The 268,130-nt window shown below is 44.2% G+C and overlaps 3 protein-coding genes across 3 annotated transcripts; 1 reads left to right on the top strand and 2 right to left on the bottom strand.

The window, feature by feature from the left end:
* Nucleotides 1-22,800: 22,800 nt before the first annotated feature.
* LOC310645729 (F-actin-capping protein subunit alpha-1-like) lies at nucleotides 22,801-23,797 on the top strand (the record flags this gene model as incomplete). Its single annotated transcript, XM_083371720.1, has 1 exon — nucleotides 22,801-23,797. Exon 1 carries the CDS (start codon nucleotides 22,832-22,834, stop codon nucleotides 23,795-23,797), a length of 966 nt encoding a protein of 321 aa, XP_083227846.1. The 5' UTR covers nucleotides 22,801-22,831.
* Nucleotides 23,798-35,084: 11,287 nt separating this feature from the next.
* On the bottom strand, nucleotides 35,085-63,939 carry ST8SIA2 (ST8 alpha-N-acetyl-neuraminide alpha-2,8-sialyltransferase 2; the record flags this gene model as incomplete). The annotated part of the gene is made up of 6 exons (XM_083371382.1): nucleotides 35,085-35,370; nucleotides 40,834-41,127; nucleotides 42,663-42,920; nucleotides 44,910-45,038; nucleotides 48,248-48,310; nucleotides 63,842-63,939. 6 exons carry the CDS (start codon nucleotides 63,937-63,939, stop codon nucleotides 35,085-35,087), a joined length of 1,128 nt encoding a protein of 375 aa, XP_083227508.1.
* A 41,256-nt stretch (nucleotides 63,940-105,195) lies between these two features.
* SLCO3A1 (solute carrier organic anion transporter family member 3A1) lies at nucleotides 105,196-226,939 on the bottom strand. Its single transcript, XM_083371409.1, has 10 exons — nucleotides 226,394-226,939; nucleotides 192,598-193,063; nucleotides 134,855-134,953; nucleotides 126,035-126,301; nucleotides 116,894-117,058; nucleotides 115,584-115,782; nucleotides 114,434-114,569; nucleotides 110,825-111,000; nucleotides 107,815-107,879; nucleotides 105,196-106,713 (listed from the first exon to the last, which is right to left on the bottom strand). Exons 1-10 carry the CDS (start codon nucleotides 226,580-226,582, stop codon nucleotides 106,334-106,336), a joined length of 2,142 nt encoding a protein of 713 aa, XP_083227535.1. The 5' UTR covers nucleotides 226,583-226,939; the 3' UTR covers nucleotides 105,196-106,333.
* Nucleotides 226,940-268,130: the final 41,191 nt, after the last annotated feature.

The raw sequence follows: 268,130 nt of genomic DNA, 5'->3' as shown, positions 1-268,130 counted from the left end.
TATTTAGAAATCCCACAGTATTTTAATTTTTCAACTATGTGTTCCCACTAATTTTTCATTACTGCTCCATGATAATTTTTACAGATGTTCCAGTGAAGTATTTTGATGACCTTGTTGTGTCACTGTTTATAATGCCCTTCGGCGTTGTGTCACTGTTTATAACGCCCTTCGGGAGAAGGGCAGTATACAAATACAATAAAACTTAAACTTAAACTTAATATTGGACGAGCTGAGTATATGGACTGCTGCTTCTTTTGCTTCTTTGCATTTTACATCATTTTATGATTTTTTTTCAGCTCTGCTCTTGTGCAGCCAAAATCAAGCCTTCAGTTTCTTTTTTTTAATGTTCCAATTGTAAGCCATTGTATGCTCACAGGTGAGCTAGCTGGGGAATGGGATTATCCTCTCCAGGTGGAAGAAAGAGGGGGGTGTCCAAGGGGAACCTCTCGTGGCCATAGTCCAGAATAAGCACCAACCCAAACCCCATTGTCAAACCTCTGCAACGTGGATTGGCTTAAGGCAGACATGTCAAACACAAGGCCCGGGGGCCAGATCCGGCCCGCAGAGTGGTTTCATGTGGCCCGTGAAGCCATCCTGGAAACAGTGAGGGAATGGCCCCCGCTGCCTTGGCCCTGGCCCAGAGACCCTCCTTCTGCCAGAGACCCCCAGATCTGTCCCACTCCTGCCCAGGATCCCATAGGCACCCATGATGCGAACGATGTAGAGCTGGCCACGCCCACCCAGTAGGCCATATGCACTCTAGCCACGCCCACCCAGTAGGCCACGCCCACCCAGACCACACCCACCCGGCCCCCTGAGGGCAACCGCAATGCTGATGCGGCCCTCAGTGAAATTGAGTTTGACACCCCTGTCTTAGAGCTTTAAGGAGAAAAGCAAAATACAGTCTGTCCTCGACTTACAACAGTTTGTTTAGTGACTGTTCAAAGTTAGAACAGTACTGAAAGAAAGTGACTTATGACCGTTTTCCACACTTACGACCGTTGCGTCATCCCCATGATCATGTGATCAAAATTCAGATGCCTGGCAACTGGGTCATAATTACGATGGTTGCTGTGTCCCAGGGTTATGGGATCACTTTTTGTGACCTTCTGACAAGCAAAGTCATTGGGGAAGCCAGATTCATTTAACGACCGTGTTACTGCCTAAACAACTGCAGTGATTACTATAGCAAGAAAGTTCATAAAATGGGGCAACATTCAATATTAACAAAGAATAGAACAGAACAGAACAGAATAGAGCTAGAAGAGTGCAATGATTAAATGAAATTGTTTTAATTTATATGCTGCCTTTTATTATGTTTTGTAACAATTCAAGGAGGCATCATCATCATCATCATCATAATCTATAATACCATTAAATATCCAAATCTGCCTATCCCAGGTCCTTGGTAAGGACTTGATAGGTAGACAAAAATGCCAAATCCAGTCTGAACATCTGGCTGACTGTGCAATGATCAGTAGTAGTAGTAGTAGTAGTAGTAGTAGTAGTAGTAGTAGTAGAGTTGTAAGGGACCTTGGAGTTCTTCTAGTCCAACCCCCTGCTCAGACATGAAATCCCATACCATTTCATACAAATGGCTGTCCAGTCTCTTCTTAAAAATTTCCAGTGTTGGAGCATTCACAGCTTCTGGAGGCAGGTTGTTCCACAGATTAATTGTTCTGTCAGGAAATTCCTCCTTAGTTCTATCTTGGTTCTCTCTTTGTTTAGTTTCCATCCATTGCTTCTTGTCCTGCCTTCGGATGCTTTGGAGAATAGCTTGACTCCCTCTTCTTATGGGCAGCCCCTGAGATATTGAAAGACAGCTATCATGTCACCCCTCGTCCTTCTCTTCGTTAAACTAGCTAGACCCAGTTCCAGCAACTCTTCCTTATATGTTTTAGTGTTTCACTTAGCAAGAGAAATTTTGGGTTTGGTCATAAATCAAGGACTATCTGTCCATCCGACTGTTGAAAAAGGAGAGCATCCTTGGCCTTTGCCATCTGGCCAGGTTTTCTGGGACACTGTGCACTTTTCCAAGTCTTGACATCTTCATTTCTTACTCCTCAATGAAGGCAGAGATTGCCAAGAGCAGTTCTGTTGAGGAAGCAAAAGGCAGCCACCGTGCAGAGCGGTCTCTCCTAAATTACCTTCTCCTGCCAGGACAGCCAATGTAGGACTCACAGTCTGTGATAAATCCATCAGGCACAGATGGCACGGGTCAGCTGCACTTGTCCTGCTTGGGTTGTGTCGGAATCAGAGTCACTCATGGAAATCTTGCAAAGCGACTCTTTCATCACGGCTGATGAGCAAAAACCATGAAGCCAAATGCTGCATCTCTCTTGTCCTTCTTTCCTTCTTTAGCATTCTAAATTCAATTACACACTTTTTCAATTATCATGCACTTTTTTCAAGCATGCACTCCCCCCCCCCAATTATTGACAAGGATACGCTTGTCGATGTTTGCACAACCCTAGAAGATGAAAAGGGTGTTGTTTGTTGTTTGGTTGCAACGTTATTACACGTTATTAAAATGCTACTATTAATCATCATCCACATCATCACCATCAGTCAATTGCAAAAGGCAGTTTTACTGACATCCTGCAAACATACCTTTAACATGATGCAACAACAACATTTTTCCTTTGCTGATAAATCTCTTGTGTGTCCTTTTTTTAAAAAAAAAACCACGTTTTAATATGTGTGTGTTTGATGCATTTATTTATTTATTGTTGTATCCTGCCCAGAGTCACTTCTTGTGAGATTGGCAATCAGAATGAATGAATGAATGAATGAATGTGGATTATTGTAACAATTTATCTTAATGGAAGTTTCATGATATTTCATGAGTTTATGCCTTATTGACCATCGCTACACTTCTACTCTTCTCTGAATATCTTTTGTACAGCCGCCCAACTTTGTCAATTCTATAGAGTAGAAAACTGTCAATCACTTCTATCGTCCCATTGTTTCTATCATCCTCTAGTTTTCTAGTGGATATTTATCCCAGTTCTCTTGATATCCAAAGAAAGCCGAACATTGTCATTCTCCTGTTTTAGAACAATCATTTTTAGGTCTTATTCAGTTTCTGCAACCAATGTAGTGTCATCCACATATCTTAATTTACTAACATTCCTTCCACCAAATTTGGTATCACTCGTTAGTTCTTCTCCACCAGGACTATGTATAATGTCTTTATTATATAGATTAACCAGATATGTGATAATATGCAGCCTTTCCTGACTCCTATTCTGGAGTCTTGCTCTGCTCATAACTGAGACAGTGGGGAATACTCTAAATGCCCCTTTTTATTTAGAAATAAATAAAATGCATGACCATTCAGTGTTACCAAGTTTTAGTCAGTTTACAACAGACACAGAGAGAAAGGGAACGATCCTTTACATCCTCTGAAGGAAGAAGAAGGAGAAGAGAAAGAGAAAGAAAGAGGAGGACGAGGAGGACGAGGAGAAGAAGAAGAAGAAGAAGAAGAAGAAGAAGAAGAAGAAGAAGAAGAAGAAGAAGAAGAAGAAGAAGAAGAAGAAAGATTTCCAAACATTCCTCTAGACCAGACATGTCAAACACAAGGCCCGGGGGCCAGATCCAGCCCGCGAAGTGGTTTCATGTGGCCCGCGAAGCCATCCTGGAAAAAGTGAGGGAATGGCCCCCACTGCCTTGGCCTTGGCCCAGAGACCCTCCTCCTGCCAGAGACCCTCAGATCTGTCCCACTCCTGCCCAGTCCCCCATAGGCACCCTTGATGCGAACGATGTAGAGCTGGCCACGCCCACCCAGTAGGCCACACCCACCCAGGCCACACCCACCAGGCCCCATGAGGGCAACCGCAATGCTGATGTGGCCCTCAATGAAATTGAGTTTGACACCCCTGCTCTAGACCTTCTAAGAAAGGTGATTTTCTTAGAAAATGGTGAAGAAAAAGTGTTATTCTGGGGCAAACATAAAATCTTGCAAACTGCAAGAGGAATTTCCCAGTCTCATTGTCCGTGGGTTCATGAAGGCGGAATCCCTTTGAATGATTTGAAATGCTTTTTCCTGGATTTTTCTCCACCTCACTTGACTTGCAATTTATGAGATTAGCTGCCAACGTATTCGCCTTCTGTCTCTTGATGGTTTCTGTGTAATCTTCCTTCTGTTCTTTTCTTCGCCAGTCCACAATCTTTCACAACTAGTAAATGACAGTCGATATTCTCGGGCTTCAGCGAGCGAAGAGAACATCTTAATACAGGGTTGACAAGATGCAGTTAACCAAGTGTTGACTCTCCAAAGGCCTTGAAAGCAATCGGTGCAGCAACATTACTTCTCATTTTGACAGTGGGCAGATCTGTCCATTTCACTTTCTTTCAGCTTTCTCTTTTTTCCCTATTAGCTTGACTTTGGGAAGACAGCATTTTGTGCTCAGAACTTTCCTTCATGTGAATTGGGGTGGGTGTGTGGGTGTGTGGGGAAGCAGTAAAATTCACAGAAATAGGCCGTCCCAAAGATGCTTGTTTTCAAAAGGCAGCTGGACTTTCTTTTGTTTTTCCTTGAAGATGTTTCTCTTCTCATCCAAGAAGCTTCTTCAGTTTCGACTGAATGGATGAGAAGCGAAACATCTTCAAGGAGAAACAAAAGGAAGTCCATCTGCCTTTTGAAAAAAGCATCTTTGGGACGACTGAGAATCTCTTCAGACATCAGGGAAATAGGAAGGACAAAAACAGACAAAAATGCATTGAAATTAAAAGCTGTTTCTCCCCCCCCATGCTTATTGACTAATTGTGTTGACACAACACTCTTAATTTGTTTACTGATTTTATCCATATTTATTTTATTTTTTTGCATTCACACAATTCATCGAACTATAAATTCACCCAAAGGGACGGTTGGTATCTTATGCTACAACACAGAAAACCTGACATAAAATGAATCCACCTTAACAGGTGTGAGGGCAACCATTAGATCACGGCTTAATCTGGTCAAGGACACTGCGTGAACTCAACCAACGTGAAGATTGATTCCTTTTGATTAGGATTCCTCAATGGAGAGAGCAGTAACCCGGGGCAGAATCTATTCGATCCTGCCATCTCTCCGACGGCTGCATTTTAATGTGCCTATTTTTGTGAACAAAGGATTGTCCACTCAGCCTTTGCTGGCAAGCTGCAGAAGGCAAACCTTTGCAACAATTTCTCTGCATCAAAGCCCTGAAGCACCTTTGATTCCAGAACCTTTGATTCGGCTCGTTTTAAGCCTTTCTCCTTAATGGCTCGGCTCATAACTCAGGAAATAGTCTAAATGCCTCTTTTTATTTATAAATGCTTTGGATTACTTATTAATAAAGCCCTGCCAAGCGAGGAATTTATCATCCCTCCTCATTCTGCTGCTGCCGCCGCCACCGTGGCAGACATGAAGAAAAGTGGTGCTCTGAGATGGCAACAGCTGGTCTTGAATCTGGCATGTCAAGTGATTATATAAAGCAGTGATGGCAAACCTTTCAGAGACCGAGTGCCCAAACTGGAACCCAAAACCCACTTATGTATCATTGGGTGCCGGGTGGGCGTGGCCCTTTGGGTGGGCGTGGCCTATTGGGTGGGTGTGGCTGCAGTGGTAACGGCAGACTGGGTGGGACTAAAAAGTTCAATCAAGCAATTCCAGCTTTGGGACAACTTTTTTTTCCCCCCGCAAGAAGTTGAAATTGATTGATTGCTTGAGCCTTGTTTTTTTCTTGCACATGGCGGCGGAGGCCTAAAGCAAAAAGGTTTAATAAAACCCAGCTGAAAGCCTAGGACTGGGGCGATGGTGCGCATGCCCACAGAGAGGGCTCTGCGTGCCACCTGTAGCACCTGTGCCATAAGTTCGCCACCACAGATATAAAGGTAGAGGTTGCTTTGCCCAGTTGTGTCCGACTCTAGGGCAGGTTGCTCTTCTCTGTTTCTTGACCAAGGGAGCCAGTGTTATCTGAAGACTATTTTCTATGGTCCTGAGGTCAGCATGACTATACTCTAAAGCAGGGGTCGGCAACCTTAAATACTCAAAGAGCCACTTGGACCTGTTTCCCAGAGCCAGCGCTTGTCCGAGGACGTGGTCATGTGGCCGGCATGACTAGATGCCAAAGGTGCACAGAACACTGTTACCTTCCCAGCGGAGTGGTCCCTATTTTTCTACTTGCATTTTTACGTGCTTTCGAACTGTTAGGTTGGCAGAAGCTGGGACGAGTAACAGGCGCTCACTCTGCTACGCGGCACTCAGGATTCAACCCGCCAAACTGCCAACCTTCTGATCGACAAGCTCAGCATCCTAACCCACTGAGACACTGCATCCCACTTCATTTGTGTCAGAGGAACAGTTTAAGGCAGGGCTTTTCAACTTTTTCACCCATTGTACCACTTTTAAGATATGGCAACATCCGAGTGCCACCAGTCGCCTAGCAAGGTGTCAAAAACCTGACCAAAAAGAAAAGGAAAAAAGTGATGAAGTACAGGTAGTCCTCAACTTATGACAGTTTGCTTAGTGACTGTTTGAAGTTACAATGGCACTGAAAAAAGTGCCCCCCATGCCACAGCCAAGCAAGACACCTGCCTACCCGCCCAGCAGCGCTCTTCCTCCTGTCCGAGATTTTCATTGTTGTGAGCATTTCTGTTGAGGATTGGCAGTGGGGGTGGGGTGGTGGGGGGTTGGTTTTTATTCCCCCTGTCTGCTGGGTGGTTGCAGCAGGTTTTGGTCACTTCACATGAACCTGGGACACTGTGACCGTCATAAATATGAATCAGTTGCCAAGAATCTGAATGTGAATCACAAGACCCTGGAGATGCTGCAACATTCCAGCTGATTGGCGCTTCTGAGCTCAGCAGAAGCATCAGGATCAGTGCCGAGCTCCAGCTGGAGCCTGGAGCTGATCCTGGCTCTTCCGCTGAGCCCTGACAGACCCGAAGAAAAGCTGATCCTGGTGCTTCCGCTGAGCCCTGACAGCCCTGCAGCTCCAGCTGTCTCTCGCTCAGGCTTGTGCAGTGCTACCACCAGTTCAGCTCATTCCTCTCCCCCACTACTACTTTTCTAGGATGGTCGCGTACCACCTGCTAGGTGCCAATGTACCACAGGTGGTACCTGTACCACTGGTTGAAAAGCCCTGATTTAAGGTGTTTCCAGATGGAAAAGATTAGCTGTTGACATCACCATTGCCCAGGGGATTCTCCCATCCCCGTCAAGGAGCTGGAGTGAGTGACTGGAGCTCACCCTGCCACACAGCAGCACTCAGGTCTTGAACATGGGCTTCCTAACCTCCAACTCAGCATCCTAACCACGGGAGTCACCACGCTCCAGTTTTCTTGTCAGTAGCATGGTTTGCCATTGCCTCCTTCTGAGACACCTTTTCCAGTTCCTCAGCCTAGTACATGTTTCCCTGTGGTCTCCCACTCAAATACCAACCATGTTCCATGTTCTGCTTAGCATCTGAGCCCTAGGGTGGCTATTAGCAGAAGAGAGGACAGAGGGGAATGGAAATCTCTCTGGATCTCGTTCTAAAAGAGATGGATTCCAAAAACGCAGCCTGAAGACCTCAACAGGGGATGGAGGGAGGAAAATTTTTGGTGCACTGGTTCCAAAACTTGGCACTCAGTTTGCATGGAAATGAAGGAGTTTAGAGGAAACAAACCATTTTGTAGATTTCGAGTGCAAAGAATAAACTTGCTACTGGAGAGAAATGTGGGGACAGTATTGTGTCTTTGGTCTCCTGATGAGACACACAGTTTCAAACCGTTGCAACCTCATCGCACTTCTTCATCTTAAAGTAAGTTTGGTTTTAGAAATGTAATAGGCAACTTTGCCATTTCCCCAATTCAAGGTGAGAGAAGGAGAGTGTTTTGTGCAACGTTTCTATACAGATTACACTCCCCCCCCTTCCTCCCCAAGGGATCCTGATAAGCAGAATAAAATGAACAATAAAAAGAATTTTCGGTGGAAGCAGTTGGACAAAACGCTTAACACAATGAAACCATCCATTCTAAAAGAAAGAACAGGAATGACAGGAATGCAAAGAATTACAGTGTTAACCTTTGGGGGGGGGAAAAACAGGGCAAAGAATGTGCTAATTTCTAGGAAATGGTGGATCAACATTTGTATCTGGAAAAAAGTGCTCTGTTTCAGGAGGAGAGAAATGTGTCTGTGTGTGTGTGTGTGTGTGTGTGTGTGTGTGTGTGTATCAGCAACATTTGGCTACACCTAAAATAACAGAATCACAGGTATCTGAAAGCAGAAATAGAACCAGCTGGGATGAAACTGTTTAAAGTTATTGGCTCTACATGGATAGCAGTATGAAATAGACAACACAATAAAACATGGCTTATGGTTTCAATAGCCCACCTGCTGCATAGGGAAAACTTTTATCCCAGATGGAAGGGCCCGTAGATCTCCCTTCTAAGCCATGGCATGGAAAGCACTGAATCGTGCCAGAAACCATGCCATCTTATATTTGAGGGCTGTGATTTGGAGTAAGCATGTGGCAGCTCCCAGGTATCTGGATAATAATAATTGCAAAAGGTGGCTTTACCTGGAAAAGCTTACATTCCCATGATGATATCTGTCATGCCCTCCTACCGGTGCATGCCAACATTCTTTATTTATCAGCAGGAAAACTCAAATCCAAGAAGCCACCACTGGCACTTGCACAACATCTGCCTGACAACTGTAACATCCATTCGTAATGGAAAACCAAATGGGTCACTGAATTCCGGGGCACAGGTAGACGTATAGGTGACACCACGCAAAAGGTGCCAGGCTTTGAACTACCACATCAGCAATGGACAACTCTGAATAGGATTCATATCTCACCTGGTGACTGCCAGGACTTCCTATATATATAAATGGGGGAAAGTATCCTCCCCCCAGTGTGACTGCGGGGTCCCACATCAAACTGTAAATCACATCATGACCAGCTGTAAGCTGAGAGCACTTACCAGTCCAGTTTCATATAAACGATGCTGTGCTTCAATGGTTAGATGGCCTAGACATTGATGTTTGAACATAGATCTTTTTAAGATTTGTATTTTAGAATAGAATAGAGCTGGAAGGGACCTTGGAGGTCTTCCAGTCCAGCCCCCTGCTCAAGCAGGAGAACCTATACCATCTCAGACAAGTGGCTGTCCAGTCTCTTCTTAAGAACCTCCAGGCAATTCTGGTTAATTGTCTTTACTGTTAGGAAGTTTCTCCTTAATTCCAGGTTGCTTCTCACTTTGGTCAGTTTCCAACCATTGTTTCTTGTCCTGCCCTCTGGTGCTTTGGAGAATAGTTTGACCCCCTCTTCTTTGAGGCAGCCTTTCAAATACTGGAATACTGCTATCATATTGTCCCTGTTTCTTCTTTTCTTTAGACTAGCCAAATCCAAGTCCTGCAGCTGTTCTTCATATGTTTTAGCCTCCAGGCCTTTGATCATCTTAGTTGCTCTTCTCTGAACTTTTTCCAAAATCTCAACATCTTTTTGGTAGTATACCTGGTTGCTGTATTCCAGGTGTGGTCTCACTAGGGTTTTATAAAGCGGTACTAATACTTCGCATGATCTTGATTCTATGGCTCTATTTATACAACCCAGGATTATATTAGCTTTTTTTGGCGGCGGCTGCACACTGCTGGCTCATAGTCAAGTGATTGTCCAACTAGGACTCCATTGGGTTCTACTAATCTAGATGAAATGTTAATATACATTATTAGTTCATCTATGATATGCCATATGCTAAATCAATCAGTCAACCTGTAATACCATCAACCTTCCACATCCCAGGTCCTCGGAAAGGACTCGACAGGTAGACAAAAATACCAAATCCTGGTTTGAACATTTGGCTGACTGTGCGATCAGTCATAATAATCATGTATTAAAGCTGTACACTGTCTGAAGCTCAGGGCCCCTAGCAGCTCACAGCCATCAAATAAAGAAATTGCAATCCAATCAATAAAATGTAAAAGATAAATGATGGCAAGTGTCACAAAGCAAGGGGGCTCACTCTCCTTTGCCAAAGGTCTGGGTAGAGAGCCAGGTCTTCAAGACCTTGAGTGATGAGGAGAAGAAATGCTGCGTAAGAAATCATCTTCTGATAAGGGAGTCAGAAGCGCTCAATGGCTTAAGAGTCAGAGGAAGAAACTTAGGAATGGATGGATCAACCAAAAGTGGTGACTGGAAGTTTGCACCTTCAGGCTTGAAACGTCTTGTTGATGTAAAAGGTAAAGGTAAAGGTAAAGCACAACATGCGTGCTAGTTGTTTCCAACTCCAGGGGCAGGTGCTCATCTCCGTTTCAAAGCCGAAGAGCCAGCACTTGTCCGAGGACATCTCCGTGGTCATGTGGCCGGCATGACTAGACGCCAAAGGTGCACGGAACGCTGTTACCTTCCCACCGTAGTGGTCCCTATTTTTCTACTTGCATTTTTACATGCTTTCGAACTGCTAGGTTGGCAGAAGCTGGGACGAGTAACAGGTGCTCACTCTGTTACGTGGCACTCGGGATTCAACACACCAAACTGCCGACCTTCTGATCAACAAGCTCAGCATCTTAACCCACTGAGCCACCGCGTCCCTTCTTGTTGATGTAGCCTTACAATAAAGTAGAATTAGCTCATCTACTCATGTTTCCTGTCTGGTTTACCTGGAATGGTGGACACTCTTCTAAATGACCCCAGAGTGAGGGCTGTTGAGATCCCAGTTCATTCCAAAAGGCAGGTGAAGGCATAATTCCAGGGTTGCAATAGACAACATTGTTTAATCAAAGGAACCTGGAATATACCTGCCGTGTCTGCCAGACCTAATCAGCCAGGCAGGTGCTATGGGAGATGGACAGCCCTTCAAGTAACCAGGCCACCTGCCACATAGGACTTCATAGGTAATGCCAGCACCTTGAATTGCACCAGGACCTAGCTCAGAACATACTGGAGGATAAGGAAGGAGAGCTGATGGAATGGAAGATAGAGCTGTTATTAGAACTGTGGGGAACTGGAGAAGGAGAGAGGCTGTTTCATGAATGTCAATGGGCTAGCTCTTCCAAAAATACTTGGGCTAAATTGTTTCTTTTGCTCCAAATAATATGCACAAGAATAGAGGAAGAATTATTTGATGATCCAAATACCCTGACTTGGAAAGTTAGTTGGCAAAGGAAGAAAGCTAGAGTAAGACTGGAGAAAACAGAAGCTTTGACCTATTAGAGGGGATATTATATGAAATTAGATGTTTGAATATGGTTAAGAATGGATTGCTAGAAATAGAAATGCCATTATAACTAGACAGATACGATTGGTAATCAGAATATCATATTTTGGCATGAAAAGGGAAATAAGAAACCGCTAAGAAATCTGAATAAGGGAAGCTTTTGGTTACCCAAATATAACTTGTTTTGAAACTAAAAATGATTGGGATATTTTGAATATGGATGGGAAATTAAAACTGGGGGGGGGGGGAAGCGAAAATGGGATACTGACTGACTAAATGGATATTGAGTGCAAATGCAATTAAGATATGTTTTGGTTAGAAAAGATATTTTAAACTGATATCATTGATGGTTTTTTTAGAAAACTGTAATAAATGCTGACATTCAACTGTATATCTATTAATAACAATAAGAATTGTATTTGCTTAATATTGGAAAATGTTTATTACCGGAAGAATTGCACCAGGAAGCAAATTGGCGATGCGTGCAGGTCATGAAACAGAGGCGAAACACTAGTCGAATGAACCAAGAGAGTGGAGAAAGAATCAAGAAACCTACAACTGACTGTGATCAATTAATTATAAGCACCACTGAAATTGGACCGGCCAGGAAAAAAACAAAACAAAAGAACAACTTAGAAAGAACTGTCAAGTCTAGTTGAATATCAATAACCTTAATCCTTTGGCTTAGAGCAGGGGTCGTCAAACTTGGCCCTTTTATGACTTGTGGACTTCAACTCCCAGAATTCCTTAGCCAGGCACGCTGGAGAAAAGTCAAGAGAATAGCCCCCACATAAATTCAGGGATGGGATTCAGCCAGTTGGCTCTACTTCGGCAAAAACGGTAGTTAATTTTTTGTTGCCCAGGCCCAGAATGGACTTCCGGAAGTGGCATCCATGCAGAGATCCGGTTGCTCACATATTTGAATCCCACCACTGCATAAATTGGAGGTCTGCCCCTTTTTATGGGTCTCGATGCCAGGGCAAGGTTTTCCGTTCATGGCTGTGGCCTCCATCTTGAATGTTTTGATCCCTTTTCAGCAGGGAACCAGATCTCTCAAATTAAGTGGCTCATTCTGGAAATTCCTATAGGGTCTCTGTTTCACGACACCACCACTGCTTGAATATTTATCTTTTCTTGTCCTTTATTTCACTGTGGCGGAGAGGCAAGGGGACAAGGCGGGCTGTGGGAAGATAGAGCATAGCACAAACACTTCATCAACATCTCAATAAACCAACCAAAGGATTCTCTGGTGAAATGGTTTACTAAATGATTAGTCCAGGGCAGATTAATGGCTAGTCAGTTTATCCTAGCTGTAAATACAGGTAGTCCTCACTTACAACAATTCGCTTAGAGACCGTTCGAAATTACAATGGCCCTGAAAAAAGTGGCTTACGATCATTTTTCACACTTATGACGGTTGCAGCATCCCTGCGGTTCTGTGATTTACATTCGGACGCTTGACCACTGACTCACATTTATGACGGTTGTCATGTCCCGAAGTCATGTGATCCCCTTTTGAAAACTTCAGACAATCAAAGTCGATGGGGGAACCAGATTCATTTAACAACCGTGTTACGAACTGAACAACTGCAGTGATTCCCTTAACAACTGTGGCAAGAAAAGCCGTACGATGGAACAAGACTCCCTTAGCAGTTTTCTCACTTAGCAACATAACCTTTGGGCTCTCAATTGCGGTCGTAAAGTGAGGACTACTTGTATATTCCTAAAACCCGATAGCATCTGCAGAGGGAAGTCCAAATGGTGCGCGTGACATCGTGATCTAAGCCCTTTTGTACCTCATTGCAACATCAGTGGAGCTTACACTGCAATGCCACAATGCTGTTTTCATCAGTCTGGTGACCACATTTTGCACGATGAGCAAGTGTCCTTCCTTTCATTGGCCAGTCTTCCACCTGGAGGTCTACAGCTTTCCTCACCTCCTTCCATCTCATTATGAAGTCTCGAGAGAAGACAGGTGGGAAAAGAGATGGTGCTTTTTCAGATGGGAAAATCTGGATAATTAAGGAACTTCAAAAGAATGGAGAGAGACTTCCCAGAAAGCCTCACCTCCACCTCCATCAAAGTTCTACATCCCAAAATACCTCAGAAAGAAATCGAATTGAAGTTCTCCACGGCCCTAAGAATAAGCTGGCAAAACCTAAACCTGTTCTGCAGAATCAAAGTATTGAAAAATCATAACGCAGAAGCTGGCAAGAGGTAGAATTGATTTTGGGAGAAATATGCAAACTTCTGGCAGGATATCAGATTTTCTTGGGGAAGAAACTTGAGGTGTACCGATGGAAGCCGTTGTCAAAAAGAATCATCTTTGACTATTCTTTGGGTCAATACATTTGCATTACTTTCTCTGTTGGCATTGAAGTAGAAGAGGTCAATCCAATTTAGGAATATGTTGACTTTCATAAAGTATGAAAGGCCGGTCCAATTTAGGAAGAAAACCCTGACTTTAATGACCACCTCAAGAGAACTGTAACAGAAGAAGGACATACAGAAAAGCTAACATAACCTTCATCTGTTTCACCTAAATGATGGTGAGTTCTATCTTCTTCTTAATTATTTCTCACCCAAATAGGAGTAATAAAGAATATTCACATTAATTTAGTCTGCAGGCGAACCATAATTTCTTTTCCATACCCTCATCTTGTTCTCTGTCCATCTCTAATTACATTTCAGTTCAGCATGGAATCTGCAAAAATTACTTGTCCCAAGATAAATTGCCATGGCTTGCCAACCTTGGCTTACATAAGGGACCAATGTCAGATTTTGGGGATTTATAATACGGATGGCATTTTGCTAATGTTCGGTATGATGAAATTGTCACTTTTTATTTTATTTTTTTTAAAAAAATCTCTTTCTTGTAACCAAGGCACTGAGGAGCCAAGAAATTCCAGGCCAAGTAATGTATTGCATCACGTCACCCAAAATGTCTTTCCCTGTGTCTGTCTGTCTCTGTCTCTATCCCATCTCATCAATATTGATCTTTCATCTATCTGTCTGTCTGTCTGTCTGTATCTATCTATCTCTCTGTCTGTCTGTCTGTCTGTCTGTCATCTATCGATCTATCATCTATCTATCTATCTATCTCTGTCTATCTCTGTCTGTCTGTCTATCATCTATCTATCTATCATCTATCTATCTATCTATCATCTATCTATCATCTATCTATCTATCTATCTATCTATCTATCTATCTATCTATCTATGTCTTTCTGTCTCTGTCTTTCTATCTATCTATCTATCTATCTATCTATCTGTCTGTCTGTCTGTCTGTCTATCTATATCTATCTATCTATCTATCTATCTATCTATCTATCTATCTATCTATCTATCTATCTATCTATCTATCTATCTATCTATCTATGTCTGTCTATGTCTGTCTGTCTATCTATCTATCTATCTATCTATCTATCTATCTATCTATCTATCTATCAATCTATCTAAATGGCTTATTTAATCATGTGCTGTCACTGGTGGTGGGTGGGTGGTTATTGTTTTTCTTTTTTCTTTTTTCTATTTTGTGTTTTTACTGTTTGTAAGACGCCTAGACTCTAGAGTAACTGTGAGCTAGTAAGTGGCTATATAAATGTTCAAAATAAATAAATAAATATAATCTGTCTGTCTGTCTATCACCTATATAATCTATCTACATCTTCTGCAAAACGCTAGCTAGAGGAGGTAAACTTACTGAACCCCTCACTGACTCATGTCTTCCAACCCCTGATTGTGAGCCCTCACGTTCCAAAGAAAGTGTTGGGTACCACAAGAAACAAAATGTTAGACTGAGATGTCACTAATATACCTAATTTGTTTCGAAGGCTATAAACATTTCTCAGAGTTTTGGTAACAGCCAGATTATAAATTTTGGTCCATCTAGGAAGTTCAGTGAATTTTTCAACTTTTGCATCCTCCACGTTCTAGAAACAGGAGAGTTCTTGTGTGCTTTTGCTGCAGACAATTCCTAATACGATTTGCTTTGCATAATGTACAATATGCAGGAATATAAACATATGGAAAATAAAAATGTATTTCTCTTTCCATGTCCTGCTATGTACAACCAAGTAGAGCCCTTTCAATTTAAATATAGACTTTCCTGTCCCCAAGGTGTGTCCTAAAGTTTGTCTATTATAAATTTAGGGAGGGAGGGAGGAAGGAAGGAAGGAAGGAAGGAAGGAAGGAAGGAAGGAAGGAAGGAAGGAAGGAAGGAAGGAAGGAAGGAAGGAATGAATTAATTTTAAGGAATTGCTTTTAAAGGCTTGTTGAAAGTTCTCCTCTGCAAATTGTAATGTGGCTTGGTGGAGGTAGATGAGACTGCTAGCAATAGATTGCACCAAAGGGTTATCTTTTAATAATCTGGGTTCAGGAATTCAATTTATTTATTGATTTATTTTATTTTATTAAATTTATATACTGCCCTTTCCCGAAGGACTCAATCTTTAGGACTTGGAACGAGACAGTATGGTTTTTGAGACTTGTTCTCCAATTACAAACAATTAAAGTAGACTGTTTTTATCATTGTCATCATCACCATTTCTGTCTCAGCTTTCTGCAGTCTTCACTCTCTTTTTTAGCATCCTAATGGAGAGAGAGAGAAAAAAAATCGATGTTTCCTTTTAGAGGAAAAACAATTTCTTCCACATTAACACACCCCTTGTCTGCACCACCAAAATGTATTCATTATATTCACGGCAATTGTCAATGGATTCTGAGGAAGCCTACTCATGGGGAATTGACTTTCTTCTTTTATTCTGAAAAATGCCCAACAGAAAATAAGCATCTCTGAAAGCAAAAACACACATTTGAAACCTATTCAGAAATGAACTAAACGGTAGCTGTCAAAGGAGACAGCATAAAGCCAGCCAGCCCTGCCAACTCTGCATATCAAAAGCTTGTTTAAAAAAGCCTAGACCAGATTTCCTTAGAGAGGTCTGCATTTTTGCCCTGTCCAAGTGTTGAATTTTAAGGGGTGTTAAAAACGAATTAAGAAAACCAACACGCGCAATCAAAAATATACAGTATGTGCTAAGCCTACTGGAAGCCCAGAATGCATCTTATTTGTTGCTTTGCCTTCAGATCAGTTTGAAATCAGTCCCCAATACGTATGGACAAAAATTGCCTCTGACATTTAAGGAAAGCTTTGAGGGAATTCTGGGGGAGACAAGAAAAGATAATCAAAGCTGATTTGCAACTCAATAATCAGAATCAGACGGGCATGGCTTGGTTGCCAGGAAACATAGAATATCCAAGTTTGAAAACCAGTGTCCAGTGGAGCAATCACATGAGAGCAAGCAAGTTCTTCTGGGGTCCTATTTGAACCAGGAAGTTGCATATCCCAGGTCAGGCTTCAAACAACAAAAGCCAAATAAGGAGTAAGGACATAGAATAACAGAATTGGAAGGGAACTTGGAGGTCTTCTGGTCCAACCCCCTGCTCAGGCAGGAAACCCTATACCAATTCAGACATATGACTGTCCAGTCTCTTCTTGAAAGTCTCCAGTGATGGCGCATCCACAACCTCTGAAGGCAAGCCGTTCCATTGGTTGATTTGTTCTCACTGTCAGGACATTTCTCCTTAGTTCTGGGTAGATTCATTCCTTGATTAGTTTCCATCCATCCAGGTTGTTTTTTTTTTGGTCCTGCCTTCTGGGGCTTTGGAAAACACCTCATCTTGATCATCTTGATCCCCTCATCTTTCTGGCAGCCCCCTCAAATATTGGAACCCTGCTATCATGTCTCTCCTATTGCTTCTCTCTGCTAGAAAAGGGTTAGGTAAGGAGAGAAAGAACCAAAGGGTCTTGAAAGATATCTGAAGGTAAACTAGAGTGGTACCTGGAGTCAAACTAAATTAAGCCCTTTTCAGAATCTGCTCAGCGCAACAGACCAAGTGGGGTTTTCCCCTCACCCAACACCGGAGTAATATCAACGCTGTTACTACGATTTGAAGGAACACAGTTGAAATTTCGAAGCCTGTCGTGGGCACTCTCACAAAATTGCTACCTCGGTTGGAATGGCCAGCTACCAACGAACAATCTGTTAGGAGGCAAACTTGCAGAAGTGCTCTCCTCCCACTTCCCAGGGCACCTTATCTTTCTATTGTTGTTGTTAGCTGTGAAGTCATGTCCGACCCATCGCGACCCCATGGACAATGTTCCTCCAAGCATTCCTGTCCTCTACCACCTTCTGGAGTCCATTTAAGCTCACGCCTACTGCTTCAGTGACTCTATCCAGCCACCTCATTCTCTGTCATCCCCTTCTTCTTCTCTTGCCCTCAACCTTTCCCAGCATTAGGCTCTTCTCCAGTGAGTCCTTCCTTCTCATTAGGTGGCCAAAGTATTTGAGTTTCAACTTCAGGATCTGGCCTTCTAAAGAGCAGTCAGGGTTGATCTCCTCTAGGACTGACCGGTTTGATCGCCTTGCAGTCCAAGAGACTCGCAGGAGTCTTCTCCAGCACCATAGTTCAAAGGCCTCAATTCTTTGGTGCTCAGCCTTTCTTATAGTCCAACTTTCACTGCCATACATTGCAACTGGGAAGACCATAGCCTTGACTATATGCACTTTTGTTGGCAGGGTGATGTCTCTGCTTTTTAGTGTGCTGTCTAGATTTGCCATGGCTTTCCTCCCCAGGAGCAAGCGTCTTTCTATAGCTTCTAGTTAATTGATTTTTCTTGCAGAAAGGCAGGCTTTTAAAGCAAGCACTCCCTTGAGACCATCTACCATTTCAATCTTCTAAGGCTGCCTCTGGGGTCTTCTCAGAGGCCAGAAGCATCCTTAGAAAAGCAGTTCATGCCAGTTGCTTTGTCTGGCAGCACAGAGCTTTAGCATTTGTTTTTTTAGAAAAAGTAAATCGGTCTAATAGGGGGAAAAAATAGTGACAGGGATCCTTGTGGACATCAAGAGATGCATCCGGGATGCTCCAAGCTTTTGTCAGCTGTCATGTCTGCTTTCTTATAATGTTGTGTTTCAGATTAGAAGGATTTTTAGATTTCAGATTTCAGAGTAACGGAGTTGGAATGGACCTTGGACATCTTCTAGTCCAACCCCATGCTCAAGTAGGAGACCCTATACCAGGGGTAGGCAACCTTGGCTCTTTGATGACTCGTGGACTTCAACTCCCAGAATTCCTGAGCCAGCAATTCTGGGAGTTGAAGTCCACGAGTCATCAAAGAGCCAAGGTTGCCTACCCTTGCTCTATCCCATTCCAGACAAGTGGCTGTCCAGTCTCTTCTTAAAAGCCTCCAGTGATGGAGCACTTACAACTTTTAAAGTCAAGCTGTTCCACTGGTTAGTTGTTCTCACTGTTAGGTAATTTCTCCTTAATTCTAGGTTGCTTCTCTCCTTGATTAGTTTCGATCCATCACCTTTTGTCCTGCTTTCAGGTGCTTTGGAGAACAGATTGATCTCCTCTTCTTTGTGGCAGCCCCTGAGATATTTGAAAGCTGCTGTCATGCCACCCCTAGTCCTTCTTTTCACCAGACTAATCATACCCAATTCCTGCAACTGTTCTTCATGTGTTTTAGCCTCCAGCCCTCTAATCATCTTTGTTGCTCTTCTCTGCAGTCTTTCTAGAGTCTCGACATTTTTTTGTATTGCGGTGACTTAAACTGGATGAAATATTCCGAGTATGGTCTTACCAAGGTGTTATAAAGTGGAAATAATGCTTCACTTGATTCTACATTTCTAGGACTGTGTTGGCTTTTTTGGCTACTTTCACACCCTGCTGGCTCATATTTAAGTGATTGTCCACTAGGACTCCAAGATCCCTCTCACAGTTACTGCTATTGAGACAGGTTTTACCCAATCTGTACCTGTACATTTGGTACAAATACATTTCTTTGGGAAGGGGATGCTGATTTTCTTTTTCCCCCAGCCAAATTCATCTGCCAACTTTTTTTAAAAAAATCTAAACAGGTCAGTCATTTCTCTTGAGTCTTCTTCAGTAGGACTGATTCACAACTAATGGAGTTAAAGCAAGTGAGGCTCTTTTAATACTGATGGACTTTTTTCATATTTCCATTTATGGAGATGGAGTTCTTAAAAACCTGCTGAAAGCAAAAACTTCATTAGAAGGCTGTGTGTGCCATGGAGGGTCGGAACAGCAGATCAAAACATTATTGTAGTCTACTTGTAAATTCCGATTCAGGTATAACTTCAGTTGCAAATTTTATGAACTGCTTCTAGGTATCAGTAGCCCACATTTGAAATACACACACTAATTAGTCCATTCTAGGCTACATAGAGACAATCATGGAGCTAAATCATGTCAACATGTCTCTGTTAATTCAGTCTTCTGAAAGGGGATGACACAAACAAGCACGTTTTCTTGATTTAATGAAGTTTCAGAGTAAAATTTAATTTTAATTTAATTTAATAACATTTATATACCGCCCTTCTCCCTGAGGACTCAGGGCGGTTCACAGGGCAGAATAAAATAACCAATACAAACATTAAAAACAGATTAAACAATTGCCCTAGTTAAAAACAATATAATACAACGCTAAAAAACCCCAGAACAATTAAAAAACAAAAAATAAAACAACCCCAACACTCCCCCTCAGGCTAGGCCGGCTTGTACAAACAAAAATGTCTTGAGATCGCGGCGAAAGGAGCGAAGATCGGGCGCCATCCGGAGCTCTACCGGTAGCTGATTCCACAGCTCCGGAGCGCCCACAGAGAAGGATCTCCCCCTGGGGGCCACCAATCGACATTCTCTGATCGGTGGCACCCTGAGGAGGCCCTCTCTGTGGGAACGCACAGGGCGCAGGGAGCTTGATGCCGGCAGCAGATGTTCCCTAAGGTACTCCGGCCCCATGCCATGGAGTGCTTTGAATACCGTTACCAGTACCTTGAATCTCACCCGGAAGACAACTGGCAACCAATGCAGCTCACGGAGCAGAGGTGTAACGTGGGAGTATCGGGAGACTCCCAACACCACTCTCGCGGCTGCATTCTGTACCAGTTGGAGCTTCCGAGTGGTCCTCAAGGGCAGCCCCATGTAGAGAGCGTTGCAGTAGTCCAGACGAGAGGACACGAGCGCATGAGTGACCGTGCACAGATCATCCCGGCTAAGATAGGGCCGCAACTGACGCACCAGGCGAACCTGTGCAAAGGCCCCCCTAGTCACGGCTCCTATATGATCTTCCAAGGTGAGCCGTGAATCTAGGAGGACCCCCAAGTTGCGAGCCCTATCTACGGGGGGTAATAATTCACCCCCCATAGTTAGAGATGGAATATCCGAATAAACCCGGGATGAAGATATGCAAAGCCACTCAGTCTTGTCGGGGTTGAGCTGGAGTCTGTTCCTCCCCATCCAGACCCGAACCGTCTCCAGGCAACGGGACATCACGTCGAGGGCATCACTGGGGTGGTTTGGGGTCGAAAAGAAAAGTTGGGTATCATCAGCGTACTGATGATACCCAACTCCAAAGCCACGAATGATCTCACCCAGCGGCTTCATATAGATGTTGAACAGGAGAGGCGAGAGGACCGACCCCTGAGGAACTCCACAAATGAGAGACCTCGCGGTCGACCTCTGTCCCCCTGCCAACACCGACTGCGAACGTCCCAAGAGATAGGAGGAGAACCACCGTAAAACCGTGCCTCCCACTCCCAATCCCCTGAGACGCCGCAGCAAGATACCATGGTCGATGGTATCGAAAGCCGCCGAGAGGTCTAATAGGACTAGGACAGAGGAATGCCCCCTGTCCCGAGCCCTCCAGAGATCATTCACCAGCGCGACCAATGCCGTCTCCGTGCTGTGCCCGGGCCTGAAACCCGATTGGTACGGGTCTAGATAATCCGCTTCATCCAGGACCAGAGGGAGCTGATGCGCCACCACACTCTCAACAACCTTCGCAAGAAAGCGAAGGTTGGAGACAGGACGAAAGTTATTCAATACAGCAGGGTCCAGGGCAGGCTTCTTGAGGAGAGGCCTCACCACCGCCTCCTTCAAGACGGCGGGGAAGATACCCTCACTCAAAGAAGCCGATATAACTGCCTGGAACCAGCTGCGTGTCCTCTCCCGGGCTGCATAAACCAGCCAGGAAGGGCACGGGTCCAATAAACATGTGGTGGTGCTCAGCCTCCCCATGATCCTGTCCACTTCCTCCGGAGTCACAGAATCAAACTCCTCCCAGATGATATCGACAAGACCACCCGTGTCCTGATCGTCAGACTCTGCCCAGTCAGAGTCCAAACCGGTCCGAATCCGAGCGATTTTGTCCGACAGATGTTGGTTAAACTCCTCGGCACGGCCCTGCAAGGGATCCTCCCTCACCTCCTGATTTAGGAGGGAGCGAGTCACCCTAAACAGGGCGGCCGGGCGATTATCTGCGGACGCGATAAGGGTGGCGAAGTGGTTAGACCTCGCCTCCCTTATCGCAGCGAGATAAGACCTAATGTAGGCTCTTAGTCGCAATCGGTCGGATTCGGATCGGCTGGACCTCCAACCGCTCTCTAGGCCCCGTCTCCGACGCTTCATCTCCCGAAGCTCCGCAGAGAATCATGGAGCTCGACGGGATCTGCACCGGGTCAGGGGCCGCAGGGGTACAACTCGATCAAGAGCCTCAGTGGCCGTCCTTTCCCAGGCTTCCACTAAGGCATCTGCCGAGCTGTGAGCAAGGGAGGCAGGTGGGGACCCCAGAGCTGTCTGGAACCTCTGGGGATCCATTAAGCGTCTGGGGCGGTACCATTTAATTGGTTCCAAACACCCACGGCGGGGGGTGGCAAAACGGAAGACCAGCCGCAGGAGATGATGATCGGTCCATGACAGGGGCATAATAATTGGAGAGCCCCCACCAAGATCATCTAACCACTGTCCAGATAAAAAAACTAGGTCAAGGGTGTGGCCTCCCTCATGAGTCGGTCCCGAAATTACCTGCGTCAGGTCCATGGCCGTCATGGAAGCCATGAACTCCCGGGCCAACTCAGATGATCCTCCCAGCGATGGTAGGTTGAAATCCCCCAAAACTATAAGTTTCGGGAACTCAACCACCAGCGCAGAGAGGACATCGAGCAGCTCAGGCAGGGCTGCTGCTGCATGACTAGGCGAAAGGTACACCAGCAGCAAGCCCAACTGCGCACCAGGGCCGCATCTCAAAAAGAGAGACTCACACCCGACTATCTGAGGAACAGTGGCCTCCCGCGGACACAAGGTCTCCCTCATAACAACAGCCACACCCCCACCCCTACCCTGAGCCCGAGGCCGGTGCAGCACCCGGAAACCTGGTGGGCAAAGATCAACCAGAGGAATCCCGCCCTCTGGGCCCAACCAAGTCTCCGTGATGCAAGCCAGGTCCGCCTGCTCACCCTCGACCAGATCACGAACGAGAGGAGCCTTATTAGCGACGGACCTGGCGTTCAAATACACCAGCCGGAGCTCAGGGGGCTGCACACCCTCACTCCCGGGACCTTGGGGTAGAGCCAGAGGGTCGGAGTGCCTCACCGCTTGTAAGTAGCGGAGAGGCCTTCCCTGAAATCGATACGGCCCTCTGCTCCTCCATCTGCTGCCATTCCCTGATGTCGTGGGAATAGGTAGCCCCACGACCAGCCCTGGAGCCCCGGAGGTGACCGACCCCCGCTCCTCCCCCCAGCGATCTCCATCGGCCCTAGCCAAAATCAAAATCTCCTCTCCTCACTAATATTAAATTAATGCTGTGGGTACTTTTTGTCTGTAGGTCAACTTTGTTCACAGTTCCAAGATCCATCCTTTGCAAAAAAAAAGAAAAGAAAAAAAAGGTCAAGATGTCTACAGAGCCACTGTCTGCAGAACATCCCCAAATCGAGACAGAAAAAGCCCAAGTAGTAAGTAGACTCTTGAAACAAATCCCACCTGGAGAATTTAATGAGGCCTTCAGTGACTTACGCATGCTGGTAGTAGATGATCATATGATGTGTGAAGAAGCACCCACTCTCTGTGCTGTGTACAACAAGGACCATTTCACACCAGTACGAACCAAGAAATGTGAAGTCCTCTTGACTCGCCACAATGAGCTGGAGGAGAACTACTTCCTGGATCCACAGAACCAAATCTCTTTCAAGTATGACCACTTGAGGAGAATACCAAGTGACTTCCAGACTCACCCCGAAGAGGACAAAAAAGGAGAACTATGGAGGAGAGCCCTCCATGAGGCCTTGAAAGTTTATGTTGACAACCACTACCCTGATGGGCTTTGTAGCGTCTTCGTCAAAGACACAGCGATGCGGAAGATCTTTGTGGCTTGTATTGAAAGTCACCGATACAAGCCTTCTGCCTTCTGGAATGGCTTGTGGAAATCAGAATGGACATTTGCTCTAACTCCTGCCTCTACATCCACTCAGGTGACGGGGGTCATCATGATCCAGGCACACTACTTTGAAGATGGCAACATACACCTGACAGTAGTCAAGGATGCTGAGGAGACACTGCTGGTCACCGATGAAGCCCAGACAGCAAAGAACTTTGCAAAACTGGTGGAAAAAATGGAAAATGAGATCCAGAGTAAAATAATGGAAGAGTACGACCACATGAACAGCAGCTACATAAAGTATTTTCGGAGACAGCTGCCCATCATTCAGACAAGCCTTGATTGGGAAAAAGTTGTGACTGTGAAGACTGTGGAGGCTCGTGCACTCTAGTAGAAGTCCTGCTTCTGTGCAGCCAGAGGGACAGGAGAAGAAAAGCAGCAGAGTTGGAGGAAGCATCAATTGACGGAAGTCTCTTCTAAAGTAAAGGAGCCAATAAAATAAACAGTGTAATAAAATGGAAGACGCAGGTCTACTTTTTGATAGGAAGATTTGGGAGAAGAAATTCAGACCTAGTATATCCTGTAGAGCAGAGGTTCCCAACCCCTGCAGCTTGGCGGCCTGGCTGGTGAGGGGGGGAAAGAGGGGAACCAGGGCACACGAGTGGCAACCCAGGGCACGCACGCATGCAGCTCAACTTGTGGCTTGGTGCATGCACACATGCAGCTCAAATTGTGTGAGTTGAGCTGCATGCCTGTGTGCACACACGCTGTCCCACCACTTATGCAAGTTGAGCTGTGCACACCACTTGCCTGGCCCGGTTCTGAATAGGCCATGGCCTGGTAGTGGGCTGTGGCCAAAGGGTTGAGGATCCCTGCTGTAGAGGCACAAGAGAGAAGGGAAAAAGCGGAGTGCAGCTTCTGGAAATCATGATTTTCTTTGTTCTTCCTAAAAGTACATTTAAATGCCTGGAAAAGAAACACGACCTTCGGTAAATGTATGGTCATACAACAGATGTACAGATATCTGTGGCGTGCGTGTGCGTGCGTGGCTTCATTTCCTGCCCAAACAACAAATTTATAACTATCTGCTTCTATACTGATGCATGGATACACACATATTTAATAGTCATGCAGGTGTGGGAGCCACAGGCTACTCACACTAATAATGCAGTATTAATAGAATAGAATATCTTTATTGTCACTGTGTATCTCACAACGAAATTAAGTGCAGTCCACAGTGCACACTACACATGAGTAAAAACCACAAGTAAAAACATACATTATATACATGCATCCTTCACATTCTATTCACCATTGCGCTGCCCCTAATATTGGACTTCGGTGTTGCATTATACAGTGGTATTTAATATGGTTACCGCTCTGGGATGAAAGCTATTTTTCAGTCTTCGTTTTTTATTATCCTGTCTGCCCGATGGTAATAGTTCAAAAAAAGAACATCCGGGGTGAGATGAGTCTTTAAGAATGTTTTGAGCTTTCCTAAGAAAGCGGGAACTGTACAGTTTGTCCAGGCAAAGATAATGACCCTCTGGAGCGCTTAACGGGAGAAAAATAGGGGTAAAATGGTTAGGAGTTTACAGTTGCCTATTTTTGTGCACACGTGTTTGCATGGATGCATATATTTTCGGCAGGTGAAGGAAGGAAGGAAGGAAGGAAGGAAGGAAGGAAGGAAGGAAGGAAGGAAGGAAGGAAGGAAGGAAGGAAGATTTTTTTCATATCCCATTTCAAGCATTCCATATATAACAGGAATGCCACAATTCTCAGCAACATGTCCCTATAATGCCAGGTGCGGGAAAAGATGCCCTTTTCAAATACTGAACAAAAAGAAGTTCTAGTGTTTTAAGTGTTTACATGGCACTAGCAACAAAGAAGTGGTTGAGGTATTTGGCAATTTGGAGATTGGAGTACGGGGGTGGGGGTGGGGGCTCTTTCAGCCTTTGCCAGCAGGAGATAATGAGGATGTCAGAAGTTAGCAGGAAGTCAGAGAGAGAGAGAGAGAGAGAGAGAGACAGAGAGAGACAGAGAGACAGAGAGAGAGACAGAGAGAGAGAGAGAGACAGAGAGAGACAGAGACAGAGAGACAGAGACAGAGAGACAGAGAGAGAGAGAGAGAGAGAGAGAGAGAGATCCACGTTATATTAAAAAAAATCTGTTATTCAGGGTGTTAGTTCCGATGTTTGCAATGGAACACACACTTATGTGGATTCCCATCCCAGCAGCATCAGTATCCCTTTTGTCCCATTCTCTGGACAAGATGGGCCTTGAGATATTTCCCAGCCTGCCATCTTCTGGAGAAGAACAGTCCCAAAGACAGCTGGTGGAGCTGACTTCCATCCTGCTTCCAAGCAGCACAGCATCTTGGCGCTCGTTCATGCATTGGAAAAACCGAAGCTGACAGAGCTGCTAGCATCGAGATCAGCTGGTTTTTACACAAGCAGCAGAAGCTATTTCACATCCCCTCTCTCTTCTCCTTCTGAAAGTTAATAAGCTTGAGTAGGGGGTTGGACTAGAAGACCTCCAGTGTCTCTTCCAACTCCGTTACTGTGTATTCAAGGGAAAGAATCTATGGATGCTCCGATGCTTATGGAAACACCAGCTTTGCTTCACCCCGCATTAGAGCTGGACGAAGTCTGAGAACCGACCTTTGTGTAGAGCCCATCACTTAGATTTATTATTTTATTTCTTTTTGGGACTTATATGCCGCCCTATCTCCCGAAGGACGCAGGGCGGCTAACAACAATAAAATACAACGATACAAAAGTTAAAAAGAATTAAATTAACAGCCCCAATAGAATAAATTAAAATTGAAGTTAAAAATTAAAAAACATTTTAAAATCCCTGTCGTCAGTCCAGGTCAGCCTGATGGAAAAGAAGTGTTGTAAGGCCGCGGTGAAAGGACCGGAGATCCAGGGCCATCCGAAGCTCATGGGGGAGCTGGTTCCACAGGGCCGGCGCTCCCACAGAGAAGGCCCTCCCCCTGGGGGTCGCCAGCCGACATTATCTAGCCGACGGCACCCTGAGGAGGCCCTCTCTGTGTGAGCGCACTGGGCGATGGGAGATCGTTCCCGGCAGCAGACAGTCCTGCAAATATCCCGGACCTAAGCCATGTAGGGCTTTAAAGGTAAGTACCAGCACTTTAAATCTCACCCGGAGGACAACCGGTAACCAATGCAGCTCACGCAGGAGGGGTGTAATATGGGAGTATCGGGATGCTCTCATCACTACCCACGCGGCCGCATTCTGCACCAGCTGAAGCCTCCGGGTGGTCTTCAAGGGCAGCCCCATGTAGAGAGCATTGCAGTAATCTATATGGGAGGTAACGAGTGCGTGAGTGACCGTACGTAGGGCATTTCGGTCCAGATAGGGGCGCAACTGGCGCACCAGGCGAACCTGGGCAAATGCCCCTCTGGCCTCATGTGCTTTCTTTTCAAAGATGTCTCTCCTGCATTTTCCCAGACTTTCACTGGGCTGATGTTTCCATTCACAGTTATAGCCATCAACCCTGAGTAAAGATAAAGGAGGTCCCTGGAAGTTCAGCTCTTGTCAGCAACAGAATCATCCAAGAAAGTAGAACAAATCTATTGAGTTGTTATAGTAGGCTTTCATTTGGCATTTCCTTAGCTTTTTTGGGGGGGGGGGCTGGGGGAGAGAATTGCTTCCTGTTTGAGATAATAGTGAGATGCATCACTTGGCGGTCCATCTCGCGGCCCAGATCTAAACTATTTTAGCAAAAGTCACTAAGATGCCAGAAGCAATATCAAGCCCTCAGACTTAAAAGCTTCCTGCGATGGAATAGGTTTTGGCCTGCATCCACAACACAATTCAAAATGGTGGCAGCTGTAGAGAAATCTTGGAAAGGGCGGCAAGTTTTTTTTTTTAGCTCAACGTTGGAGTTGAGCTAGGATTTATGAATTCCCTAGGCAAATGCGTGCTCAGTTTCCAAGAATTTCTTCTGAGTTGGTAGTACTGTTTTATTTCTTTATTTACTCTGCCTACGTCCTATTTTTTTTCTTCTATCCTTGTTGGCATTTGTGACGCGATGGGCTGCATATTATGGCAACAAATTGTGTCAAATTTGCTCTAAGAGCGATTATTGCTCTCCGCTATCTAAAGATAACGGTAAAGGTTTCCTTGACCAATCATGTCCAATTATAGGAGGTGGTGCTCATCTCCATTTCTTAGCCGAAGATGCTTCCGTGGCCATGTGGCCATCATGATGATTATGATGGCCACATGAATGCCAAGGTGCACAGAATGCTGTTACCTTCCTACTGAAAAGGTACCGATTAATCTGTCCTACACTTCAGCTTCACATTGCAAGCTGCCAGCCTGCCATAAACTATGGGGAGAAGGAGCTCTCGGGAGGGGAAAGACTAACTACTCCTTGTGCTTTCCAGAGACACCATCTCACCAACCCAAGGTCAAAACTCTGGGACTGTTTCTGAAACAATTAATTCAGATCGAATCCCGAGTGCCGCGCAAGTGAGTGAGTGAGCGCCTGTTACTCGTCCCAGCTTCTGCCCACCTAGCAGTTCGAAAGCGCGTAAAAATGCAAGTAGAAAAATAGGGATCACTACGATGGGAAGGTAACAGCGCTCCGTGCGCCTTTGGCGTCTAGTCATGCCAGCCACATGACCACAGAGACGTCCTCGGACAAGCGCTGGCTCTTCGGCTTTGAAACGGAGATGAGCACCGGCCCCTAGAGTCGGAAACGACTAGCACGCATGTGCGGGGGAACCTTTACCTTTAAGTTTTTAATTGGACAATGGGAGACTTGCAAGAGGAGGAACTGGACAAGAGAAAAGTTATCCAGCAAACTTTGGTGTCTAAATTCCAGTTCTGGCTCTGTTTTACTGTAATCCACGTGGCTTTTAGTAAAAAAAAGTATACCTTTGCCACAAATGGAGTCGAGGGCCTTTTTCTTTCCTAAAGGACCACATTGGGGCAGGTCTGAAATAATCTACTTGCATCTTGCATGCTTTTGAACTACAAGGTGAGCAAGAGCTGAGGAGAATGGGTGCTTACGCCCTTGTGCAGTGCTCGGGTCTCAAACTCGGACTGTCAGCTTTGTAGCTTTAACCACTGAGCCATTTCACCCCCCCCCGGCCTCCACTATCTAACAATTGATTATTTTTGAGATTAAGTGATTAAATCAACTCAGACACGTGGTTTTCACATCTGAAATGGTATCTAGCAATTGGGGTAGCCTTGCATACGGGTGCGGGTGAATCTGAGGTGGATTTTTTGTGATATCTCACTGAGCTGAACTGAATTGCAGAGCTGATAAGATGCAGTCATGTAGACAGCTAAATGAATAAGAAAAACAACAAGGTAACTGCAGGCTTCCCACGGCACATTTAATCAGGTTAGCGAACAACCCTGTGGTTGCATTTGTGCAATGAACTCAGATGACTTAGTTAAAAGCTGACAAGCTGTGTTCTTTTAAGAAGTTGAGTCTGATTAATTTTAACCAGGGTTAGTTCTTTTGTGGGTTTGGAAATCTGTGCAAAACCCATGCCTGTTTGAATATGCCTGGTTCAGTGTCTTGTGCAAATCCAGGAAATTGTTGACTCGATTAAGTTAAGCCTACTCTGAAAGCCTAGTTTATCAGAATATAGAATAACAGAGTTGGAAGGGACCTTGGAGATCTTCTAGTCTAGCCCAATCCCTTCCTCAAACAGGAGACCCTATACCATTTTGGACAAGCGGCTATCCAGTCTGTTCTTGAAAGCCTCCGGTGTCCATTACAATGTGCTCGCGGTTGCAAAGATAATGAAGGCTACCCCAGTCTCTTTCATCCTATACAAAGCTGACCTTACCCCATTACCTTTAGACCTCTATTTTTCAACAAAAGGGAAAGCTTTTATCCAATGAATAACTGCAAAGAAACGCTTTCCACCTGGCAACTTAAAGCTGGATTAGTAGAGGGAGGTGGGAATTGCGCTCCAATCCACGTGCATGAATGACTTCAGGATGGAGTGGCCTGGATTCAAATGCTGAAAAAGTCTCTTATTGCAAATTCATTCTGATTCCAAATCTTCCCTCTAAATCAGGACTTGGAGGATGATAACAGAATAACTAACGGAATAACCGGGTTGGAAAGAATCTTGGAGGTCTTCTAGTCCAACCCCCTGCTCAAGCAGGAGACTCTGTCCCATTCCAGACAAGCAGCTGTCCAGTCTCTTCTTTAAAAGCCTCCAGTGATGAAGCACGTCTGGAGGCCAGCTGTTCCACTGGTTAATTGTCCTCCCTGTCAGGAAGTTTCCCCTTAATTCCAGGTTGCTTCTCTCCAGTCATTCTTTCTCGTCCTGCCCTCTGGGTGCTTTGGAGAATAACAAGAAAGAAAGAAAGAAAGAAAGAAAGAAAGAAAGAAAGAAAGAAAGAAAGAAAGAAAGAAAGAAAGAAAGAAAGAAAGAAAGAAAGTCCAAGTATAGAAAATTAGGACACATCTAGTCAGCCATTTGAAGATATTTGTCTCCAGTCTGCAAATGACACAAAGATAGGTCAGTGTAAATTTGTTCTGTCTGTGTAGCGGCATAGCTGAGCTACCCTCCACTTTGTTAGCAGAACTGCTGAATGGTGCCGATCTAACAGTTCACGATGGGACAAACAAAAATACAGCAGGAACCTCATCCATCAATCACTCCTCTGAATGTCTGCTGGGAAGAAGGCAAATTTTGACAGATGGCTAGAGCAGCAGGTTTTGCCATCTGTCGGAAGCTGTAAATATACGCCCTGCCCAGCATTTTTTGGAACGTCTCACATGTCAGATGTATGTAAAAACGCATGTCCCAACTGGCAGCCAGGTCCCTATGCTGACATCTGGTCTACAGTTTCTCTACTGAGTTTGGTACTTGTCTAGTCAATCAAGGAGGCCCCGCTCTACCTCCATTATTAAAGCATTATTGCATCCATTATTATGCTCACTAGTGTGTGTGGGGGGGGTGCGATGGCTCAGTGGTTAAAGATGCTGAACTTGTCAACTGGAAAGCTGACAGCCCAGGTTCAAGACCTGAACGCTGTGTGATGGGGTGAGCTCCCATTCCTTGCTCCAGCGCCTGGCTACCTAGCAATTTTAAACCTGCAAATGCGAGTAGATAAATAGGTACACTTCCATGGGAAGGAAACAGCATTCCGTGCACCTTGGCATATACTTATGTCGGCCACATGACCACGGAAGTGTCTTTGAACAACACTAAGAAACAGAGATGAGTAGAGAGTCCGACATGACTGGACAGGGGAATGCTTTATCTTTACGTCAATGATCACTAGAGAAAGACATAGACCAGAATCATTCTTACAGACAGATGTTTCTAGAGCAATGTTTCCCAAGCTTGGCCACGTCCAGTTGTGTGGACTCCAACTCCCAGAATTTCATCAGTGGCTATGCTGGTGGCTCTACTCTGGGATCTGAAGTTCACAAACCTGCAAATGGCCAAGATACAACTTTCCAAAGTCCTCTTGATGTTACGGCTTTCCTTAGTGATCTGGGCATTGTTGTTTCTCTTCTGACAGTCACATTGGTCACACAGAACAAACCAAAGTGGCTGAGGAAAGACAGAGAAGATGCTGAACAGAGCTGGATAGTCAGCACCCCTGTTGTGTTTTCATCCTGGTTGTATTCATCAGGCAAATAACAAGGCTTGTGTCAGGAGAAGAGGGAAAACGACTACTCTGGATCAGAAAAATCCAAAGACAATCTCAGCTATGGGTTTTGGATAAGAGAACACAGCTGCATCAGAGAGAGATATCCCTAGCAGCTGGTTAGGAAGGCATCTATTAGTAAAGATTAGGAAGTCCTTCAACCATTCACAACAAATTCAAGCTCGACAGCCTTTTCTAAATCAAGACATCATTCTTGTACTAGGAATGTCATTATGGGGCTTAAGAAGAGTTTTGATGTATATCTCCCCCATCTCGCTGTTTGAGGAGATAAAGTCCATAAAAATCTATTTCACTAAAGATGAAAATTAATATCTCATATATCTTTTTCTTTTAGGAAGATTCATGACCACAGGAAAAACTACAGAAGACCCAAGGGAAATTTAAAGTATTATCAAGAAAACAACCGATGACAGCGGGATATAGTTGTCAGTGGCTTTCTTACTTATGGTGATAAGTAGATAAAGTAGACAAAGATAAGTAGATAAGTAGATAAAAGAATTCATGGTATTGAACAACTCAAGACAGAATTTGAAATAGAATTGTGTACAAATGTTGAGTTAACTAAAAATGCTGGCTACAGCATACAGATGGAATCATAGGAGATGGCTGGGCTGAGCCAGAGAGAGGGGTCAAACATGTCATTAGTCTTGAGTCCCACAAGAGATCTACGTTCAGCCCAACTTGAATTCCATTGACTCTTATCTACTGCCAACTTGCTTGGACTGTTAGTAGTTCAGATTCTTGTAGAGAGCTCTAGCATGAAATAAATCTCCCCTGGCTCCTGATTTCCTGCACTTGACTGGAACAATAGGAAACCACGCTATTGCTATAATTGAATAGAATAGAATAAAATAGAGCTGGAAGGGATGTTGGAGGTCTTCTAGTCCAGCCCCCTGCTCAAGCAGGAGAGCCTATACCATCTTAGACAAGTGACTATCCAGTCTCTTCTTAAAAATCTCCAGCAATGGAGCACCCATGATTTCTGAAGGCAAGCTGTTCCACTGGTTAATTGTCCTCACTGTCAGGAAGTTTCCCCTTAATTCCAGGTTGCTTCTCTCCAGTCATTGTTTCTCGTCCTGCCCTCTGGGTGCTTTTGAGAATAACGTGACCTCCTCTTCTTTGAGGCAGCCCCTCAAATACTGGAATACTATACCCTGTTTCTTCTTTTCTTTAGACTAGCCAAACCCAAGTCCTGCAGCTATTCTTCATACGTTTTAGTCTCCAGGCCTTGGATCATTTTAGTTGCTCTTCTCTGACTCAACATCTTTTTTGTAGTATGGTGACCAAAGTTAGTTGCAGTATTCCAGGCGTGGTCTTATTTGAAATTTGCCCTATATTATATATTTTTTACATGTTCCATTGGTTTATGACAGCAGAAAAATTATCCAGAATGGATGGAGGCACCTCAAATATATGTTGGAAATATGAACAAGAAGGGTCATTAGGGAAAAATAACCTTTCTTGTTCATTCTTGTTCACAGGAAAATAACTAGCTTATGCCTTGGAAAACTCTTTTCAGTTGAAGGAAATAATGGAATTTGGTCCAGTAGCCTTCATGTGTTCATCTATCCATGATGGCACCTTCTGAAATGTCTCAGTCCTTTTTGCGGGGAGGAGGTATCTAGTCACCCACCATCAGAAACAAAGAATATATCACCCCTTCCTTCAGTACTGCAATATCATTGGACTCCAATTCCATCAGTCCCAGCCAACATAACCAATGACTAAGGAGGAGAGGCAATGTGATCCAAGCACACATTTTTTACATTGCCAGCCAGAGAAGAGGCATGTGTGTCACCAAACTCCATGTTAAGTGCTCTGTGACAGTTTTCTGGGAAAAGGAGAGGAACTGAAGATGGGGCAAGATAACAGAATAACAAAGATGGAAGGGTCCTTGGAGGTCTTCTAGTCCATAGGTCTGCAACCCGCAGCTCCGGAGCCGCATGCGGCTCTTTCAGCCGTCTCCTGCGGCTCCCAGTCCTCTGCCGTGTGCAGTCCAAAAAAAAAGTGGGATTAAAAAAGTTCAACCAATCAATTCAAATATGCAGGGTAGGTGCATATCTCGCCTTGGCTCCAATCTTCACGCAAACCCTGTTCTGCACATGTGGGCATGTCTGCGCATGCGCACACATTTTTTGCGGCTCCCAGTTTTTCCTTTTGTGAGGGAACCGGTTCCGAGTGGCTCTTTCACTGTTTCAGGTTGCTGACCCCTGCCCTATACCATTCCAGACAAATGGTTGTCCAATCTCTTCTTGAAAACCTCCAGTGTTGGAGCATTCACCGCTTCTGGAGGCAGGTTGTTCCACTGGTTAATTGTTCTGACTGTCAGGAAGTTTCTCCTTAGTTCTAGGTTGCTTCTCTCCTTGACTAGTTTCCATCCGTTGCTTCTTGTCCTGCCTTCAGGGGCTTTGGAGAATAGCTTGACTCCCTCTTCTTTGGGGCAGCCCCTGAGATATTTATCCATTAATCTATCATTAAAGATGGATTAGACTTCCTTTCCATTTTTGCTGTGTTTTATTATAGATCACTTCATTTCTGCTCAGTGTGCAAAACATTCTTCTGGATCTGCAAGTTTTTCGAGCAGGGATGAATGGAATTGAATACTTTATTTGGCCAAGTGTGATTAGACACACAAGGAATTTGTCACCGGATGGGGTACCATTCCAACCTCAGACCGATTTCTCATCTGCTGTTTGTGGAAGCCAGGCCTCCAATAATGAAGGCACCGATTACTACAATGACTTAAAACTGAGTTTATTAACAAATCTGCTAAAGCACAATAAAACAGTTGGAACAAAAAAAAAACCCAACCCCAGCCTGCAAATTTGCTTTCACAAATTGAAACCCCCGAATGTCAAGTCACACTACGGCAGAACATGTAGAAGAAGAAGAAGAAGAAGAAGAAGAAGAAGAAGAAGAAGAAGAAGAAGAAGAAGAAGAAGAAGAAGAAGAAGAAGAAGAAGAAGAAGAAGAAGAAGAAGAAGAAGAAGAAGAAGAAGAAGAAGAAGAGGAGGAGGAGGAGGAGAAGGAGGAGGAGGAGGAGGAGGAGGAGGAGGAAGAAGAAGAAGAAGAAGAAGAAGAAGAAGAAGAAGAAGAAGAAGAAGAAGAAGAAGAAGAAGAAGAAGAAGAAGAAGAAGAAGAAGAAGTTGTTTGTACAGTTATGGCCACTCTCTTGTCTCTTTTGACGCCACCCCTATGGATGCTCCAGAACTGGCATCACTTATTTAGTACCGCTGAACGGGGCATCTCTACCAAGGAAGAGGAGAACCGCAGCAGGAAACAAAAATGATGCTCCCCTTTTAGTCCGCTTCCGTCTTTTATTTTTTAAAATAATAATAATAATAATGAGCCACGCTGTCCGATGAATGGCCTGATGTTTTCCCTTCCAGTGGAAATGTCAGAAACTCCAGGCTTCCTGTGCCTGGGGATCCTGAGTCAATTTTGCCAGCCTTGCTCTGTTGCTTTCTGAACGGGCCCAGCTGGTAGCCCAGTTGAAAAAAAGTCTCCACATGGCATGGTTCAGCTCTCCTTGGCCAGTAGCTTTTTGAGAACTGACCTGCAGTGTCTCTGCTCTGTGTCTCTCCCTGCTTGAAAAACAGCAGTTCTAAGGATTAATCCCTACCCCTACATCCACTAAGCCAAGAACACAACACGAACTGGGAAACGCCCAGCTTTCTTAGCCAAACGGGCCCTACCTACCAATTCTAGACCACGCACAACATCTGGCCTAACACTGAGTTGTCACACTAAAGTACCCATACACATCACAGTGGCTGCCAGGCCTGGGAAGGGCAAAGGCCACCTTCTCTTAGGGTTCTTCCCCAGCTCTTCTGGTCCTTGCGCCAAATGTTGGCTCCAATTCAACGCAGAGCCCTGCGGGCCTTTCTCCCAAGCCAAGGAAACCCACCTTGCATCTACCACTCTGCCCAGCCTCCCCTCCCCAATCCTCCCATGGGGCACAGCCTCCAGGAAAGTGGCTTGCCAGAAGCCTCTTTTTACGTGGTTCCATTGCAGGGCCCAACGGTGAGTTTTAAGGCACCTTGGTGGTGCAAGACCTTCAACGCTTTGAATTCCAAAGGCATGGTGTGAGGACTGGCCTGGGACATGTAGCCATATTTCAGGCTGTCATAGTAGTGGTATTTAACAGGGTTTTGGTCTGGGCCTTGGGGAAATGGCCAGAAACCGTAGAGGTAAATCTGGTTGCAGAAGCGAGTTGCCAGGGTGTACATCAATAAGCCAGTGGTGGGACGCTTGATGTAGACTTTGTTCGTCAGCCAATACCTGGAAAGGAACAAAAATCATATAAGAAATGGTTAACTTCCTTTGGCATGGGTTTGAGACCACTGGGGGGGGAATACTTCTTTACACAAAATCATCATTATAGAATCAAGATCACGTGGAGTAATATTACTGCTTTATAAAGCCCTAGTAAGACCACACCTGGAATACTGCAGCTAGTTCTGGTCACCATATCACAAAAAAGATGTTGAGAGTTTGGAAAAAAATTCAGAGAAGAGCAACTAAGATGATCCAAGGCCTGGAGACTAAAACATACAAAGAACGGCTACAGGACTTGGGTTTGGCCAGTGTGAAGAAAAGAAGAAATAGGGGAGACATGATAGCAGTGTTCTAGTATCTGAGGGGCTGCCACAAAGAAGAGCGGGTCATGTTATTCACCAAAGCACCAGGACAAGAAACAATGTTTGGAAACTGATCAAAGAGAGAAGCAACCTGGAATTCAGGAGAAACCTCCTGACAGTGATGACAATCAACCAGTGGAACAGAAGTTGCCTCCAGAAATCGTGGGTGCTCCATCACTGGAGATTCTTAAGAAGAGACTGGACATTCACCTGTCTGAGATGGCATAGGTTCTCCTGCTTGAGTAGAATATTCTACTCTACTCTACTCTACTCTACTCTACTCTACTCTACTCTACTCTACTCTACTCTATCTTTCTGCCCAAAAAAATTGGAACAGCTTAGAGACGAAAAATCATTAGAGGCTAAAAATCACTATAGGTTTTCAGCAGACATTGAGAATGTCAGCAGATGAAGAACAGGAAAATAACAGAGCAGTGAGGAGTGCCAACCACTGGGAGGATGAGGTGAGCAAAAGGCAATAGACATCATCATCATCATCATCATCATCATCATCATACATTTTAAGGAGATACCTGGTTGATACCTAGGATGCTGGCAGCAACCCGTGTCAACTATTAGTGCCAGTCTATTTGAGTGTTCAGTTGACTGAGATTCATATTTAATGAATAAAAGTTTTTTACTGGAGGTCTTCTAGTCCAACCTCATTCTCAAGCAGGAAACCCTATACCATTTCAGACAAATGGCTGTCTAGTCTCTTCTTAAAAACTTCCAGTGTTCGAGCATTCACAGCTTCTGGAGGCAGGTTATTCCACTGGTTAATTGTTCTATCAGGAAGTTTCTCCTTAGTTGTAGGTTGCTTCTCTCTTTGGTTAGTTTCCATCTGTTGTTTCTTGTCCTGCCTTCAGGTGCTTTGCAGAATAGCTTGACTCTCCTATTCTTTGTGGCAACCCCTGAGATACTAGAACACTGCTATCATGTCACCCCTCGTCCTTCTCTTCATTAAACTAGACATACCCAATTCCAGCAACCGTTTCTTATATTTTTTAGCCTCCAGTCCCCTGATCATCTTTTTTACTCTTCTCTGCACTCTTTCTAGAGTCTCAAGATCTTTTTTACATCGTGGTGACCAAAACTGGATGCAGTATTCCAAGTGTGGCCTTACCAAGGTGTTGTAAAGTGGTATTAACGCTTCATGTGATCTTGATTCTATCCCTCTGTTAATGCAGCCTGGCACTGTGTTGGCTTTTTTGGCAGCTGCAGCACACTGCTGGGTCCTATTGAAGTGATTGTCCACTAGGACTCCAAGATCCCTCTCTCAGTTGCTACTACTGAGCAAGATACCACGTATGCTGTACCTGTGCATTTGGTTTTTCCTGCCTAAATGTAGAACCTGACTTCTGTTCCATTCCTGATCAGCCTCAAGAAGGACTTGTTGTCACCATGCCCACCCTTCTCCTCTTGGCTAAACACCTGGGCCCATAACACTGGCTAATTAATTTTGGAAGCATGTAAGCGATGTGGCCTCAACTGTGTGGGCCATCATTGTTGTGCAAGATTCCAGGTTTTAATGAGAAGGCTGGTGGAAAGGGCATCATTATGTCCTTACTGCCAACCCATCAACTGTATCATTTGGCATTGCTATTAAATATATCACTTGAATTGACCAAGGCAGCTGGGAAAAAACAACAACAACGAGATGACATCTGCTATTTGGTACGGGGTTTCTGCGAGCTGTGGTGGTTGAGCCAAGCTTCTTCCTTAGTTGGCAAAATACAAATTGCATGGAAGTGTTTATTTTGGAGCGGGTTAGTTCCTTGGGTGCCAGGGGACTTGTGAAGGTCAGTTAAACTGAAACAAGCAGGGTTTAAATTACGAGTTATCCATACGGGAAAACCTCCTACGACTTTCTGCCTACAAGCCACCAGTTCGGTGTGGTGAAGGGAAATTTGCTTTCCAAATTGGTTTCAAAAGAGAATGGAACTGCGCTGAAATTCTCAGGCATGGAGCAGGGTGCTATGACCCATTTAGTGACATGGGTGACTGAGTGGGGAATAAGGCAAGTGACCTTATTCTATCTAGGACAGGGGTAGGCAACCTTGGCTCTTTTATGACTCGTGGACTTCAACTCCCAGAATTCCTCAGCCAGCATAGCTGGCTGAGGAATTCTGGGAGTTAAAGTCCAAGAGTCATAAAAGAGCCAAGGTTGCTTACCTCTGATCTAGGAGTTTCCATCTAGGTAAAGAGGGCTGGGACATTCTTTAAGTCCTGGGAGACAACATAATATTCAGAAGTGACTCCGGTAAAAATCTCCCTGATTCACTGGAGCGTAAGAGATGCAGCACAATCAGACCTACAAGGTTCCGTTGTTGTGCAGGTGATCCTCAACTTACAACCGTGCATTAAGTGACCCTTCGAAATTGCAACGGCACTGCCCAAAAGTGACTTAGGACCGTTTTTCACAATTACGACCATTGCAGCATCCCCGGGGTCACGTGATCGAAATCCAGACTCTCGGCAACTGACTCATATTTACAACAGCTGCAGTGTCCTGGGTTCGTGCAGTCGCCTTTTGCGAAGTCAGTGGGGAGACCAGATCCACCTGACAACTGAATTATTAACACAGTTAACCACGGTGGCAAGAAAGATTCATAAAAGGGGGCAAAAGTCACTTAACAAATGTCTCACCTAGTGGCTGAAATTTGGGGCTCAATTGGGGTTGCAAGTTGACGACTGCTTGTAGTCTATCTCAATAAAGCATAGTTCTAGTTTTTTTCCTGTAGAGTTGATTTTATGATGTAGTCTATCTAGTTGGGCTGACACTAGGGAATACTGTACATGTGAATGTCCTGTCTTTTATTGTCCACTCCTCTCATCCAGCCAGCCTCCCTCCCTGCCCACACATTTCCAGCATTAAATCCCAAGGAAAAGGCCAGGAAGGAACTTCTCTGAGGGCTCTTACATATCAGGAAACCCTAAAATGATGGAAAGATAGGAAAATAGCACCAGGGATAGCTCCATCTATCATTTTTGTAAGAAACGTGAGCTCAGAAACACCACAAAAGTTATTCAGAATAAATTTGCAAGCCCTCCAAATGTAACCTAAAAACCCAAAAGCATCTTGGCCTTCATAATCAGGAAAGATCTTCAATAATCAGGTTTTCCATTTACATCTCATGGAACATGATCAAAGGCCTGGAGACTAAAATGTACAAAGAATGGCTGCAGGACTTGGGTTTCGCCAGTCTAAAGAAAAGGGGAGACACAATAGCAGTGTTCTAGTATCTGAGGGGCTGCCAGAAGGCAGAGGGGGGCAGGTTGTTCACCAGACCACCAGAGGGAAGGACAAGAAGCAATGGTTGGAAACTGACCAAAGAGAGAAGCAACCTGGAATTAAGGAGAAACTTCCCGACAGTGAGGACAATCAACCAGTGGAACAGCCTGCCTCCAGAAGTTGTGAATGCTCCAACACCGGAAGTTTTTAAGAAGAGATTGGACAGCCATTCGTCTGAAATGTTATAGGGTTTCCTGCCTGAGCAGGGGGCTGGACTAGAAGACCTCCAAGGTCCCTTCCAGCTCTATTCTATTCGAATCCCACCTTAATTCTGCTTGCTATAAGGTGGGGTAGAGAGGAACTCCTAGATACTTTCAGGATTCTGTTCTTTTATTCTACATCATCCGAAAAAGTAACACAGGTAGTCCTCAACTTACAACAGTTCATTTATTGACCGTTCGAAGTTGCAAAGGGACTGGAAAAAGTGATGACCATTTTTTCAGACTTACGAGCGTTGCAGCATCCCCGTGGCCACAGGATCAAAATTTGAATGTTTTGGCAACCGGCTCATAGGTATGATGGTGGGATCACGTTATCCCCTTTTGCCACCTTCTGACGAGCAAAGTCAGTGGGGAAGCCAGGTTTGCTTAATGACTGTGTGACTTGAGTCCCTTCACGGCTGTGGCAAGGGGAGGTGGCGAAAATGGGGCAAAAACTCACTCCACCACTGTCTCACTTTGCAACAAAAAGTTGGAGCTCAATTATGTGCGCACGTTGAGGACTTCCTGCATTCCTAGAATCCTCATGTCATCTTTTTCCTGACTTGGCCTCCCGACAATCAATCCCGAAAGCCTATCAGTTGTATCAAGCGGAATCAAGGTGATGGTCAGAAGGGGCGTCCTGCACTTCAGCCTGGCTTGGCTAGGTGCCTGCCTGCCACCAACTATTGGGGGGGAGGGGCTGTTGTGGAGGGGGGGGAAAGAGAAACCAAGGAGAGCCTTGGTGGAGCCGTGGGCTAATGCCTCCTTAAGTAACACCACCTGCCTGCAATTAGTGCAGGTTCGAGTCCCACCAGGCTCAAGGTTGACTCAGCCTTCCATCCTTCCGAGGTAGGTAAAATGAGGACCCAGATTTTGGGGGGCAATAAGCTGACTTTGTAATAATGCCGCTTGGGGGTGTGTGTGAAAGCCCTAATAAGCAGGCATATACATAGAATGAAGGCTACTGCTAAGCTTGTAAGCCGCCCTGAGTCTTCGGAGAAGGGCGGGATATAAATGGAATTTAAATAAATAAATAAATAAATAAATCATTGTGCCTTCCAGTGCCACTGGCTCACCGTCCCAAAGCCGGAAACCTGGGGATGGAATTAACGGCTCCCCATTTAAGCCCTCCATTGCAGAGACTGTTACCAAAACAACTCCTTGGAGTGTAACTGGACAATAGGGAGATAAGAAGGGGGAGGAAGGGAACAGGGGAAGTTAACTGGGGAATCTTTTGAGGGCAAACCTTTAATTCTGGCTTTGCTATACTATGCTGTAACCCCTTGGCTCTTAGTAAAAGTATACCTTTTCTTGCACCAAATGGAGTCGAGGGTCTTTCTTTCCTAAGGATCCAAGTCGAGGCAGGAGCGGCAGGGATATTATTCTGAGCTAATTTCTCACACTTTTCCCTGGCTCCAGGACTCAATTCTCACTTTTATCCTCCCTTTAACAGTTCAGTGCACGAATATAAAGGCAGCGCTTCCCTACATCTCCTCTGCTTTGTCTCAACCGAGAGGATGGAACCGTCCCAAATTTAAAATGTAGGATTCATTTCCCCCAATTCATCCCCATCCTGTTTTATTTCATGGTCTGTAGCCTGAGAACTGCTCACCCTCGTACAGCATGCAAGAGACGCAGGGATGGGTAGGCCGTGCGGACGTTAATGTGATGCTTGAGGATGAGTTCGTTGACCCACTCCACCCGTTCCTTTCCCCCTTTGGCCATGAATGCCGGGATCCAAAGGATGCTGCCGTTGAGGCTATGAAGACGTTGAAGCAGCTTCTCCCGCCAAGTGTCATTCACCAGGTCCTCAAAGGCACGCTGGATGACGGACGGGTTCATGGTGACCAAATCGGTCTTCGTTCCAACGTCGTTGGTATATTCCTGCACTGGGGCTAGATTGCATCTGGAAATGGAAATGATTAGGAGACAGGCTCAGGTTTCCCATTAAGGTTAAAGAATCTGAAAGAATACGGTGGATTTTGTTAACGTAAATGGTGATAGTTTATAAAGATTATTAAGCGCAAACAGAAGCGCGTATTATTTCCACAGCAAGGAAGAAAAAGCAGGAATTGATTGTTTTATTCCAAGAGGAGAATATATTTAATTAACTGGTTTTTTTAATATGGAAATCACTTCTGGATTTTGTGCTTGTGATGAAAAAGATATATGAAACATTGACTTTGGTTGTGCTGATTAGAGAGATTTGTTGTCACAGAAACGGCTAGTATATACTAATGTGTCAAAGCAAAAAAGCTGAGGTTGTAATGTTATCTTCTACTGTGCTAAAAAGACTTGGAAGTCAACGCTTTTTTCTTTTTTTCCTTGTACCCGATATTTTCTTTCCCCCTCTTGTCCTTCCCTTAATTTCCTATTTTTATTTTCCCTTATATTTTATACTTAGATAAAATAATAAAAGTCATAAATACTAAAAAAAAAAAAAAGGACAGTACATATTACATTCTAGAGCAGGAATCCTCAGCCTTTCCGACTTTCATGGACCAGCAGCGGTGGCAATGGGGGATGGTTTCGAATACATAACTTCACACTGTACATGCACAAATGAAGTTTCATGCGCTCGCCTGCCGCTTGTATGGCCCCGATCTCAAAAGGCTGCAGGCTGGTACCATCCATGGACCGAGGGTTGGGGACCCCTAATCTAGAGCAAAGGAGAGAAATTCTCCTGTGTTATTTTCCCTTAATAATTCTTCTTTCATTCAAAGAAGGGGAAAAAAAAGAATTTTGCAAAAACCAGATAGAGAATAATGTTCTTACGCTTTATTGGTTCTTAGGTGGCCACCACTTATGAAGGTCCATCCATAGATGGCCTGCGGGTCTCTTACTACTTGCCTCCAAATGAGAAACACAGCATAGGAGCCCTGGTGGCACAGTGGTTAGAATGCAGTACTGCCGGCTACTTCTGCTGACCGCCGGCTGCCAGCAGTTTGGCAGTTCGATTCTCACCGGCTCAAGGTTGGCTCGGCCTTCCATCCTTCCGAGGTCGGTAAAATGAGGACCCAGATTGTTGGGGGCAATAGGTTGACTCTGTCAACCGCTTAGAGAAAGCTGTCAAGCCCGATGAAGCGGTATATAAGTGCTCTTGTAGGCTTGTGCCGAAGTTCTACCCCTTTGGGCATGATGCTGCTTGGGCCACTCTGATGCCTCCTGTTCTAGATGGCACAGCTTCCACGGTCCAAGCCTTTTTTTCCCCCATCTGTCGACAGCTTCCTTAGGCTCCCAGTTTAAAAGAATTAAGGAAGGAGCCAATAAGGAACTAAGCAGCCTAGTTAGGTGGTACGTTAGTAAGAGAGAAGGAGGGAAGGAGAGAAGGAAGGAGAGAAAGAAATTTTCCTAAAAGATAGCCTGCTTCTTTACCATCCAAGGACTGTCCTATCCTGCCTGGAGCCGAGGAGACACTCTGCCCTTCCCATGAACTGTTACCTTATCACAAAGCTGTGGGTGTCAATTTCCTTGCCGCAGCCGCTGTTCAGCAGAATGCCCGAATTGCCCACGATGGCACAGGTCTGATAATGCTTGCCCTTTAGGGGGGACGTCCTTGGTAAGAGGGCGTAGAGATTTTGGGAAACATTCATGGTGCTGTCTCTGTCAAACACATAGTGGATGATGTCTCCTGGTTTCAGCGTTCCCTTCAGCACTGAGATGTCTTTCTCGGCATCCAAAAACTTCAGGATGTGTTTTCTTTCAGAAGATAAGAACAGAAAGAGCCGTTATGGTTCAAGAATATTGCCTAGCCCTCCTTCCCTCCTTCCCTCCCTCCCTCCCTCTCCTCCCCTTCCTTCCTTCCTTCCTTCCTTCCTTCCTTCCTTCCTTCCTTCCTTCCTTCCTTGCTCTCCACTTCCACATCTCCTTCCTTTCTTCCTTCCTTCCTTCCTTCCTTCCTTCCTTCCTTCCTTCCTTCCTCTCTTGCTCTCCACTTCCACATCTCCTTCCTTCCTTCCTTCCTTCCTTCCTTCCTTCCTTCCTTCCTTCCTTCCTTCCTTCCTTCCTCTCTTGCTCTCCACTTCCACATCTCCTTCCTTCCTTCCTTCCTTCCTTCCTTCCTTCCTTCCTTTCCTTCCTTCCTTCCTTCCTTCCTAACCCCCCCCAAAAAGGCAAAAAGAAAACCAAGAAGTTGAAAGCTAGGCCTCTCTTCCTGACCAACTACACGGATGTGTATTCATCAGGCGTTCAGCTCAACTCCGAGGCCTTTTCTGTAATACTAATACTTCTCGGCATGCATAATCTATGTGCACTTCATGCAAAAATCATTTCCCCAGCTCTGTCAACAAGGTTTTCTAGCCTGGAGGCATCCAAGTCTTTGAGGGACTCCGACTTATCCAAACAGAAGGGTACAATGGAAGAAAAGGAGGAAGTAATTCATTGGTGCTTGCAAATGGTTTCTTTTTGTACATTCCACAATATGAAGGCATTTTTTTTTCGGGGATGGGGGGGAACGAATATAAGTACTGTATTTCTTCTTTTTTGAGAGCAGGGGGAAAATTGAGACATCTTTGTTCAGGAATTCTGGGAACTGAAGCCTTAAGATATCTGAAGTAGGGGTAGGAGGTGGAGGTCCGAAAAGTCAAGATGGCAGCCGTGATCGTGCATCAGGTTGGAGAAAGTCGATTTTGGCTTAGAAACTGAGCTCTCTGCTTTTTAAGAAGAACTGTACAATACTCAGGTGGTCCTCGATTTACAAGCACAAATTTACAAGCCCCAAATTTCTGTTGCTGGGCAAGACAGTTGCTAAGTATTTTTGCATCGTTTTACAACCTTTCTAGCCACAGTTGTTAAATGAATCACCACAGTTGTTAAGTTAGCAACAAAGTTGTTAAGTGAACCCGGCTTCCCCACTGACTTTGCTTGTCGGAAGGTTGCAAAAGGGGATCACGTGACCTCCCCCCGGGACACTGCAACCATCATAAATGTGAGTCAGTTGCCAAGCTTCCGAAATTTGATTTTTTATTTATTTTTATTTTTTATTTTTAATTCCATTTATATCCCGCCCTTCTCCGAAGACTCAGGGCGGCTTACAAGCTTAGCAGTAGCCTTCATTCTATGTATATGCCTGCTTATTAGGGCTTTCACACACACCCCAAGCGGCATTATTACAAAGTCAGCTTAATTGCCCCCAACAATCTGGGTCCTCATTTTACCTACCTCGGAAGGATGGAAGGCTGAGTCAACCTTGAGCCTGGTGGGACTCGAACCTGCACTAATTGCAGGCAGCTGGTGTTACTTAAGGAGGCATTAGCCCACTGCTCCACCAAGGCTCTTACGTGATCACGTGACAAACACCCCCGGGGATGTGGCAATGGTCATAAATGTGAAAAACAGTCATAAGTCACTTTTTTCAGTTCCTTTGTAACTTTGAACAGTCATTAAATAAATGATGGTAAGTAAGGATTACCTATCCTGGCTTTTCCCCAGGAGCTTTTCAAGCAATTTTACTCTGCTTGTTTTTAAAACCATTTGTGTTAAGGAAGCTGCCTGTGGGGCCATTTGTCAAGAGGGGGATTAGAAACCCATCCGTCGTTTGGAAGGCCCAAACTCATCCCATGAACTGACAGTGGATTCCACCCCTGGTTGTTCTACTCCTTGTCCACCACATAACTAGCACCCACTTGGCCTTTGCCTGTCATTTGTCAACTGCGGCTGACATTTGTCTCCGCAGGCCGTTCCCCATACCTGATGGTCAATGACAGTGTCTGATTGTATATCCACTGGGATTGAACTGCCTGCTCATGGTTCTTAATGTTGTCATTACTTTTTTCAGCAACAGATGGAGATGAAGACCCATTTAGTGTCCTTTCCGTTCTGGAGAGAAAAAGGAGAGCAAAGAAGATGGATAGGTAGGTAGGTAGGTAGATAGATAGATAGATAGATAGATAGATAGATAGATAGATAGATAGATAGATAGATAGGTTTTAGACAGAGAAATGATAGAGATAGATATATAGATTGATGAATAGCTTTTAGACAGACCGACCGAGATAGATGAATAGATTTTTGATAGATGATAGATAGATAGATAGATAGATAGATAGATAGATAGATAGATAGACAGATAGATAGATGAATAGATTTTAGATAGACAGAGATGCAGATAGATAGAATAGCTTTTAGATAGATAGATAGATAGATAGATAGATAGATAGATAGATAGATAGATAGATAGATAGGTAAGTAGGTAGGTAGGTAGGTAGGCAGGCAGGCAGGCAGGCAGGCAGGCAGGCAGACAGACAGACAGATAGATAGATAGATAAGTCCATATAATTTTGGGGGAAAAACTCTGCTTTTGTATCACTGAGAGAGAGTGTCTGGCCAAGATCAAGATGGCTTAAGGAAAGACCAAAACTCAGATATTCTCATTCCTAATCCAGTGCCTTAGCCACTAGAACAAACTGGTTCTCTTGTTGCATGATACACGCTATCTAACATTCCCTGAAAATTATTTGAGTTCCTAGTCAACAACATGCCATGTTCATGTATGCCCACCCAAAACATTTATGGTATAACACCACCATAAGTGTTCTTTCAAAAATTATCCATAAATACATTAAGCAACCAAGGGAAGAGAGAGAGAGAGAGAGAGAGAGAGAGAGAGAGAGAGAGAGAGAGAGAGGAGGGAGGTTATTAATATGCTAATAACCTATACTAATCAGCCTGCAATTCCTGAGAAGTGAGCTACTTGAAGCTACAGAGTTAGAAATTGGCTGGGTTTTTCCTTCGTATTTCTCTTCTGATGACAGCCAAACAAACACCATCCTGATGGGTTCTTATTGTGTCATTGGGAGCAGTGACTCTGTCAGTTTTGATTCCTCCCCATTTTACCTCTTTCGCAACCAGTCAATTTAGGTTTTCTCTATTTCTCACCTCCATGTCTATTTCCTTTATCACACTGATTTTTTTTAAAACAAAACAAAACAAAATGTGTTATAATTTGTTTGCAGTTTGGAAAGCGTTTTCTTGAAGAGATTTATTCTGTTTGCAAATTAATGTACACTGTTTGTGCAAGCAGTTTTCCCTCAGGCAATTTGGAACATTGTTTTCGCAGACAATGAATCTGCAGAAGCCCAGATTTATCATTATAAGAGTAAAAAAACAAAACCCCTGTATATTTAAATTGGTAACTTTGGGTTTACAGGTCAATTTGAAAGTGTGGAGTTAAATTCAAACTTTGCATATTTCTTCTCGTACTTTGCTTCCTATATTCCAGGGATCTCTTCACCCATTCACTTCTTTGGTCAAACATGCAAAAGCAATCAATCCTATGTATTGGGTGAGGCACAAATCGTCCTCAACCTGACATCTTGCAATATTTGCAACTTTGGCCCAAGCTGATCTTCACAGGAATTGCAATCCTAACAAATCTGGAAAGAAACAGGCTAGGTAAGATTGTCCAATGCAAACCAAGAGACTTAAGCAATAATGCATAGAGTACATCTGTTGGTACATGAATCCCTTCCACATAACCAGTTCTTTATTTCCCAGATTGTCTGAATTCGATTTGAAATGCCTCTGAGGATGACTCAGGCTGATCTGACTATCTGGACATTAGGATGCTGTAAGCATGAATCGCTTGACCGATCTGTGAGTGAAGAGCTTAGGGAGAACCACCAGCCCTTTCTGATCAATAGCTGAGCTTGGAGAACTATGCAATAAGGGTGAATATCTGTAGCTCGGGTGTAGGATGACAGTGAAGTTTCGTTCTCCAAGCTTGTGGGTTGGTTCCTGAACATTTCATTACCAGGCTAGGTAACATCTTCAGCGGAGTTGAGAGGATGTCAGTCAGTGTTCTTCAGTTTATAAGGGCTTCAGGTATGGGTGTGTCAAGTGAGGGTCTTGTGATGGGTCAGGTGTGAGTCATCAGCAAGGGGCTTGTGATGGGTCTTGTGAGGGGAAGTTACATCAGGTCAACAAGCAATCCCATCAGCAGACACATCAACCTACAACCAGCCTACAAACCCCTCAGGATCCAAATTAACTGCACAGCCAACCAGAAATGGACCAACTCTCAACCAAGCCGCACAAGCTCTCCCCCCAACCAGCTCTTCACCTCCCAATGGCCCAGACCTGATGCAACCTCCCCATCACAAGACGCACCACAAGCCTCTCACTGGTGACTCACACCTGACCCATCACAAGACCCTCGCTTGACACACCCGCACCTGAAACCCTTATAAACAGAAGGACACCGACACAGAGATCCTCTAAACTCCACTGAAGATGTTACCTAGCCTGGTAACGAAATGTTTGGGAACCAACCCAGAAGCTTGGAGAACAAACCTTCACCCTCTTAGAGAACTGTCCCCCAACCAGTGCTAATTTGTTGACCAGTAACTGAATGCCACTTCTTCAGGTCAATGACTCAAGATACAACTGTCCCTTTTTTCCTCCATTTTGATAAAAGGGAACATATTGCTAACACACTTGTATCTGTTTATGAGATTGCCACAGTGTCAACCTGCAAGACTAAATTGCCTTCGAAACTTCTCACGTATATTGGTAATATAAACAAAGGACTTCTTTGAAACTAAAATCTGAAGACATTAGGCAAGATACAAATGTTGTTGTTTGTTCTTGTTGTGGAGAACAACTTGCCTGTACCCATCGGATGCTAAATGAAAGGGGTAATCACACAGAGATGCAGAAAACTTCAGAAATGGCTGAGATGCATTTGGATCCAAGAAAGATCCAGCTGTTTATTTGTCTTCAACTCACTCAACCAGTTAATGGCTGGATTTGCCTGCTCACCATGGTTTTCTAGAACCATAGTGGCTTAGTATAATGTCGGCAAATTGTGGCTTAGTCACAAACCATAATTAACCAAACATGGCCTAAAGGGATATACTGTTTACTCTCTGTGCAGAAAATGCCCAGAAACATGAAAAAAGCAGATCTAGAGAGTAAGTCAATAAAGCATCTCTCCTCAAACACACTGAAAAGGAGAAAATGACACAATGAAGGAGATGAATAGCCCCTTCGGGCAGAAAACAAAGGAACACATCGTCTATTTTACGAACCTATTAGATCTGCTGTGTAAACTGCTCACTGCTGATCGGACTGCACCTCGGCCCCCAGAATTCCTGCAAAACAAAGGAAATGTATTATTTATCAACTGCTCACAGTGATTCCTTCTGCCCTGTGTAGCAGAGTTCGTCATTTGGAGACAAGATGCTTAGATACGTTTTTGTGTTCAGAGACTTTTTCTTTATTCTCCCGTCCTTCAAGGATCCCATGAAACATCTTCTAACCAAGATGAAAAGCAAGCAGGTTGATGAGAAATGATTCAATCCAGGTCAATCCTTTGTTGGAATTGATCGAGAGAGTTGGCCAAAGGACTCTTACTTGGAAGTTATCTTCCAATGAAATCAATAGGAGTGAACCCAAGGAGAACAGAAAAGCGAGCAGGATAATTTTGCCAGTTCATCTAGTTTAGCCTTCCCTTGCATCTTCTACTCACAATTTCCAGCCCGAACCCATAATTTCCCAGAAGCGGAGCTGGCCCTCTGTGAACTGAAGTCCCAGCACCCCAACCCGGAGGGAAAAATCTCCTTCTCTGGAAATTCCCAATTGCAAAATCAAGGTTGGCTGAGCTAGAAAGCTAAGTATTAGGATGGAAGCAGAGTCTTTCTTATTAGGACTTATGGATAGTCAATAAGAAAAGATTTGTGGATGATAGGTTTTACATATGGCAACATAGATAGATAGATAGATAGATAGATAGATAGATAGATAGATAGATAGATAGATAGATAGATAGATAGATGATAGATAGATAGATAGATAGATAGATAGATAGATAGATAGATAGATAGATAGATAGATAGATGATGGATGGATGGAAAACTTCTGCTTTTGTATCACTGAGAGAGAGTGACTAGCCAAGATCAAGATGGTTTAAGGAAAGACCAAAACTCAGATATTCTCATTCCTAATCCAGTGCCTTAGCCACTAGAACAAACCGGTTCCCTTGTTGCATGATACAAGCTATCTAACATTCCCTGAAAATTATTTGAGCTCTTAGCCAACAACATGCCATGTTCATGTATGCCCACCCAAAACATTTACAGTATAACACCACCATAAGCGTTCTATCTATCAGTTCTATCTATTCTCTTTCTTCACTTCCACATTTCATTCATTCTGTTGGGAGATTCACTTTTCTCCTCACCCTCTTCCAAACAGAACTTGCATTTCTTCTTCCTGAAGATGCTCTGGGGTTCTTCTTCACTCACTGAATCACTTCCAACTCCTCATTTGACCAAACCTGTCAGCCAGAATCCATTTCTCTGGGTGCATACAAGTTCCTGGATGTGTTCTCAAAGATATAGCCTTTCTTTCTTTCTTTTTTTATTGGCCTCTTTATAATTGGCTTTGGGGTCCCCCCCCCTGCACTAGGGACCTTTCCAATCACTCTCACCTGTTTATTACATCTCCCAAAACATAAGCTTCAAATCCTGTCACTTTTCCATTGTTAGTATTTCTGGTGAGCTGCATTTACTAGCGTTTCCAGTAGATTCTACTTCAACTTGTCTTGAATTATTTGTTTGTTCTGGCAGCTAAGGTCTTCTCAACAATTGTCTGCAGCACCACAGCTAAAAGGCATTAATTAAATCATCTTCTTTCTGATGATCCAGGTTGACAACACATACCTTTGCTTCGTGTGATGCCTGCACACTTTAATATTTCCTCTTAGTTCATCACGGTCCTTCTCCCAAGTAGCAGGTGACTCTTTATTAGTGGTTAGTTATCACTCTAGTGAATAGCTGAGGCCAGTCAGATAAAAATCTCCCATCGCTGCAACTTCTCTACCTATTTGCATTGCATTGGTGTTACCTGTTGACATAATTTGATTAGCAACTTGCCTCCAGAAGTTGTGGGTGCTCCAACACTGGAGGTTTTTAAGAACAGACTGGACAGCCATTTGCCTGAAATGGTATAGGGTTTCATGCAGGGGGTTGGACTAGAAGACCTCTAAGGTCCCTTCCAACTCCGTTATTCTGTTATTCTATCTCTTTTGCCTTCAACCAGAGATTTTTCTTTAAAGACTTCCTTGTGCCTAGCTATCAAAGTGTTATCATCAGCATATCTGAGATTGTTGTTTCTCCCAGCATTTAAATTCCATTTCTTGTTTCTTCTATTTACTCTGATCATTTCTTATTTCTTCTTATTTCATTTCTTCTTGGGATACATGCCCCAAGCCTGCTGACTTAAATCAATGGCAAGAACGAACATTCTTGAGGGTACAGAAGAACAAAATTGAACCAAAAGATGGAGGAAGGAGACCATCGAGTGAGGAATAACTTTAAAGGAGGATAAGGCTGAAGGATCTGACCTCCCTTGGAGGACCCTGAATAGGTTGAGAGTGGGAGGGCCAAAATGTAAAGCCAACATGCTCAAGTGGAGGCTCTTAGCGGATAACAACACACTGTGTGGATGTGGAGAGACACAGAGCCTGACCCACCTGCTGGTATAATAATAATAATAATAATAATAATAATAATAATAATAATAATAGTAATAATAGTAATAATAATAATAATAATAATAACAATAATAATAATAATAAATAATAATAATAATAATAATAATAATAATAATAATAATAATAATAATAATAATAATAAGAAGAAGAAGAAGAAGAAGAAGAAGAAGAAGAAGAAGAAGAAGAAGTTGGAAGGGACCTTGGAGGTCATCTAGTCCAACCCCCTGCTAAGGCAGGAAACCCTATACCATTTCAGACAAATGGCTGTCCAGTCTCTTCTTAAAAACCTCCAGTGTTGGAGCATTCACCGCCTCTGGAGGCAGGTTGTTCCACTGGTTAATTGTTCTAACTGTCAGGAAGTTTCTCCTTAGTTCTAGGTTGCTTCTCTCCTTGACTAGTTTCCATCCATCGCTTCTTGTCCTACTTTCAGGTGCTTTGGAGAATAGCTTGGCTCCCTCTTCTTTGTGGCAGCCCCTGAGTTCTGTATGTCAGCTACTTCCAGAAACATGTGCCAATAATGACTTATCTTTAACCAGCAATAAAGCAAAAAAGTGGCTTTATTCTGGCAGTTTCAAGTTTGATCTAGACATGGGAAAAGCAACTTTCTTCTAGTCCGCTGGACATTCTCCTTTCATTCCAATTACTTTCATGTCCATTTCGCTCCAAATTCACTCTTGGCTCTGTCAATTAATGCCCCTTCATACATTGAGAATCGCTCCTGAATTGCTCATTAATTCTCCCATATTTTTGTTATAAACAATGAAAGAAGTCGTTTTCCTTGTGCGTATCGCCCGAGTTATACATCTGAAGCAGCATTTAAGCAGATGCTCACAATATAATTCTCATTCATTCTTGGGTCTTTGAGTGGCCCAAAGATTCTTTGCTACACTTTGTACACCCATTTAATCACGGTTCCTAACAAAGCGTCTCTCATCTCCAATTATATTAATTCAGAATGTCACTCCATTTCCCCCCCCCCCCAAACTGATTACTGGTCCTTTCATGATCACCGTTCACTGGAATGTAACATGTATTTTATTACCAACTTACAGATTCCTATTTTCATGGATACTCATAATAGTCTGGCGAATGCTAATTCATACTTTCTCAGATACAATTTAGACCTTTCATTCATAACTAGACATACCCCTTCATTTCTCTGCTTATATTCATCCACTCGTCAAGACTGTTTTCTTTCAAATCTATTACATCTTTCCCTAAAGGTTTTTTTTCCCCCCCACACTGCGGCTTTCAGCGGTTAGTTTCCCAAGCGTAAACCAGCTGGAAATGAAGCTGGCTTAAGAAATCTTTTTATAGATTTTAACCCCTTCCTTTACATGTAGTCCCTGAGTTATAACAGTTCATTTAGTGACCGTTCAAAGTTACAACGGCACTGGGAAAAAGTGACTTATGACCATTTTTCACATCCCCAAGGTCAGGCGATTTACGTTCGGATGCTTGACAACTGACTCACATTTATGATGGCTGCGGCATCCCGGGGTTATGTGATCACCTTCTGCGACCTTCTGACAAGCAAAGTTAATGGGGGAGACCGATCCACTTAACATCCAGGTTACTAACTTAACAAGTGCAGTGATTCACTTAACAAACGTGGCAAGGAAAGTCGTAAAATGGGGTTAAACTCGCTCAACAAATTTCTCACTCAGCCACATAAATTTTGCAATCAATTGTGGTCGCAAATTGAGGACTATCTGTAGTTTGAATGCAGTGATGGGCAGGTGTTCAATCTGGATGTTGGTTAACCCAGCCCCTGATTCCCTACGGAGATTCTAAGTCATGATCATCTCAAAGGTGCTTTTTCAAAAGGCCGTTTGGGATTTCTTGGTTTTCCCTTGAAGACATTTCACTTCTCATCCAAGAGGCTTCTTCAGTTCTGACTGAATGATGGAGGATGGAAGGATGTATACTGTATTTATATTGTTGTAACTACAACAATATAATAGGGACGCGGTGGCTCAGTGGGTTAGGACACTGAACTTGTCGATCGGAAGGTCGGCAGTTTGGCGGGTCGAATCCCGAGTGCCGTGTAGCAGAGTGAGTGTCTGTTACTCATCCCAGCTTCTGCCAACCTAGCAGTTTGAAAGCACGTAAAAATGCAAGTAGAAAAATAGGGACCGCTCCGGTGGGAAGGTAACAGCGTTCCGTGCGCCTTTGGCGTCTAGTCATGCCGGCCACATGACCACGGAGACGTCCTCGGACAAGCGCTGGCTCTTCGGCTTTGAAACGGAGATGAGCACCGGCCCCTAGAGTTGAAAACGACTAGCACGCATGTGCGGGGGAACCTTTACCTTTACCTTTAACTACAACAATAGACAGTCCTTTCAGCAGTTCCGAGAAGCTTCCACCCCAATTTGCACTATTTGGGTGACCCTGAGGTCACAGGTAAACCTCAGAAAGAGTGCTAACGACCAGATGACTGCAAGGAATATAAATCCTTCCATTCCCCACCCTTCAGTCAGAACTGAAGAAGCTTCTTGGATGAGAAGTGAAAGGTCTACAAGGAAAAAACCAAGAAGGTTCAGTTGCCTTGTGAAAAAGCACCTTTGGCCCAAGCCATGATGGGTTTCCTAATGGAGAAGTCTAAGGATTCTGTCTTGGAAATGTTTTTCATGCTGATAAGCCAAAATCGCTCTTCCCCAAAATTTCTTAGCCACTGCTCCAGTTGTCCATACAATTCTGAATCATAAGTTCAAATATACAATGGGAATGTAATCAATCTGAAGGCACTTTTTAATCCTCTTTGGTGGACATAAAAGAAAGCGATGATTTATTGGGATTCCAAAGAGCTTTGATTCAGAGAATTCCTGAAGTCTAGCAGGATATTTTGTAGTTCTGTATGTTGTGTGAATCCAGCCTTGTCTCATTAGGTTGTGGGAACTGGGTCATTACCTTAAGTCATAACATACTTCTTTGTCCGTAGGATGCAATTCTGTCATTAACTTGCAGTTAGGATTAAGCATGTTCTGTGTATCAGCCATTTCCTTCCCCATAAAGAGAGAAATTAAACATTGCCCATATATTAAGGTAAAGGTAAAGGTTCCCCTGCACATGCGTGCTAGTTGTTTCCGACTCTAGGCGCCAGTGCTCATCTCCGTTTTAAAGCCGAAGAGCCAGCGCTTGTCCGAGGACGTCTCCGTGGTCATGTGGCCAGCATGACTAGATGCCAAAGGCGCACAGAACGCTGTTACCTTCCCACCGGAGTGGTCCCTATTTTTCTACTTTCATTTTTATGTGCTTTCGAACTGCTAGGTTGGCAGAAGCTGGGACAAGTAACAGGCGCTCACTCTGCTACGCGGCACTCGGGATTCGACCCGCCAAACTGCCGACCTTCTGATCGACAAGCTCAGCGTCCTAACCCACTGAGCCACCGCGTCCCTGCCCATATATTACATCTGTGCAATTGAGTCCTTGGTGCAGGATCAGGACCCACAGCTTTCTCATTTCTAGCCTGTTGCTGTAACCGCGTGCTAAGGCACAAAAAAAGCTAGAACTAGAACTCAAAAACGTAAGCTTAAAATGGGGCAAAACGAACCTAAGAATTGGTGCTAGGAGGACTGACTTCCTTCCCTTTCTCCCCCTTTCTCTTTTTATGTCATGCTTTTTAAAAAAACAATCTAATCCAAACCAATCTATCTATCTCAGATAAACCCAATCTCTCTGTGTTTGTGTCATGCATCTCTGGGAAAGATGAACAATGGATTTCTTAAGAAATTCCTACTTAAGAAAAAGGAAAAAAAACACCAGAAACCCCCCCCCTCGCAATCCTATCCTCTCCTGTTCTGGGACCCTTGCAGAGTGGAAACTGTGTCCCTAAGACTTTTGGAATCCCTTTTAAAAAGAGCTAAAGGAAACCGAATAAAGAGAAGGGAAAGGGAAGAGGAGAAGGATGGGTCGGCACTCGAACAGCATGTTTTCTGGGTTAGGGTGGGGAACGTGCAGCTTCATTATTATGCTGGGATTGTTAGAACAGAACAGGCCACCGTGCGTTCCGCATCACATCCTGGGCTGTTCAGTTATGGTTTCCACTTAATTCAGTGGGAGGTTATTGTCCTTTCGATAACCTCCATTATGAGCAGCATCATTCATACTGTACCATTCCATAATAATAATAATAAAAGGAGAAAGGTATGTTGATTATAAATAAAGAAATAACCAGGGGCATACTGCGCATCCAGCATTAACTCAAAGGAAACATTCCTAGGAAGACATGAGTTTCATCCTAAAGAGAAGTGAAAAAGAAAAAAGAAAAGAAAAAGAAAGGAAGGAAGGAAGGAAGGAGAGGGGAAAGGGGAAAGGAGAAAAGGGAAAGGGGAAAGGGGAAAGGGGAAAGGGGAGGGGGAAGGGAAGGGAAAAGGGAGGGAGAAAGGAGAGGAGAGAAGGGAAGGCACAAAGGTGACATCTGTTGTGATTCAAGGTCAGCCTGTGGGTTCGGCAGTTGGGTCGGACGACTCAGAGAAGGAGGAGGGGGGTGTTGAAGACCTTGCTGAGGGGGTTGAAGATCTTGCTGATGAGAGCCCTCAGCCAGGCCCCTCCCACTTGGTCACCACGGAGACCCACCTGTGTGAGCCTGACAGCGTGGATGAAGATGACCCACAGCTGGCCCTGTTCAAGGACGCCCGATGCAGGAGGCAGTCAATTAGGAGTAAACAGAGGAAGGCAATGGGGCTTCTCGGAAGGAGGCAGAGAGAAGCCACAGCCTGAACTCTATATAAGGGGAATGTGTGGGGAGGGCTGGTTTGCTGAAGGCAACCGCTTGGATAGTTCATGTTTCTTAAAGCTCCTGTTTCTTGGTTTGTCTTGTTCCGTTTGTTTTTGTGGTAATAAATTTGGCAGGCGTAATTCCAGCCTCTTGCCTTCTTGTAAAAGGGGTTGTCCCTGCCTTTTCTGCAGGGCCAGTAGTAGGCTGGTACAGAACAACATAATTGATTCTCCTTCATTGACTTAAGAAAAGGGGGTATATCATCCAATGATTTCCTGTCTTTAAAAGGTAAAATTCAGTGACAATTTTTGTAGAGCTTCTGGGAAAACAGTTCCAAATGGTTACTAGGATGCTCTCTGATTCACAGTGTTCCCCAAAGCTTTTCAAACAAAAAGATGCCCCTAGACCAGCATTTTACAGTTGAGTCGTCTGCAAGCAGGCAGGATGGAGCAAATGTCTCCTGACTTTTACCTCCAGCGTTCAGATCGACCCGTCTCTTCTTCTGAGTTTCTCATTAACTGGGGTCTTCTTGTTTGGGTCTACATAATTTTTTCTTGGCCACAGCATGGAAGTGCTTTACAATTGGATTAGATTACAGCCCGGGGATTTCCCAGGAACCCTCATTCAGCTACTGTCTTGATCCAACCCAGCCTAGCTTTTTCTGAAATTAGCCATCGTCAAGAAGGTATTGTTGTTTGCTTGCTGTAGATCACTGATGTCCAGCCTTGGCAACTTTAAAACCTATGGACTTCAACTCCCAGAATTCCTCAGCCAGGCTGGCAAGGGAATTCTGGGAGTTGAAGTCCACGAGTCTTAAATTTGTCAAGGTTGGATATCCCCCCTGTAGACCATCTCTCTCTCTCTTTCTTTCTCTCTCTGTCTCTCCCCTCCATCTCTTTCTGTCCCTTCCCCCCCCTCAAATGCAAGGGTACACACATCACTTTTCAATCTAAACACCACCTTTGGCTTTTGAATAGGCATTGGACAAATTCCCAAACATACTGGGTTCAGGATAAGAATGTGGGTTTAACTCCATTTAATTTAAATTAAAGTCATTTACAATACATTAGAGACAGCTAATGGGTACTCCCCATGAATCTGACAATTCCTTCCCCTTTCTGTCACATTAAACATTACAATTTAGTGACCATTATATTAGGAGGGGCTCCGAAAGCTACATTAAAGCTTTCAGGGGGCAACTGTGATTTGAGTTCTCAAATGTATACCCATAATAAAGCACATTATTCTGTACAAAAAAAAAATAGGTATTTGCCTTGAAAGTGTAAACATAAAAAGAAATCCACAGGGTCGGGAAAAAAGCAGAGGTGAAGCCATACATTTAACTACATTCCAATCATACTTATAAACTTAGATACGCATTACACTTTTCCCTTTTGAAGTAAATCGTGTTATGCAAAGGGTAGAAGACAAGTGAGAAGAAGCAAACCAGAGGAATGAAAAATAAGAGATAAGAAAAGGAAATCAAACAAAATCTGATTTATATCAACCCCATTCATTAAATCTCTCCAGTTCTTTCATCTCTGCAAAGCATCCTTTTTTCTAGCACATCTATTCACCACTTCATAGACTGATCGTTGTTTTTAATCCTCTCACTTTATTTTTAGGATTGGATTAGAATGCCAAATACAGAATAACAGAGTTGGAAGGGACGTTGGAGATTTTTCTAATCCAAACCCCTGTGAAAGCAGGAAACACTATATCATACCGGACAAGTGGCTGTTCCAGTCTCTTCTTAAAGCCCTCCAGTGATGGAGCACCCACAACTTCTGGTGGCAAACCGTTCCACTGGTTAATTGTTCTCACTGTGGGGGAATTTGTCCTTAATTTTGGGTTGGATCTCTCTTTGATAAGCTTCTATCCTTTCTTCTTGTCCTGCCCGCAGGTGATTTGGAGAATAGGTCAGTCAACACACTGTGACAGTGCCTGGAATCCAACCATGATTTTGTTTTCCTGTTTTCCCAACCTAGTTAATCTTCCTTCCTATATTGATTTGGCAATTTGACCTACCTTCCTTCCTTCCTTCCTTCCTTCCTTCCTTCCTTCCTTCCTTCCTTCCTTCCTTCCTTCCTTCTGAAGGTGAAAATTTCTCACTTTTGTAGGAAAAAAGTGGATTTTTAAGCATCACCCAATTTTTCTTGACCTTTTCTTGTCATGGGGGTCTGCAAGAGGGCAGGGCTCAAAGTGTCAAGATGGTGGCCAACCATATAATCAAAGCCCACCTTTTTTTAACATCACATTGTATGTATAAAAAGGGTAAGGCTTTCATCACGTGGTGGTGGCAGCCATCCTGACTGTTTTAACCCCCTCCTTATGGATACCTCTGCTTCTTCTTTTATTTTATTTTATTCTTCTTTTATTAGACTCTTAAGTATCCTGTTCCAACTGAAGGTTAAACTAGCATTATAAACACAAGATGAAAGCTTTTACATCGTCTCAGGTAAAAATTTTATTTTATTTTTATTTTAATTCCATTTATATCCCGCCCTTCTCCGAAGACTCAGGGCGGCTTACAAGCTTAGCAGTAGCCTTCATTCTATGTATATGCCTGCTTATTAGGGCTTTCACACACACCCCAAGCGGCATTATTACAAAGTCAGCTTAATTGCCCCCAAGAATCTGGGTCCTCATTTTACCTACCTCGGAAGGATGGAAGGCTGAGTCAACCTTGAGCCTGGTAGGACGCGAACCTGCACTAATTGCAGGCAGCTGGTGTTACTTAAGGAGGCATTAGCCCACTGCTCCACCAAGGCATAACGGGTCTTAAATTTAGCTCGCTGCCTAGAGTCACTTGCTATAGAAATTGAATGAGTGAATGAATGAATGAATAATTAAATAAGTCAACATCCAAAAATATTCTGATCCAATCTGAAGCGTTGTTTCCACTAGTTCGTCTTAGCTGTTGGTTTTACACCAGCTTGACAATGGGCCGTACACCCATTCCACCCATTTTGTTCCATTGAATGAAAAGGGTAAAGATTTTTCAGAAAATAAACAGAAAAAAAGATGAATTGCTCTGAACACAAAGAGAAATTCATCCCAAGCAAATAAGAAACCACACAGAAGCCAATGTCGCATGTGGAAGTACTGGGAAAGAAAACCAACTCATATGCTATAGATTCAGCTTTCCAGAACAGGGAAAGGGGGAAAATACAGAGGGAAAACAGCATGCTTTATAAGACATCAGAAACATATATAATGGTAGTAATAATTCAAACGTTCGCCACAAGTTTCAAACCAAGTCATTTTCCTTTCAATAGTCTGGATTCCCTGCCCAATTTTTATGTATTTCTTAAATACATGGAGCTCTCAAATTTCTTTTCTTTTTTTCCCCTTTTTTCCCCCTCTTCCTTGGATCTTCTCCAGCCATTCCTGCTGACAATCAAAAGCAGAGTTTTCCAGCATTTTGGGAGGGGAACAACACAAACCCTCCAGCATATGGAGCTGAAGCAGCTTCTTGGATGAGAAGCGAAACGTCTTCAAAGAAAAACAAGAAATTCCGGTTGCCTCCTGAAAAAGGCATCTTTAACATCATTTATAGAAAACACCATCCATCCTAACAGACCGAGTTTCAAAAAAGGAAAACCTCGCCTCTTCCAGCAGAATGTGAGCCTGCTGAGGTTACTCTGTCTTGCTTACCACAGACAGGTTACCGAAATACAGTCAAGGGTTACTACTTCTCACACAGGAAGTGACCAGAGCGGAAGTGAACGGCACTGGAAAAAGTGACTTAGGACCATTTCTTCACACTTACGACCGTTGCAGCATCCCCAGGGTCATGGGATCAAAATTCAGACACTTAGCAATTGACTTGTATCTATGACGGTTGCAGGGTCCCCGATCATGGGATCAGCTTTTGCAACCTTCCGACAAGCAAACTCAACCGGGGAAGCCAGATTTCACTAAGCAATGGGGTTACGAACTTAACGTTTGCAGTGATTCGCTTAACAACGGTGGCGAGAAAGGTCATCCAATGGGGCAAAGTTGGCTTTAGCAAACGTTTTCGTTTAGCAATGGAAACTTTGGGCTCAATTGGGGTCGTAAATTGTCCTCTGTCATCTCTTCAGCTGTCCTCAGAAGCTGACTAGAGTTTTGCAAACCTGGGCATGGTGCCGTCCCTGACAGCCCAGGTTATTGTGAAACCCCCACCACCACAAACCTGTGTCACCTTCGGGGACTCCTAGCCAGGGGTGGGATTCAAATAGGTGAACAGCCGGTTCTCTGTGTGGATGCCACTTCTGGAAGTCCGTTCTAGGCCCGGGCAACACAAAAATTAGCTATCGGTTCTGCCGAACTGGTGCGAACCAGCTGAATCCCACCACTGACCCAAGGTGTTAGAGATGACGTTGCTTCCTTAAATGGCCTTTCTTACAAACATCCCTATAAGCAACCTGGATTTTTCTTACATCTCTTAGTAAATGTTTCTGATGTCTTGGCAAAATAGATCATGCTCCTAGCCATGAAAAATTTCCCCAACTTGATCTACCTGGACCATCAATGACTCTCCAGGCTGGGGAAGCGCCGAGTTTAACAGCTCAGGTGCTTTCTCTCTGAATTCAAAGTAAGGCACAGCACTAGAAAGGAAATCAGCTCTCAGACCCATCTGTAGATGTCTCACAGGTTCACGAGAGGGGCTGGCAACCCTTAGCTCTTAGGCTAAGTCTGGCCCTTGACCCATTTCTACACAGGCCTCGGTTTCCTTCCAAAAAGTCATTTGGAAATCCTGCTCCGTCCATGCAGCTGTTGCTCGGAAGGAGAGGAGAGAGAGAGAGAAGGGGAGGGAGGAAGAGGATCAGAGATGGGGGGGGCAGAGATTTGGTGGTCCTAACCACTTTTTGCTGGGGGTTGCCTTCACTCCTTGCCTTGGTTTTGGAGAAGCATGTCGTTTAAAAGCAAAAGTCGCTCAACAACAAAGGCCAGTGAAAGGCTTCGCTTCCCATCTCCCTTTCCACTCTTCCCTTTTCCCTTTCCACTCTTCCCTTTTCCCTTTCCCTTCCTTTTCTCCTTCTATCTCCTTCCCCTTCCCTTCCCTTCTTTCCTGTCGACTAGAGCACAGAGCGCTGCCAATTCTGAGTCTCTCCGTGTGTCGGGGTGTGGGGGTGTGTAGGAGTTTCCAGGCCCCTCCGTTGCTCTCATCCTGTTTATTCACCTGCATGTTCTTTCTGCTCACCTACGACGATGGAGCGAGCGGTTGCCATAGATAAAAGTCATCCCTCTAAGAACAGAAGTTGACTTCTGCCGCGATCACCTTCGAAACTTCTGGAGAAGACCCCTCACCTTCCAGAATTGTCCACACAGAGCTGAGTTGTTCCACCTTTCGAAGTCCTCCTTCGATCTCCAATGTTACCCCTCCGCGGTTCATCCCAATAAACCAGGCTGATGGCAGGTAACCAGGTCCCAGGACGTTGTTAAGGTTCATGAACTTTTGTTTGCAGGAAGGGGGTCAAAAAAGTCAAGATGGCAGCCACAACCATGGGACAGAAAAAACACCCTCTTTTTACATGTACCTAGATTCCTCTTTCTTATAGAAACCAGTCCACCAGCAAGACAAAATACGCTCTTTTCTTTCTCCATCTTCCTCACACAGAAGAACTGAGCTGTAAAAGCTGGTGTCCCTCTGGGCTGCCTCATGATACATTTAACCTAGTTACTCAATTAACCCAAGTCCTGGGTTCACACAAGACACCAAGCCATCATTGCCTAAAGAGACTTAATTTGCAGAGCAGACTAAACCCCAAATCATGAAATCTTCACCCTTGCCAAGGAGTGTCAAGCAACATGGAATAATAAAACTTCTTGCCCTGGTTGCCCCAATGTCAAAAAGATGTTGAGACTCTAGAAAGGGTACAGAGAAGAGCAAAAAAGATGATTAGGGGACTGGAGGCTAAAACATATAGAGAACGGTTGCTGGAATTTAATGAAAAGAAGGGTGACATGATCGCAGTGTTTCAATATCTGAGGGACTGCCACAAAGAAAAGGGGGTCAATCTATTTACCAAATTATCAGAAGGCAGGAAAAGAAGCAACGGATGGAGACTAATCAAGGAGAGAAACAACCTGGAACTAAGGAGAAACTTCCTGACAGTTAGAACAATTAACCAGTGGAACAACCTGCCTCCAGAAGTGGTGAATGCTCCAACACTGGAAGTTGTTAAGAAGAGATCAGACAACTGTTTGTCTGAAATGGTGTAGGGTTTCCTGCCAGAGCAGGGGGTTGGACTAGAAGACCTCCAAGGTTCCTCCCAATTCTGTCATTCTGTTGTTCTAGTTAAGGGTGTGGTGGAAACTCAAACCTGAGATATTGAGTTCCCCCAGACCCAAATCAGATTTGATTCAGCAATGCTTCTGTTTGGTTTTCCAGAGCCACAAGTGCTCTGGATGTTGACAGACACCCCTTGAAGCTTTTCTCATTCATTGAATTGCTCTTCTGGACCACAAGTGACCCCCTCCTGAATTCTACCTCCATCTTAGAGGAAGCCTTGGTGGAGCAGTGGGCTAATGCCTCCTTAAGTAACACCAGCTGCCTGCAATTAGTGCAGGTTCGAGTCCCACCAGGCTCAAGGTTGACTCAGCCTTCCATCCTTCCCAGGTAGGTAAAATGAGGACCCAGATTGTTGGGGGCAATTAAGCTGACTTTGTAATAATGCCACTGGGGTGTGTGTGTGTGAAAGCCCTAATAAGCAGGCATATACATAGAATGAGGGCTACTGCTAAGCTTGTAAGCCGCCCTGAGTCTTTGGAGAAGGGCGGGATATAAATGGAATTAAATTTTTTTTTAAAAAAATCTTCATTGATACCAAAAAGTGCCTTTTTCCAAACAAGGCTGACTAAGAACCATTTGACTGGGTTTTTTTTCCCCTGTCACTTCCAGGATCCTGCCGAGAGCTAATTATTTTTCCCAGATTCTTGACTCATTCCTTGCCGTTGTTAATAGGCCTTAATAAGCCAACAGCCTTCCTCAATGGGTTGGACTCCCAACCCTATTGTCCACAGCCCGTCCTTTACTAGCCCTGCCTGGGTATGAGCTACTGGTCTTTCCTTCTAAGATAGGGTTGCTAGTCAAACTAAGGCAGGGTTGATTTAACTGTGGTTTTATAGAAGTCACAAGGGGGGCGGGGGGGGCGCAGAATCCCACCCAAATTAAAGCCACTATAGAAGCACGGGGCTGCCATGCAAAGCCCATCTCGTTTATTTAACTCACTTTCGCTTCTGTGCTAAATTCTGTGGTGGCAGTCTCAGGCGTCGTGGGAAGGGTAGGTAGGTCTGCCCAATCCGCTGAACAATGAACTCATCAAACCGGCGGGGTTCACACATCATCACGTGAAGCCACCAAACAAGTCACCACCGTTCAGACGAGCCGGGCTTAGCTCCTGGTGCGAACGCAGGTTGCCGGCCCGGTTCGGGGCGCACAGACTAGGTCTCCCCTGGGCTAAGGCTAAGGGTCTTTTCCAAACTCTTCCCAGGGTCTCGTCAGCTCCCTTGCTTGCAAAAAGACTCCCTTCCCCATTTTAGGGGGTCTAAGCGCGGAGGGGTTGCCAAGGCAACTAAAAGTGGGGTTTGCGGGGAATGGGGCTGATCGGCCGTCTTTGGCGAAGTCCCGGAATGGTTCTGCCCCGGCCAGAAGGAGCTGAACTCTGCACTTGCTCAGAGGAACACTGTCGAGGTTCCCTGGCCGGCAGTGGAAGCCGACGCCAAGGTGGAGCCCGGGAAGTGGGGTGCGGAGTCCAGGAGGAGCAAGAGGGGGTCAGAGGGGACCCCCACCCCCAACCGGCCACGCGAATTTCCCGAAACAATCGCAATTGAGGAGCGCGCCGGGCGGGGTGGTTTCCTCCACGCCCCCTTAGCGCGCGCCCTCCCCCCCCCCAAAAAAAAAACCTTCCCTGCTTTGGCTAGCCGCCGATTCTTCGCTCCCGGAGGGGGGGGTTGTGTGTGATAAAAGGAAAGCGTCTTTCCCCCCCCACCTCCCCGCAAGCTCCTTTTCTCCCTCCCTCCTCCAGCCGCCGAGGCAGAACAGGCGGCGCTGGAAACAAAGAAAACTCCGGCGCCCCCTCCCCGCCCTTCCCCCAAGTCCTCTTGGTACCCCCTTTCTTCCAGCAGCCTGTCTTTTGTGTCCCCCACCCACCCACCCACCTACCGCCCCGGGCCCCCCCTGCTGCCTAGGCAAGCCAAGCCGCTCCCTTGCCCCCCACCTGTCTGACCCACCCACCCACCCCGTTTATCAGCTTCCCCACACAGCCCCCCCCCACAATCCCGCCCCCCTCCGGATTTCTCCTGCCTCCAACTGTTCTTAAGCAGCCCCAAGAGAAGAGACCCCTGGCTGGCGGGGAGGATGCGGGGTTGGGTGGGCGGCTGCCTGGGTGGGCTGCCCCTCTCGCGCGCCACTTCTTGTACCCGATCTCCAGTTCGATCTCGGCGATGTCCGCCAAAAGCAGGATTCCCACGAGCAGGGTGAGCAGCGCCAGCGTCCAGCTCCGGCAGGGCAGCGGCATGGTTCCGGGGCCAGCCCGGCCGCGACAAGATCCGAGTGGCTGCTGGAGGAGCAGGAGGAGGAGGAGGAGGAGGAGGAGGAGGAGGAGGAGGGGGGAGGAGGAGGAGGAGAGGAGGAGGAGGAGGAGGAGGAGGAGGAGGAGAGGAGGGGGGGAGGAGGTTGAGGAGGAGGAGAGGAGGGGGGAGGAGGCTGAACTGCAGAAAACGGTGTGTTGCCGGGGGTGGGGTGGGGTGGGGGGTTTGTCGAAGAAGGTGGGGCGGTTTTCCTTTTGATCCCGAACGCCCTCCGCTCCCGAAGGAAGCGGGTCTCGGAGCTCTGGAGTTTGGAAACTGCCTTGAACCCTAAAAACGGGAAGCTGCGGCTGCTTGCCGAGGGTCCCTCTCCCTGCAGCCGCGCCCCCCCTCCCCCGCCCACGCCTCCCCCCTTCACCGCATCTTCTGGCCGGTAAATCCAACTTCCATCTCCGTCCAGGATGAATCGGAATTCTTTCTCTGTCTCAGGATCCCCCCTGCGCGGTTTTCTCTGCCTCCCTCCCCCCCCCCTCGCTGCTTTCTCCTCCCTCTGCGACGCCCCTTTGCAAAGTTTCAGCCCCCCCTTTCTTTCTCTCTCTTTCTCTGTTCCTTTCTCTCTTTCGCTGCTCTTCTCTCTCTCTCTCTCTCTTCTCTGTTTCTCCCTCTTTCTCTTCTCTGTTTCTCTTTCACTGTTTTCTCTCTCTCTTTCTCTCTCCCCCTTTCTCTCTCTTTCACTGTTTCTCTCTATCTGTCTCTCTCTTCTCTGCTTCTCGCTCCCCCTCTCTTTCTCTGTTTCTCTTTCTCTCTCTCCCTTTCTCTGTTTCTCTCTCTGTGTGTTTCGCTCCTGTTTCTCTCTCTTTCACTGTTTCAATCTCTCTCTTTCTATCTGTCTCTCTCTTCTCTTTTTTCTTTCTCCCCCTTTCTCTGTTTCTCTCTCTTTCACTGTTTCTCTCTCTTTCTGTCTGTCTGCCTCTCTCTGTTTCTCTCTCTCTCTATTTCTCCCTCATTCTCTTATTTGTTTCTCTCCCTCTCTCTCTCTCTCTCTCTTTCTCTTTCTCTCTCTCTCTCTCTCTCTCTCTCTCTCTCTCTCTCTCTCTCTCTCTCTTTCTCTCTTTCTCATGTACGCTTACCAATTGAATCTGGGGGAACCCAACAGCAGCCCATTCAGAGGCGTAACAATCTTGGGATCAAGCTTTGCAGCTATCTTTACCTTGCCGGAATCCTCATTACAAGTAGTCCTTGACTTACAACTATTCATTTAGTGACCGTTCAAAGTTGCAACGTCACTGGGGGAAAAAAATTGACTTGCGGCCATTTTTCACACAAGTGCCAATTCCAGGAAGCGTTTGATGCTGTGCTTTAGTGTTTAGGGGAAGAAGACATGTAGGCATTCTGGAAGTAACAGGAAAGGGACTCGCAACTCTCTTACCTGTAGCCAACGGGCAACAGGGGGGTTCCAACCTGGCCACCTGTTGGGGTGGGGGAGTCCTTTAAAAAGGAGGGCAACTGTAGAAACGAACCAAAAGAACCACGTGTCTTCCTATTGGCTAGAGATGCCTTTTGCTAAAGCCACAAGAGTTGCGTTCCACAATGCATGAAAGGGTCAGCCAAATCCAGCATGAGACAGGATGGCCAGGGATACTCTAAAATGCCTCCTTCGGGAAGGAAAGTTAAATCCAAAAGAGGAGTGCAGAAAGGAGAAGAGAAAAATGTTCCCCGGGTTGTCGGCCGATTGTTGGAAGTGTGGTAAAGGGATTGGCACATATGTTCACTTATGGTGGACATGTCCGGAAGTGGTTAGATATTGGACGAGGATCCAAAAATGGATAGAGGAAATCCCAGGGTGTTTAGTTGATCTTAAACCATAGATGTATCTGCTTGGCTCCAGGCCTGGAAATATTAAGAGGGGAATATGGTATTTGGTTTTACATATTTTAATGGTGGCAAGGATGGGGTATGCTCAATTTTGGAAGGCAAATCATACCCCGCCGGATGAAGCTATAATTAGGAGAATACTTGATTGTGCTGAAGCAGACACATTGACCAAGAAGTTGAAGGGTAAAGAAGAGACACCAGCATTTCTATCGTGGAATAAATGGTATATTTGGATGGATAAAAGATTAAAGAAATGAGGGTGGCTTGGAGGTTGGTCAAAAATGAAGTGATATAGTTTTTGTTAATGAATAAGCTTTGGAGCTGGATGGTTATAAGAGACTTAATGAGCGGAATATAATTGTTAGTTTAGAAATAGATATAATTTAATCTAATAAGCAGGCATATACATAGAATGAAGGCTACTGCTAAGCTTGTAAGCCGCCCTGAGTCTTCCGAGAAGGGCGGGATATAAATGGAATTAAAATAAAAAATAAATAAAATAAAATAAATTTGAAATTTTTGAAATAGTTTTCAATTTTTCGATTTCTTCGTTTTCTGTATATTGTAAGTGAGTTTTTTTGTTTTTGTTGGTGTATGGTGTGTTTTTAACATGAAATGTAAGTAAAGATTTATTTTATATATATATATAAAAGAAAAAGTGGGCGATGGGCGTCACAAATGCAACATAAATAGCTACAGAAATACATTTGAAGAGGGCATCCCAAGGAGATCAAGGGTTAAGAGAAAAAAAACCCAAGAACTTCCTCAAATTATTTTCAAGCAGAAAAAAAAAATCACCCAGGAAGTAGTGGTTGGGCCATCAGAGGACAAAGGGGTGAATGGAGAGATCTGGGGCATCGTGGAGAAACTGAATGAAAGTTTGGTGAAGCATCAGGCTAGGAACCAGGTGATGGTGAGTTTAGTCCTGCCTTCAGCCTGAAAAACCATTGGGTGACTTTAGGCAAATCACCAGCAGACAATGAGTTCTGGTCCTACCTTGGCCATGAAAATGTTGTTGTTAGTTGCAAAGTTGTGTCCAACCCATTGCGACCCCATGGCCAATGTTCCTCCAGGCCTTCCTGTCCTCTACCATCTTCTGGAGTCCCTTTAAGCTCACGCCTCCTGCTTCAGTGACTCCATCCAGCCACCTCATTCTCTGTCGTCCCATTCTTCTCTTGCCCTCAACCTTTCCCAGCATTAGTTTCTTCTCCAGTGAGTCCTTCCTTCTCATTAGGTGGCCAACGTATTTGAGTTTCCGCTTCAGGATCTGGCCTTCTAAAGAGCAGTCAGGGTTGATTTCCTCTAGGACTGACCTGTTTGATCGCCTTGCAGTCCAAGGGACTCACAGGAGTCTTCTCCAGCACCATAGTTCAAAGGCCTCAATTCTTTGGTGCTCGGCCTTTCTTATGGTCCAACTTTCACTGCCATACATTGCGACTGGGAAGACCGTAGCCTTGACTATACACACTTTCGTTGGCAGGGTGATGTCTCTGTTTTTTAGTGTGCTGTCTAGATTTGCCATGGCTTTCCTCCCCAGGAGCAAGCATCTAAAAGAAGCATGAAAGCTAGCTGGATGATTTTGGGCCAATCACTCTCCTTCAGCCCAACCCACCTGACAAGGTTGCTGTTATAGGGAAAATAGGAGGAAGAAGGAAATATTAGGTATGTTCACCTCCTTAGTTACTTATAGAGGCAGGATTATTTATTTATTTATTTATTTAGCGTATGGCTGGTCACACACCGAATTAAAAGCACTTCATATTTACAAGTTAAAACAGTTAAAACAATTTTTTTTTTAAAAAAAAGAAGCAATTATAAAACCTAAGAGGAAAACAGAAATAACATTTCAGAGTTTAATGTCGAGTTTGGAGATCTAGTCAGTAGCTGCCGTCGTTACGCAGAGGAAGTCCTTAAAATCTCCTGGGTATCTTCTTATTAGTGCATTCCCTCACTGTATGTTGGATAGTCTGTCGGGGAGCCCCGCAGTCACATTGTGCTGAAGGTGTCTTTCCCCATTTATACAGAGAATCGGCACACACCCCATGAGTCGTTCTAATTCTATTGTATGTCACCCATACTTGTCAGGGTAGATTAAATCCTGGAGGTATACTATTAGGATTTCTGAATATGCTCAGAAATATCTTGGGAGGTATAGCTACTCCATGCTTCCATCCACTTTTGTATAGTGCTCTGATGTTCGGCCAGCAGCTTAAGCACTGTGAGGAGTCGTGGATTTCTTGACTTTAATCGACATCTTAAGAGATCAGAGGTATAGGCATGAATGGGTAGAGTGGAGTTTAGGCAGGATAATTTTTTTAAAAAAAAAATTGAATAAGGAGATTGTATTCCTTTCTCTCTTAGAAGCTGTAAGAACAGGGGTCATTCCAGGAACTGATTGGAAAGATAGATCCCCCCCTCTTTGATAAAGTATTTCTTCTTCACCTTGTATAAACCGGGGGATGTGGTTTCAGAAGACCTGATGGTGACCCTCAACTGTGATGATAAGTCGTAGACTACCTGTAATCTCAAAAACTTGGACTTAACACCAGGTTGGAGATGGTTAACCTCCCAAGAGGCATTGCAGAGGACTAGCCGTGGGAACAGAGTAAGTCTCCATCTTCTGCTTGCAAGCCTCCAGTTTAGCTGGTAGGAGAACCCAAACGTTAGATGAGAAAAAGCTTTTGTCCGTTCTCATCTTTGCTGGTGTCTCAGAGTAGCACAATTAGCCTTAGCTCGTGGCGTCTTAAAATCTTTATCCAAGTTCCGAATCCAAGCAGGGTCAACCCTGGTTCATATGTGGATGGGAGACCATCAAGAGTCCTTGTACTGCTGCGATACCAGGAAATTGCAAAGATAAATAAGTAAGTCCTGGAAAACGTGCAGTGACCAAATACATAAGTCCCTTCTGTGTTTTTGTGCAAGCAAAACTCCACAGTTTGTGAAACCCCCGGGAATCAAGCTGGAATTGAGGCCATCCTTCTCTTTTATAGCATTATTCAATTATCATAAACAGTGGGAGGGGAGGAACAGTTAAGCAAAGAAATGAACTGCTGATAAAAAGGATGAAATTATAGCGGGGCAATATTTCAAGGGAACAATCATTCTACGGGTGTGGAAAGGAAGAGAGAACCATCAACACTATTCAGTCCTTATAAAAGGTAAAGTTTCCCCCACACGTGCGTGCTAGTCATTTACGACTCTAGGGGCCGGTGCTCATCTCCGTTTCAAAGCCGAAGAGCCAGCGCTTGTCCGAGGACGTCTCTGTGGTCATGTGGCCGGCATGACTAGAGGCCAAAGGCGCACGGAACGCTGTTACCTTCCCACCGTAGTGGTCACTATTTTTCTACTTGCTTTTTTACGTGCTTTCGAACTGCTAGGTTGGCAGAAGCTGGGATGAGTAACAGGCGCTCACTCTGCTACGCGGCACTCAGGATTCGACCCACCAAACTGCCGACCTTCTGATCGACAAGTTCAGTGTCCTAACCCACTGAGCCACCGCATCCCTTATTCAGTCCTTATATGATTTGGGGGAAAAATTTTTTTCAGGGGGGTGGGCTCTTCTTTTTATGCCTCTGCCTATTTGGCTTATCGGATCCTTTGGACCTTCAACTATGTAGAGAAATGCCTTGTTTGTCCCCTTATTAATCGTCAGGGATTAAATCCTGCAGAGTCTTGTGGTTGACTAATTTTGCCATTGCGTCAACTAGCCTCTTTGTCTGCCGCTGGACTGGACTCTTGGTACATCCAGTAGCTTTTTGGGAGAATTTCTGTGTAGCTTTTTTTTTTTTTTTAAAAATGATCTTTTTAAAAATTTTATTGATGCTCTTTTGCACACATTTTAACCTTTAAAAGATGGAAAAGGGCAAATGGGCACTTTAAAAAAAAACTTGGAGGTTTAAGGTCTCCGAGCTACAAAAGAAGGGTGATCTAATCTCACTTTTTCTTTTATATATATATATGTGAAAATTAAAAGGGACGCGGTGGCTCAGTGGGTTAGGACGCTGAGCTTGTCGATCAGAAGGTCGGCAATTTGGCGGGTCGAATCCCGAGTGCTGCGTAACAGAGTGAGCGCCTGTTACTCGTCCCAGCTTTTGCCAACCTAGCAGTTCGAAAGCACCTAAAAATGCAAGTAGAAAAATAGGGACCACTACGGTGGGAAGGTAACAGCGTTCCGTGCGCCTTTGGCATCTAGTCATGCCGGCCACATGACCACGGAAACGTCCTCGGACAAGCGCTGGCTCTTCGGCTTTGAAACAGAGATGAGCACCGGCCCCTAGAGTCGGAAACGACTAGCACGCATGTGCAGGGGAACCTTTACCTTTACCTTTATGTGAAAATTATACACATTTTGTTATGTTTTTGTTCTTTTACTGGAATGCCTCTGTTCTCCTGTTTCAGGTTTTCTGTGTTAGGAAACAGACTGAGACAGACAAACATAAGACCACAAGGAAGTTGACGATGCATCAGGTATCCATGAAAATGCCCCATTGAAAGCAGAATGAACAAGTTATGGGAATGGTTGAAATTTAAATGAGACACTTGCCATGGGAAACTCTTGACCACAAAGAGGCTGTGGCTTACTCATTAAGATCCTTTTCTAACTCTAAACCTCCATTGGTCCAAACCAAGATTTTTTTTTAAAAAAATCTAGAACAGGTGAGGAACAAGAAAAAACAATCCCAGCAGCTCAGTTCTCAAACGTTAGCAAGCGCCAAGAGTCATCCAAATCCTGTTAACTTTTAGCAGTAACAAAATGCAGAGCTTTGGTGTTTACACAAGGGAGCTTATGAATAAACACCTTCAATGTATCCTTCTATAACCGGATCTGCTGGAGATGCAATTCCAAAATTGCCCACCAATATGACTCCAGGCCACTTAACTTCACATTTTGCTTGCTTGTGTGTGGTCCATAGGTTTGAGCCGTGGTGCCGTAGTGGTTAGAATGCAGTATTGCAGACTAACTCTGCCCACTGCCAGGAATTCGATCCTCTACCAGCTCAAAGTTGACTCAGCCTTCCATCGTTGCGAGGTTGGTAAAATGAGGGCCCAGACTGTTGGGGAAAATATACTGACTCTGCAAACTGCTTAGAGAGGGCTGTAAAGCACTGCAAAGCAGTATATAAGTTTAAGTGCTATTGCTTGTTTGCTCCTTCCTTCCTTCCCTCCCTCCCTCCCTCCCTCCCAGTGGTTAGAATCAGTATCATAGGCTAATTCTGCCCACTGCCAGCAGTTCGATTCTCACTGCCTTCAAGGTGGACTGAAACTTCCATCCTTCCAAAGTTGGTGAAATGAGGACCCAGATTGTTGGGGTCCATATGCTGACTCTGTAAACCACTTAAGAGAGGGCTGTAAAGCATTATACGAAGCGGTATATAAGTCTAAATGCTACTGCTATTGTCTTGAGATGAAAGTATTAGATCTGATGAAAATTTGCCTGGAATCTGAAAAATGCTTTTACCCCATCAGTAAGACAATTCTAACAATGCGGCCTCAGCTGAAAGGCGGTTGCGTGTTTTGGTGTTTTGGCTTTCAGGTCTAAGATTACATTGCACAGGGATGTGCCACCTGCTTTTGGAGTCAAGGAGTAAAAAATTAAAAATAAAAAGGAATGTTTCTCCATTGCGAGTTTGAACTGGCTGAATTGGTTGAACTGGTTGCCAGTTCAAACTAGACAAGCACTCTTTGCTCATTACAGGTAGTCCTTAAGCAAATCAGTGCAGTCGTTAAGTGATTGTGCAGTCATCAATTGTTCCAGATTATCCCATTGGCTACGCATGTCGGAAGCTGGCAAGGATGTAAAGGGTGATCACTCTGGGATGATGCAACTATTGCAAATACATGCTGGGCTGTCCAGCACCCAAACTGTGATCACCTGACTGTGGGGATGCTGCGATGGTTGTAAGTGCAACTACTGGTTGTAAGTCACTTTTTCAGTGGTTTTTTTTAATGATTGCTAAATGGATGGCTGTAAGTCAAAGACTACGTTACTGAACCCTCTCCTTTTACTGGTTCTATCCCAAGTCACTTCCTGCCCTGATTTCCTCCAGAGTGATGGGGGTGGCAGAGCTTCACAGAGTTTGCATCTCTTGAGATTCTCTCTAGAACAAGGCTCCTCAACCCCCGGGCCATGGACTGGTACCGGGCCGCGGCATGCCAGCAACTGGTCCGCACAAACAAGCAAAACCCCATTCGCGAGATGCAGGCAGCCCCCACCGGTCCATGGAAAAACCTCTCTCCACGGAACCGGTCCCTGGTGCCCAAAAAGTTGGGGACATCTGTTCTAGAATACAGGAGGCTGCACAGTCTTCTGTTAAGAGAGTTTTAATTTGGATTGTGGCGCTCAGCAACCCCCCCCCCCCCAAAACTGGCCCAAGGTCACCCAAATGCCTTTGTGCGTAAGTCAGGATCAGAACTCACGGCCTCCCAGAGGTGCTTTTTCAGGAGGCAACTGGACTTCCTTTTTTTTTCTTTCAAGACGTTTCGATTCTCAGCCACGAAGCTTCTTGGATGGGAAGTGAAATGTCTTCAAAGAAAAACGAGAAAGTCCAGTTGCCTTCTGAAAAAAGCACCTCTGGGAGGCCGTGAGTTCTGATCCTGACTTACGCACAAAGGCATCTGGGTGATCTTGGGCCAGTCTGACTCTCTCCGCCCTAAGAAGGCAAGGACAAACTGCTTCCAGAAATGTCATGGTCTCAGTCATGGTTGTCCCAAAGATGCTTTTTCAAAAGGCCACTGGACTTCCTCCTTGGTTTTTCCTTGAAGGCGTTTCGCTTCTCATCCAAGACTCAGGGTCAGCTCAGAGTCAGAACTGAAGAAGCCTCTCGGATGAGAAGCGAAACGTCTTCAAGGAAAAACCAAGGAGGAAGTCCAGTGGCCTTTTGAAGAAGCACCTTGGGGTCCCTTCCAAAATCTTGCTAAGAAATCTATAGGGATCCGGAGAGGTAACCGTGAGCACACAAGATTAACTCAAAGACGCACGCAGAGAATGTGGGAATGTAAAACATCAGTGACCACACCACAATCCCTGTAGTGCTCAGGGTGACTAATGATTGGCAAAACCGAAAAAGAAGAGAGGCAGGGAAAAAAAAAAGTGAATGTTTGCTAAAAGCACTTTGCTGGCAAGGTACCAGAAGCCCACACAAAACCCCAAATTACTGTTTGTTTGTTTTTTAAGGAAGGGAAACCTTTCCAGATAAAAACAGTTGCTGTTTAATTCTAGATTCCTCCTCCCCCTCCAATTTTTTCTTCAGTAACATTTTGAGACTTGTCTGTTTGGGCATGTACTGTATGTGTGTGTGTATCTGCCTTACATTTAATGCCTTTGGGAAGATTCTTTCTCCTTGCTGTGAAAAGCATTCATTTCTCCCCTGCAAAGTGAGGAAGGTGTTATTTCTCCTTTTCTCAGGGAGGGATTATCGAGGAAGATGGGGTGTAACGGGGTGGGTGGGGGTGGAGAAAGATGGAGTCAGGGAAAAAAGGGCCAGTTTCTCACTTAGGATGGCATCAGTCAAACACACCAAGGTGATGGAAAGGCTGAACGATCCTGCTGGCTCTTGCAGATTCCATCTTTGGACCTTTACATCTCAATATGGCCAGGCGGGGAGAAAGAATAATAAAGAACAGCAATGCAATTGTTGCTCAAAAAATGGTAGGTGTGTGTGTGTGTGTGTGTGTGTGTGTAGACTTTGTGTGCATGTGTGTGTGTGTAAGGAGGCATTTGTATGTGTGTGAAGCATACAGCCCTCTATATTAGCCGCTTGCCTTTCTAAAGCCATGTCCTTAATGCACGGGTGTCAAACTCGCTGCATCATGTGACGTGTTGCAACGTATCGCAACTTTTTTTCTTTTTGCATTGCCGGAGCTGGGGTGGGCACGGCCTCCGTATGATGCAACCGGCCCGTGGGCTGGCACTTTGACACCCCTGCTTTAATGTGATGGGGAAACGCCATTAAGCAAACGCCACTAAAGCTGTGTCGACACGGAATTAAATTGGCCTAAATTACAGGCTGTTTTCAGGAACTCTTCCCTCTTTCCTCCTAGCAGATAATATTCGTGTTTGTTGCCCTTTCCTTGGTGCCCACAGAAAAAAGCAGGAGATTTGATGTTCAGGATTGATAGAGAATAAGAAGAGACTGGACGGCCACTCGTCTGAAGTGGAATAGGGGTCCCTTCAAACTCTGTTATTCATTTTTTTTAAAATTCCATTTATATCCCGCCCTTCTCCGAAGACTCAGGGCGGCTTACAAGCTTAGCAGTAGCCTTCATTCTATGTATATGCCTGCTTATTAGGGCTTTCGCCCCCCCCCAAGCGGCATTATTACAAAGTCAGCTTATTGCCCCCAACAATCTGGGTCCTCATTTTTACCTACCTCGGAAGGATGGAAGGCTGAGTCAACCTTGAGCCTGGTGGGACTCGAACCTGCACTAATTGCAGGCAGCTGGTGTTACTTAAGGAGGCATTAGCCCACTGCTCCACCAAGGCTCTTACCTAGTTTGGGGATGAAATGTCTGCAAGGAAACCACCAAGCTCAGAGGGCACAAAAGATGCCACAGTTCAACCCTGAACTACAAATATTCAACTGTATGGAGTCTGTGGACCCCTGAATTGCCTTCCATTTGGACCCACCCTCAACATTTCTTACTTTTGCATCTTCTCTGTTAGGATCCTGTTTTCTCCCTCTTCACTTTGTGATGGACCACCCAACAGGCCCCAGGAATGTAGAGGAGGAGATTAAGACTATTACACAAGTGAGAAGAACCCTGATAGAAAAGATGCCTTCGTCCAAGGGAAGGGAGAGCATTGACAGAAGATGCAAAGGGTTCCACCTTAATAGACATGCGTTGCTTCTGGCAAACTTCCAAGTTCCAAGAAATTATCTTATTAGCAAGGAAATTCATTCCAGAAATTCGGATTTGTGAGAAGGGCGGGTGTGTGTATGTGTGTGTTTCCTGATCCTGCCAGCCTTGAAGAATTTGACATAATTAGATCAAAGCACTAATTACACTGCGGCATCAAGGATGAGCCCTCTTGTACTGATGTATGTGGGATTAATGGTTTGGCTCTTGACCTTTGTATCAAGTGCTATTCAACAGGGGGATGGAGATGCAGAAAACCTCACCTATAAACACTGGTTGAAAAGATCTCCATAGATATGTCTATGGAAATTCTCGGTCATCCAGGTCGTAGTTGTCCCAAAGGGGCTTTTTCAAGAGGCAACTGGACTGCATCCAGTCAGAGCTGAAGAAGCTTCTTGGATGAGAAGCAAAACGTCTTCAAAGAAAAACAAGAAAGGCCAGTTGCCTCTTGAAGAGCGTCTTCATAGATATGTTTTGTCTCAAAGTACTAAGGATGAGGAAGACGGACAAAGGAGAAGAGAATTCTTTTTCACGGAAGAGTCCACATATTGACTTGCCAGGCAGAACTGCCTTGTCTCTCTGAGAAAACATCTATAGACCCCTCACATTCTGGACATTAAAAAAAAAACTATTTCAACTTCTCCCCTCAGAATGTCACTACAGGGCATTGCATACCAAGACAATGAGACACAAAGATAGTTTTTCCCTTGTGCCATCACTCTGCTAAACACTTAAATCCCTCAGCACTGTCTTATGTTTAAAGATTCTTAGGCAGGAAAAATCAAAGATACAAGTACAGATTAGGTGAGACCTGGCTCAAAAACAGTAACTGTGAGAGGGGCCTTGGAGTCCTAGTGGACGATCACTTGACCATGAGCCAGCAGTCTGCAGCAGCAGCCAAAAAAGCTAATGCAATCCTGGGTTGGATAAACAGAGGCACAGAACCAAGATCACGTGAAATATTAGTACCACTTTATAAAAACCCTAATGAGACCACACCTGGAATACTGCAACCAGTTTTGGTCACCGTGCTACAAAAAAGATGTTGAGACCTTGGAAAAAAGTTCAGAGAAGAGAAACTAAGATGATCCAAGGCCTGGAGACTAAAACATATGAAGAACAGCTGCAGGGCCTGGGTTTGGTTAATCTAAAGAAAAGAAGAAACAGGGGTGACCTGATAGCAGTATTCCAGTATTTGAGAAGCTGCCACAACGAAAAGAGGGTCAAATGATTCTCCAAAGCACCAGAGGGAAGGACGAGAAACAATGGTTGGAAACTGATCACAGAGAGAAGCAGCCTGGAATTAAGGAGAAGCTTTCTAACAGTGAGGACAATTAACCAGTGGAACAGCTTCCTTCCAGAAATTGTGGGTGCTCCATCCCTGGGAGTTTTTAAGAAGAGACTGGACAGTCACTTGTCTGAGATGGTACAGGTTCTCCTGCTTGAGCAGGGGGCTGGACTAGAAGACCTCCAAGGTCCCTTCCAGCTCTATTCTATTCTAAGATATTTTGTAGTAGGTCTGTATTGCGATTATCCTTCTCATCTTCTCGTTTTTGTCATCTTCTCATCCTTTCCATCTTCTTCTCATTTTTCCTACTACCTTCTCCTATTGGTATCTTATGATTTATCACTTGTTTGCGTCTTATGATTTATGATTGTATCTTATGATTTATGATCGACAACCTATCACTTTGTTGTTTGTATGTACACCGAGGGCTTATGCACTGGAGACAAATTCCTTGTGTGTCCAAGCACACTTGGCTAATAAAGAATATTCCTATTCCTATTCCTTTAAGAAGGACAGAGACAAAAAACAACAACAATATTCTAACTTCAGTTGCCTCCTAGTGATTAAAGGCTGCAGTGACTTTAGAGGACCATTCATGATTCTTAGGGAGCAGGAGATGCGGTTGGGAGCAGTGAACAATTCTCCACAGAAAGAGAGACAAGTTCAGCCAGAGGAAGACTTCTTTTGATATGTGAAGAAGACTGTGATTAACCCGTCTCTTTTGGCACTTGTAAAATCATAACACGAACAATCGCCCTGTGACGCCCATCCATTTCTAAAACTAGCAACCAAGATTCCTGATGGACAATGATAGCAGCTGGGAAGGAGAACTGTACTGAAATGGGTGTTTGCAAATACTGGCAACATCGCTACAGAATCAGGTGGAATCAAACTTCTCTTGAAGATACGGGCAAGGAACATCTTGATCTGAGCAGAGTCCTTACACATTTTTCTTAATAATAAGACTGTCCTTCGCTTTAGGAATTTAATCAGTACTAAGAGAGAAAGTAACTCCTGCCTCTTTTATTATGCTCTGTTGCGTAGTTACAGTTCAAACAATGGCAAGGCAGTCCTACAGCCAGGATGTCAAAAGGGACTTGCCACTGAACTGGTTCCTGAAAGGACAGACATCTCCCAAAAGAAACACAGTTCCAGAATATCTGAGGCACATGGGCAACCAGGCAAGGACAGTAGCTTGTATGTAAAGATAACACTCATCTTTAAATCCAGACCACATAATGCCTTGCCCAATTACAGACTGGAGGGCAAACTAAAAGAATAATTCATTATAGTGCCTTTAATAATTGAAACATGCCTTTCCTTACCAGTTCTCAGTCCATTGGATGAAAGAGAATCGGCTTTGGAAATGCTTTCAGAGGAGAAGAGAACACGGGTGCAATTCGCCTGGGCAGAGTGGGATTGCGTTTACACTTAATGAATTAGGGCCGTGGTGGCGAACCTATGGCACGCGTGCCACAGGTGGCACGCAGAGCCCTCTCTGTGGGCATGTGCGGCGTCGCCCCAGTCCTAGGCCTTCAGCTGGGTTTTATAAAACCTTTTTGCTTTAAGCCTCTGCCGCCATGTGCAAAAAAAAAGAGGTTCATTCAATCAATCAATCAATTTCAACTTCTCGCGGGGAAAAAAAAGATCTCGCAAAGTTGGAATAGATTGATTGAATTTTTTAATTCCCACCCTGTCTGCAGTTACCACCGCAGCCCTGCCCTCCCAATGGGCCACACTGACCCAATGGGCCATGCCCACCCGGCACCCAACGATTCATAAGCGGGCTTTGGGTTGCAGTTTGGGCACTCAGTCTCTAAAAGGTTCACCATCACTGCTCTAATACTTCTGTTGAATCCCAGTAGAATTTAGATTCTGCCCAGTTTCTTCCTCCAGAGAAATTGCTCCCAGGGAAACTTTCCCAGTTGAGGTTAGAACATAGAATAATAAGAGTTGGAAGGGACCTTGGAGGTCTTCTAGTCCAAACCTGCTGGTCAATCAGGAGACCATATAGTACCATTTCAGACAAATGGTTATCCAGTCTCTTTTTGAAAGCCTCCAGTGATGGAGCACCCACAACTTCTGAAGGCAAGCTTCAGAAGGAGGCTTCAGAGGAGAGAATGCTAGCAGATGGGTCATCTAGCATGCTAAGTGGTGGTGTGTGCAACACACACACACAACCATATGATCAAATTCCCTTTCTTGATCCAGATCATGCGGTGTTTGTGAGACTGCCCCCCTTTTTTTCCTGAAAAACAGTTCAAATCTAGCAAAGCAGGGCAATCCACAGTAGAAGCCTTCTACGTTCTTGTGATCTGGACTATACAGTGTATATAAAAGGTAATGTTCGTGCATCGCTAAACCATAATGTGATTTATAAACCGCAATGGCCAGCGTTTATGCACAGCTATTTCCATTTTACTTACTGAATGTTAATTTTACTCTGTGCTTTTACCGTTCTACATTCTGATTTCGTTTTAAAGTTTGTTAAGTATCTTGAGAATATCATGCACGTATCGCCAATGGCGCCAAGGGTGATAAAGAAGGGGGGATTAAAAAGGCTCCCTTAATCTCTGCTCCCCACTCCCCAAGAATCTGGGGATCAAGGAAGGAAACTATTATCAGGAACAAAACAGCAGCGCTCCAATTCTGTCCCCTTCTTGTTTTTTTAAAAAAATATATCATTTCACTTTGATAGCTTAAAAAGAAGAGGTTTTTTAAAACAAATTATTAAATTTCAACCTAAACAGGGTGCAGTTGAACTGGCCCACTTGTGTCACACAAGAACATTCCTTTTATATAGAATAGGAGAGCTGTGTAGTATATTTAAGGTATGCATATACTAATGCAGTCTTAGTTTGCATCAACAGAAGGATAGTATCAAAAAAAGTGGAGCGATAGTACCCCTTTATATCACACTGGTGAGACCACACTTGGAATATTGTGTCCAGTTTTGGTCATCCTGGTACAAAAAAAACACACAATACTGAAGCCTCAGAAAGAGTTCAGAGAAGAATCACAAAGATAAGGAGAGTGAAGGCTAAACTATACACTGAGCCATTTCAGGAACTATGTCTAGTCTAATAAAGAGAAGAACTAAGGGTGACATGATAGCAGTCTTCCAATATTTGGGAGGCTGTCACACAGAAGTGGGGGGTCATTCTCCAAAGCAACGGAGGGCAGAACAAGAAGTAACGGATGGGAACTAATCAAGGAGAGAACCAACCTATTGCTGAGGAGAAATTTCCTGACGGTCAGAACAATAAATCCGGGGAAAGGCTTATCTCCAGAAGCTGTGGGTGGTTTACAAGAAGAGACTGGACAGCCATTTGTCTGGAACAGGGGGTGGATTAGAAGACCTCCAAGGTCCCTACCAATCCTACTGTTTTCTATGTGGCAGGATACATTGATCTTGACCTGCCTCCCCCCTATGCACACACACTACAAACTCAAGACTTTACATAAGTACATACGTGGCTATGGGTTCCCTCAAAGTGTGCTTGATTTAATCACCAAATTTACCCATTGTGGCAAAGTTGCATAACCCATAAATCAACTCAACTGGCTGGGTTTCTACTACACGCAAAGCCACAAAGAAATAACCAAGGTTAACACTATTAGGTTTACTTAACAGGGAAGAGCCAGCAGCCCAGGTATTGCAACTGATGTGGTTGAATGGGTTATATGTTGTTCTTGTAGAGCTGACATTCATGTTGGTTGGACGTTCCAGGGCTCTTTTTCCATTTGATGTAGAGGTCCAGCTTTCCCAACATGGTGGCCTCCATACTCAATAGCTGGCTGAGGACCATGGGTTTGGGCATCCCTACCCCAGAGGGCAACAGATGTACACCTATAGGAAAGATTTCTTTAGACACACACACACACACACACACACACACACACACAAAGGCATAAATAAATAAATAAATAAATAAATTGCTTCTGTTCTTTCATATTAGGCATTAAAGTGCTCCAATGTGGCTCTTGTGTTTTTGATCTATTTCTTTAATTCACTTTGTGTGTGTTTTTAATCTTTTTATTATTGTTGCTCGGTGTTCTGATTTAGTTTTTAAGCATGCCGAACCATTGGCAAATCACTGGAAAAATCCAGGAGGAGGCAACCCTATTCCCGGGTTGCAAGTCGTTCACGAACTAATTTCGTGGTTTTTTTTCCTTCATAGAGAGAAAACTAATTTCAAAAAGAAAGAAAAGGCTGAGAATTACCTAGAGTCCCCAAAGACTGGAAAATACTTTGATGATGACGATGATTTGCAGTCTCTGATAAAAGCTGCCTGACCTTGTATAACTGAATAAACAAAATAGCTCAGTTTTAACAATGAAGATGGCAATTTTCTCATTCTTCTGCGAGGAATCAATTCAATCTAGCCAGATTTTCCTCTTCCGAGCAAGCTTTAATTGCACACCTGTTGAGCAAGCTGCTGTAGGAGATGACCAGGCTGAGCCTGAGGGAGGGGTCAAACACGTCATAAGTCACGAGTCCCCGCGAGCTCACAAGAGATCTAAGTCCAGCCCACCTTGAATGCCTTTCTTATCTCCCGCTCATTTCCCTTGACTGCTAGTTGGCCAGATTCTTGTAAAGAGCTCATGTTTGCCATAAATCTTTATACTCATTTAAACTGCCTGAATCCCCTGCTTTCCCAGGCGCTTGACACTGCATTGGTTACACTGGTTCAATTCAAGGTGTTGGTTATTACTTTTAAGGCCCTATATGCCACGGGTCTGGGGTATCTGAGGAGCTGTCTCACCCCAATGGGACTAGCCCGTCCACTCGCACCAGTGGAAGAGACCTGCTATGGACCCCACCTGCCACAGAAATTGGGTGGGAGGAATCAAGGAACACTCTACCACTGGAGGTAAGAACCACCCCTTTCCTTTTGGCCTTCCACAAGGATACTGAAACTTGGCTTTGCCAGTTGGCTTGGAATCAACCGGTGGGGCAGTCACCACTGGAGCTAGTTGATGGGGTAAGAAGACCTCATCCCTCTTCCATCGGTCTCACGGTTGCAGGCTTTTTGCATAGTTTTAAAGACCTTACTTTTAATTACTTTTCTATTTGCTTTTTTAATCATCTGTAAGCCACACAGACCCAAAGGTGCTTTTTCAAAAGGCAACCCGACTTGCTTTTGTTTTGTTTTTTTCTTTGAAGACATTTCACTTCGCATCCAAGAAGCTTCTTCAGTTCTGACTGAAAAAGCCCCCTTGGGACAACCATGACCTGAGAATCTCCATAGACGTTAAGCCAACCCAGAGTTGCCTTACAGGTGAGATGGGCCGCATAACGATTTAATGAATAAGCGCATTTAATAAAATAAATTAACGTCCTTCCAAACCGACGGAGCCTTTCTTCAAAGCCTGCATCGTGGAAACATCACTTTAAAAAAAAAAAGATAGACGAATTGTATTTTGCAAATGGCCTGAGGCCTGCAGGAGGGGCTCAACTCAATAAGTCACATTAATTCTGATTGTGAAGGCTCCCAACCATTGATAAATCTCTTTGAAATGGGAGCACTTCCTTCCTCCTTTGGAGGTTAAAAGAAAAGTCTTCACTGCCAATCTGGGGTTGTAACCATGCATGATGACATAATCACACAAATGTCACAATTACCTAACGCACACATTTTGACAGCATTGCTGTAGTTGTCACCAGCATGGAATTTATACAAAAGAGGCAATTTCCTCCCCCCTTCACCCCCCACTTTGCTTTTATAAGTGAGGATGTCAATATGTCAGACATCAAAAAATAAATTCTTTACAGCCTCTGGAGTAAATGTTGATCAGAGGGTATGTGTTTGGAAGCCATGTAAAAGTCCTCGTAATTTCTCTGTGTAAATCCAGTCACTGCTGAGAGTTCATTACTGCCCTTAATTGTTGTGAAGGCGTTCCTAATGTATGGTAAATGAAGCTTAATTGCAAGCATATTGACTTGTTATAATTATCTTGTTACTTAGCAATTAAATCTTTTAGGAAATTAAAGAAGAATTTAAGACTTGCCATAAACAGGTATAAACCCACAGAATCTGAGACTCAGAAGGTGCCCTTAAGAACATTAAGTCCACCCAGCTGTGAGTTTATTTCTTTATTGTGTCTTCCAGTGAATGTTGACTCTTGATCGCTGCCTGGGTAAATTCCTGCGCTTTTCTTGGCAAGTTTTTTTTGGAAGTGTTTTGCCATTGCGACTTTCCTAGGGGCTGAGGGAGAGTTGACTGGCCCAAGGTCACTCAGCTGGTTTCAGGTCTAAGCTGGGTCTAGAACTCATGGTCTCCCAGGTTCCAACCTGATGCTTTAACCACTACACCAAATTGGCTGGTTTTGTTTCTGTTTTTGCTGAGGCAGCAATCCAAATTAAAACTTTCTTCATAGAGAACTGTCCAGCTCCTGCTTAAACAGAATGAACCAAAAGAACATAGAATAATAAGTTTGGAAGGGACCTTGTGGGCCCTCTAGGCCAGCAAGAAATCAGATGGGGCCTCATGACACCTTTTTGGATTAACAAGTCTGATGAAAAGACAGAAGCTCACTTCCTCAGATGCAGACCGGAGGACTGATAGAGGATTTAAATTGGGATGAGGTGGGGGGAGGGAAGGGAGGAGAAGATCAAGCAGTTTTTTTTTAAATTCCATTTATATCCCGCCCTTCTCCGAAGACTCAGGGCGGCTTATAAGCTTAGCAGTAGCCTTCATTCTATGTATATGCCTGCTTGTTAGGGCTTTCACACACACCCCAAGCGGCATTATTACAAAGTCAGCTTAATTGCCCCCAACAATCTGGGTCCTCATTTTACCTACCTCGGAAGGATGGAAGGCTGAGTCAACCTTGAGCCTGGTGGGACTCGAACCTGCACTAATTGCAGGCAGCTGGTGTTACTTAAGGAGGCATTAGCCCACTGCTCCACCAAGGCTTATGCTGATGAAGGCTACCTGTGAGACAGATAGCTAATACCTTATCAATTACCCAGTCTAATGTGTTAAAAACCCATCATGGGGCCACTTTATGCATCCGAGGTAAGAGCTGCAACTCATTAAAATGGACGCTTTTTAGTAAAAGCGGCTGGTTGGAAAAGGTGCTATTAGACGTCTGGCAAAGCTCATTTTTCAGTCCAATCCTTTCTTGCTCTTCTCTGATGCTTTTCTGGTGTCTTTTAAAATATGGAGCTCAGAATGGGACAAAACTTAACACACTGTGGGAAGTCTCCAGAGAAAGAAATATTTTGGGAAATATTAAAAAGGCAGAATATATTTCCCAGATGGACGTGGTGGCTCAGCGGGTTAGGACGCGGTTACAGCAACAGGCTAGAAATGAGAAAGCTGTGGGTCCTGATCCTGCACCAAGGACTCAATTGCACAGATGTAATATATGGGCAGGGACACGGTGGCTCAGTTGGTTAGGACGCTGAGCTTGTCGATCAGAAGGTCGGCAGTTTGGCGGGTGCTGCGTAACAGACTGAGCGCCTGTTACTCGTCCTAGCTTCTGCCAACCTAGCAGTTTGAAAGCACGTAAAAAATGCAAGTAGAAAAATAGGAACCACTTCGGTGGGAAGGGAACAGCGTTCCGTGCGCCTTTGGCGTCTAGTCATGCCGGCCACATGACCACGGAGACGTCCTCAGACAAGCGCTGGCTCTTCGGCTTTGAAACGGAGATGAGCACCGGCCCCTAGAGTCGGAAACGACTAGCACGCATGTGCGGGGGAACCTTTACCTTTATCTTTATATTTCCCCAAAGGATTTTAAAGGCAGAAACCAACACACACACACACACACACACACACACACACACACACCAAGTCTCTCTGCCCCAAACAGAAACCAGGTCTGCAGAAATGCAGATGTGATCATCTTGTCAGAAAGATTGGAGTCAGGAAGCTGGGATTAGAAAGAAAGATCCCTAGAATCAAGAATCCCTCACACCAAAAAATCCAACCGTCATCAGCCACAGTGCCAGGGAAGCAGGATATGACCTTTGGGACATAATAAGACTAATCCACCACCATCAGAATCAGAATACTAGAAAGGCACACTTAGACTCAGGTCAAAATTCATGCCACAGGGACAACTCCAAACAAAAGCCCAGAAGGTATAAAAACCCACTCCTTGTGGTCAACTTTTTCCACAGCCATCTTTCTGTCTGGCTCTCCTCTTCAATAAACTACAATCTAAAGCAGTCTCCATTTTGATTATTCCTGGCTTGGACTGGACCCTGATGAAGATTTTTCCTTCAACAGCACCAAGCTTCTGTCAGGGTGTCCTCAGAAGCCAATTGAAAACTCAAGGTAGTGACCATCATAGAATCATCAGAATGGGACCTAAGAAGTATTCTAGTCCAGCCTCCTGCCCAAATGAGAGATGTTGTATCAACCTGGACAAAAGTTTGTCTGATCTTCTCTTGAAAACTCGCAGTGATGGAACATCCACAGCTTTTGGAGGCGAACTGTTTCACTGGTTAACTGTTCTCATTTTTCCTTAGTTCCAAGTTAGATCTCTCTTTGATGGCCTTCCACTCATTACTTTTTGTCCTGCCCTAGGGAAGATAAATTGAACCCCTCTTCTCTATGCCAACCCCTCAAGTACTCAGTTCTGACTGAATGCTGGGGAATTGAGGATGCTTCTTGAATGAAAAGTGAAACATCAGCAAGGGAAAAAAAAGATATACATAAGTGCATACCTGGCTATGGGTTCCCTCAAGGTGCTTGACGTAATCACCAAATTTACCCATTGTGGCCAAGTTACATAACTGATATTAAGCCATCAATCAGCTCAACTGGCTGGGTTTCTACTACATTCAAGGCCACAAAGAAATAACCAAGGTTAACACTATTAGGTTTATTTATTTATTTTTATTTATTTATTTTGATTTATATACCGCCCTTTTCCCGAGGGACTCAGGGAAGAGCCAGCAGCCCAGGTATTGCAACTGATGTGGTTGAATGGGTTATATGTTGTTCATGTACAGCTGGCATTCGTGTTGGTTGGAAGACCCAGGGCTCTTTTTCCATTTGATGTAGAGGTCTAGCTTTCATCATCAAGGGAAAAAAAGAAAGAAAGAAAGTACAGCTGCTGTTTGGAAAAAAAACACCTCTGGGCCAGCCATGCCTGGATGATGAAAAATCTCCATAGATGTCCTTAAAAGAAATTATCCCAAATTGGCAAACGAGTTGATATTGCTGTCAGTGAAGCAGCATGCTTAGCGAGAGGCCGTCTCAAGCCTGCACAACTGAGAAAATAGATCCTCTCGCTGGCATTGCCCACCTAAGATCAGGAGAGAAGTAGCAGCAGATGCTGAGAGAATTAAGCTAGAGAATGACCCTTGACATCCTTTGAATGGACTTGGTCACAGATCTAGGCACAGCTTGTACGGCAAGAACAAACATTCTTGAGGGTACACAAGAACAAAATCGAATTAAAAGATGGAGGAAGGAGACCACTGAGTGAGGAATAACGTTAAAGGAGGATAGGGCTGAAGGATCTGACCTCTCTTATACTACTTGGAGGACCCTCAGTAGGTTGAGAGTGGGAGGGCCAAAATGTAAAACCGATATGCTCAAGTGGAGGCTCTTAGTGGATAACAACACACTGTGTGAATGTGGAGACACAGAGCCCAACCCACCTGCTGGTATGTCAGCTACTTCCAGAAACATGTACCGATAATGACTTATTTTTGGCCGACAGCAAAGCTGAGAAGGTGGCTTCATTCTAGAAGTTTAAAGGAAGGAGGAGGAGGAGGAGGAGGAGGAGGAGGAGGAGGAGGAGGAGGAGGAGGAGGAGGAGGAGGAGGAGGAGGAGATGATTCCATTTCTGCCCTAGATCAGCAAGCCAGAATACATGCATGGGATAGATGCATGTTTCAAATCAACCCAACCCCCAAATTCTGAAGAGTTGCAGAGAATAAACCTGGTATTTTACAGAAATCTGAAAACAGACTCCTGGCAATATATTTGGCATTTCCAAAGATGCAGACAAAGGCTCTTAGCTAACATGGAAAGAGTGCAATAAGCACTTTTTTGTTGTTGTTTGGGACTCCGAAAGATTACATTATTCGCCCAGGGAAATATTTCATACCATTCCGGTGTGGCTTTATGGCTTTTTCATTATGCTGCTTTGTAATGTCTGTTTGCTTGACTCCACGGATGATGCACGACAGCGAATGTGAAGAGAGGGGAAATAAACACAACTTGATAATTGATTGATAATATTCTGCCATGTCGAAAGTGGATAGCTTTCCATTATTCAAAAAGTGTGAATATGGGGAAATTCACAGCAGGTGGGGCCCAGCAAGTAAAAAAAAAACAAATTTTGTCCAGGGTCTATAAAAGCGATGGCAATTGCATTGTTTATTCTGGAGTTTCACTCATTGTTTCTCAGTCAAATGTTTCTCCAGGGCTTATTGACAATGAACTAAAACAAGGCTAGACTAATTTACTTAATATATTTGTAAAATAATGAATAGAATAGAATAGAATAGAATAGAATAGAATTATAGAATAGAATAGAATAGAATAGAATAGAATAGAATAGAATAGAATAGAATAGAATAGAATAGAATAGAATAGAATAGAATAGAATAGAATAGAATAGAATAGAGCAGAGCTGGAAGGGACCTTGGAGGTCTTCTAGTCCAGGGCTTTTCAACCTTTTCACCCATTGTACCACTTTTAGGATATGGCAACATCCGAGTACCACCAGTCGCCTAGCAAGGTGTCAAAAACTTGACCAAAAAAAGAGGAAAAAAGTGATGAAGTATAGGTAGTCCTCGACTTACAACAGTTCGCTTAGTGACTGTTCGAAGTTACAATGACACTGAAAAAAGTGCCCCCCAAGCCACAGCCAGGCAAGACACCTGCCTGCCCGCCCGCCCGCCCGGCGGCGCTCTTCCTCCTGTCCAAGGTTTTCATTGTAGTGAGCATTTCTGTTGAGGATTGGCAGCAGGGTGGGGTGGGGGGGTATTTGGTTTTTATTCCCCCCATCTGCTGGGTGGTTGCAGCAGATTTTGGTCATTTCACATGACCCTGGGACCCTGTGACTGTCATAAATATAAATCAGTTGCCAAGCATCTGAATGTAAATCACAAGATGCTGCAACATTCCAGCTGATCGGTGCTTATTTTGGGCTCAGAAGCACCAGGATCAGCGCTGAGCTCCAGCTGGAGCCTGGCGCTGATCCTGGCGCTTCCGCTGAGCCCTGACAGCCCTGCACCTCCAGCCGTCTCTCGCTCAGGCTTGTGTGGTGCTGCCACCAGTTCAGCTCATTCCTCTCCCCCGCTACTACTTTTCTAGAATGGTCGCATACCACCTGCCAGGTGCCAATGTACCACAGTGGTACCTTTACCACTGGTTAAAAAGCCCTGCTCTAGTCCAGCCCTCTGCTCAAGCAGGAGACCCTATGCCATCTCAGACAGGTGAATGTCCAGTCTCTTCTTTAAAATCTCCAATGATGGAGCACCCAGGATTTCTGGAGGCAACTTCTGTTCCACTGATTGATTGTCCTCACTGTCAGGAAGTTTCTCTTTAATTCCAGGTTGCTTCTTTCTTTGATCAGTTTCCAACCATTGTTTCTCGTCCTTCCCTCTGTGCCTGGAAATCAAAGGGAGAACAATGACTGCAGGTTTAACAGCAGCACTTTACCTGCTTAAGAATAGAGTATCTTGAATATATACTGTATATATACTGAATATATACTGTATATGGGATTTTCAGTGCTCATTTTTGTACTTGCAAGAATAAACTTGTGGAGGTTGAGCCAAAGCTATTAACCTGGTTAATAGCTCGATTCTGAGCTTTCCAGAGTGATATCCTTTGGGCTACCCCATAATAGCCCTTGATCCATTAACTACCCACCTAGTTGTTTGAAAGCAGGCAAATGCAAATAGGTCAATAGGTACCACAGGTGGGAAGGTAACCGCTCTCTGTGACGTCACACCGGCCACATGATCACACGGAAATGTCTTCGGACAGCGCAGGCTCAATGGCCTTGAAACAGAGATGATCACCGACCCCAGGAATAACTAGCGGAGTAAAAGCCACAAGGACTCCTCTGCCTTTACTCAGAGGGCATCCTAACGGACCACCCAGAGAGCCGCCATAGAACAAATGCAGAAAAATGGAACATGACTTAAAAGATCCAGTTGCTGCACTTCTCAAGTGCTGCCAGGGTGAGGAAACTGAAATAATATTTTGAGGAGTGGGTCCATGTGCCAGCAATAGAACATTTGCTAAAAAGACATCCTGAAGGCTAACTCTCTCATAAAGCTTCTGGATCGAACTGAAGTTAAAAGATCTGCAGCGGGATGATAAACAACTTGGCAAGTCTCAGTGCAATTTACTTCAAAAATCTGTCTTACTGAGATAAAATGGAAACGGTGCATGGGGGTGGGGGGTGAGGGACAGAGACTGACCCTCAATTTAATATACTATATACATTGAATATGTTGTATGTGCATGGAGAAACCTTGAGAGACACCCCCCCCATTTGTTAAATCTGCCACTTATCTCCCTCTGTGATTAAAAATGCCACACTGAGTAACGTATCCAAAGGGGAGGGGAGATGGCAAGCTAATTTGCATTTTAATGAATTTTTAATTGAAGCAAAAATCTGTTGCTTCTCTTTAAAAGATTTGCTGTTGACTTGGCGCGCCATGCTGTCAAGAGCCAAGTGGGAGCTTAACGTGATAGAAACAATGATAACTTCAAACTTAATTAGATTCAGGAGCATGTTTGGTGCATTAAGAAGGAATATCTGGATGAGAGCCGACTTCCGAATTCTCAGTGTCTGTTGAGGTGTGTGGATAAGTGGAAACAGCGAACGCATGTTCTTGATTTTAATGCAGTGGCTTGTGAGCACGTGACAGAATGTGTGGACTAACTGGATGGGCGATCTATTTAACACGAGAGTCTCTCTTTCTTCAAATGCCATCCGATTGATGCGGTTCCATTCATATTTGCTTGTTTTCCCTGAATGCAACTAATTTTCCTATATCCAGATTGTACAATCTGGAGAGGGGAACGGAAGGCTGTGCTTGAAAACGTATCCCCTGTAATTACTCCACTCACCTGGGAATGAGGAGGAAAGGTGAAACCAAGAGAAGGAGAAGGAGGGGGGATGGAGACAGAGAAGGAGAAAGAGAAGGAGGAGGAGGAGGAGGAGGAGAAGAAGAAGAAGAAGAAGAAGAAGAAGAAGAAGGAGAAGGAGAAGGAGAAGGAGAAGGAGAAGGAGAAGGAGAAGGAGAAGGAGAAGGAGAAGGAGAAGGAGAAGGAGAAAGAGAAGGAGAAAGAGAAAGAGAAGGAGAAAGAGAAGGAGGAGGAGGAGAAGAAGAAGAAGAAGAAGAAGAAGAAGAAGAAGAAGAAGAAGAAGAAGAAGAAGGAGAAGGAGAAGGAGAAGGAGAAGGAGAAGGAGAAGGAGAAGGAGAAGGAGAAGGAGAAGGAGAAGGAGAAGGAGAAGGAGAAAGAGAAGGAGAAAGAGAAGGAGGAGGAGGAGGAGGAGGAGAAGAAGAAGAAGAAGAAGAAGAAGAAGAAGAAGAAGAAGAAGAAGAAGAAGGAGAAGGAGAAGGAGAAGGAGAAGGAGAAGGAGAAGGAGAAGGAGAAGGAGAAGGAGAAGGAGAAAGAGAAGGAGAAAGAGAAGGAGGAGGAGGAGGAGAAGAAGAAGAAGAAGAAGAAGAAGAAGAAGAAGAAGAAGAAGAAGAAGAAGAAGAAGAAGAAGAAGAAGAAGGAGAAGGAGAAGGAGAAGGAGAAGGAGAAGGAGAAGGAGAAGGAGAAGGAGAAGGAGAAAGAGAAGGAGAAAGAGGAGGAGGAGGAGAAGGGGAAGGGGAAGGGGAAGGAGAAGAGAAGGAGGGGAGATGGAGATAGAAAAAGAGAAGGAGAAAGAGAAAAGGAGAATGAGGAGGAGGGGAGATGGAGACAGAGAAGGAGATGGAACAGAGAGGGAGACAAAGTAGGAGGAGGAGGAGAAGGAGGAGGAGAAGGAGACAGAGAAAGAGAAGGAGGAAAAAAAGGAAGATGGAGACAGAGAAAGAGAAGGTGAAGGAGAAGGAGGAGAAGGAGACAGAGAAAGAGAAGGAGGAAAAGGAAGGAAAATGGAGACAGAGAAAGGGAAGGTGAAGGAGAAGGAGGAGGAGGAGGAGGAGACGAAAGAGAAAGAGAAGAAGGAAAAGAAAGGAAGATGGAGAGAGAGGGGGAAGGAAGGAAGGGGAAAGAAAGAGAAGATTCTTGACTTATTTCAACAAGTTGCGAAACCTACTCAGTGAAACCAGGGTCAGTCCTAGCAATGGCTTGGTCGACTATTGGTGAGTGGACATTGCGGCCCAATAGTCCTACCTCTTGCACGTTCTCCAATAACAAACACTAGTGAGTAACGGATATGGTAGATAGTATCATATGTGACATTGCTATAGCATTTTTCTCGTCTTTCTCTTTACATTTGAAAGGAAACAGATTTTCTTTTTTTCCCCCGAAAGGGAAGATTGTTTTGACTCAATTATCCTGGGCAGATTGTGGATCCTTGCAGTGTTACTCAGTGGGCCAAGGAGCGGGTATACATGTTCTGTCTTCAGCAGTGCCCACACGAGAGTTCATCAAAGACTCTCCCTGACCACATGTTTTGTGCACCAATTTTGACTTTTTTTTAGTTCCTCACCCCCCCAGTCCCCCCCCCAAAGGCCCTTGCTTGTCTTTCATGTTCAGATCCTCCCTCTGATTTTTCCCACTTCCTGCCATCCACAAAGGAAGAAAGGAAGAAGGAACTACACTTTGAGAAGAGGAGAAAAAGCATGTACAGACAGTCTTCAACTTGCCCTACTCTTTGTTTCCGGACCGTTTGAACTTTACAACGGCGCTGAAAAAAAGTGACTCGGGACCCTTTTCACCCTTACGACTGTTGCAGCAGCCTCAGGGGTCATGTGACAAAATTTGGACGCTTGCAACCGACTCGTAGTTATGACGGTCGCGGTCTCCCGGGGGTCATGGGATCATTTCTGCAACCTTCTGAAAAGCAAAGTCAGTGGGGAAGCCAGGATGACTTAACTAACCAGGTCGCTAACTTAACAACTGCAGGGATCCACTTAAGAACAATGGCCACAAAATGGGGGCAAAACTCACTGGACTGTCTCGCTTGGCAATGGAAATTTGGGGCTCAATTGTGGTCGTAAGTCAAGGATTACCTGTAGCTATAGGGTGGGGTGTCCTGGGTGCTCTCTGAGCTTGCTTGTTTTCTTGCAGACGTCTCATTACCCAACTTGGTAACATCATCAGGGCTAGAAGGGAGCGTAATTGAGGGAGGGAGGGAGGGAGGGAGAGAGGGAGGGAGGGAGGAAGGAAGGAAGGAAGGAAGGAAGGAAGGAAGGAAGGAAGGAAGGAAGGAAGGAAGGAAGGAAGGAAGGAAGGGAATATGGGGTCCTTGCTGCTCTCTGAGCTTGTTTTCTTGCAGACGTTTCATTACCCAACTTGGTAACATTATCAGGGCTAGAAGGGAATGGAATTGAGGGAGGGAGGGAGGGAGAGAGGGAGGGAGGGAGGGAGGAAGGAAGGAAGGAAGGAAGGAAGGAAGGAAGGAAGGAAGGAAGGAAGGAAGGAAGGAAGAGACTATGGGGTCCTTGCTGCTCTCTGAGCTTGTTTTCTTGCAGACGTTTCATTACCCAACTTGGTAACATCATCAGGGCTAGAAGGGAGCGTAATTGAGGGAGGGAGAGAGGGAGGGAGGGAGGGAGGAAGGAAGGAAGGAAGGAAGGAAGGAAGGAGGGAAGGAAGGAAGGAAGGGAATATGGGGTCCTTGCTGCTCTCTGAGTTTGTTTTCTTGCAGACGTTTCATTACCCAACTTGGTAACATCATCAGGGCTAGAAGGGAATGGAATTGAGGGAGGGAGGGAGGGAGGGAGGGAAGGAAGGAAGGAAGGAAGGAAGGAAGGAAGGAGGGAGGAGGGAGGGAGGGAGGGAAGGAAGGAAGGAAGGAAGGAAGGAAGGAAGGAAGGAAGGAAGGAAGGAAGGAAGGAAGGAAGGAAGGAAGAGACTATGGGGTCCTTGCTGCTCTCTGAGCTTGTTTTCTTGCAGACGTTTCATTACCCAAACTAGGTAACCTCATCAGTGCTACCCGTAGTTATGGCTCTACTATGAGTCGCAAAGAGGAGATCTTGCTACTAAGAAGTCAAGAGAATTTTCCTTTGCTTGGAGAACTGCCCTCCCCAGCCTTTCCCCCCCCCCCGACCACAGATTTAGTGGACAGTTCCAAATGTTTATTTCCCTACGACTCCGGTTTAAATCAGAAAGAGGTGCATTCCCGGCCCCAGCTTCTCCTGGGGGGGGGGGTCACCGAGGTTGGCTGCTTTGTGAAGAAGCGCCAAAGAGACAGACAGAAACCTTTTGTGTACTGACATAATGAAGAGCGAGCACCAGCACTCTGCTTCTCTCATGTGGAACCGAGCAAGGCTGGCATTTCAGGGAACAAAGAAAGCCGATTAAGGTTTGGAACGGAGAAGCCCCAAATGGGCCAAGTGAAGCTGGCAACCCCTTGGCGTGATTGCCATGGCTTAATTAGGGAAGGCAGGGGAGGGGGTGGTGGTTGCGGACCACAGTAAGGGACGAAGGTCGCTCTCTTGCAATGGGCTCATCTTTTTCTCTCCATTTTATGGGATCTCTCCTTCAGATTCTTTCTTCCCTCCGCTGGTTCCGCTGCTGAGGCTTATTAGCTCGATTACTATTAGGTCCAAAAAGGACCTTTCTGGGGGGGCAGAGGACGAGGTCAAAAAATATGCCGTGGAATTGCTTAGCAACCCAAAGAGGGGTCTTCTCAACTTTTGGCCATCACAAAGATCTCCTCTTTTTCCTTCCCTGGAGAAATGTCTGCAGCGTAGCAGCTGAGATAAAGGGAGAACAAAGTACTTACAGGAGTTGCATTTTCTCCCTACCCACATCCTACCCATTTGTCTCCCTCCCTCTCTCATGTCTGCTTATCTGTCTGTCTCTATCTCTCTATCTATCCATCCATCATTATTTCTTCTTCTTCTTCTTCTTCTTCTTCTTCTTCTTCTTCTTCTTCTTCTTCTTCTTCTTCTTCTTCTTCTCCTCCTCCTCCTCTTCTCCTCCTCCTCCTCCTCCTCTTCTTCTTCTTCTTCTTCTTCTTCTTCTTCCTTCTTCTTCTCCTCCTCCTCCTCCTCCTCCTCCTCCTCTTCTTCTTCTTCTCCTCCTCCTCCTCCTCCTCCTCCTCCTCCTCTTCTTCTTCTTCTTCTTCTTCTTCTTCTTCTTCTTCTTCTTCTTCTCCTCCTCCTCCTCCTTCTCTTCCTTCTCCTTCATCTCCTCCTTCTCCTCTCCCTCTTTCTCTTCCATGATTTATGAGGAACAACTGTAAGCTAGGTTGAAAGGAAGTGATTGGATAAATGTACCTCTCACGATTTTATTGTAGAGATAAATTCAGGTCAACTGTGTAGGAAAGGCACCAGAGTATGTAATGGTATGCGGGAATGACCTTGGTAGACCAGAGAGAGTGTCACAGATGGGACAATCAGTCTGTAAATGGAATCTCAGCCCCCAGAAGGAAAGAGGGCATGGGAAATAGTTTGCACGGAACCCTCCCTATTTTCCCAGAGAGCAAAAGAAAAGGGGGCGGGGGAAATACTTCCATCCCTGCAAGAGTCTGTTACTGAAACCTTACAACAAAGATAGAGCTAGCTCTTCTGATTGTGCTTCTTGTCTGGACTACCTTTCAGGGTTAACAGCAGCATGTAATGCTATGAACTGCACGCAAGGATAATTCCTCACGCCTCTTTTTAAGGCCCATTAAAATAGGCCTTTCGAAAGGTTTAAGAATAGGCTTTACTTTGTGCAAGAAACTTCATCACCTTTTTATAGCCAACAACCAGGTATAAATGAAGAGTGGAAAGACATCACATTTTGGATACACCTTTTGATCGCCTTCCTGTCTTGCTTCTATGGAATACCAATAAAGGAGAATATTTGTAGCTCAGGGTTGAATTGTGGCGTCCTCGGTGCTCTCTGAGTTGTCTTGTTTCCTTGCGGACGTTTCATTACCCAAACTAGGTAACATCATCAGTGTTAGTCTCTAGACTAGCTAGACAAGCAGTAGTCTAGTCACTAATGTTAGCTAGACTACCACTGATGATGTTACCTAGTTTGGGTAATGAAACGTCTGCAAGAAAACAAGCCAGCTCAGAGAGTGCCAAGGATGGAAATCTTCCATCCTGTAATTTTAGGAACTGGAGTTAGATTAGGCCAGGGGTAGGCAACCTTGGCTCTTTTATGACTCGTGGACTTCAACACCCAGAATTCCTGAGCCAGCATGGCTCAGCTTGGAAACCTCTCCCTCCCCTCAGCATGGCTGGCTCAGGAATTCTGGGAGTTGAAGTCCACGAGTCATAAAAGAGCCAAGGTTGCCTACCCCTGGATTAGGCTTTCCGCTTTGTTTTTCTTCTTTTGGCTGTTTCCTGACTGGCAGGCCTACTGTTCTACTCTCTGATTTGATCTTGCTTCTGACCTTTGAATGATTCTTTCCTTCACTTGTCCTGAATGACAATAATTGTCTTCTAACACAGGGGTCCCCAACCCCCGGTCTGTGGACCGGTACTGGGCCGCAGCATGCCAGCAACTGGTCTGCACAAACAAGCAAAGCCCCATCCGTGGGATGCAGGCAACACACAAAACCACGCACCCTCCAGTCCGAGGAAAAATCTCTCTCCACGGAACGGGTCCCTGGCACTCAAAAGGTTGGGAACCCCTGTTCTAAGATACCAAGAGGAGACCAAAGTGAAATGGCTGTTAAGGAACATCAGCAATGCAAGACTCAAACCGAAGGACACGGCCAACAAATGAAAATAGTACTTTTAATGTCATTTACAGCAAACAGTACAGTACTTAATTTCACGTCATCACAGATTTCTAAACTCATCTGGAAAATATAAGCTTGCAAAAATACAGAATGCGGTACTCAAAATATACTGAGCACAGCCTTCCCCCTTTTCTCTCTCTCTCTCTCTTTTTTGTCTCTTTCAATCAGACACACGGTAGGATTGTTCTCATTGTTTAAATAAATCTCTCTCCTCTTCCCTTTCCCCCTCCACCCCACCCCCCAAAAAAAATATCTCCATCCCCAAAATTAGCACGTTAAAAATTGGAAGAACTTCTTTCAAGTGATAAATGAGCCAAAGCATCAACTCTCAAGGGATTATTTGGATATTCTTTGGAAAAAGAAAAAAAAAGCCTTTTGAGACATGATCAATTAAAATTTTTAAAAAATCAGCATACTGTGCTGTTTATGGGGACAATTAAATAGCAAAGATGAATGTTAGGCCTCTAGAAGGGGAAAAAAAGAGAGAGAGGCTGAAATGTGTTACTAGACTTAGTGCTTCAGTCTGGATTTGTTTTCATAAATTAGTTTATAATAAGGACAATAGCTTGGAACACGCCCTATTCCATTGCGAAAGGAAACCAGTAAAAATTAACATTTGTGTTTTCCGCTGCTCCACCCCATGCTGTACACAGCAGCTTAAGAACTGCTATATTGTTATTGTTATTACTGCATTATTATTTCTAAAACTACTATCTTTATCCACAGTAAATCTATCAGGTTAGTTGAGATGCATGGAAGCAGTTCCTTGTCTTGAGATGGGCCTAGAACAAAGAAGATGGGAACTTTTCAAAGTTCCATTCTTTTACAATGTTAACGCGATAGACATCAATTACTCTTTGTATAAAAATGGAAATCCTGATCCAAACGTAGCTGGGGGAAAAACACAACAACTCAATTCTGCAACCATAAAAATAACTCAGTTCCCATCATGCCTGCTATTGCATCTGCTGGCTTATTTATCTTTCTTTCTCGCTCTATGTTTGCCAGTTTTGGAAGCGTGGGGGTAAAGGAGTTACGTTAAAAACTTTATTCAAAGTTGATTTTGTCCATCTTGGTAAAATGTTTCCCAGTTTGTGGTATCTGCAACATAAGAACGGGTAGAAACGTGCATTTCAGCGGATGCAAGCTGAATCCTGGGGAGATTTGTGGTGAGCAACCAGATCCAGGCTGGCATACCCAGATGGATCAGTAGATGACAGCAGAGAGACCCAGGCAGCCTTCTTGGCTGCCCTCTGGTGTTCCTCTAGTATTCTCAACTTCAGCAACTAAATTTCAGTCCCTGAATTTTCCAGCATGCTAGCTGGGGAATTCTGGGAGTTGAAGTCCACCCATCTTAAAATGGAGATTGAGAAACACTGCCATGGACTTGATATAGTATTACATTCTAGAGATTTCTGCATATGCCTTGGAAGCAATTTTGTCTTTGAACTGCTTTGGTCATGCGTGCACCAGAAACTGCTTAAAAGCAAGCATCAGGAAACACCAGCCCAAATCCACCACGCAGGAGCTTTTCAAGGTGGGATATTCAGCTTCATTTCTTAATGGGGGTTATGCAAGGGGTAAAAGCCAGCTAGGTCAGTACCTGCCAAATTTGGCTGGCTTGCAGAAGCAAGCAGGGCCAGATCAGCTTAGCGCACATACGGGAGATAATTAGGACATCTCAAGAGCTATACATTAGAGTAAAAAATAAATAAACGAGAAAACACCCCAGTACGGAGCAAATCACTTATGTACTGTTGCAACCAACAACCAACCCAAAATTAAGATGGAGATGTCTACGAAATCGTCAGATGTTCAGCTCAGCTAAAAGTCTTCTTTTTTTTAAAATGCAAGAACTGAAGGTAACTTGGCTAAGAGTCTAGTTAGTACTTGAGACACAACATAGTAGTAGAGGTCAGGTGGAACTATCAACTTCTCTTCATAGCATTTAGGGATGTTAAAGGCCTTTTCCTCCCCGATGACAAGAATATCCTCAATACTTGCTGCAGTAGGGCAGCGGTAAGAAGTCCTTTTTTGGGGTGGATGCGCCAGTTCTTTCAAAGAATGCTCTTTGCAAGGATGCTGTGACTGTGCTCACAAAGGAAAGCCACAGCTGGCAGAACCAGTTGTGAAACCCGCATCCTCGAAAAGCGAACGGGCACATCCAAGGAGAGGCAGAAAGCTCAGACAACACCCCTACGGACCCAAAACTTTCTTTTCCCCCACATCCTCGGGACTTGTGAAATGTTTGCAAGATGCTTAAGGATGCCGAAGCAGTTCTGAGAAAGCCACTGAAACACCAACGCGAGGGAAAGAGAAGCATCGGCATGGAAAATGAGGACTCCACCTCCAATCGATACATTTCTTATTGCTTAGAACCCACATGGCATTATGGCACTGAAGACTGATGAGTTTTTCCTGGGGCAGATGGAGTGGAACGAGGAGGGGCAGATGTCTTTTCCATCCTGCCCTTAAAAAGATAAAATAAAAAAATAAAAAAATGAAACAAAAAGATAAAACTGGCACATTTTGACTGGCACTAAAATGATGGATTTAATATTGCCACAAACTGGCCCTGGTGGCGCAGGTCTTAGAATACAGTATTACAGGCTAACTCTGCCCACAGCCAGGAGTTCGATCTTGATCGGCTCAAAGTTGACTCAGCCTTCCGGCCTTCTGAGGTTGGTAAAATGAGGACCCAGACGGTTGGGGTGGGTGGGAAAAATGCTGACACTGCAAACTGCTTAAAGAGGGCTGTCAAGCACTATGAAGCGGCATATAAGTCTAAGGTCTATTGCTAGCTTGTTCCCCAAGAATGTTACATTGATTCTGCAGGAGTGACATAGCCAAGAGTTTTCTTATTGCTGCGGAGCTCCAAAATACACAGACTTGTGTCATGTTCAGGTGGGACACTCCTGTCCACGCAGCCCTCCATATTCAGTGGTCTCCAGAGAAATTAGAACTACAAGTCCCAGAATTCCTAGCCAGCAGAAAATTTGACTGGAGGGAGACATTGGGGAGCTGCGGTTTCAACACTTGGAACATCTACTTCAGAAATTTTGAATCTTAGTGCATCTTTAAATAGATTATAGTATTTTAACCAAGGTATCTACAGATGGTTCTTAACTTCTTATAGTTGCCTTCACCTAGTGGATGATATTGTTGTATTGTGGATGATTATTACGATTATTTCACACTTCTGCACGCTGGTGTCCTCTTGTTGGAACTATTACAGTTCCCTGAGGATTCAGCCGGTTTGGAACTGGGTGAAGCTGAGTTAATTCAATTTATAGCCTAGTTTTCCATATTTCAACAAATCATTCCGTAACATAATGAAAGACATGAACAATGATAATTAAAGACAAAAGCTCCATTTCAGTTTCGCTCCAGAAAATGTCATTTGAAGGTTTACAAGCCCTGTTTGATTTATGCCAGTTGCACTTATATCGAATCTTTGCTGACATCTGTGATGATCCACTGTGTAATCTTGGATCTTGAATGCGTAGGACCAACAAATAAAGCCAACAGAAAAAGCCCACAGTGTATCCCTAATGATCTTTCTAAGCAAACTGGGATTCCATTCAGAAAGTTCACCCTCTCCGGTGTTACAAATGGTAGGGAAGAGCAAAATCAATGTTGTTAGCCCTGTCTTCCACGCTGGGGACTTTGGTATTGACTTTTCTGAACATTCAGCACTCATGGGGCCTTGCTCCACTTGTTGAGATTCCCTGCATGGTTTCAAATCTTCCACCGGATTTTCCACCCTTGTAAGCATGCAGGAACCCTCTTGTCCACAAAGCAGAGCAGAGCGAAACAGAGAAAGGAAGGAAGATGGTGGACCCAAAGGTGTTGTCCATAGCCTTCTGGTCTTAGGAAAGGGCGAGTGAACTTTTGAATTCACCTTGGTGTATCATGAAGTCGTGCCTTACTCATCAAGCTTTCATTCACCCCTTTGCTCATTCACGGTGCATTGATTCATTCAACTTCTATACCACTACATTCTTACTTTAAGCAAGTCTTAAATGAGCTACCGCCTGCGTTCATGTTGTTAGGAGAATTAAACTGGATCACCCCAAATATATTTCTGTCTTTTAAGAAGCGGGGAATACAAAATTAAAAAGAATGTTATGTAAGAAGTGGCCAGCCATTCAGAAAGATGAGAGAGAAGAGAAGGAGAGCAAAATGAGGACCCAGATTGTTGGGGGCAATTAAGCTGACTTTGTAATAATGCCGCTTGGGGGGTTTGTGTGAAAGCCCTAATAAGCAGATATATACATAGAATGAAGGCTACTGCTAAGCTTGTAAGCTGCCCTGAGTCTTCGGAGAAGGGCGGGATATAAATGGAATTAAAGTAAAAATAAAATAAAAAAAGAGGGAGAGATTGGATTAAAGGAAAATACTGGATCATATTTAAAGCCCTTTTGCAAACCAGTTATTCTTTTTTTTTAATGGGTTGTCCGAGCTTCTATATCCTCATCAAGAAGAGCTGGATCAGAATGTGTTATGTGTTTGTCTGAATAATATAATAATAATAATAATAATAACTATCACTGGAATCCAGACAATTATGTATTTCTTTCGGGGAATAGAAAAGTAGAGGAATACGTTGGAAGAGATTCGAAGTTCTAGAAGAGTAAACCTTGTGGCTACAACAGATTAGACCAGCTTTTTCACAATTTGTGGCCTTCACATGCCAATTTGTGACCTTCACAATGTCCACCACTCTACAGCCAGTTAGCATTACAGGAGCAGTTCTTCTTCCAATAAACTACATTCTTAAATGCAAGAAGGGCATTTTGCGATAGCTACATCAGGAAGTGTTTAGCATTAATACAGAGTCAGGGTCATCCATGGGGAGGGGTCCAAAAGTCAAAATGGCAGACCTGACTGCATGCCTGGAATAACTTTTTTTTTTTTGGACTGACCCCTTCTTCATTCCCTGAAGATGCTTTTCATGGAGTCCCAAACAACTCTTCCAGCCCAGCATTCTACAATTTCATTTTCCTGGAATTGCCTATTCAGGTTTTACATTTACATATATTTGGAGTAAATTTGGAAATTATTTATGTATTTAGCTATGGCAGATTTGGAAGTTGAAGAACAACAACAGAAGAACTCTGAAGCATTACACAAATAAGGTTTTCACGCCTCTTTCCTAAGTCACAGATCAATCTAGATCACTCACTCCACAGATAACACCCCTGCAGTCAATCTTCTTGGTGCCTGTCCCCCTCCTCTCTTACTTCCTCCCCTCAAGCCACTTTTAGGATAATTTTTCCTGGTAATTATGGTTTTTTTTCTCCTCCCACCCCCCCCACTCTTGTATTAAATATATGTTCCGGTGGAGTGACATTATAACACTTATTAGTGGAAATGACTTCAAAGCTATTGTGTCTGCTTCAGAAAAATTCTCCCTTTGCCTTTTAGCTAAATGGAGGGGAAGGGATTTGCATACAACAACAACAAAAAAGCACCCCATTATTGGCTCTTCTTTATTTTTAAAGGCTATTTTTCATTGCTTGGTGACATTGCTCTAAATGACCACACCTCTCCATTCACAATTAACGTTCCTGCATAACTGGCAATGTGGACCTGCAAATTTTGGACTGCCTTTAAAAAAAAAAAGAAAGAAAAAATAAAAAGAATCCCACACAAAGTACCCTAACACTGAATCCCCTGGAGGTTTTCCAGGCAGTTTGCCAACTCACAAGTCATCTTACACAGTGGCTTAACCATCCGTGTCTCCTACAGGCCTGTGTAAACACGAAGGAGCAAAGACACAGGCCTTCGAAATTCACCCTGCTTTTTTTGAAATGATATTGGACAGTGATATAAGTAGAATAGACAGCGAAGATTGTTCAATGAAGGGCTCCATTTGCTGGACCTGAAGCTCTTCGAGATGACAATAGGATGCCTCTTCTAGAAGAAGCAGCATCTCTTTTGAAATTCAATTTCTTTTGACTTCTTTTGCATTCCTATGGATTCAAAGAAATGGAAAGAGATTCAGGGAAAAAGCAATGATGATGCCTGAGGTTTATGAGAGTGAGTCCCATGAAGGATGATGCAAGTCATGCACAGATGATCAAACCCGGTTCTCTCATTACAAAACAATGTTCAAAACGGCCAGCAGACAGATTCTGATGGAAGGTTAAGAGGGCAGAGAAGAACAACAAAGATGATGAGGGAGGTTAAACCATACAATAAATGATTGAGGGAACTAGGTATGTCTAGTCTAACAAAGAGAAGGGTTAGGAATGATATGATAGTAGTCTTCCAGTACTTGAGGGGCTGTCCTAGAGAAGAAGGGGTCAAACTATTCTCCAAAGCCCCAGAGAGCAGGGCAAGAAGTAAAGATGGAATATCATTAGAGAAAGATGAAACCTAGAATTAAGAAGAAATTTCCTAACAGTGAAAACAATTAATCAATGGAATGGCTTCCCTCCAGAACTGTGGATGCTCCATCACTGGAGGAAGAAACTGGACAGCCATTTGTCTGGAATGATATAGGGTCTCCTGCTTGAGCAGGGGGTTCGACTAGAAGACCTCCAAGGTCCCTCCCAATCCTATTATTCTATGTTCTATATTTCTGAGAGCACATCTTGGGGAAGTCACAAGCCCCAGAAGTGGTGGGATTGCAATTTGGGATGCACATTAAAAAGCACATCAAGGTGCCTGTTATCTTAACTCTTTGATCACACCCTGTGGACACCCCTGAGTCCTGCACTGAGCGGAGGATGGGATGAGTGGCTTAGCCTTCTCCTTCCAACTCTATCACTCTATCAACTGTTGAGCAAGGAACGGATAATTGCAGAAAAAAACAAGGCAACGGAATCAACATTACAAATATTGTAATGTACATTGTTGAAGAAGCTAGACTTAAGCAAATAGCTGGGTTCATTCGAACAAAAATTGAAGTGGGACGTTTTGGTAGGTCCTTCCTCACCTGAGACATGCCTGCCTCCATGCACCATGTAAAAAAAGACCAGCTGAAGTGGCTTCTCATTCAAAAATGCCAACTGTCCATGCACTGATCATTGTAAGCGCCTTATAGACACCTGAGTTCTACGGTGATTCTCAATTATCCAGGTCATGGTTAGTCCCAAAGGTGCTTTTTCAAAAGGCAACTGGACTTTGTTTTTCCTTGAAGACGTTTCGCTTCTCATCCAAGAAGCCTCTTCAGTTCAGAACTAAAGCAGCTTTTTGGATGAGAAGCAAAATGCCTTTAAGGAAAAACTAAGTCCAGTTGCCTTTTGAAAAAGCACCTTTGGGGTGATGCATGAAATCCCATCACTGACATGTTTGTATTCCCCACCCCATATTTGCTTGCATCAATATACATTTAATCAGGATTAACTGGAATGAGTCAACCCATCAAAAAGGACTGGAACCTAAAATGCAGCCTAATAATAAACATTTGAACTCTTTCTCTAACATATAATTCCAAGTGTCCTTTAGCTTCTGTGTAAAATACCAGCCACACTTTTTGCAAGGAGGGATCCAAAGCAAGTCAGATTGTTATGGGTGCCCACAGTTTACTTTCCTTTGCATTACTTGAAGTCTGAAAGGGATCTGCGTGAACCTATGCAAAGTCAAAATCTTGACAGTGGAGAACCTCTAAGACTTTCAGTATTCATTTCATTTATGAAAAAGGAATGAAAATGTGAACATAACAAAAATGAATCCTCCAACACTGTCAGGGCAAGCCGTTAGTATATAAACACAGAGCCAGCCCCACTCCCTTCTAGCACTAATTATGGAACCTAGTTTGTGTAATGAAAAATCTGCAAGAAAACAACCAAGTTCAGAGAGCACCAAGAATCCTACAGAATGAAAAGAGTTTCCTTTGTTCCAAGGAAAAACAGTCAACTTGCTACCTTTAAAATATATTTCAGCACCTCCACCGCCAGCAGTGGAAAGGAACTCGGAATGTTTGGCAGATTACAATTCTTTGGCTTAGTTCACACACTAGATCCTATACCATAGGAAATACTTGTACACATAAAGTTATCCTACAGTATAAGATACAAGTCTACCTAATTCCGAGAGCTGCATAAAAGTTTGTGTCCAAGCATGCCTGCAAAACCTGACCTAGGAGTTTCACCACTCTTCAAGTTCATCCAATAGATCAAATGGTTCATTTCGACGTTTGTAATTTTAAAATGCCTATTAAAAAAAAGAGCTGGGCTTTTGACACAGATGTCTTTCTGGATCAGAGTAAGAAGGACATATGCCTTAGGTCAGGGGTCTCCAACCTAGGCAACTTTAAGAGTTATGAATTTCAACTTCCAGAATTCTGGGAGTTGAAGTCCACAAGTCTTAAAGTTGCCAAGGTTGAGGACCCCTGCCTTACGACATTTAAATATTGGCTTTATGTCCCTAGGGATCCAAACAGATATGCACAATGGACTTTGGACATCTCCTCTTAGAACTGTAGGTTCAACTTTATGGAATCCCTGTTTGTAGGACAGCACAAAGAAGGGAGTTTACAAGAAATAACTTTCAGAAATCTCTTTGGAAGTTCAGAGCCATTCTTGAGATCCTACACTTAGTTATCGGGAATTCAGCTCTCTGTTTTCAGCACCACGGTGAAATCAGAATTGGTTTCCTAATTAGCTCCCAAACAATGAAAATGTGGCTGGATGTTGGGTTGGGTTTACTGATGGCAAGCAGACTGCAACATGCTTTTTTTTTTCCTTAGCTGGGACTGGCTTGTTGTAAGAGGCGCAAGCCAAGAATTCTGGTTTGGCTATAATGGAAAACAAACCACAGATGGGGCCATCTGGACTTCTTCACTGTCATCTGTCAACATTAGCCAAAACAGAACAAGGCTGAAGAACTATTTGGAGACAGTCACTGTGCACATTTAAATTCAAGGACCACGGTTGAAACTGAAATACATTTAGCTCTCACCACCCTGTTCAGCAAAGTCTCCAATTCAGCATCAGAAAATCAATTTTAAAAGGTCAAACATCTGTAAATTCTTCTCTCGCTTCATTGTGTTTCTTTTTTCAGCACCCACTTCCTGAACAAAATAAAATTAATTAATTTCAATGTCCAAGCGTGGAAGAGAAAATATGAAATCAAGAACAATAGAAAAAGGCACAAAGCTAATTTGGGTTCATATATATATATATATATATGCCTCTCCCAGCGGAATATATTATAAATATACTATATAATATACTATAAATCTCTGAATCCTCATTTGCATTGAATATGCCTTTGCTGCCGATCGAAGTGGGAAGAAGCAGGAAACAGTCAGAATCTGGGGAACGGAATGAGAGGACACGACAGTTCTGGCTCCAGCAAGGAAAGGGTTAGACCAGAATTAGAATTTACCACAGATGATCATGGCTAAATACAGAGGTGTGGGTGAAGATGTATGTTCTGCAGAAAATGCCACCAATCCTTTGCATGCAATGTGGGAGGTGTGCCTCGATTAAATAAGACGTAGGTTTGCCTTTTCTTTGTTGGAAAGCATGCTCCCTTTGCGGCAAGGTGAAAGAGCACCCATCTCAAGACAGCCAGCTGCTGGCTGCTGTTATTTTTCCCCCGAATGCCTTCTCTGGCCTGGAGCCCACTGAGGGCATTCTGGGTGATTAGGACAGCAAGGGACAGACAACTACCTCAGGAAATTCTCTCTCTCCTTTTCGCCAAAGGAACAGGCTATTTAAAAGTTCAAGAGATAATCCGTTTACTTCTAGTGACTTTGACTGCCCCTTGAAAGGTGACGTTTGCACTCCAAACTGCCCAAACAGATTTTTCTGTTTTTCCACTCACAAAAAGGGTCTCCAGTTTGAGCAAGGGGTTGGAGTAGAACAGGTGTAGGCAAGCTTGGCTCTTTTATGACTTGTGGACTTCAACTCCCAGAATTCCTGAGCCAGCCATGCTGAGGGGAAAGGGAGAGTTTCCAAGCTGAGCCAGGCTGGCTCAGGAATTCTGGGAGTTGAAGTCCACGAGTCATAAAAGAGCCAAGGTTGCCTACCCCTGGACTAGAAGATCCCTTCCAAATCTGTTATTCTATTAATGAAAGGGATTTCTCAGAGATTTTGCTCCAGTGCTACAAAAGTGCGCCCTTTGATAAGGTGGGCCACCTTGTCTCCATCTGATTCTTGTAAAGCAAACTTCTTCTTCTTCTTCTTCTTCTTTTAAAAAAGGCACATATATTTATCAGCTTTTTCATTTTTTTCCCTCAGGTCAAAAACATTTTAAAGCTTCCATTGGAGGGAGTCTATAAAGTTTCGCAACCATTTTTTTTAACTGGGGATGCTGATTCGCTGAGCAGCTCAGGGAATAAAGTGGGTAATTTACAAGTTCCCTTTCTCTCTGGGGTAGCAATATTCTGATTCAAATGGAAATGTACTGAAAAATGTTCCTTTTCCAGTGCCGACACAAAACCAGAAAAATGTACAGATCTTTAAAAGGCAGCGATGGCTCAACCAGACCTCCTCTGCCCATTTTCGATGGCAACGTCGGCCATGATGACCTTCGCACCATTTCAACCCTGCTAAAAGTGGGAAAAGTTAAAGAATGTTGGGTGAGATCGTCCCATGCTCTGCCCCTCACAACTGCACACATGCACACAAACACACACGCAATGCCCCGTCCCAACTCCCATACCAAAATGGAACTAGACCCCCCCCCCCAAATAGTTAAGAAAAGCAATGCTGGTGTCTTAAGAACTGTAATGTTGTGGTTGCATCAGTGTTGGGTACAAGTCACAATGGGCATCCAAACGGTGACGTGCGCAAATGATGGAGCTATCTAAATCTTACTCAGCATCTAACTCTTATTTGGGATCTAGCTCTTAATTCAGCACGCGATGTCAACTTGATGCCACCGTGGCTTCTAACCAGACCCCTCTAATGGTTTGCCCATTTCAACAGTTGTTGAGGTTGGCCTTTTGGGACTGGCAGCTGGAGACAATAAAGGTGAAGCAGTTCTGGCAGGGCTTCCTCTGATAGGAGAGAGAAAGAAATGGAGAGCTCGAAAAGGTCTGCATAGCACCTTGTGGTCGCCTTTTAAGCTTGTATTGCAAAGGTTACTCCAATGGTGCTTAAGTCTCAAATAGCACTTTTTTTGGAAACAGCTGTGGTTTGCTTCTGCTCTTTCCTCCCTCGATGGGAATTGTTCTTCATTGGTTTGCCTTTCCACCCAAGGACAGACATCTGCTCTGCTCTCCAATGAAAGACCAAGTCTCCAAACACTGGCAGCTTTGCCCATCTGTCATGTCTCCAGCCATGGCATTTGATCCAATGATGATCCACTTGGCGTTACCATTTCTCACTCCCGATTGGTCTTTATTCTTTCTCTCTCTCGTCTTGGTTCATCTGCTTTGGAGAAAAGGAGAAACATCCTCTTCCTCCGGAGAAGCTCCTGGAACGTAATGATAGATTTTGAAAGAGCTGTGGACTGGGTTTTGCTTAGAACTTTCCAAAAAAAACGTGTCGGTATGTTATATATTACACATTTCATAAATATCTTCCTTCCAAAAGGACCTTTGGGTTAGCCAGTCCAGCTTTCTAATCACTATAAAACAGATTCCATGTTTTCACACCACTCATGGTCTTCAAGGTTGTAGATAAATTTTGTCCTGTGAGAGGGATTCTGGCCAAGGGGGTCTCGTCCTGGGTTGTCCAGGGTCAAAGTGGAGGCAAAGAACTCAGTAGTGCTGAGTCCGCCTTCGTGGTTCTTGATGTATTTCTTATAGTTTTTCCTCAGGCACTGCCAGGTAGTGGTGTACAGGAGGAATGCAAGTGACTTCAGAGTAATAGCAATGCTCACATAGAGGTGCCTATACACAACATTGTCATATAGGGCGCATGCTCCTTGTTCACCACAGAAGGTGCTCCAGAAAAGGCAGGTGGAATCAATTCCTGCTCCAAAGATCAAGGGAGGTGGGATAAAGCCTGTGAAGGTAGAAGGAGATATTTTTATATCAGCAGTATTCTCTGAAACATCTATACTCTCTATAAAGGTAAAGTAAAGGTAAAGGTTGCGTGCTAGTCGTTTCCGACTCTAGGGGCCGGTGCTGATCTCCGTTTCAAAGCCGAAGAGCCAGCGCTTGTCTGAGGACGTCTCCGTGGTCATGTGGCCGGCATGACTAGACGCCAAAGGCGCACGGAACGCTGTTACCTTCCCACCAGAGTGGTCCCTATTTTTCTACTTGCATTTTTTTTACGTGCTTTCGAACTGCTAGGTTGGCAGAAGCTGGGACGAGTAACAGGCGCTCACTCTGTTACGCGGCACTCGAGATTCGACCCGCCAAACTGCCGACCTTCTGATCGACAAGCTCAGCGTCCTAACCCACTGAGGCACCGCGTCCCATACTCTCTATACTCATCTGGATCCACCAGAGGAGCATCTGGTGGATCCGAGATGTCTTGCAGTCCACCGTCCCAGAAGCCAAAGAGATGGATGGCTTCTGGAAGTCAATGCAGAAACATTTCACTCTTAATTCTCCAGCAAGTGATTTTTAAGAGGCAGGTCACCCTTGAAAAATAAGAGCACTGACGCTGTTCTGGAAATATTGACATTATACCACTGTTGAAATCAAGTTCCTATGGATCTGACAAGGGAAAGACATAAGATAGTTACAGACCTAGTATTTGAATGTGTATAATATGAAATTTGGCTAGTGGGTAAGTTTGGTTAGTTCTCTATAGTGTAATGTGTTGTGAGAATACAATATGTTGACTAGTTTAGAGTTCAGTCAATGCAAATCCAGAAAATTCAGAATAGGTTCAGAAAATTCAGATGTGTGAGCTGACATCCTATTCATACAGTATTGATTTCTACAGAAGGTGCACCAAGGGGAAGACCCAACCACTGCAAAAATGACCCACTTGTGACATAACACAAAACATTTGGAGGACACTCGCTGGAAGAAGGCTGCTTTAGTCTCCAGCTGGACCAAATCTGGGTTCATCACCCAGATCCATCTCTCATCAGGAGTCCCTGCCTCTCTGGAGGAGCAGAGGGAAGCAAAAGGAGGCATGAATTTCACTCACCTAACAATCGGAGGAGAAGGAAGAGAACTCCTAAAGCGTATGATTTGAGCTCCGGGCTCACAGTTCTGTATGGAAGAGATATTCAAGGAAATATCATTAAGATTATAGCTTAGTTTAGCTGTAGATAGATACCATAGATAGATAGATAGATAGATAGATAGATAGATAGATAGATAGATAGATAGATAGATAGATAGATAGATAGATAGATAGAGATAGATAGATAGATAGATAGATAGATAGATAGATAGATAGATAGATAGATAGATAAGATAGACAGACAGACAGACAGACAGACAGACAGATAGTAGATACAGATAGTAGATAGATAGACAGACAGGCATTAGATAGACAGATACAGTAAGAGATAGATAGATAGATAGATAGATAGATAGATAGATAGATAGATAGATAGATAGATAGATAGATAGACAGACAGACAGACATTAGATACAGATAGTAGATAGATAGACAGATAGACAGACAGACATTAAATAGACAGATACTGTAGATAGATATAGACAGATAGACAGATAGTAGATAGACAGATAGTAGATAGACAGACAAACAGACATTAGACAGATACTGTAGATAGATATAGACAGACAGATATTAGATAGACAGATAGTAGATAGATAGACAGACAGACACAGACAGATATTAGATAGACAAATACTGTAGATAGATACCATACATAGATTAGATAGCAGGCAAGCAGACAGATAGACAAATTTCAATCAGATTCCTATCATTTTTTAGTTCCTGGCTTCGAAAGCAGAGGAAAATGTTCTGCAGCAGAAAATGAAGCTGGCTTTGGACCAAAGGGTCTGTGTAATTGTGTGTGTGTGTGTGTGTGTGTGTGTGTGTGTGTGCGTGCATGCGTGCGTGCGTGCGTGTGTGTGCGTGCGTGCGTGCGTGTGTGTGTGTGTGCGTGTGTGTGTGTGTGTTTGTGTGTGTGAGAGAGAGAGAGAGAGAGAGAGAGAGAGAGACTCAGGTAGAGGGATTTTAGGTCCTTAGGAGTTGTGAAGGAATGTGGACCCAAAACTGGGAATGGGGAAGCGATGAGGCAACCACAAAAGGGTAACTTTCAGAAAACATTTCTCAGTCTTGAGAAAGAAGAAACCCCAAGACAGAAGTTCCAAGTTTTGTCTTTCAAGATTTTGTTCTTCTAACTTCTAGCCTTAAAAAAGCCTCCTCGGAGTCCCTGCTGCGCTTGTTTTTTGACCTCGCCTGCCTCCAAGGGCTGAGGGTTGCCTTGCTCTTGAACGAGGAAGTTAATTTTTGAAGCAAGCGGCTGCAGCCCAGAAGATAAAAAAGCAGAATCAAGCACCGAAGCTCTGCTGTGAAGTGGCCAGGCAGCATCTTCAGAGGACACACTAATTAGCTTCTCCTGGGTCTCTTTCATCTATTGGAAACCCCACCTTACAAAGGCACTGAGCCTGATCCGAGGCAAGAAAAAGGCGGTGTACCAGGCTGGGATTAAACAGAAAATGGCATTATCAATTAGCCTGCAAGGGAGATTCAAACTGGTAGGGCAGATGAAAAATCATCCAGAAAACGAAAGGGTGTGTGCCCTATTAAAACTTGCTCCCCTTGGGGAACAAAAAATAAATAAAAAATCAGCCTATTTCAGAAGGAAAGTGGTTTGGTGGTTTGAGAGTTTAAGCCTCTTAGAATAATAGAATAACAGAGTTGGATGGGACCTTGGAGGTCTTCTAGTCCAACCCCCTGCTCAGGCAGGAAACCCTATACCATTTCAGACAACTGGTTGTCTAGTCTCTTCTTAAAAACCTCCCGTGATGGAGCATCCACAGCTTCTGGAGACGAGCCATTTCACTGATCAATCATTCACTCTCTGCAAATACCTCCATATTTCCAGACTGGATCTCCCTCTGACTTCATCTCCCAGAATGCCCCCTGCCAGCATGTTTTAAGATGGGTGGATCATAGAATCATAGAGTTGAAAGGAACCTTGAAGGTCTTCTAGTCCTACTCCTTGCTCAAGGAGGAAGACCCTATACCATTTCAGACAAGCGGCTGTCCAGTCTCTTCCTGAAAGCCTCCAGTGATGGAGTATCCACAACTTCTGGAGTCAAGCCGTTTCGCTGATTAATAGTTCTAACTGCCCTTTTACTTTTTAAATTCTCTCAAGCAGCCACATAACTGCGCACAAACGCACTCACACAAAACAGACAGGGGAAAAAATAGGCTTACCAAAATCTAGGGATTGCTGGTAATGTTCTGGCCTCTAACAGGTATCCCTTGGGACCACACATGTCCCCTGAGTTATTATTTACCCCTGATTTTTTTTTGGGGGGGGAGTTTGGGGGAACCCAGGAAGGGCGTAGAGCTGTGAGCTCTGGTGCTGCATACATTTGATGCTTTTTCAAAGGATAATCTTAGTGCCTCAGTAAGTTGATCAAGATTACTGTGCATCAAAGCTGGCTGGAACAATTGACCAGTGGAACGACTTGCCTCCAGAAGTTGTGGGTGCTCCATCACTGGAGGTTTGAAGAAGAGATTGGACAACCGTTTGTCTGAAATGGTATAGGGTCTCCTGCTTGAACAGGGGGCTAGTCTAGACCAGGGGTAGGCAACCGTGGCTCTTTTATGACTCGTGGACCTTAATTCCCAGAATTCCTGAGCCAGCATGGCTCAGCTTGGAAACCTCTCCCTTTCCCCTCAGCGTGGCTGGCTCAGGAATTCTGGGAGTTGAAGTCCACGAGTCATCAAAGAGCCAAGGTTGCCTAACCCTGGTCTAGAGCCAAGGTTGCCTACCCCTGGTCTAAAAAAAAACCAACCCTTCCAGCAATATTCTGAATGAACATCCAACAACTGAAAGAAGCTGGGCTTGACAAGGTAGCATGGAGAGTAGTTGGCTATAAAGTCACCAAGAATCAGACACAACTGAGCGGTTGAAACCCCTCCTCCTCCTCCTTCTCCTCCTCCTCCTCCTCCTCCTCCTCCTATTCAGGGCTCCCTGTTTCTGCCCTGCCATTGCAAGCCTCACCTGATGAGGATGATGACGGAGGGAGTTTGGGCCATGGCTCCAATCATGCTGCAGACGCACATCACACAGAGGAATGTCAGGAAGGCTTCTTGGCATCCGGGGCTCGGGCACTTCCCAGGAAGGACTGTGGTATTCCCGCCCGGGGCCAAGGTGAGGCAGCTGCAACCAGTGAGATTCTAGGACAGAAGGCAAGAGATGTTTGAGGCAGCAGATCCTGTTGCGTATCATCTCACAGATGAACTTGACCCTCCAGGAGGGACACCGGTTGGCTAGATCCTAGACCATACTTGGTGGCTAGATCCTAGACCATACTTGGACAGCCACTGCTCTAAGACAAAGATCGATGATGTTACCTAGTTTGGGTCATGCAAGAAAACAACTAAGCTCAGAGAGCACCAAGGACCTCATAGTCCTCCTCTTCTCTCACACCCGACTCCCTACTAGCACTGATGATGTTACCTAGTTTGGTTAATGAAATGTCTGCAAGAAAACAAGCAAGCTCAGAAAATACCAAGTAATCCCTCTAGATAAAGCTTCTTGCATTTCGTCTCCTAAAATTCCTGGAAGAACTAAGGAACCTCTTGAGATTGACACAGTGGGAGGCAGCATAGAATGTCCTCCTTTGTCTAGAGGCTCTGTTCTGGCTTCTCAGATTTCCGCAGGCATTCTCCAGACATTATACAAGCACCCAGTTATGCAACAACTATTATTGTAGCTTCAGAAATGGCAGCATTAAGTTGACCTTGGCCGATTTCGGAAGAGAAATAGATAGTTCTGCAGAATCACAGCATAACAATGAATGAATCCCACTGACATATGTGGGCATAACTCTACCAATGTGGTGTTGCTCTTTTCATGCAAACAAAGATCTTGGCAAGAGGCAAAAATATCTCTCTCTGTTGCTCCTTCGCCAATGGAGACAGCAAAACAGTTCGAAAAGATTTGACCTTTTATCGGAACCACATCATTGTACTTTTCCTTTGATTCTTTCAAGGCTTTCAAGTAAGCAGGACTTTGAGAAAATTACCATAAATTCAGATCCCTTGGCAAGGAAGAGATAAAAGGAAGATTCTGGGTTTCCCCGGGGGAAAAATATTTCTAAATGGAAGCATTCAATTACATTCCAATTCCACTCCACCTTTTTCTCAAGCCCAGCTTGCTGATAAGTCTAAAATATAGTAGAAAGGTAAAGGAAAAAGATAAAGGAGAAAGGTAAAGGACAAGACAAGAAGTGACAGATGGAAACTAATCGAGGAGAGAAGCAACCTAGAACTAAGGAGGAGTTTCCAGACAGTTAAAACAATTAATCAATGGAACAACCTGCCTCCAGAAGTTGTGGGTGCTCCATCAGCAGTGGTTTTAAAGAAGAGATTGGACAACCATTTGTCTGGAACGGTAGAGGATCTTCTGCTTGAACAGGAGGCTGGACTAGATGACCTGTAAGGTGCCTTCCAACTCTGTTATTCTGTATTCTAGATTCTGAATCTGGGTTTTCAAAATAACAGAATAGCAGAGTTATTCTAGTTATTCTAGAAGAACTTGTAGGGCTTCTAGTCCAACCCTCCACTGAAGCAGGAAACCCTATATACCATTTCCGACAAATGATTGTCCAATCTCTTCTTAAAAGCCTTCAGTGTTGGAGTACCCCAAACTACTAGGGACAAGCTGTTCCACTGATGAAATTATCAGGAAATGTCTCCTTAGTTCTAGGTTGGGTCTCTCCTTGATTAGTTTGCATCCATCACATTCTCATTTCAGTACTTGGCTTACTTGGGATAAAGAGGCAAGCAATAATAATAATAATAATAATAATAATAATAATAATAATAATAATAATAATAATAATAATAATAATAATAATAATAATAATAATAATAATATCATCTTTTTTAAAAAAATTCCATTTATATCCCGCCCTTCTCCGAAGACTCAGAGCGGCTTACAAGCTTAGCAGTAGCCTTCATTCTATGTATATGCCTGCTTATTAGGGCTTTCACACACACACCCAAGCGGCATTATTACAAAGTCAGCTTATTGCCCCCAACAATCTGGGTCCTCATTTTACCTACCTCGGAAGGATGGAAGGCTGAGTCAACCTTGAGCCTGGTGGGACTCGAACCTGCACTAATTGCAGGCAGCTGGTGTTACTTAAGGAGGCATTAGCCCACTGCTCCACCAAGGCTCTTCTTGTGGAAAGCTAGGATTGTACGGTAAATCGTATCCCCTAATTTCCTGTATCATTCAAAGAGTATACTATTTTCCAGAACTGGAGTTCCAACACATCTGTAGGCCACCGTAAAAAACAATTTAGCTTATGCACTAAATAAAGCAGAAGGAGAAAGATTGAGTGAGGACGAAGATGGACCCCAATATGATTAAAGTAGTGAAGGGTGGACGATGACTTGGGTGGACCTCCAATAGAACTTGGATTTGTGTTGCCCTGGAGTACAGCCAGAGGCTCAACTTCTTTTTTGTCTTAAGTACAGATTTGTCACCTCTACTGGGATTCAAGCCTGATCTGTTTTTCTTCCCCCTCATATGCACACACAATGAGGGAGAGGGATGTCCAATGGCCGCAACTGAGCTAAAAAAAAAAAGCCCTCCAGACCTGCTCACTAGGTCACAAAGGATGTTTCAGGTCATATGTCATGGAAACTCCTGAACATTTCCATTTGCAAGGTTCAAATTCAAAATCTCAAGGTTGCAATCTGTTTTTCTCCCAAAAATGATACTCTGGGGGCTTTGGACAGACAGCTGGGCCAAACCAAAAAGCTGATAAGGCAATTGGGTGGAATAATCCTCCCCTCCTCCTCCTCCTCCCATTTTGCAATCAAAGTGACTATTCCCCAAAGATGCTGAGAACGATTCTTATTCTTCCTGTAGGTGCTCATTTGAACTAGCTGGCCTTGGACGGTTAGACATTCAGTAATTGAAAATCCACAGAAACACACACTCTTAGCGTGCGCTTCATTAGACAGCTGCAATTGCTTTTCGCAGGACAGCTTCATGACAGGTAGGCAGCTAGTTGTGCAATCTGGTGGGATACAGACCCCCATGAAATGGCTGCCAGCATGACTACAGACTACTTAAGGCCTGCTGGAGTGGGAGGCAGGCAGGGAAAATAGGGTTATTTGATGCCATTCCCTTTCTTGCTCACGATGGAATTCAGACAGTGCTTCTCTTCTGCTGATTCTCAGGATCCTAGGCTTTCCCGGTTGAGTGAAGGAGCAACTGACCTGTCTTTATTTCTTTTCGGAAAGGTTTGGAAATAAGACAGACTCTATTTCTTTCCAATTTGGGAGAGTTAGTTCACATCTAGTCAGAACAAAACAGCTTGATATCAGATAGGTCAATCACTGAAGCAGCCCAGGTCTTCTACTGCAAAAGGAGGCGATCCAGTCCATAAAATAGCTTGGGTAGGAGCAATAATTTGAGTTTTTTAATTTCACATTTAATACACAGCACCCGCCAGTATATTTTTTGTAACATCTCCTTCGCTTTTTGGTTAAAAACAACAACAACAATTGAATTATCAAAGCTTCTTAGATTCTGTTTTGCCTTCCCAGGAAAAGCCTGACTCTGTTCACCCCCATTGAAATAAGGGATTACCATGTTGGTGCAGCCAGCGAAACAGGCAGATAAGTATGTGATGCCGTCGGTCCCACAGACTGGAGTGAAGGAATCCATTTGACATTTACAGTTGCTATTGCAGGCAGAATAAGGGGCCAAGCTGGAGATGGTTGACCTATAAAAAAGGAAGGAAGGATGGGTGGGTGAATTTGTAAGGGCAAGGGATCAATCAGAAGATAGTAAAACTTTTTAAATTGTAGATTCATCTAGGAATCAAAAGAAAAAGAAAGAAGGAAGGAAGGAAGGAAGGAAGGAAGGAAGGAAGGAAGGAAGGAAGGAAGGAAGGAAGGAAAAAAGAAAGAAAGAAAGAAAGAAAGAAAGAAAGAAAGAAAGAAAGAAAGAAAGAAAGAAAGAGGAAGGAAGGAAGGAAGGAAGGAAGGAAGGAAGGAAGGAAGGAAGGAAGGAAGGAAAGAGAGAGAAAGAAAGAAAGAAAGAAAGAAAGAAAGAAAGAAAGAAAGAAAGAAAGAAAGAGGAAGGAAGGAAGGAAGGAAGGAGAGAGAGAGAAAGAAAGAAAGAAAGAAGAAAGAAAGAAAGAAAGAAAGAAGAAAGAAAGAAAGAAAGAAAGAAAGAAAGAAAGAAAGAAAGAAAGAAAGAAAGAAAGAAAGAAAGAAAGAAAGAAAGAATTGTGAAGTTCTGGAATGTCGGAGGATGACTTTGAGCCTGTCACTATCTGTCAATCCAGGCTATTCCACAGGGGAGTTCTAATGCTGGGTACAGCCCTTTGATATTGTAAAAGAACAGACAAGCCATGAATCCATCAACTTGTTAAAGAACAACTTGAACTGGCTCCAAGTTTGGAATAAGCCACCTTTAAAAAAACCCCATCTTTTCATGACTATTCCTATTCCCCTTTTCCCTCCGCTTCTCGTAGATGCCTTCACAGCTTCCTCTGCCAAATCTAGTTAGGCCTGCTAAATCCAGCAACCATCCACCAAAAGAGGCTGGATAGTCACCTTATCGAGGATGGCTTGTTTTCTGTAGGGGGTTGGATTTCGTGACCTCTTAAGTCTCTTACAACTTTAGGATGCTATTCTATGGTCTTCTGTAAGGTAGGGATGCAAGCCTGCAGTACCACTTTATTTTTTAAAAAATCCCATTGTGAGCAACACCTTTTTCCCCCCTCACTTACTTGTTTCCATAGGGAACAGTAATGCCAGCCACAGGTCCCGTGTCGCAGCCCAGGAAAAGGAAAGAAACATAGCAAGCCGTGGACACCAGGCTGACCAACATCGCCATCTGAATGGCACCCAGGGCAGAAAGGCTGAGCTTCTTCACTAACAGGCCTCCCAGGAAGATGCCCAGGCATGCACAGGGAATTGCTGTCATGCCTGTAAAGGAAACAGAAAGTCGCTGGATTTTGAGTTTGTAGCCCGATCCCAACTCAAGGCACTACTTTGGTTCTTGGTGTCAAGAGTGAAAATCTGGCAGTTTAACACGTCTCTCTGTTTTCATCTTGCCCTTAGAATCAGGGTGGGAGTGGAGGGGGGGGGAAGAGAGAGAAACAAAACCTCTCCAGTTCTACAGAAGCTTGTGGAAATTCGGCAGTATGGGAAACTTTCAAGGACATTCCAGCAGGTGTGAAGAAGATAGCAGATGGATCCCATAACAAAGAGAACATGTTTACATGAGCTACGTGGACCTCTTGGGGGGTGGGTGGGTGTGCGGTTGTCTGTGAAAGTCATTGTCATATTGTCTCCAGAAGTTGTGAATGCTCCAACACTGGAAGTTTTAAAGAAGAGATTGGACAACCATTTGTCTGAAATGGTATAGGGCAGGGGTAGGCAACCTTGGCTCTTTTATGACTTGTGGACTTCAGCTGCTCAGGAATTATGGGAGTTGAAGTTCACGAGTCATAAAAGAGCCAAGGTTGCCTGAGCAGGGGGTTGGACTAGAAGACCTGCAAAGTTCCTTCCAACTATTCTATTCTATTCTATTCTATTCTATTCTATTCTATTCTATTCTATTCTATTCTATTCTATTCTATTCTATTCTATTCTATTCTATTCTATTCTATTCTATTCTATTCCAATATCTATTCTATTCTATTCCAATATCTATTCTATTCTATTTATTCCGTTCCATTCCGTTCCGTTCCATTCCATTCCATTCCATTCCATTCCATTCCATTCCATTCCATTCCATTCCATTCTATTCTATTCTATTCTATTCTATTCTATTCTATTCTATTCTATTCTATTCTATTCTATTCTATTCTATTTTATTCTATTCTATATTGACTGAAGCCTTGGGATTTTAGAGTTACTTTTACCTTGCCTTTACTAGGCCATGTTTTCAATAAGCAGTAGGCTTTTCAGAAATGAAAATAATCCTGGATTATTGTTATTATTATTATTATTTTGGATGCTTGAGCTGGAAGTTGACACTTAGGTACTACCCTTCACTAGAAGAGAAAGAGTTGATCCCCTTCTGGCTACTTACCTAGTAACTGGTTGGCCGACGACGTTGTGAGATTGAACTGCTGTTCTAGGTACTTGCCAAGAAAGGCTGCAAAACCTGCCACCACCGCAATCTCCATGCAAGCCGCAAGAACAATACAGGTGAACACCGGGTTGGACAGCAAGTGCTTCGTTACTTTGGGGATCACTGGAGGGAGGTAGAGAGAAGAAAGGAGGGACAATTTCACCATAAAGTTTCTATCCACCGTGCCCTGATTCCATTTCCTTAACGGTGCATCTCTGGGGTTTTCTCCAGACCACCTTTCAACACATCCCATGTGGACAGGGAGAAAATTCCATGGGATGACTCCAGCTGTGGGGGCAAAAAATCAGATAAACCAGGGCTGTCACACTTGCAACGTCACGTAACCTACCACGACTTTTTTTCCCATCGACGGCAAAGGGGTGGGCGCGGTTTCAGCATGACGCATCTCAGTTTGACACCCCTGAGATAAACCATAGCCGGTTCAGCTAAAAGGATCTACCAGATGAAGTTTTGACCAATGATTTTAAGCCATGGGTTTCTGCTTGTCTATTCCCAATCCACTGAAGGTCATCAGGATAATATCCAAGGTAGAAACAGAATCAAAAGAAAGAAACTTAAGTGAAGGAAGTTTCTACCGAACGTTATAATTAAAAACAAAGCATTCACAGCTAGAATTGCTCATTCTGTTGCTTTCCTCAACTGGATCAGAAGGTTTAGTGAAATCATACAAGCCCACTAGCCAATCACAATTAAAACAACAGCCCAATCAAGGAGTCCATTCCCAACAACAGTGACAGGGCAAGCCAGTAGTATATAAAAGTTTTAAGGTAGAGAATAGCAAAGTTTTACAGTTTGGCAGGAAAAACCAAAGGTACAAATACAGACTGGGCGAGGACCTGGCTCAAAAACAGTAACTGTGAGAGGGACCTTGGAGTCCTAGTGGGCGATCACTTGGCCACGAGCCAGCCGTGTGCAGCAGCAATCAAAAAAGCTAATGTAATCCTGGGTAGTATAAACAGAGGCATAGAATCAAGATCACACGACGTATTAGTACCGCTTTATAAAACCGTAGTGAGACCACACTTGGAATACTGCAGCCAATTTTGGTCACCATATCACAAAAAAGACATTGAAACCTTGGAAGAAATTCAGAGAAGATCATCTAAAACGATCAGAGGCCTGGAGGCTAAAACATACGAAGAAGGGCTGCAGGACTTGTGTTTGGCTAGTCTAAAGCAAAGAAGAAATAGGGCTGATATGATAGCAGTATTCCAGTATTTGAGGGGCTGCCACAAAGAGGGGGTCAAACCATTCTCCAAAGCACCAGAGGGAAGGACAAGAAACAATGGTTGGAAACTGACCAAAGAGAGAAGCAACCTGGAATTAAGGAGAAACTTCCTGACGGTGAGGACAATGAACCGGTGGAACAGCTTTGCCTCCAGAGGTTGTGGGTGCTTGTCAGTTGTCTGAGATGGTATAGGTTCTCCTGCTTAAGCGGGGAGGCTGGACTAGAAGACCTCCATGGTCCCTTCCAGCTCTATTCTATTCTAATTCTAAAATGAGAGCAAATCTTGCTCCTTTATTAGCACAGATGATGTTACCTAGTTTGAGTAAATGAAACCTCTGCAAGAAAACAAACAGGTTCAGATGACACCAAGGGTTCCACAACTAAAACTGCCAAATGGCAGCTTGGATGTGGCATCTCCATCCGTGTTCTCCTAAATTTATTATTGGAGCATTTATTGATTTCTATACTTTGGTTATTGGTTGGAATATTCCTCTCTTTCTAGCAGTTGAAGGACAATAAGAGAGTATGAAATAACTTAACTAACTTAGATCAATTTAGCAACAGCAGTAGAAAAAAAAAAACAAAAATCAACACACTATTTCTCATTCGAGAGTATAACAGGGAATTTTCCTTTGAAATATAAAGGACATTTAAGAAGTAGAACAACTTCTGGAGAGGTTTTCAAGGACGGAATGTGATGTTTTTTGCACTCCTCAGTTGTTGTTTTTTAAAACTTTTAAACAAGAAATCAAAACTAATACCAACTAATACAAAGTAAAATAAAATAAAAGAAAGAGATCAAAGAAAAAAGAAAAAAAAAGTAGAAAAGAATGAAAAAAGGTATAAACAAGTGGCTTCTGATCTTCACGGCAGTTATAAGTATAAATACATTTTAACCTCTTTCTCTCTAAAGTTACTCCATATTTTTCTTTTTTTTCTATCAGCTATTCTATTTAATGTAGGGACGCGGTGGCTCAGTGGGTTAGGACGCTGAGCTTGTCGATCAGAAGGTCGGCAGTTTGGCGGGTCGAATCCCGAGTGCCGCGTAGCAGAGCGAGCGCCTGTTACTTGTCCCAGCTTCTGCCAACCTAGCAGTTCGAAAGCACGTAAAAATGCAAGTAGAAAAATAGGGACCACTACGGTGGGAAGGTAACAGCGTTCCATGCGCCTTTGGCGTCTAGTCATGCCGGCCACATGACCACGGAGACGTCCTCGGACAAGTGCTGGCTCTTCGGCTTTGAAACGGAGATGAGCACCGGCCCCTAGAGTCGGAAACGACTAGCACGCATGTGTGGGGAACCTTTACCTTTTTACCTTATCCTATTTAATCATCAAATCTTTTTTCCCCCATTTTTACATAAATGGCCAAAAGAGCCTTTTAAACACCAATAAATTAGTCTCTCCCCCCCAAAAAGAAGTAAATTCATCCATTTCAGCAAAATCTGAGCTTCACCAGCCCTCCGTAGTGGATTCCCTTTCTGTGCATACAGTCATCAGTTTTGGGATGGCTACATTCTTGACAGCCATAAATCACCGTTTACAAACCTCAGTAGCCGAGTTGCCTGATTTAACGCTGGGCAGAAAAAAATGATCTTGTACCTTTTTTTCTTGCTAATTCTTATTCCTTAGAGAAAGGGGAAATGTTTCTTGAAATTTCTTTCCAAGGAGAAGAGAAAATTGGGCAAATTCTCCTGGGCAGAAGACAGTGTCCTTCCATTTGTCAATTACTCTAGAAAGAGTACAGAGAAGAGCAACAAAGATGATCAGGGGACTGGAGGCTAAAACATATAGGGAACGGTTGCTGGAATTGGGTATGTGTAGTTTAATGAAGAGAAGGATGAGGGGGAGACATGATAGCAGTGTTCCAATATCTCAGGGGCTGCCACAAAGAAGAAGGAGTCAAGCTATTCTCCAAAGCACCTGAAAGCAGGACAAGAAGCAATGGATGGAAACTAATCAAGGAGAGAAGCAACCTAGAACTAAGGAGAAACTTCCCGACAGTTAGAACAACTAACCAGTGGAACAACCTGCCTCCAGAAGCGGTGAATGCTCCTGAAAAAGCACCTTTTGGACAACCATGACCTGGACGACTGAGAATCTCCATAGACAGGTAGTAGTGTGTATGTGTATGTGCCTGTATCCTCTCCTTCCTGGCAAAGTCCTCTTTCCATCCATCCACAGACAGGTCTTTGCTGTCCATCTTTCCATCCCTGGAGCCTTTTTGATATTTGTGCTATTGTCGCCAGCGTGGGAGTTCCACCTTGGAAAAAATTGTTGGAGAAGTCTCTCCTTCTCTTAGAGAAATATGTTTTTTTCTGCCTACAGTTTGAAAAAAAAAAGTCATGTCAAGAGCTCAGTTAGTCCCAGCTCTGGAAAAAGAATATCCCTCTTCTTGTTGTACATTAAGTTTTTCTTTGCGATTTTGTCCTTTGTTGCTTTTGTTGTGTTTGGACCATATTAACGGAAAGCTACAAGAGGTATCTATTTATTTATTTTATTTATTTTAATCCCATTTATATCCCGCCCTTCTCCGAAGACTCAGGGCGGCTTACAAGCTTAGCAGTAGCCTTCATTCTATGTATATGCCTGCTTATTAGGGCTTTCGCCCCCCCCCCCAAGCGGCATTATTACAAAGTCAGCTTAATTGCCCCCAACAATCTGGGTCCTCATTTTACCTACCTGGGAAGGATGGAAGGCTGAGTCAACCTTGAGCCTGGTGGGATGCGAACCTGCACTAATTGCAGGCAGCTGGTGTTACTTAAGGAGGCATCAGCCCACTGCTCCACCAAGGCTCTATCTATGATCTGTGTATATATTCCGCTGCCAATCTAACTCACCTGGACTATTAAGAGATACACAGGACCATCTAGTGATTGCTGAATGCATTGCATGGGGGCTTAGTTTGATTCTGATTACTGGGTTAATAGCACAAAACTATGGAAAAACTAAGCTCCAGCCTGGTCTCTAGGTATGCTCCAGATCTTGTGTTAGAATTGGTCCTGCTCAGCAGTGGGATTCAGCCAGTTCGTACCAGTTCAGCAAAACCAGTAGCTATTTTTTTTTGTTGCCCAGGCCCAGAATGGACTTCCAGAAGTGGCATCCATGCAGAGAACCGGTTGTTCACATATCTGAATCCCACCACTGGTCCTATACCAATTGCAGATAATCCACTGGTCAACTAGGTATCCCTTGGTAGTAGCTGAATGGAATCAACCATCTGCTGCCTGATACAGACATCTAAGAAGGTGCACGTTGCTTTCACACGTCTTCATGTGTTACAAAATGCCAGTGAAGTTTTATTTTGTACCCCTTTTTTTTGTATATTTATCTCTCGCTTTTTTTCTTGCAATGTGATGTGAATGTGCCAGATGATAAATAATAGTGAAGTTACAATTCTGCCAGCTTGAAGTTCTGGTTTGCCATAACTACATCCCACGTGCTTGTTTGTGTGCATCTGAAATCTTTATTATTATTATTATTATTATTATTATTATTATTATTAATCATCGCACAGTCAGCCAGATGTTCAGACTGGGTTTGGCAATTTTGTCTACCTAATGAGTCCTTACGAAGGATCTGGGATAGGCAGATCTGGATGTTTTGACTATCCCAGGTCCTTGGTAAGGACTGATAGGAAGAAAAAAAATGCCTATTATTATTATTATTATTATTATTATTATTATTATTATTATTATTATTATTATTATTATTATTATTATTATTTCATTAAACATGAACATAGTCAACTGAACATTCAAACTGACTGGCACTGATGTTTGACACGGGTTGCTGACAGCATCCTAGGTATCAATCAGGTACCTCCTTAAAATGTAAGATGTTCCGAGTAGCACATTTTTTTTGTAGCTTTGCTGGAGTTATTGCAAGAAGCTGCAGTTTCTTGGTGTATTTTGCAAAGTTTTTGGACATAGTTCCCAGTGCTCTGATGACAGTGGGTATCACTGTTGCACGTTTCATCCATAATCGCACAGTTTCGATGGCCAAGTCGCGATATTTCATAATTTTTTCAAGTTCTTTTTCTTTGACTCTGGCATCTCCTGGTACAGCGATATGAATCAGCTGTACGCTTTGGTTCTTTACAACTGCAATTATTGTTGTTGTTGTTGATATTGATGTGCTGGCAGAGTGCTTAGAATGCAGTATTGCAGTCAAATTCTGCCTACAGCCTGTAGTCCGATCCTTATGTGGTTCAAGGTTGACTCAGCCTTCCATCTTCCGAGGTCGGTAAAATGAGGACCCAGATTGTTGGGGGCGATATGCTGACTCTGTAAACTGCTTAGAGGGGGCCATAAAGCACTGTGAAGTGGTATTTAGCTCTAAGTGCTATTTGCTATTGTTGTTGTTGTTGATTTCACTCTAAGATTGTCCTCAGATTATCTGTTTGGCTACAAAACTCCACAAAGCTTCCTCTTGGCTTTGAGGAAGTGAATGCAAAAGCTGAGAATATGAGGAGCTTTTACTCCTCAATTAACGAATCAGCCAGAGCAACTTCTATTTGGGGAGGGATTTTAATTACTCTGGAGATTACTCAGCTTGAGGCAGATGGGATGCTAATGTGAGCAAGAAAAGTCTCACATTCTTTAATGTGTGGCAACCAACCCCTGTGCAAATTCCAAGTGAAAATCATTTAGGCTGAAATTATGTTGGTTGAAGTGCTGCTTGAGTCTTCAATGGGGGTCCTTTGCCTCCTGCAAATTTCTCATTCCACTCCACACCTCCACCTTGCCTAACGTGGTTTAGCACTTCTCTTTTCTTTTCTTTTTTTTGCTCCAGGTGCTCCAGCTAGCAGAGTGAGAAAGCAGAGCTGAACAAGTTGCCGCTTAAGGAGAATGCCAGATATGCCATCATATGAAGTAACCTCCGTTTGATTATGCCATCTGCTTTTACTTGTCAAAGGAATCTTTTTTTTTCCCCTAGCAGATTTAAAATCTGCTCTCAGGAGTTTTCCAGGTGCAGAAATATCCTATGGAAAGATGCCTTTGTTCCCAGCACCATTTAGGATAGCAGAACAATAGAGTTAGAAGGGACACCCCCCACCCACCCACCCACCCACCCACCCCGCTCAGTCAGGAGACTCTATACCAGTCTGGACAAGTGGCTGTACAATCTCTTCTTGAAAACCTCCAATGATGGAGGACTCACAACCTGCGGCCGGCATCAACTTCCCTCTGCCCAATACGCTCCCACAGAGAGGGTCTCCTCAGGGTGCCTCCGGTCAAAGAATGCCGACTGGTGGCCCCCAGGGGGAGGGCCTTCTCTGTGGGCGTGCCGGATTTCTGGAACCATCTTCCGGTTGAGCTCCGGATGGCGCCCGACCTTCGCTCCTTCCGGCTCGATCTAAAGACGTATCTTTTTGAACAAGCTGGCCTGGCCTGATGGGAGGGGGTTGGGTTTTTATTACTTTTAAATGCGTTTTAATCTATTTAAGAGTTCTGGGCACTTGTTTAATCATTTTTTTTTAATTTTTGTATTCTGTTTTTAACATGTATTGCCCTGTTCACCGCCCTGAGTCCTTCGGGAGAAGGGCGGTATACAAATAAAATTAATTAATTAATTAATTAATTCTGGAGGCAAGCAGTTCCACTGGTAAATATTATTTTTTTAAAATTCCCATTTATATCCCGCCCTTCTCCGAAGAGACTCAGGGCGGCTTACAAGCTTAGCAGTAGCCTTCATTCTATGTATATGCCTGCTTATTAGGGCTTTTGCCCCCCCCCCCCAAGCGGCATTATTACAAAGTCAGCTTATTGCCCCCAACAATCTGGGTCCTCATTTTACCTACCTGGGAAGGATGGAAGGCTGAGTCAACCTTGAGCCTGGTGGGACTCGAACCTGCACTAATTGCAGGCAGCTGGTGTTACTTAAGGAGGCATTAGCCCACTGCTCCACCAAGGCTGTATAGTTCTGTATAGTTCTCCTTGTTAGGAATTTTCTCCTTAGTTCTAGGTTTCTTCTACCCTTGATTAGTTTCCATCCGTTGCTCCTTGGCCTGCCTTAGGAGTCAAAACTTCCCTTTGAAAACACTGAGAAAAATGAGATTGTCTTTCAACTGTAAGTGCTTCTTCCAGAGGATCCATATTGCCTACTTCAAGCCCACTGAACTACAGAATTTTTCTCTTCTTGGCGAGGCCTAGCAGCTCTGAAGGCTGTAGGCGAGGCCTAGTCGCTGTGTAACTTTCCCGCTGAGTCTTAAAGAAATGCTTCATGGAGGCACAATGAGGAAATAAAACTGTGGCGAGATGAGGGACGGGGATGCTGCAACGTAAGTGTGAAAAACAATCAGAAGTCTCTTTTTTCAGCACCGCTGTAACTCCGAACGGTCACTAAATGAGCTGTCCTCTATCAAGGACTACTTTGCAGTTCTGTGGCTCAGATGAAAAGTCATCTCTGTGCTTGGTTCAAGAAAGAAGTCGCCTGTCTCCACAGCAACCACGCTTTTGCTCACAGTGACCTTTAAAGTGGGATGGTAATGCACACCCATCACTGGATGAGAGCAAGACACAACGGACTATTTGATCCTAGAAGCAAACGATTACAAGGGATCAAAGGTTTCCATGAGAACAAATGGAAAAACCGCTTGCTGTGTCAATCCAAGGTTGTCCAAGAAGGTGAACCAGATCCAAGCGTTAATTCAGTTGTCCTTTCAGCGTTCAGGACTAACACCCAAGGCTTTAATTTTTATTTTTTCCCCCAACCAAATGGTTGGTAGAATAACTATTTAAGGGAAAGAAGTTATTCTACCAACCGTTTGATTGAAAAAATAAATAAATAAAGCCTTGGCTGTTAGTCCTGAGGGAAAGAAGTGAGGGGATATTATATTATTAATTAGATGTTTGAATATGGTTAAGAATAGATTGCTAGAAGTATTATTATAACTAGATAAATAAGCTAATCAGAATCTCATATCTTGGCATGAAAAGGAAAGTAAGAAAATGCTAAGACGTTTGAATAAGGGAAGCTTTTGATTACCCAAATATGACTTGCTTTAAAATTATAAATGATTGAGATATTTTGAACTTGGATGGGAAATAGGAAAAGCGAAAATAGGGTACCGACTGAATAAATGGATATTGAGTGCAAATGCAGTTAAGATACGTTTTGGTTAGAAAAGATATTTTGAACTGACGTTACTGATACTATTAGAAAACTGTAACAAAGATACAGATATTCAACTGTATATTTATTAATAACAATTGTATTTGCTTAGTCTGGGAAAACGTCTACTACCGGAAGAAGAGAGGATGTATTGGATGGTGCAATATTGGATTTAGTTTGAAGTAGCTTATATTTATTTATTTATTTTATTTATTTGATTTGATTTGTATACCGCCCTTCTCCCGAAGGACTCAGGGCGGTGAACAGGGACATAAATACCAAAATACCCCAAATACAGAAATTAAAAACAAATTAAACCCTAGTGCCGAAATGCAGAAAATAAATTACATTAAAACAATAATTAAAACAAAACCCATCAGACCAGGCCGGCTTCTTCAAACAAATAGGTTTTTAGGTCGCGTCGGACCTAAAAACCAGTACCTTGAATCTCACCCGGAAGGCAACCGGAAGCCAATGCAGCTCACGGAGCAGAGGTGTAATATGGGAGTATATGTACCACCTGAATTACTAATGGACCCAGTCAACGTGTTGTCTATTAAGTACTTGATTGCAAAAATAGAAAATTAATAAAATATTTATTTAAAAAAAGCGGGGGGGGGGGAAGAAGTTAAGCTGTGCAAGGCAATCTAAGGTCTGCCTCGGGTAGTGAATCTAGCTAGTCATTAACCTGTTGGCTCCCGCAGGAAGCCACCTGGGCTATGAAGGAAGTGCGTCACCTCTCAGCTGCTGGAAGCAAGATGGGTCATCGCTGGCTTCCATGGAGTGCGGTGGGAGAATCCCATTGCTTGGTTTTGGCCTTTCATAGTCCCCTTCTGGCAACATGGCTTCCTCTACCTCTGCTATGTGCTCCGGCTGGCAGGTCAGGGATTGTGGGAATCCGAACATCGGGAGAGACGAGAAGAAAAGTAAGGCACCACAAAGCAAGAAGCCGGCCCACCATGCGCCAATCCACCGAGGGTCATCAGGGGTGATATCCAGCTTGCCTGCAAAGAACAAAAGAGATGGGATCTTTACTGGGGTAGACAAGGACGTCAGCACCTAAGACAGGGGTAGGTAGCCTTGGCTTTTTTATGACTCGTGGACTTCAACTCCCAGAATTCCTCAGCCAGCCATGCTGAGGGGAAAGGGAGAGGTTTCCATGCTGAACCATGGTGGCTCAGGAATTCTGGGAGTTGAAGTCCAAAGGTCATGAAGGGGCCATAGTTCCCTCATGTTGGCTCAGGAATTCTGGGAGTTGAAGTCCATAGGTCATGAAGGGGCCATAGTTCCCTCATGTTGGCTCAGGAATTCTGGGAGTTGAAGTCCATGAGTCATAAAAGAGCCAAGGTTGCCTACCCTTGACCTAAGAGGAGAGCGCCAATGGGATAACAGGACTCAGGGGATGAATGAACAGAACTCAGGACTCAGCCATTCAATATAACCAGTTAGGATCAGGGATCCATCCCTCTGATCAGTGTAGGGACCTACAATAAAGTCTCCCCGATGGTGATCCAGACTCTGTTTGGGTGTAACGGATGTTCACCAGATGATTGGGGCTTTTCACTTTTAGGAAGAGGATTGCTCTGCTCTTAAAGTTTATTTTTCCTCTCTTGGAGTCTATTTTTCCTCTCTGAAATGGTATAGGGTTTCCTGCCTGAGCAGGGGGTTGGACTAGATGACCTCCAAGGTCCCTTCCAACTTTACATTATTATTATTATTATTATTATTATTATTATTATTATTATTATTATTATTCTCTACTCTACTCTACTCTACTCTACTCTACTCTACTCTACTCTACTCTACTCTACTCTACTCTACTCTACTCTACTTCCATTCCATTCCATTCTGAAGCTTTGAGGAATAGAGGCTTTTTTCTCAGCTATCTGCAACAATGGTGACTTTGCTGGAAAGCCGAGTGATCACCGTTGCTTTTCCCAGTCTCTAAATTTATATATGACTTAAAATTATCCATGATTGTCTCTATCACTTTCCCAGCTACGCCTGGCAGGTATTCCAACAGCTTCCTGGCCCAGCCAACATTCTTCTGCTACCCCTTCAGTGCCTTCACCTCCTGTTTCTGGTTGGCTGCATAATGAAGGGAAATTTGGGAGCCCACATTCCCAGGAGCTTTGATGTCCCCATCCCAGCTACACAAAGGTCCGTAATCTTTACAACAGGTAGGCTTTTGTCTACTCTTTCACACGCTTTGTTGTTGCTATCCTGCCTTGTGTTTTCAGTCACCTCTGCACAATCATTGGGTGTAAAAGTATTATTCCACCATTGGGTGATTCATTTCTTCCACTGTATGTAGTTTTCTTTTGCACCAGTGCACAAATGATAAAACCTGTGCTAGGCCCCAGCACGGAATTGATTTCTTTTTTTAAAAAAAAATTGCTGCAATTTATGCTACCATGTTTTAAAACAACGAGGCTATTTGGCACTGCATTGCTGCTATATGTTTTGTTTTAAGAGGCATTTTAAAAACAACAGCCACTGAGATCCCACAGAAAGGAAGAAAATATGATATTTAGGCGGCTGGTGGAATGGACTTTCGTCACGGGAGTGCTTCCAGCAACAAATTTATTTTTGCAATTGCTTTTGGAATTTGCAGAGGCTCTTTGCTGACATGTCAAGGAAGCCTCAATCATCCAGGCCAAAGGTGTCTAAAGGGTGAATCATAGCAACTGGACGAATCTTAGCTGGCAGTAGCGTCATCTTTGCCATTCTCTCAAATTTCCCCATATCTTTGCCCATCTTTGTTTCGTTCCTTGCATGGGCACGCCCAGGGTGGGAAAGATGGAAGGGCAGCCCATGCCTTCTGCTGACGGCACTGCAAGATGGAAAGCTAGGAACATCCTAAGTGAGTTGAGGTGAGCAGTTTTGGAAGAAAAAAAAACAACCCCATCTAGAGTGCAATTGGTCAACAAGAGAGAGAAAGTAGAGAGGCTATAGAACAGAGGCTTTTTGCCCCATGACCTTGAGGTTAGGGGTACATAACCTGTCAAGCTACAAGAGTGCACCTAAATTTTCAAGGATAGCCCACGGGGTGTTCTTGACAAAACTTAATAGGTTGGGCTAGGATAGAAAACCAGATTTCATTTTGTTTGCCTTTCTGGTTAATTAAAACAGTATATAGAATCGAATCTCGAGTGCCGCGTAACAGAGTGAGCACCTGTTACTCGTCCCAGCTTCTGCCAACCTAGCAGTTCAAAAGCACATAAAAATGCAAGTAGAAAAACAGGGACCACTACGGTGGGAAGGGAACAGCGTTCTGTGCGCCTTTGGCGTCTAGTCATGCCGGCCACATGACCACGGAGACATCCTTGGACAAGCGCTGGCTCTTCGGCTTTGAAACGGAGATGAGCACCGTCCCCTAGAGTCGGAAACGACTAGCACGCATGTGCGGGGGAACCTTTACCTTTACCTTTTATAGATAAAATGATTACCCTTTGGTTAAACATTTAAGAATCTTCTCCTCTTACACTAAACATCCCAACAAGCTAATGGGTTTGGGGGGCCTTCAAGGCCAAAATCCCAGACTATAGGATTATGTGATTACAGAATACAGAATAACAGAGTTGGAAAGCGACCTTGGAAGTCTTCTAGTCCTATCCCCTGCTCGACCAGGAGACCCTATACCATTCAAGACACATTTATTCATAAAAACCTCCAGCGATGGAGCACTTCCACCTTCTGGAAGCAAGCGGTTCCACTTGTTAATTGTTCTCACGGATAGGAAATTTCTCCTCTTTAATAAGCTTCCCTCTGTTACTTCTTGTCCTGTCCTCAGGTGCTTGAGAGATAATTACTATTGACATTAGCAGCAAATTGCTATTTTGGGTAATACCCATTTTGTTTGAAATGAATTCCAACATTCCCCAGAACAGGCCAAAATGTTGGTTTCTGATGTCTTTGTCAATGACTAATACGGCTCTCTTGTGCCTGCAACCTAACTGTTTTCCAAAAAGTGTGGTCTTGGTGGTTCCCCCCTATAAGTAGCTGGCTTTGCACAAGACACGAAACTCGAGTTAACAGACTACCCCGGCAATCTTTGTGTAACGTTCTGTACTCAAGCAAACAAATCCTGTTGCGGCCTAAGGCAGGAGTCTCCAACCTTGGCAACCTTAAGACTTGTGGACTTCAACTCCCAGAATTCTGGGAGTTGAAGTCCACAAGTCTTAAAGTTGCCAAGGTTGGGGACCTCTGGCCTAAGGTGATGAACTGGTTCACAACATGTTAAGATAATGGTAGGTTTTTACAGAAGCAGAATCCAAAAACACCTACCTTATCTCTCCTAATCCAGTGTGTTTTGCAAATCCAGCTAAGATACAGCTGGAAACACTCAAGCTCTTATTGGCATTATAATATCAATAATTTGTGTTTATTACTTTTAAAATAGTAACAGAAAATGGGGGGGGGAAATCCCAAAAGGAACAAAACATAAACATATAATATCTTTGCAAAGCAAAGCAAAAACATAACAGGTGCTTAAAATTAAATGAAACTGCAAATAAAAATAAAATATAGAGTGTATGTAGGGCATATCTCTGATTGCCAAACATAACTTTACACTGGGTATGTTCATGTGCTCTATGATCAGGCATATGTAGCTTCACATGTTAGGTTTCCTATATAGCAGGGGTCTTCAAACCTGGCCCTTTATAACTTGTGGACGTCAACTGGCTGAGGAATTCTGCGAGTTCAAGTCCACAAGTCATAAAAAGGCCAAGTTTGAAGACCCCTGCTATGTAATATCACAAGTATGCCTAACAAATTCCAACAGAATGAAACTGGTCTTATAGTGCCTTCTAGTGGTCACATAGAGAAAATATTGCAAAATTATTTTAAAAAAACCAAAAACCAAAACCCACATTGGATGCAGGTCTTGGGGCTTTATTATGAAGCCCAGAAATAATTAACAGTATAAATGTTAATGAGTATAATTGCAAATGAATAAGAAGATAAAATGTAACATCTATAGCAACAGTACCCACCTTTATTCTATTTCTATTTCTATTATTTCTATTTCTATTTCTATGTATGTATGTATGTATGTATGTATTTCTTGATGCTGTGAAGTTGTATTTCAAAATGATATCTGGGAAATGTCTGCCTATCAACTGGCATGCTTCTGATAAACCTAGCCTAATCAATTTCAGCATTTAATAACTGGATGTGGTTATCTGGTCTATTGCTCACTCCAGCCAGAAATATTGATGTCCTTGCTTACTGCAGGGCAAAGAAACTGAGCAATCGTGACAAGCAGCCTTGGAAAGGAAGATTCTTTTCAAAATCTTCATTTTGGATGTAAAAGATTTTCACCATGGACCCTGATAACAATGTGTGTGAATGACAGGATCCTGATGGTTTGATGGGCAAGTCAAATACTAACAGGGTGACATCTTGTGTTCCACTTTCAATGCAGAGAATTTCAGCTTTTTTTCCAAACAGGACCAGAAATCACCAACTTTTCTATATTGCTTTTAACCGATTACATATATATATAATGCCCCACCAAACTCACAACCCCACCAACTCACACCAGGCAGAAAGGATTTATTATTATTATTATTATTATTATTATTATTATTATTATTATTATTATTATTATTATTATTATTTGCCTGCAGGACTTCCTGGGATAATCATGCAATCCTGAAAAGTTCCGGGGTCACACGATCAGTTGCAGAAATGCACTGACAATTTTGCTAACAGGGTACAAGATATTATCGTCGCCAAAATGAAAAAGATGTGAAAATCTGAACCAGCTCCTCTCTTTAAAAGTTAATACATCCTGTCCCCTTGTACTTTTACTTTTATTAAAACCCATCAGGGAAAATAAAAACCTGGATCAGCCTGGAAATCTGTCCCTTTGTGGAAAAAAACAGAGTGGGTGTATCCTAATATTTTCCAGAGATAGTGTCCCTACATTGCTTGAATCCTGCATTTTTATATTCATATTTGTCTTGCTCCTCTGTTCTTTAAGGGTTTTCAGGGAAAAGGAAAACTAAGAAGCAACAGTGGGAAAAACAGTTTACCTGGTGATGTCATATGGAAAACTGGCTGAGGTTTTACTGCCAGCTGCTAAGGAAGGGACAGGAGAGAAGGAAGAATGAATTGGTTTACATGCAAGAGATAAACCCAGTTTTAATTCTTGGCATCTGTAAAAGGTAAAGGTAAAGGTTCCCCCCCCCACACGTGCTAGTCGTTTCCGACTCTAGGGGCCGGTGCTCATCTCCGTTTCAAAGCCGAAGAGACAGCGCTTGTCCGAGGACGTCTCCGTGGTCATGTGGCCAGCATGACTAGACGCCAAAGGTGCACGGAACGCTGTTACCTTCCCACCGGAGCGGTCCCTATTTTTCTACTTGCATTTTTACGTGCTTTCGAACTGCTAGGTTGGCAGAAGCTGGGACGAGTAACAGGCGCTCACTCTGCTACGCGGCACTCGGGATTCGACCCGCCAAACTGCCGATCTTCTGATCGACAAGCTCAGCATCCTAACCCACTGAGCCACCGCGTCCCATCTGTAGGTTGGCTTAAAAAGATTCTCATTTGAAATCTTGGAGAGCTAAATGGAATTGTACCCAATGACCTGAATGGGAAACCAGGCAGTTTATTTTGTTGGATAAGTGACATTTAAAAGCAGTGGAGAAAAAGCTGGAGCCAAAGTTGAACACTATCAGATGATCACAATGCGGCAGTTTTATGCAGACGAGAGATGTAGGTGCCACTCCATTAATTAGAAGTTCAAGGTGCTTTCATAATCCATTTGCATTGTGCCTAAATTAACCCACTCTCTTTCTTGATTTCCTGATTCCATTTGGGAAGGGACCAAGATTACTTAAAACTTTTCTTCACTGATGTCCCATTTTGTTCCACTAATATAGAGAGGACCAGGCTGATCCTGAGGGAGGGATCAAATGCGTCATTAGTTTGGAGTTCCTTTGCACCCACCAGTTCCTTTGCACCCAGCCCTCCCTTGACCCATTGTCTTCCATTGACCGTTATCTACCACCAATTTGCCTTGACCATTAGTAGATCAGATTCTTTGTATAGCAGTAGCATGAAATAAACTTGCATTCATTTTGGACCTAATCATGCCTCCCATTTTCTAATGCTTGACATTTTGTTGTTAGTTGCGAAGTCGTGTCTGACCCATCACGACCCTATGGACAATGTTCCTCCAGGCCTTCCTGTCTTCTACCATTTTCTGGAGTCCATTTAAGCTCACGCCTACTGCTTCAGTGACTCCATCCAGCCTCCTCATTCTCTGTCATCCCCTTCTTCTCTTGCCCTCAATCTTTCCCATCATTAGGCTCTTCTCCAGTGAGTCCTTCCTTCTCATCAGGTGGCCAAAGTATTTGAGTTTTAGCTTCAGGATCTGGCCTTCTAAAGAGCAGTCAGGGTTGATCTCCTCTAGGACTGACCAGTTTGATCGCCTTGCAGTCCAAGGGACTCGCAGGGGTCTTCTCCAGCACCAGAGTTCAAAGGCTTCAATTCTTTGGCGCTCAGCCTTTCTCATGGTCCAGCTTTCACTGCCATACGTTGCAACTGGGAAGACCATAGCCTTGACTATACGCACTTTTGTTGACAGGGTGATGTCTCTGCTTTTTAGTGTGCTGTCTAGGTTTGCCATGGCTTTCCTCCCCAGGAGCAAGCGTCTTTTAATTTCTTGGCTACAGTCCCTGTCTGTGGTGATCTTGGAGCCCAGGAAAATAAAATCTGTCACTACCTCCATTTCTTCCCCATCTATTTGCCAGGAATTGAGAGGGCCGGATGCCATGATCTTGGTTTTCTTAATGTTTAGTTTCAACCCAACTTTTGCACTCTCCTTCTTCACTCGCAACAAGAGGCTCTTTAGTTCCTCTTCACTTTCTGCCATTAGAGTGGTATCATCTGCATATCTTAGGTTGTTGATGTTTCTTCCGGCAGTCTTAATTCCAACTTTTGATTCATCTAGCCCTGCCTTTCTCATGATGTGCTCTGCATATAAGTTAAATAGGCAAGGCGAGAGTATACAGCCTTGCCGGACTCCTTTCCCAATTTGGAACCAATCGGTGGTTCTGTGTCCAGTTCTCACTGTTGCTGCTTGACATTAACTGGACTATTTTTTCACACACACACAACACACACACACACACATCGCAACTTTCCTAGAAACTTGTGTTGCAAAAAATGGTCAGTAAGCTGAATTCTGCATCCATGATCTTTTGAGTTTCTGATCTGCTTTCATGAGATCATATATTCTTTCAGTCGCCCTTAAACTATATCTGAGCAGCCTGTTAAAATGCTGGGGGGTCTAGCTACTAAAGTGTAAAGGCAGTAAAGAAAGAAAGGAATAAGAAAGGGGGGGGAGAAAGCAAAAGTGAAGAAAGAAAGAAGAAAAAAACAGAAGGAGCTTGACAGCTGTTGCTTTTTTTCTTTTTTTTCTTTTTCTTTTTTTTCTGCACTTTTGCTTCCCCCCCTTTCTTATTCCTTTTTTTTTACTTCCTTTACACTTTACACTTTGCAACAAATATAAATACAATTAAAAATGTTCTTGTAATTTTCTTGGGTACAATAGAGCAGGGCTTTTCAACCAGTGGTACGGGTACCACCTGTGGTACATTGGCACCTGGCAGGTGGTACGCGACCATCCTAGGAAAGTGGTAGCGGGGGAGGGGAATGAGCTGAACTGGTGGTAGCACCACACAAGCCTGAGCGAGAGATGGCTGGAGCTGCAGGGCTGTCAGGGCTGAGCGGAAGCGCCAGGATCAGCGCTTCTTCGGGGCTGTTGGGGCTCAGCGGAAGCGCCAGGATCGGTGCCAGGCTCCAGCTGGAGCTCGGCACTGATCCTGGCACTTCTGCTGAGCCCAGAAGAAGCACCGATCAGCTGGAATGTTGCAGCATCTCCAGGGTCTTTGTGATTTACATTCAGATGCTTGGCAACTGATTCATATTTATGAGGGTCATGTGAAGTGACCAAAACCTGCTCCAACCACCCAGCAGACGGGGGGGAATAAAAACCAAACACCCCCAACCCCACCTCCGCTGCCAATCCTCAACAGAAATGCTCACAACAATGAAAACCTCAGACAGCAGGAAGAGCACCGCCGGGCGGGCAGGCAGGTGTCTTGCCTGGCTGTGGCTTGGGGGGCACTTTTTCCAGTGCCATTATAACTTTGAACAGTCACTAAGCGAACTGTTGTAAGTCGAGGACTACCTGTACTTCATCACTTTTTTCCGTTGTTTTTTTTTTTGGTCATCAAGTTTTTGACACCTTGCTAGGCGACTGGTGGTACTTAGATGTTGCCATATCCTAAAAGTGGTACAACGGGTGAAAAGGTTGAAAAGCCCTGCAATAGAGCAGCGGTTTGATGTTCAATTTTTCAACTGAACATACAATAAAATAAAAACTCAAACAAGCTGGATAGCAGGCATGGCATCTAGTTACACCCCAAATCTTTCAAAACACAAAGGTTTTCTTCCTTCTTTCTCTTCTGATGCTTCGTGGCCTGCTGTTAAAAAATTTTTTTTCTTATTCTATGTACAACCCAGGTGGAAAAGTTACCTACTTGTGTCAATGAAGACAGCATCCACGTAGATTTTGGTACAGAAAGATCCCAGGATAAATCCACAGGCCGGTCCAAACACCAGCATTGTAAACAGGATCCCTGCAAAGAAACACAGAATAACACAGTGAAGATAAGAAAAGGGATGGTCCCATATCTGGTCCTGGTGGAAAACTTCATTCTGGAGTGTGTGGAACTCACAAAATTGAAGGTCTATGAACATTCTCAATCATCCAGGTCATGGTTGTCCTAATAAAGGTGCTTTTCCAAAAAAAACCCAACAAAAAAACACTGGACTTTCTTGATATAAAACATTATTTTCTGTTTGAGTTCTTCATTAGACAGATGTCTCACCCAACGGTCTGTTCTCTGTGACATGCCATTGTCCTCTGTCATCTGCATTCTGTTTTTTTTTCATATCTAAACTGTAGGATAGATAACTTGGTTTTCTGTCATTTTTTGCTCGTGTTGTGTTGCGACCAAAAAAGTCCACTTGTCTTTTGGAAAAACACTTTTGGGTCACAAAATTGAAGTGGTTTTTTTTTCTGGGATCCCCAATCTTGCCAAGCAGGAAGTAGAATTCTAATAGATGAAGGGCCGAAATGAGGAGTCCTCTCTGAGCTTGGCTGATTTCTTGCAGATGTTTCCTTACCCCAACTAGACAACATCATCAGTGCTAGAATAGAGAACAAACCCCACTCCCATCTAGCACTGGTGATGTTACCTAGTTGGGTAATGAAATGTCTACAAAAACAAAACCCAGCCAACCTCAGAGAGCACCAAGGATCCCAGAGTAGAATTCTAACCTGTCCTCCTGATATTGTAAATAATTTTGTAAATAATTTTGAGTTGAGTAGCACTTACTCCTTCAAACAGACTGCTTGGTCCAGCTCTCGTTTCGAGTCACTGCAGAGAGGAACAACCTAAGAATGCCCCATCTTGCCCCCTTTCCCCCTACTCACAGAAACGCTTGAATGCAGCCTCCCCCTCCCCACTGCAACCAAGTTGTAATTTTTAATGTGATGGAAAGAGAACGTTCTTAAACATACCGACCCCGGTCCTATTGAGATATGTTAATTAAATTTAAATTACTGTGAAATTAAATCAAATTTAGTTTTCATCCACCACCACCCCCTCCCATTTCTTTCTTCTGCTCTCATCAATGTTAACTGTCAGTGGCTCCCATCAGATTAGTCAAAATCCTAATTGGAAGGTATCTAGACAAATTATGCCAAGCATCTCCGCCCCTGAGATGGCTCTTGCTTGATAGATGACGGATGCATTACAGGGCCTGATAATTCCTCCCAGGAGTAAGAATATAGACCCTCCGTGTTCACCAACAAGAACAAGGACCAGCGTCAGGCCATTGTTCATATTGTTGTGATTCAGGGTGAGCCTGTGGGTTCGGCAGTTGGGTCGGACGACTCAGAGGAGGAGGGGGGTGTTGAAGAGCTTGCTGAGGGGGTTGGAGAGCTTGCTGAGGGGGTTGGAGAGCTTGCTGATGAGAGCCCTCAGCCAGGCCCCTCCCACCTGGTCATGACGGAGACCCAGCTGTGTGAGCCTGACAGCGTGGATGAAGATGACCCACAGCTGGCCCTGTTCAAGGACGCCTGACGCAGAAGGCAGTCAATCAGGAGTAAACAGAGGAAGGCAATGGGGCACCTCGGAAGGAGGCAGAGAGAAGCCACGCCTTGAACTGTATAAAAGGGGAATGCGTGGTAGGGCTGGTTTGCTGAAGGCAACCGCTTGAATAGCTCCTGTTTCATAGCTCCTGTTTCATGGTTGGTGTCTTGTTTTGCTCTGTTTTATGTTAATAAATTTGGCAGGCTTAATTCCAGCTTCTTGCCATTTGTAAAGGGGTTGTCCCTGCCTTTTCTGCAGGGCCGGTAGCAGGCTGGTACAGAACACATATCCCCATTCTGGTTTTGCCAGAGGCACCTGTGACTTGTTGCATCCTTAAGGGAAACACACAGTTTTAATCCTGGAATAGCTTTCATTTCATCCCTTGTATCCAACGAAGCATAGCTCGTAGCATTCGTTTCATCCCTTGCAAGCTTACAAAAGTTTTGATTAATGAACCAAAGCAACAGAAGCATGAATGAACCCTTTCACTCACCATGCATAGTAATGATGATTTTATTTATTTATTTATTTAGCACTAGCACTTAGCACTAGCACTTAAGACTTATTACGCTGCTTCCTAGTGCTTTACAGCCCTCTCTAAGCAGTTTACAGAGTCAGCATATGGCCTCCAACAATTTGGGTCCTCATTCTATCCATCTAGGAAGGATGGAAGGCTGAGTCAACCTTGGCATTGGTGACAATTGAACTGCTGGCAGTGGGCAGAATTTGCCTGCAGTACTGCATTCAAACCACTGTGCCTATCTATCTATCTATCTATCTATCTATCTATCTATCTATCTATCTATCTTCTATCCATCCATGCATTCAATTTCTCTTTCTTTCTTTCTTTCTTTCTTTCTTTCTTTCTTTCTTTCTTTCTTTCTCTTTCTTTCCTTTTTTTTCTCTCTCTTTCTCCATCCATCCATCCAATTTATATGACCACCCAATTCATGAAAGGTGACTTATTAAATTAACCATACAAAATGAGGCAAATTTGTCAAAAAAAATCCCCCTCAGGCAAGAGAATTAGGAAAAATAAAAGGGCAGGGATATGGAGAATGTTTAGTTTGTCAAATGGTGTACAAGTAATCCTCGACTTATGACCACTTGTTTAGTGAACATTCCAAGTGACAGTGGGACTGAAACAAGTGAATTAACACTACTCCTGGTACTTAGGATTGTCACAGCATCGCCATGCTCACGTGGCCAAAATCAGAAGGACTTGGCAACCGGCCTGTATTTGCAAGGGTTGCAGCATCTGGGGTCATGGGGTCACCCTTTGCGACCTTTCCAGATAGCTTCCGACAAGCAAAGTCCGTGGGGGAAGCCCGATTTGTTTAATGACCGTATGATTCACTTAACAACTCTGACATCAAAGCTCCCAATATTGGGTGCAACCTGTTTAATAATCCTCTTGCTTAGCACTAAAAGCTCTGTCCCGATTGTTGTTGTAAACCGAGGATTACCTGCAACCTTTCAGATCTGGGATTTGGATCTGATCAAGTAAGAGAAGATTAGATTACAAGGTGTCTGGAGAGGATCCGCTCGAGGGAAATTACGGTGTTAAATAAACGTGTTAAATAAACCCGGTGTAAAATTGGACTAGTCACTGGATAATTCCTATGAAGGAATTGCTGAGGCCTTTTTTTTCCCCCTCTCCTATCTAAGATTCTACCACTAGAGGGTGCTAAAGCAAAAGGAGAGAGAGAGAAAGAAAAAAAAGAGAAAGATTGGGGGGAAAAAAAAGAGGAATATGGGTGGGAACCACAACTCCAAAATATGTTTTCCTAGGCTCAATCTTTTGCAATTCTGGGTAAAGTGGAAAAACACCAGATGAAGTTCTGGAAATCCCCTGACATTTATGACTGATGATACTGGGGGGAAAACAGGACTAGGGGTTGAACTTGAGAAGACAACTTTCTTAAAAGACTGTGAAAATTAGCAACTTGAGCATAGTTGTAGCTCAGGGTTGAAATGAGGGATCCTCGGTGCTCTCTAAGCTTAGTTGTTTCCTTGCTAGCACTGATGATGTTACCTAGTTCGGGTAATGAAACAACTGTAAGGAAACTATAAACCTCTACAATCTTCTCTGCCAGATTTGGGCTGGTTAAGTGGGGCCCTGTTATACTGTCTTTCTGATGAACTGGATCAACTTCCGGATCCTCCAGGTAGAGGCCAAATCCTGCAGCATCTACAGCTTTGCAAGGACTGGACCACGAAAGGCACGCGAAGGGATCAACGGCTTGAAGGGATGGGAAGTATCTGCAAAATCTATAGGCTGATTGAAATAAGCGTCTGCTGGATCTGGAGCCTTATCCAAATGACAAAAACCGGGGTTATCGTGCAAACTCTGCCCCTTACGCGCAGGTGTGTGCAAATCGAGACGCAAGTGCAGAAAATGTGGCGCTCACATCATGATATCGCCATGTTCATTTGTCTTCTACACACATCTCCTGTGTACATCCAGAGGTGCAGCAATGTACCCTAAACTATATAATCTTGGTTTTGAAAAGTTAAAAGGTAGAATGTTTCATTGCCCAGTTCTCCGGTTGATAGATGCAGAGGGGGGGGAATAGGGAACTGAGAAAATTGAGGGGAGGGAGAAAAAAAAATAGGATGCAAAGCCCAGAATTGGTGTATTTTCTCTGTTTCTGATTTGGATCTGACTTTTTCAGGTGGTCAAGAGACTGGAGTAAACACCAGCCTTTCAGCATTGTAGCTACCAGTTCAAAATGGAGACATCTTATTTTATCCGTTGTTGACAATATTGCCCATATGTGTTCAAAAAAAACCCCCGCTTTAGGCTGAGTGATGATGGAGAGGCCAGGTGGTTTACACGGGAGGTGAACGGAGTGTGTTTGTTTTGTACTGCCATATGGAAGAGTTACCGGAGCAGAGGAAATAAGCGCCGTAAAGAATGGGTAAAACAAACTGTGGATCAAACCAACCCCAGGAGCTTTTTAACCGCTGTGACTCAGAGTTCCTGTCCACAATGCGGGCCTGTGTGATAGACTTCAAAACAAACGACTCAAAGAGATCAGTGGCTTCCCGGCTGGACTCTGGAGAAACAAAGAGATCAATAGCCAGACCCCAAGAAATGAAATGGGATCTCAAGGAGGCTGTTTCATCCTCGCTCAAGCTAATTAACTAAGCATTTGGAAGGTAGCAGAATGGAAAATGTAGGATGAAACACAGGGAGACCAGGTGCCATTTTAATAAGCAAATATGGATTGGGGTACAGATGCATCACAATCAAGTCATCTTGCTTGCTAAAAGCTCCAGATTGGATAATTTAACTATTTATAATTTAATTCCTATTGGTTGTTGGGTTCAGTTTGGTTCTCAATATGCTGGTGGGCAATTCCAGGAACCAAAATTCTTTAGGAAATTTTTTGTAATTCAATGAAAAGGACATATTTAGCCCTGCCTATTTCTAGCTGCAGTCCTTTTCATTGGCAACCACCAAGAAGGTATTTTCACCAATGTATCGGTGGGATGCTAGGCTAAAATACAGAAAAGAAATTCCTTGGAAATAGGAAGATGCCATAAGAATGTTTTTCTGTAATATTTAAGAGTCACAGACTAGAAGGTATGTAAGCTATAAAATTTGGGGAGAGAGGAGAACCCAAACCAAGTGATTAATTCCTCCAAAACACACCCCAGTTTAAATTACCAACCAATATATTGAAAATTTATTCATTATAGCTGAGAAAAAAAGTATAATTTAAATGGTTGATGCACTCATTAAAATCCTGCCCCCTCCGAGTGATATGCTATCAAAAAGGATTGATAGCATCTCCTCAAAACTATCAACAGACAGAAATCTCAACAGATGGAAAGCTGTGGATTGAAAGAAAAACTGTTTGCAAACGATCAAAGATCTGTGCTCTGATGGGTTTGTTTTGGGAAAAGGAAGATGTTTAAAATTTATTAGAATTTGAAAGGTAGATAAAAAGAGACACGTGAAAAGTGTGTGAAACAAAGTACAGGTAGTCCTCAACTTATCAATACAACTGTGCCCTCAACTGTTGCTAAGCAAGACCCAAATTTTTTCCACACTTCAAGCAGAAAGCCCAGAAGTGGTTTCCAAGTCGAAAGAAAATTAATTGTACTTTTTTCTTTAACCAAAGCAGTCAATTTAGCCGCCATCTCTGCTAACTCCTTCAACTTCTGCAGTCATTTCATCCATTGTCCTTCCATTTTTGTACATCATCTTCCTCTTTTTTCTTTAGCCAATGTTGACTAGGTAATGTCCTCTGCTGATCTATATCATTTTAACCTTTTCTTCTTTTGTGCACATAAAAAAAAAACAACAGTGCACGTTTAAAATATATTCCTATGTGGGGGAGAAAAAAATAGAAATACATTGTGTCCGTGTCGTCAGGGATTTTTTGCGCGCTTAGCAACTAAAGATTTAGGCGGCATCTATGTGATGCTGGAAGCATGGAATTAAGTTTTCTTTTGCTTTCCTTGTTTCATCCTCTAACAACTACATGGGCACACAGGTATAAACTGATAGGTTCCATGTTTGGAATAACTGTCCCTCTTAAACCTGACTCGTTTTAAAACAAGAACTTGGAATACTGTAATTCTGTCAGGTCTTGTTTTCGTAATCTGATCAGATTTTTTTTTTAAAAAAAAAATGAAATCCAATTTGTAGGAAAGGTAAGCTGCCCAAGTCATCCATCCTCATATAGATTGATTTTGGAAATTTCTATTGTTTGTAGTAAAGGTAAAAGGTAAAGGTTCCCCCCGCACACGCGTGCTAGTCGTTTCCGACTCTAGGGGCCGGTGCTCATCTCCGTTTCAAAGCCGAAGAGCCAGCGCTTGTCCGAGGACGTCTCCGTGGTCATGTGGCCGGCATGACTAGACACCAAAGGCGCACGGAACGCTGTTATCTTCCCACCGTAGTGGTCCCTATTTTTCTACTTGCATTTTTACGTGCTTTCGAACTGCTAGGTTGGCAGAAGCTGGGACGAGTAACAGGTGCTCACTCTGTTACGCGGCACTCAGGATTTGACCCGCCAAACTGCCGACCATCTGATCGACAAGCTCAGCGTCCTAACCCACTGAGCCACCGCGTCATGCTATTCTGTCTAAAGATCAGTGTAGACAAGTACTTCTGTTATTCCCCCCCCCCACAAAAAAGCAGGTGTTGTAAGGGCAAAAACAACCCACAGACTAGATACTCTTGTTTCCCAGAAGCCAAACAGGAACTAATCACAAAACAAGCCACTGACACCTACCCAATGGCTTGTCCAAATCCTGAAATAGCTTCTAATGTCCCTCTTCAGGCAATGAGAACAGCTTCTTCTTTAAAGATCCAGATAATCCGTACTTGTCCTACATTTTCATGCTGCTGTAATAGATAATAAAAGGATATGTCTCCCTGTGGAAAGATAGTTGGGAATATAATAAACTGCATAAGCCAGAGATAAGATCAGTGGTTTCAGAGGAGACAATAATTGTGGCCTCCAGGAGTTGGATGCAAGTAAGAGAACAATTGGTCATAACTGTTTCCATATCATCATGACATTAAAAGAAAAAGCTTCATAGGCAGCTTGTTCTCCTGCAAAAGGGTCTCCTAAATGAAGGTGATAGATTGTTGCTCCTGGACATTCTGTAGCAGAGAAGCTGGGGGTCAACTTGTGACCCACCAACCAGAGCTGGGCCTTGAACCGACTCTCCAGCTCAGGCCAAGAACGTCTTCCACAGTGCAGAATAATTACTGCTATCCACAACATCACAAAGGCTTGATGAGTGATGGTTGTTTCAGTCCCTTGGTTATGTAGACAATTCTGCAAAGGTTGGGTCCATGCTGGAAGACCACCTCAGCGGCCTTTTTCATTTTTCCATCTGAATTAGGAACAGAGAAATCGGTCAATCTGAATTTCTCCAACCATTTCTCAAGGAGAGGATAGCTTTCTGTGGGATAGTACTGAAAAAGTCTCCTGGCAGGAGGAGATCTCGCTTGAGATCTTCACTTGAGACTAAACCCAAGCACAAAAAGCCAGGTGGGTTTCGTATTGCTGGAGAGAAGATGGTACCAAGAAGGGTAAATGCAAGAGTCGAGTAAGTACAAGCAGCCCATATTCCAGCCAGTACTCTCTTCCCCTCTGAAGGCAACCTCAAGGGAAATTCTCTTCCACCCAGTGGATTAAAAATGAACACAATAACAGAATTGGAAGTGCTCTTGGAGGTCTTTTAGTCCAACACCCTGCTCATGCAGGAATTCCACACCATTTCAGACAAATGGCTGTCCAATCTCTTCTTAAAAGCCTCCAATGATAGAGCACCCATAACAGGTCATCCCATTGGTTAAAATTGTTCTCACTGTCAGGAAATTTCTCCTTAATTCCAGGTTGCTTCTCTCCTTGATTAGTTTATATCCATTGTTTCTTGTCTTGCCTTCTTGTGCTTTGGAGAATAGCTTGACCCCCTCTTCTTTGGGGCAGTCCTTTAGATATTGGAAGACTGCTATCATGTACCCCTTAGTCCTTCTTTTCACTAGACTAGACATACCCAATTCCTGCAACCGTTCTTCCTAGGTTTTAGCCTCCAGCTGCCTTTCTCTGCCTAGTAATCACTCATTACCCAGATTTTGAAGTTACTCTCCATGTTTAATTTCTGAACGTGTGGTGACCACAATTTCTTCAGTAAACTGTCCCAAATTCTCTAGGTTTGCAAACTAGGCTATTGAGCCTTGGTGGAGCAGTGGGCTAATGCCTCCTTAAGTAACACCAGCTGCCTGCAATTAGTGCAGGTTCGAGTCCCACCAGGCTCAAGGTTGACTCAGCCTTTCATCCTTCCGAGGTAGGTAAAATGAGGACCCAGATTGTTGGGGGCAATTAAGCTGACTTTGTAATAATGCCGCTTGGGGTGTGTGTGAAAGCCCTAATAAGCAGGCATATACATAGAATGAAGGCTACTGCTAAGCTTGTAAGCCGCCCTGAGTCTTCGGAGAAGGGCGGGATATAAATGGAATTAAAATAAAAATAAAAAATAAAAAATATTCCTTCCCTTCTCTGGAAATGACAGGAACCAAACGTAGATCTATTTACACACACAACAGATGCTCTGCGGGGGAGGTACTTCCACCACCTCCTCTCTCATTCTGCGAATTATTAGCCCCTTCTTGGCATCTTTCCTCACTCGTTCACACCTTTTGAAGGCAATGACAGGGGAAGGCAGAGAAAGGCAGCTACTGACTCAGAATTTCTTCCATAAGAATGTATGAAGTGATTGATGTTTGATCATCACAGGGCTTTGCATGCACAAAGATGGAAAGATTCAACATTACACCCAATGGAGGAATAGCTGGTGAAGTTGGTAGGACTTGCCGAGATGGCTAAACTGATTTCTTTGATCAGTGAAAAGACAATATTTACATTTATTGCTCACTGGAAACTCCTCATGGATTTTTTGCATGAAGCAGAAACAAAAATGAACTTATGATTTATGTTTTTGTTGATTAGACAGGATAGATTACAGAACATGAGAGTTAAGTTGTAACCACAGAGTAAGAGGTAAATTTATAATTGTACTCATGACTGCTGCAAAGATAAGAAATTTTTGTATCTTTCCTTTCTTTTCTTGCACTCCTCTCTGATTTTTTTCTTTATTTTTTTCTAATAAATCCTTAATAAAAAATATCTCTGCTTTTATGTATATGTATATAAATATGTTTGATTTTTAAGCTAATTCCCCTTATTAGAATTGTATAACATTTCCTAAATTATGACTTGCACCTGGCAGTTTGCAGAGGTAGCTGGAAGAACTGTTTTGTTATAAATCTTACCAGCAAAGTCAGACGGCAGAGATATAACATTAATAGGTTTAGAATTTTATAGTCAGAAAAGTGTCATCTATCGGAACCATGACAGTTGTTCTTTTTGAGGCTGTAATTATACCATGGGACAAAATTTATTGATTTTATTCTCTTTTTGCAATTTTAACTGTTATTTTTTACTTATTAATTTTGTTTATAGCTGAATCACACTGTTGTGGGGGTACAGCTGATAACGTGACATGCAACAGGCCATATTCCTAAGGCTAAATTGAACTCAAGAACCTTAACTTTTGTGAACATTCAGATGGATTTGTTAATGCAAATATTGCCAGTGTTTAGAATGTGTCAGTGATGATAGCTTATTGTTGTTGTTATTGTTGTTACTGTTGCTATTTTATTTTATTTTGTTATTTATTTTATTCTTAAGCTTTCATTCCCATACTGGCTGGGGAATCCTAGGAGTTGAGGTTCATCCATCTTAAAGTTACCAAGGTTAAGAAAAACAGACTTTAGAGTCATACCACTGAAAACGCACAGGCACCTTTACAACAAATAAAGAATTAATAAGGCAATTTTTAGTGGGCTTCTTGGCTTGTTTCCAAAACTTTGAGTCAGATGGGTACAGGTTTTGAATTTCTCTCGCAGCAATTCAAACAGTGGCAAGCAATCAAGGACGCTCCTTGAAAAAGCAGATGCCGATTTATCTTACTTTGAGATATATCTGCTTCTCCTGCTGTTTATCCAAAGACTGAAGGTGGAAAACTTGAACAAAGGAAAAACAAGAAATAATGGCAAAGCTGGGGCTCATTTCTGACCGTCTTAAGGACAAACATGAAGAGTCACCCTGACAGATTCGGAAAGCGCTTGAAGCTGTTAATTAATGAGAGACGATGCTGGCTGATTCCTGTTAATGGTTTGCTCTTTTATTTTAAACTCCAGCAGGGATCAAAATGACTGCAACTGGATGTTGATACAAGCTTGGAGACAGAAGCTGAAGATTTGGGGAAAACTGGGCAAAGACCTCTTTACAAAGATAGCAAAGGGGGTGTGGGTGGGAAAGCTCTACAGCCACAAGGCTACCCATGAAAAACTGAAACATTGGGCTGGCCCATTAGATGTAGAGATTTATTTATTTATTTTTATTTTAATCCCATTTATATCCCGCCCTTCTCCGAAGACTTAGGGCGGCTTACAATTTAAGCACAAACCAATGTGCTTAGCAATGTGCTAAGAGATGGGAATGAATGCCCTTTAGCTCTGGTATTTTTGTTTCTGGCTTACATTAGAATCACGTTAGAGGGAGGGAGGGAGGAGAAGAGGAGACAAAAGAGAGGAAGGACAGAGGAAGGCAGAGGAAGGAGGCAGGAGGGAGGGAAATAAGGAAGAAGGACAGAAAGAAAGAGGGAGGGAGGGAAAGAAGGAAGGAAGGAAGGAAGGAAGGAAGGAAGGAAGGAAGGAAGGAAGGAAGGAAGGAAGGAAGGAAACAAGCAGGGAGAGAAAAGGAGAGAAAAGAGGAAGGAGGGAGGGAAATCAGGAAGAAGGACAGAAAAAAGAGGGAAGGGAGGGAGGAAGGAAGGAAGGAAGGAAGGAAGGAAGGAAGGAAGGAAGGATGGAAGGAAGGAAGGAAGGAAGGAAGGAAGGAAGGAAGGAAGGAAGGAAGGAAGGACATCCATAGGATATGGTAAAAAATAATAAAATGTCTGCTGCAGCAAAGTAATCAAAGTTCTGCCTATTTGCATGATACACCCACCCATAAAAAACAGGACACATTTTGATTGCACCAATGAACTGTTTTTGTTCTGGACTTTTTTGGCAGACCCCATAGGCATCTATGAATGAATGAATGAAATAAAATGGCTGAATGTGGCAAATGGGACGTGCAACACGAGGAAGTCATTTTCCCAGCTTCCTGCTTGGCCCAAGCTCTACAGATGTGCATTTTACATTGGACAGCTGTGGTAGGCTTAATCAGCTCTGGTAACAGAGCTGCCATCAAGGGAACAGCCTTGAGTGAGTGTGTAGGCAGCCCTTTTGGCTATCAACAAGGCCTCTGTGAGTGCAGGAAGTTGGTAAAAGATTCAACAGGAGTATGTTTGCTACTCCCCAAAATGCCACCCGTTGCCAGGGCAACAAGTAAAGGATGAATAAAACACGTGACTCCCATTCACTGGGATGTGTCTGTTCTTAACTCAGTTCTACCTCAAATTCATAGCTATCTGCTATATATGTATGTATGTATGTATGTATGTATGTATGTATGTATGTATGTATATTGCTGAAACCTGCATTGAAACAGGCATTTCCAAAAACAAACAAACCCTGATCACTTCAAAGTATGCATTTCTAACCCTATTTCCTCTCCCAGGGTGTGTTCTTATTTGCATTTCCTTTCAGAACAATGTTCTCACTATACATCAAGCCGATACTTGGAGCATGTCAGATGTTTTGTAGAAGCCCTCACACATTCTTAAAATTCCATTCTAAGAGTAGGAAGAGCAATGATTTTATCTTCCCTCAGCCATGGAAGAAATCCCTGAGGTCTCTGAATCTGTTCTCCATCCAAGAGCCTAGTTGGGTAGTGGGGAAGGTCAGAATAACATAATAACAGAGTTGGAAGGGGCCTTGGAGGTCTTGTAGTCCAACCCCTGCTCAAGCAGGAGAGTCTATAATATTTCAGACAAATGATTGTCCAGTCTCTTCTTAAAAGCCTCCAGTGATGGAGCATCCACACCTTCTGGAGGCAAGCTGTTCCACTGGTTAATTGTCCTCACTGTCAGGAAGTTTCTCCTTAATTCCAGGTTGCTTCTCTCCTTGATTAGTTTCCACCCATTGTTTCTTGTCTTGCCTTCTGGTGCTTTGGAGAATAGGTTGACCCCTTCTTCTTTGTAGCAGCCCCTCGAATATTGGAATACTGTTTTCATATCAGCCCTAGTCCTTTTTTTTAACTAGACTAGACAAACCCAATTCCTGCAAACGTTCTTCCTATGGTTTAGCCTCCAGCCCCTTAATCATCTTTGTTGTTTTTCCCTGCATTCTTTCCAGAGCACGGAGAATTCTTGGACTAAGAATGGGGAAATCAGATTCTAACCCCCCCCCCTCAGTCATCAAAGACCTATGGATGACTTCAGGGCCAGTTCCTCCTTCTAACTCCAGACCCAGCCTGGTGTAGAGGGGAAAATGCTGGACCAGGAGCCAGTAGACACAAGTTCATGTCCTCCCTCCGTCATGGAAGCTCCCCAGAAGATTGGTCCAAGTCTCTCCTTCTCAGCCCAAATGATCTCACTAGACTAGATTGTCTTGTTTTCAGCTGGAAACAAGCCTGTGCTTTTGAGCAGATTGTACAAGAATCAACAAAACCTGGAAGTGGATCTCTGCATTTAATCTCTGGAACTATCTTGGCCACATCACTTGTCCCACAAGCCCACTCATTTTTTCCCCTCACCAAGTAGCCAAGTTGTGAATGGCCAACCCTTCAAGAGCCAAGCTGTGATGGACATTTTCAAAATCCCACCTGTGTCCAGGAGCCCATAGGCATTTCAGAGGCTGAAAACTCCGTGTCAAGGATGAACCTTTGGCAGCTACGTGCTCTGCGTTTCAACTTGTATTTAGATTAAGTGGGAGGAGAGGTGTTACTTTCAAGTTTGTTAGATGGAGAAACAAAACTTCTAAAGATTCAGCTGAAGACCGTGAGAGCCTGAAACCCTTTCAAGGACACTGGAACAAGCATGGATTTGTAGCAGACGGTTCCCATAAAAAAGTGAACTTCTTTATATAGACTAATATGATGGTGAGGTTTGGGCTGGGGAAATTATTGTTTAAGTCTATGAATTGGGGTTGGACCCTCAGAGTTAGTTTTGCTTCCACATATCCATGCACTATATTTAATAAGCAGTAAGATTTTCAAAAGACGGAATGAGCCTGGAGTGTTATTTGGATTTTCGAGCTGGATGTTGACACTCTGGAATATGCATCAGAGGTAGATGGAATTAGGAACTTCAATAGTTGTGGTGGTAATGGTGGAGGGTGTGTGTGTGTGTAAAAGAGAGAGGGAGGGAGGGAGGCCAGGCAGGCTCTGGGAAAAAAATACAGAACATTTTCTATTTCTGCATCACAGAGTTTACAATTAACTGTTCCCTCCCAACTTAAACTGTAATTACTGATATTTCCTGCTTGTGTGTGTCTTGGAATACTGCCATTGCAATGTAATTGTTTTTATCTAGGATTTTACATTTTTTGCTGCTTTGTGCAGCAACTGCATTTTTCCCTCTTTGTGCAGACCATTGAGTTAGTTTGCTGTTCACATCCAGAAAAGTATCTCCAGTTTACACTAGCCTGCTTTGTTTTTAATGCTGAAGTTTTCTTAGCAACGTTTCCATTGAACTGTTCTATGGAACTTTTGCGTCCAATACTGCAGCTAGCAAAATACCCTTGCTGATGTTTCTCCAGTCAGACACTGCATTTAAAAGTCTTAACTTTTAAATCTCTTAACTAAATGAATCATTAGCTGGTTAATAATTACAATCATTTTAAACAGGAATTTATTTATATAGCCTCATGCAAGGGAGGGACGATACATTTCAGTGTTAGCATACTTTAATTGCAGAAATCCCCCAAAGTCGTGTACTGGAGGCTGAAAAGGCTGCCAAGCTTTGATTTAGTACTGTGGATGAACCAGGCCTGTTCAGGCTAGTACAACAAGCCATAGTTACGATAAGAAATGGCTTAACTTCGCACAAACTCAATCATTCTTAAAGGCTTTTTTTAAAAATCTTCACACAAATATTTTGCTACTTAAAGAGTTCAGCGTAACAATCACAGGCATCCATGAGAAGGAAGGGCACAATGATAACACACACACACATCATGCCACAACTTAATCCTTAACCAGACCTCAGGATGCAAGTTTATTAACTGACTCATTTGTGCAATGACATCATGTCATTTTGACACCACTGTGCCTAGTAACAGACATCTGTGCCAGCCCTGACTTGTAAACCCTTGGACAAAATAACAACAAAGCACAGTGTGGGGTCCTGACATGATGATGATAACTTTATTGTCACTTTGAATGTACACCAATCAGCATACATCAAAATGAAATTTTGTTGCATACAGCTCTCAAAGGGTCACCACCTCCGATATTTACTCCTTGTTCGGGGCCCGCTCAAATTTCACATTGTCCATTTTAGTCTCTAGGGAGTGAACGATGGCAAACAGGACAGATGGAAATGGGGCTCCATGTGGATTAGCCCTCAGATTCGCTTGTATTCTGACAACCTCGCCTTCTTTCCTACATACAGAAGGACTAAGCAGGGTGGGACTCAGAAGCATTGTCCATCTGCATTAGAAGCCAAAATAGGGAGATTTAAATTCAACACCAGTTTTGGGGTGAACTTAACCACTTCTTATTCCCTTTTATTTATCCTTATCACTGAAGTTCCTTCAGCTCTGACTGGATGGTGGGGAATGGAGCTGTCCAAGCTGAAGAAGCTTCTTGGATGAGAAGCAAAACGTCTTCAAAGAAAAACAAGAAAGTCCAGTTGCCTCCTGAAAAAAAGCACCTTTGGGACAACCAGGACCAGGATGACTGAGACTCTCCATAGACATTTAGCTAAGTCACTGGAAGCTGAGATTACATATGCAGAGCACATCATGAGAAAGGCAGGGCTAGATGAATCAAAAGTTGGAATTAAGATTGCTGGAAGAAATATCAACAACCTAAGATACGCAGATGATACCACTCTAATGGCAGAAAGTGAAGAAGAACTAAAGAGCCTCTTGTTGCGGGTGAAGAAGGAGAAGTGCAAAACTTGGGTTGAAACTTAACATTAAGAAAACCAAGATCATGGCATCCGGCCCTCTCAATTCCTGGCAAATAGATGGGGAAGAAATGGAGGTAGTGACAGATTTTGTTTTCCTGGGCTCCAAGATCACTGCAGATGGGGACTGTAGCCAAGAAATTAAAAGATGCTTGTTCCTGGGAAGGAAAGCCATGGCAAATCTAGACAGCACACTAAAAAGCAGAGACATCACCCTGTCAACAAAAGTGCGTATAGTCAAGGCTATGGTCTTCCCAGTTGCAACGTATGGCAGTGAAAGCTGGACCATGAGAAAGGCTGAGCACCAAAGAATTGAGGCCTTTGAACTATGGTGCTGGAGAAGACTCCTGCGAGTCCCTTGGACTGCAAGGCGATCAAATCGGTCAGTCCTAGAGGAGATCAATCCTGACTGCTCTTTAGAAGGCCAGATCCTGAAGCTAAAACTCAAACACTTTGGCCACCTAATGAGAAGGAAGGACTCACTGGAGAAGAGCCGAATGCTGGGAAAGGTTGAGGGCAAGAGAAGAAGGGGACGACAGAGAATGAGGTGGCTGGATGGAGTCACTGAAGCAGGAGGCGTGAGCTTAAATGGACTCCAGAAGATGGTGGAAGACAGGAAGGCCTGGAGGAACGTTGTCCATGGGGTTGCGATGAGTCAGACACGACTTCGCAGCTAACAACAACTACAGCTGAATGATTCTTTTCCAAACACAGTTTCAAAGAAATTCTCCTGAGCAACTTTTCATTGAGATGGGCGGGAGATAAGTTACAAGAATTCCAGTAACCGAACGATTTCCTGCTTAGAACCAATATATATCCACGGGAACATTTTAAGGAACAGCATTTTTGATTCATTTTTTTCCCCCGATAAAATTTCCCTGGACAGGCTTGCTGCTATACGTAACCATTTCTTTGGGGAAATGTGAAGAACCAAGGCAAGCGGACTGTCTTAAAACGCTGAATTCAACACGGGTTTCTGATTTATTTATTTATAAAGTTTATTTGCTGCCCATCTTGTATCCAATGACTTTGGGCAGCTTACAACTTCTAATAGAGGTAGCCCTTGACATATAACAACAGTGGAGCTTGCCCGTTGTGATCGTACGTCGTAATGATTGCAAAAGTCATGTGATCGACCCAAATCTTATGACCTTTTTTGGGGGGTCGGTTGCATCTTTGAACGGTTGCTAAGTGACCGGTTGTAAGACTAGCTTTGTAAACGTAGTTGCAAGTTATTTGCATTAGCATGGATATGCGTTTCTCATTGCACAGCAGACAAAAAAAGCATCTTGACCTCATAGTGACATATTATGAGTCTCTGACTGAGGACAAAACCTGAACGGATGAACATAAATTGCTTAGTCACACTTTGCTCAATGTGCCAGAAGCTAGTTTTACCCAATGTACTAACCCAACAATCATGATTTAGTGGCCTTAACAGCTGACATTCCATGATGAAGTATGCCAAGGTCAAGAATAGCACATTGATAGCTTATCCTGGATCAAGCTGCTATTTTGACCAATCAACACTTAAGGCTCTAACCTGGAAAGTTACAATGATATGAATTTCCCTTTACCGTGATTTGCTGGAGGGATGCTCAGACCACGTTAAATAATCCATAGAACAATAGTGAGACTACTGAAACATTGAGCCTTGGTGGAGCAGTGGGCTAATGCCTCCTTAAGTAACACCAGCTGCCTGCAATTATTGCAGGTTCACATCCCACCAGGCTGAAGGTTGACTCAGCCTTCCATCCTTCCGAGGTAGGTAAAATGAGGACCCAGATTGTTGGGGGCAATAAGCTGACTTTGTAATAATGCTGCTGGGGGGAGGGGCAAAAGCCCTAATAAGCAGGCATATACATAGAATGAAGGCTATTGCTAAGCACATTTGATTTGTGCTTAGATTGTAAGCCGCCCTGAGTCTTCGGAGAAGGGCGGGATATAAATGGGATTAAAATAAACAAAATAAAATAAATTGCTAAAATATGTTTTAGTATAATGGCTGTATCGAGAGAGTACACTAGCCCAAGACCAAACCTCATTTTAGTTCAGCGTAAAGAATGAATTATAGACAGGTAGTCCTTCACTTACCACAACTGAGCCCCAAATTTTTGGCTGTTAAGTGAGACAGTTTATTGAATTTTGCCCCATTGTATGACCATTCTTGCCACAGTTATTAAGTGAATCACTGCAGTTGTTAAGTTGGCAACACGATTGTTAAGTGAATCTGGCTTCCCCATTGCCTTTGCTTGTCAGGTCGTAAAAGGGGAATCACGTCACCCCGGGATGCTGCAACCGTCATAAATCTGAGTCAGTTGCCAAGCATCCAAATTTTGATCACATGACCATGGGGATGCTGCAACGGTCGTAAGTGTGAAAAATGGTCATAAGTCACTTTTCTCTTACTGAACACTTACAGAAAAATCTGACTTCTAGACGCATAACTGGAGAGAGAAAAAGTAAAAATTGGCATTTGAAAACGACAGCTTTATAGCAGGCTGCTGCTGTTGTTAACATTACAAAAAGTGTTGTCATTGCTCACATCTGCCAAGTGAGTTTCAAAAGGTATTTTTCCATTGCATTGTAATGTTTTCCCTTTTTTCCCCATTGTTTGCTATCTTAGGGAGTTGCAAAGTGGGATGAGCATGTTTAAACACTGCCAAACAAATAAATAAGATCTGGGGAATTTGGGAAATAGCTAATGACAAAGCTTTCAGGTCTTTTGGCAGCTTTAGCAGAGTTGCCCTGCCTTCCAATTATATGTTTCTCTCTCCTCTTACCACCCTGCTTTAGAATAAAATCTAACAAACAAACAGAAGAAGAAGAAGAAGAAGAAGAAGAAAGGGGAAAGAGAAACCGAATGGTTCACGTCAAAAAGATTATTGTGGCCACAAATTATATGTAAGGAACCTGCCATTGAATTTTCAAGGGCCACGTTAGAAGAGAAAGCCGCCCCCCCCTTTGTGCTGTATTCATCTGCGTCCTAATAACTTGATTACAGTCTACCACACTAGGCCCCATATGCCATTATCCATTATTTAGAAAAGATAATTAACCCACAAGTCCGAAGATGCTTCACTGTCATATAGACAAGAGGCGGAGGCACAATTCCGGCAGCAGCAGCATTCTCTGCAACTGAATTGCTTGGGCAGCGTGCCAAGCGTTGCTCCAGGAAAGCAAAGTGAGACAACCCATCTCAAAGAGGCATCTTGCCCAACGGCAGCAAAAGGCAAGGAGGCCTTGCAAAGTTTATCTCCTTCTGCAAAAGAGGCTTCTTGTTCTGCTGTTCTATTCTTGGGAGGGGCGATCAGTGGAAATGCTCCCATTATCTTATTCTGAAATCAACTGTTCGGTTCAATTCAGAATAGAGCTGGAAGGGGACCTTGGAGGTCTTCTAGTCCAACATCCTGCTCAGGCAGGAAGCTCTATACCAGGGGTCTTCAAACTCGGCCCTTTTATGACTCATGGACTTCAACTCCCAGAATTCCTCAGCCAGCATGCCTGGCTGAGAAATTCTGGGAGTTGAAGTCCATGAGTCATAAAAGGGCTGAGTTTGAAGACCCATGCTCTATACCAGGGGTGTCAAACTCAATTTCATTGAGGGCCGTATCAGCATTGTGGTTGCCCTCAGGGGGCCAGGTGGGTGTGGCCAGGGTGGGCGTGGCCTACTGGGTGGGCGTGGCTGGAGTGCGTGTGGCCTACTGGGTGGGCATGGCCAGCTCTACATCATTCGTGTCAAGGGTACCTATGGGGGCCTGGGCAGGAGTAGGATAGATTGAGGGTCTCTGGCAGAAGGAGATGGGACCAGGGCAAGTGCCAAGGCATGGTCCACTGGAGGAGCCTCACTGTTCCTCTCAGGCCATGTGGGGGGAGCCCTGGACGGTGGCACGGAGGTTAAATGCCCAGCCCAACCCTCAAGCACCTGTGGCACTAAGCCCAGCCCCAATTCCCCAAGGGGGCACCCAGCTGCACTTACCTCAAGGCTGCTGCTGCTGTGCTTGCTCTCCTTAGCCAGGTTGCTCATGATGGGTATGAGGGCAAAGTCAAGAGGGAGGCCCACTCCTTCTCCATGTGTAGAGACCTGGCTTTGTATCCAAAACTTCCTTAGCAATAGGATGGGAGACCCCCCAGGATAGGCCAGGAGGAAGGGGCAAGGGGATGGTGAAAGGGCAGCAGGGAAGGACTAAGGCAGGACTTCCATCATTCCTTCCTTCCTTCCTTCCTTCCTTCCTTCCTTCCTTCCTTCCTTCCTTCCTTCCTTCCTTCCTTCCTTCCTTCCTTCCTTCCTTCCTTCCTGTCTGTGTCTGTCTGTCTGTCTGTCTGTCTGTTTGTCTGTCTGTGGTGGGAAAATATTTGAGATGAGGGAGGGAGAAAAACAGGCAAGAAACGCAGCTGGGGAAGTGGCATCCTTCGTGAGGAATGAAGAAATGCACCATTGCCTGGAAGTGGCCAGCACATGGCCCTCACCTACTTCACATATCCGGCTTGGTGGGCTCTGGGGGAGGGGATGCCATGAACAGCATGAGAGTCGATGTTACCTGTGCAGTGCTGCCCAGCCCCCAGCCTGCCCGGTTTTGGCAGGCAGCGGAGTGCTCTCCTCACAGTGCGGTGAGGCTCCGCCAGGTGGCATGAATCTAAAGAGAAGCGCAATGCTGCCCAGCCCCTAGCCTGTTCGAAGTAGGGAGGGCCATGTGCTGGCCACTTCCAGGCAATGGTGCCTTTCTTCATTCCTCACAAAGGGTGATACCTCCCCAGCGTGCACCCAGTGGGCAGGGCCGACGCAGCAGGGGCTGGACCCTCGCTGTTTCCAGACGGCCTTGTGGAGCTAAGACTGAATGTGTTTCAGCATAGATGGCCACCACGAAATTGTACATTGGCTTCTGGCCAGCCTGGGCCAGGGCCAAGGCAGTGGGGGCTGTTCCCTCACTGTTTCCAGGATGGGTTCGTGGGCCACATGAAACCACACTGTGGGCCGCATCCGGCCCCGGGGCCTTGTGTTTGACATGTCTGCTCTATACCATTTCAGACAGGTGGCTGTCCAATCTTCTCTTCTCTTCTCTTCTCTTCTCTTCTCTTCTCTTCTCTTCTCTTCTCTTCTCTTCTCTTCTCTTCTCTTCTCCTCTCCTCTCCTCTCCTCTCCTCTCCTCTCCTCTCCTCTCCTCTCCTCTCCTCTCCTCTCCTATTCTATTCTATTCTATTCTATTCTATTCTATTCTATTCTATTCTATTCTATTCTATTCTATTCTATTCTATTCTATTCTATTCTATTCTATTCTACTCTACTCTACTCTACTCTACTCTACTCTACTCTACTCTACTCTACTCTACTCTATTATGGAGCACCCACTGAAGGCAAGCTGTTCCCCTGGTTAACTCTCCTCACTGTTAGGAGTTTTCTCCTTAATTCCAGGTTGCTCTTGATTAGTTTCCATCCATTGTTTCTTGTCTTGCCCTGTCTTGCCTTCTGGTGCTTTGGACCAGCTGACACCCTCTTCTTTGTAACAGCCCCTCAAATACTGGAATACTGCTATCATGTCACCCCTAGTCCTTCTTTTTCCTAGACTAGCCAAACCTCAATCCTGCTGTATTCTATTCCATTCCATTCCCAAAACTGGAATATGATAATGGGAGCATTTGTATCGAGTCTTTGACAGCAAGTTCAATTTGATGAAAGGGAACAGCAAATTGCCACTTCTTTCAAAGAAGAAGAGACTTCAGTGGAATTTTTCTGAGTGTAGAGTAGCGTTCTTGCAGTTCTTAATAAAAATACAGCCAAACCCAAGCAGGAAGTGCCTGGCTAGTGCATGGGGAAATAGTCACCTGTCCATTGTTTAGTTCTCCCTGCCTTTTTACATTTTCATTATTAAAGGCAAGAGATCTGGAAGGAACTCTTTTCATGTTTGTTTGTTTTTAATTGGATCGGGCTTTGCAGGACCAATCAGGCAAATTCACAAACATAATGTAAAATGATGGTGGTCATCAAGATCAACCCGTTGCACGCTGCAGGATTCATTCCACCAACCTTTCTTAAATGACTCTCCAGCAGTGTCCCAATATCTCAGGGGCCGCCACAAATAAGAGGGGGTATTCTTCAGAGCACCAGAAGGCAGGATAAGAAGCAATGAATGAAAACTAACCAAGGAGAGAAGCGACCTAGAACTAAGGAGAAATTTCCTGACCGTTGAAACAATTAACCAGTGGAACAACTTGCCTCCAGAAGTTGTGAATGCTCCAACACTGGAGGTTTTTAAGAAGAGACTGGACAGCCACTTGCCTGAAATGGTATAGGGTTTCCTGTCTGAGCAGGGGGTTGGATTAGAAGACCTCCAAGGTCCCTTCCAACTCTTATTATTCTGCTTCTGTTTGAAAACCTTGAACAAAGGGCAAGAAATTTCTCCATGAAATAACCTATTCCATTGATAGTGTCAGCTGTTATAGTCAAGTAGTTCTTCCTAATGTCTAATCCAGTGATTCTCAACTTTGTGGACTTCAACTCTCAGAATTCCTCAGCCAACCATGGATAACATTGTGCTCAAATGTTTTGAGTGGACTACTTTCAAAAAGAGAATGCTATTCCCCCCCCCATTTATATCTTAGTAGATTTAAGGTCACCCTTGATTGGTCTCAGTGGTGGGATTCAGCCAGTTTGCACCAGTTCGGCAGAACCGTAGCTAATTTTTTGTTGCCCAGGTGCAGAATGGACTTCTGGAAGTGGCATCCACACAGAGAACGGGTTGTTCACATATTTAAATCCCACCACTGGTTGGTCTGCCTAGCTCTGCCTATCACTTAGCCTGAAAAATGGACTTTTGGGGGTGGGGTAGGGGGAAGAAAGCCCTGAAATTGTTAGAAACCAATCTCCCCTGCTTGGTTCCCTTCTATTGTGAGGCTTAATAACCCTTATACAATCCATTAAATCACTCCAGAGAACTTTGTGCCAATCATTTAGCATTTACTTCCCAAGGGAAGAGAAGCAAGTACAGCCAAGCATAATATTTGGCATGCAAGAAACTGCAGGGCAGTGGGATTTAATTGGGAATGTACAATTAGCATAAGCCAACATTTTCAGCAGTTCAAGATTCCTGCAATCAAACACTGGAGTGGTTCACATCTTTTCTTTTCTTCTCCTCCTTCTATGGCTACAGAAACTTGTTAGAGAAAAATGTTTGGCATTGGAGAGAGGTTAAAGCTACTCTATGGACTGATTGCCAAAGGTTACAAATTCAACCCAACTTCCACCATGGATTCGTCCGAGGGCTTTTAAACAACACAGACCCACGACCGCACTTTCTGTCCCCGGCACTGATTTTGTTTCGAATTCTGCTTTTGAAGCATAAGATTATCCATCAAATGACTGCATTCCTACTTAGACTAAAGGAGGGTTTGTTTAAGTACAGCTTATGCACTTCACTGAGGTTTGCTGGATTTGTAGAAGAAACTTTAGGTCACTTGGGAGATCAAGATGATCAATGAAAAGAAGCTTTATACTGATGTGGTTATTATTTGCAGAAACATGAGAAAAATGTCTATGTTTAATTGTCATTTATTTAAATAAGAACTGTATTAATTTAAGGTTGGCAAAAGAGAATATTATTGGAAGAAGGGGAAATCAAGTAAAGCTATTGTATGGACTATAGAATTATAAAAATTATGATTATAATCAGGATTGAATCTGATTTAAACTGAACTAAGTGGACTCACTGAACAGGAATGTTCCAACGATAAGAGGGTGGTGCTCTATGCTGAACCAGTCCAGACCACATCTGAAATACTGAGTCCAGTAGAGACGGTTCTCAACTTAACAACAGTTCATTCAGTGACTGTTCAAAGTTAAAGGTAAAGGTAAAGGTGCCCCCGCACATGCGTGCTACTTGTTTCCAACTCTAGGGGCTGGTGCTCATCTCCATTTCAAAGCCGAAGAGCCAGCGCTTGTCCGAGGACGTCTCCGTGGTCATGTGGCCGGCGTGACTAGACGCCAAAGGCGCACGGAACGCTGTTACCTTCCCACCGTAGTGGTCCCTATTTTTCTACTTGCATTTTTACGTGCTTTCGAACTGCTAGTTACAACAGCGCAAAAATTTTTTTGTTGTTTCATTGACCTTGTAACAAAGACACCCAGTATAATAACACCATCTAATAACCCCTACATGCATATACATTAAATCAGATATAGAGAATAAGGAAGGCTACCTTGAGGGAGATGATAGGTGAGATCTATCATCAAAGTAATAAGAGGAACTCATTACACAAGTCTACAGAAGTAGAAGAGCCCAGAGACATACTTCCTTGATTCACAGGAGTGTGAGGAGGAGACGCAGCACAATCATACTTGCAAGATTCTGTTACTACGGCCGCTCGCAGTAAAATTAGTTTTAGCCTTCCTGAGGATTTGACTTCCTGGCCTGGTCTACCTGGTAGAGTGACATCAGATTTCCAGGCCTTTCAGATTGACTTTATATGCTATTAGTGATGTCTGACTAATATGATTCTGTTTCTCTAAGAACACCTACATTTTGCTTCCCATTTTGTAAAATATAGGTACAGGACATTGTACTCTGGCCACACTGATTTCATAACTGTTTAATTTTATTATGGCTTTGTTGCCTGCTAGCAGAATTTGCTTTCTTCCTTTTTGAGTTGCTTAATTACTGTAATAATCTTTATTGATTGACTGAAGCAATAACAGAGGCACTACAGCCAGAAATCAGGAAAGAAAGTCAAATTTCTGCAGAAGAACATACGCTTCTGAAAGCGCAAACTGGGGAGATCTGTTAAGCAAAGAGCTTGTTTGGTATACTGGTTAAAGACACTAGCCTATACACATACATGCATACGTGCTCACGGAGCTATGTATAGCCCTTCTCTCTCCTATTTGTCCAACTGAAGAAACCACAGAGAAGGTTTCTGTGCAATAATCCATAGCAGGACGTTTTTGCATTGATACCAAAATAAACTAACCACTGTCTCAGTTCATTACATGAAAGGGATTGTACAGTTTCAATTTCTAAGGGCCACAAAATGTAGATCTAAAAGGTTTAGCTCTACCTACTTAGGTATGGAAAATAGATAATAGAACATAAAATAATGGGGTTGGATGGGACCTTGTAGGTCTTCCAGTTCAACCCCTGCTCAAGCAGGGGACCCTGTGCCATTGCAGGCAAATGGTTGTCCAGTCTCTTCTTGAAAACCTTGATGGAGCACCCACAACGTCTAGAGGCAGGCTGTTCCACTGATTAATTGTTCTCACTGCCAGGAAATTTCTCCTTAGTTCTAGGCTGGATTTCTCTTTAATGATCTTCCATCCAATACTCCTTGTTCTGCCCTGAGGTGCTCTGGAAAATAGGTCTACCCCTTCTTCTCTGTGAGAACCCCTCAACTATTGGTTTACCGATCCCCAATGTGAGCTGTTGTCTGGAAGAATGAGTCTGAAGGATAACAGGATTAAGGAAACCATCTGCCAGGAGGAAAGCACTGGCTTTTCATTCCTAAGACACTTCAGCGAATCTTCTCCATGAAGTTGGCCTCTTTGAGGGTGGAACAGATCTTCACAGTATTTTCACAACAGTCAACCAGATTCTTTCTTGCTTACCATTCTCCTGTTTTCACACAGATGCAACACCTAAACCAGGGCTTTTCAACCAGTGGTAAGGGTACCACCTGTGGTACATTGGCACCTGGCAAGTGGTACACAACCATCCTAGAGAAGTGGTAGCGGGGGAGGGAAATGAGCTGAACCAGTGGCAGCACCGCACAAACCTGAGCAAGAGATGGCTGGAGCTGCAGGGCTGTCAGGACTCAGTGGAAGCGGCAGGATCAGCGCCAGGCTCCAGCTGAAATTCGGCGCTGATCCTGGCACTTCTGCTGAGCCCAGAAGGAGTGCCGATCAGCTGGAATGTTGCAGCATCTCCAGGGTCTTGTGATTTACATTCAGATGCTTGGCAACTGATTCATATTTATGATGGTCACAGTGTCCCAGGGTCATGAGAAGTGACCAAAACCTGCTGCAACCACCCAGCAGATGGGAGGGGAATAAAAATCAACCCCCCACCCCACCCCCACTGCCAATCCTCAACATAAATGCTCACAACAATGAAAACCTCAGACAAGAGAAAGAGCGCCGACAGGCGGGCGGGCAGGTGTCTTGCTCGGCTGTGGCTTGGGGGGCACTTTTTTCAGTGTCATTGTAACTTCAAACAGTCACTAAGCGAACTGTTGTAAGTCGAGGACTACCTGTACTTCATCAGTTTTTTCCTTTTTTTGGGGGGTCATCAAGTTTTTGACACCTTGCTAGGCGACTGGTGGTACTCGGATGTTTCCATATCCTAAAAGTGGTACAATGGATGAAAAGGTTGAAAAGCCCTGACTTAAACAAATAAATTATATTCTGGCGTTCACGGGATAGCCTGATCCATACATCTGGAAGCATTGGCTGGGCTTCTAGAACACATCAAGCTGCAATCTAACCCAAACTACTTTGGCCTACTATGTAGCTTTTAGCTGTTAAACTAAAGCGGGTTTGGTTAAATTGCAGTTTCGTGTGTTCTAGAAAGCCAGCCACTGTTTCAACATATTGGGTGAACCAGATCGAACACAGCTACATAAATTGTGGATTTGCATGCTTTGTTATCGTCCCTCAGATATGTATTGAGGATCGTGTTCCAGTCCAAATCCTTAGCATCTCTCAGTAAGACTGCAGAGGATTCTCCCAGGTTATTGAGTTAGATGCTTTCAGATAGTTCTCTAAATGTAAGATTTTTTTTTTAACTGACTAGGCAGGACATGTACCTTAGCACCTCTGGGTCCCTTTATCTAATCTACTTAATAGCTCAGATCTTCAATTATTTAGAATGAAAGAGAAAGCACAAGAGTAGGAACAAAACTGTAATATTGTATAATTTATCTTTTCTTAATTTACTTGTGTCTTAATTAAATGGACTCAGATTTTAACTGCCAGTAATGTAAATTTAGCAAAAGCAGCATGTACGAACCTTCCTCTTTTAAAAAAAAAACCTCAAATGAAATTAATGGTTTCCAGGTTCAGCAAACTCACCATATCTCACAGAACCTCCACACAAAGCTCCTAAGACTTTGACATTTCTCATATCACATGAGAATGCGGACTCTTGTATAATGTGCTGTTTCTTCATGGGAAGGCTGCTTATGATAGCAAAAGTCCCCCAAAGATAGCCAATGTCTCTTGTTTTTAGCCCGCCATATGCAAATGACTGAAGACTATTATTTATGGATTGACTGATTTCCCATCTTTATTATTTTTACAAATACCTCAAAGGTGGCAAAAATATCAAACACACCTTCCTTCTCCTATTTCCCCTACAACAAGAACCCTGTGAGGTGGGTTTGGCTAAGAGAGAGTAACTGGCCAAAGTCACCCAGCCAGCTTTCTTGTCTAAAGCAGGACTAGAATTCACAGTCTCCTGGTGGTTGGCCCAAAGTCACTCAGTCGGCTTTCATGCCTAAGGCAGAAATAGAACTCACCGTCTCCCGGTGATTGGTCCAAAGTCACCTAGCCAGCTTTCTTCCCTAAAGCAGGACTAGAATTCACAGTCTCCTGGTGATTGGCCCAAAGTCACTCAGTCAGCTTTCATGCCTAAGGCAGAACTAGAACTCACAGTCTCCTGGTGATTGACCCAAACTCACTCAGTCGGCTTTCATGCCTAAGGCAGAACTAGAACTCACCATCTCCCAGTGATTGGTCCAAAGTCACCCAGCCAGCTTTCTTGCCTAAGGCAGAACTAGAATTCACAGTCTGCTAGTGATTGGCCCAGTCACTTAGCTGGCTTTCTTGCTAAGGCAGACCTAGAATTCACAGTCTCCTAGTGATTGGCCCAAAATCACTTAGATGGCTTTCTTGCTAAGGCAGAACTAGAATTCACAGTCTCCTGGTGATTGGCCCAAAGTCACTCAGTCAGCTTTCATGCCTAAGGCAGAACTAGAACTCACCATCTCCTGTTGATTCATCCAAAGACACCCAGCCAGCTTTCATTTCTAAGGTGGGACTTGAATTCCTAGTCTCCTGGTTTCTAGCCTGGTGCCTTAATCACCAGATCTTGCTGGTTCTATTACACCTCTACTGCAGAGGCGCTCAAACCAGATACCAGATACCACTCAGTGGCAAATTCTCATAATAGCTTACATAACAAAGCTCAATTTCACAAACATGAGATTTTATAACATTTCACAATGTTGTCAGGTGCAAGGAAATTTAATTTGTTTGGAGGGAACGGTCAGCATTTTTGTCCAGGACCAATTGATTCTTCTTCCTGAAGATCAAGATATTTTTTAGCAACCATCTTGAGATCCATAAAGGATCTTCTTTCTCTTGCTTCTTGTTGATCTCTACTAGAAAAAACATTGTTTTAACTAGTCCGATCTTTCTTACACAGATTATTCTTATATTTTATAAGCTTGCCTAAATTCAGATTGCCTTCCAGTTTTGAAATAATTTCCCCTTGGCTTCTCAACACATTGTCTATCTTTATTTCTCAGTCCAAGAAGATAAAACCTTCAACTTAAACATGCCTCATTTAATGGCCTTGAGCTGCAACAGACAAAATTGTGTTCCCTGAGAGGCTATGTCTTTGCATCTGAACTAATCCACAGGAGACACTTAAAAATGCCGTTTACCTTGTTCTCTGATTTCTCATTTGAATAATGAAATCATGATGCAAATGACCCATTGCCTCATTCATGTCAATTTACATCATTTGTATATTTTTGAAGGATGTAAATTTTTGCAAATGTCTTGTTTTCATATTTTACAGATATTTGAGAAGGACAGACTACACTTTTCTCCCCAGTATTCATTTCACAGTGGCCAACACCTTCAGCTCTTCAGCGTCTATGGCAAGGTCACGAAGCACTCAAGTTGACATCATGTTTGACTTCTGTCATTCTCTTCGTCAAACAAAAACCGGAGGTTTACTAACCAGAACTGTGCAGAAAAGACATCCAGTAAAGAGCTTAGTTCTTCCCAAAAAATATTGTTTCGCTTACAAAGATGGAACTATTGGGAGTTGCCCCAATATACGTGGATGACCCAGAAATTTTATGGCTATGCATTTATCAAAATTCTGTGGCTAACTCTGAGACTTATCCAAAAGTGTTGATAGATGCCACAGTGATGTCACGTAACACAGCGAAGTTATAATGATGCCAGTAGCATCTTGAGCCCATGGTACAAAGATATAACTTGTGTCAGTTGGTGTATTTTGGACATTCTTCTCCTTCCATGTCTAGATCAAAGTTTAAACTGCCAGAATTAAGCTACCTTCTTGGCTTGGTCATTGGCCAAAAATAATAGCAATAGCACTTAAGACTTGTATACTGCTTCATAGTGCTTTATTTATTTTATTTATTTTATTTTATTACATTTATATACCGCCCTTTCCCGAAGGACTCAGGGCGGTTTACAGGGTGATTGAAAAACCAAAATACAAAAGTTAAAAACAAATGTAAAAAAAAATTATATCTGTCCCTGCCTAAATAAAACCCCAGTTAAAATAAAATTAATCCTCAGCCTGGGCCAGAGAGCTCGAAGAGCCAGGTCTTCAGGTCCCGGCGGAATGAACGGAGATCAGGGGCAGTCCTCAGCTCCACTGGCAGCTGGTTCCAAAGGGCAGGCGCCCCCACTGAGAAGGCCCTACCCCTGGGTATTACCCGCCGGCAATCTCTTACCGGTGGCACCCTGAGATGACCCTCCCTGTGGGAGCGCACTGGACGAAGGGAACTTGATGCCGGCAGCAGGTGTTCCCTCAGATATCCCGGACCCAAGCCCCCTCCTCAAATTAATCAACAAACCTCCTTTGCAATGAAGCATCTCTGCCTCAGAACTACTTTCCCTCAATTCTGGGAACTGAAGTCCACACAGTTTGAAGTTGTCAAGGAGGAGAAACCCTGCGTCAGATAATATTCCATGAACTCTTGGAGCAGAAAGTCTCCTTATCACGGGACTGGAATAGCAGGGCTACTGATATATTTATTGTGTCGTGACCTTTTGTGTACACCCCATGTCCAGTTCCAACCAATGCATCCAGGGGGTCAATGCAGAACCTCTACAGCTTCTCCTGATTCGGAGGTAATGGAGACAAAGAGTTGCGGTACTAACATATCTGGACAGGAGCGGGCTAAGGAAAGTTGACCTGGGATGTGGATGACTACGCTAACCTAAAACAGTAAAAAATCAACGAAGTTCAGCACCTAAGATTAGCAACAGCCCTTCTGTCCACACTGAGTGAATGGATAGGAAAAGGAGAAATATCAAAAATGGTGACAATGACAAGAAAAAGCAAATACTCCCCCAAACCAAATCTGTTTCGCTCCTACTTGCTCTGGTGACTCAGTTCTTTGTATGCCATCCCATTGTCTAGGAGCAGGCGCGAGAGAGTTGGAGAAAGCAAACTTCCAAGCATCTGATCAAGATAAAAGCTGTGATCTTTTCTTCTGCCTCATCTGCAGGAGACAGTTCTCAAGGTGAAAGCTTTAGCTGTGCTTTTTAGTCTTGCAAGATAAAGATGTAGGACTGGGAACAAAGAGGGGGGTGGGTGGGTGAAACTCAATTTCCATGTAGTGGGTTCCTTTCCTTTCCCTTCCCTTATTTTCCTTTCCTTTCCTTTCCTTTCCTTTCCTTTCCTTTCCTTTCCTTTCCTTTCCTTTCCTTTCCTTTCCTTTCCTTTCCTTTCCTTTCCTTTCCTTCACTCCACTCTCTCCTTTCCTTACCTTCCTCTTTCTTTCTTTCTTTCTTTCTTTCTTTCTTTCTTTCTTTCTTTCTTTCTTTCTTTCTTTCTCTTTCTTTCTTTCTTTCTTTCTTTCTTTCTTTCTTTCTTTCTTCTTTCCTCTCTTTTCTTTCTTTCTTTCTTTCTTTCTTTCTTTCTTTCTTTCTTTCTTTCTTTCTTTCTTTCTTTCTTTCTTTCTTTCTTTCTTATCTTTTTGTTTTAATGCAATCATAGACTTTGAACTTCTTATCAGGACCTGTATCCATATTTGGAGCACAAAATTCAAGCAGGGTCCTTCAATCACCCTACTTCAATGAAGAGTGAGCTCTAAAATAGAGCACACAATATGGCTAATACTAGCAGTAGATGGTCCAAGCCCAACCTGGAGCAAAGTTTGGATACAAATCCAGCAAAAAAAAAGGAACTATGAAGCCAGAGACAAGTCATCGAATCTGGCCCACTGGTTTAATTCAGGATACTTTCTCCTGTCACACACCGGGAAAATCAGGAGATTCAGGCAATTCAAATGAGTATAAAGATTTATTGCAAGCCTAAGATCTCTACAAGATTCTGAAGTACTAACGGTCAAGGGAAATGAGCGAGAATTAAGAAAGGCATTCAAGGTGGGCTGGATTTAGATTTCTGGTGGACACGAAGGGACTCGTGGCCAATGACACATTTGGCCCCTCCCTCAGGCTCAGCCTGGTCATCTCCTGCATTTCCTCCTCTGATGGCAACCACTGCTTACAGACACTCCATCTGGAATGTCTGAGAAATCTTCTTCCTACTTTAGCTAATATTTCACTTCTCTTGAAGTGGAAAGGCATGATGATGTCAAACAATGAACAGCACAACTGGTCCAGCTGACAGCATCCAGAAGGCATCAGTTCCCTTCACTGAGGAAGGTGCTGAGTCACTGGTGACAGATCAGATTTATACTGGAAGGATGACCAGCATGCAAGTACCTCAAAATATCTAAACCACTTCAGAAATCCTATAATTCTTCCTGAAAGGTCAACTTTTCAAAACGTGGCTTGCTAAGAGAATTAAGGCAGATTTCCCAGGCTACCTATTCATGTTCAAATGGAAAATCCACAAAAAGGAACTTTCAGGGTTTACTGAATTAATTACTTGCAGTTCCAGGAGCATCTTCGTGGCTATGATCAAGCAGCAGACTTAATGTGACACATAAACACAGCACAGAAGTGACTGCTGCAATCTTTAAGAAATTATGAATGGTCCAAAGCACTAACATAGGGATGAGAAAAGCAGCAGTGAGCCTTGTGCTCTTTTAATTTAGACTATCATTCAGATGGCAAATATGCTGAAAATGAAAAAAGTATTCTGAGTTCACGGTACTCCAATATTTTTCCAGGTCTTCCCAGAGGGGTTGGTAACTAAAGTGGGAATCTTTTAAGGACAAGCAAAGAAATCCATCAGGGAAACTCCTCAAGAGTTCAAGACAGTTGGCCTCATGGATGAAAAAGCCGTCTGAGGTTGTGGGACAATTCATTGCTGAAAAGATGGCTCTGGGAGCAAGACCTCCAGATCCATCTTTTCCCCTCTGAGCTAAAGATCAGGAAAACCACAGGATTCTCTGGAGAAACACTGCCTCGTTATCCTTGCTTGAAATCAGACTTTGCTTTAGGATTAGTTTTTGCCAAGCCAGCAACTTCCAGATGCCTCGGAACATCAGTTCCTATCAAGTTTTCAACTAATGTTATCTAGCAATACACATTTGGGAATTGTAGTCCCAACGCATTAGGAGAGCATTGGATTACAGGTTGGGCATAATAATTCTCAAAGAATTATTTAAAGATTACAAGAATTATTAAAGAATTACTTATTATTATTTATCCCTGATCTCTTTTCCTCTTTAGATTTTGTATTCGGGGGGAGGGGGGGGAAGCCCTCTTTATGGATCAATAGCAATTGATCGGCATCCTATAAGCTAAGGCTTTTCAAGGACAAGGGAAATACACTTGAATCCTTTTGAGGAATGACCAACCAAAATTGAAGGTCTGAATTTGGGGGAGTCTCTGATTATCACTCCCAACGGTACAACACTATTAAGCAACATATCTCTGAACTGCATTTGCAGAGATGCAGTGCAGTCTTCATTTCATCAATGCGAATCAAATGTGGCATAGCAGGGAAGCCACTGGGCCAATGGCAGGGACTCTGGATACTAGTCCCTCTCTTAGGCATGGAGGCTCCAAGTGGGACTTTGAGGCAGTCCCTTTCTCTCAACCAAAGAATCAGTGGGGAGAGGTGCTGGACTAGGAATGGGGAGACCCAAGTTGCAGTCTACATTCAGGGGTCCTTGGTGCTCTCTGAACTTGGTTGTTTTCTTGCAGACGTTTCATTATCCAACTAGGTAAAATCATCCGTGCTCCAAGGGAGCGAGCTTTGTGTAGTGGAAGGGAGGAAGAGGAGGAAGAGGAGTTACTGGAGGAGGAGGGGGGGCAACCGTGAGGCCCTTGGTGCTCTCTGAGCTTGGTTGTTTTCATGCAGACGTTTCATTATGCCAACTAGGTAAGATCATCAGTGCTAGGGGAATTGGGATGTGCAGTGAGGAAGAGGAGAAGAACTATGGGGTCCTTAATGCTCTCTGAGCTTGTTTTCTTGCAGAAGTTCCATAACCCAAACTAGATATCATCATCAGAACACTGAAGATGTCTTATCTAGTTTGGGTAATGAAACATCTGCAAGGAAAACAACCAAGCTCAGAGAGCACCAGGGACCCCTCATCTCATCCCTTTATTCTCCTCTTTTAATCTACATTTAATCACAGATGTTCTCTGGGAGACCTTGGGCCACCCTTTCCCTCAAAGCTCAAAAACCAGCGTGGAGTAGTAGTGAAGGTGTTAGGAGTCGTGAGACACAGGTTTTATTTTATCCTCAGCCACTGAAGCTTCCCGGGTGACTTTAGTCCAATCCTAACTCATAGAATTCTTATTGTGGGGGGAAACAACAGAAGAATGGAGCATTATGTATAGAGAGGGGAAAAGGGATTGTTCCAGCTTCCATTTCAAAATAACTCTAAAAAGACTAGGAGAGTGCCGCGTAACAGAGTGAGCGCCTGTTACTCATCCCAGCTTCTGCCAACCTAGTAGTTCGATAGCACGTAAAAATGCAAGTAGAAAAATAGGGACCACTACGGTGGGAAAGTAACAGCATTCCATGCACCTTTGGCATCTAGTCATGCTGGCCACATGACCACGGAGACATCCTCGGACAAGCGCTGACTAGGAGAGACATAGAAAAGTGCCCTGGAGGGTTTTAGAGTCTCCCTGGAGTCATGGTGGGCCAAGAGAAAATGCTGGACATACACCCAGCAATAAAAGTCCTCCCACCCCCCCACCCCCAATGAGAAATCCTTCCACCTTCAAGGCATTTGTAAATTCTTAGCCTTCTTGTGTATCTCTTTCCAGCCCGGGGAAGGCAAAGAGAGGCAATTTACAAGACCGCCTGCCACAGTGTAATCATCCCAGGCTGCTCTTCAATTTGCAATTTACTGCTGAAGGCCCTGGGAAGGGGGGAGGATCAGGGTGTGAAACTCCTTTGCAAAGCACCCAAAGCGGCACACTGACACAATCTTTGCCCTGCTGGGACTTCACCTTTCTGAGGCCAGAGAAGAATGTTTCATGCTTCTATTTATAATGGCCACAGATCTGCACTCTGACAGGCAAGGAACAGCTGCCTCGTCCCCTTGTATCTTGGCAGAGGAAGTCGTAGTTCCTGAAAAAGCCAAGCTGAGCTCCTTCAGGCCCAGAGCACTCTCTCTCTCTCTCTCTCTCTCTCTCTCTCTCTCTCTCTCTCTCTCTCTCTCTCTCTCTCTCTCTCTCTCTCTCTCTGTCAGCTTGACTCAGTTGTTCCAGAGGAAACTGGACATCCTTGATCGTCGCTAAGTGTGCCCATGACAAGGCTGAGTCTCCAATCTGGCACAAGCGCATTTGAGTTCCAGGAACACATATGGCTCCTAAAAATTCTTGGACACAATCCTGGAACTCCATCCAACGTGGCTGCCAAAAAAATGTAATTGTTAATGTGACAGAAGGGTGAAATTATGGAATGCAAGAGGAGGAACCAGATGAACTGCAATCCATACGTTGGCTTGTTGGGTTCATATGTCTTCTCTCTTCCAAGAGTTCTAAACTCTCATATAAGGACTTTAGCCCCCAGTTTTATCTCCCTGACAAGGACTCTACAACAATGAGCAACTGGCCCAACATGCCCATGCATTTTCATGGATGTGGGTCGCCCTTGAACCTGGTTCTCCCTGGATGTACTCCATGAGCTACCAGGAATGACCAACCATTGATTGTCGACCTTTTTAATGTTTCTTGGTGGCTTTCCCTACCCTGGTGGTTATCTCTACCTGTCCACACCAAACAGTGCAGCATTTAAGACCAAATAAGTGAAACGTTAGAAACAGGGGTATACAAGGTTTGGCTACTTGTGATGCAAGTAGAGGCAGAGCTTTAAGCATAACATCACAGGTACCCTCTTGACTTTTTCTTCACCACATCCTGCAGATATAAAAAGGTAAAGGTTCCCCCGCACATGCGTGCTAGTCGTTTCCGACTCTAGGGGCCGGTGCTCATCTCCGTTTTAAAGCCGAAGAGCCAGCGCTTGTCCGAGGACGTCTCCGTGGTCATGTGGCTGGCATGACTAGACGCCAAAGGCGCATGGAACGCTGTTACCTTCCCACCGTAGTGGTCCCTATTTTTCTACTTGCATTTTTAAGTGCTTTCGAACTGCTAGGTTGGCAGAAGCTGGGACGAGTACAAGGCGCTCACTCTGTTACGCGGCACTCGGGATTCGACCCGCCAAACTGCCGACCTCCCGATCTACAAGCTCAGCGTCCCAACCCACTGAGCCACCGCATCCTAGCCTAGCCTCAATCATCCCTGTCCATTCCATTTCATACTTCCTACCTGGCCTCTGCATTCATTTGTTTGAACTGGTTGATTTGTTCAGCCAAGGAAGTAAAAGCAGCTTGGAAAAGAAAGAAGATTCCCACCAGATCAACCAGGGTCTGATAACAGAATATTCTGATACCATGCATACATCCTGGAACATTCCCTTTTCCCCTAGAAAGGTTTTCTGGAAGTTCAGCCAAGCTAACTATATTTACTTAAGTCAGCTTAAGATTTTAAAAAAGGTAAAGGTTTCCCTGTCCATTGTGTCCGACTCTAGGACACGGTGCTCATCTCTATTTCTTGGCCAAGGGAGCAAGCATTGTCCGAAGATATTTTCCGTGGTCCTTTGGCTATACACCTTCCCACTGAAGTGGTACCTATTAATCTACTTGCATTGTATGCTTTCAAACTCATAGATGGGAAGGAGCTGGGGCAAAGGAACGGGAGCTCACCCCGTCATCTGGAGGTCTCAAACCTGGCCTGTCAGCTCTCCAGAGCATAAGCTCAGCATCTTTAACCATTGAGCCATTGCGCCCCTTAATTCAGGTTAAGGGTATATGAAATTCCATTAAACTGATTTTCACCAAGTCCTTTCCACCTCTTTGCCCAGGCTCTGCCTTCCTTTAGGATTGAACCCCTGCCGTCTAGTCATTCTTCTTAACGTCACGTCTGGCCATGGACCAAACAAATAAAATATAACCCGGCTGGACCAGAGTTGCAACGGATGGTAACTTCCTCGTGGGCTGACAAATCTCACATGCTGGATGCTTCAATTAATTACATCACAGCAGGGGGAAAGGGCTGCCAACAGAAATACAAAAGGCACCCGGCCAAGCACTTTTCTTGCATGCAGGTTCAAACGCTCAGGTAATGGCCAAGTGCTCTTCCCGGAGAGACAAAAAGTTGGTCTAGTGGTTAAGGCAGGGGTCCCCAACCTTGGCAACTTTAAGACCTGTGGACTTCAACTCCCAGAATTCCCCAGCCAGCCATGCTGGCTGGGGGATTCTGGGAGTTGAAGTCCACAGTTCTTGTGCCAAGGTTGGAGACCCCTGGGTTAAGGTGCCAGGTTAGAAAGCAGGAGTCCATGAGTTCAAATCCCACCTCAGCCATGAAAGCCAACTAGGTGACTTCGGGCCAGTCCCTCTTTCACAGCCCAACTCACTTAACAGGGTGGTTATTGTGGGGGAAATCGGAGGAGGAATGGAATATTGTGCGTGTTCGCTGCCTTGAGTTATTTGTAAAAAAATAATAAAGGCAGGGTCCAAATACATAAATAAAAGTGGAGATGGTTGGCACCAAGTCAATGCACCGCATTTGCAAGGGTGCTGCCTCCCTCTCTCCCTGCCCCCCTCAAGGGTTGGGGGAAGAGCAAAAGGTATCAAGGCACAAATGCCCCCCCCTCCCACTGACCATTAGGGAGGACAATGCATTCCAATGTCTAACTGGAAGAAACTTGTAGGATGTTGGCACAGACCCTCAGGAAGCAAGGCCCGCCACAAAATGTCACAGTATGGAATGGATTTGTTAAGAATTCCAGTCTGCCACACACGTCCTCTTCACAATGATGTAGCCTGGGTGTAGGATGAGGGTTTAAAGCTTCAACTCCACTGAAGATGTTATCTAGCCTGGTAACGAAATGTTCGGAAACCAATCCACATGCGCAGGGAAGCTTCAGCCTCGCACATTTTCTTCTAGATATTTCATTCCCATTTCTGGTTTTATTTTTTTTTCCCTTCCTTTCTCCTAACTCCTCCAATAACGTGCCAGCATTCCTTGGTCACTTAGCAACTGTGCATCTCATTGGCCTATTATGAGAGGTGACTATCTCAGAATTTAGCGGTAGGGATTCGGTGGGACCCTCAGCCTCCACTTTGATGGCCTCCTCAGATTCAAAAATATAGAATCAAGATCACGCAAAATACTACTACCACTATACAAAGCCCTAGTAAGACCACACCTGGAATACTGCAGCCAATTTTGGTCACCATACCACAAAAAAAGATGTTGAGAGTTTAGAAAAAATTCAGAGAAGAGCAACTAAGATGATTCAAGGCCTGGAGACTAAAACATACGAAGAACGGCTGGGGGACTTGGGTTTGACTAGTCCAGGAGTAGGCAACCTCGGCTCTTTTATGACTCATGGACTTCAACTCCCAGAATTCCTGTCAGCTGACTCGAATTCTGGGAGTTGAAGTCCATGAGTCATAAAAGAGCCGAGGTTGCCTACCCCTGGACTAGTCTAAATAAAAGAAAAAATAGGGGTGACCTGATAGGCCTTGCTATCCTATTACGCACGTGTGCTTTGAAAATTAGCTCCTGCCTTGACAAGGAGGTTGGTCTAGAAGACCTTTGAGGTCCCTTCTAGCCCTGTGATTCTATGTCCTGTGCCTTCAACCAAGGATCTCCTCTAGTCTAAGTCAAGGAAGGGAGACTGCATTGCTGGCTAACTGCAGTGTTGGAAGATGCATTGCAAAAACATTAGAGGGAGGGAGAATCCAGAGAAAACAAGTGGACAATGTCTGAACAAAATCAAAACCAAACACACATCTCATTAAATGAATAAAACACCACCAGTTCTTTCCTTATTTCCCCTTCTGTCATCCTGGGGGCGGGGGGGGGGGAAAGAACCTAAGCTGGCCACATCCTTTGCAAAGCTCTAAGAGCTGCATCAGCTTTTGGGAAGAGGCCAACTTTTTGTTTTTTTCTTAATTTAATGCCAGTCAAATCTTTTGGAGCAAAGAGTGAATCGAAGGGACATTCCCACTTCTGCAAGCCTCATCTTTCACTCTGTCTGCGTGTTGTTCAATTACACAAGACCTGCCGGATGAATGAGGGTAAAAAAAATAAAAATCAATAGGCCACAATGGCTTTTGCTCATTCAGTAACCGCATGGAGATTGTGCTCCTGAACTGGAGTCTTCGTATTGATTAAAAGGAAGAAAGTCTTGTATGAAAATCACAGGTGTAATGCTAAGCTGAGGAGTGTATTGATTTTAAAATAAGATCACCTGCTTTACTCTAGCCAGACCTTATAAGGAGGTTAGATCCCTAAAGGGTTGTGTTTGTCTGTTTGTTTTTAAAGAATAGAGCAGAACAGAATATTCTTTATTGGCCGAGTGTGATTGGACACACAAGGAATTTTCTCTGGCGCAGAAACTCGCAGGGTACATACAAACAACAAAGTGACACAATCCTAAAATACCAATAGGAAATGAGACATAAGACAGTACTGTGGGAATTAGGTGTTCAGCAGAGTGATGGCATGGGGGGGGGGGGAAACCTGTCCCTGTGTCTAATTGTTCGGGCATGCAATGCCCTGTAGTGGCGTCCCAAGGGGAAGAGTTGAAACAATTGATGTCCAGGTTGTGACGGTTCTGTAGATATCTTCTCAGCCCTCCTTCTGACCACGATGGAAGTCAGGCTGGTTGCAATTGTTCTTTCCGCCATCTTAACTATCCGTTGGAGTCTGTCCTTGTCCTGTTTGGTTGCCGTACAAACCAGACAGTTACACAAGTAGTCCTTGACTTACAACAGTTCATTTTGTGACCGTTCAAAGTTACAACGGGACTGAAGAAAATGACTTTTCACACAAACACTGCAGTATCCCCACGATCATGGGATCCAAATTCAGATGCTTGGCACCTGACTCCTACTTATGATGCTCACAGTGTCCCAGAGTTACGTGATGATGCCCTTTTGTGACCCTCTGGCAAGCAATTTTTCCATGGGGAAGCAGCGATTCTGCAGTGATTCACTTAACAACTGTGGCAAGAAAGGTTGTAAAATGGGACAAGACTCCCTTCGCGAACGTCTCCCTTAACAACAGAAATTTGAGGCTCCATTGTGGTCCATGAAGGACTTACCTGTAGAAGTACAGATGACAGACTCAATAATTCCTCCCTAAAACTGGGGCAAGGCAAACTTGCAAAGTCTTGTCTTCCCTTCTCTCATTTATTAATCAGCGCTTAATTTCCTAAAAATAAAAGATGAGGTTGAAGCAAACACCATTTAGGTAAAGGTAAAGGTTCCCCCGCACATGCGTGCTAGTCGTTTCCGACTCTAGGGGCCGGTGCTCATCTCCGTTTCAAAGCCGAAGAGCCAGCGCTTGTCCGAGAACGTCTCTGTGGTCATGTGGCCGGCATGACTAGACGCCAAAGGCGCACGGAGCGCTGTTACCTTCCCACCGTAGCGGTCCCTATTTTTCTAGTTGCCTTTTTACGTGCTTTCGAATTGCTAGGTTGGCAGAAGCTGGGACGAGTAACAGGCGCTCACTCTGCTACGCGGCACTCGGGATTCGACCCACCAAACTGCCGACCTTCTGATCGACAAGCTCAGTGTCCTAACCCACTGAGCCACCGTGTCCCTCTAAACACCATTTACTCCCACTCAATTCATTTGGCCATCACACCGAAGAATAAGAGAGATGGTGTTGGGATCCTTCTGTCCTACTTTTAAAAATCTGAAACACCAGCAGGGAAATGAAAGCACATCATTTAGAGCAGAGGATCCCAATCCCCAGTCTGTGGACTGGTACTGGTCCGCACAAACAAGCAAAGGCCCATCTGCGGGATGCAGGCAGCACACAAAACCACACACTCTCTGGGTCTGTAGAAAAACTTCTCTCCATGGAACCGGTCCCCAATGCCCAAAAGATTGGGGACCTCTGTTCTAGAAGACCTCCAAGGTCCCTTCCAACTGTGTTATTCTGAAATAAGCCACTTGTTGTGCTCCATCCCACTCTGAGGTCTTCAGGCCTATTGGCAAAAAACAGATCTTCAGGATTTTGTGAAAGAATGTCAAAGTGGGGGTCAGTCTAATCTCCACAGGGATGATGCTGTAAAGCAGGGGTCCCCAACCCCCGGTCTGTGGACCAGTACTGGGCTACGGCATGCCAGCAACCAGTCCACACAAACAAGCAAAGCCTCATCCGTGGGATGCAGGCAGCACACAAAACCACACACTCTCCGGTCCACGGAAAAACCTCTCTCCATGGAACTGGTCCCTGGTGCCCCAAAAGTTGGGGACCTCTGATTTAGGGCTTTAGTGCAAAGTTTGTCTGATTTTCTGCTTGTAAGAAGAGTTAACCAAGTTACAAAAGTAGCTTGTAAATCTAGAAAACCTTAAAATAAATCTGACACAGAAATTAATTCAAGTGAAAACCATTCCTGACAACCATGCCTTAATAGGTGGATTTGTACTCCATTCAAAACTTATGGGTTGTTTTTTTAACTTACAGAGTTCATACCTTAATTTCATGGGATATTTAAAGCGGAACAGATTCTCAGTTTTGACTCAATCTTTGTAGCTTATAATTTTATGTGGTGGTTTAGGTTATATTGACTTATGATTATTTAATCATTCATAATTTATTGTGGTACATCATAAAACTCTTCTCCCCAACATTTTAGATCCCTTGTTTATTCCTCTGTACATTACTTTTTTAACATGGTGTTCTATTTTCAATTTGTGCATGTCTAGAGTCCCTTGCTCTCCAAAACGTTAAATAAAGAAATGGCTATCCATTTCAGTACTTAGAAAAAGGTGAAGTACTACTGGACTGTATGGTCTAAATTACCAACGTATTAGTAAATGAGAGGCTGAAACTAATCATGAAAAACACAATAATGTATATGATCCATCCTGTAGTTACTCTCAACTGTTTCTAGGCAAGATAAATTTTTAAACAGAGAGTCTTAAATATGGACTTTTTGGTTAAAAAAAAACCTTTAAGTTGGTGTATCTGAATACTGATTCTTTGTATTTATCACATATGTATTTTATTACTGTATTTTCATTTATCTGGTTCACCCTGCAAATAGATCCTATATTTTATTTTTATTTTAATATGGTCACGAGATTAATCAATTAGTAAGTTACTGCTGCTATTACAGGAAAGAAAGAAAGAAAGAAAGAAAGAAAGAAAGAAAGAAAGAAAGGAAGGAAGGAAGGAAGGAAGGAAGGAAGGAAGGAAGGAAGGAAGGAAGGAAGGAAGGAAGGAAGGTGATATGATATTGAAAGGAGTAGATTATTATTCAGAAATTTCTAATGAGTCTAAAGGTCTATAGAAGAAGCCACCTGAAAGTCATAAAGTCAGACAAGTCAACTATATACAAATAAGAAAAGCAGAAGTTGCTCGCTAACTGAAACCGCGAGCAGAGGAAATATAGAAATAACTGGAGGAGCCGAGCTTTGTTAACAGAAAATTAGATGGCGATAGATAGGATGTCCACAAAGGGGCTTCCTGGAACATGGGAGGCATAGTGGTTTTCGGCGGTCCGGAGTTGTTATCGGATGATTGGGGAAGGGGCGTTGAGTGCGATAGGGGAGGGGGGAACCTGCGTCAGGGATATAAAAATGTGTCAAACAGCTCTTTAAGGTGTGGCTGAACTCCTACGTGTGTTTCAGCTCACCAAGCCTTCGCAAATGCTTCTTTTTAAATAAAACTTTGTTGCTGGAATTCCAATTGAGTTTGTTTGTTTTGGGATCCTGAGCCACGTTCCAAATGATATGATATGATGTATGATATATGATATATATGATATATGTAAGGGACGCAGTGGCTCAGTGGGTTAGGACGCTGAGCTTGTCAATCAGAAGGTCGGCAGTTTGGCGGGTCGAATCCCGAGTGCCACGTAACAGAGTGAGTGCCTGTTACTCGTCCCAGCTTCTGCCAACCTAGCAGTTCGAAAGCACGTAAAAATGCAAGTAGAAAAATAGGGACTACTACGGTGGGAAGGTAACAGCTTTCCGTGCTCCTTTGGCGTCTAGTCATGCCGGCCACATGACCACGGAGACGTCCTCGGACAAGTGCTGGCTCTTCGGCTTTGAAACGGAGATGAGCACCGGCCCCTAGAGTCGGAAACGACTAGCACGCATATGCGGGGGCACCTTTACCTTTACCTATATGATATATATGATACATGATATATGATATGATATGATATGATATATCCCATTAGAATAGTTGGAAGGGACCTTGGAGGTCTTCTAGTCCAGCCCCCTGCTCAAGCAGCAAAACCTATACCTATAACCTATATGATATGATGTGATACCAGTATGATATGATAAAACAACTCAAGCAAATTTATGCAAATAAGTACGAAAAAACCAAAACACCATAGCCCTTTACTGGAAGCCAAATGTTGACTAACTCCCAGAATGTCAATACATTCTAAGAAACGTACACAGAAGTGTGTAATCTTTTGGTGGCCAGGTGCCACAACTTTTATAGGGGCAAGGTAACAATGGGTGGAGGAATGATGTAACATGGGCAGAGTCACATGGCTGACATGTGGATTGAGAGGCTGGGCCTTTTTTTTTGTTTGTTTTAAAAGGACAGTATGTTAGGTCTGTTTTGCAAAGACAGGGCCTGACCATATTCCTGACAGATTATGTATTACTCAAATTTAACCCTACTCGCCCATCCATGGAAACCATCATTACTGACCATAGACATGGCCTATAAAGCTCTTTCAAGTTTTCCATTTGTTATCTCGGATACTCAGATGGATTAAATTACAAGGGCTGCATGTAATTAGCTGGGCACTAATAAGATCCAAGTGCAGGATAATTGCAACATCCACTAATTACAGATAACATTGGCTTAGCTCAAACCAGGCTTGTTTGCATTTCATTTCCTAAGTTAAATAACTTTAAAAAAAATACTAATCACATATGTCCATGCTGGATTTATCACGGCCCTGGGAAAGTTATTACATCAAAATCATTAGGAGCCATCGGGGAAGAAATCAGGATGGAGATGAAACCCAACAATGAACGAAACTCAGCTCTCAAATGCCCTCAGAAATATGACTTGAGAAAGATTGAGAGTAACCTCTGAAAGCAAGGTCAGAATAATAGAAGAATAGGAGAGTAGTCCCTATTCAATTAGACCAGGGGTCCTCAAACTTGGCCACTTTAAGACTTGTGGACTTCAACTCCCAGAATTCTGGGAGTTGAAGTCCACAAGTCTTAAAGTGGCCAAGTTTGAGGTTCCCTGAATTAGACCAAAGGAACATGGAGTTCAGTTTCCTGGAATCAACAATTGAGCACAGTACCTCCATATAGTGTCAGGCACCAGGGAAATCAGGAGATCCAGGCAGCTCAAATGTATATAAAGATTTATTGTAAGCTTAAGCTCTCTACAAGAATCTGAGCTACTAATGATTAAGGGAAATGAGCAGGAGATAAGAATAGAAGGAATTTAACCTGGGCTGGGCTTAAGATCTTTTGTGGGCATGCAGGGACTCATGACTGATAACGCATTTGAGCCCTCCCTTGGGCTCAGCCCGGTCATCTCCTACAAAGAGTATACATGAGTCCTTTCCCATAACTGGACAGGAGCATCTGGTACTCAAAGATAGAAAACTGGCCTCGAATCAAGAATTGTGCACAATAATAATTTCATTGCCTTTTTTCTAAGACAATATTCCTAATCCTATTCCTAAGAAAAGAAGAAATAAGGGTAACATGATAGCAGTATTCCAGTATTTGAGGAGCTGCCACAAAGAAGAGGGCATCAAACTATTCTCCAAAGCACCAGAGAGCAAAACAAGAAACAATGGTTGGAAACTGAGCAAAGAGAGAAGCAACCTGGAATTAAGGAGAAACTTCCGCAAAGTGAGGACAATTAACCAATGGAACAGCTTGCCTCCAGAAATTGTTGGCGCTCCATCACTGGAGGGTTTTAGGAAGAGACTAGACCGCCACTGTCAGACAAGTGACTGCTCAGTCTCTTCCTAAAAACCTCCAGTGATGGAGCGCCCACGATTTCTGAAGGCAAGCTGTTCCACTGGTTAATTGTCCTCACTGTTAGGAACTTTCTCCTTAATTCCAGGCTGAATGAGAAGCCTTTACTCTGTAGCCCAAACTGTTTTGTAATCCAAGTATTTACCAAGACGCGTGGTGACTTCCTCTAATTCCATTGAAGATCCTTCTCATCTATCTTTGGCTATGATACAGTATTCCCTCAAAATGTCGTGCTTATCAGCCTGGTATCTGTACTCCATCTTTGGAGAACTGTAGCCTCAGATCATGGGCTCCATCCCTAACCACCTGTTTAGAGATGGACAACATGGGAGTCTAAATAAGAAGAACCCAGTTGCAAACCTAAGCACCAGGAGTTAAGAAGCCTCAGGAAGCTGGCCAAACAAGGGTGCTGTGGACTTTAAATATATGATCTTACCAGGCCCACAGATCTCCCAGGTGGAAGGGGAGGAAGGCAGAGGAGAAAGAGAGGGATAAAATACATAATCAGCTCATTGTTCTGGAACAAAGGAGAATGCACACATTGCTTGCTACAACAACAAGCTCTTTATGACCAAGGCACAACCTTTTGAGTAAGGCGCCTTCAGCCTGGGCAATAAAAATATGCGTTAGCCAGGCTTCTCAGAACAACTTGCATCCGAAATGTTCCAAGAGAAATAACCTTTCCTCGAATACAATAAGCATCACACACAGAGACAAAAAGGGAGCAGGCTACGGCGAAACCGTTTCTTGATTACGCTTCCTGAAAAGTAGATAAGAGTCACTTCCCAGTTTTGGTCCCCGCAGTTCTGCAAATCCACCTGCAAACCACTTTGTCAGGTAACATGGTTATGAGTTGTATGACTTCAGTTCTCCCTCCGTTGCATTCTATAAGAATACAGGATAACTGAGTTGGAAGGGACCGTGGAGGTCTTCCAGTTCAGGGGTCCCCAACCTTGGCCACTTTAAGTCTTGTGGACTTCAACTCCCAGAGTTCCCCAGCCAGGCATGCTGACTAGGGAATTCTGGGAGCTGAAGTCCACAGGTCTTAAAGTTGCCATGGTTGGGGGCCCCTGTTCTAGTTCAATTCCCTGCCCAAGCAGGAGACCTTATGCCACTCTGGACAAATGGTTGTCCAATCTCTTTTTAAAAAACCTCCAGCGATGGAGCACCCATAACTTCTGGAGGCAAGTTGCTCCACTGGTTAATTGTCCTCACTGACAGGAAATTTCTCCTCAGGTCTAGGTTGGCTCTCTCCTTGATAAGCTTCCATCCATTGCTTCTTGGAGAATAAGTTTCTTTTCCTTTCCTTCTTTGCGACAGCACCTCAAATATCGGAAGACTATTATCATGTCCCCCCTGGTCCTTGATAAGGGTGATGTGTCTCAGGGGATGCGTTAAGCTACAATACAATGTTGGGACATGGCAGGTGAAGTGAATATGGCATTTATGTGGTTGTTCGGTTTTTTTAAACTTAACTTTAGGATTTAGCCTAGTCAGATCAAGAAACAAACTCTGCAGAGATTCTATGAGTGCTATTTTATTGTTGTAGCATATATTATCAACAGGGTCTTGAAATTCTATCTGAAATCTTTGCTGCCCCCTTTTAGGGAATTGCGTTCCTTAACAGCAGAGCTGTTTTGAGTCTCTTTCTCACTATTTCTCCTTTGTCAAGGCCAAGCAACCACTCCATCCTCCTTCACGAGGCCAGAGTTAAATTCTTCTAAAATGACTGTATTTCTCTCTCTCTCTCCCTCTCCCTCTCCCTCTCTCTCTCTCTCTCTCTCTCTCTCTGTGTGTGTGTGTGTGTGTGTGTGTGTGTGTGTGTGTGTGTCTGTGTCGATGTCTGTGTCTGAGTCTGAGTCTCTCTCTCTCTCTCTCTCTGTGTGTGTGTGTGTGTGTGTGTGAGAGAGAGAGAGAGAGAGAGAGAGAGAGAGAGAGAGGGAGAGAGAAAAGGGAAATCATGATCATCCCAAAGGTGCTTTTTAAGAGGAAACCTTTGGGACAGCCGTGACCTGGATGACTGAGAATCTCCATGGACATTCACGATCATAATACAATTAAAAATGGAGGCAGGTTTTGGATGGTGCAATCATGTTGGCATCTTGATTTAAAATAATAATAATAATAATAATAATAATAATAATAATAATAATAATAATAATAATAACAACAACAACAACAATAATAATAATAATTCTCTACCCTGTGGACATCCCTGGACTCTGTTTACACAGCATGTTTAATCTGATCAGGTCAGCTGAGAATTCAGAGAGCAGGATAACTTTGGTCAATATTAAACCTGGGTCAACGCCTTGGGGCAGCGTGTTGTAGCAAACTCAGCTCTTTTCAGAGATCCCTACTGAAACACAAGCTTTGTTCTTTTCTAAAGTGTACACAGCATCATGATGGATGCAGAAAAGAGGTGGGGCTTTTGCAACCGTTTGACATAAGGGAAGGATGGTTCAAGGGTAATTCCCAAATAGATAAAGCATTTGACGGAAGGTAAGCGCACAATAGGGCATTTGTCTCTGAAAGGAACTAAGCACACGTATCCCAAGCAACCCTACATCAAGGATCAGCTTGAATCAGGCAATCTTGGTGATTTATTACTGTTTTATTTTTATTGCTTTCTCTTCCTTTTGTAAAGGAAATCTAAAAAGGTAAAAATCACTTTAGTTCTGGAAACAGAAGTAAGGACTGTTGTGTACTGGGTTTCTTGCAAGCAGGAGACAAGGCGAGAGAGTTCAAGCAGGAACATTGCTTTATTGAATAACAGGAACTGAACTAGTAACCAAGGCTTCTACGCAGCTACTTATACTGCTGGCCACTAGGTGGCGGCCAATAGGTTTGAAGGAACCTATTCCCGCCCTAGAGCCAACCAATGGTCGTCCTGGAGACTGCATGTCTAGGCAGCCTGCGACCATTACACAGACTCCCTGATTAAGCAATCTCAAGCAGCATTCAAAGACATGTGGAACAGTTCAAGTAAAAGAGGCCCAATACATTACAGGGACCCTGTTATTAAATGCAGAACACTCCCAAAATCTGCATTTGAAAGAAAAAGGCTACTCTTTTGAAGAAGAGCAAAGTCCATATTTGGGACAGAGAGGACCGCTGGTTTGAAAGAGGCGGCCATCTATGTCAAAACTGAACAGCCTTCTCTCAACAGAGAGGGAGGGATATGGCACAGTCTACAACACAGTCCTTTCAGCAGTTCCAAGAAGGCCCCAAACATTTCCACCACTCAGGTGACCCTAAGGACACAGGTAAACCTCCAGGTGTCCTCAATGACTCTCTAAAAGAAGACAAATGACCAGCTGACTGCAAGGAATATAAATCCTTCCATTCCCCCTCCCCTCCAGTCAGAGCTGAAGAACCTTATTGGATGAGAAGCGAAACGTCTTCAAGGGAAAACAAAGGAAGTCCAGTTGCCTCCTAAAACAAAGCAGCTTTGGGAGAACCATGACCTGGATGACGGAGAATCTCCCAAGACAACACTCCCCAAAGTTACCAGGAGAAATCACCACAACATCACACACACCATGATACCCTCAATTAAATGTGATAAGATTATATAGTTAGATGATTTGCAACCATCTGAGCAATGACGTTGTGATATGTGTGACAACATCTGTCCCCTTTGCCCAACCCCACCCTGGATATCCAGGAGCAGGCTAAAAACACCTCCCTGCATTGCTCAAGTGACATAACAAGACATGTGGCTACATAATATGTCTTTCAGAGATTGGTCCAAATGTAATACAGGTAGCCCTCACAACAGCTTATTTAGTGACTGTTCGAACGGGAAAAAAGTGACTTATGACTATTTTTCATACTTATGACCCTTGCACATCATCATCATCATCAGGTTGGACGGGACCTTGGAGATCATCTAGTACAACCCCCTGCTCAGGCAGAAAACCCTACACCATTTCGGACAAATGGCTGTCCAGTCTCTTCTTAAAAACTTCCAGGGTTGGAGCATTCACTGCTTCTGGAGGTGGGTTGTTCCACTGGTTAATTGTTCTAACTGTCAGGAAGTTTCTTCTTAGTTCTAGGTTGCTTCTCTCCTTGATGAGTTTCCATCCGTTGCTTCTTGTCCCACCTTCAGGTGCTTGGGATAATAGCTTGACTCCCTCTTCTTTGTGGCAGCCCCTGAGATAGTGGAACACTGCTATCATGTCACCCCTCACCCTTCTCTTCATTAAACTAGACATACCCAATTCCAGCAATCATTGTTCATAGGTTTGAGCCTCCAGTGACCTAATCATCTTTGTTGCTCTTCTCTGTACTCTTTCTAGAGTCCCAACATCTTTTTTACATCGTGGTGACCAAAACTGGATGCACTATTCCAAGTGTGGCCTTACCAAGGCATTGTAAAGCGGTATTAGTACTTCACGTGATCAAAATTCAGATGTTTGGCAACTGGCTCATATTTATGACGGTTGTAGTGTCCCGGGGTCTCCTTTTGTGACCTTCTGACAAGCAAACTCCATAGGGAAGCCCAATTCATTTAACAACCACGTTACTAACAATGGCAGTTGTTTGCTTAATCACTGTGACAAGGAAGGTCATAAAAACGGGATAAAACTCACTTAACAATTATCTCACTTAGCAACAGAAATTCCTGGCTCAATTTCGGCTGTTAAGTCAAGAGCTGCCTGGAATGTCCCCAGAGGGAGACTGTGACCTGCTCTGGTACAAATCACCTGAGCAAAATAGACACATTAAGGCCTATTCGGGTTGCAGAAGTTTCTAACAGCAATCTTCAGTTTAAGGGGACTTTCCCTGATTGGTGCATCAGCAAAAAAAAAAAAAAAAAAGCTCAGTCTTCTTGCAAAACAGGAGGCTTGATCCATGGTTTGTGTATGTGGTTTGATCCTCTGCTTGCTGCCCACCTCAGTTCACTCTGCAGAAAAGCTCTTAGCTAAAGGAAGTAGAGTAACCGCGGCAGCAGGCCGCAGGCTCAGATCTGCCATGATGCAGTGTGCTTCTCTTTTTAATTTGAGATAAAAGCATCCCTAACCATTTCCCGCTCCACGTGGAAAGGAGGTTTCCAATTAATTGCTTAGCTGTCGCTTCATGTTCCAACTTAAAGCAGAGCTAGAAGAATGCAGCAATAGTCTATCCCAGTGTGATGGAACAAGCACCGAAGGGGGAGGATTTGGCCAAGGCAGCGTTCCCAGAAAGAGACCCGGATTAACAGACTGTGCAGTTCTGAGCTGGATGGGGAAGTGGGGAAGAATTCTGGGTAGCTATACTCTAGGGCAGTGGTGGCGAACCTATGGCACGCATGCCAGAGCCCTCTCTGTTGGCACGCACACCGCCACCAGCAGCGGTCCATCAGGCCACCACCGCCGCCCAGAGCAGGAGTCTCGCCGAGCACAAAGGAGGCGAAGCGGCCAAGTAGCAAGCTCAAGTAGAGGTGGTAGAGCAGAGGTCACCAACCATTGTTGACTGGTGGGATGGAAGAAAAAGGAGGGGAAAGCAGTTTACATGCATGCATGCACGCAAAGGGACCGCGAGCATGCATGTGCTGCAAATGGGGCAGGGCTAGTGCCTGCGTGATACGCACTAGCCTTGCCCCGTTCTTGAATGGTGCAGTGCCTTGTAACTGTACCACGTGCCCCGGCAGCGGCCATTTTTGCACTTTGCAGCACGGTGGCCCATTTTTGCACCCCTGGTTTTTGCGTGCCAGAGGTGGCTCTCAGAGGCGCCTCCCTGCCCCCCTCCCCCAGAGGGCACCACAATGCTGATGCGCCCCTGGCACTTTGTGATAAATAAGTGGGTTTGGGGTTGCGGTTTGGCACTCGGTCTCTAAAAGTTTCACTATCACTGCTCTAGGCTCTCTCAGGATATACTGTATCTAGTAGCTCTGAAAGTTATAGCTTTAGTTTGGCAAGATTCTGTCTGCTAGATGCAAGCGAATAAAATAATTCAACTGGAGTTTATTGCCTCGTTGCTGGGATTGGACCCGACACCAGCCAGCAATTAGAAATTGACATTAGAAATTTATATCCAAAGTAAGATTTTTCCACCTGTTTTCTGAAAGGTTTCAAATACTCAGTGCCTCTTACTTCTTTTTTTTCTGTTTAACTCAGGGGTCGGCAACCTAAAAAAGAAAAAGAGCCACTGGGAACCGGTTCCATCACAAATTAAAAAAAGAGGGAGCCGCGTGCGTGTGTCCATGCACGCGCATGCGCAAAAAGGTTTTTTGCGCATGCGCAGACGCACGCGGCTGCCATTTTTTAAAAAATGAGATGGAACCGGTTCCCGGTTGCCCGATGGCGACGGCCCGTCTGCAAAGCTGCCGCTTTCGGCAGCTTTGCAGACGGGCCGTGGCAGCTTCCGCAAAGAGCGGCGCCCCTGCCCATTCCGAGAGGTGCGCGCGCACCTCTCCGAACGACCGGAGGTGCGCGCGTACCTCCACGCGAATGGGCAGCGGTGCCGCTCTTTCAGGAAGCCCGCCGCGGCCCGTCTGTGAAGCTGCCGAAAGCGGCAGCTTAGCAAACGGGCTGCGGCAGCTTCCGCAAAGAGCGGCGCCCCTGCCCATTCCGAGAGGTGCGCGCGCACCTCTCCGAACGACCGGAGTTGCGCGCGCACCTCCCCAAACCTTTGGGGAGGTGCGCGCGTACCTCCGTGCGAAGGGGCAGCGGCGCCGCTCTTTCAGGAAGCTGCCGAAAGCGAAGGGGCAGCGGCGCCGCTCTTTCAGGAAGCTGCCGAAAGCGGCAGCTTCCTGAAAGAGCGGCACCGCTGCCCGTTCGCGCGGAGGTACGCGCGCACCTCCCCAAAGGTTTGGGGAGGTGCGCGCGCACCTCCGGTCGTTCGGAGAGGTGCGCGCGCACCTCTCGGAATGGGCAGGGGCGCCGCTCTTTGCGGAAGCTGCCGCGGCCCGTCTGCTAAGCTGCCGCTTTCGGCAGCTTCACAGACGGGCCGCGGCGGGCTTCCTGAAAGAGCGGCACCGCTGCCCATTCGCGCGGAGGTACGCGCGCACCTCTCCAAAGGTTTGGGGAGGTGCGCGCGCACCTCCGCCCATTCGGGGAGGTGCGCGTGCACCTCTCCAAACGGGCGGTGCCACTCTCCATTTGGAGAGGTGCGCGCGCACCACTGCCCGTTGGAAGAGGTGCGCGCGCACCGGGCGGCTGGGAGCCGCAAGAGACGGCTCAAAGAGCCGCATGCGGCTCCGGAGCCGCAGGTTGCCGACCTGTGGTTTAACTGTATGAAAATGTAAACACTGAGAATAAGCCTTCCGGTTGTTCAACTTGCTATTCAAAAACGCCTGCCTTCTCCAAGGCCAAGTTCAGGTATTCTCCTAAACCAGGCTTTGTTTAATCTTGGTTTATGGAAGGCACCATTCACTTAACCAAGATAAAACCAGTCAAAGCACCTTAGGGTTTTGCAGGGTTTGGAAGTCAAAGCATGCTCCTTAGCAGACGTGGGAAATGATGTGCAAACTGGGAACGACGGATAAGTTATTACTAGAAATTATTTTTTTTAAAGGATGTGGTCAAGCACTTCCCCTAAAAAATATTGTGCCTTTTGCAATAAAAAGTCAAGAAACATCTCTAGGTTGAGTTTGACTGCGGCTGATCTCATGAACAAATCCACATAATTTACTTGGCAGGAATATGGAAGTTACACACACACACACACAGAGAGAAAGAGAGAGAGAGAGAGAGAGAGAGAGAGAGAGAGAGAAGAGAGAGAGAGAGAGAAAGAGAGAGAGAGAAGAGAGAGAGGGATCTATCTTTGGCATCTAGTCTACAAGCTCAATATTTTATATCTTCTATCACAGTGCTATCAATGAGGTACGAACATAAAATGTTTTATATGAAAGGAACAAACAGTCTATAAGGAGCTTTTGATCCAGTTAAATCAGCAAGGCATAGCCTAGGAGAGTAATCAACAAGTTTTACAGTTATCAAACAATGAAAACAGATCTTTGTTTCAGTCCAAATAAGAGGGAGCTTTTTCAAAACATCACACACACACACACACACACACACACACACACACACACACACACACAAAAATCACATGAATATAAAAGAGGGAGAAGGAGGAGGAAGAAGCACAGACAGATTCTGTTACTATAACCAATCATTATAGTCATTTTTAGCCTTCCACGGGGTGTCTTTGTTGGTCTGGCCTGCCTCTTTGGGTTGAGAAATGGGAAATGCTCCAGAGGTTATGCTCCACGGGTTCTTTCATTATTTTCCTAGTTAAAAACTGGAGCCTGGGAGGATTTATCTGGAAATAAAGATGATGCTGAAAGCAGGCAGTTTGCTTTGCTGCCTGTGGGCGGAATATTGCCTGCTCTCTAGCGTAAAGCCTTCACAGACAATTCCTTGTGTGTCCAATTATACTTGGCCAATAAAGAATTCTATTCTGTTCTGTTCTGTTCTGTTCCATTCCCACTCCCAATCCATTCCCATTCCCTTCACTTCCATTCTATTCCCACTTCTATTCACATGCCCTTCCCTTCCATTCCCACTCCCATTCTATTCCCATTCCCATTCCCTTCCATTCTATTCCCATTCCCACTCCCATTCTATTCCCCTTCCCTTCCATTCCCTTCCCTTCCATTCTAGACAAGGTTTGGTTTTGAAGAAAACTCTCAAGCTTCCATTCCTTGAGATGATCCATAGAAGATATCATAACCATAAACGTCACATGGAATAAATGAGTTTGTAGCATAGAAATAAGGGGGGGGAGGTTCAGTTGATTCTGAATGAACAGGCACACACGCACACACCAATTCTATCTGGGGGGCAGCGGGATCGGAATTGCTATTCTGTGCAAATGTGCTTTCCTTTACACATCAGAATGCAAATACTACTTTAAGCTGCAAAGGGATAGATTCCCAAGGACGGCGAGCCAAAATGAGATTGCATTGATTCACCTCCTGCTTGTGAGAAATTGTGAGGTGGCTGAGAAAGAAATGGAAGGGAAAGACAGACGGGCAGTCTTCTGTTTGCAACTTTGCTTGCAATTCTGATCAGTGATCATCATCATCATCATCATCATCATCAAAGAGTCAGATGGGGAGTCCATTGGCAACACCAATTAAGTCCAAGTGGAGAGAAATCTAGGAAGAGGCATTTGACGCTGATCTCTGCTATAAGAATCTTTCTCTAATTGGGGCACGGAAATTCTTCTTTTAGTTTCCAAGAGCAGCACTGAAGATACTTTCTGGAAATTTGCCAATAGTTTGTGCATCCTTGATCTTGCCAGGATCTGCAGAGTTAGACCCCACCCTTGTAGCCCTGGGGAAAATGCCTCTGAATTAATTCCATTTGACACATAGCTGGCTGACATAACTGCCAGCCAGTGTAGGGGGTTGATCTATCAAGAGGAGACTCATTGAGGCCAAGAGATATCACCAGCAATGAGACCACAGAGAGCCGAAGAAAGCTGAAGAAAGAAAGAAAGAAAGAAAGAAAGAAAGAAAGAGAGAGAGAGAGAGAGAGAGAGAGAGAGAGAGTAATGGATACAAGCTACGGATTGTCCAGTTATTGTAAAACATGTTCTGTAGAAGAGAACAGAAGTTCTGAGAAACAGATGTTCTGTAGAAATCCAGTGCATTGTTGATAGACCTATCCATTTCTAGTCAGACAGATAAATGAAGAAATGATAAGAGAGATCTAATCCAGGTTTGTCAACATGGTCCTTAAGCGAGGGATCCAAAGGTGCTTTTCAAAAGGCAACTGGACTTCCAACATTTCCTTGAAAACATGTCACTTCTCATCCAAGAAGCTTCTTCAGTTCATGAGAATTGGATCCTTGGATGAGAAGCAAAATGTCTTTAAGAGAAAAAACAAACAAGAAAGTCCAGTTGGACAGCCACGACCTGGATGGTTAAGAATGGTCATCTAGTCCAACCCCCTGCTCAGGCAAGAAACCCTATACCATTTCAGACAAATGGCTGTCCAGTCTCTTCTTAAAAACTTCCAGTATTGGAGCATTCACAGCTTCTGGAGGCAGGTTGTTCCACTGATTTAATTGTTCTAACTGAGAAAATTTCTCCTTAGTTCCAGGTTGCTTCTCTCCTTGATTAATTACCATCAATTGCTTCTTGTTCCACCTTCAGGTGCTTTGGAGAATAGCTTGACTCCCTCTTCTTTGTGGCGGCCCCTGAGATATTGGAACACTGCTATCATGTCCCCCCTCGTCCTTCTCTTCATTAAACTAGACATACCCAATTCCAGCAACTGTTCCTTGTAAGTTTTAGCTTCCAGTCCCCTGATCGTATTTGTTGCTCTTCTCTGTACTCTTTCTAGAGTCTCAACATCTTTTGGACATCGTGGTGACCAAAACTGGATGCAGTATTCCAAGTGTGGCCTTATATGATGTCTATGAATACAAGAAACTACCAAGGCCACCCAAACGGGCAAATCTGAGCAACTCTTCAGAGTCAAATACAGGTGTCCTCAACGTAAGACCACAAAAGGGACCAGAATTTCCACTGCTAAGCAAGTGGTCATTAAGTAAGACATACTGATTTTTACAACCTTTTTTTGCCATGGTTGATGAGTGAATCACAGCAGTTAAGTGAGTCACATGGTCGTTAAGCAAATCTCATTTCTCTCCCCCCCCCCATTGACTTTGCTTGTTGTCAACTGGGAAGGTCACCAATGATGCTTATAGGAGCCTGGGAGGCTGCAATCATTGTGAATACATGCCAGTTGCCAAGCGCCCAAACTTTGACCCCATCACCATAGTAACCTGCAACAGTTGAAAGTTGTAAGTCACTTCTATCGGTGCCATGGTAACTCCGAATGTTTTCTAAATGAATTGTGGTGAATTGCCCACATATGACACAACAGCCATATCACCAATACGTGGCATTGGTTATGTGGCAGGAAAATAACAACAGGGCAGCAAGTGCAGATAGGAAGAAGCTGAGATCAATCCTTGGGCCGATCACGATCGTCACCCAAGACTTGTTTTCGATTCCCCAAGAACAAGGCAATTTCAGAGGTTAAGATGGGCCAATGACATTAGAAAAGTGAGAATATTCTGGAACATTAGAGCAATGAAAAAGAAAAAAAAAGCAGCTCTGTTCTCTTTAGACAACTGTAATCAATCACTTCTACCTCGGTCTCAAATGATCCATGTGACTAAAATTTAAAAGGCTGCAGAAATGTGGCTCGTGGAAAACATTGGGAAAATATCTGCCTAATGAATCAAATTGCGGATGTCAACCCGAGAGGATTATTAACAGAAAATTAGTTCTGTTAAATGCCAGCAGCCTTGAACAAACAGAATGGTTATCTTCGCGAGGCCATTTCAATTACAAGCACAAAGAACAATTGCATTTTGGAAATTTTTCATTCTCTACTCAAGCAGCTTCCATAGCCTGTCAGAGATATCTTACAAAACATTCCGAGTCTTAAAGGTGTCTGTTGCAAACTTTAAAATTCTTCTGGTCTAAATCATCTCCTTTTCTGTGTGAGTCACAAAATATCCATTCTGCTGCCTGGCAATAGACAATTCTTTTCCTGAGATCAAATTAAGAGAGGATTTCTTAAGCAGCAGAAAGGAAATCGCTGATTGGATGTAGCATGTTCAGAGACAGTGGAATTTGGAGGCTGCCACCCATCCACCCCGAATCCTGCCAGGATCAACTTCTAGAGTGGATCTCCAGTAATGTAGGATCACCAAGCCAAATACCATCCTGCAGCTAAGTTTCACACTTCAGTGGTAACTTAATAAATCTTGAGTTTGTATTTGCTATGGAAAACCTCAGGTTAAGTAAGCTGGCAACCGAAAATGAAGTGAAGATGGTTGCAGCCAAATTCGTTTGAAGGTTGAATTTGGCTGAAGCATCTCCAGACCAGGAAAAGATTATGCACAAGGAACGGTACTTTGCATTGCACTGCAGTTTATTGATATATTTTAATTTGCAAACACCCAGTGATCTGGGAGCTCCTCATACTCAGTGTTGTAATCCAGATGTGTCACGATTGATTTATTTTTATTTGTCATAACACAATGGATGGGCTTCTAAGATCTCACAAGCAGGATGCAAGGACAACAGTGTTCTCCCCTTGTTGTTGTTTTCCAACTAACTGGATTTCAGAGGCAATAGGTTTGCTTCTTGTAGATCTCCAAGTTCCATCGGCTTACCCTTGCAAACCATTATGGACAAACCACCCTGTCTCTTATTAATGTAGTCCAAGCAATTCAGCCCAAGTTCAGTTCTTTATTTGTTTACAACAACAGACAGAAACTCGCCAGATGAAATCCTTACTATTTTCAGCCTAATGGATAAGGTATACTCTGGGAGATTCTCGTGAGTGGCTATAACAATAGCACTTAGACTTATATACCGCTTCACAGTGCTTTGCAGCCCTCTCTAAGGGGTTTACAGAGTCCGCATCGTGCTCCAATCTGGGTCGTCATTTTACCGACCTCGGAAGAATGGAAGCCTGAGTCGACCTTGAGCTGGTCAGGATCAAACTGCCAAATGGCAGGCAGCCGGCAGGCAGCAGAAGTAGCCTGCAGTACTCCACTCTAACCACTGTGCCACCAGGGCTCCTACTCTATCCCAGAGGTCCCCAACCTCTTGGACACCAGGGACCGGTTCCGGGGAGAGAGGTTTTTCCACAGCCCGGAAAGGCATGGGGTTTTGTGTGCTGCCTGCATCCCACGGATGAGGCTTTGCTTGTTTGTGCAGCCTGGTTGCTGTCATGCCGTAGCATGGTACTCATCCAGGGACTGGAGATTGGGGAACCCTACTCTATCCTATCCTTACTCTCTTCCTCTGCCTCTTGTCTTGCTCCCCTTTCTGGAATGGGCTGCCTCTTTTTTGGGGGAAACTTCCACTTCACTGTAGTCCATCACACCAGCTCCTTCTCTCTCACAAGCCCACCACTAGCCAGTCTGCCAGAAAAAAAAAATCTAAGATGGGAACTGTAATTTCTGGGCAGACAACAAGAGTTCTCAACTAGATTTGAAAACAGAAGTGGACGTGTTTAGACACTTGCCAAAACCTTATGGCCCAGAAGGATCCATTGCAAATTCCACCAGAGAGTTTATTCCACCGTAGCCAACTCCATGAAAGCACCACACTGACAGTCCACTGAAATCAGATACAAAACTCCAATTGCATCGAGGTCCCAACCACAATATATTCTTCGCTAGTTTCCATGTCTCCTAAAAGTGCTTGTCTACTTCCTAAGATATACCTGTAAATGTCCACCGTGCAGAAAGATGGTGGATGAAGGCAGAGCTCCAAAGACAGTATTTATGAGCTAAAGACTGGAAATATCAATCAACAGCTCCTTTAGGAGAAGAAAAACAAAAGAGGCAGGAGGAATAATGAGAGAATCTAAAATCAGTTGCCTCAGGAGCAAATTCCAAAAAAAGATGATTCATTTATACAGGAATTAGTTTGATTTCTAGTGAACCATGTGAACTGGTCAGAGGAGAAAGGAAAGAAAGTTCTCCTTGTTTTCTAGTTGTATTAAGTGTGCCATGGGCAGAACATTATTCCAATTTGCAAATGCATTATAATACCAATTTAATGTACTATAAACGGGGGGGATTTGTATTGTACATTAAGGGAGCTGGGGAAAGCAGAATCAGATTGTCCAAATCCTCTTTTCAAAATTACCCAGGAAAATATCAGACAAAATTCTGATTTAGAAGAAGTAGTTAACAAAATGGGAAAATGAATCACCCTCAACATTTCCTTTCTTTCTTTCTTTCTTTCTTTCTTTCTTTCTTTCTTTCTTTCTTTCTTTCTTTCTTTCTTTCTTTCTTTTTCTTTCTTTCTTTCTTTCTCTTTCTTTCTTTCTTTCTTTTCCTTTCTTTCTCTTTCTTTCTTTCTTTCTTTCTTTTTCCTTCTTTCTTTTTCCTTCTTTCTTTCTTTTTCTTTTTCTTTCTTTTTTCCTTCCTTCCTTCCTTCCTTCCTTCCTTCCTTCCTTCCTTCCTTCCTTCCTTCCTTCCCTACCTCCCTCCTTCCTTCCTTCCTTCCTTCCTTCCTTCCTTCCTTCCTTCCTTCCTTCATTCATTCAATGTTTGGCTGCCCATCTCAGCAACTCTGTGTGGTGAACAATCATAAAATGAATTAAAAGCCTTTGCGAGGAAGGCTCATCACTTACCAATGTACAGGGAAGAATCCTTCCGCTTCACATGGTCATCAATGTAGGAGACCCCCAAAGGTTGGACTGGAGTTGCCCCAATTCCCAGAAGGACTTGTGCTCCAATGAGAAGCAAATACATCATGTTCGTGGCAGTCCTGTTCCTGCAGATCCGATCAGGATCTGGTCCCTCGTCGCTGGTGGATCCATTGGCTACGCAGACATCCCTCCCTTCGGCCCGCCACCGAATCTCTCCAGATTCATACTCATACTGATGGGTGAGGAATTCTGGCAGAGCTGAAAGAAGGGCTCCCAAAGCCATAATGATCCCTCCGCATCCTATCAAACGTGGCCGGTGTCCCCGGGCACCAAAGTAGCTCACAAAAAGGATGAGAACCAAGTTGCCAATCTCAAAGCTGCTGGCGATCACGCCAACATCGGCGCTCTGGAGGTTGAACCGCCGTTCCAAGGTGGTCAAGATGCTCACCTGCAAGGAAAGAGAGCAAGAAGTGAGGGAGGGTTTGTTTCAAACATGGCAGCCTTACGAAGGAGAATCACTTCCCCAATAACACCTGGATGGATATCATAGGGTTGCCAGTAGCTCCTTTTTAAAAGAGCTAATGTCAATGCTGCAATAAACTGAACTGAAGCCATTTTCACTTTGCCTTCATTGCCACATAGTGAGATTAGAGGAAGAAAGGGTGGGAGGCTGGGTGTAGTTTTCAGTTAGCCAAAACAATTCAAGCCTGTGGGAACCAAGGTCATTGCTGATAACATTTTGGCCAGGCTGGAGGACTGGGAAGAGTGCCCGTGTTTTCTAACAATTGGTGAATGTGATTTATGACATCTACTTGGGGTGGGAATTACAACTTGCAACTTTGTAACTGGGGGGGGGGGAATTTAGTCTTGGCTTCACCTTTGTACGTGCTGTTATTTTGTAGCCAAATAAAAATGTTCTTTGACGAAGAATGCCTTGCCTTAAAGTTCTTTTAATTGGTGTCATCTACCGGAACCATAATGGCTTACACACAAAGTCTAGTTTAGTGAAAAGGAAGACCAGGGGTGACATGATAGCAATGTTCCAATATTTGAGGGGTTGCCACAAAGACGAGGGGGAAAGCAGGACAAGAAGCAACGGATGGAAACTAATCAAGGAGAGGAGCAACCTAGGACTAAGGAGAAATTTCCTGACAGTGAGAATAATTAATCAGTGGAACAGCTTGCCACTAGAAGTTGTGCTCCATCACTGGAAATTTTAAAGAGATTTGTCCAGAATGGTAGAGAGTCTCCTGCTTGTGTGAAGGGTTCGCCTAGAAGACTTCTAAGGTCCTTTCAACTCTGTTATTCTGTTAAGGGCAAATTTCACCCAACACAGTTCACCCAATTTTACCCAACTGGTTCATTTTTTAGCTTTCTACAATACAACAAATTATTTATTTATTTATTTATTTATTTATTTATTTATTTATTTAATTTATATACCGCCCTTCTCTCAAGAGACTCAGGGCGGTTAACAGGGCAATACGTAAAAGACAGATACAAAAGTTAAAATTATTAAAACATGATTAAACAATGCCCATAGTACAAATTTAAAATTAAAGTCATAATAACAAACCCACCCCATCCCATCAGGCCAGGCCCGCTTCCTTAAAGAGATGGGTTTTAAGGTCGCGCCGGAAGGAGCGGAGGTCGGGCGCCATCCGGAGCTCTACCGGAAGATGGTTCCATAAGTCCGGTGCACCCACAGAGAACGCTCTCCCCCTGGGGGCCACCAGTCGACATTCTTTGACCGGCGGCACCCTGAGGAGGCCCTCTCTGTGGGAGCGTACTGGGCGGAGGGAAGTTGACGCCGGCTGCAGGTGCTCCCCAAGGTATTCTGGACCCATGCCATGGAGGGCTTTGTAGGTCATTACCAACACCTTGAACCTCACCCGGAAGACAACTGGCAACCAATGCAGCTCGCGGAGCAAAGGTGTAACACGGGAGTATCGGGAGACCCCCGACACAACTCTCGCGGCTGCGTTCTGTGCCAGCTGGAGCCTCCGAGTGGTCTTCAAGGGTAGCCCCATGTAGAGAGCGTTGCAGTAATCAAGACGAGAGGTCACGAGCGCATGAGTGACCGTGCGCAAGGCATCCCGGTCTAGATAGGGCCGCAACTGGCGCACCAGGCGAACCTGGGCGAACGCCCCCCTAGTTACAGCTACAATATGGTCTTCTAAAGAGAGCTGTGAATCTAGGAGGACTCCCAAGTTGCGAGCCCTATCTACAGGAGGTAATGACTCACCCCCCATAATGAGGGGTGGGATATCCTGAATATCCCGGGATGCCGGTACGCACAGCCACTCCGTCTTGTCGGGGTTGAGACGAAGCCTGTTCCTCCCCATCCAGACCCGGACCGCCTCCAGGCACCGGGACATCACGTCGAGGGCATCACTGGGGTGGTTTGGGGTCGAAATGAAAAGTTGGGTATCATCAGCATACTGATGATACCCAACTCCAAAACCACGAATGATCTCACCCAGCGGTTTCATGTAGATGTTGAACAGAAGGGGCGAGAGGACCGACCCCTGAGGGACTCCACAAGCGAGAGGCCTCGCGGTCGACCTCTGCCCCCCCCGTCAACACCGACTGCGAACGTCCCAGGAGATAGGAGGAGAACCACTGAAGACCGAATCAAACAGATTGGGTCATGCAAAATGCAAAGCAAAGGAAGGAAGGAAGGAAATTAAGCTTAGCATGCTGTTTGAATACAGCCACTAGATTTGTAACTGAACTGGTAGAAGTATGTTGTGAGAATACAGTACAAAGAGAGAGAGGAAGAGAAGGAGTAAAAGAGATTAACTTTTTGATCTTCCTTAAAATTCTAAAGCAAACCTAAACTTCTTTTTTTCCATTTCAAAAATTCACAACATACACTGAAGACTTTGCTGTCTCTGGAGAACATCAGAAATAGCCAAGACTGGAGGCAATTGCAAAGTTTTCTAATATGCACCCTTCAAAGCAGAAGATGCCCTGAAGCCAACTTCTAGGAGGCTCTGACAGCATTTATCATCCCACAACAACGTCTCCCTAGGTATCTGAAGATGCAGAGAGGGATTGAAAGTTCATTGGGTGGAGAGAGAATGTGTATTTGGGGGGAAATACCAGCAAGATGGTTTACCTTTCTGGTGCAGAAGGACAATTCTCAGGACAGCAGTGAATAAACTAGGGGAAACACACAAGGTATTCTCTTCAACTGCTGCCTCTCTGCAGGAGCCTAAATTTTACCTGACCTCTTTGAGCTCAGTGAGCAACTCAAAATGAGGAACCACGGCACAATACATTTTTTAACCAGGCATAATAAACACAAAACTAGAGTGATACTAATAGAAGAGAATATATGTCGTTTTTGGTTGCCCTGTGGGGTTCTTGATGCCCTCTGAGCTTGGTTGTCTACTTGCAGATATTTTATTACTGACTAGGTAACATCATCAGTGTTGGTGAGTATGGTGTTTGCTCCCTGTTTGTATGCAATAGCTTGCCCTGCCACTCTTGGCAGGAGTGTGATTGTCTCCTTATTAGTTCTTTCATTGAAGTGTTGTTTTCTGATTGTCTGCTTGATTGATTGTCCGCTTAATAGTTCCTTGATTAGGTTATGGTTTTCTGATTGTTTGTCTGATGTTAATTCCTGCTTATCTGGGTGACGATTGCTGGAATGAATATATATTGTGATCTTTTTTTCTTTCCTTCTTAGCTTTTGATTGCCTCTTTTGAATGGTGTGTAAATGTGGTTTATCACTATGTGTCTGTTGATGGCGGACTTCTCTGAGTGCTAAGATGGCGGACTTCTCTGAGTGCTAAGCAATTTTCTACTGCCTAGAATGCTCACATTTTCCCAGTTGAAACTATGGCTAAGTCTGTCTGTGTGCTGTGAAATTAAGGAGTTTTCTGATTGCTAATTAGTGTTCATGGTTGCACTCTGCTAGTCTGCCTGCCTGTCCTACATAGTGACTGTTACAGTCTTTACGCTCTATGTTGTAGATGACCTTTGCATTTTCTTCTTGGGCTACTGGGTCTTTTGGTTTACTTAAGAAATTTTTGAGGGCTTTAGTTGGTTTGTGTGCTACAGGGCTGCTGTGTGATTGTTTCTGAGATATTTCTGATGCGCCTTATCCTTTTTATAGCTTATGTTGATTGTGCTGTAGTCAGGGCTTTTTTTGTCATAGAACGCTCAGAACGGAGTTCCGGCACCTTTTTTGGATGGAACCTTGTAGGGTAGGCAAGGCGGGTTGTATGACATGTGTGAGTTCCAGCACCTTTTTCTTTTACAAAAAAAGCACTGGCTGTAGTGGACTGGGTGGTCAAGCATTTTTTATCCAGTTGTGCAGGCATCCATTTTGTTGGGAGATGGTGCATAGGCAGTTCGTTTCCTTTTTCTTGTTTGCTGCAGTGCGTTTGTGCTTGTCTGAACAATGTTCTTACACAACTCTTTGGGGAAGTTGGTTTGTTGCTTTAGTAATGGAGCACATGGTTAGTGTGGGTTGTTTTTCCATAGACTGCTGCACGGAGCTTTGTTTTTGGATATGATAACTGAGGCAGATTATTGTACGGACAAAGATGGAAAGATCTAGCAATAGTTACAATGGAGGACTGGTTAGTGAAGGTGAGGGAATTTGCCAAAATGGCTAAATTGACTGGTGTGATTAGAGAAAAGAGACTATCTACATTTATTGGTTACTGGAAACCCCCCTCCCTTACAGCTTTTGCATAAAAAAGAAAAACAATTATTTATAATTTGGATGGTGAGATAGGATAGATTATAGAACAAAAGGAGTTGCGATGTAACTTTAGACAGAGAGGTTAAAGAATAATTATATTTATAATTGCTGTAAAGAAGATCAGAAGGCACTTCTTTATCTTTTTTTTCCCCTTTTTTCTACTTTTCTATTTTGTTTTCCTGTTGAACTTTTAACTTTTCCTTTTATTTCTTTTATTTCCCCCTCTTTATTTTTTATTCTATTTTAGCTTGCATTATTCTTACTAGTGATAAACTTTTCAACAGAGTTACACGGGGGGGGGGGAGGACGGAAATATGCAAAGGGGCTGAAGCTTTTTAAAGTCAGAGAACAAGCAAATGCTTCAAAGCGGCTCAGACAGATGAACTTAGGTTCACTTACACTCAATTTCAATTAGACTTGTGAGAGTCTGTTATTAGATCCAAACTCAAAAAAAATATTAGATTTAGCCTTCACGGGAATTGACTTCCCGGTCTGGTCTACCTAATGGGGCTAGAATTCTGGGAGTTGAAGTCCAGAAGTCTTAAAGTTGCCAAGGCTGAGAGCCCCTGACCTAACGGAAAGAACTCACGGGAAAAGAAACTCACGGGAAAAGAAACTCACGGGAAAAGAACTGAAGGAGCTTCCTGGATGAGAAGCGAAACTTATTCAAGACAAAGGGGGGGAAAAAAGGAAATCCAGTTGCCTTTTGAAAAAAAAAGCACCTTTGGAATAACCAGGAGCTGGATGGCTGAGAATGTCCATATACGACCAGACTTTTGTAGTCTCGAGTTGCCTACAGCTTGAGTTTTTTTTATTTTATTTTTTATTTTAATTCCATTTATATCCCGCCCTTCTCCGAAGACTCAGGGCGGCTTACAAGCTTAGCAGTAGCCTTCATTCTATGTATATGCCTGCTTATTAGGGCTTTCACACACACACACACACACACACCCAGCGGCATTATTACAAAGTCAGCTTAATTGCCCCCAACAATCTGGGTCCTCATTTTACCTACCTCAGAAGGAAGGAAGGCTGAGTCAACCTTGAGCCTGGTGGGACTCAAACCTGCACTAATTGCAGGCAGCTGGTGTTACTTAAGGAGGCATTAGCCCACTGCTCCACCAAGGTTCTATGCTGACACACATATCAAAGAAAGCCATTTAATTGAAGCATATGGCTGGTTTGTGTTCTGATGTTGCTGAAATTTGAACCTGGTTCTGACTTACTAAAAGTAGTTTTATTTATTTGTGAATATTTTAATATGTAAATGTCGTCACTAGGACAATGCTAGGAAGCTGCTTGCGGCAGCTTAATTGCAGCAGGGGAATTGAACCTAAGTTGAAAGGGTCCCCTAAGGCCATCAAGCCTCTCCTCAGGCTTGTTGCGAAGGAAGACAGTTATTTATTTATTTATTTTAATTTTAATTCCATTTATATCCCGCCCTTCTCCGAAGACTCAGGGCGGCTTACAAGCTTAGCAGTAGCCTTCATTCTATGTATATGCCTGCTTATTAGGGCTTTCACACACACACCCCAAGCGGCATTATTACAAAGTCAGCTTAATTGCCCCCAACAATCTGGGTCCTCATTTGAAAATCTGAGTTCCCATTTGAAAAGAAGGCCCTTGTTGTAATCCTTGCCTTGCAACCTAAACCTTTGCTCTAATAAATATTACTAATAAGGCCTCTGAGAAATTTTATCTTGGGGTTCAGGCGGATTGCTAGGAGAGAAGGCTGTCCATGCCCCGGCACGTGGCAGATGGAAAGCTAGCAAGATGTGTCTGCTGATTAGGAAACAGCCATGACAATGGAGACTAGGATACAAGGGAGGGGTAAAGGATAAAAAGGAGGATAAAGCATTCTAAGTCTTCAAAGAGTGTAAACAAGCCATCTGGAAAAAAACAAGGCTTTGTGCAAACATCAAGGGCTGCTGTTACGGTGTGTGTGTTTTGTACGCAGCAAAGGAACTGGGGCCAGATGACAAAAGAAAGGGTTGCACCTGGCCTTGTAAACCCAGAAATGGTTCACCGCTTTTCAGAACTTTGTGAATTTGCTCTTCATGGAGGGAGCTCTAATGCAGCAGGTTATCTGGCTTATGTTTTGTGAATCTGCTTTTTTTTTAAAAAAAAGAAATCATTTAAAAGTACAAAGCATGAAGTATAAACATCTGAAGTTTAACTCCAACATAGCAGTCCAATCCCCACCTCTCAGTTCCAAGTTTAGGGGCAAAGCCAATAACGCTGTTCCAAGAGGCAACTGGACTTTAATGGCTTCTTCCTTGAAAATGTTGGAAACTGGGTTTTGTTTTTGTTTTGTTTTTTTTCTCTCCTTGAAAACGCTGAGAACATTTCGCTGCTCGCCCAAGAAGCTTCTTCAGTTCTTCTTCAAAATTGAAGAAGCTTCTTGGGTGAGAAACTAAACGTTTTCAAGGGGAAAAAACCCCAAGAAAGTCCAGTTACCTTTTGGGACAACCATGACTTGGATGATTAAAAAGGTAAAGGTTCCCCCGCACATGCGTGCTAGTCGTTTCCGACTCTAGGGGCCGGTGCTCACCTCCGTTTCAAAGCCGAAGAGCCAGCGCTTGTCCGAGGACGTCTCTGTGGTCATGTGGCCAGCATGACAAGACGCCAAAGGCGCACGGAACGCTGTTACCTTCCCACCATAGTGGTCCCTATTTTTCTACTTGCATTTTTACGTGCTTTCGAACTGCTAGGTTGGCAGAAGCTGGGACGAGTAACAGGTGCTCACTCTGTTCCGCGGCACTCGGGATTTGACCCGCCAAACTGCCGGCCTTCTGATCGACAAGCTCAGTGTCCTAACCCACTGAGCCACAACAAATTCAGACATTCACATGGAGGTTACGTGGACTGGAATACTTGAAGCTATTTTCAAATGAGGGAATGGGCTGAACTACAATTATGATACAATTTTCAGACTAGCCAGCCAGGTGGTCCTATAAGAAAATGGTATGCCGTATAATTGTATGCATTTTCTAATACTTCCCAAATAATTTCCAGTGATTCTCCGAATTAATTTGCTTCTAAGCTACCTAGGGGGGAAAAAACGGTGTAAGATCCTGTGACACCTGATGGAAGCAAAAGCTGGACTTTTATTATTTATTTAGCGAATGGCATCTATTAAGGTCATGCAATCTCTGATATACAACATGAATAAAGGGCATGGTACATACAAATACAAATATAAGTTTAAGTTAGAGCATTGGCAAATACACAAACACACGCAAAATATGTAGGCAGTACAATACGTGAGATAAAATATTAAATTAAGGTAAAACCACAATAAAAATCACCATCATATGGAGCCATAGAGTTGCAATCGGATAGATGCTATAATTCGATATCTAAGGAAGCTAACCATCTAACTGCTTCTGGTCTGGCTGCAGTGAGTTCATCTAGAAATCCCAGCTGGACTTTGAAGAAGGAGGATATGAGGTGTATTGACTGTTCTGAACTCTGGTGTTAAAAAGACTCCCGAGAATACCACAGACAGACAAACAGACAAACAAACAAACAGAAAACAGAAATCAACTCAAGAGTTCTCTCTCGAGGTTCAAATTATCCTCCTTTGGATCCACAAGGCAAAGGCCTAGCTCCCTGGAAAAGGCTTTGCTTCGGAAGCGGGGAAGGAAAGAGAAGAGGACAACCAACAGCAAGATCTGAACAGAACAAAATAGCAGAGGTGGAAGGAACCCTGGAGGTCTTCTAGTCCAGCCCCCTGCACGTGCAGGAGACCCTATGCCATTCTGGATCCATGGCTGTTCAGTCTCTTATTGGACAGCCATTCGTCTCAATCTCAATCTAAGTAGCTGGCCTGCAGGACTTTCCTTACGCTCCAAAAGCATGGTGTCACCCATGCTGTCATTTAGATACAACACATACACACACAGAGAGAGAAAGAGAGGGAGAGGGAGAGGGAGGGAGAGGGAGAAAGAGTGAGAGGGAGGGAGAGGGAAAGGGAGAGATGGGGAGAGGAAAGGAGATGGAGGGGGAAAGTGAAAGAGAGAGAGGGAGAAAAAGGGAGAGGGAGAAAGAGGGAGGGAGAGGGAGAGGGAGGGAGAAGGGGAGGAGAGAGGGAGGGATAGAGAGAGGGGGGAGAGGGGGAGAGGGAGAGAGAGATGGGGAGAGAGGGAAGGAGAGGGAGAGGGAGAGAGAGGGAGAAAGAGGGAGAGGGGAAGGGGAAGGGAGAGGAAGAGGAAGGGAGAGGGAGACAAGATAGAAAGAGGGGGAGGGAGGGGGAGGGAGGGAGAGGGAGAGGGAGACAGAGAGTGCCAGGCAGAAGCTCACTTTTTCTCCACAAAAGGACTTCCAACTAACATCTGGGTAACATTTGCAAGGAAACACCAGGAAAGGGAATCTTAGAGGAAGACAGAGCAGATGCTGAACTAAGATAAATGTGACCTAAGTGTGATGGAAGGAAACTGAATGGACTCAGGTACAGTGGCAACACCTTTGCGAGACCTGAAACACCAGGTTAGAGGCAGATTGTCATGGAGAAAAATCTATCTATATGGGTCTCTAGAAGCCGAGAAACAGCTGGATGGCAAACCAATCAATTAAATGAGGGCGAGCAGAAGAAAGATGTGGAATCCGCAGTAGGTCCTGCTTGTTGAAAAGCCATGAAAAAAAAGAAGCAAGCAATCAAAGCCAGAAGCTTTTTGATTTTGTTTCTGGGCTCCATATAATGTGCAAGATAAATCTCCCAACACTTTAAAAGTTCCATTTGTAAAGCTAATAACTGCTGTAATTCGTATCTGGACTTCCTGGGCACTTTAATTGCCAGCTGAAAAAGGATCATGTTTTTCTGTTTTTTACATGCTGTATATTTCCATGGACATGAACTGGCTCTCTCCAGGGAGCTGAGAGTCCACATGCTTGGAAGCCTCATTTATGGAGCAAAGAGACTTATGTAAGGGACTTTCTCGCCCCTACATTCTCGCATACACATCGCTACCTAGCTGGCGGGCTGCTTAAAGCACCTCTCCCAGCTGCACGGAGACAGGGGTTAATGCAATCCATTAACCTGTAATTGAATCAGAATTATTGGATCTGACATATTTTTTTTTAAAAAAAGCAGCCTGAATTAGAACATGGTCTGTGTCTCATTGAAAAATAAATAAATAAATAAACAAGGTTAGGATTAAGGGGTGGAGGGATGTTCTCTGAGCTTGTGGGTTGGTTTCCTAAACCTTTTGTTACCAGGTAACATTTCCAGTGGAATTTAGGGACTGTCAACTTCCTGACAGTGAGGACAATCAACCAGTGGAACAGCTTATCCCCAGAAATCGTGGGCGCTCCATCACTGGAGATTTTCAAGAAGAGACCACTAGACATTCACCCGTCTGAGACGGGATAGGTCAGGGGTAGGCAACCTTGGCTCTTTTATGACTCATGGACTTCAACTCCCAGAGCTATGCTTGCTCAGGAATTCTGGGAATTGAAGTCCACGAGTCATAAAAGAGCCAAGGTTGCCTACCCCTGGTATAGTTTTTCGTGCTTGGACAGGGGGCTGGACTACAAGACCTCCAGGGTCCCTTCCAGCTCTATTCTATTCAATGTTGGTGTTCTTCTGCTTCTATGGGAGAGTCACACCAGGTGAGACTCTTCTGATGGGGCTGATGAGGGTCACTATTGCAAGGTTATTGACTGCTTTCATGCTGGTTTCTGTTTATAAGGTATGGAAGGAACCCAAAGGCTGGGGACTCCCACGATTGGCAGTCAATAAAGTGGCATGTGCAACTAGTCAATACCCCCAAATGTTAGCTATATCAGTGTGTTCTTGCTGCAGGTTTTTCAAATCTCCAGAAAAAGGTCCATTTGGAGGTCCTTAGTAGGAAACACGTACCTAAGGTGGATTTTCTTCCTTTTCTAGAAATCCATTGTGGGCCTACTGAAGATGTTTTTGGAAGAGCTCATGGGGGGGAGGTCCATTCAGAGGTCCTTAGTAGGAACTGGATTGTTTCTTCTTCATTTTCTAGAAATCTTTTGCTTGGGTGTTGAAGATGTTTTTGGAAGAACATCAAGGAAAAAAAGGTGCATCCATATTTCCTTAGTAGGAGACATAGGCCTAATGTACATTTATTCTTCTTCTTCCTTTTCTAGAAATCTTTGTTGTCCTACTGAAGATGTTTTTGGAACAGTTTAAAAAGAAAAAGGTCCATTTGGATCTTCTTAGTAGGAGACACATGCCTCAGATCAGGGGTCGGCAACCTAAAAAAGAAAAAGAGCCACTGGGAACCGGTTCCATCACAAATTAAAAAAAGAGGGAGCCGCGTGCGTGTGTCCATGCACGCGCATGCGCAAAAAGGTTTTTTGCGCATGCGCGGACGCACGCGGCTGCCATTTTTAAAAAAATGAGATGGAACCGGTTCCCGGTTGCCCGATGGCGACGGCCCGTCTGCAAAGCTGCCGCTTTCGGCAGCTTTGCAGACGGGCCGTGGCAGCTTCCGCAAAGAGCGGCGCCCCTGCCCATTCCGAGAGGTGCGCGCGCACCTCTCCGAACGACCGGAGGTGCGCACGTACCTCCGCGCGAATGGGCAGCGGTGCCGCTCTTTCAGGAAGCCCGCCGCGGCCCGTCTGTGAAGCTGCCGAAAGCGGCAGCTTAGCAAACGGGCCGCGGCAGCTTCCGCAAAGAGCGGCGCCCCTGCCCATTCCGAGAGGTGCGCGCGCACCTCTCCGAACGACCGGAGTTGCGCGCGCACCTCCCCAAACCTTTGGGGAGGTGCGCGCGTACCTCCGTGCGAAGGGGCAGCAGCGCCGCTCTTTCAGGAAGCTGCCGAAAGCGAAGGGGCAGCGGCGCCGCTCTTTCAGGAAGCTGCCGAAAGCGAAGGGGCAGCGGCGCCGCTCTTTCAGGAAGCTGCCGAAAGCGAAGGGGCAGCGGCGCCGCTCTTTCAGGAAGCTGCCGAAAGCGGCAGCTTCCTGAAAGAGCGGCACCGCTGCCCGTTCTCCGAACGACCGGAGTTGCGCACGCACCTCCCCAAACCTTTGGGGAGGTGCGCGCGTACCTCCGTGCGAAGGGGCAGCAGCGCCGCTCTTTCAGGAAGCTGCCGAAAGCGAAGGGGCAGCGGCGCCGCTCTTTCAGGAAGCTGCCGAAAGCGGCAGCTTCCTGAAAGAGCGGCACCGCTGCCCGTTCGCGCGGAGGTACGCGCGCACCTCCCCAAAGGTTTGGGGAGGTGCGCGCGCACCTCCGGTCGTTCGGAGAGGTGCGCGCGCACCTCTCAGAATGGGCAGGGGCGCCGCTCTTTGCGGAAGCTGCCGCGGCCCGTCTGCTAAGCTGCCGCTTTCGGCAGCTTCACAGACGGGCCGAGGCGGGCTTCCTGAAAGAGCGGCACCGCTGCCCATTCGCGCGGAGGTACGCGCGCACCTCTCCAAAGGTTTGGGGAGGTGCGCGCGCACCTCCGCCCATTCGGGGAGGTGCGCGTGCACCTCTCCAAACGGGCGGTGCCACTCTCCATTTGGAGAGGTGCGCGCGCACCACTGCCCGTTGGAAGAGGTGCGCGCGCACCGGGCGGCTGGGAGCCGCAAGAGACGGCTCAAAGAGCCGCATGCGGCTCCGGAGCCGCAGGTTGCCGACCTGTGCCTCAGATGGATTGTTGCATCTTTCTTTTCTGGAAATCTATCATCTCTATCCATTGTCTCCTTGGACGGCCCAGTCTTTGCCAATACAGTTCCTCCCTCTGATGTTTAACCTCCCAAGTGAACTATTTACTCTTCCCCTCCTGTTCCTTATTCTGTGAACTCCTAGCCTTCTGCCTCCTCCCTTTCACCATCTCTATTTTTAGGGACTGTTTTGCCAGTCCACGTCCTAAGGGACTGATCGCCTAATCAAGAATCCTTCTTTTCATCAGCATTTGCAGTAAAAAGAAAATGTTTTGGTACCACCTATAAATATTCTCCAGCTAATGTTCCAATCTGTCAAACTGCTAAGGTCTACTGAAGCTGTCTCTTGCCCCTGTAAAAACATCTCTTCGTTTGAGAAATAAACATTGTTGGCCTACAGAAGATATTTGGAGAAGTAAGCTTCTACATTTAGGCAAGAAATAACAAATGCACAGGTATAGTTTAGGAGGTACCTTGCTCAATAGTAGCAACTGTGAGATGGATCTTGGAGTCCTAATGGACAATCACTTAACTATGAGCCTGCAGTGTGCTGCAGCTGCCAAAAAAGCCAACACAGTGCTAGGCTGCATTAACAGAGGGATAGAATCAAGATCACGTGAAGTGTTAATACCACTTGACAATGCCTTGGTAAGGCCACACTTGGAATACTGCATGCGGTTTTGGTCACCATGATGTCAAAAAGATCTTGAGACTCTAGAAAGAGTACACAGAAGAGCAACAAAGATGACCAGGGGACTGGAGGCTAAAACTTACAAGGAACAGTTACTGGAATTGGGTATGTCTAGTTTAATGAAGAGAAGGATGAGGGGTGACACGATAGTAGTCTTCCAATATCTAAGAGGCTGCCCCAAAGAAGAGGGAGTCAAGCTATTCTCCAAAGCACCCGAAGGCGGGACAAGAAGCAATAGATGGAAACTCATCAAGGAGAGAAGCAACCTAGAACTGAGGAGGAATTTCCTGACAGTGAGAACTATTAACCAATGGAACCACTTGCCTCCAGAAACTGTGAATGCTCCAATACTGGAAGACTTTAAGAAGAGACTGGACAGCCATTTGTCTAAAATGGCACAAGGTTTCCTGCCCTCCAAGGTCCCTTCCAACTTTATTATTATTATTAAGAGCTTATTGAGAAAAAGGCCCATTCAGATTCATAAGTCCTTTGCTTATGACCACAACTGGGACAAGAATTTCTATTGCAAAGCCGGATGCTTGTTAAGGCAGTCGTGCCTCAGTTTACAACCTTTTCCCCATGGTTGTTAAGTGAACCATCACAGTTGTTAAGCGAATCACAGGGTCATTAAGCAAATTAAGTCTTCCCCACTGACTTTGCTCATCAGTAGCCAGCTGGGAAGGACCAACAATGCAATCACATGTCCTGAGGATGCTGCAACTATTGTAAATGCATACAGGTGGACAAATGCCCCAATATTTATCACGTGACTGTGGGGGTGCTGCAACAGTCATAAATGCGAGGACAGGTCACTTTTTCCCAGTGCTGTTGTAACCCTGAATGGTCGCTAACTCAATGGCTGTTAAGCTGGGAACTATCTGTATTCCACCAACGGTATTTTATCACAACGGCATCATGTTTTACATTGTGAAACTTTCAAAGTTTTGATTTCATCATCGACTGATCCATTTTCACGGATGAAAAGGCCAGGTGATTTATTTAACAGAATAATAGAGTTGGAAGGGACCTTGGAGGTCTTCTAGTCCAACCCCCCCATTCAAGCAGAAGATGTTAAACCAGGGGTCTTCAAACTTGGCCCTTTTATGACTTGTGGACTTCAACTCCCAGAATTCCTCACCTGGCTGAGGAATTCTGGGAGTTGAAGTCCACAAGTCATAAAAGGGCCACGTTTGAAGGCCCCTGTGCTATACCATTCCAGATAAATGGCTGTCTAATCTGCTTTTCAGAAGTGGAGCGTCCACAACTCTGGGACGCAAGCTGTTCCATGAGCTAATTGTCAAATCGTACTGAGTCCATCTTTCAGTAAAATCAAAGTGAAATATAGGTAGTCCTCGACTTACGACAGTTCCTCTAGTGACCGTTCAAAGCTACAACGGCAGTGAAAAATGTGGCTTGTTTTTCGCAGTTATGACCTTTGAAGCGTCTCCGTGGCCACGTGATCCAAAATTCAGACGCTTGCCAACCGGTTCATATTTATGACGGTTATGCAGTGTCCCAGGGTCATGCGATCCCCTTTTGTGCCCTTCTGACAAGCAAAGTCATCGGGGAAGACTTTTCACCTCTTGTGCAAACGGAGGCACTGCTTTCCTTTCCAAGGACCTGGTTTAGGCAGTTTGCACAAAATGTAGCCCCTGCCAACCTCTTAACCTAGTGACTTCATTAATTCGTTCTCTGAGTGTGCTTAATATTTGTAAATGGTAAAGCTAACCAAGAGAGGTGGGTTTTGTACAAAGTGGCAAGCCCACAAATACTAAGCAAGATTAAAAATTCACTCCTCGGTCTTTAATTGACCTACTTAAGGGTGTTATGCAAGCAGAGCTGGGAAAAAAGCCTGAAGACCCTCTGCGTTTAGAAGCATTAAGTACCCTGATTACTCATTCTGTGCACACAATTAAATTAATCTCTCTACTCTACCTTTCTGAAACACCTGCAGTTCCCCAAATGAAAAAAAAAAGCCTTCCAGAAGAAGGTCTGTGTTTAATGGAAAGGCAGGTAGAGGAGAAAAATGATGGCTAGATCCACCTGGGATCTGGCATACGTTAAACCAGATTCTTCAAGATGGAAGTCTTCCAGCCTTACTACAGCCTGGATAGAGTCTAAGACGGATAAGGTTAAATTTGTCAGTAAAAATTCAAGCCAAGCAATCTGCCAATTCAGCAGGACACCTTCATTTGACGTGTGTCGCCGCTGGTCCTCAAAACCATTTGCATCAGGAAAACTGCCACAGAAAACTCCCACCTCTATAATGCAAGGGGTATCCATTTGCCAAGTATTAAACTCAGCCTATTAACGTGTTTGCCTGTGTACTTGGGTCTCCGGCCTTGTAGTTATTTTCTACGTATTTTAAACTGTGGGTAATCCTCAACTCGCAACCGCAACCAAGCCCAAAATTTCCCTGGCTAAGCGAGACAACTGTTAAGGGAGTTTTGCCCCCAATTTTTATGACCTTTCCTGCCAGCTGTTCAGTTAGTAGCACGGTTGTTAAGTGAATCTGGCACCCCCGCTGACTTTGCCTGTCAGAAGGTCACGAAAGAGGTTCACACGATCACTGCAACCAGGAAAAATCCACGCTGGTCAGCAAGCTTCTGAATTTTGATGACGTGACCACGGGGATTCTGCGACGGTGGTTAAGCGTGAAAAACAGTCGCAAGTGACTTTTTTCCGGTGGCGCTGTAACTTGGAAGGATCACTAAATGAATGGCCGTAAACGTTGAGGACTACCTGTTGCATTTGCACACTAGGGCAGGGGTAGGCAACCTTGACTCTTTTATGACTCATGGACCTCAACTCCCAGAATTCCTGAGCCAGCCACGCTGAGGGGAAAGGGAGAGGTTTCCAAGCTGAGCCATGCTGGCTCAGGAATTCTGGGGGCTGAAGTCCACGAGTCATAAAAGAGCCAAGGTTGCCTACCCCCTGCACTAGGGGCTGTACGAGGCAATACTGTTCAGAAGGCTTTGGCTGGCCAACCCCTCAGCTCAGCTTTATTATCTTCGGGAAGCAATAAAAAAAACACAAATCACATTAATGTTATTTTATTGTGTAGAACAGGGGTCCCCAATCCCCAGCCCGTAGACTGGCACCAGGCCACAGCATGCCAGCCACCGGTCCACGCAAACAAGTGAAGCCCCATCTGTGGGATGCAGAAAGCGCACAAAAGCAGAAAGGGCAGTGCTTTTTTTGTGAGAAAAAAAAGGTGCCGGAACTCACACATGTCATACAACCCGCCTTGCCTACCCTACAAGGTTCCATCCAAAAAAGGTGCTGGAACTCCGTTCTGAGCGTTCTATGAGGAAAAAAAGCCCTGAGAAACGGTAACACCTTCCTGTACGGAACCACTCCCTGGTGCCCAAAAGGTTGGGGACTGCTTGTCAGGTCCCCGAACCCTCATTATTTTCCCCTGCACATATATTCTACTTTGGGGGGAGGGCTGCCACTCTGCTGGTGGGGGGGGGAAGCAAGCTTTCACTTGGGATAACTTTCGCTTTCTACTCTTCCCCTCCTGCCTCTATCCTCTTGAGAAAGGGACTGTTTCTCCCTTATCAGGGAGACGGTTCCGGAGAAACGAAACTGGAGAAGACCTTGAGTTGTGGGCCAACACATCGTGCCACCTGTGGATTGGCTGGATTTCAAACGGACATTGCGACTCTGGTGAGAGGAGGAATCTTCCTGGCTTAACTATGCCGTTTGAGCGGGATTTCCCCCAGAGCTCGCCTTGACCGCCCTACTGTCACTAACCCCTGACAAAAGTTTCCTTTAGAGACAAGGCCTGTTGCAAGAGTTCTGCTTTCTTGGGTGGTTAGCTGAGGGGGGTCCTTACACGGCTGGTGTAGAAAGGAGAGACAGAGACTGAGGGCTATAGTGTTCCTTCAACCTTTCCACCTTCCTCCAATCTTAACTGCTATCCTAAGAAACCGCCTGCTCCTATTTGTTGGGGAAAGCTGAAGAATCTATTCCCTCACAGCTGTAGTAAACATTTTTTTTGCTTTGGACCGAATTCTTACACAGGACAATCTCTACCTACTAAGCGAACTTTCAACTAAAATAGTCAGCTGGTGTTCTGTACCAGCCTGCTACCGGCCCTGCAGAAAAGGCAGGGACAACCCCTTTAAAAATGGCAAGAGGCTGGAATTACGCCTGCCAAATTTATAGCTACAAAAACAAACAAGACACGAACCAAGAAACAGGAGCTTTAAGAAACATGAACTATCCAAGCGGTTGCCTTCAGCAAACCAGCCCTCCCCACACATTCCCCTTATATAGAGTTCAGGGCGTGGCTTCTCTCTGCCTCCTTCCGAGAAGCCCCATTGCCTTCCTCTGTTTACTCCTAATTGACTGCCTCCTGCGTCGGGCGTCCTTGAACAGGGCCAGCTGTGGGTCATCTTCATCCACGCTGTCAGGCTCACACAGCTGGGTCTCCGTGGTGACCAAGTGGGAGGGGCCTGGCTGAGGGCTCTCATCAGCAAGATCTTCAACCCCCTCAGCAAGGTCTTCAACACCCCCCTCCTCCTCCTCTGAGTCGTCTGACCCAACTGCCGACCCCACAGGCTGACCCTGACTCACAACAACTGGAAGCTTTACTGCTATGGTTCACCCAAAATGAATTACAGCGGGACTTTCAAAACTCATCGAATTTGTTACTTCTACTCTATGCAATTTGACGTGAACATTTTGTCCCGGTGTTCACCTTTTCGTTTGGTACTCAACGGCGCAAGCTAGAACTTGTTGGTGTCGGCTGCCTTGTGACTCACTGCTTCTGGGAACATTTTGTTTGGTACGCCTTGGTTTTTTTTTCCATGACTGGTGAAGAGACCTGTCTTCTCCCTAGTTCACCAGAAGATCTGGACATCTCTGCCTTAGCGCCTGTATATGTGCCTTTGAGTCAACGTTCGCCCTTCGTGACTGCCTGAACAAGTCCTTGAAATTTTCTTGCAAGGCTTGGAAGAGTTCTTTAGGGCTGAGAGAAGGTGACTGGCCCAGGTTCACCCAACTGCCTTTGTGCCTAAGGCAGGACTAGAATTTACAGTCTCCCTGTTTCTGCCCTGGTACCTTAACCACAACACACTACCTATCTCTGTACTAACATGTTGTTGTTGTTGTTGTTAGCTGCGAAGTTGTGTCTGACCCATTGCGACCCCATGGACAACGTTCCTCCAGGCCTTCCTGTCCTCGACCATCTTGTGAAGTCCATTTAAGCTCACGCCTACTGCTTCAGTGACTCCATCCAGCCACCTCCTTCTCTGTCATCCCCTTCTTCTCTTGCCCTAAACCTTTCCCAGCATCAGGCTCTTCTCCAGTGAGTCCTTGCTTCTCATTAGGTGGCCAAAGTATTTGAATTTCAACTTCAGGATCTGGCCTTCTAAAGAGCAGTCAGGGTTGATCTCCTCTAGGACTGACCGGTTTGCTCGCCTTGCAGTCCAAGGGACTCGCAGGAGTCTTCTCCAGCACCATATAGCTCAACTGTACTAACACATACAGAGGGATATAAGAGTTCTAAAAGGGAACTAGATCAGTCACTGGAGTCCCTTTAAACATCCTGCCCATTTCAGAAAATCTCGCCTTCGGAAGTTGTCAGTTCCCCATTACTGGAGGTTTTTAAGAAGAGATTGGACAACCATTTGCCTGAAATTATATAGACTCTCCTGCTCGAACTCAGGGTTGGACTAGATGACCTCCAGGTTCTATTCCAACTCTGTTATTCTATATCCTATGTTCTATCTGCTTCTATGATACACTCGGTGAACTATTAGGGAGGGGCCGTCTTCCATTCTTTCCTTCACATGTAACATCCTGTTGCTATTTCTCTGGAACGCCGGTCCTCCTCGCTGGAAATCCATCTCTTTAGTACACTCCATTACAAGGAGACCATCCTAGACATTAGCCTTAGCCCTAAAAATTAGCTCCAATGTGATCTCCTCACAAACTGGGCCCACCTAAACTCATCTTTCCCGTGCATAGTGCTGTTTCCCCATCTTTGCCTCCATCATCTTCAGAGAGAATAACAAATTTCAAAGCTACTGCTGGCCATCAGCAGACAGTTCAGAGGCTTTTGCTCAAAAGCACAAGTGAGAAGAACACACAGAGCTGCTGTCTCCAGCAACACATCTCCAGCTGGACAGCTTTTTTTTTTCCCCTACAGCAAGCCCCCTCCCTTGATTCCAGCCAAGGATGAATCTATGCAACTAGGTCAACTCCATCTATTTTGCACACTGGAAGGCTAAAGGTTGAACAGAGAAAATTAAGTAAGATTCTTTGCAGTGCAAAGGACAAAACACAAAAACCTGGGGAATGATCTGACCCAGGAATTTTGCTCCTGGCTGTAAAAATGAATGATTTCACCCCAGATTAAGCTAAGATTTGAGCATTAGGGCGAGAAAAATATTAAGGAGAACCAAAATGTCTACGGGAGTAGAATTTGCTTTCCATTTGCAGAAGCAGAGAGAAATAACCATTGACCAAATAACCTAAAAAAGAATGCCTTGATTAGATTGGCAAGGAAGGGCAGAATTAAGATGACAGAAAATTGCTACGAACAGCACAGGATTTCCAGTTTTCTGTTGCCAGAGAGAAATGCCTTCATTTTGAATTTTTTTTTAAAGCTTTCCAAATTGTTCTCTAGTTTTAAACCTCTCCCGACGACAACGGTACTGGAGGTTCAGCCATATACAGATGGACAGGAATTTAAACCTAAGGAATTAACCCAATAATATTTTAAATCAGTGTGTTACAGCCACATGGCCAGAAACAGCAAAATAGCCAATTGTAGGGTACTTACATGCATACATACACATATAAATGCACTGAGCATGCTCTAATGATAAACAAGAACCTAAGGAATCAACCCAATGATAATGATCAATGCACTAAAGCATCTTTAATTAGCTAGTATAAGAGCCTTGGTGGAGCAGTGGGCTAATGCCTCCTTAAGTAACACCAGCTGCCTGCAATTAGTGCAGGTTCGAGTCTCACCAGGCTCAAGGTTGACTCAGCCTTCCATCCTTCCGAGGTAGGTAAAATGAGGACCCAGATTGTTGGGGGCAATTAAGCTGACTTTGTAATAATGCCGCTTGCGGGGGTGTGTGAAAGCCCTAACAAGCAGGCATATACATAGAATGAAGGCTACTGCTAAGCTTGTAAGCCGCCCTGAGTCTTCGGAGAAGGGCGGGATATAAATGGAATTAAAATAAATAAAATAAATAAATAAAATAGTAATCAGTTAGAAGTTAAGGTTGAAGGACTTTAGACATACCACAGTAATCATGTTGCAAGGCTTCACTTAGTATGCAAGGTCATAGATGGAAAAGCTTCAGTTAAAACAGGGGTGTCAAACTCAATTTCATTGAGGGCTGCATCAGCATTGCGGTTGCCCTCAGGGGGGCGGGTGGGTATGGCCAGGGTGGGCGTGGCCTACTGGGTGGGCGTGGCTAGAGTGCGTATAGCCTACTGGGTGGGCGTGGCCAGCTCTACATCGTTCGCATCAAGGGTGCCTATGGGGGCCTGGGCAGGAGTGGGACAGATCTGAGGGTCTCTGGCAGGAGGAGGGTCTCTGGGCCAGGGCCAAGGCAGTGGGGGCCATTCCCTCACTGTTTCCAGGATGGCTTCGCGGGCCGCATGAAACCACTTCACGGGCCGGATCTGGCCCCCGGGCCTTGTGTTTGACATGTCTGAGTTAAAAGAACATAAATGAGGCCCAAAGTATTTGCTTTTTTTCCCCTCTCAAAGGACCCTCAGCAGAGTTTACAAGAGCTTCCTAGAAAAGTCACGCCATCCAAACCGATCACACCAACATTCTTGCAACTACCAGCCAGGCTGAGTTTTCTTTTCCCTGCATTATTTTTAAATCAGATTTCAGGAGCTTGGCTGGGAATAAGGACAGTTGGAGTCCCAATGCATCAAGAGGGAACCAAATTGGTAAAAGTTCTTTTGGGGTCTTGGAACATCAGAAGCATTAACATCCGTGTATTGTGGATCCTTTTTAAAGACACGCATTTATAGCGCAAGGAATGTTCTCCCTTTCTCAGTCCGTGAAATGCTTCCGTTTGCAAATTTAACCATTAGACCAGGGTTAACGTCCACATCAGGGCCTTCAAACTTGGCCCTTTTATGACTTGTGGACTTCAACTCCCAGAATTCCTCAGCCAGGCACGCCTGGCTGAGGAATTCTGGGAGTTGAAGTCCACAAGTCATAAAAGGGCCATGTTTGAAGACCCCTGGTCTACATCATAGATGGAAATAACTGTCCCATTCAAGAAAGAAGCTACTGATAGTCCTCAACTTACAACAGTTTATTTAATGACCCTTCAAAGTTACAACGGCACTGAAAAAAAGTGACTTATGACCGTTTTTCACACTTAGGACCACTCTAGCACCCCGATGGTCACACGAGCACAAGTCAGACGCTTGGCAACTGATTCGTATTTAAGACGGTTGCAATGTCCTGGGCTCATGCGATCACCGTTTGCAACCTTCTGACAAGCAAATCTCATGGGAGACCCGGATTCACTTAACAACCGTGTTACTAATTTAAACAGCTGCAGTGATTCACTTAATGACTCTGGCAAGAAAGGTCATAAAATGGGGCTCAACCAATGTCTCACTTAGCAACATACATTTTGGGCTCAATTGTGATGGGTAAGTCAAGGGCTACCTGTCTTAGCCTTTAAGGTCCGGCATCTGATTTTCATTTTGATGAGGAACTCTGGTCTTGCCATGGAATGAAAATTATGCCTACCCATTTCTTGGCAGGGGCCACCTCTATTGCTATCGCCGCTTCCCATTTGATTCCAGCCTCCTTATTATCTCTGTTAGGTGTCCACATTCTTCTTTTCTTTAACATCATTATTTCCTTGTTCTTTGCCTTCTGCTCTTGTTGCAAGATAGCAATAGCAATAGTACTTAGGCTTATATATCACTTCATAGGGCTTTCAAGCAGTTTACAGAGTCGGCATATTGCCCCAACAATCTGGAGTGAGGATCAAACTGCTGGCAGTCGGCAGACTTAGCTACAAGCTTTGTTCAGTTTTCTCTTCAGGTATGTTGACTGAGATGTTGGAATTCATAAAGTTGTTTTGAATCCTTTTAGGCAGCCCGCAAGCCTTGGAAAAGGTGGTTGAATGCCCAACATCTTCTGCAAAGGGCTACAAACATCGATCACTTGCAATCACCTCCTAATCTCCACTTAGGTTTTTGGTGATGGGAGAGTTTTAGCAAAAGTGTGCAAGCTAAGTTACAGTTTATCCGCTGAATCTTCATCTTTTATTCAGCATCTCTATTTATTTATAGTCCTTCTGAAGAATTTGCACTTCACTCATGTTATGTTTCCTGTTGTTTTGTTTGTTTCGTTGCAAAATGTTGGCAGGTACTTAGAAAAGCAGAACTTGTTCATGTCAATTTTGTTCAACAGGATCAGTTTGTCAGAAAAAGGAAACATTTCTTCCCGTATTTCAACACTAATCATAACCATAATTATTTTTAGAGAAGTTATTCATTTTTATTTTATTAGATTTTTATCCTGCCTTTATTACTTTATCCATAATATTTCTTCCTTCTCCTATTTTTCCCCACAGCAACAACCCAGTCAGGCAAGGTTGAGCTGAGCCGCGTGGGATTGTGTGACAATATGTGCATTGCAACATTGTTATTCAAACGCTGCCCTTGATGTAGCTATGTGCAGTATTGTGGTGCAAGAAAAGGTGGACTTTGTGTTGCCACATCATGACATTTTGCTGTCATTGTAGCTAGGAGCGTAAACAGTCAACAACATTGTCACTAATTTCTAAGATGAGGATAAGTGTGAATAGTCAATAGCATTGATCCTGGCCTGCAATAGTGGTGAGTATCTGTAGCTCGGGTGTCGGATGAGGGTGAAGGTTTGTCTCTGAGCTGCTGGATTGGTTTCCAAACGTTGCATTATCAGGCTAGGAAACATCTTCAATGTCAGTGTCGGTGTTCTTCTGTTTATAAGGGTTTCATGGATAGGTGTTCGATTGGAGCAACACAAAAATCATCGGCCACGCTGCCACCTGCCAAGCTCGTGAGTTCATCAAAGCCTGGCACTCCACATGCAATTCCATCAACCAACACATTGACCTAAAACCAGCCTACAAACCCCTCAGAATCCACATCAACCACACCACCAATCAGAGACAGCACCAACCGTCAACCAACCCAGGCAAGTCCCCTCCCTCCCACCAGCAGTTCACCTCCCAAGGACCCGGATCAGATGTAACCTCCCCATCACAAGTCCCTTACTGATGACTCACACCTGACCCATCACAAGACCCATCACAAGTCCCTCACTTGACACACCCACACCTGAAGCCCTTATAACCAGAAGAACACCGACAATGACATCCCCTAAACTCTGCTGAAGATGTTACCTAGACTGGTAATGAAATGTTCAGGAATCAACCCACAACCTCGGAGAACAAATCTTCATCCTCATTGATCCTAGTTTCTAAGACCCTAGAGCAGGGGTAGGCAACCTTGGCTCTTTTATGACTCGTGGACTTCAAGTCCCAGAATTCCTGAGCCAGCCATGCTGAGCGGAAAGGGAGAGGTTTCGAAGCTGTGCCATGATAGCTCAGGAATTCTGGGAGTTGAAGTCCACGAGTCATCAAAGAGCAAAGGTTGCCTACCCCTGCCCTAGAGCACAGTTGATGGGAAGAAGAAGAAAGAAGAAACGACTGCTTAAAATAAATACTACAAGAAGGTGCATGAATGTGCCTCTTTGACCAAGGAAAATGTTTAGTTTGCACTATGTTCATAATTTGGTTACTGAATCGATGCTGAGTTTGCAATACAATGAGCCATTAATTCACCCATGTTGTGGTTTGTCTGGCTTCACACAACATGTCAAACCACACAGAGAGAAAAACAAAGTTAATCCAGCTTACTATGTTGTGTGAATTGCAATCGCTTTGGTCTTGCAATTTCACTTGGTTAAGCTCGCTGCACAAACATAGTCCAGTGAACGGTCCTTTTTCTTTTTGTTCAATTATATCCTGCCCTCCTTCCAATTATTCCTTACGATCCATACCTTGCAAGATTGGACCAGCTGAGAGAGAGAGAAACTGAGCCAAAATCCCCCAGGGGGAGTTCATGGTTGATGATGGACTGCAATCTACCTTCCAGTCCAAGATGTTGACCACTTGTGCAATCTCTGGGTCCTTCTCTGTGGAGAATGCCCCCAAAACTCTTCCATTTTCACATACATCTTGATGGTGCTTTAACAAATCCTTCCACTTTCTGTCTATTCTCAGGAACAGGTCCCAAGTTCAGGTCAATTCAATGAAACTTCTACAACTGCAAATAACAGCTTTCCCACACTGATGACCTCCAAAGCTTTTGGGTATACCATTCCCACAATTTCACCAGCCAAAACAATATCAAAGGCAACCGAGGGAAGACTCCGGTCTCCTTTTGCAGCTCATCTTTTCAGGAACATTAACTTCAATTGGTGTAATTTAATTTTAATTTAATTTATTAATATTTCTATACCGCCCTTCTCCCGGAGGACTCAGGGCGGTGTGTACACTTGCAGCAGTGTGTGTGTGTGTGTGTGTGTGTGTGTGTAGTATTTGGCCAACTCAGAGCATTTGGCCAACTCAGAGCATTCCCCAAAAGAAAGTGACTCGGATTAAGTGATTGAGCACTTGCAAACTAGAGAGGGGAGGAAGTGTTTCAGGGTAGCCACACACAGGCTATAGCTAGTAGGTAAGAAAGTTACAGCTTTAGTTTGGCAAAACCTTGTCCATTAGGAACAAACAAATAAGGGATTTAACCACTGGCACAGAGGTAGACCGTCGTGTACAACAGTTCATTTAATGACCAAAGCTACAGCAGCATTGGAAAAAGTGACTTATGACCATTTTTCATACTTACAGCCGTCGCCGCATCCCCAAGGTCACATGATCAAAATTCAGACACTTGGCAACTGGCTCATATTTACGATGGTCGCAGCGTCCCGGGGTCACGTGATCCCCTTTTGCGACCTTCTGACAAGCAAAGTCAATGGCGGAGCCAAATCCACTTAACAACCGTGTCACTAACCAAACTGCAGTGATTCACTTAACCACTGTGGCAAGAAAGGTCGTCAAAGGAGAGAAAACTCACTTAACAACTCTCTTCCTTAGCAACAGAAATATTGGGCTGAGTGGTGGCTATAAGTCAAGGACTAAGTGTGCTTTTTTTCTATTTTTATCAGCACTAATGGATTCAACGTGTCTTTAACCGCTCCGGGAAGCAGAGTTTTGTTTCATTTAATTTTAAAAAACCCAAGACATGGGAGTTAGAAAGCCACAAAACGGATCTAGTTTGCTTGTCCTGGATGATGATGCATTTCAGTTATTTTTCTGGCTCAGGACAAATGACATTGTCCTGATTGCCTGGAGGCTGACTGCTCTCCCCAAAGGCAAATAAGGACCAAGCTTAAGTTAAACTTGCATTATGAGGTTAACTTCCACTGGATCTTTGCCAGCAAAACTCCGTTCAGTGCTATTTTCAAAGTTCTCAGGGGCTAATTAAAGAGAAGGCAAGCAAAAATATAAACAGAACATTAAAGGGAAGGTAAAAATAGCAGGGTGTGTGCGTCTGTGAAATTCTCTCCAAATCTGAGGAGGGACGGTGGGTCAGGCCTCCACCCTAAGGGAATCTGGACATGGCATGGCACCGGGCATCCTCGTCAGGAAGGAACAATTTCTCCTCAGAGCAACTGCCACACTGCAGAAGAATACCCTCGACTGGGCCATTTTGTTAGATGTTCCCAGAGTCGTTACCAAGGTTACGTCAGGAGGAACAAAACATGGAAGTGCAGGCAGCCTGCATGGTTAGAAGAAGCCAAGCAGAGCAGATTACTGTGTCTCGATTAATTTTCCATGTTTAAAATAAAAATTAAATAACTTTCAGGAAAGAAAGAAAGAAAGAAAGAAAGAAAGAAAGAAAGAAAGAAAGAAAGAAAGAAAGAAAGAAAGAAAGGAAGGAAGGAAGGAAGGAAGGAAGGAAGGAAGGAAGGAAGGAAGGAAGGAAGGAAGGAAGGGAAAGGAAGGAAGGAAGGAAGGAAGGAAGGGTCCACACAGTTTTTATTTAATTTTCTGCCATACTATTCTTTTTTTTCTGAATTTACTTGTCAATAATTATTTTACTATAATTTTGGAAAGCTAGGATTCATCTCAAGAGTGGCTAATTTTGCTGGAAATAACAATAATAATAATAATAATAATAATAATAATAATAATAATAATAATAATAATAAAATAATAATAATAATAATAATAATAATAATAATAATAATAATAATAATAATAATAATAATACAAAGTTGGAAGGGACCTTGGAGGTCATCTAGTCCAACCCCCTGCTCAGGCAGGAAACCCTATACCAAAGAAAAAGTATAAAATATTTTTATTACATTGGATGCTATGTTGCCCTAGTACAAAAGTCCATTGTGCTTTATGTGCAAAGTTGCAACTTTACGTCCTGCTCCAATAATGAATAAAAAAATAGTTTATCATTCCTTCTCCTTCTTTCCTTCATAGGGCATAGCAAAATATTTCATAATGATAAATCATTTAAAAAATTATTTTGTACACAACTCAAGGACACATTTGACTCTGGCTATCAAGGACAAGACAAACTTTATAAATAAGACACTGAATACTTTTATCCCTCTTAACAAGTTTACACGATCATTTATATATGCACGCATTCAGGCAAGCGAACTATCAACTATTCCCTCCCAGCGTTCTACAGAGCACCCAAAATAAAGTCATAAGATATGAGAAAAAAAAGAAGATGCTGCTAAATGCTATGTGGTAGCTGCCACTAGATGGGTCCACAGTTGTTGACCTCCATCACTCAGGACAACTGTGGTCCACTGAAGCTTTACACCAGGGGTCTTCAAACCTGGCCCTTTTAACGACTTGTGGACTTCAACTCCCAGAATTCCTCAGCCAGGCAGACCCCTGCTTTATACTGAGTGGTAAAACTAACTCAAAAATATATTCGCATAATTCTGTTAAGTCGTAGAAAACTAAAGCACCTAAGTAAGCCGTAATTAAATGTAGGATATTATGAAAGCAAACCTAGAGTTTGCTTAAAGGGTTAAGTAGATGCAAAAGTCACAGCTGGAATATAACCCTCATGCGATGATATCATCAGCAAATGGCGTAAACTGAATGTCTGTGCATGATGCGACTTGCCCCTGTATGTTTAATAGTAGCAGTGAAGAATCCTTAGGTTTGTTTTGACTCTCCCCGAAAATTTTAAAGTAAGTTCTCCTGAAATGGTTTTAGGAGCGGGGAAGTGGAATCAGTTCTTGACACGTTCCTATTTTGCATATTCTGAGCTGTCATTGTGCATAACCAGCTGGGAAATAAATACAGCTATGCAGTCCTATTAGATACAGAGAGAGAGAGAGTAAACAGCCCCCTTCTCCCCCCAGCTCTGTTATTTCTTTGAAATCAAGAAGCCCGGCCTTGTCTCACCACTGCCATTTATATATGCCATACGTGCATATGTAAATGACCGTGTACATTTGGTAAGAGGGATAAAAATATTTAGTGTTATTTATAAAGTTTGCCTTGTCCTCGATAGCCCGAGTCAAAGGTGTTCTCGAGCTGTGTACAAAATCGTTTTAAAAATTATTTATCTTTATGAAGTAGTATGCTATTAATTTATCCCAACCAACCAAGTTCCTGTTCCTTTCCAGACCCCTAACTTGCCTCCTACTTTTTAATTCAGAGCCACGGAGTGAACCCACAAGGAAGGTCTTTATAGCACATTGCCGTGGGAGAATAAGAGTTGGGGCGGGGGGGGGGGAAGAGAGAGACAGAAACAGCTATGCTAGCTTTAAAAGCACCCCACCGATCTCTTCCTGGTGCAAAATAGAACATTATGTCCAAAGGAAATGTGATCTTGTTTTTGCATGAAACCAATTAAAATTCCTATTTTGGTCCTGTAAATATAAGCTACCAAACATATCACTAGATGCTAAGATCATAAGACTACATCTGATTTACTTTGGCCATGTCATGCGTGCAAATTCATTGGAGAAGGCAGTGATGCTAGGATTGGTTAGGGCAGGGGTCTTCAAACTTGGCCCTTTTATGACTTGTGGACTTCAACTCCCAGAATTCCTCAGCCAGGCACGCTGGCTGAGGAATTCTGGGAGTTGAAGTCCACAAGTCATAAAAGGGCCAAGTTTGAAGACCCTTGGGTTAATTAGTGGATCAAGAAGAAGGGGCAAGCAAAGAAGATGGTGGCTTGATAACATCACATCGGGTACAAACTCAAACATCCAACATTTGAAAGAAGCTGCTCTTGACAGGGTACCATGGCGAACACATGCCTATAAAGTCGCCCAGAGTAGGACACAGCTAAATGGTTACAACAACAACAACAACAACAAACATAAGCTACATCCAATCCACAGGTACCACCAGGTCCTGATTCAAATCCCACTCTGCAATTCTGCAGTCTAGAGAGGAAATGTTAATCAACTAGATCTCCCGACACCTTGCTCCAGGTTGTTCACGCTGTCTCGGGACTGTTGGAACATCCAGTTCATGAACTTTGCACTTTCTGTGCTACCAACCAAAGCTTTCCATTCGTGGCAGCATTGGAGCATATGATAGCAATTAACCCTTCAGAGTCTGAATACAAAATGCCTGAGTGGCACGTACAAAGGTCTTACTTCCTACACCCTTATTTTGATCTGATATGCATGTCAGAAGCAGGAAGGAACTACATTTGCAATGCAAGGTGTACCATCTTACCACAGGTAGAGCTGTAGATTTATTTATTTATTTATATTTATTTTAATCCCATTTATATCCCGCCCTTCTCCGAAGACTCAGGGCGGCTTACAATTTAAGCACAAATCAATGTGCTTAGCAGTAGCCTTCATTCTATGTATATGCCTGCTTATTAGGGCTTTCCCCCCCCCCAAGCGGCATTATTACAAAGTCAGCTTATTGCCCCCAACAATCTGGGTCCTCATTTTACCTACCTGGGAAGGATGGAAGGCTGAGTCAACCTTCAGCCTGGTGGGACTCGAACCTGCATTAATTACAGGCAGCTGGTGTTACTTAAGGAGGCATTAGCCCACTGCTCCACCAAGGCTCTTAACTTGGGAAACACTTTAAGTCATTAGAGAACCATCCATAGACCACCATGCTTGTACAAGATAGGTAGGTTTTAAATGTTATTCTTAAAAGCTTCCTGGGGTTAAAAAAGGGGGTGGGGGATTCCAGAAGTTTTTAATAATGCGATGTATCCCAGGCCTTAAGTCACTTGTAAAGGTTAAAGGCTAACATTTTGTTGTGATCTCATACTAAAGCTACTGCAACCACTCTGAATGTTGAAAATAGCTTCCAATTCCTCAGGTAAAAGACACCAATTAAAGGGATGAAAACAATATGTTTCTTGAGAAATTTGGAGCGATAGTAAGATTGTGGGACCAAAGAAGAAACAAAGCAACATAAATTCTCAGTTTGCCTTCAGCTACAGGCCAAAACAATAATTTTTCTGCCACTTAACAGAGGACATTTATAGAATTAAAAAAAAACCAGTGTGTGTATTCATTATTCTAAAGCAGCAGGGAACGATGTACTATTCGGGGCAAGTTTCTGGCAACTCAGGTTAAAATAAAAAGTGACAGAGGGAATCAAAACTATTCAAGAAAGGGAACCAGTGTTCAAATAGGGAGACTTCAACTTAATTAAATCCCACAGAGTTTCTTCAATAGTATTAGAACTTTCCCACCCATATCCCACCCCCGGCAAAGATGCAATTATGACACCACCCTGAGCCTGTTCCGATGTTGTATGAAGGCATAATTTTCAAATAGTAAGCCTGTCAAACAGAGCCTGTCTCTGGATCGAAGTTTGTGATGTTGATTCTGAGATTACTTTGGACGACGAAGGAAATAAAGCAATTCAACTTGATTCCAATAAATAAGAAAAGCAGAAGTAATGCTCAGAGTTAGAGCCAAGTCTGGCCTTTTTGTTTCGTTTTTTTGTTTCGTTTTGCACAGGAGTAAGATCCCACCGTGGTATTCTGCATATCTATCTGTTCATCCTCAGAAACCATATTTATATATCTATAATTTTTATTTTTATTTTTTTAAAATTTGTGCTTTTAAGAGTTGGTTGCACTAAATGCCATTTGATAGCTGCCTGGGTACTTTGTCAAGTGGAAAATGCATTGCACTGAATGAAATGCTTAAATGCCCAGCCCAGCCTTGCATTGCAACATACCTTTTAAAAAAATACTTTCCAATGTTTGTTTGTTTGGGGGAGGGGTTCAAGAACTGACCAGAAGATTCTGCCACTTTTCCTTGCCTCATTCAGCTAAACCCACCAACCTGGGCACAGCCCTACGCTATGAACTGGCTTTGGACACGGAAATGCCAAAGAGGTCAGGGCATTCATAACTGCCCCACTGCCATTTTGCTCCAGGATGGGAAAATGAAGCAGGCAAAAAAAGAAAAAAAGAAAAAAACCCTCTCCTGCTCTCTACTTTTCCAGGTCTCAGGGACCCACAAATCCAACCACCCAGCAGGGCAGCTAAACACCCCCCACACCCTCAAGTAACCCTGTACTCTTTTGCCTTTCCTCCCCTGTCTAGTTCTGAATGCATGTTTTCTTCCCTTGCTCTCTTCTCACACAGAGAGGTAAAGGTAAAGGTTCCCCCGCACATGCGTGCTAGTCGTTTCCGACTCTAGGGGCTGGTGCTCATCTCCGTTTCAAAGCTGAAGAGCCAGCGCTTGTCCGAGGACATCTCCGTGGTCATGTGGCCGGCATGACTAGAGGCCAAAGGCGCACGGAACGCTGTTACCTTCCCACCGTAGTGGTCCCTATTTTTCTACTTGCATTTTTACGTGCTTTCGAACTGCTAGGTTGGCAGAAGCTGGGACGAGTAACAGGCGCTCACTCTGCTACGCGGCACTCGGGATTCGACCCGCCAAACTGCCGACCATTTGATCGACAAGGTCAGCGTCCTAACCCACTGAGCCACCGCATCCCTATACAGAGAGGTAACCCCATAGCAAATACTGAGTCACTTTGATGGCACCAAATAGCTTAACCGAGTTGCACAAGGCAAAGGTTTGCAAAAATGCATTCTCCTTCCCTCGTCCAGCCCCCATTTCTCAGTTTCTCTTGCGCCATCGCTGTCGTAAGATCCTATCTTCTGGACAGCTCACCTTTTTTATAAGCTCACTTGGGATGCACAATCCACAATGGGTCCCTTCTAGATGTGCCTGGGAATGCCAGGAGCTGCACTTCCAACACATCTGGAAGGCTTGCCATAGTGTCAAATATCTGTAGCTGGTGAAGGTTCCTTCTCCAAACTTGTGGGTTGGTTTCCGAATGTTTCATTACCAGGCTAGGTAACATCTCCAGTGGAGTTTAGGGGTTCAGAAACCAACCCACGTCTGGAAGGCACTAAATGCAGGAGGCTGTAACAAGAGACTTGGTGGAGCAGTGGGCTAATGCCTCCTTAAGTAACACCAGCTGCCTGCAATCAGCGCAGGTTCGAGTCCCACCAGGCTCAAGGTTGACTCAGCCTTCCATCCTTCCGAGGTAGGTAAAATGAGGACCCAGATTGTTGGGGGCAATTAAGCTGACTTTGTAATAATGCCGCTTGGGGGGGGGACGAAAGCCCTAATAAGCAGGCATATACATAGAATGAAGGCTACTGCTAAGCACATTGATTTGTGCTTTAAATTTTAAGCCGCCCTGAGTCTTCGGAGAAGGGCGGGATGATTAAAAAAACAATTGTCACCAATGGACGTAGAGGCCTGTAAGCAAAACCCACAAGGGTCTCTGCCTCCTAGAACTTATAATTCTTTATTTAATTTCCCCCCCCTCTCTCTCTCTCTTAAAGGGCCTTTAAACAGCAATGTCATCTACAGACATTAGCAAGTAATGATGATGCTTATTTCTCTGCTGTGAACCCTCTGCAGATTAGCTGCTGTTATCAGGGACAAGCAAGGGCGCTCTCTCTCTCTCTCTCTCTCTCTCTCTCTCTCTCTCTCTCTCTCTCTCTCTCTCTTTCAGTCAGCTGATGCTTTGCATTTCAAAGGAGAAGACATCAGGGGGAAAAAGTGGGAAATGAGCAGGATAGAGAGATGGATTTCAGTATCCTTTGGCATTTTGACTTCTAGCGCAGGGAGGACTTTTTAAAGTTTTCGCTTGAAACATTTTTCTATGGTAGCTTTAGAACAGCTCTGTTAGGCAGGCCTGAAAACAACAGCTGTATTATTATTATTATTGTTGTTGTTGTTGTTGTTGTTGTTGTTGTTGTTAAATAAAATTATATGCTGGCTGGCTCCCAGAGATTCTGGGAGGCTTGCAAATTATTTCAAACATGAAACACAAGGGCCAGAGAATGATGGGGTTTGACTTAAAGCAGGAGAAGCCCCATGGAAGTTTTGAAAGTCAACTCCAATTGGTCTAGGGCCACACAGGAACTGTAGTTCCAAATATCTGTCAAACTTACTTCAACTCAGTTAAGCTAAAGCAACCAATTATTGCAATTAGTTTGCCAGATGTGCTGAACACAGACAGCCACATTTCACTGAGCCAGTTGCTTCACACACACACACACACACACACACACCAATCTCTGTGGTCAGTTGCTGGATTGTCAGAACCTGAATTAATTTAATGGAACAGGCTTAAGTTCTCCCTACATACCACTTTGGTTTTAAAAAGTCTGCAAGTCTATCCTGCAGCTGAAAAGAGCTGAAAAGAGCTAAAAGCCAGACTGGGTCACCTTATCAACTCTGCACCTCTCACGACTTCCTACTCTCTTCTGACTTACTTCCTACTCTCTTCTGACTTACTTCCTACTCTCAGTCACCAGCAAGGACCAATTTTAATTCGGCTAAGGAGGGACTCCGAAGGGCCTTCTTCCCTTTTGGAAGGGAATCGGGACCCGGAGCCCGTTCCCTAAAGCTACCCAAGCAAGCAGGAGAATGTCCATTTGGCACAAGGGCCCATTTCAGAAAGTGGTCCAAGCTCCCAAGCGCCCGCAGCGGGCCACCTTTGGGGAAGCGGAGCCCTTTAGTTGGGGGCAACTCCGACGAAACTCTCGCCCCTAGTCTTCCGGCTCCGAGCGGGGCTCAGCCGTCTCGAAGAGCTTTGGGGGTCTCTTCCAGGGGTCCAGCCCAAGAGCCTCGGCAGGCGGAAGACGAGGCGCGAGCGGCCGGGCAGAGGGACCGGGGATGGCGGAGAGGGGGGGGGGGCTGCGCCTGGCTGGCTGGCGGTGTCAGTCAAGGCAACCTGCGCCAAACACGCCCCTTCGCAGCACCTTCGGCGCCTCCCGCAAGCCTGGCACAGACCCGGGCCGGCGGCGGAGAGGCAGGGCGCATCGCCAACCCAAGGCAACCTCGCTCGCTCGCCTCTGCGGCCGCGCTCGGGCGAGGCAGGGACACACACCAGCCCTACGCCCCGGGGCCGGGATGTGTGTGTGTGTGTGTATGGGGGGGGTGTCTTTTTTTTTTTGCAACGCAGGAGCCACGCCAACAGGCAGCCTTCCCCACCCCCCATGAAACTGAATATACGTCTCCCAGGATAAGGTTGCCGGGATGCAATCTGGGTCGGTCCCCGGGACCAGAGACCCCGTCCCCCGTCCCCTTCCAAGCGCCTAGTAGTCCCTCTCGCCTCCCTCCCGGGCTTGGCCGCCCCCTCCCCACCACCACCCCGCCTTCCCCATCGCCCCCCCCCCCGCTCACCAGGTAGGCGCCCACGGTGCCCTGGGCCAGCATCAGGACGCACTCGGACACCAGGAAGACCTGGATGCTGGCGAAGCGCGACTCCTTCTTTTTCCGCTTCTTGGCGCGCTGCGCTTCGTCCCCTCCTTGCAGCTCGCCGACCTCGCCGCCGCCGCCCGTCGAGGAGCCGTGGGACTTCTTCGCCTGCATCCTCCGCCTCCCCTGCCTCCTGCGCGGCGGGTCCTCGAGGCTCCTGGCCGCCTCTCCACGAGCTGCCCGGGCGCGGCGGCTCCAATCAGATGCCCGAAGCCGGCTGTTGCCACCGTTGCTGCTGCCGCCGACGCCCCCGGCGCTCGCCTCCCTTCCTGCCGGCAACCGCCGCCGCCGCCGCTAGTGCTGCCATGGCCGGCTGGCTGTTCGCACGCCTCTTTCCTCCGCCCGCTCCGAAGGCTCCCCCTTCCTCCGCGCTTTCTCCTCCCCTCGCGCGGCCGCCCTGCCAGCTCCGGCTCTCGGGCGCTCCTGCCGCCGCCGCCGCCCGCTGCTGGAGGGGCGCCAAGGGGCCGGGAGGGGCAGCCCCGGGGAGGGGGCGCCCGCTTGGCGAGGGGAGGCGGCGGCGGCTGCCGGCCTCCTCCAGGGCGCGGGGACGGAGCGGCTGGGGAAGGAGCCCGGGCGCGTCCTGGGGAGAGGCGCGCCAACGGGCTCGGCGGGGCTGGAGGCGAGGGAAGGGAAGGGGCGACCTCTGCGGTGGGCTTTGGGGGGGGGAAGGGAAGAAAAAGGGGTCTGGCTGCCTTCCCCCAACGCCTTGGCCCCGGACTGGGACTGGACTCCTTACTGGAAGGTGACTCCTGGCCCCGCTGGGTTGGGTTCACACGACCAAGAGAGCCGGCTTTGGCTTTCGTGTTTGGCATGGACCAGCCCTTAGGGAGCTTTCGTGGTTTGGGCTGAACGCCCAATCTTTGCCTGCCCCGTTGTGGACTCTAAAAAGCCCTTCCGGGGTACTTCCGGGGTAGGGGTTAAAATAAATTTAAAAAAAAAAGTCAAGAAGGCAGCTCTAATGGTGCAATGGAAGCTCCGCAAATGACACATATAAAAATAGGTGGAGCTTTGTTTGGACGGTCGGGGATGCCATTTTTGACTTTTCCCAACCAGACCCCAGATATGCCTTCTGCTTCCAGGGCTTTGCAAGCCTGATCCTTAAGGGGGACTCTGTAGATTAACCACCTGGTTGATCAGGTGTAACTTCAGGGACTCTGAGAAATGGGTCCATGTCTCTATAACAGTAACACCTCGGTCAGGGTTAAGGCTGTCCATGGACAGGAAGAGGGATGGATGGATGGATGGATGGATGGATGGATGGATGGATGGATGGATGGACGGACGAACGGATAGACAGAGGGGATGGATGACAGACGGATAATGGATGGGGAGACAGATGAGATGATAGATTGACAGGCAGAGATAGACAGATATAGAAGAGAGAGAGATAATGGATTGAGGGATGGATGGGATGATGAAAGGTCAAGAAGAAACAGATGAGACAGACAGATATGGTGGGTAGGTGGATGGATAGATGGATGGATGCTGGAGAAGACCTGGTAATGGGCAAGAGGACTCAACCAAGGGGGAGGGCAGGTGTTATTTATGTTGGCACCACAAGATATTTAAGGGCCCTCTAACTCATATGTTATGGTCATGTTCTTCCTTGCAACCTTTTGGGAGTACTGTAATGTTATATTATGTTGACAGAAGACAAAACTGGTTTTCAAAGATGTGTGTGTGTACTGTACTCTACTGCATTGTATAAAGATACTTGGAAATTAATATGTTCAGAACAAAGAAGGGATTTTTGTGCTCTAACAAAGCAAAACGAGTAATCCTTGGGAAGTGGAAAAATACTCTTAATTCCAGAGATAAAAGATTGGATTTCAGGGAAGCGTGATTAAGCAGTTTTGGAGAAAATTGTATATTCAGTTAATCAGAAAATGTCATACTATTTCTCCCATGGAGAAAACCTTTGGAGCAGGTTCACCGTTAAAAGCTTTTTTTTTTCCCCTTGCAAAACACAAAGTCAGGGAAACTTGGGATATAGTTGTAATTACGGCGTGGGGTGGGGATTCTGCGTTCTTTTTATGTATTTTCTTCTTTACCATTTTCCTTTCGTATGTAGGGTGAATTGCTTATTTTCTTCATGTCTGTTTGAAAATGAAACAATAACAGCATTTAGAACAATAAAAATATTTGAAGGAAGGGAGACCACAAGGACATGTATGGATGGGCCGTGGACAGAATTGCTACCTTCACACAACATTGTGTGTGGGGGGGGGTGTCTATGGCTTGGAAATAGGACTTCTGAGGATGACTTAAGCGTGGTCACTTAACACAAGCAAACAAGAGCTAGTAGAGTGCAACAAAATGTGAGAACATTTCCAGCTGAATTAGAGAAAACATTGTGTCCAAGATGAGTGAAATCATTGTTCTTTTCTACCCTGCACTGTAGTGACCACATCTGGAGTCCTGCATGAAATTCTGGGCAGCACATCTGCACAAAAGCATTGAAAGATTGGAGATTGTTCAAAGAGAGCAGCAAAGGTGATATAGGGACTTGAGGACCTGTGGGGTCTTTGGTGCCCTCTGAGCTTGGTGGCTTTCTTGCAGACATTTCATTACCAAACTAGGTAACCTCATCAGTGTTACAAGGCAGTGGGGTGTGGAGAGAGGAGGAGGAGGACTATGGGGTCCATGGTGCCCTCTGAGCTTGGTTGTTTTCTAGCAGACGTTTCATTGCCAAACTAGGTAACACCATCAGTGTTAGAAGGCAGTGGGATATGGAGAGAGGAAGAGAAGGAGGACTATGGGGTCCATGGTGCTCTCAGGGCTTGGTGGTTTTCTTGCAGACGTTTCATTGCCAAACTAGGCAACATCACTGATAACGTCTGATCAACTGATGTTGTTACCTAGTTTGGTAATGAAACATCTGCAAGAAAACCATCAAACTCAAGAGAGCCCCCAAGGGCTCTCTAGTTTAATTCTGAGCTACAAAGATTCTCTTATATTGGTACTTGAGGACCTGCCTTGTGAGACCAGGCTGGAGAAGGAACGGAGCCACAAGAGCTCCCTTCAGAAACACAGTAACGTGTCACAGGAACATCATCAAGTATTTTCCATGACTGCACAAACTAAGACCAGAAATATCAGGTAGAAGTTGCAGCTACCTGGATTCTGTTTAAACACAGATGTCCGGTGGTGACATCTGAATGAGGGTGGAAAGGTGCACCTAGGGAGGTTGTGAGTTCCCTGTGTCTGGAGGCTTTCCAGAAATGACCATACAAGCCATTTCTCTAGGACGCTTTGTTTTGTTTTTTCTGAACGTTGTAGAAGCTTAGTTAGTAGACGAGATCTCTTAGGGGCATGAAACGACTTAAGAAGGATGACGTGTTTGACCACTCCTTCGGTTCCAGCCTGGCCATCCCCTGCAAGGAGAAGCGTTCAGTTACAGGTTTCATGGAAGTCTGTCTTCTCAAACAGAAAAGGGACCAACATTTTTTGAGAAGTTCTTTTAGGCCTCTAGGAAAGGTGTCTCCATGGCAGGTTTTACCCAGCACTTTCAGCCAAGTTATATATAACTAGTAAAAGCTCACATCAGCCACGTTTTGCATGCTGGGTGAGTTTGTGGGCTTGGCTTCGAACTTGGTTAAAGGAGCTGGGTAAACATGACTGATTTGGTTTCCAAAATTCTGTAAATTAAATGCTTAGCTTCATGACCACAAGACTAACAATGAGTCTCATTGTGAAGTCAAAGCTTCTGAGTTGGACTCAGAGGTCATGCACTTGGCATCAAGACACTAGTTGTTGATTTACTAAACCTCCTATTTCTTCAAGTAAAATCCCAGCAGCTACTCTCTTCCCACCTTGCATAGGATAAGCTGAATTTTTACTAATGGAATGGACTCCCACTTTATAAAACCCTACTGCAACCAATTTTGGTCACCATGCTACAAAAAAGATGTTGAGACTTTGGAAAAAGTTCAGAGAAGATCAACTAAAATGATTAAAGGCCTGGAGACTAAAACATACGAAGAACGGCTGCAGGACTTGGGTTTGGCTAGTCTAAAGAAGAAATAGGGGAGACATGATAGCAGTATTCCAGTATCTGAGGGGCTGCCACAAGGCAGAGGGGGCCAGGTTGTTCACCAAAGCACCAGAGGGAAGGATGAGAAACAATGGTTGGAAACTGATCAAAGAGAATAGCAACCTGGAATTAAGGAGAAACTTCCTGACAGTGAGGACAATTGACCAGTGGAACAGCTTTGCTTCCAGAAATCGTGGGTGCTCAATCACTGGAAGTTTTTAAGAAGAGACTAGACAGTCACTTGTCTGAAATGATATAGGTTCTCCCAGTGCTTTTTTTGTAAAAGAAAAAGGTGCCGGAACTCACACATTTCATACAACACGCCTTGCCTACCCTACAAGGTTCCATCCAAAAAAGGTGCCGGAACTCCGTTCTCAGCATTCTATGACAAAAAAAGCCCTGGGTTCTCCTGCTTGAGCAGGGGGCTGGACTAGAAGACCTCCAAGGTCTCTTTCAGATTCTATTCTATTCTATTCTATTCTATTCTATTCTATTCTATTCTATTCTATTCTATTCTATTCTATTCTATTCTATTCCATATTCTATTCTATTCTATTCTATTCTATTCTATTCTATTCTATTCTATTCCTCCATATTTATTCTATTCTATTCCATATTCTATTCTATTCTATTCTATTCTATTCTATTCTATTCTATTCTATTCTATATTCTATTCTATTCTATTCTATTCTATTCTATTCTATTCCATATTCTATTCTATTCTATTCTATTCTATTCCATTCCATATTCTATTCTATTCTATTCTATTCTATTCTATTCTATTCTATTCTATTCTATTCATATTCTATTCTATTCTATTCTATTCTATTCTATTCTATTCTATTCTATTCCATATTCTATTCTATTCTATTCTATTCTATTCCATATTCTATTCTATTCTATTCTATTCTATTCTATTCTATTCTATTCTATTCTATTCTATTCTATTCTATTCTATTCTATTCTATTCTATTCCATATTCCATTCCATTCCATTCTATTCTATTCTATTCTATTCTATTCTATTCTATTCTATTCTATTCTATTCTATTCCATATTCTATTCTATTCTATTCTATTCTATTCTATTCTATTCTATTCCATATTCTATTCTATTCTATTCCATATTCTATTCTATTATTCTATTCTATTCTATTCTATTCTATTCTATTCTATTCTATTCTATTCTATTCTATTCTATTCTATTCTATTCTATTCCATATTCTATTCTATTCTATTCTATTCTATTCTATTCTATTCTATTCTATTCTATTCCATATTCTATTCTATTCTATTCTATTCCATATTCTATTCTATTCTATTCTATTCTATTCTATTCTATTCTATTCTATTCTATTCTATTCTATTCTATTCTATTCCATATTCTATTCTATTCTATTCTATTCTATTCTATTCTATTCTATTCTATTCTATTCTATTCTATTCTATTCTATTCTATTCTATTCCATATTCCATTCCATTCCATTCCATTCCATTCCATTCCATTCCATTCCATTCCATTCTATTCTATTCTATTCTATTCTATTCTATTCTATTCTATTCTATTCTATTCTATTCTATTCTATTCTATTCTATTCTATTTGTAATCCTCACCTACAACCACAATTAAGCCCAACATTTCCACTGATAAGCAGGACAGTTGTTAAATTAATCTGGCTTCCCCATGGACTTAGTTTGTCAGAAAGCCACAAAGGGGGTCACATGACCCCAGGACCTTGGAACTGTCATAAATACATGCCAGTGGCCAAGTGTCTGGATGTTGATCACATGACCGTGGGGATGCCGCAACTGTCCTAAGTGTAAAAACTGGTAATAACTCACTTTTTTCAGTGCCCTTGGATCTTCTTACAGTCACGAAACAAATGGTTGTAAGTTGAGAACTACCTGTAATTAAGAATTTTGCTTGGCTCTTTCTGTCCAAGCTGTGTTTCTACCAGCCCACAAATTGTAAAGAATGGTAGTCACCGAATCTGTGAGAGGCAGATCGGACCCAACTTCAACCATCCTTTTGAAATACCAAGTTGCTTTGATTTCAGGGATCAGAGAACCAAATAGGTTTGCCTCAGATCCATCAGAGGTTGTGGGTGCCCCATTGCTGGAGGCTGGTAAGAAAAGAATGGACAGCCACCTGTCTGAAATGGTATAGGGTCTCCCGCTCAAGCAGGAGGTTGGACCAGAAGACCTCCAAAGTCCCTTCCAACTCTGTTGTTCTATCTTCTATGATTTGAGGAGGAAAACGGGATTGAGGACAGTTTACCTTCTCACTGAGGACCCCGTGCTGTGTGTTTGAAGATCGTCAGTTGCGTGAAAATGATTGCTTGGCCCAGAACATTTCATCAGGCCCAAGAATAAATCAACAAACTCAGTTGCAAAGACTTCAGCATTTAGCCACTTCTTCTGGGCTGTAATTATCTTGGATATCTCATTCGATGTCAATCTGTTTAGCCCCGAGCTGTTGCATGCAACAACCTTTTATGCCTGTATTCTGCTCCTTCTGTCCTGCAAAAAGCAATGTGGCCCCAGAGTGACTTGTAAACAAACACCAGCCACTGCGCTCTCTCTCTCTCTCTCTCTCTCTCTCAGCAAGAAATGGGCAGCCAAGGTTGGTGAAAATTCTCCTGTGCTTCAGACCATCATCTTTTCCACTGCAGCTGCCTTTTTTTTCAAGGGACTATATTTTAAACCCAGCAGCTGTCAGGGGCACTTGGCCCACAAGTCATTCCCAGCAGACATGGAGGCAGGTCTTTTAACTCTTTCTCGCCCTGGACCTGAAGAGCAACAAAGTCTTCTTCTGTCTCTGGGTCATACCTGAGCAATTACTAATATTGCCTTGCAGCTTGGTTTGTGCATCTGATTAAGAACCCTCAAGCTCTTCCTCCTCCTCCTCCTCCTCCTCATGTTCCTCCTCTTTATTTATAAAATGTATTGGCCACCCATCTTACTACAGGTGGTCCTCTTCGTATTCTTCCTCTTCCTCTCTAGGCTGAGAGAGAATTGGTTCAGAAGCTTTTTGTTTGTATCTTAACCTGTAGTCCTATAATCCAAGAATTATACCCAGATACAGATTTCTACCAGAGACATCACCCTGCCAACAAAAGTGCATATAGTCAAAGCTATGGTGTTTCCAGTTGCAATGTGTGGCTGTGAAAGTTGGACCATAATAAAGGCTGAGTGCCAAAGAATTGAGGCCTTTGAACTGTGGTGCTGGAGAAGACTCCTGCGAGTTCCTTGGACTGCAAGGCGATCAAACCGGTCAGTCCTAGAGGAGATCAACCCTGACTGCTCTTTAGAAGGCCAGATCCTGAAGCTGAAATTCAAATCCTTTGGCCACCTAATGAGAAGGAAGGACTCACTGGAGAAGATCCTAGTGCTGGGAAAGGTTGAGGGCAAGAGAAGAAGAAGGGGATGACAGAGAAGGAGGTGGCTGGATGAGTCACTGAAGCAGTAGGCGTGAGCCTAGATGGACTCCAGAAGATGGTAGAGGACAGGAAGGCCTGGAGAACGTTGTCCATGGGGTCGCGATGGGTCAGACACAACTTCGCAACTAACAACAACAACCACCATTTGGCTATGCAATAGATAAATCAACCCTGTATATTTTAGGAAGGGCCTGCATATGTAGAGCAGTCTATAGCAACAATAGATAAGCATGAAACTATGATATCTTTCACCTGCATGTCCACCTTGGAAGTTGTAAGGGTTCTAAGATAATGACTATAGAAAGTAACCATGAAGCTCCCTAATCTGGCAACTTTCCCAGGTTTAGAAACCTTGTTTACATGAAACCCACATCACCTGATTAATGAATTAGCTTACAGACCTGATGGCGCGTGTTGTGTGAACGATACAGTCAAGATGGTCAAAGTGCAATCAGGCACATAGGACAGGAATGTGACGTCAATGAAAGCTGACTAGCTCCAAGATATGCTAAATCTCCTAGTTTTCCCCCTCAAGGATCTTCCTTAATGCCAGATACTTCTGTTGAGTACGTGTCAGAATGTCTGTGGAGATGCTCAGTCATCCAGGTCCTGGTTGTCCCAAAGGTGCTTTTTTTCAAGAGGCAACTGGACTTTCTTGTTTTTCTTGAAGATGTTTTGCTTCTCATCCAAGAAGCTTCTTCAGCTCTGACTGGATGGTGGGCAATGGAAGGATATATATTCCTTGCAGATAGCTGGTCATTTGCATTATTTTAGAGAGTGGTTGAGACCACTTGGAGATTTACCTGTGTCCTCAAGGTCACTTGAGTGGTGCAAATGCTTGTTGAGTCTTCTTGGAACTGCTGAAAGGGCTGTGTTGTAGACTGGAGATAGATGATGTCGGATCCTCCCCCTCTGTTGAGAGACGACTGTTGAATTTTGAAGCTTCTTGGATGAGAAGTGAAACATCTTTAAGGGAAAACAAGAAAGTCCAGTTGCCTTGTGAAAAAGCATCTTTGGGACAACCAGGACCTGGATGACTGAGAATCTCCATGGACATATAACCACAGTCCTTTCAGCAGGACTTGAAAAAGCACCTTTGAACAACTGTCAGGATCCTAGCCAGCTTGGATCCTTGGATTTCAACAATGCAAAAGGCACCAGGTCAGAGCAAAACAGTTTAAAATACCTAAAAAATGAGTTTGAAGGTATTTTGAACAGGCTGTGTAGATGCAGGAGATTATATGCTATGGACACATCATACATGGTAAGAAGACTTGGCGGCAAGGACAGCTATGTGCCTGGACCCTGATGGGCCTGATGGCGGGTGACCCCATGGCAGATCCAAGAAACAGTGGATGGATCACATCAGAGAGGACATGAAATGCATAACAATGCTGTAGGTTGAGCCAAATGCTGTAGGTTGAGCCAAATGAAGACAGTTTTGCCATTAGCAGACCCTGCCATAGTGCGGGAATGCTAGGAGGAAGAAGAAGAAGAAGAAGAAGAAGAAGAAGAAGAAGAAGAAGAAGAAGAAGAAGAAGAAGAAGAAGAAGAAGAAGAAGAAGAAGAAGAAGAAGAAGAAGAAGAGGAGGAGGAGGAGAGGAGGAGGAGGAGGAGGAGGAGGAGGAGGAGGAGGAGGAGGAGGAGGAGGAGGAGGAGGAGGAGGAGGAGGAGGAGACGTAGAACAGGTTGGGACTGCAACAAGACAGGTTCATGAGAAATGCTCAATCAGAAATGTGCACGTTTCTGGCTGACTGTGATAAGAGAACTAGGTTACTACTATTTATGTCATAAATGAAAGTTAAAATCCTGGCTTGATGGGCGGTGAACACAATACAACTTCTTTTTGACAGAAGTGTCCTTGAAATGCTGTGATGTGATCTCATTATCTGTTAACTGCTCAAACTGGGACATGTCCATGGCGAAGGAGCAACCAGTGCGAAAGACTCCCTGAGCATTTTGCTTAAAAGCTTCATTCCAAAGGCTGAACTCATTTAGATTGTTCTGATTTGCAGCTTAGTGGGGAAATTAATTTTTGAATTACTGTTAATTGCCCCTTATTTAATCAGCATTTGTCGGTTAAATTATAGCTTTCCTACCATTATTGGTTCTTTCTTTTCTTTTCCTTTATAAATAGTAGGGTTGTGCATGCTTCAGAAATGATTCAGAATAGATGCTTTGCAATGTGCCCAAGTGTGTAAGAGCACAGGTTTAAAAAGGGCCCAGATGAAACTCATTAAAATAGCTCTCTCTTTTTCCCCCCACCAGGCTTCTATGAAAATAGATACAGTTGCTTTAAAGTGAAGCTTTGGATATGATCTTGCACACTCTGAACCATCTGTCCTGAAATGGATCCTGAAAGATCATCAAAACTAAAGCCCAGTTAGTTCAGTATCTGTTCAAGAAATGGGTGGGAGATAGATAAAAGGAAGAAGTGTGTACAACAGCATGCCTTGTTGAGAGGGAATCAGCATGGCTTTTGAAAACCCATCTTTCTAATCTGCTTGAATTCTCTGAAGAACTCAGTCAACGCATGGGTAAAGGTGACTCATTGACATTGCAGACCTGAATTTTCCAACAAATAAAATTATAATATAAATCATTAGAGGAGTTAAGACAAGAAAATATAAGTTACTCTTGGTTTCAATATACCCAATTGAAAGCTAGGTGGAAGTTAGATCAAAAGGTTGGCATCACAATTACAGATCAAAATTTAGTAAAACAAATTAGAGATTTAAATTGTGCACATATAAAGAGGATATATAATGCTTTAATTGAATTGGATTCGGAAACGGAATTGGTTAAAGACTGTATGATAAAGTGGGCACAAAATATTCAGGAACCAATCTCGTTGGACACCTGGGAGATAATTTGGGTCAGAAATGTTAAATTTACTCAGGCTCAAAACTTAAGAGAAAATTTTTATAAAATGTTTTATAGATGGCATCTGGATCCCAAGAAGTTGTCCAACATGTATCCTAATTTACAGTCTAAATGTTGGAGATGTGGTAGTTCAGAAGCTACCTATTTTCACATGTGGTGGACTTGTAGAAACATAAAAGCTTTTTGGATCAAAATTTGGTGGAACATTCAAAAGATTTTTAAGAGAAAGATAAAGTTTTCTCCGCAATTATTTTTATTGGGTATTGTTGTAGATTGTGATGTTAAAGAAACTAATTTGATGTTGAATATGATAACAGCAGCACGGTTACTGGTGGGACAATATTGGAAGAAGGATAGTTTGCCCACTATAGAAGAATGGGTGTTTAAAGTTTCGAATCTTGCAGAAATGTCTAAGATTTCTGCTTATTTGAAAGATCATTCACAGGAAAGATATATTTCAGTTTGGAGGAGATGGATAAATTATATTCAGAACAAATATGGGACTAAAAAGTTCCATTTAGCTTATGAGTAGATTTTAGTGGGATATTGTTATTGGTACTTTGTTTGTAGTTATGTTAAAGGGGAGTTAAAGCACATTATGAATTTGGTTAATTGTATATTATGCATAACTTTTATTTAGAATATGATTATTGTAACTATAATCCTGTATTTAGCTCTGGGAAATGGGGGGGAAGTGGGTGGGTTTGGGGTGGGAGGGATTTGGGGATATATTGTAAAATTCTGTTTTTGTAAAACTCTTTAATAAAAAAATATATAATATTTCTCAGCTAAGCCTCTTGGGTAAGCGGTCAAGGGAGAACAATTGTAGCAAAGAATTGTTGCCGGGGGTGGTGGTGGAGGGGGGTGGAAACGAAGGAAAGTTATTCTGTAATATTAGGAGAAAAATGTAGTTAAAGAAAACAGAGTTGCAAAGAATCCAGTAAAAGAGAGCAAGGAATGATTAAGAATAAAAGAGGCGCAGCTTTAATGAATATACAAAAAATTTATTGGGTGTGGCTATAAAAGGCTAAACAAGGAGGCTTTGGCAAAGCGAGTAGCATTAAAAACAAAATTGACGATATCATTTGGGATGCAAGTGAATTGAAGAGGTGCTCAAAGCAATAGTTCAAAGGTTTGCAAGGGAATTACAGTTAGTCCTCGACTTACAATAGTTCATTTAGTAACCGTTCAAAGTTACAATGGCACTGAAAAAAGTGACTTACGACTGTTTTTCACACAACCAATGCAGCATCCCCATGGTCATGTGCTCAAAATTTGGAAATTTGGTAATCAGCATGTATTTTTGACAGTTGCAGTGTCCCGGGGATCACGTGATCACCTTTTGCAACTTTCTAACAAGCAAATTCAATGAGGAAGCCATTTTACTTAACAACTGTTGCAAGAAATGTCATAAAATGAGACAAAACCCATGTCACAATATGCTTAGCAATAGAAATGTGAGGCTGAATTGTATTCCTATGCAGAGGACTATTGGCAGCTAAGGAAAAAAGTGATTGAAGTTCAGTTCTTCAACAATACTTACGACTAGGAATGTTTATGGTGTAACTGAACAAATGTTAAAATATGGATGGCTGGGGAATTCTGGGAATTCTCTTCAATTCACTTGCATCCCAAATGATATCGTCAATTTTGTTTTTAATGCTGACTCGCTTTGCCAAAGACTCCTTGTTTAGCCTTTTATAGCCACACCCAATACATTTTTTGTATATTCACTAAAGCTGCTCTTTTTTTCCTGAGCCACAGGTCTTAAAGTTGCCAAGGTTAGATTCCTCTGATATAGACAGTGGTGGGATTCAAATAATTTAACAACTGGTTCTGCTTGTTGTTATCACCGGCACGACGCGCCTCGCACTGTCGTCATCACTGCATTGTCGTCATCACGTAACGTGTCTTACATTTATGTCATCACCGGCGCAGTATGCATCACATTGACACCACAAACGCGATATGCATCGCATTGACATCATCACCAGTGTGATGTGTGTTGCCTTGATGTCCTCACTGGCGTGACACGCCTCACGGCAACAGCGGCATCACTAGTGTGACACGCCTGGCGGATTTATCATAACCGGTTCGCCGAACTCAACAAAAAGTTAGGTAGCGGCAGGGCTTTTTTTGTCATAGAACATCCAGAACGGAGTTCCGGCACCTTTTTTGGATGGAACCTTGTAGCGTAGGCAAGGCTGGTTGTATGACGTGTGTGAGTTCTGGCACCTTTGTTGTTTTTTTTAACAAAAAAAGCACCGGGTATCAGTTCTGTCAAACTGGTGTGAACCAGCTGAATCCCACTACTGGATATAGAGAAAATTAATGAGGTCTGAATTGCAAAACAAATATCTGCAGGGAGAATGAATGGGTTGAGGCAAGGCAGGAATGTTAGCGATGTTAGTGATAAATAAGATATCTCATTTCTTTTCAGCCATGCTTGTTGCAACAATTACCTTGCCTGTTCCCTTTTGTTGTTATTTCTGAATGCCTGAAAAAGAAAAGAATGGCCCAACTTTTTTTTTTACCAGAAATAGTTACCTGGGAATAAAGAGAGAACATCCAGATTTAATTTCCTCCCCTGCTGTGCTTTGATGAATGGATTTTCATTACAAACAATAGACAGTGATCAGCCTCCCCCTTTCAGCAAATGAATTTGGGCTTTTGAAAAGAAACTAGCCCAGGAAGTGTGTGTGTGTGTGGGGAGAAATAGCATCAGAACAGAAGAGCTCCATGTGTGCTGGACTGTTCCAGGGATGCTGAGAAGCAAAATGCCTGGAAATTCATTTGAAATAACCATCCTTGGCAGGAACCCAGAGGTATGCAAAAGAAGAAATGTGCACATTGCAGAATGAACCTTTCATTTCCTCTCCTCTCCTCTCCTCCCCTCCTTCCCTTCCATTCCCACTCTTCCTTTCCTTTCCTTTCCTTTCCTTTCCTTTCTTTTCCTTTCCTTTCCTTTCCTTTCCTTTCCTTTCCTTTCCTTTCTTTCCTTTCCTTTCCTTTCCTTTCCTTTCCTTTCCTTTCCTTTCCTTTCCCCTTTCCTTTCCTCATTTCCTTTTCCTTTCCTTTCCTTTCCTTTCCTTTCCTTTCCTTTCCTTTCCTTTCCTTTCCTTTCCTTTTCTTTTTTCCTTTCCTTTCCTTTCCTTTCCTTTCCTTTCCTTTCCTTTCCTTAAATCTGATAAACCATCAAATATGGGCAAAAACAGCAAAGAACTTTAAACATAGAACATTTCCTTCCTTCCTTCCTTCCTTCCTTCCTTCCTTCCTTCCTTCCTTCCTTCCTTCCTTCCTTCCTTCCTTCCTCTCTTTTGCTCTCTCCTTCCTTCCTTCCTTCCTTCCTTCCTTCCTTCCTTTCTCTCTCTTGCTCTCTCCTTCCTTCCTTCCTCCCTCCCTTCCTCCCTCCCTCCCTCCCTCCCTCCCTCCCTCCCTTCCTTCCTTCTTGAAATACATTGTGTAAGAGACTCAAAATCCTCTCTCTTCATGAGAAGCACAGGCCTCTGAATATAAGAAAGAATGAGACCAAACTTGATAGAGAGAGAGAACCCAGCAGAAGAAAATTGGGCAAAAGAAAAAGGCTGGACCATCCTGAAGCTACAGAGATTAATAAAGAAATCCTCGAGGCCACTTTGAGGGTTTATCTATACCCTCAAGGACACCTGAATTAGAGTGCAAATCAGATACCACCAAGTGGCCTCAAGGACTCTCAGAGAGCTAACCCTAACCTTCAGACTTCTGCAAAGAATATAAATTCTTCCACTCCCCACCATTCAGTCAGAACCGAAGAAGGTTGCTTCTTGGATGAGAAGTGAAGTGTTTTCAAAGAAAAAGCAAAGTCCAGTTGCCTTTTGAAAAGCACCCGTGGGACAAAGGTTCCTTGTAAGTGTGGATCTACACTCTGGATGCGGCTGTCACAATTCCTGGATTGAAATACTCAGCTTCCAAAAAGAAGTGCTATAACAATGGCTTTATTCACATAACTGGAACCACGCTTAATCATGATGAATTAATTAAAACACAACTGTCTGGCTTCATAAAATGTGCTCAACCAATACTAAGATCTATCTAGATCTCAGCAAATAGGCCTCCAATGAATATTTGCAACCCATTGTTGTTGTTAGCTGCAAAGTCGTGTCTCACCCATCGCGACCCCCTTTTGACAATGTTCCTCCAGGCCTTCCTGTCCTCTACCATCTTCTGGAGTCCGTTTAAGCTCACGCCTCCTGCTTCAGTGACTCCATCCAGCTACCTCATTCTCTGACGTCCCCTTTTTCTTCTCTTGCCCTCAACCTTTCCCAGCATGAGGCTCTTCTCCAGTTTGCAACTCATACATGATATTTAACTATCTGATCAGCTTGGCCATACATCTCTGCAGGAAGAGTCATGTGCTCCAAATGACCAAGTCCCCTCAAAAGATAAAAGTTCCACAGATGATCAAGCTTTCACAAACAAGACCTAAGCTCACCCAGCTTCTTTCAATTCTCTCTCTCAGCAGCTTCTGTTAGGACTGAATTCCACTGATGTGAAAGGAGAAAAATGAAGACAATGAAAAATGCAGCTGGTACTGTTCATGGCCACTGATAGATCTTCGCTCCATGATTTGGCTTAATCTTCTACTAGTGGCATCCAAGCCTATTAATATAATATGTCCCTTCTGTTTCTCACATGTCTCAGCCTGCATTTTTATCAGAGGCCCCTGTCCCACGGTTATAATAGAGTGAGGATGCTATGCTATCTTCTTTCTTTTTAAAAAATATATTTTAACATAATCATCACTAATATTTGGTCAACAGCATGTTGTCTGGGTTTAGATTTACAAACAATAACAATTTCTATAATTCCATACTCCACATAATAGCTTTCCTTGATTTTCTCTTCTTCCAATAATACTTTCTTCCTTCTCTACACTGTTTTTACTTCTCAATCGTGTCCTTACTCAGGAGCTCTGGTTAGAATGCAGTATTTGCAAGCAAGCTCTACCCACAGCCTGGAGTTCAGTCCTGACCAGCTCAAGATTGGCTATGCCTTCTATCCTTCTAAGGTCAATAAAATGAGGACCGAGATGGTTGAAGGCAATAGGCTGACATTGTAAAATGAACTGAGTGAACTTCCTTTGAGGTAGATTTGAGCTCACAATAGCAATCGCTAGCTGAGGAAAATTCTAGAATTGGGTGAGGGGGAGCTTACTAGATGAGTTTTGCACAAACTGTCAGAGTTATTGTAGGTGTGCTACTAAAATCTTCTCATCCAGCTAGAAAGGATGCTCAGCACATCACAGAGTAAATCTGCTCCTAATCTTAGTGAAGAAACAATGGTTTGTTTCTCATCTGACACACTTGCAAGAGAAGCATTCTATTTTCCTTTAAATGAGTATCTTTGCTCACGACAAAATGAATTCCATTTGTCTTGAATCAAAGGACATAGGATGCCACAAAGAAGAGGGTGTCAGCCTATTCTCCAAAGCATCAGAAGCCAGGACAAGAAACAATGGATGGAAACTAATCAAGGAGAGAAGCAACCTAGAATTAAGGAGAAACTTCCTAACAGTGAGGACAATCAACCAGTGGAACAACTTGCCTTCAGAAGTTGTGAGTGCTCCATCACTGGAGGCTTTTAAGAAGAGACTGGACAGCCATATGTCTGAAATGGTATTGGGACTCCTGGTTGAGCAGGGGGTTGGACTAGAAGACTTCCACGTCCTTTTCAACTCTTTTATTCTGCTAAAACAGTGAAAAAAGTATAACCAAGAAAAACATTGTGTGGTATGTCATTACAACAGTGAACTGTTAACATCCTATATAAACTTATCAATATTTTTGGCACCTGTAAACCAAAAAGATAATAATGTTGAAGCAAATGGTGAGAAATAATCAAGCTATGAAAATCTAATACTTATACAGTATGATGTATCGTTATGGGACATATCGTATTAGATAAATATTAGATTTTTGTAGCTTCACTGTCTTGTATCCTCAGCCTCCAGATTGTTTTCTTGGCTTACAGGTGTTAAGAGATATTGTAAAAAGGAGCTATCACTTAAACTGATGCCCTGTGAAGACATAAGGATAATAGCTGTACGTTGTATGAATGAAGAAAGACTGATTTGCATATTTATCAGATGCCTTTTAGCACAATTGTTGTTTTGTGATTTAGTTCAAAGTAATTTCTCTGGAAGGGCAAATGATAAACAATGTACTTTCAGAATCACATCAGCCGACTTGACTCGTTCGCAGCATCCCAAAGACTAACAGGTGGTTCCTGCAGTTCAACGGTCCATGAAGGTGAGGACAGCCATCCTTTGTCCCCATCATTATGCACTCAGGAGCCATCCTGAATTTTTGAATTCAACAATCATGGTTAGCTGAAGTGGGGATCCTCAAGAAAAACAAACATCCCTGGAAGTCTGAGCCAGCCTTTTGAAACAAAAAAAAAAAGAAAACAGTTATATGACAACAGCAACCATTATCTGGAAACAAGCACATCGTGAACACATTTCAAGGAGGAATGGGGAGAAAAAGTAGAAAGCTAAGGTTAGGACGCTGAGCTTGTCGATCAGAAGGTCGGCAGTTTGGTGGATCAAATCCCGAGTGCCGCGTAGCAGAGTGAGCGCCTTTTACTCGTCCCAGCTTCTGCCAACCTAGCAGTTCAAAAGCACGTAAAAGATGCAAGTAGAAAAATAGGGACCACTGCGGTGGGAAGGTAACAGCGTTCTGTGCACCTTTGGCATCTAGTCATGCCGGCCACATGACCACGGAGACATCCTCGGACAAGCGCTGGCTCTTCGGCTTTGAAACGGAGATGAGCACCGGCCCCTAGAGTCGGAAACGACTAGCACGCTTGTGCGGGGGAACCTTTACCTTTACCTTTAAGGAAGGAGAAAGACAGCTGGTAAAAGAAAAAAGCCAAAAGAAAGAAAAATGCAAGTACATCGTGTACCTTTTTTAAGGTGGAGTGAGGAGAAAAAGTAGAAAGCTAAGGAAGGAGAAAGACACATGGAGAAGAAAAAAAACGCCCCAAACTGCACACAGTGATACAAAAAATGTGAAAGATTAACATTCAGTTTAAACAAGAACATTCCTTGCTGGGACTAATGGATAGACTTATTGTTTTTGTATATGGTAAGTGCTGCAAGACTATTATATGCACAAAAGCCGAAAGACTCTGAAGCACCCACGGAGAAGGAACGGCTGCTGAAAATGTCAGAAGTAGGAGAGGTGGCCAAATTACCTGGTCTGGTTAGAGAAAGGACCATCCAGGCACATTGGTTAGTGACTGGAAACCCTTGATGAACTTCTTTGCTACAAGAAGAGAAAAAAAAATGAGCTTGTGACTTATGGGTGTGGCGATTAGGAAGGGAAGCTTATGTGACCTTTAGAGCAGGGGGGTCTTCAAACTTGGCCCTTTTATGACACGTGGACTTCAACTCCCAGAATTCCTCAGTTGAAGTCCAGAAGTTGTAAAAGGGCCAGATTTGAACACCCCTCCCTGCCTTAGAGGGAGAAGATAAAAAAAGGAATGCATGTGTAGCTGCTGGTAAAATCAGAAAGAGCTTCTTTATCACCTTTTCTCTTTCTCCCTTTTGTCCTCTCTTTATTATTTTTACTTTTTTTTTACATTCTTTACTCTTTTTTCAAAAGTTGAACCCTTTTATTCTTTTAAAAACATTGAGTCAGAGAGAGAGAGAGAGAGAGAGAGAGAGAGAGAGAGAGAGAGAGAGAGAGAGAGAGAGAGAGAGAGAGAGAGAGAGAGAAACAACTGGAGAAATAAAGATATGGCAATTAATCACTTAGCGTTGTGCACAATGAGATCCTTTCCAGCAGCATGAATGTTAAAAAGCAAAATGACAAGATGAAAGTTTCTTTTGCAGAGAGGACCTTCCCATATTTTCATACTGGGCTTGGCCAGCCCTAGTAACAAGAGAGGTGAGGATGAGTGAAATTGGATGGCCAACTCTCCTAGGAAGCCACCAATTGTTGGGTTTTTTTATGGTTTTTAGAACTCAGTGTTGACATGTTTGTTGCAAGATGGTGTTATTGTTTGTTCAGTCACTATGTCATATCCAACTCTTCATGACCCCATGGACCATACCACTGCAGGATCTCCTGTCCTCCGGGGTCTGCCCAAACTCATGTTCATTGCACCGATGACGCTATCTAACCGTCTTATCCTCTGCCATCCTCTTCTCCTTTTGCCTTCTATCTTTCTCACTATCAAACTTTCCAAGGAGGCCTCTCTTTCTCATTAGGTGGCCAAAGTATTTGGGCTTCAGCTTCCATACCTGTCTTTGCAAAGAACAGCCAGGGTTGATTTTTCTTTAGGATGCAAGATGGTAGTTGCCTCTTAGTTGGGATTCTTGGAGAGAATTAGGGAAAAGGTGCCCCAATGAGTACAGTGTGTATGATTTTTCTGAAAGAAACTCTTCCTCCCACCATTCCTGAAGTCTGCCTACTAGTTTCCTTCAAGTTGCTTGCAGGCAGTTGATCAAAGGATGTTGAATGGGTTTGCCTACTTAGCAAGATTCAAGGCTGACTATCAGTATCACACTGCTGTCACACCTACTGCACAAGCATACCTGGCAACTCTACATTGTTGAAGTTCATAGAGAAGGAAGATCTCTCGGCGTATTTTTATATATGGTGGACCTGTAAAAAGGTTAAAGCTTTTTGGATTAAAATCTGGTGGAATATGCAAAAGATATTTAAGAAAAGGATAAAGTTTTGTCCGCAATTGTTTTTACTGGGTATTATTACTGATACTACTGTTGTGGACACTAAGTTGATGTTGAATTTAATTACGGCAGCAAGACTTTTAGTTGGGCAATACTGGAAGAAGGAAGAACTGCCGACTATAGAAGAATGGACTTTAAAAGTTTCCAACCTGGCGGAAATGGCAAAGATCTCGGCGTACTTGAAAGACCATTCGCAACAGAGATATATTGTGGAGTGGCAAAAATGGATTGATTACATCCAGAATAAATATGGGACTAAAAAGTTTCATTTAGCATTTGAATAAGTATTGATGTGATATTTATATTTATTTATTTATTGATTGATGGGATTTATATCCCGCCCTATCTCCTGAAGGACTCAGGGCGGCTCACAATAAAACATATAATAAGTACATAAATCAAGATAAAATGAAATTGAGAACATCAGTGCAATAAAAAATTAGAGAATTTAAAAATGAATTAAAAATACTAAATATAAATTAATTAAAATGCCTGTCAGTATTGCTTGTAGTTATTTTATAAGAGTTAAAGTGCGATAGATTTAATAGTTTATTGTTGTTTGCATAAGGTAGATTATGATTGTTTGTATTTTTATACCCTGTATTTAGCCCTGGGAAGTCGGGGAGGGGGAAGGGAGGGAGGTGTTGGGGAGGGTTGGGGAGAGGGAAGGGGGTTGGGAGGGGTTTTGTTTTGTTAAAAATGTATTGTAAAACTTTTCAATAAAAAAAAGAGAAGGAAGATCTCTCTTTTCAGGAATTCTTTTAGGGGTTTGAACTTAGCTTGGCCTAGGATGCTCATAGTCTCCCAGCTGAAACGATGGCTAAGTCTGTATTGTGCAGTTAATTAGGCAACATCCTAATGCAGGAACTTCCAAGAAGAAAACAACACTCCCACCTACACTCACAGGGCGAGCCATTTGCACATAAATGGAGAGCAAACTCTATCCACTTCTAGCGCTGATGATGTTACCTAGTTAGGTAATGAAACATCTGCAAGAAAACCGCTAAGCTCAGACAGCCCTGAGGATCCCAATATTTCACTCTGGGCTACAGATATTTGCTTCTATTGGTGATCTAACCTTCCTCATGTTTTATAACGTCTCCAGTTCAGCAATGCTGAAGTAGAATGAGTGAATTCTATACTGGAACATTAGCTGCACTGCGCCTTGCTCTTCATGAAAATCTCTTCGCCCCAAGCAGGAATATACACAGAATTGTCCTTTGCAGTAAGGAAATGCTTGCTCCCCTGAATAATGGATGCCATTATGAATTGGTACCCAACGAAATTATTCTTTTTGTCAGCTTCCTGGGCATTGTATGAAAGAGACAATTTATCTTTTGCCTTTTCAGCATGTTCTCAGGCTTGTAATTTCTGTGCAATTAGGTTCCACTGAGAAAGTAGGAGATACCATGATGGCAATGGATCACTTTTAAGCAGCGGAGAAGGGGAAGGATTAACCCAGCCATCCTCCTTTTGTGAATGTCACTTTCTATTTCTTGTGGCTTGCAAGAAGAATGAAAGTACCACAGCTAAAGGAAAATGCACTTCAGAGCAGGATAAATTGAGAAAATGAGGCTGGAGATTCTTCTTACACGAAACCATCACAATCTAGTTGATCTGGCAAATCTCTTTCTCCCAGAAATACTGAGTTTTTTAAAAAAAGGAATTTGCTTGATGTATTTCTATTTTTCCTGGCAGGATAGTCCACAAAACTGATGGCTACAAATATCGACAAAAATATAACAAAACAAAATCACAGCTCAACTTTATTGCGACAGTCCCAGATCACACGCTAATGCCAACCGGTGAGGACAGGAGATTGTTTCCACTTCCTCATTCAGTCTGTAACTTTAAGACCTCGCCCTGCTGTAATTACTTCTCCCTACGCACCATAAATCCAAATAAGATCCAAAGTTCACAATTTCCTAGCACCCCGACCCTAACTGGCTTCTATGATTAATTTGCTGTGTTGTGTTTTCATTAGGCAAACAGATTGTGGAGGAAGAGAAAGGCAAAAATAAAAAATAGGTTCTCCTATGATCTTTCTGAGAAGAGGACAAGTGAAAATATTTTTGGGTCAGTTTCAGAACCATTCCGTGTTCAGAGGCACCAGCAGACTGATTTCTGGACAGGAGGCCAGGATAGTGTGTGGGTCAGCTTGGACAACACCTATCTGTAACACCGATCTACAGAACCAGTTTGGTCTAGTGGTTAAGGCAGCAGGCTAGGAAGAGGGAGACCATGATTTAAAGTCCTACCTTAGACATGAAGGCCAACTGAGTGACCTTGGGCTAGTCACTCTTCTTTCAGTCTGACCCACCTCACAGGGGTGATTGTTGTGGGGAAAATAGGAGGAGGAATGTGTGTTGGTTATGTTTGCCACCTTGAGTTATTTGTAAAAATAATAAAGGTAGGAGAGGAGAGAGGAGAGGAGAGGAGAGGAGAGGAGAAGAGAAGAGAAGAGAAGAGAAGAGAAGAGAAGAGAAGAGAAGAGAAGAGAAGAGAAGAGAAGAGAAGAGAAGAGAAGAGAAAAGAAGAGAAGAGAAGAGAAGAGAAGAGAAGAGAAGAATAAAAAAATCTCGGTGTTCCTCCTTCACAGACAGAATCTAGTGGATAAGTATTCAGACAGCAAAGAAGGCTTTGTCATTCAGCAGGAATGTTACTGCATAATTATGTCAGTTTAGAAAAGCCTGAATGATAGCATTAGCTGCAGAAGGTGTAAAAGCCCAACGGGATGCTGGATTACAAGCCTTGAGCATAATCCTACAGAGTTCTTCTCATGTAACTTTTCCCATATGAAGTAGGATTCCCTCATTCCAAAAGATCCATGAGGCGTTCAGCAAACCAAGCATAATTTTCAAGAACAACCTCTCCTCACGCCTGAAGACAAAAGTTTTCAATCAGGCTGTCCTACCTGCTCTAACATATGCTGGCAAAACACGGACACTAACCTCACAATCAATACAAAAGCTAAGAGTGGCACAAAGAGCCATGGAAAGGGCAATGCTCGGCACTATAGGACAAAGTAGAAAGACCTGCACTTGGTTGCCAAGGTTGCCTACCCCGGATCTATACGACGAAACTCTATGATAGCATCAAGAGAGTAAAAGAATTGAAATGGAAATCGGTGGTCTCATAGCAAGAAGAACCGGTGATAGGTGGACCAAGGAGGTGATAGAATGGATCCCACTTGATCAAAAGAGTTCACAAAAGAGACCTAACACAAGATATCAGCAACAATATCGGCAAGTACTGCAGGCCCAGTTGGCAGAAGAAAGCTCAGAACTGTACAGATTGGAAACATCCGGAAGAGGCCTTCACCCTGCAAGTGGATCCAGGGGTAGGCAACCTTGGCTCTTTTATGACTCGTGGACTTCAACTCCCAGAATTCTTGAGCCAGCATGGCTCAGCTTGGAAACCTCTCCCTTTCCCCTCAGCATGGTTGGCTCAGGAATTCTGGGAGTTGAAGTCCACGAGTCATAAAAGAGCCAAGGTTGCCTAGACAATACCTAAAATTATGATGATGATACATGTCTAACATGGAAGTCTGGCTTTAGGAAGTCTGACTGACTTATCCAAGTTCAAGCAGGAACAGAAGCCTACTTATTTCTCTCCATCTTTCGGGACTTTTCTCTAATCCTCACCCTAACATGTCCACTCCCGTTTCCTCCATCCAGACTCCATACGTTAATGATTTATTTTATTGGGGTTTTTACACAGGGATGATCCTGTGTAAGTTTCTTTGGAACACAGTCACTAACATGCTGCTGGGCCTCTGAGCCTCAGAGTTACTACCCCGAGCAAAGTCAGTTATCTCATGTCCAGCTGCTAAAAATAGCACAGTTCACTTTCTGGCCTTCCAGTGATTCATGAGAAGGGAGGCAACCTTTTCAGTTGGTCATCTGCTTGATAATCTAGGATTTCTTTGCAACAAAGAGCGGTGCTCTTTTCTTTGTCAGACTCAACTTTCAGAAGAAAAATTGAGGTTGCCAGAATCTTATTGCCTTCATGTTGCTCCGAAAATAGGGAAAAAAAAGATTGCAAGATGGATGATGACACTCAGGACTCTATATTTGGGAATAGAGGTTTCAGCGTGCATAACATCACACATCAGATTCCAAATTTATTTATTCAGTTTCTGTAACTGCCCATCTCAACTAAGGACTCTGGTGACTTACAATTCCAAAATTATAAGAACAATAATAAAAAAAACATTTAAAACAATCAAAATGTCCAAAACAAATACAGGTAGTCCTCAACTTACCACCAAAATTGAGTCCAAAATTTCTGTTGTCAAATGAGACATTTCTTAAGAGAATGTTGCCCCATTTTACGACATTTCCTGCCACAGTTGTTAAGTGAATCACTGTAACTATTAAGCTAGTAACACGGTTGTTAAGTGAATCTGGCTTCCCCATTGACTTTGCTTGTCAGAAGGTCGCAAAATGAGACCACATGACCCTGGTACGATGCATCCATCATAACTATGAATCAGTTGCCAAGTATCCGAATTTTGATCAATTGACCACAGGGATGCTGCAATGGTTGTAAGTGTGAAAAATTGTCATAAGTCACATTTTTCAGTGCCGTTGTAACTTTGAATGGTCACTAAATTAACTGTTGTAAGTCAAGGACTCTCTGGAGATACAGCAGCCTAGCTAATTAACCAGTTAATAGTAAAGTTATAAAATGGTGCTCTTTGCATATTCAGAGCTCCTTTCTTGGGTACACAGCCAAGTTTTTAAAGCCTCTTTTATACGCATCATTTCCAGGGTCACATCCTCAATATACCTTAGAGCATCTTCATAATATCACACAGCCATTATCGAAATGATGTACAGCATATCTACATTTATTTTACTACAATAGCTGGATGAAGAAGCTAAAGAAGGTTTAATTTGGATTTCAGCATTGAGCAGGTTGGATTTAAAGGCCCAAATGGTTCTAGGATTCCACGCTTCTTGTATTTTAACTGCTTTACTGCATTGATTCCAGCAACTTTAAGATGCATGGATTTCCATTCCCAGAAATCCCGTAGCTAACGTGATGGCTGGGGGGAATTCTGGGAGTTGAATTCTACCAACAGAATTACAGAGTTTTAAGGGACCTTGGAGGTCTTCTAGTCCAACCCCCTGCTCAGGCAGGAAACCTTATACCACTTCACACAAATGGCTGTCCAAATTCTTAAAAACCTCCAGTGTTGGAGAACCCACAACTTCTAGAGGCACTGATTTGTTTATATGCCGCCCTGAGTCCTCAGGGAGAAGGGCGGCATGTAAATTTAATAAACCTTAACCTAAACCTAATAGGAAAATTTCAGGAAATTTCTCTTTAGTTCTAGATTGGATCTCTCCTTAGTTTCCATCCATTGCTTCTTTGATTTGGAGAATAGATTGACACCCTCTTCTTTGTGGCAGCCCCTTAGTTATTGGAACACTGCTATTGTGTCACTCCTAGTCCTTCTTTTCATTAAACTAGACACCCCCAATTCCAGCAACCATTCTTCAAATTTTTTAGCCTCCGGCCCCCTAATCATCTTTGTTGCTCTTCTCTGCACTCTCTCCAGAGTCTCAACATCTTTTCTACATTGTGGCGACCAAAACTGGATGCAGTATTCCAGGTGTGGTCTTACCAAGGCATTATAAAGCGCTTCTAACACTTCACGTGATCTTGATTCTATCCTTCTGTTAATGTAGCCTAGAATTGGGATGCTGGAATAGAGTGCACAGAAGCCACAATTTACAACTTGCGTAATGTGCAGGCTCAACCAACTCAAGCCAATGTAAGCAAAACAGGGCTTTACATGATGTATAAAACCATCGTTTGCTTACCGACCAGATTTAGGGGACTTCTGCAACTAAATTAGCACCCTCCCATCTTCAGAACGCACTGAAATGGCCTGGCTCCTGTACAGTACATCAAATTAAGCTCTAAAATAAATAAACAGCACACTTTTATTTGCCCATTTGCAGGCAATGCCTGAATCCACTGTTTAAACCTGTAATCGCACTGGGTTTAAATACATCCCAAAGCCATTCAGAAAGTCAATGCAGTCCTGTGGCTATTTGGAAGGGAACCAAACTATTTCAGTGTCATTGATCTGAGCATGTCCTTTGGATTGCCTCTCACCGCCTCTCTGCTTCTCACTTGCATCTGAATTGAGCTCAGAGTCATCATAGACAAGGCACCCAGAGACCTCAGCAAAGTCTGTAGGGCTCCATCAGAGATATGCCAACTCTGTACTCCGCAGCGAAAACTTCTTCAAAGCAAGTGCAAAACTCAAGAACCTCTAGCAGCTCTCCTTTACGTTCCCCCTTCATGGTTTACTCTTATAAAAGAGGTATAAAATGTAGTTAAATGTCATGCAGCAGGATGGTGTTAATGAAAGTGCTGCTGACTTAAATCTTGGAGAGACTGCCAGGAGGTTATTATAACTGGACAGTCATGCTCACTCTTGATGGATGAGTTGTTGGGAACTGCAAGGCCTGGCCAGCTCAGCAAGGCAGGAATCTTGTTTCCGAAGGTCATCCTAAAATGCCTTCCCAGAAAGTAGCAAATTACAGAAGGCTATTCCTACGGGATTCCCACACTAGGGATTTTAGAAGAGAATTTTTGTAGCTCACGGCCGAAATGAGGAGTCCTTGGTGCTCTCTGAGCTTGGCTGTTTTCTTGCAGACGTTCCGTTACCCAACTAGGTAACATCATCAGAGCACGGTTGATGTTACCTGGTTGGATAATGAAGCATCTGGAAGCAACCAAGCTCAGAGACCACCAAGGACCCCATCCTAGGGATATTTTTTTTAGAGTTTAGAAGAAGACATTTGGTGTTGTCCAAACTTCCTTCAAGGACTTCTGGGAAGCTAAGGCAATTCTCTAAAGGAAAAGCACAATGATTTATTTTTAAGATCCAGAGAAAATGCATGATACTTGGAGATCACACTAGAACACCAGTTGGACTCTTCCAGTCTCATTGAGAATGGCTGTTCTAACTTTGTGATTTTTGGATTATTGTTAATATGTTTTGTGTTTTTATGCTGCAACTGGACAATCTTCAGATTGTTGGATTTCTTGTTCATGTTACCCTCAGGTCAATTGGTTTGGGAGGGTGACCTTGCTAATCTGTCCCCTTTCAAAACACCTCTGCAAAACTGGCTTCTTCTTCTTTCTTTTTTTTTCCAGTGTGACAGCACTGATTCTGGGTCTGTTCCACTAATCTCTTTTTTAGATAAAAGTATCTTTGATAAAGGCTCAAGGTCCCTTTCATGGAACAGTCTTATCTTTGTTTTTAAGATTTTGTAATGAAGCCAGTTGGACCTGAAATTCTCCACCAGATTTGGGGGTTGTGAATTTGGTGAGTGACATGTAAATATTGTCAAAAATATGAAGGTAGATCTGGGGACCCTTCTCAAATGTTATGGTTCCTGCTATATGGAGAGAGAGAAAAAATGTATTGGTTTTATCCATGTTTATTTTTATCTCTCTAAAGTTAGTTCCTGCTATATGGAGAGAGAGAGTAAATATATATATTTCCTTTCACTTATAAATATATATTAGAATTATATTATAACATATATGTATCACATATATATATATATATATATATATATATATATATATATATATATATATATATAATGAAACTGTTTCATTGTATGTATATGTGTGTGTGTGTGTGTGTGTGTGTATGTATGTGTCTGTGTGTGTGTAAATTTTTTGGATTGCTAACAGACTACTGCCTGTGGATGGCCTTGGGTTAGGCTGAAACAGGAAATAAGATTTGTCCCATGTTTGGGGCCTAGCAAGGGATATATATATAGTCGTTTCCGACTCTAGGGGCCGGTGCTCATCTCCGTTTCAAAGCCGAAGAGCCAGCGCTTGTCCGAGGACGTCTCCGTGGTCATGTGGCCGGCATGACTAGACGCCAAAAGTGCACGGAACGCTGTTACCTTCCCACCGTAGTGGTCCCTATTTTTCTACTTGCATTTTTACATGCTTTTGAACTGCTAGGTTGGCAGAAGCTGGGACAAGTAACAGGCGCTCACTCTGCTACGCGGCACTCGGGATTCGACCCGCCAAACTGCCGACCTTCTGATCGACAGGCTCAGCGTCCTAACCCACTGAGCCACCGCATCCCTTTTATGTGTGTGTGTGTGTGTGTGTGTACACACACACACTCTGTATAGCAGAAACTAACTATATGTAGGTAGATAAAAATAACCATGGGTAAAACCTAAGATTATTTTTATCTTCTCTGAAATTAAAACAGAAGAAAGAGACTGCACAGCTATCAGGCGGCTATCAGCATTCTTCAGAAAGCCTCGAGATAAGCGTCCATAAACCGTTCTTTAGATATGAAATACAGTCATCCAAAAATACACTTGGGTCCGTGCCTTTGCTAAAGAGATTTAAAGCTGACACTCAGGCCAATTTTATCAAGTTACTGAAAGTCTCGCTTTTCTTAACTCATAAAAAAATCAGGGATCCCACTGAAAAGCTTGGGTCATCAGGGCACTGCTGAGAATCCTATCGCCTGCCGCCCTCCAGGGCATCTGTCATTTTTGTTATATGTATAAATGATCTTGATTTCGCACAAATGTTTGGTTTCTGGTACATTCTGCCTCTGGAACAACTGGTTTGGTGCAAGGGTGAAAACAAAAATGCAAGGGCCCTTCCTTCCCATCTACCTGGTAGAAATGGAGGCTCTTAAAGATTGAGGAAATTGAAAAACCACATGTTCAGAGACTGCCTCACTAGAATCTTTGTTTAGGTCACATTATAACGAGATAGGCTTCCTTTCAAGCCCAAGACTGTAGATAAGGCACCTAACAGACACTACTTGAGTAAGCCAAGACTTTGGAGGAATTCAGACATCTCTTTCTTTCTTTCTTTCTTTCTTTCTTTCTTTCTTTCTTTCTTTCTTTCTTTCTTTCTTTCTTTCTTTCTTTCTTTCTTTCTTTCTTTCTCCTTCCTTCCTTCCTTCCTTCCTTCCTTCCTTCCTTCCTTCCTTCCTTCCTTCCTTCCTCTTATTAAAAGAGTTGTCTTGAAAAGATTACTTTCCTCCTGATCAACAGAACTAACTTCAAATAAAATGAATGGATCTCTCCTTGCTTGTAGCCCTCAGAAGGACCCCAGAAGCAAAGGCTCAAAAAATCTGCTGCCAGATCCTTGGCCCAATCTAGTTTACTCTCATTCGTCAACTTCAAAGAGGAGAATCTAAGGATGATCTGAGAAGCTTATGTGATGCTAGAAATCTGTGGCTTGTGAGATTCAGGTCTTGATGTTCTGGGATCTTTCAGCATTATCAGCTGCCTCCATAAGGGCCGGCATCCTATTTTCTATTTTGCTCAGGCTCAATAAATCCTTTCAAATTTGATGGAAAGGCACAATATCTAATAAATAAGTCTTTGAGCTTGCAACTGATATGAGGCGAAATCTAATAATTTGGACTTTCTAAGAAGCAGTAGAGATTATAAAATCGACTGCAGCAAAGATGCTTCTTCCCCATATTTTTGGATGTGCTACTGAGAGCCCCTAAGAAAGTTGCTATTGAACAATAGTGTTCAATGTGTTTAAATACATAGAAAGTAATCATATTAACTGCATTTAATTAAAATGGATCTCACACAGTAGGCTTCATTTTAAATTTGCTAGAATTATAAATTAAATTAAAAAATTAAATTAAATTAAATTAAATTAAATTAAATTAAATTAAATTAAATTAAATTAAATTAAATTAAGGCTTTGGGTTGATGCAACTCAGGTCTTTTCCTTAGTGTTGCCCCTGGTGTTTTGCTCAGATGGGTTCAGAAAAAGTTCTACACATCTACAGTATGCTTTGACCCATTCTTCCCTATTCCAACTTCACCCTGTTTGCACCTTGTGTCATGTAATTCTTTAGAAATCAACATTCTCTGTTTAATTGTAAGCTGGGAGCTTCATTCATTGGGAACAAGAGGTTGACTCTTGGAAATTACATCAGATATAGGCAGGGCTTTTTTTCTCATAGAACGCCCAGAACGGAGTTCCGGCACCTTTTTTGGATGGAACCTTGTAGGGTAGGCAAGGCGGGTTGTATGACATGTGTGAGTTCTGGCACCTTTTTCTTTTCTTTTCTTTTCTTTTCTTTTTTTTACAAAAAAAGCACTGGATATAGGTAGCAACAGAACTGAAGGAGCTTCTTGGAGGAGAAGTGAAACATCTTCAAGCAAAAAATGAAGTCCGTTTGCCTTTTCAAAAAGCACCTTTGGAAGAACTATGACCTGGATGACTGAGAATCTCCACAGACATTTAGGTAGCAACAGGTTTCTCGGATGGAAGAAAGATGGACTCTCTGGGGATGGGTGAAAATTGGGGCACCAGCTTTGCAGCCATAGTTCATGAGAATAATGAACACTAATAATCCAGGTCCAAAATTGATCAGTTAAGGATACATGGCATATGGGAACAGACAGATCTGGTGCCTTGTGCTATGAAAGCCAGGAGGTCACAGCTGAGATGTCTAATATTTGGTCCTGACGATCAAATATAGCCAATAATAATACTGCTTACACTGCATGGACTCTACTTAGATCATGGCATTAAGGATATTTACCCACGTAGTAGGGCTATATTACTATTATCCTTTTCATCTTTTCTGCTACCTTCTCCTATTGGTATTTTATGATTATACTACTTTGTTGTTTGTATGTACAGTGAGAGCTTATGCACTGGAGACAAATTCCTTGTGTATCCAATCACACCTCACTGATAAAGCTCTTCTCTTCTCTTCTCTTCTCTTCTCTTCTCTTCTCTTCTCTTCTCTTCTCTTCTCTTCTCTTCTCTTCTCTTCCTCTTCCTCTTCCTATTCCATTCCATTCTATTCTATTCCATTCCATTCTTTCTCTATTCTATTCTCTATTGTTCTATTCCGTTCCATTCCATTCCATATTTTCTGATCTAAAATAAAGATATGGATTTAACACATTCCTTTATCCCCTTAATCTCCAGTTACCTTCTAAATAGATTGAAAATCTCAGCCCCTTGCCTGCAATGACATTGAGGAGACATTGACCACAACTGCTGCAGAGTTAAGAACCCTGTGTTGCAAAATCAAGCAGAGAGCTGCTCTGAATGAGTGAACAAACGAATTATTTCATCTTGGCTTCTTCAGGTTTTTTTTAAAAAAAGGAATAGGTTCCTCAGAGTAGAAGCAATACAAATTCTGGTGACACTTCTATAGACATTGTTAGCTGGCTAAAATATTAAAGAAGGGGTACATTAAATAGGGACGCGGTGGCTCAGTGGGTTAGGACGCTGAGCTTGTCGATCAGATGGTGGGCAGTTTGGCGGGTCGAATCCCGAGTGCCGCATAACAGAGTGAGCGCCTGTTACTCGTCCCAGCTTCTGCCAACCTAGCAGTTCGGAAGCACGTAAAAATGCAAGTAGAAAAATAGGGACCACTACAGTGAGAAGGTAACAGCGTTCCGTGCGCCTTTGGTGTCTAGTCGTGCTAGCCACATGACCACGGAGACGTCCTCGGACAAGCGCTGGCTCTTCGGCTTTGAAACGGAGATGAGCACCGGCCCCTAGAGTCGGAAATGACTAGCACGCATGTACGGGGGAACCTTTACCTTTACCTTTACATTAAATAAAAGAGTTGTGCATTTTGATTCAGTTTTTTTTTAATGCCTTCTTGGAGATATCAAGTGTTTGGAGAACCAACAAGTGATTACTTGATACCAGCAAATCATTCACACAACTAAAATTGCTTGGAACACATGAGCCTGGCCTTTGCGGGGATTGTCTCCTTATCTTCTGCTTCCGTGCATTTTAAGAGCAGTGGAAATCCATTAACATTAATTGGCAGACATTTTTGTGGCTATGTTTATATGACCTGTCAAAGTGATGCTTATCGAAGGAAGTGGCTCTGCTCCATTTCCCCCTCTTGCCAGGCCATTAGCAAGGGACCAAGAAATGCCTACATAAAACTCTACTTTAGAGAGGTCAAGAGATGGCTTTGCATTTTGCTCAATGCAACAACCACTGCGAGGATTAACTGCGAATATAATTCTTAACGATCCCAAACAGGAAAACCGGTTCATCTCTGTTTCCCGAATTTTGGTATACACAAACTCACAACTGTGAACAAGAACGACTCCAAGCATGTTTGCTCACCCAGCAAACTAATCATCTCCATGTCTCACAGGGGGGAGAGAAATACATTCACAACATCAGCAGGAGCAACTTGCTTACAATTGTTGTGACTCAGGGCCAGCCTGTGGGTCCGACAGCCGGCTCCGACGTATCGGAGGACTCAGATGAGGGGGAGGAGGGAGACGAACCGGCTGATGATGGTTTGGAGGCTTTGCAGAGTCCTCAGCCGGGGACCTCTTCTCAGCTGCGTGAGCCCGAGAGTGCGGAGGAAGATGACCCACAGCTGGCCCTGTTCAAGGACGCCCGACGCAGGAGGCAGTCGAGCAGGAACAAACAAAGAAAGGCTATGGGACTCCTCGGGAGGAGGCACAGGGAGACCACGCCCTGAGCTCTCTATAAAAGGAGTGTTTGGGGAGGGGCTGGTTGCTGAAAGCAACTTTTCCGCTTGAGAAGACAAGCTCTAGTGTTTTTGTTAACTGCGTAATTAAATCTTGGCAGAAGCCTTTTAGCCTTGGACGCTCTCCAGTCTCTTCTTTCTGATAAGGGGTTTGTTAGAAGAGGGCTGGTTCAGAACAGTTTGCTTTCAGCCTCCCACCCATTACAACTACGATGGAGCAGCTTCTTGCCGAGAATGCTCAGCTCACCCAGCAACTCACTTTGCTGGCAGCTCAAGTGGGGCAACTACAAGCCCAGGTACATGCTGCACCCCCACCCAGGAGGAAATGTCAGATAGCTAAGGTGGGTTTCGTGTTGAGCCTTCTGTCGGGAGATGCAGCTCGTTGGGGCACGCCTCTGTTGGCACAGCTTAGCCCTTTGTTGGATAACTTTGGGGGGTTTTGTGACCATATGCGCCTCATGTATGAGGACCCAATTAAGGCGCAGACGGCCACCCGACGCCTGAAAGCTTTGAGGCAGGGTCAGCGCCCCCTACAGGCCTACATCAGCGATTTCCGGCTGCTTAGCCAGGATTCCGCCTGGAATGAGGCTGCGCTCGTGGATGCCTTCCAGGATGGCTTGTCGGAGGAGATGTTGGATGAGCTGGCCCGCGTGGACATTCCCTCAGACCTGAATGGGCTGATCCATCTTTGTCTGCGGATCGATGCCCGGCTGCAGCAGCGAAAGAGTCGCCGTGCCACCCCACAGACCCCTGCCGCTCCTGTTGTGCGTGAGCCCCCAGTCCAGAGGGAGGAGCCAATGGAGCTGGGTGCCGCCAGGTCCCGTCTATCGGAGACGGAAATGGACAGACGACGATCGGGGGGGTTGTGTTTTTACTGTGGGGACCCTGGACATTTGGCTGCTTCTTGCCCGAAGAAGCGTCAGCGGGCGTCAGTGATCAAGCCTGCCCCGAGAAAGTCCCCTGCTTTGCTGTCGGGAAACGGCCCGAGCCCGATCTAGACGGTGTGAAAGATCGGGTGACCCACAACGACCACGCCGAGCGACGCCGTTCCGACGGTGCCTGTGAACCTCCACGGCATTTGATTCTGGAGGCACGTCTGATCCTTCCTGGCAAGCCAGAGGGGATTCCGGTCCATGCCTTAATTGACTCTGGGGCTACCACTAACTTTATGGATTCGGCCTTTGTGGCCAAATGGGCTGTTCCCCAGTGTCCAGTGGATCCACCCATGCTTGTGGAGACCATCGATGGTCGAGTGCTCCTGTCCGGGCCTATTACGGCCGCCACGCAACCCGTGTGTATGGCCATCAGTACCCATGTGGAGGCCATTCAGTTCTACGTCACTTCGGATCTGCACTTCCCCGTGGTCTTGGGACTGGCGTGGCTCCGGGCGCATGATCCACAGATCTATTGGTCTCAGAACTTGGTCACCTTCCCAAGTTTGCAGTGCGTGGACCACACCCGCCATATCTGTGCCGGCCAGGTGGAGGGTTCCCCAGGGGTTTCCTTGCCTCCCGAACTGTCCGACTTTGCTGACGTGTTCAGCGAGTCAGAGGCGGACCAATTACCCCCGCACAGGCCCTACGACTGCTCCATTGACCTAGTCCCTGATGCGCCTCTCCCAGTGGGGCGTTTGTACTCCATGTCGGAGCCCGAGTTGGCTGCATTGCGGGACTTCCTGACAAAGAATTTGGCTCGTGGTTTCATCCGGCCCTCGTCCTCGCCAGTGTCTGCGCCCGTGCTCTTCGTCAAAAAGAAGTCGGGCGAGTTACGGCTTTGCTGTGACTACCGGAAACTCAACGCCATCACGGTGCGTAACCGCTACCCGCTGCCCCTCATCCCCGAGCTCTTGGACCGACTCCGGGAGGCTAAGATCTTCACGAAACTGGACCTGCGTGGAGCTTACAACCTCGTCAGGGTTCGGCTGGGTGATGAGTGGAAGACGGCGTTTGGTACTCGCTATGGACATTTCGAGTACACGGTGATGCCGTTTGGCTTGACCAACGCCCCCGCTGTGTTTCAGCATTTTATGAACGATATCTTTCGGGATCTGTTGGACCAGTTTGTCGTGATTTACCTGGACGACATCCTGATTTACTCCCCGTCGCGTGAAGCGCATCATCAGCATCTCCGTCAGGTCCTGCAGCGCCTCCGGGAACATCGGCTGTTTGCCAAGTTGGAGAAGTGCCAGTTCTACCAGGTGACCATCGATTTCCTGGGTCACCGCATTTCTCCTGAGGGCATCGCCATGGAGCCGAGTAAAGTCGAGTCGTTGCAGAGTTGGCAACCCCCGCGTCGCGTGAAGGACGTTCAGCGACTCCTTGGATTTGCCAACTACTATCGGACATTCATCCCTGGCTTTGCTGCCTTGACAGCCCCCCTCACCCGGCTCCTGCAGAAGAAGACTCGGTTCCAGTGGAACGCCCCCGAACAACAGGCGTTCCAGGCTTTGAAGGACGCCTTCATGAAGGAGCCCATCTTGAAACATCCCGACCCGCAATGGCCGTTTGTCGTGGAGGCGGACGCCTCCGACATTGCCATTGGGGCCGTGTTACTCCAGGCGACGACGCCCAGCGGTACCCTTTTCCCTTGCGCGTATCACTCTCGGAAATTGAACCCCTCGGAGCGCAACTATACCATCTGGGAGAAGGAGCTGCTGGCCATCAAGGCGGCGTTCGAGGCTTGGAGGCATCATCTGGAGGGGGCGCGGCATCAGATCGAGGTCCGGACGGACCACAAGAATCTGGAAAGCCTGCAGACCGCTCGGAATTTGAATCAACGCCAGATCCGGTGGTCCCTCTTCTTTGCGAGGTTTGACTTCCGGGTGCGGTACATACCAAGCGGGCACAACCAGAGAGCAGATGCTCTGTCCAGAAAGCCCGAATACACCCGAGCGGAAGACAAGCTTCCGCCCAGGACAGTGATCCCCGTCGAGTCTTTTGCTGCGGTGCGGGAGCCGGTGGATATACGGGCTCGGATCCGGGAGGCGCAGCAGCAGGAGGCGTGGGTGGCTCAGCGGAAGGAAGAGGTGGGGCCAGATTCGCCTTGGTCGGTCGCGGATGGACTCCTGTATTATCGTGACCGGCTCTATGTTCCAGGAGGGCCACTCAGGGGACTCGTCCTCAGCCAGTGTCATGATAACCCGGCTGCGGGGCATTTTGGCCTGTTCAAGACTCTGAACTTGGTCTCCCGTACTTTTTGGTGGCCCCGAGTCCGACACGATGTCCAGTCTTATGTCACCTCCTGCATTCCTTGCAGGCAGGCCAAGTCAGCGACAGGGGCCCCGCCTGGTTTACTGCAGCCCTTGCCAACACCCAAGAGACCCTGGGGGGCTGTGTCCATGGACTTTCTGACGGATCTACCCCCATCCTCCGGCTTCACGACAGTGTTTGTGGTGGTGGACATGCTGACCAAGATGGCGCACTTCATCCCTTGTCGCGGCTTACCGTCAGCTCGCGCCACTAGTCGCATGTTCATCCAACAGGTGTTCCGGCTGCACGGCCTTCCCGATAGAGTCGTCTCCGATAGGGGGGCCCAGTTTACAGCCCGCTTCTGGCAGGAGTTGATGCGGGCGTTGGACATTAAGGTTTGCCTCTCGTCCGCGCATCATCCACAAACCGACGGGGGTACCGAGAAGGTCATTGGCATCTTAGAGCAGTATCTGCGCTGCTACGTTAACCTGCAGCAGGACAATTGGGTGGACTATTTGGCCATAGCCGAGTTTGCCTATAACAACTCGCAGCACACCTCCACGCAGATGACACCGTTCTTGGCCAACGTGGGTTATCACCCCCGGTTTTTCCCCCTTTCTCCCGTGGACTCATCGGAGCCGGCAGCGAACGAATTTATGACGGAGTTACAGGCGATCCATCGGTTGGTGCGACGGCAGCTGGAGAAGGCCAAGGCCGACTACAAGAGGTTCGCCGATCGGTCGAGAAGGGATACGCCTCCACTATCGGTGGGGGATCGGGTCTGGCTGTCCACCAGGAACCTACCATCCACTCGGCCGGCGAGGAAGCTGGACCACCGTTACCTTGGACCGTTCCCAGTCGAGGCCGTCATCAATCCGGTCGCCTATCGTTTAACTCTGCCACGTTCCCTGCGCGTGCACCCCGTCTTCCATCGGTCCTTGTTGGTCCCCGAACAACCGGCCTGTCCACTTCGCCAAGCGGAACCTCCCCCATCAGGAACTCGTGATGGAGGCAGCACCCCCGAGTACGAGGTCGCCAGCATCAGGGATTCCCGCTGGCTGAAAGGTCGCTTCCAGTACCTGATCGAGTGGAAAGGGTACGGGCCGGAGGACTTCACATGGGAAGACGCGACCGCCGTTCATGCCCCTGCGTTGGTGACTGCTTTTCACGAACAGTTCCCATCCCGACCGCATCCGGATCGGCAGACCCGGGGGAAGGGCCCTGCGGTGCGGGATAGTGTTGTGACTCAGGGCCAGCCTGTGGGTCCGACAGCCGGCTCCGACGTATCGGAGGACTCAGATGAGGGGGAGGAGGGAGACGAACCGGCTGATGATGGTTTGGAGGCTTTGCAGAGTCCTCAGCCGGGGACCTCTTCTCAGCTGCGTGAGCCCGAGAGTGCGGAGGATGATGACCCACAGCTGGCCCTGTTCAAGGACGCCCGACGCAGGAGGCAGTCGAGCAGGAACAAACAAAGAAAGGCTATGGGACTCCTCGGGAGGAGGCACAGGGAGACCACGCCCTGAGCTCTCTATAAAAGGAGTGTTTGGGGAGGGGCTGGTTGCTGAAAGCAACTTTTCCGCTTGAGAAGACAAGCTCTAGTGTTTTTGTTAACTGCGTAATTAAATCTTGGCAGAAGCCTTTTAGCCTTGGACGCTCTCCAGTCTCTTCTTTCTGATAAGGGGTTTGTTAGAAGAGGGCTGGTTCAGAACAACAATGTCAGATGCAACTAGTCAGGAACATTCGTTGAGAACAAAGCACAGAAGAGTTTCTTACTGCTACCTATGCATAAGGATCTAGTCAAGTAATGGCCGAAGCTAAATTGGCACCAGATAAGAGTCAACGGAATTCATGGGGTTCTGGACTTGGTTCCAGTGGTGGAATTCAGCCAGTTTGCACCACTTCGGAAGAACCGGTAGCTATTTTTTTTTAATTGCCCAGGCCCAGAATGGGCTTCTGGAAGCAGCATCCACACAGAGAACCGGTTGTTCACCTATATCAGGGGTTGGCAACCTTAAACTCTCAAAGAGCCACTTGGACCCTTTTCCCAGAGGAAAAAAACACACTGGGAGCCGCAAAACCCGCGCACGCACACAAAGGGGGGAGCTTGATTGAAGAGTTTAATTAAAAAGAAATAGAGGTTGCTGTGCATGAGTTCTCTCTCTCTCTCTCCCTCTCTCTCTCTCCCACCCCCCTCTCTCCGATCTTCTGCTCACCTGGCAAGCTGGCTTCGCATGGTTCTCGGACAAGCTGACACATGTTCTTATTGGGCTGGCTCTCCTGCCCTGCTTTCTGCTGCTTCCTGTGGAGAACTTGTCAGCTTCTCAGAGAACAGCGTGAGTTTTACACACACACACACACAGAGAGAGAGAGAGAGGGGGGGGGAAGTGCAAGTGCCTCTCTCTGTCTCTCTCTCTGCAAATGGCGGAGCACAACTGGGAGCCGCAGGAGAAGGCTGAAAGAGCCGCATGCGGGTTGCTGACCTGTGACCTATATGAATCCCACCACTGCTTGGGACTCTTCTGGCAATGCAATGACTCCAAACTGATAACACATTTCACCCCTGTCTTCCAGTTGAGCCTGGTCTTCTCCTATACCCACTGGATGTCCAGAAGATGTGGTTTTTTTTCCAGGAGACAAATGGACTTTCTTGTTTTCCTTTGAAGACGTTTCGCTTCTCACCCAAGAAGCTTCTTCAGCTCTGACTGAATGGTGGGGAATGAAATGTTTTATACTCCTTTCAGACAGCTGGCCATTTGCCTTCTTTTAGAGAGTCGTTGAGGCTACTTGGAGTCTTGGCTGTGTCATCAACTGCTGAAAGGACTGTGTTGTAGACCAGAGGTAGAAGATGTTGGATCCCTCCCCCTCTGTTGAGAGACGGCTGTTCAATTTTGAAGCTTCTTGGGTGAGAAGGGAAACATCTTTAAGGGAAAACAAGGAAGTCCAGTTGCTTTGTGAAAAAGCATCTTTGGGTCAACCAGGACCTGGACGATGGAGAATCTCCATGGACATATACCCACTGGATTTCAGTTGGCACTTTGGAATGGCTTTACACTAATCCAGCAAGATTTATATATACCGGTATATATAATTGCTTTTTCAAAGTCCAGTTCTTCCTCTGGACTATTTCCTCCTGGTCACCCCCAGATCTAGTTTACTGAACCACAGACACAGTCCAGCCTGCTCTTTTTATAAAGAATGGATGCAGCTGCTCACTTTATCTTTAAAAGTTGGTTTACTTTGGCTTTCTACTTCTGTATAAATTTGGGCGGATGTTTATAACCTCTCTTCCTGCAATCTTTTCTGTAACGAGTACATTTAAAAAAAAAATGCCCCCCCACCCCGGTTTAAACGGGCCATATTTCGTACAGTATAACCTCCATCTGAAAAATTTGAAATGCAAAGGCTGCACTTAGGATTTGTGGTTTTGGTGATTAGAAAAAAAGAAGGATAATGTAGAAAAGACATAATTTTATAACTACGTATATTTGCTACAAAGGAAATCGGAAACTACAGGCAGTCCTTGACTTACGACAGTTCATTTAGTGACCCCTTGAAGTTACAACGGCACTAAAAAAAAGGTGACTTATGACTGCTTTTCACACTTGCAACCCTTGTAGCATCCCCAGGGTCACGTGGTCAAAATTCAGACCCTTGGCAACTAACTCATATTTATGGCGGTTGGAGTATCCCAGGTCCCATGATCCCCTTTTGCAACCTTCTGACAAGCAAAGTCATTGGGGAAGCTAGATTCACTTAACAACCGTGTCACTAACTTAACTACTGCAGCGGTTCACTTAACAACTGTGGCAAGAAAGGTCGTAAAATGGGGCAAAATTCACTTAACAAATGTCTTGCTTAGCCATGGAAATCTTGGGCTCAATTGGGGTGGCGGGCTACATATTTCCTGCTATTTCTTTTTATTCTTTCTTTCTGCACTTTTGCTTCCCCCCCCTTTCTTCTTCCTACCTTCCCTTGCTGCTTTTACTCTTCACCTGTTTGCGTTAGTTGTCATGTTCTTTGTAAAACTTTCCATTAAAGAATTACATTAAAGAAAATTTAAAGAAAAATATGGATTGCTGCAATGCTCTTTACGTGGGGCTGCCCTTGAAGTGCACCCGGAGGCTTCAGCTGGTGCAAAAATGCGGCCGCGCGGGTGCTTATGGGAGTATCTCGATACTCCCATGTTACACCACTCCTCCGCGGGCTGCATTGGCTTCCGGTTACCCTCCGGGTGCGATTCAAGGTGCTGGTAATTACCTTTAAAGCCCTACATGGCTTAGGCCTGGGGTACTTGCGAGACCACCTGCTGCCATTATCAACCTCCCATCACCCGGTTCACTCCCACAGAGTCGGCCTCCTAAGGGTGCCGTGGGCCAGGCAATGCCGTCTGGCGACCCCCAGGGGTAGAGCCTTCTCTGTGGGCGCGCCGACTCTCTGGAATGAACTGCCTCCGGAGCTGCGGACGGCCCCTGACCTTCGGTCTTTCCACCGTGACCTGAAGACTTGGTTATTCCAACAATTTGGCTTTTATTGAGTTAAATTGTCATGTATCTATTACATTTACTGTTTAATTCTTTTTTAAATTTTGTATTCCATGTTTCTTAAATTTGTTGTTGTGAGCCGCCCTGAGTCCTTAGGGAGAAGGGCGGCATATAAATTCAATAAACCTAGATCTAAGTTAAAGTAAATTCAGGAATTAAAGAAAACTACGAACACTTTTAAATCCATTCAGTCACGTTTTTAAAACCCCAGTCCCCTCCTCCTGGCTGATCCCAGATCCTGCTCTTTGCAGGGAGCTTTAAATAACTGGAAATAATATATTATTTGCAGCCAATCCTTTTGCCTTGGCGCGGCTTCAATTCCATCTGTAGCTAGCACAAGCTGGTGGATCACACTGAATAAGCTCTGCTCCCAGGCGCCTTTCCATTCTAGTCAAGGAGAGAAGCAACCTAGAACTAAGGAGAAACTTCCTGATATTTAGAACAATTAACCAGTGGAACAACCTGCCTCCATAAGCGGTGAATGCTCCAACACTGGAGGTTTTTAAGAAGAGACTGGACAGCCATTTGCCTGAAATGGTATAAGGTTTCCTGCCTGAGCAGGGGGTTGGACTAGATGACCTCCAAGGTCCCTTCCAACTTTATTATTATTATTATTATTATTATTATTATTATTATTATTATTATTATTATTATTATTATTATTATTATTATTATTATTATTATTCCCAAGTGCTAGAAAAAAAAACCAAAAGCTTCTTTCACTCACTGTAGGCAGCTGAAGATTTGCCAGAGGGAAAGAAAGATAAGGGGAATAAGAAAGCCTATTTGCATAAATATGAATCCACCTGATTATATCATCCTATTTTACCTCTCAGGTAAAAGGAGAAGGAAAAGACGAGCCTGTAAGCTACATCCCCTCCGGTCCACAGAATATTTTTCGGCTTGCAGGCTGTTTCAGCAGAGTTGTTTTTGGAAACCCTGTTTTGAAGATAAAACCAGACATTTATGTGCAAAGGATAGAGATATAAATCTTTCGGGCTTTTGTAGAGGAAGATTTCTGCACTGCGAGGTTTATTCTGTATTATTCATAGATCAGTTTTCAAGTTTGCTGGCCAAGCTGATTGAGGTCCATCTGAGTCCAGTTGACTCTTCCTGCAGTATATCAGATTATTATTAGTGCTCATAAAAACCCCATAATTTATTAAGATACATGCCTGCAGCTGCGAGGACAAATTTTGCACAACCCTGGAAAAAAAGACATCGTATCATATACTTAACCCTTTCCGTGCTGTCTGGAAATCAACCCAAGCCATACCGAAATTAACTTCTGTTTTGATTTGTTTTAAAGATTGTTTGTTCTCTCTGATGATGAAGATGGTGATGATTGCATTTTCCCTTTTCTCAACTGGGCAGAGAGAATTTCCCTCCAGACACATGGAATTTACTCTCATTCCTTGGAGTATTTTGAGTGTTGTAGGGAAACAAGCGATTGGTCTATATAATCTTCAGGTAAGGCTTGTTTTCTTTGCCATTTTTTTCCACCAAAAAGCTTCTTCCAGTTGTCACCCAATCTCCCTTTGGATGAACACATTTGGAAGTTTGTTGGCGTGCCATGTGTGATCTCCCTGAATGGCTGCCATAGTGCACGTGGATAATTACAAAAATACCCATTTGGGATAAGAGAGAGACAGCGTGGGGCGGGGGATTAAATGGCTAGAGAACAGAGGTTCTAGTCCAGGGGTAGGCAACCTTGGCTCTATTATGACTCATGGACTTCAACTCCCAGAATTCCTGAGCCAGCATGGGGGAACTATGGCCCCTTCATGACCTGTGGACTTCAACTCCCAGAATTCCTGAGCCAGCAAGGGGGAACTATGGCCCCTTTATGACTTGTGGACTTCAACTCCCAGAATTCCTGAGCCAGCATGGCTCAGCATGGAAACCTCTCCCTTTCCCCTCAGCATGGCTGGCTCAGGAATTCTGGGAGTTGAAGTCCACATGTCATAAAAGAGCCAAGGTTGCCTACCCCTGTTCTAGTCCATTCTTAGGTACAGAAACTGGATGGCCTTGAGTCAACCCTTCTGCTCAGCCCAAGAACCAGTGTGATGTAGTGATGAAGGAGCTAGGGTAACCTGGGATCCAGGTTCTAGTCCCTCACAGACGGGGAAGTTCCTCCTTCTCAGCACAAGGGATTAATGGAGAGAATGCAGAACTTGGAGAGGTGAGACCTGGGTGCTATTCTAGACTTGGCCACAGAAAGTCCTTGGATGACTGTGGGCCAGTCCTTCCCTCTCTGCCCAAGGGTGTGAAAGATGCCTGTGTAGCAATGGTGAAGATACTGGATCAGGAGTAGAG

This window comes from Vipera ursinii, assembly GCF_947247035.1.
Source record: "Vipera ursinii genome assembly, chromosome: 11".
Lineage (NCBI taxonomy): Eukaryota > Metazoa > Chordata > Lepidosauria > Squamata > Viperidae > Vipera > Vipera ursinii.
This window is presented reverse-complemented; position numbering and strand designations above follow the sequence as displayed.

Coding starts and splice junctions, on each gene's coding strand:
- SLCO3A1 (XM_083371409.1), bottom strand. CDS start 226,582: ATGCAGGCGAAGAAGTCCCACGGCTCCTCGACGGGCGGCGGCGGCGAG. Junction 117,059..126,034: donor TTGCTTCCAGCAGCTGAGAG/GTGACGCACTTC, acceptor ACCTCCCTCCAG/TGATCCCCAAAGTAACGAAG. Junction 107,880..110,824: donor TCCGTCATCATCCTCATCAG/GTGAGGCTTGCA, acceptor TCTTCCATACAG/AACTGTGAGCCCGGAGCTCA.